At 47.0% G+C, this 280,813-nt stretch overlaps 15 protein-coding genes across 25 annotated transcripts; 8 read left to right on the forward strand and 7 right to left on the reverse strand.

The window, feature by feature from the left end:
- Positions 1-8,173: 8,173 nt before the first annotated feature.
- On the reverse strand, positions 8,174-55,106 carry HERC3 (HECT and RLD domain containing E3 ubiquitin protein ligase 3). 7 transcript variants are annotated; one of them, XM_009492625.2, is made up of 24 exons: positions 54,834-55,106; positions 38,928-39,087; positions 37,428-37,504; positions 36,618-36,839; positions 34,121-34,212; positions 32,975-33,105; positions 32,192-32,352; positions 31,585-31,661; positions 30,687-30,811; positions 30,082-30,141; positions 27,603-27,714; positions 26,626-26,815; positions 24,752-24,915; positions 24,105-24,218; positions 22,811-22,834; positions 22,635-22,724; positions 20,781-20,951; positions 20,003-20,146; positions 18,502-18,668; positions 17,270-17,336; positions 15,375-15,457; positions 11,916-12,099; positions 11,061-11,163; positions 8,174-8,826 (listed from the first exon to the last, which is right to left on the reverse strand). In XM_009492625.2, the coding sequence occupies exons 1-24, from the start codon at positions 55,057-55,059 to the stop codon at positions 8,618-8,620; spliced, it is 3,153 nt and encodes a 1,050-aa protein (XP_009490900.1). In that variant the 5' UTR covers positions 55,060-55,106; the 3' UTR covers positions 8,174-8,617. The 7 variants fall into 7 exon arrangements, with proteins under 7 accessions (XP_009490900.1, XP_075565920.1, XP_075565919.1 ...); XM_075709805.1 differs by lacking the exon at positions 24,105-24,218 and having other exon boundaries at positions 54,834-55,083; XM_075709804.1 differs by lacking the exon at positions 22,811-22,834 and having other exon boundaries at positions 54,834-55,083.
- Positions 55,107-64,307: 9,201 nt separating this feature from the next.
- On the reverse strand, positions 64,308-84,562 carry LOC104036135 (putative E3 ubiquitin-protein ligase HERC4). The gene is made up of 23 exons (XM_075708678.1): positions 84,478-84,562; positions 83,360-83,486; positions 82,688-82,764; positions 81,907-82,131; positions 81,058-81,149; positions 80,358-80,488; positions 79,424-79,569; positions 79,031-79,104; positions 78,623-78,717; positions 77,330-77,389; positions 76,515-76,617; positions 76,174-76,357; positions 75,664-75,842; positions 74,394-74,489; positions 73,083-73,187; positions 72,887-73,012; positions 69,522-69,662; positions 69,271-69,437; positions 68,162-68,228; positions 67,880-67,959; positions 66,654-66,837; positions 66,171-66,270; positions 64,308-65,503 (listed from the first exon to the last, which is right to left on the reverse strand). Exons 1-23 carry the CDS (start codon positions 84,560-84,562, stop codon positions 65,289-65,291), a joined length of 2,859 nt encoding a protein of 952 aa, XP_075564793.1. The 3' UTR covers positions 64,308-65,288.
- Positions 69,807-70,336, forward strand: PYURF (PIGY upstream open reading frame). Its single transcript, XM_075708681.1, has 2 exons — positions 69,807-70,009; positions 70,195-70,336. The coding sequence occupies exons 1-2, from the start codon at positions 69,807-69,809 to the stop codon at positions 70,334-70,336; spliced, it is 345 nt and encodes a 114-aa protein (XP_075564796.1).
- Positions 70,370-71,634, forward strand: PIGY (phosphatidylinositol glycan anchor biosynthesis class Y). Its single transcript, XM_009489652.2, has one exon. The coding sequence runs from the start codon at positions 70,370-70,372 to the stop codon at positions 70,598-70,600; it is 231 nt and encodes a 76-aa protein (XP_009487927.1). The 3' UTR covers positions 70,601-71,634.
- Positions 84,563-88,545: 3,983 nt separating the features above from the next.
- On the forward strand, positions 88,546-107,441 carry IGFBP7 (insulin like growth factor binding protein 7). Its single transcript, XM_075708680.1, has 5 exons — positions 88,546-89,017; positions 102,632-102,741; positions 104,283-104,399; positions 105,530-105,656; positions 107,252-107,441. The coding sequence occupies exons 1-5, from the start codon at positions 88,546-88,548 to the stop codon at positions 107,269-107,271; spliced, it is 846 nt and encodes a 281-aa protein (XP_075564795.1). The 3' UTR covers positions 107,272-107,441.
- Positions 107,433-127,573, reverse strand: POLR2B (RNA polymerase II subunit B). The gene is made up of 25 exons (XM_075708677.1): positions 127,521-127,573; positions 127,192-127,264; positions 125,306-125,456; positions 122,014-122,126; positions 121,528-121,747; positions 120,440-120,598; positions 119,222-119,386; positions 118,484-118,680; positions 117,992-118,111; positions 117,430-117,616; positions 116,183-116,326; positions 115,762-115,901; positions 115,546-115,657; positions 114,844-114,998; positions 114,373-114,571; positions 114,098-114,266; positions 113,534-113,630; positions 112,114-112,208; positions 111,578-111,828; positions 111,401-111,490; positions 111,029-111,136; positions 110,435-110,548; positions 110,182-110,342; positions 108,576-108,771; positions 107,433-107,689 (listed from the first exon to the last, which is right to left on the reverse strand). The coding sequence occupies exons 1-25, from the start codon at positions 127,537-127,539 to the stop codon at positions 107,600-107,602; spliced, it is 3,525 nt and encodes a 1,174-aa protein (XP_075564792.1). The 5' UTR covers positions 127,540-127,573; the 3' UTR covers positions 107,433-107,599.
- On the forward strand, positions 127,538-137,919 carry NOA1 (nitric oxide associated 1). The gene is given in 9 exon segments (XM_075708679.1): positions 127,538-127,713; positions 127,752-127,791; positions 127,794-128,778; positions 129,493-129,657; positions 130,521-130,717; positions 133,111-133,242; positions 135,424-135,540; positions 136,297-136,414; positions 136,995-137,919. Coding segments are annotated over 9 exon segments (2,136 nt in total). The 3' UTR covers positions 137,201-137,919.
- An 8,734-nt stretch (positions 137,920-146,653) lies between these two features.
- Positions 146,654-159,880, reverse strand: REST (RE1 silencing transcription factor). The gene is made up of 3 exons (XM_009483643.2): positions 158,977-159,880; positions 153,291-153,374; positions 146,654-150,184 (listed from the first exon to the last, which is right to left on the reverse strand). The coding sequence occupies exons 1-3, from the start codon at positions 159,875-159,877 to the stop codon at positions 148,482-148,484; spliced, it is 2,688 nt and encodes an 895-aa protein (XP_009481918.1). The 5' UTR covers positions 159,878-159,880; the 3' UTR covers positions 146,654-148,481.
- A 14,320-nt stretch (positions 159,881-174,200) lies between these two features.
- Positions 174,201-184,265, reverse strand: SARAF (store-operated calcium entry associated regulatory factor). Of its 2 annotated transcripts, XM_075709049.1 has the most exons (6): positions 184,184-184,265; positions 183,530-183,705; positions 181,899-182,289; positions 178,719-178,827; positions 176,867-176,985; positions 174,201-176,327 (listed from the first exon to the last, which is right to left on the reverse strand). In XM_075709049.1, the coding sequence occupies exons 1-6, from the start codon at positions 184,263-184,265 to the stop codon at positions 176,302-176,304; spliced, it is 903 nt and encodes a 300-aa protein (XP_075565164.1). In that variant the 3' UTR covers positions 174,201-176,301. The 2 variants fall into 2 exon arrangements, with proteins under 2 accessions (XP_075565164.1, XP_075565165.1); XM_075709050.1 differs by lacking the exon at positions 184,184-184,265 and having other exon boundaries at positions 178,719-178,824; positions 183,530-183,782.
- Positions 184,266-184,615: 350 nt separating this feature from the next.
- LEPROTL1 (leptin receptor overlapping transcript like 1) lies at positions 184,616-189,314 on the forward strand. The gene is made up of 4 exons (XM_075708691.1): positions 184,616-184,665; positions 185,129-185,204; positions 186,552-186,738; positions 187,803-189,314. Exons 1-4 carry the CDS (start codon positions 184,650-184,652, stop codon positions 187,917-187,919), a joined length of 396 nt encoding a protein of 131 aa, XP_075564806.1. The 5' UTR covers positions 184,616-184,649; the 3' UTR covers positions 187,920-189,314.
- Positions 189,315-191,164: 1,850 nt separating this feature from the next.
- Positions 191,165-206,222, forward strand: SRP72 (signal recognition particle 72). 2 transcript variants are annotated; one of them, XM_075708689.1, is made up of 19 exons: positions 191,165-191,276; positions 192,496-192,616; positions 194,434-194,557; positions 195,354-195,497; positions 196,278-196,389; positions 197,554-197,585; positions 198,217-198,341; positions 198,434-198,491; positions 198,684-198,815; positions 199,232-199,360; positions 199,878-199,950; positions 200,516-200,580; positions 201,566-201,661; positions 202,130-202,233; positions 202,845-202,922; positions 203,574-203,711; positions 203,968-204,005; positions 204,324-204,483; positions 205,480-206,222. In XM_075708689.1, exons 1-19 carry the CDS (start codon positions 191,165-191,167, stop codon positions 205,652-205,654), a joined length of 2,016 nt encoding a protein of 671 aa, XP_075564804.1. In that variant the 3' UTR covers positions 205,655-206,222. The 2 variants fall into 2 exon arrangements, with proteins under 2 accessions (XP_075564804.1, XP_075564805.1); XM_075708690.1 differs by lacking the exons at positions 198,217-198,341; positions 198,434-198,491.
- Positions 206,223-207,311: 1,089 nt separating this feature from the next.
- ARL9 (ARF like GTPase 9) lies at positions 207,312-213,450 on the forward strand. 3 transcript variants are annotated; one of them, XM_075709368.1, is made up of 4 exons: positions 207,312-207,449; positions 208,045-208,213; positions 211,034-211,209; positions 212,324-213,450. In XM_075709368.1, exons 1-4 carry the CDS (start codon positions 207,312-207,314, stop codon positions 212,501-212,503), a joined length of 663 nt encoding a protein of 220 aa, XP_075565483.1. In that variant the 3' UTR covers positions 212,504-213,450. The 3 variants fall into 3 exon arrangements, with proteins under 3 accessions (XP_075565483.1, XP_075565484.1, XP_075565485.1); XM_075709369.1 differs by lacking the exon at positions 207,312-207,449 and having other exon boundaries at positions 208,155-208,213; positions 211,115-211,209; XM_075709370.1 differs by lacking the exons at positions 207,312-207,449; positions 211,034-211,209 and having other exon boundaries at positions 208,166-208,213.
- A 1,674-nt stretch (positions 213,451-215,124) lies between these two features.
- Positions 215,125-222,616, forward strand: SPMAP2L (sperm microtubule associated protein 2 like). Its single transcript, XM_075709480.1, has 8 exons — positions 215,125-215,213; positions 216,707-216,757; positions 217,775-217,903; positions 219,520-219,651; positions 219,951-220,071; positions 221,075-221,206; positions 221,715-221,890; positions 222,502-222,616. Exons 1-8 carry the CDS (start codon positions 215,125-215,127, stop codon positions 222,614-222,616), a joined length of 945 nt encoding a protein of 314 aa, XP_075565595.1.
- Positions 222,617-224,918: 2,302 nt separating this feature from the next.
- HOPX (HOP homeobox) lies at positions 224,919-228,419 on the reverse strand. Its single transcript, XM_009481645.2, has 2 exons — positions 228,260-228,419; positions 224,919-225,000 (listed from the first exon to the last, which is right to left on the reverse strand). Exons 1-2 carry the CDS (start codon positions 228,401-228,403, stop codon positions 224,923-224,925), a joined length of 222 nt encoding a protein of 73 aa, XP_009479920.1. The 5' UTR covers positions 228,404-228,419; the 3' UTR covers positions 224,919-224,922.
- Positions 228,420-248,731: 20,312 nt separating this feature from the next.
- SPINK2 (serine peptidase inhibitor Kazal type 2) lies at positions 248,732-253,910 on the reverse strand. The gene is made up of 4 exons (XM_075709787.1): positions 253,868-253,910; positions 253,478-253,515; positions 252,762-252,871; positions 248,732-248,777 (listed from the first exon to the last, which is right to left on the reverse strand). The coding sequence occupies exons 1-4, from the start codon at positions 253,908-253,910 to the stop codon at positions 248,732-248,734; spliced, it is 237 nt and encodes a 78-aa protein (XP_075565902.1).
- Positions 253,911-280,813: the final 26,903 nt, after the last annotated feature.

Here is a 280,813-nt window from a genome sequence, read left to right on the forward strand (position 1 = left end):
CGTGCAGAAGGCAAATGGCTGAGATCAAATGCAGTGCCAGTTGTCATAGCCACACCTCACGCAAGTCACGCCGGAGGAGGCAAGAAGAGGACCCCCAGAACAACTTCTCCCCCTTCCTTCTTTATATGGGAAAGTGGGCTCACAAATAGATATATTTGCGTTGTGGTACTTAGGCTTAGCCCCTTCCACTTGCTGTACGTGCTATGTTAATTCTTGCCAAAACTGATGCCAAGGGTGCTTTGGTCTCTTCAGGATCCCATAAACGCTTCAAAAGGCAACCCTTCTCCCAGTGGGTTTGCACGTGCCCATTGCTACTCTGGATGGGTAAGGCAGTGATGTGTGTCAGTGAAAGCACTTAGGAGGGGGACTCCCAGGTTGTCGGGTTTTTCTACTGATTGCAGAATTGCCCTTTCTATATAAAAATCAGTGAAGACATGAGTTTCATATTTCCAAAGAGTCCAGAGGACTTGTGTGCTGACCTGGGGCTTGGCTTTTCAGAGAGTTTCCATCACTTGAGAGATGTGGGGCTCTACCTCTGCAAAACTGATCCTTTGAGTGTGTTAACTGGGCTGACAAATGGGCTCAAAAACTGCTTTTGAAGATGTTTGACTGGAAGGGAAGCCTGACCAGGGTAAACCCCTGTCTGAACACAGGGCAGCCCAGGAAAAGAGAGCTGTGCCTTTGTCCTTCAGCCTGCTCTTACGGGCTCCTCCTCTCAGTGTCCACAGTCAGCTCTCCCTAGTTATTTCAGATAGAGCAGCCGAGCCAAACTGGCTGTGGTGTCACTCTGCTAGTAGAAGTGTGGGATGAGAAAGGAAGTTGGGTTATGAAAAAATCCTTGGCGCTGGCTCAGTTTGGTGGTGTTCAGGCCCAGTTCAGCAAAGCAAAAGCATGCGTGGTGAGCATGTGCCTCAAGCTGGTCTGCATTTGGGATTTTCCTGAATTACAGTGGACTAAAGCGTGGGTGTTTTGCTGAATCTGGGCCTGGACATCTTTTTATGGACAAGAGAAGCAGTTTCTGCCCTTTCTTCATGGTCATACATTTTTCCAGTGGGCCAAGGCTTCCCAGGAGTATGTTTTCTCTGCTTACTTTTTAAAAGCCTGTTTGCACTGTGTACTGATAAATTATCTGTTTTGCTGGGTTTTGCCCCTGACAAATCTTGATAAATGATATGTAGGGAACAGTCCATTTTATTTTTAAACTGGTGAGATTGTAGCATTTTCTGATGCTTAGTTACCGCTGTTTACATGGTATATTGCTAGAATTTCAGATAGTTTATATGAAATGTAAGTACAATTATGCACTTTAGAGAGTTTATATTTTTGAACTTTGAAAGCTAAAAGTAACAAAACCTGTTAACTGAGATTGTACATTAAAAGAAAAAAAACCCCATGCCTAGCTATCTCTCTTTTTAAACTGTTCTGTTCAAGTCTTTCCCTGTGGCAAAAAAAAACGTAAACCAAACCGTCATCTGCCTAGTTGCAAAAGGGAACTGCTAGGAAGGACCATCGTAGAGAAGAAGTGAATTTTAAAATTCCAGTCCTGGAAGGACACGTACAAATGCTCAACTTCCTGTCCTGGGTTTGCAGATGCTGTAGATGCTGTGACTCCCCTCTCCCAAGCCTGCACAGGAGGAGGGCTCCAAGGCCTGAGCACTAAAATGTTGTCTTTGTATCTCCCACAGATGATTTTGACTTCCCACTAACCACAAATAGCCAGAAATTACGTTTGCCCCGCCACACTCCTCTAAGTCAATCCAAGCAACATCTGTGCGTTTTGTTTGATGATTTGTCTATGCCAACATCAATGACTATTGACTGGAGAGCATTAAATACAAGACTGCGTTTTTAAAAGGTGTGAAGTACTGTACAAAAATCTACTTTATGTGATATAAATAAGCTGTTAGTATAAGACAACCTGTTTCCATGTCACTAGAACAAACTGTCTGCTGTTGGATGGCAGTACGGTCTGTCGGGCTTCTCATCCACTGGGGCCATTTCAGACACGCATGTCTGTGTGTTACCACATCGTGGTATAATAAATCTTTGCGGTTTATTTAAATGATGATGAACGGGTTGTGGACAAAATAAGATTGCAAGAGTTAAAGATGGAGGAAAAACTTGTCATTCTTACAAGTTGCATTTGGTTTTATTCTGTTTACCCCCGAGTAAACACTCAAATAATGGATGTTTATGTTAAAGGCAGTGAAATTAAAGCATCTTACCTTTTAATCATTCTGCTAAGACATCAGTTGTTATTCCTGGTATGTGCAAGTTTCAGAGGGTGAATGCTGCCAGACATCCTCCATCCTGAGGTGCTTCCCGAGCCACCTTTGGAGATGTTTGCAAATCGGTGATTCACCAGCGCTTCGAACGAGCTGCTGAGGTGAGAGCCAGGCTGTAGCCTGCGACCGTCCCCACGGTGCCCGGAGGTGAAGCTCGCCCTGTTCCGAAGCTCGCCCAGTCCGTGGGGCCGTGCCGGGCGCTGGCCCGGTGCTGGGGTTGGCGCTCTGGCCGGGCGGCAGGGCCGGCCCGGGGCTGCGCTGGTGCCCGTGCCAGCGGTGGCCCTTGCTGGCTGGTGGCAATGGCGCGGGAGCACGGCTGCCAGGGGCTGGGCACCCAGCGTGGCTTCTGCCGTGCGTGAGACCAGCTGGCGCGTGGCGTACGTTCAGGGTGCGGAGTGGTGCTTCAGCTTGTCCTTCAACTTGCTTTGGCTTCGCTGTTTCTGTTTCCCATCTCTTGGGGAAGGGATCCAAGGACTTCTGGCTGCTGGGGAGGGAATTTGGGTCCAGGCTCATTTCTCTAAGCCAAGGCGTGGGAGGGGACTTTGCTGGCTCGTGTGCAGATGGTGAAGTTAATTTTACATTTGAAAACTAACAAGTGACACATTCATTGACCCTCTAGTGTGGGATAACTGTGGAAATGGTGGCTCCCTTCCTTCCTATCTCTGGATGCTGCCATGTTGCTGGAGGGCAAAAAGACCCTCATCCCAGTGGCTGCGCTTACAAAACACCTTCTGGTTTGGCAGAGGGTGCCGATTCCAGCAATATCCCCTGCGTGTGTTACAAAAAAGCGCTGTTAGCACCAGGAGCATCAGGAGAACCAGAGCGAAACCTGGGGCCGTGCGCCTCGTGGGCTGGGCTGATTGCGTGGTTGTGCGCTGGGAAGCGATGTTGTTCAGTCGCCCTTGGGAAACAGGTCAGGGGTTCGCATGCACGGACCGGACCGTGCTGGAGCCTGACCCTGCAGCTGCCGGCGTTAACCCCGCGGGAGGACAGCCCTCGGTATGAGGCACGTACGCGGTAGGCGTACCAGCCCTTGCCAGGGTTCGGCTGTTCCAAACCCTTTGCCATGCATTTTGTGATACTGGTCTGCCTGCAAAATTTACATGTATGGGGGAATTCTCCCCCTGCATCTGAGTTGCCTAAATCCCTCTCACTCCTCTGAAGAGTAGCTGCTTCTCTTCCTTGCTGCCACTCTGGTCCCAGCTTGGGGGGGGTGGAGGGTGAGCTGTATTAATGCTAAATGTGATGACATTTTGGTAAATAGGGTCTGGGGGGGGGGGGGGAGGGTGTCAGGGGCAGAGGAGATCTGTTTCTGCAGGGGCTTTCCCTTGCAAATGTTTAAACAATGTGTAAAACAACTGTTTTCCAGCCATAAAATGGTAAATGGAGAGTGCAGCTACTGGAAAAGCTAGGGGAGCTTATTCTCTGTGCATGCAGTGGGTGAAATCCTGGCCCTCCTGAAAGCAAGTGTTGCTGTTGGTTTTGCAATAGTGCTCAGCTGCACTTCAGGGGTTTGGTTTTTTTTTTTTGTTGTTGTTGTTGTTGTTGTTTTTAAAAAAAAGGCAGCAGTAATGGTTAGCCCAGCCTCAGCTGGCTGTGACAAACTGCTCCTCTTGCTTGCCACTTTGGGGGGGGGGGGGGGGGGGGGAGGGGGGAAAGGGGGATGGGGGGGAACACAAATTGTCACAGGCTGAGTCAAAAAAATAAATTTTGCACTGATTTCAATACCTGGGAAAGTACAAAGTAACCCACAGTCAGTAGAAGGGGAGTAAGCAGGTCAGAGCGTGCCTGGCGGCTCATACTAGCTTAATCAATTTTGCTAATGTTCATAGCCTGCAATGGCTACATCAGAGAGCGGCAGCAAGCAGCGAGGCCAACCTAGCGCGAGCCAGGCTGCTGGCTCAGCAGATTTCCTGGTCTCCTCCTGTTTCTCTGTCAGAGAGTTACTAAGGTATTGTTGCCTCTGCCCACCGCAGCGTGCAGTGTCAGCGGCCCTTTGCTTGGGGTGTGAGACACGTAAATCAGCTCTGAGAGGCCAGCCGTGAACAGCCCACCGTGCGTCTTGGTGCCCCACGTTAAGAAGAGTCATGGAAAAACTGGTTAAAAAAAAAAAGCTCTTACCCTTGGCCATGGGCGTGGATCCACATCTCCAGCTGCTGAGGGAGCACTCGAGGCTCCACCAGCCCGTACGGGCACTGGCAGCATGGCGCGCCGTATGCTTGCCGGACCTCCTGTGTTTGGGGTGAGCCTCGTGCCTCCCTCTGGACACCTGTGTGCAGTGGGGAACCCTCTCCTAGCAGAGGGATATGTGTGTACATCAAACAAGATGCATTTATGCAAATAACGTGGTGTGTATTGAATGAGCTGGCTGGAGTGCAGAAGACTGGGGGGGGGGGGTGGGGGTGGGGGGTGGGTTTGTGCCTGACTGAAAAAAAATTAATAATAATCACTTTCTTCAGACTGCATTTGCTGTATAAAAGCAATGCGCTAACTCGGTCATGCAGCCACAGCAAATTAAACCTTAGCAAGTATGGGCTTGGGGTCTTTGTTTACACAATTTATGTAAGCAAGTTTAATTTGAATCTACATTTTTGGGTGGGTGGTTTGGTGTGGGTATGTTTTTGTTTGGTTTTTTTTTTTTTTTTTTTTTTTTTTACAAAAATGCATTGACAAACATGTACATTTTGTATAAAAACTAGAAAATAAAACTATTTTGACTGCAGGTGCTTGGTGACAGTTTTTGTTATGCATGTGTGATGCTGCTAAGGGTGGCTCAGCTCAGTACGCAAGTGGCTGGGCAGCAGCCATCACCCTGCCCTTGACCCACCAGCCCTGGGCTGGCTCCCTCGCTCTTGGGCTTCTTGCCAAAAAAGAGATACAGAGTTAACATTTCACCCCCTGCCTTGGGTTAAATAGCATGTTGCCCCAAGATGAGGTGGCCAGGCAGGTGTCTAACTATATATATATATTATATATAGTTAGACCATATATATAGTTAGACATTATATAAAAATATATATATATTTTTATGTTTTCTGTGGAGGCAGGGAAGGAAGTATTTTACTTTGTTCTTAAACTTTCTGATAGAAAGTTTCACGGCCAGCTTTGAGCAGTGCCACCATTTGCCATGAAATGCTCGCCAGTGCCGGGACAGCCATTTCCCTGGCAGCCCGACTGAGTTTTGAGTCAAGTCTCTTACTCATTTCACTTCAGCTTGCCCATCTTGCTCATCTAGCACAAAGCCTTTGAATACCTATTTTTAGTTTGATAAGATTTTTTTTTTTTGTAGGTGTATTATAAAAGAGATGCAGTAACATTAGTTACAAATTACGTTGCAAACATATATATATATATATATATATATATATATGGGGGTTTTTTTATATATATGTTTATATGGTCTCAATTCCCAGGTGTTCCACAGAGGACTTGCCTGACTTCCGCTGAGCCAAGATGTACAGATAAAACTTTTTTTATATATATATATAAAAAAACCCGCATTTATATACACACAAAAACTTTTTTTTTTTATATATATGTGTGTGCACATGGTACCTCATTATTAATCCTACCTAGATGCTGTGCGTTTACCCACACAGGTAAAGGAAGAGCACAGCACCCTTGCTTCATAAGCTCAGGAAAGTTGAAGCCATAAGTCCTGTGTTACCCTGTGTTAAGCCAGTAAATTAGCAATATTTGCATAGGCTAATGCTGTGCCATGGTGCTGGGGAGCCAGGCAAGCACTGTGAGGCCATGTCATTGCTGGCCGATTCCCTAGGCTCACAGCAGCTGACAAGCAGGTTCTGAGTACACACACACCCCCCCCCCCTTTTGGGGTGAGGTGGTGGGGGTTCCCCAAGCAAACAGGGTGAGGAGCCAAGGCACCCAAGGGAACAGCTCAGCCACCAGCCTGCACCCTGGCCACAGACAGACAGGCGCACAACACCGACACACAGCCGCCCACGGTCGCTGTCCCTCTGTTGCAGTTCCTCTGGTGTCACTGCCACAGCTCCTGCACACACAGGCCCCTTCTTAATTACTTATTTGCCATCGATTAACGAAGCAGCAGCTCTGGCGCTACGCAGAGGAGGGGCAGGGGTACCGCCAGGCTGCCACAGCCTCGCTGCCTCCAGCACCCAGCTGGGGCCCCATGCACCTCCCGCTGCTCAGCCCAGGGGGACTGGGGGACATGCTCCTGCCCACACCTGGGGGTGTGGGGCCAGGCAGGAGAGGCCACTGGATGGGGAAGCCTTGGTGGCCTTCCGCACCGTGAGGAAAGGCACTGCTGCACACCCAGCTGCCTGCGAGGTGGGAGGAAGGGAGGAGAAACACCAGGGATGTAGGATAAAGGGATAGATAGACTCCGGTCTGGTCTCACTTCCCAGCTCTTCCACAGAGCCAGGCCGTGCAGATAAAACTTCTCGTGCTCCGGCTGGAGACAGCCCCGCCGGGGCCGCGTCCTGCCTTGCTCTCATTTGGCAACCAGCGCAGCGGGCTGCATCTGGGTGAGGAAGGGGAAGGGCAGCACTTGACGGAGGCGAGCAGCAAGGGGCTGGGTTGGGCTGGGCTGGGGTGCTGACCCGCAGCAGGGCCACGGCCCAGGTAAGCAGCGCCCTTCTCCTTCCAGCTGCTCGGAGGCACGGCAAGAGCAGCGGGAGAGGCAGCGCCAGGGCCTAGAGCAGCCCCTCCTTTGCTTCCCCACACAAAGGCAGCCACTCAGGCAGAATTAAACATCAAATTTATTGCATAATACTGTACTATGTACACACACATCGAAAATAAACATTTGATATAATTGTATATTTGTCTTCAACGCTGCATTAGAAAGGCTGGAGGGCTCTCGGTGTAGCCCACAGCTTGTCTTAAAAAAAACCCAGAAGCCTAAAACCTTTTCTTACGAGGTGCAAAGTTCAATACTGTGTATTGAACGTGGTGCATAAATACTATATCCTAAAAACAAGTCAATGTCAAAACCACCCTAGGCTTAAAATGAGATTTACATCAAGACCTGAAAAATGGGGGGGAATCGTTCAAACTTCATTTAATGGCAGTGGGGGAGACTGGGGGAAAGAGGATAAAGGCTCTCCCATCTTAAAGGATAGATTTAGGTAATGATTGTTGCCTGCTCAAGTCCCAGTGTACTTTTCCAGTCTGATTCATACAGATTGTCCTTTAGGGGCCCCCAGCAAAACAGCTGTCAAGTGAAAGGGCTCCTCTCAACCAGCAAAATAAAGTAACCCTAGCTCCAAAAATAAAACCAGTCTCCAAACAGAGGGTTATCACTCCAACATGGATCTCACACTCATTTCTTTTCTCTGACCGGGTAAGACCAGAGAGCTTATACACACCTCGTACGCTCACACACACTCACACGCGTGCACACATTCATACACACATGACTCCTCTGGAGAAAGGCGGCAGTGGTGAAAGCAGCCGCCTCACCTTGTATTGGAACAACAGGTCTGTTCGGATGGAAAAACAGGGCTCGGTGAAGCCCACCCAACTAACCTGTAGACTTGCCAAGATAGAAACACAACACAAGAGAGATGCAATTTGAGAAACCCGTTATTATAGGCAGGGTTTATCCTTCCACAAGCCCGAACACAAACCCCGCTCCAGAGGAGTCTGAGGCTTCTTTAAGATGACATTGCTTGGAAACAAAATTCAAGACAAGTGAGGAAAAACTATAGCCAACCCTCCCCAACCCCATCATATCATTCTCCATGAGACATCCTGGTGCAAAAAGACAGAGCATCACTGATACACCACCCTGGGGGTCACAAAGGACATCCCAGCCCAGTACCATCCGCCAAGGACCAAAGGGCAGAGGGGATATTTCCATTCAAAGCAAGCAAGAACCAGCTTGCATTTAAAAAGGGAGGAAAAATAAAAGCGGGGGGGGGAGTCACAGCTTTTCAAGGAGGAGATCACTATTTCATCCTTAATTTCCACTATGGCCTAAATGCAAGGAATTATCAAAATATTTAAACCGGACTAAAAGAAGAGGTAAGTATGTGTGTGTATGGGGCAATAAAAGCAAACTACACAGTATTGCCGGGAGGGCAGTGGTGTCAAAGTTGGAGGGGAAACAACAAAAATGCCCACTGAACTGATTTTGTTCAGTAGATGAGAAAATTCAAAGCAATAGCCTCTCCCTGCTGAAGCCCCACAAAATGCTGGCAGCATCAGGCTGAGACTGCATCATCTCAATCTATTATTATTATTAATTATTTTTTCCCAAAAAATGTTCTGATCCATTCCCTTACAAAAATAAAGCCAAGCCCACCATTTTCTTCCTCCGTACCCAAGTGTCTGTGCCTCTCCCACAGTGGTCAAGCTAAGCTAAAGCCCTCGTAGTGATCGATGGCTTGCACCAGCCGGGCGCTGAGGATCTCTTTGCTGCTGTACTTGGGCAGGTCCAGGAGGTTGTAGCAGGTATGCGCCACGGGCAGGTACTGCTCCCCGCTGGCAGTGGACTGGATGACGATGCGCAGGCTGGACATGCCGTAGATGGGAATGCGGTCGCTGCCCGTCAGAAACACTAGGAGAAGCAGAGGGAAGGTTGTACAGTTAGGGCAGGCGACCTCGCGCCGAGGGTGCACCTGAAGGCAAACTCCAACCCCACCTGCATGGCGGGACCCTGCCTGGAGGGGCTGAAATGCTGACTGAACTGCACGCAGGGCATGACTGCTCTCACATGGGAGGTGCAGGAGAGCAGAGGCAAGAAGCAAGGCCATTGCTGGGTGCACAGATAAGTAAATAAAGCTGCCTACGGCTCCCCCTTCCCTTAAAAGCTCCCTCTTATGGGGGAGTTACCCACAAAAGCCTCTGCTGTGAACCGGGACTCCCAGGACCCTCTCTACACAACTGCTAATTTCAGCATGCAAGTTTTGGCCAAGCCATTAGTGAGGTGGGTGTTGGTCTCTCCTCCCAAGTAACAAGTGATAGGATGAGAGGAAATGGCCTCAAGTTGTGTCAGGGGGGGTTTAGATTCGATATTAGGAAAAATTTCTTCATGGAAAGAGTGGTCAAGCATTGGAACAGGCTGCCCAGAGAGGTGGTGGAGTCACCATCCCTGGAGATGTTCAAAAAACAGGTAGATGTGGCACTTTGGGACATGGTTTAGTGGGCATGGTGGTGTTGGGTTGACAGTTGGACTGATGATCTTAAGGTTTCCAACCTTAATGATTCCTAGTTTTACTTTCATTAAAAAATAATCCAGCCACCAAGCCAGGAAACATGAAATTAATTATTACTCTACCTTTAATTGGTTTAGTAGTGGACATGGTGTAGTGTTAGGTTAACGGTTGGACTTGATGATCTTAAAGGTCTTTTCTAACCCAAACAATTCTATGATTCTATGCAGGACAACTAGCTGACTGCTTGTGTCTTTGGGAAAGAAAAAAAACCAACGCACATAAAAATACTGGCCTTTATCTTTCCAGCAGTTATCTTTCCAGAATCAGAGTGGCTGAGGTTGAGGGGACTTCTGGAGATCCTCTGGGCCAACCCCGCTGCCCAGGACTGTGTCCAGCTTTTCAGTATCTCCAAGGATGGAGACTCCACAACCTCTATGGGCAGCTGTGCCAGTGCTTGGTCACCCTCACAGGGAAAAAGTGTTTCCTGATGTTCAGATGGCACCTGCTGTGTTTCAGTTTGTGCCCTGTTGCCTCTGGTCCTGTCACTGGGCACCACTGAAAAGAGCCTGGCTCCGTCCTCTTTGCACCCTCCCTTCAAGTATTTATATACACTGATGAAGTCCCCTGTGAGCCTTCTCCAGGCTGAACACTCCCAGCTCTCACAGCCTTTCCTCATAGGAGAGATGCTCCAGTCCCCGAGTCAGCAGCCCTTCACTGGTCTCTCTCTGGTATGCCCGTGTCTCTCGTGCGCACTGGGGAGTCCAGAACTGGTCAAAGCACTCCAGGCAGAGGGGAAAGATCACCCTCCCCGACCAGCTGGCAACACCCCTCGTAACAGAGCCCAGGATACCATTCGCCTTCTTTGCAGCAGGGGCACATTGTTGGCTCACGGTCAACTTGGTGTCCACCAGGACTCCCAAGGGAGCAAAAGTTGCTGGCTGTAGCAACAAACTCAGAACCACTTACCCTTAAAACCACGTATTTCTCCTCATCTCCCCTTCTATCCCCAAATAAAGCGAATGCCACACAGCAGATCTGTGGGTGGCTGGGACACAAAGCAACACAGACATGGACAAGCATTTCCCAAGAAGGCCACTTCTGCAGGGGATTTCCTCTCCTCAGCACACCACCCACCCTACTAGCACAAGGAGACCACCATCAGGAGGGGAGGTATCTACTACCCAGTCACACCAATTTGTGGTCTCATTTTCCTGTCACATTATACACTAGCTCCTCTACTCAGCTGTCACCCTACAACTGCCCCATTGCCCTTAAAAAGAATGCCGCAATGCCTGAAAGCTCAGCTTGCAGAAGGAACCAGATTAAGCATGGGCACTGGGGACTGCTATGAATTACCCTCCTGACAATGCGAACAGATGGATACTGCACTCCCTTGTCAGAGACCGCATTGGATCTTGTGCTGCAGATACCACCCAGTGATTTTGAAGGTAAAAATGAACACAAAACAAGAGAGGGAGAAAACAGATTATCTGGCAGCAGATAACTCGGGGATAGCCATTCATGCTGGATCATCTTCTAGCACCTAATGCAACATGCCATAACCCAGAAGCTCTGCCAGACATTCCCACCCAAGTCTTCAATTTCAGGAGACACTGCACCACTGCAAGATACTTACAGAGAAACTTCTTCTTCTTTTCCAAGGGAAATGCATGAAACGTTTCCCAAAACATTCTCACAGTTGGGTGTGTCGCAGTGTAGTCTCCCTTATAGACAGCACTCTATTAAAAACCAGAAAGGCACATCATTTTATCTGGCACTAGAAAGCAAAGACTAAGCAGAAACCAGACCTGATCTCTTCTGGTATCTGACATCAGATCGATGTCTGACAGTTATTAAATGGAGCACAGATGGGGTCATGGGCAATAGCTTGGCTCAAAGACCCAGTAAAGGGTTCTCCTAGCAATATGTGGGAGGCAGGCATTAGGTTTCTAGCTATTCAGCTAATGACAGCTGTCATGAGGAATCCTGGAGTACCTGTTCACAGGTTGGACTCCTGAACAGGATCCTGCATTGCAAAGCCACTTTTACTGCTGAGGCTGAGACAGAGCAAGTAAATTGCCGATCTATGCATTTTGAAAGGAGACAACTCCTACTTTGTGTCCAGACTCCCCTTTGAATTCTTGGCTGTGTACTTTTTGCCCTTGTGCAGTGGAGTAAGTTTTACCGTAGGTGAAGAGCCTGACTTTGTCTCTTCCCTTCAGTCTTAGGTTTCATCCCTAAAAACAGCAGATGGAAGTCCTTCTCCCCTGTCCTTTCTCATCCTGAATTTCCTCCCTGAGCTTTATCAGCAGCAGGACAGCCCAGAAATAAACTTTTCATGTGAATGATGGCAAGGTGTACAGGGAGCATAAAAAAAGACATCTGTGGCTCATCACATCTCATGTGCCAGGCTAGTGCCCACTTCATACAACTGCGTAATCCTGGTACTTGTGAAAAAAAGAAGAAAAACACGACAAGAGGGAAGCTTTACCTCCTCCAGTTCCTCCCAGTTGTAGTTACTGTTTCCAACTATCATGGCCCTGAGCTCTGTGGGCTGGAAGAGTTCCAGGACTTTCCCACCACACACTTTCAGAAAGCCAGTGGAAAAGGCCGTGTACCACTCATGGATGGAGAGGTTGAAGATGTAATTTACGTAGGCTTCAACGAATTCTTCCCTAGGGCATTGAGAGAGAGCAGGCAAAGGAAAGCACTTTTAATCATATGCCTGAGCAGCAGCACTGCTAAATTTTCCTGTTTCTGCCTGTAACACGTCTTGCAAACATGAGTCTTCAACAGGTTCAACCCACTCCTCTCACTAAGCTGAGTCACTGCAACATGGACAAAGTATTAGGCAGCAAGTACCACCATGTGTCTGCTTACTCCCCAGCAGCAGCATGTGAGGTCCCCCAGCAGCCCAGGCTCTATACTACCAATAAACCCACCCAGCGGCATTGCATCCAGTTGCCCACAGGGCCGGGAGGGAGCCAGGGTGACACCAAGCTCTGGGGAGGTGTCAGGAACAGAGCCCTCTTCCCCATGGAACCCGTGCCTGCACAGAGGTTGTGTTAAGCAAATATCAGGATTCAGTCACCAGAAGAACATGTCCACCCCCTGGCCCAGCTCCTGCAGCCCTACATTTAGCAAGTCCAGGAAATAACCTACAGCTCTTCTCAGTCCGCAGGTGTCTGGGGTTACTCGGCACAGGGCTCTGCGCTCAGCCGCAATGACCTTGGACTGCCAGGTTGCTGTGAGCAAGTGCTCTGCTGGGGAGAGGGAACCAAATCAGACAGACAGTGCCCAGAAGACTACCACTTCCAAACCCAAGAGCCTCACAGAGCCCTAGTTAGGTACCCTGTGAATTTTCAGAGGCAGCTGCTGCTGACTCAGTCCCCAACAAGTCTTGCCAGTGGTTCAGCACTTTCAAAGCCAAAGCTGTAGCCTAGAGGCAGACTGAGGAAATCCTGCTCTGAAAAGTCTTGATCTGAAACTGCATGGCCAATTCCCTCCCTTCTGGCCCCAAAGAGAAAACAACTGAAAGAAATCAAGAAATGCCCCTCACTACAGAGCAAGAAAATAGTCTTCGGAAACCTCCTCTTCATCTTTCACACTCCGGTTAAATAAATACAGGACTTCTGCATTTGGAGTACGTGGCAAAGAGAACGACTCCTCTCAGAATGACAACCCTGTTTTGCTTCAAGGGTTCCCAAGAAAAGCATTAATAAAAACACCATTCTGTAGTCATTGGCAAGAAACTTGTGGCAGGCCCTGGCCAAACCCTGTCTCTGGATTTTGTTAGGAGGTTAAGCATCTTTATTCTACTCTCTCTTTCCTATTCCCAAAGCACCGCGATCTGAGCACACCATTAGAATTTTATTTGTGCAATGACTTAAAATATTTCCCCGACTTTTTTTTTTTTTTTTTAAACCTGATGATAATGCACCAGCCAATGTGGCAAACTGGGACACGAAACTATTCTCTGTGGGTGGAGGTGTCGTTTTTGCCTGACATTCAAGAGCAGCTCACACCTGCAGTCAGAGGATAAGCAGATCAGGGAACACCACAGAATCCGGTATCTCAGTCTCTAGCTGAGGAGGTCACAACTGAAAGATTTTGACCTTTTGGTGGAGGAATTCTCAATGCATCTGCTATGTAAAAGCAGCGAGGGATGAGTGAGAAAATAAAAAAAGAAAAATAAGGAAGCAGACTGACACGAAAACTTGGAATATGAAATCATACAGCAAAGGGGGAGTTATTTTCCAGAGCATTTGTTTTATTGTCATATTCCTGATAGTCACCTGAGCATTAGGGAAATCCAAGCTGATTAAGCACTTAACTGTTGCTTAATACCTCTCTGGTTGTTACGGTCATGAACCCTTTATCAAGAACATTTTATGTTGTGACACCCAATATGAACTCCAAAGGAGAAAGGGAAAATGCAGGCATTTCCTACTTGGCATTTTTCAGTCAAAGCAATCCTGTGCATTCTTCAGTTCCCAGTGAACTTTCCTCAGGCAGGAAGGGCAGTGCCCAAAGACATGCACACAGCAAACTATTCAGGCCAGGAGGGCATCAAATTGGTCCCTGGCCTCTAAATGTAGGGGTGGAGGAAGTCATTAAGCACTGTAAGGTGGATGAGTTGACAGCCATGTCTAGACTTGGATTTAGAGGTTAGCCTGAGTTCAAAACTCTGGCCAAAACAAAGCAATTGCATTTTGGAATGTGTTAAGCCAGTGGAACTACACACTAGCCTTTCTCCTTAAGGATTTTCTTTTCTTGTTACTCCTGACTTAATAAACAGTTGCAGGAACTAACGTGGGTGCTCTTCCCAAACATTTGCTCAGCTAAAACCTTTGTTCCTCCCCCTAGGCCAGTATGGCACACAGTAGTAAAACGGCCGTACACACCCAGCCTAAAAACCTAAAGGGTACTATCACTAGCATTTTCATCTTTACTTCACTGTTAGAAGTGTAGGTTAAACTCTCCTCTAATTTACCTGAAGCCCATCCTCTCTTTGCAGGGAGGCAGACTTACACTGCTCCATCTCCACATGGGTTTTGCATGGAGGCAGCTATTTAGCTGTAAAACTGCACCCTTTTGGGCAGCAGTAAAGTAGGTAAGAAGGTAATACAGACAAAGCTTTTGTTACAGCAATGGCTTTAGACACAATCAAAACCCTTTTAAATAATCAGTTTAATAGGAAATGACTTCATCTCCAGGTTTGCCATCAAGGTCTTCAGCAATCCTAGCACAAGCCCCTAACCATGCTGCTGACTAGTCACTGGATCACACTGTTTTGCCCGCAGAGAAAGAATCTGAACGCTGCTTCAAGTAATAAAGGCATTTGTAGAAATCCAATTACAGGATTATGAGAAGAAAATAGTTTAGCAGCTGGAAAAAAAAAAGGGGGGGGGAGGAATGGTAGCTGTGCTAGTAATAACTCTCAGGTGTTCAGTCAAACGGAAAGGAATCTATGTACAGTAGGGCCTTATGGATCTAGTCAGGGGTGGTGGTCCTCTATCAGGCATGCTCAAGGGAAAGTGTTTCCAGCTCCAGAATTAACTGTATAAACAAGTTTGCCAGGCCCAGTTTTGTTAGTCACGTACAGTTCCTCTCTAAACCATCAGGGAGATTAACCTTCAAGGGCCAAAATCATGTTGCAATCTCTATTTACCATGAGACAACTGCCCAAGGATCTATATGAAGGCCTTTTACAGGGAAGATGTCCATCCAAAAGTGTGTGGGGTATTTTCCAAATGCTGGCAGAAAGATGATGAAAACTTCCTTTTTATTCAAGTGCCACTGGCACCCAGTAACTTTTGAACAACTAGTCTTAGAATTCTTTGCAGTGACTTGTAATTCTATCCCACATTTCACCTCAGGAAAACTTCCTGTGGCATTGCAGCTGACTTCACAGCAAGTACGAGTCCATCCCCACATACGCCCCACTTACCTATTGTCCTTCTGCACCAGAATTTTATCTCCATCTTCAATCAGGTTCTTCTGCTCTGTCACACCGTAGCTCTCCCTGCAGATCTGTACAAAACCAGAAAACAAATTTTACCAGAAGTACTTTTCAGGCCATATGCCTGCAGAAAGATAGAGTTCTCTTTCACACTTGTTGACTGGCATGTGAAGGGTGGGCCAGAGAAAAGGGTACATGCAGAACATTTTTTCTCTGCTCCAAATGCCCTGCATGCTTCACCACTTTCCATCATTTACATGTGCTGTAGGACTGCTATTAAGTCTAAATGCAAACTCAGAAAGGAAAAAAGTTATTCTTTTATATAGATTTCCTGTGAAAAATCCCCAAGAGACTGATAACTAAAAAACTGTATTTAACTAAGCCCAGATGCTCTGGTAATAAAAAGGACTCCCTTTTTTACAATAGAAGCTCAGTAGATTAATTCATCTGCTCCCACCACAAGACGGCATGACCACAGACAGCTTCCTGCTTTTGCCTGGCCTAGGATGGCACCAGTAAAAACATATATTCTGTACATACGAAATCGGTCACGTGGAAAAAATGCAAAAGGGTCAATTTTCAAGTTGCCATACACAAAAGAGGCTCAGATTTTGACATGCAAGATGAGTTATTAATTTCAAGGTTTGGGATATCAGTTATTTATTAATTTCAAAGTTTTAGCAGATGTATCTGTATGTCTTTATATATTAGGCAGTATATAGTGCAAGAAAGAGAGAGTAAGAATATCCTTTTGTGTGAAAAGAGAATTTGGAGAAAAATCTCCTGTTACTTCAAAGGTATTCTTTTTTACACAGTCTGCATTATCATCATTATGGCTTCATTACCTCATCCTGAATTGCAGCTCTAACCTGCATGAGACACAGTGAGACCCAGGTCTGACTCACTCCAGAGGTTAAGTTTGACCTAAGAGACTTTATGTGTTCTCATTTATGAAACAAGGAAATGGTCAACACTCTCCTAACTCAGCAAGGATTTTCTTCACAGTGTGTAGCAGAGTTTCCTGGTACCTGGTTTTTACCCCCGGCAGGGCCTCAACAGAGAGTCAAGAACCCAGATCAAGCCCAAGAGGAACCCATCACTCACAACCTGTTAGAGCATCAGGACTTTTTTTTTTTAAAAAAAAGACATTGAAACATGGAAACCCTTTACCATGCCCGAGTGAGAGGAAAACATAGCTTGGAGAATAATGATGCCATACCTCTTTGTGAGGCTCTAAATGTTTGCATATGATGAGGGATGTACACGATATTCCAGTGTACATCGAGATTGAACTCTTAATTTCAGGGATTCTCTACTGTGTAATAGAAACTACTGCATCTAGGTTACTAGCTAGAAAAAAATTTCTTTTACTCCTGTAGTAGCACAGGAAAGCTGACTACCTCAGCATGTCTCCTAGCAATATCCTCCAGCATTTTGTTTCTAAAAAAAGTCTGACCAAGTACACTCACTGTAAGTTTTTAAGTTAAAAAGTATTAGTGTTATGACAGCAAGGAAAACTCTAAATTGTGTTAGAATTTCAAGAATTGACCCAGTGATGTCAAAGCCTAACTTCCATTTCCAAGGAGGATTTAGGAATCTGCTTCTCACTGTCTAGTGTGAAAAAGATGGCCACTGGCATGTAAGACATGCCACAATGACAACAAGGCTATTTTGAAAACCACTCTGCTTAATCTACTTACTAGCTCAGTTTTCATGACCATGTGAAGAAGGGAGTTGACAGCAATGAATTTAAACATTTTAACATTAACATGGGGTATGTGCTACAGGCAGAGTTTGGAATAAACCATAATACACATGAATAAGTAGATGGGCTTCAACTATACCACAGTAATCATAGAGCGGATATGTTAAATGTGTCTTACTGTAAAATTCAAGCAGAATGTCTCTTCTACATCTTCCCCAGGGTAATCTAAAAGTTGCTGAAGACTCCTACATGACAGGTAGGGAAAGAAATGAGAAAAAAAAATCAGAGATTCAAAAAGCCATACATCTAAAGGGGAAAAGAAATTCAACAAAAGTAAACAGCATCACACATCTGGATAATAGGATTGCAAGAGAGAGAATCTCTGAGTCACCTGAAGGGGTAAGAAAGAAATACACCTCAAATAAAGAGGTGCTTTGTTAGAAGCAGGGTAAATGCCAGTCCACACGAATTATCAATATAGTCCATGCCAACCTAGTACACAGATCGCCTTTAATGATCCTGACCTTAGAATAGAATTACATTTCTAATTCTTAAGGAGTGCTAGATATTTATGCCTTCATCACACAAAGGTCTGAGGGAGTAGAGGAAGAGAGGATGCTGGAGTATATCTGTACCCCCATCATGTAGAAAATATTCTTCTTCTATCCCTGAAAACCCTGCTCCTGTCTTCCTGGCATTTTACCTCATTCTTGTTAAATACAGCTGTCACTTTGTGCAGATAAATCAGATGGCAACTCAGAAGAAAAAAGAGAGAGCAGTCAGACAGTGGGATCTTAACCTCAAGTGTCAGAGGCAACCAATATCCTCATACAATTAGGCAGAAAAGATTCAATACACCATTTAGAAAAAGCACTTCCTTCACTCCACTCAACTCCCTTCTCTCTGGCATGGGAGCAGGCCAGAGTTACACTGGTTCAGGGATGGGACAGTTCACATCCTACGCACAGTTCCAAATCTGGGCTACATCATGAGATATGCAGTGGATCTGCTTGCTAACCCAAGCCTGGCATGGGGAGAAAGGCTGAGGTTAGGATCTGGGATCATGCATGCAATCACACAGTGGAGGGACAAGCCCCCACCCCTGTTTTCAAAGGACTGTTGTAGGTATCTTTTGGCTGTGTGGATATCCAATTTCTGGGGGTCGGGAAGGTGAGTACAGGGGTTAGAGCCTAGGCAGATGAATCTGATAGCCTGTGGGATAGGAGAAGACTTACACGAAATTCACCACCGGCTTATGTACTTTGCTAGGATCACAGCCCCCCAAATTAATCAGTCACTCAAAAGTATCAGAAGATGTTTTACTGAACAGCTTTCACCCAGTTTGGCATTTCTTGTTCTCAAATGGAAGGTCTCCCTTCCCAGAAAGGCTGCAAATTTTGTTTGTCATACCTTCCTTCCGTAGGGGATAGCTCTTTCAAATCCTCTAGGCAGGGCTTCACATTCAAGAGTTTTTTGTACAGAGCCAAGGGAAAGTGAAGGTCTACCACTGTGAAGTTGTATATTGCAAGACCGCATATGATGCCAATCAAGTGAAACCAGTTGTGTTCTACAAAACACTGCAAAACCACAGAGAAATCCTGATGAGACACACCATCACAGGTACTGTCACAGTACCCTTTCCCCCATGCACTAAGAAGCTAGCCCCTGCTTTTCCAACTGGGACAAAATCAGATGCTCCTATCAGGTCCCAGTTTGGTTGTGAATTCCTTGGTGGAATGTGGCACAGAAATGAAGATTCAGAAACCAAGCCCTATTACTTTTGTAAGCCATGATTAGCTGTGGAAATAGCAACAGCTGCTTTTCACCTTACCTGCCTTTTATTTCCTTTTTACAAACCTTTGCATTTAGACACTATCAAAGCTTCAACATTTGCTGTTGATGTACTGCAAGAAAATGTATTAACAATTCTCTATCACCCATTCTATTTTTATTAAAAGCTTATGCATAACCACAGTGCCACCCAGGCAAATATACCAACGTAGCTGTTGGTATACCAGCCTTCATTCCTTCACATATTTACTCTCACGCTGGTATGTCAGACTGGCTGCCGATATTTGTTAAATGTTGTAAATATGTGACACTCATTCTCAGTGTTTACACTGTCATTATTCTTAGTGTCAAAAGACTTGTTGTTTTTATAGCATTAACATGAGGAGTAATTGCTCTGCAATACTGTTTACAAGTTACAAAAGGTGCCATGTAATTTCCTTCCTTGTAAAATGTAATTAATAAATTAAAAGAACCCCCACCAGGGCACCTACACCTTAAAGGAACACTGACAACATCATTTTCCATCTTGCTAGCTAGGTAGGTGAAGAAAAAAAGGACATAAACCACCACCTCCAGCATAACGCTACCTGACAGGTACAGAACTTGCACTCCAAACCCTTCCAAAACCAACGAACTTTCACCACAAACCATGTTTCTTGCCATTTAAGAGCTTCCTCACATAAAGCATTAACAAGTTTAGACCCTGAAGGTGATGGTGATGCATGACTAAGTGGATTGGTTGCAATTACGTGAACAGCAAGGGAAGCACAGAATTCTAATACCATTATGACCTAAACCTCTGGTTCTGTAAAACAGCGCATGATTATCACATTCATAATAATAAGAGTTCTATTAACTGTCATCTGATACTTAATACAAGTTTTATTATGGGATAAGAATAAAGAGAAAGAGCCAGCTCCTTAACAGGCACAATCATCACCATTCTACTAAAGTTAATGGACCTATACTTATTTCCACTGACTGAAAATAAAGCTCACATTGTATCATGGGTGGAAAATGAGAGGAAGATCACTTCTTTCCCATACTTTGCCACTAACTTACTTGTCATTTAAATGCAGCATATTATTTCAACCTGCATGTATAAAGGGCAAGGGCTTACCGTGTCTGAAAACCACAGCAAGTTTGACTCTGGGTAGTAAGTGAACATGCCATAGATGGGGTTGAGGAGTTCTTTTAACAACAGAAGGAAAAATTCCTTTGTCACTCCTCCAGCGTCAACAGCTTCCTCACCATCAAAGATGACCTGTAGAAAAAGCAGGTTAGTAACAGGGATGCAGAGCTGAGACAGAGTGAATCAGACATCTTTCTAATTGGGAGCCACATAAAGCAATTTGTCTAACATGCCCAAACCCGCTGCAATGCATGAGCCTGTTTCAGTGCTCTGCTTGCAGGGAGGGAAAGGGAACAGGGGGTGGCAAACAAGATATTTTGAAAATGTTTAACTCCTTATGCAAATCATAAATAACAACCTGTCCTCCCAACAACAGAAGCAGGAACATGACAGCAGCTGCCGAATTTTGTAGCAACCTCTCAGAGATAAAACATGTCCTATTCTAAGTGGCCTGTTCCTGCAGAAGAGCAAAACAGACTGCATAGTATCATAGAAATGTTTCCTCCCCCACCCCTTCATACAGTAGACACACCAGGAAAAGAGAGTAAACCCCCTGTTTGCCTTCTTGCAAACTGTCCACTGCCAAAACACTTGAGGAGTTGGAGGCGAGAAAGACTTAACCCCCACATTGATCAGCTCAAGTGTCCCTGTGTGCTATACCTATTGAGATGCCACTGTACAGTGGTGAAGTGGTAACGTGAAGGGCTGAAAGGCTGCAGAAACATCAGCTGGATGAGAGGGTGCTAAGGGTGTGGGGAAAACTTACTTTAAGAGGCTTTTTCAAATCAATGTCTGAATGGATGCTCAACTCCCTTAAAGCATCACCGACTAAGTTACTCCTGCGAACATGAAGTACCAGAAAAGGGCTTCTGGCCAGCAGAGGCTCCAGGGTGAGAAGCATGAAGACATTCTGCAAATTTGCGCCATTTATTGCAACCTGTAAATAAGAGAGGGGTGAAAAACAGCTGCTGCTCAGCTCCTTTCTTCCTATGGAAGGAAAACAGTTAAAAACTATATGCCTGGTGTTCCTTTCTTCCTTACTCTTTTAGTTTGGTTTCCCTGAGTACAAGGATTATGTGCTCACTCTGTACAAGTGTGTGTGCGCATGTGTGCCTACCTGCCCCCCCCCCCCCCCCCCCCCATTTCCCACACCAACACCTTTTGAGTCCACCGATCGATTCACCAAATTTAAGCAACAGAGAGATCACATTCCTCAACATTTTTTGACATTAGGCAAGTGGGTGGGAAAGACACTTTATTCATGCTCTTACTGAGTCAAGAAACTCAGTGTGAACACAACCCTGACAGGAGTCAGAGAGTCCACGGGGGAAAGCAGCGTTACCAACACACCAGGCAAGAAGTCATTTGACAACCACACCTTGCAAGGCACCAGGGAACCCACTGCATACAATTCAAAGCTCTCACCTACATGGATTTTCTGGCGCTAGGTAAGGCACAAAGTCCAATCAAAGCTTTGACCACACATAGGATATTCATTCTCATACATCGTCCATAGTAAGTGGCAAATTCACATTTGTAAACTCAGTTTAAAAGTCAGTTGACCCTGAGACAGAAATCCACTGGAAGCCAGGCTTCCTCTGTTGCAGCACTCACAGAAGTACTCATTTCTTTGGCCTCTAAGTGGTTGTCTTCATAAAGATCCTATCTCTCAGGGCAACAAAACCTTTACCAGCCTGCTGTCCTGCCAAGATAAGGTAGACACCCTCCTCACAGCAGTGCACTGCTCACAAACTGGGCAGCTGGAAACATACAGAAGAGGGTGGCAAAATGAAAGCAGGAGAAGGTGACTCCAGCTTCTGAGCATAGGCTGAGCCTCCTCTGCCTTGCTGCAGGCTATACATTCAAGCAGCCATAGAAAAGCTAAGAGATGGATATTACATGGAACCAGCAACCATGGCCATGAGTAACTGTAATGACAGTTTTCCACCCTGAAGGAACCTGACAACCAAGGACCTTGGCAAACTCATTTCACAGAGGATGGGGTTAGTCCTACACCCCAGCTGCACTGGATGAGGGACCAGTGCCCAACGCGTTGCCCCTCCCAGGAGCTACCTGCATGAGCAATGCCTGGCGCTGGAAGGTTTTACATTGGCACAGAGGCCAGCTGTCCTTGTCACAGCCTGGCTGTGAGCTGGCTTGGCTGCCACCTACAGCTGGAGCTGAACACCTGCTGTGAACACGCTCCTGGAGAGCCTCGGGTCTGTGTCCCTGACTGCAAATGGGTGGGTGAACGGCTGACAACAGCAAGCTTGTCTACTCTTCCAGCCTTACAGCTCCTCTCACAGACACTTCACCTTACTACTTATCCTTGGACTATCATAAATACACAAGCATTCCTTCCCTCTACAGTTTAAATTTCCATCACATGCACATCTGGCAGTTCTGATGTTACCAAACATTTTGAAGTGAAAGACACCAAGCACTGCCTCTGCAAAATCCAGGACAAAGAGGTTCTCCAGCTACTCTGCTCTCCCATATCATGGAAACAATAAAGTGCTGTATGCACTAACTCCCAGTGAACTCCTTTCCTTGCAGGCACCAATGCAAGAGGCAGGAAAAAAATAAATGGGGCAGGAAAATTGGGAGAGAGAAGGATTACCTGCATCTGTAGTTCTGCATCTGTCTGTAACATCTTGGTCTTAGCCTGAGCATCGAAGATGAAAGGATAAGAACAGAGCGTTACAGCATCCTGCAAGAAAGGCAGGCAGATTGGTTCCTATTTACAGCTTCCATAGCGTTTCTTTAAATAAGAGTCACGAAAAACATTTTTCTTACCTGCATGATAGATGGTCTTACTTTCTGTGAAGGAAAAAGAGAAATATGAAAATCTTCTACTCTCTTGATTTTGTGTCTTGTATTTTTTTGGATGGACTAGTTCAAAGGTGACCCAAAGAAAATTTTTCTCCTCTGGGACCAACAACCCAGTTTTTTCCTCTTAAAGAAAAGCATGGGAACTTCATCCTCAAGAAAACACGCAAGTCTAATTCAAAACTTGCATTTCAAATGTTACTAAGAGGACTAACCGGCACAGAAGGCTGTGCTAGCCTGCTGTGAAACTTACTCTTATGAAGAAAACTACCCCCAAGGCAGAGACCATACAAAATAACAGGAGAGACCGTAAGGCCACAGTGTGACAATGTAAGACCACTCCTGCAAGGCAAATCACTCCTCTATTTAGCCATATCAATACATTTTTAACTATTTTTAGCTATCACTGTTACATAAGTTTGAGTCAATTATTGCTCTGCTCACTAAAAGTAAGCACAGAGCAGCACTATTTAAATGATGGGAAGTGGGGGACAGGGGACACAGCACACACAACATTTAGCAAGTACATAAAAACATACACAAAAATTCTTGCTACAGTCAGGTTTTACTCTTGCAGCATCCCTTGGCAGATATTTTTTGGTGTTTTCTCACACTTGGGATTCCTTTCCTTACTACAATTGATCAAGCTCACTGGGTTTCTACACAGCATATTCCAGCCCTCAGTCTAGTTATCTCCTTGCTTACACATGGGAAAGTGAGGCAGAAAAGAGGTGAAGGGTCTTACCCAAGATCACCCAGCAGGTTACTGGAAGAGCCAGGAATAGAACCCACATCTCTTGAGTCTTGGTTCAGTCCCCTAGCCAGAACGCCACACTGCCTCCTCTTACAGAGCAAGATTTTAAGATCACTGGCTACATTATTCACAATACCTGCCTAAACAGCAGAAGTAAAGGGTAAAAATTATAATTTTAGAATACAGGATTTGGCTCCTGAGGTCTCGATTACATTAAAAGGATCCAGTGACTGAATTAATCCCCTTGTGCAAGGACTGAATGAGATTCACATGAATAATCATAGAGATTGTTGCAAGCGTTAGGTAAATATTGTTAGCTCCACCTCTTCTGACCACCTTATTTTAAGTTAACTTTGTCAAGCCACTGAGTACCCAAATCTGAGATTTAACATATAGATGCTCCTATATGAATACATTACACTCTCATTAAAGATATTAAAAATACAGATGTCTACAGAGACACAAACATGGACAGCTATTTCAATGACTATACATAAAACTTCTTACCATTCCAGCCTGATGTAAGAACCACATGAGATAATCCTCCTGAATGTCCACCAAGCTGGAAATCTCAGGGATATAAAACTTATCATATTCTACGTGTTTAACCTTCTGATTTACCTGGTGAAGAAAACAGGTGGTTTTTAAAATATGGATATATTCAGCATTTTTCTTAGAACACACGAGTTTGCATTCATAAAATCAATTACAGCAGCTTGCAACAGTAGGCTCCAGAAAGTCTTGCACAAACACATAGTCCCTTATATTTTAGTACAAACCAAAAAGAATCGAGATAAACCTCTTTCTGATTTATTTTAGTTCCCCCTCCTCTTCGCTCAGACTAACCAGCACCAACACAGCAGGAGCAGAAAGCATCATGAGACAGGTATTTGCAAAGCCACTGTGCACATGGCCTGGTGGCTCAGCAGCAGCATTCTTCAGGGCAAATTTTTCCTAGTGTTTGAGACAGGCCTAAACAATCTTCAATTACCTTGAATTCAGGAAAACCGCTAACATCTTCCCCACGTGGTGTCTTGGTGGACAATGACACAGCTCACAAACTAGGGCTAGGAACACTCTGCCCCTGCCAATTGGCAAAGGGCAGACAAGAGGGAATCATCTTGAGCCAACAGGTGCCCAGGTTTTCCTCTTACCTTGTGGAGTTTCTCCAGAAGTCTGAGAGCTGCTGTAATGTAGCTACTGAACAGGACTGGGATCAACAGTGTCTTTCTTCCACTGAGGAGGTAAACCACTGCACCTTTATAGAGGTCCACTAGCCTGAGGAAATATCTTGGGCACACTTGAGACCACCAGTTATCTGGAAAGCAGAGGAACATCAATATAAATCCTGCATTAAAGGCCAGACTAAGATGTTACAGCTGAAAATCGGGGAACCCACCTAAAGATTGTTTCAAAAAACTTCCCAATTTCTCTCCTAACTGTAGCAACAGGAAGGTGAGCAAAGAGTCAGCTAGATATCAGAAATTGAAAAGCTCTTCCCTTTCCATTCTCATACAACCACCCCAGTTACTACTGAGCACCAATCCCTGATCAGTCCGAGAGCCTGAATTCAAGGTTTTTCAACCTTCAATTCAAGATACCGTTTCAAGTATTTGTATTCAAGACACTGTGATCTTGCGGGCAACCCGTTGTCTCTCATGAGTGATCAGAAAGCAGTTGCCTGGGCAATTCTCTGTAGTACTACATACTTTTCTAGCAGATGTCAGAGCGTGTCACCTGGCACATTTGCACTAAAGGTCTGAACTCCCCCTCTTTAGAGAGGCTGATTTCTTTCTTGCCAAGGACAGGTAGCCCTCACCTCTCCTCTGAAGGCACCCTGACTATTAGCTTCTTTGCTAGAACCAATCCACCTGCATGGAAACCATCATGTCAACTGTTAGAAGCAAACACCAATTTATCCTCTCAAGTGTCAGCACAACAATAGATTCTGGAAAGCAAAAGTAAGAGAATCCTTTACATTTCTGTATGCTAACCACAGTGGACTATGTAGAGGACTATGCTGAGTAGAGGAGGAAACTGGGTTCCAAAGCCGCTTTGAATTTAATTAAAAAAAAAAATCACTAAACCTCAAAATAAATTTAACTGGAGCAATACTTCTGGAGGTCTGAATGCCTTACGTAACATTTTACATGATAATGAGATTTAGTATAAGATAACCTTAAGAAACAGAGAAAGATAACAAGAAAAGTAATAGCTTAGCAAACATGAGTAACAATCATTAAGCAGCATGTGTTCTGCCTAGCTTAAAATGAGCTCATAGTTAATAATATTAGCAAATGAGGAGATGCAGAAGTGGGAGAAGAGCTGGGGTGTTCAGCTTGGTCATGGACCAGCCAATAGGTTTTTCTATACCTTATATAGGACAAGGTAACTTTATATTACATTTAGTATACTCTTATTTGCCTGATACAGAAAGGATATTCTAATGTGGACAATTTAAGAGAAAAGCATCATTTAATCCAAGATATACAAAATCCACGTTCACAAAGAGGCATGAAAATTTTTCTGGAACTGAGTGTCTGAATGTAGGTAAACTAGATAAGGTAAATTAGATTAACCTCCCTAGTAAGTGTTCTTTGAAACGATACTTTACTTTTAAATTAAAACAATTCTTAACCTGAATTTTTTCTCATTTATTATCCACACCACCACAAATTTTATACATTTTTATGTTATTGTAACTAACTTCTCATATCTTACCTGTATGGCATATTCTTCATTTCCTCTAGTTCATGTTTAAAATTCAAATTTTATGTTTATAATTCTTTTACATGGGAACATAGGTTTTGGAGGGAGGATTCCTTGAATGCTTTTGGTTCGCAGCTGCTTTTTAGAGGTGACTGCTTCGTAACGACGCTATACCACAAATAATACCCAATTATCATTGCAGCCATTGTAACAGAAGAATTAAATCAACACAAAAACATGACTGAAAAACCTAGAAGCAACACTTTCTGTCCCAGCTGGATGCTAAGAGCAACATACATCTTCAATGCCAACCTCTTACCAAGAACTTTGCTGGGGTTGGTATCTAGGCGCAGAATAGCCATTGCTAGGGGAAGCGTTAATGTGATATAATACTTTGAGTCTTGGAAGGGTGGGAATTCAGGGAGAATCAGATAGATCCTCATTGCCTCGACATCTGGTGGTGAGCTGGACAGTTGAGGAATCAAAAAACTTTCAAAGCTCTTCAGTATCTAGAGGAAAACAAGACAAAAGAAGGCAACATATCCTGGGTGACAGAGCACCTACAATGTAGATGATGTGTAAGAACTGATGAAATGGAGCACACTCAGCAAGGGTGGACTTAACAGCTTTTGCTGATGATAACTCTTAAGAACACTCCATAGGACAGGACTAAACTCTGATTTTTTCCAAAGTGCATAAATGTTTGGGTAGGTTTTTCCAGGGCTGGCTAGAGGTTAGTTAACCCCTCTTGTGAAGGTCACATCCCTGCTTTAAAAGTCAAAGCCAAAGTAAAAAAAAAAAAAAACCCACACCCACAAAACAAAACAAAAAACCCCCCAAAAAACCCAAACCGAAACCTATAAAAATTTATAGCTAAAAAATGGCATGGGTAACAAATACGATTTTATCTCACAGCTCTGCACTCATGAGAGAAATCCTCTGAGTTCGAACAAATTATACAGCCATTATGGAGGAGTACTCAACTCCTGACAGGCAATAAATGAGCACATAGTCATTATTTACAAGTATAACATACACAGAATTAATTTCAGCAGCCATTTCAAGTACTAAATGCCACGAGATAAAACTTTTTTAAAAACAAATCTTAGAGACACATTCTGAGAAGGTGAAAATCAGCCCAGATCAGTGGAGAAGTATCCATTGATAGTATGAAGGACCTGGCCTGCAGATTTGCAATACAACCCTTCCCCAAAAAAGCTGCTGTTACTTGCATGTTACAGAGGGACAAAGCCTTTATTTCCCCTATCAATACCCAAAACCCCAGAAGTACAATACCTGGTCTAGGAGAATGGAGTGTTGAGAGCTCATCAGCTTCTCAAACAGCACTCTGGTGGAATTCAGATCAATCCCTGGGATCTTCGGACTGGTTTTAAAATGTTCGTCGATTCTTTAAAAAAATCCCAGACAGACAGGCTTAAGTTCAAGGAAGAGACACCATTACCTGTGTATTGGCATGGCCTGAGAGCAAGCAATGGAGAAATGCCTCTATGGAATTAATCAGACTAGAAGCAAAGCAGAAGTTGGAATCTTCTTGCTAAAGACAAGATGGACAACTCTCCCTTCTGAACTCCTCTGGGCCTTGGTTAGGGTTGGGACCCTTGCAGAGAAACACCTTATCAAAGTCTTTTATTTCCCCAGGACTCCTTCACTGCCTAGACAGGCCAGACTGCTTAAAAACCTATAAAATATGTATCTATCATATGTATCGGGATCCTCTGTTTTGTCTTCATATACACTACTTTTATAGCAAAATCTGTTTAATCACATCCAGTAAGAAAGAGAAGGGTGATGCATAAGATGACATTGACAAGGGAGCATCAGAGGAGGGTTTTCAAAAGAAAACAGGGAAAGATATTCAGAGTAGCTTTTTGGCAATTCCACTCTCAAATTTTCTAAAACTAAACAATGACCACAATCAAAGCACAGCACAGCTGAGAACAGTCTTCACATGGTCTTCAATTGCAACAAACATGTGCTGTCCTTTCTGCTGTGCTTGAAAGGCTGTAATTTACTTAGGCTACCTGTGTAAGAGCGATAATGAAGGCAAGCCTGCGGAGGACAACAGCTTAACAGCCAGATCTAGCAACACTGAATGTCCAGGCCAGCAGGTAAGTTACCAAGCTCAGCATCTAGAGCATGATCAGCATCTGTAGCAGAGGCTCTCAGCACCACCATCTGCAGTAAAGCTGCACATAAAACCTTGCAGTTCCTAGTGAAAAAGGTCATTGCTACAACTCCATTGACCTCAAGGACTTCTCAGGTCTGTCACTACTCATCTGATACTGTGCTGTTATTAGACACTCTGAAGAAAAAGGTAGCTATTAAAGATGGGACGCATTTGTCAGTTTGCTGGTGTAGCAATAACGATACAAGAAGCTAAATATAGCCTGCTGTAGTAGAATGGCTATTTCTGTAACAGCACAGGCACCAGGCTGGAAATAGTTGCTCAGAGTCACACTGTGGTACAGAGCGCTTCAGGCTGTGATGTGCAGAAGTAGTACTGGAGCGTGCCCAGTCACACAGCCGTAGAAAAGCCGCTTTTCCATCTAACCCTGTGTACCACAAAGCTGTATTGCAAACAGGCCTATATGGCATTAGGATACTGGAAGGATATACTAGGGCATTCTGTCAAGTGCACCGTGACATAAGGCTTCACATATAAAGGTACATGGTTAAATACAGCCTCACTACAGTGTATGGTGGCTTCAAATTTTACCATTCATTTGGTCAAAGATTTTCTGCAAAAGTTAAGTCCTGCACTAGCCAAGACATCATTAAAGTGGAAGGAGAACTGCACTGAGGTGATGAAGTCATAAACTCCACTCATTTCCACATTCAAAGGAGATGTGGGACTACTTACAGTGACTCAACTTGGATATCTCAACAAATGTTTTAAACCAACATGATACAACTCTCCTGATGCAGTAACACGCTGCCTTGTCACAACATTAAAGAAGAAACCATTGGACAAGCGGCAAAACGCAAGAATAATGAGTAAATTGTTTTCTTTTTCAAGTTGCTCTTGGAAAATATTACTCAAAGATTACTCAAGAGTAACGAAGCTTTTCTTCACCTAGTTACAGGTCATTTACTCATCACATCACCATAAAAAAATTTCTCCTCCTCCTCATCTTATGCTGTTACCTCCCCAACATTTACAGACATAGCCAACACAATCTTCCCCAACCCACAGCCTTGACTCAGCTATACATATTACAACCTTGTCACCACCTATTGTTGGTTACACCCATTTGAAATTCCTGCTTTTGTAAGCAGGAGCACAAAACTTTCCACAACTGCTGTCACCTGAAAGGAAAGTGCTTCCATGCTGCCCCAGATGTATTTTTCAAAAGCAGCCTGTGTATACCTGAAGTATACCTCCACACGCACCAGCCCCCACCAGCTAGCTCAGCTGGGTAAGAGACTATTCAGATACCTGGCATCACCCACTTCCCTTAATGTTGTATTCCTATCCTTCTCTTTCAAAGATGTACATATTCATTTCATAAGGAAAAATAACAGTTGTGACAACTCCAAGGAATCTATGCCACTTACAGTACACTCACCATGCACTTTCTTAGACCATTTGCCTTCCTTACCCAGCTCTGAGCACCCACCTCTTTAGTGGACACTCTCTGCCCCCGTCTCCTGTCTGATCAGAAAAATCAAATCCCACTGCAGCAGTCACTGAAGTAAAGGGATTCCAGCCTGCCTCAAGAGAAAGTCACACTTCTGGACTCTGTTTGCCACTTACTTCTTCTCCAAGAAGCTTCCATTCCAGCAGGCAGCTGAGGACAGTATCTGAACAACATTACTGTTTGCAGCAGGAAGACAAAAGAAAACAGATAGAGGTTATGAACAGATGCCCCAGCAAATCTCTTCAGCTCTCTTCCTTCTATGGGAAACAATGTCAGGATCACCCCTTCAGAGGCACAGGGGGTAAGTGGTTCATTCAGGATCATGTAACGTCCCCTCTTTGAACAGAGGGATGTTAGCAGTGCCTCCTTTCCACCTATTCTGCCCTTCTCACGGCAGGCACACAGGGGAAGGAATTTAATCAGTCTGTTCACAAGTTCTTGCTGCTTTTCATGAACTCTAAGCACACAACGAAGGGCAACTTTAAAATCCATTTCCCACCCACCATTTGCAATGTTCTGAGGCAGCCTCAAATTCCTCTGGTTTTGGTCAGAAGCTCTAACCTGGCAGCCTTGTGACTGGCAACTGTCCTCCCCTTGGATACAACCAAGAACCACACTTGAAAAGGCTGCTACATTTCAAGTGAAAGCGTGGCACGGAAGCCAACAAAATTACTTAAATAAAACTTTCAATAAAAGGCTTGTCCAGTGCCACAATACCTACTTGACAGAATTAGAACTGTTCTTTTCTAAAAGCTTTTGCCTCCAGACATCTATAGTTTCATCATTTATTAAACAGGTGTAACGTGTTTCATTTATGGTCCGGAAATCATCAGCAGGCAAGGAATTCTGTGAGAAGATACAGATTTCAGCAAAGACAAGGCTTGTAAAACAATTCCTTCTTATTCATAATCTCTGTTTTCTATATATAACTGATAGCTTCTTTAGTGTAGTCTCTGAACAGGTTTGGTTAAGAAGCTGTGGCATTACTAAGAAGTCCAAAAGGAAAGGCGTGAAAAGTTTGGAAAAACACAAAATCATCATCAAATGAATTTTTAAAAAGAGGAAAAGGAAAAAAAACAAGATACCATTTCTTTAAATGTACCAAAGCCCTCTTAAATACCACCATATATAATTACAGGCTTAGTACATTTATTCCAGACCTATTTCCCTGCCTCAAAAGTGTACATCAAACACTTCTTGAAAGAAGTAAGAAGACAGAAGAAGAAAAAACAATTCAGCATTTAGCCCTCCATCCAGTATATCTTGACAAAACCCCAGTGTATGCAGTCCACGGCCCTACATGTGGACCCCAATGTCTCAGGAGGAAAGCAGCCTCTCGTTTCTAATCTGCAAAGGAGACTGGACTCCCCTCCCTGCTGATCAAACTGAAATCAGTGTCGTCCCAATGGCTCTTTGACGTGCCTGAAAGGAAGGCAACTGTCAGCCACTCCTAAAAAGTTGTAAATCCCTGTAACAACTGTCACCGTTGGTAAGGTTTGTAAGGCAAAATGGACTCCAAAGCAACACTTCATTTTCGGGAGGTATTACCAGAAACAAAAGATGCATTGTGAAGGCTGGGACAGGGGAGCAGACTTGAGAAGATATTTCATTTGGTTTACCTCATATTTGGAGCAAAGCACAAATGTTTGGTCTCCTCCAGAGAAGATATGTTTAACAATGTGGTATTTACAGGCATCTGTTGAAGAAAGAGATGCAGCTGTGTTAGAGGTTGATGAATGCAAGTTCCTACCATGCCTTTTCCCTGACATTTGCACTGCCACTGTCTCAGGCTTTACACTACAAGGAGCACCTGGGTCCCTTGAAGGCCCAGCTGAAATCAGCTGGAACTGAAGCAGTGCAGCACTTTCTTGAGAGATACATGGGGCCTGGCAGGAGGGAAAAGTTGTAACATTTAAACTGCAATGGAGGGTTTTTTTTAAGAGAAACCAAAGCCCTCAGAAATCAGTATTAGTACAATTTCATGAAGGCACAATATCGCCAAATGTTGACCTCTGCCATGAGAAGAGAAAGGGAAGAGGGCACACATTAGCAGAGAGAGCAAGTGGTCACACAGTAATTTCCATAGTGCATTTGGGACAGGAGCATGGGTTTCTTTTGCTATTTCAAAAACTTTCACAGAACAACGTTAAGATGTCTTCAGACAACCATGGGTGAAATGAAATTATTTATGTCCATTTGCGACTCCAAATCACACATAGTACATACCAGGTTTCCCTGAGAGTTGCCCATTGTGAGCTGCCCAGTGACCCTTGACAGGAGAGGGACACTTAACATTGCAAGTGTGCCCCGTTCCCAGCTGGCCTCTTGTTCCACAGCCAAATGCATAGATCATTCCTGAAGAAGGCACAAAGGCTAAAGTGTGATGTCTGTAACGAAGATAGGTACAAAGTTTGGGCCTTGTTTAATAATTGAAAGGGAAAAAAAACCAACACAAAAAAAACCCCACCCAAGCACAGCCTAAAACTTGTTCTCAGTTCCCCTAGGCCAGAAGCTGGTGCAAAGCAGTATCTTTACACTAGCACCAATGCTCACTTTTTGCCACCTGATGGCACCAGTTTATGGGATGGAGCTCTTTAGATGGAGGTGACAAAGAGCAGCATGTGCCAGCATAGGGCTGGTATCAGGCTCACAGATGGAATTAGCTTAGTCATTCGCTAAGCCTGTACATACCAAAAGGCAACAACACAGCACCAGCGTTACTAGCTCTCTTTTCATGAAAGAGGCTGGAAACTTGTGACCAAAGGGCCTGCTGCTCTAAAGTCTTGCTGTTTTATTAGGATGGAAAGGTATCTTTTACCAGGTTACAGCACAAGGAACAACCACAATTAAACAACAACCTCCTTTAGAGGGCTTTAAAATTCTCATGGGAAATAAAGTTTAAATTAACTTAGTTTTGATGCAGAACCAAGACTATTCCCCCTATTCACAAGACTCAGTGTCAGCATTAACCTCCACCAAAGAAAATTTCAGACTGCACGCAGGACTCACCTGCCACAAGCAATCTGGGATACTTCACTGCCCATTAGCTCAAGAACTCTTCGGGGGTTCACTTCATCATTCATGGAGTCATGTCCCAGTTGCCCACAGGAACCTGCACCGAACGTGAACACCCCTCCACTCTGTTAGCAAATCAAACAGCATATTCGCCATTTAGGGACCCATAACCCAGCAGTATCTCTCTGACTCCACTTTCAGTACGAGCCCAAGCTTAGGCAGAGATTGCTGGGGATTTCCAAAGGATTCAGAAAAGAAACTTGGGTTCTGCTAATGCAGCTTCCAAATAGCTACCTTGCCATGCATCAGAGATTAACAGAATTATCTTTAGGTATGCCTACGCCAGTCCAGCTTCCCCCCCCCATCACCAGATGAGTCTGAAATCCCAGCAAGTTTAAATATGGCTGAGTAGCACTCATTTCCACAGTACCCATCTCTATCAGCTGCTGATCAAAAGGACTGTGACCTTTTTCCTTGAACAAGAGCTTCTACATAACTGATCTTCTACAGTCTTTTTCCCCACAGGAATCCCAATGTCAGCTGTTTTAATTCATTTTACAGTGGAGAACACTGAGGTATCAAAAAAGGAAGCAACACCTAGGAAGTGGCAGAGGAAAGGCAAGAACTGAACAGTGATCTACCAAATCCTAGCCCTGTCCTCTGCCCACTAAGCTATACACCACTTGGAAACAGCAGGTTTGGAACTGAAAACCTCTTGTAAATGCTGTGAGGGACGCTTAATGTTTCATTTAAACACCCATGCTTTTTGACTTGCATTTTATTCTGACGCACAATACCACTCTTTTTATCTTCCAACAAAATGCTATTTTTACTCCTTTGGATGTATGTTTGTTAATTTTTTTTGCTCAAAGCTAATTTCTTTGAGCAATTCACCCGAGTTTTACTATTCATTGTCATGGATTACTAACACCTTCATCTTCAAAAACAGCAATGGATCATGTTGGCAATGAACCTCAGAATAAATTACAAGACAACTATACTTTCCATTTAGTTTCTTTTACTGGAGTCAGACAGAATATGGTAAGTCAATCTGTTCTTTTCTACCACTACCCAGGAAACTAATGTGAATCCATCAGGCAGGCAAGATAGCAGCCAGGGTTCCCAGGTTAGCATCTTTACCTTTGTCAGAACTGCTGTGTGTTCCTCTCCACAGCTGATGTAAACAACCTTCTGAGACCGCAACAGCTTCACATGACAAGGGGATTCTCGGTCTGCATTAAAGACAAAGAAAATAATGGAGCTGTTTCATAAACACAAACCTAAATGTCTGCAAAAACCACTGGCAGTTTGATTTTCAGATGTGGTCTACATATGCAATGGAAGCTTTAACAACTGTGGGGAAAAAACCCACATCCTTGAGTACTTCACTGCTGCTTTCCTCCTCCAATTCTTAAAAGATTTGTCCTGTGTCAAAGAAAGTTGTCCAGAGCAAGAATGCAAATATTGAGAATCTTGTATAAACGCAACATGCACTTACAGTTTGGGAGGTACAATGAATGCACCCTAGCTACACCCACCTTCAGCCTCATGCTCCATTCCAGACTCCTCGCTGATGACTGCAAACATTTGTTTCCAAAACCTTGCTTAGACCTTTTCAATACAGAACAATCCTGACACGTGGGAGACACCAACGCAACACGCATGACAAGCTGAATCCCAAGGTGTATTTAAATGCCCAGCCTTCCTTCTGTTGTCATCCTTTAAGAAGATCCTCCTACTTGCAAAGGCTAATCTCTGCCAACCGTTAAATGATGCTTTTCTCCTTCACTCTGACATTCTAATCATTAAAAGTGGGTCTCCTGAGGATGAATACACTAAGCAAGGTTACATGTTTTACTGATGTAAAAATAAAATGAAAGCTAAGCATTTCAAGGAGCAGTAGGCACCCCAAAACAGTCAGATATTAAGGGGAGCAGCTGCTTACTTCATACCAATAAAAAATCAGATTCCTACCCATAGAAGTTGTCCATTTTTTTAAGACTCTCATCCAAGGATATGACAGGTGCTTTTTTCTGGGTAGTGAAAGGAAAACGGTCACATTTTCACAGATTTAGAAATGAGAGTGGATTTTTTCATTTACTTTGTTCTGTACTTTAGCACTCTGATCTTTATTTTGACAGGAATGACACTTCTTACCTCTACAGCATAATTGTTTAAATAACAGTGCTGCAGACTACTCATGTTTGTAGACTTTGCTGTTCACATTCACCAAGTATAATTCACACTGTCTTACCATGATTCCCTTATCGTAAATACCAAGTATTTACTAGTATCATGTATTGAGGGTAAGTAGAGTATGATCCCTGGCCAACACAGCCCCACAAGTAGATGCCCCTTATATGTTCGTCTAAGATCAGCCCCACGTCAAAGCAAGCCTCTCATATATAAACTGCAGCTTTGTTGGAATTGGAAGCATTTATCTGCCAGTCTACATGGAAGAACATGGCTGCTCTTACACAAGATCTGCTCTAGCTTACATATAGTACAAGAGACTAGACCTGGAGTATTTTTGAGGGAATACAAGATATGCAACAAGTCTTACAGTTGTGTTTCATACTCCTTAAAGTGTAAAGCAAGATGAAACAATGCATACAACATTTGAGTATCCTTTGCTAAACTACAGACTGGTTTTGAGTAATCACTTAAAACACATTTCAATTGTAGGGTGGGTTGTCAAAAGGCATCATTCCATTATAGGTACATGAAATGTGAGGTAACGCTTTTCTCTTGCAACATACAGTATTTATATGCTATTACATTATGCAGCTTAACATTTACAAATATATACACCTCATGTACTCACCCATGCAAAATAAATTATCCATGCATGGTAGGTATCACGTCCACACTCAGTAACTTGCCTAGATATTTATAGCTACTTGGCAGCTATGCAGAAAACTATGAAGAGGTTGATTTAAAGCTCCAAAGAAAAACTTTCACTTGCTTTTGCAAAGAAGTTAAGAACGTGTTAACAACAAGCCGGGGCTTTTCAGACTAGTGGTAATGTCGTATCCACTCTTCAGCCTCATTTATAAACCTATCTTCAAGTCTGTTGATGGCTAGGCTTCACTGAAGATGACCACCTGAAAAAACTACCATTAGCCCTCTGTGTCTGGAAAATTGTGCAACCAATAAGCTAGACAACATTTTACAATACTGAGATACTCTGTGTTGCCACTATTTTGCAGCATACAGTTGCTCACCATTCAAAAACACGTCAGCCAACAAGGGGATGGGTTCAGCCTGCTGTTCTGCAGGGAGAGCCTTTCCTCCACATCAACTTCAAACAAAATATGGACAAAGCATTTCTGAGAAGAGGAAGAAAGAATACAAGCACTTCCTTCAATGCCTGCATGTTCGCACACACATTTGAAATACCTTTCTTTTTCACCTTCCTTACTTCCACTAACATCCACAACGGGAAAAAAGTGTTCCTGTTCCTACTAAGTATGAAAAGCCTGTAGAGTCCATCAGCAACTGTTCCTCTGCCCTCTCCTCCCAAGAGGAGTTGCTGCGGGTTACTTATCTGCTCAGTAAAAATATACTGTCAATGCGAGCAGAGACACTAGGCCAAAAAAGTCCACCCTTCTTTCACCTAGGAGCATAATTTTAATACCTCGTTCATCACTTAGTCCCAGCTGTCCTGAGCTGTTCTTCCCCCAGCCAAACACAGCTCCTGAGAGAGAGAGGGCAAAACTGTGGGCTCCACCTGCAGCAACCTGAGCCAAAGGGATCCCATCAAGAGACTTGACACGTTGTGGACTGGCTTGGGAGGGACATTCTTTACCCAAGCCCAGCTGACCATAGCTGTTCTGCCCCCATGTGAAGAACTGGCCATCTGAAACAAGGAAAGAGAACAGGGAGTAAAAGCTGGTCAACAGAAAAGCAAGTTTGTCAAAATGAACAAGAACCGGTGCTGGAGGCTTCACTCCCACCCAAGCCTCATGATAGAAAAATCAAGCAAGACATTCTTTGCCAAAATAAAAGCACAGTCTGAAGCCACCGGGTAAATAAACAGACATGCAACTAAGTGCAAAATACAATATCAGACTACTGTAACTTAAACAGCATAACGAAGAATGGTCCACATGTTGCATACAGAAGAGTAATAGCCAAGGATAATTTCAACACAAAGAAGTTAATTACACACATTTTTCTACATTAAGATGGAAAGCTTTTAAGTGTTCCTGCCATTATTCACCAATGAGACAGTGGGTGGCCTGCATGTAATGCTTGCTTTCTTGACCGTATTGGCAAAGCTGCTCTTCATTATTCATGGTACCTGATCCATTTTATAGCCTCCCATTTGGCCTGAAAGCAATTGGGATAGGGATGTCCTTGGTTTATTACACAAAAATATACAGTCTTGGACACTGTGCAAAACAACAGCACAAATCTTGGTAATAAATAAGGCATGTTACAGTACCTGCTGCCAAAGCCATGCAATGCCAATTTCCACAGGAAACCTGCAGTATTGTCTGTTGGTTCAATTTCTTTATCAACCTAAAGAAGATGACACTATTTTAGAATAACTGTCCATAACTACAGTTATCACCTTACATCAAAATTATGATTTTCATTCAGATATTCATTCTACACATACACATAACCTATGGTTTTGAGACTGAGGAACGGAGTCTTGAAGTTGATGCAGATCCATACATAATGGATGCAAATCTGTGGAGACCTTTAGACACTTGACTACTAACTCCAACTACGTTTACTGTTGTAATGCTGAATCCAGCCATCTGGAAATGGTGAAAATAGCTGGTTCTTGGTGTCTCTCTCACTATTCTTTTCTCAGTTATTGAGATTTTTCATGCTATCAGGGGCCTAGCAGTTCCTATGAGTTACAGCACCAAAACCTCTTCAGTGCTTTGTACAGAGAATAGTATGTCAAAGGTTCAAGTTATTTCACAAAAACGTTATTTTTAAAATGGCACTATCACATTGACACATGAGCCTGTCTCTCCCTGTTATATTGGAGCCACCTGCAAGTTAAGGACTGTCTTCCCACAGATCCCTTCAGCTCAAACATTAACCTTTTGTGACTGAAACGTTTCTCCTTTAAATACTGTTCCAACAATGACAACCACCCTATACAGATGTCCCAAACTTCTGCTCTGTACTGGATCTACAGTGGCAGATCGAATAAGAGACAGACTACATCTGTTATTAATGTAGCATGGTACAACACAATTAAGTACAAAGAGACCAGTTATCTTTATTATGGTGATAAGCTGACACCTATCATCTGTGAACTGCTTTGGATAGAAGAGTCTTGGTGTCTGCCACCGGCAACTGCCACCATGTACATGCACTTAGCCCTATTAGTACTCTGACACAGGTTAAGATACATTAAATAAGTAAATGAAGAAAACTGAGCACTACCCTAAAGTTTCTGAGCAACATTCATTATTCAGAATTGCAGCAGGCTAGCTCAGTAGCTTTGCTGCTAGCAGGCAACACTGCAAAGAGTTTCAAGAGCTGAGGTGCCAGTTCATGCAGCCATGTATCTCCTATCTCAGAGGACTTCCTAAGGACTGAAATAGAGATAGGTATCACACGCAGCATTTCTATTTTTGGGTCCTCCCTCATGCACCTCTTTTCTTTGTACAAAACACAGTGGCATTTTTCATTGAGGAAGCCAAGTATGCTCTGATTTTCCTTTCCATGCCCCAAGCACCCACAGGCAGAAGTCCTGTCCTGCCCAAACCTCCTGTGGACTTGTCTGAATCCCAGGGGGTCTTCAGTGAGCACCAGTACAATATGGAAGAGTAGGAGTCATCCCTACATGAGAAGCACCCAGTTACCGCCCCTCCAAGAGAAAGTGCTGCCACCAGCTCCAGGCTGGAAAGCGAGCATCCCTTGACGCATTGCCTCCAAGGAGCGGCCTTAAGGAAACCTGAATCTGTTAAAAATTTACCTTGGTACCGTCACTGCATCTTCTATAGTGGTAAGGCCCAACTGTCCATCGCTGCCAGCACCCCAGGAGAAGAGCTGGCCCTGGTCGCTGAGTGCCACACTGTGAGACTCTCCGCAGGCCACATGCACGATGTGCTGCCCGGCCAGGGCTCCGATTTGCTCTGAGGAAAACAGAAAACCTCTCCGGTCACAGGACTCATTTCACAGTGACATGCAGACATCAGGTCTAGGCAAATCTGTATGCAAAGCCATTCAGATGGGTGCACTGATCCCCAAATTAGTTTTAAAACACTTCCTACAAGAGGAAAGCACCAGGTTTTACTGCAAACGTGTAGCTACTGAGCTCTTCTGAAAGCCTGGTCTGCAAATCATAGGAGAAAAGCAGGTACACACCCCCAAGCACAATGAAGGTCTACACAGACAGCCTCACAGATACAGGGAAACCTATCAGGTTATTTAGGAACAACCAGACTTCCCAGATTTGAGGTTCTCTCACTCAGTTTTGATGTGGGGATCAGCCAGGACCCAGAAGTTGGCCGACCCTGTAAAACATATTTGACCTTCCACAGCTCTCATGTCCAGTGAAGACAAGTCATCCACAAAGCTGATCAACCCATCTGCCCCTTGCTTTATTGCTTGATGCATGAAAGCATGTGTTACAACATGCCCTGTGCTAAACCTGGAACAGGTTTGAACTTATCAACCCATTACTGCCACTGTCAGACACTCATTAAAAAAGTCCCATAAAAAGGAAACAAAGCAAGAAGGCCTTATGGAATAAAAGGACGGGGGGGGGCAGGGGGGCACGGGGGGAGGAAATCACTCAGTCCTCTGGAATATCACCCACAATTGACTTTTCATCATTACACCATGTTAGGCAACTGAAGTAGGTTTGACAACTACTCTTACAACATCAACAACCAAATCTTATTCATTACGCAGAGTTTTTACAAATGGACATGAAAAAGTCTTGCTTTGCAATACAACATTGGAAATGCCACACATCTGCTGGGAAAACTCTCCCCAAGCCAGACAGAAGCAAAGTTGGTTTTCTTTTTTCTTCCCTGAACAAACACAAATATTTCAGGTGGACGAAGAAAGATTTTACCCTGTAAGCTACAAGGCAGTGATCAATTTTATTCAAGTCCCACTTGCCTGCAACAGGAGAGGGAAGGATAGTTACATGTCATTCTGTGAAAATGATATCCCACATCAAGGGCATCCAGAAATCATTAACATACTTAGCACCAAAACCTGCATACCAATCAATCTAAATGCCTTAAATTAATTTAAAAGGAGTGCACCCCTAGGAGGGCTTGCCTTCTAAGTCTGGGAGTCAGAAAATGAGAAGGAGAAGAATCCCTAATGGATGTTATGGAAGAGAAAGGTGACAATTATTTAAATACGTATTCTAACAGAGGAAAATGCTACCTAAACATGTGCTTCCTTTCACTTGAAATAATTAATGGCAATGGAGGTGCAGTTTACAAGTAATAAGCACGCAAACATTTAGGAGGGCTTGAGGACTGCGCCTGCCTCCCCTCTGCCCATCCTTCAGCCCTGACGTCTAATAAAGCCCTTTGCCCTGCAGCTCCTTCCAGCAGGACTAATTTCATCCAGTCCCACTGCCAACCCTATGCAAAGACACAGACATGTTTTGAGGGTGGTAACTCAATTCACACATTCATTTTCCACGCTTGGGCCCATAAGCATCTAACTGTAGCACTGCTTAGCAGCCTGTTTTATGTTCATTTTCACATATAATTGAGGAAGCCTATTTTTATCCACGAGCTCTAAACAACCAGCAGCTGTACGTGCTGGTCAAGGTCAATCACAAACAACAGACAACATGTCTCAACAGCACATGTGGCTATGGTCTCTTCCTCTCAGTCAGCCAGAAAGACAGAAAAATATCTGCTGCAATGTGCCTGACATACCACCTAAGTTCAGCCAAGTGTGTTTTTGTACTGGGACCTTAAGGTCCAAAACTAAAGCTCGCACTGGAGAGGATCCCACCATCAAAAGAAGAGATGAATGAAGCCATCCTCATCTCCACAGGAAATCCCTTTGATTCATGAACCCACCACTTTGCTATAAGCTTGCTAGCCAGGGTGCCTAACCAGGGTGCGCTGAAACTGGCCATTATCCAGAGGACCTGAGCTCTTAAAACTGGTCACAAACTCACCAGCCTGCCCTTCCTCCAAAGCTGGTCCCTGCACACTGCCAACCGCTCCAGGGGACAACCCAAGCCTGACAAGATGACAAACATGGACAATATGGGAGGCTAGGGCATCCATAATGAAGACTCTGTTTTGCTACCTGCAGGCACAACTGAGCTAATTTCTTCCCTGGGAAAGCAGTATTAGCCACCATAAGTATACATGTCTCATTTGCTGTGGAAGGACTACTGCGAGCTGCCCCTGAGCCATCGGAGCACCCTGGGGAGGTCACAGAAGACTCCAGTGACCAAAGATCATCATCAGGAGCTGGAGAAGGCAAGACTGACCACAGCAGTACTGCAACTGGAGGAAAAGTGCCTGAAGTGTCAGGAGGCTGTGGCAAGGGCTACACAGTGAGCGCTTCACACACTGGGACGCAGAGAGGACATCCAACAGGTTTAGAAATCCAGAGTGATTGCTTCAGTCCCCACAGACTCCATCTGAAGTTTAATTTGGCAACACAAACCTGACCCTGCTCTATGTGCCATCCCAGGTGACTAATAAATACCAACTTGCTTTGAAAGGCTGCCCTGTGTCACTGAAAGCCTTCAGTGACTGCACTGCTCACCCAAGAAGCAGAGTACAGCCTCACCTGGACTCGCTCGATGACCACAGACAAAAAAAAAAAAAAAACACATGCCTGTTTTGGAGCTGAAGATCTTTGCCTTTAGAAATGTACATGGCCCATCTCACCATAGCACATTCCTAAGACCCTGTAAATCACAGCTTGCCTGCAAAGTCATGAAGAAGTGTAAACGCCAGTTTAAGTTTTACACACTCACACACATCTCTTTCTAGAGATGGAAAAAAGCCAGCCTTCCCCTGGGGGCACAGACTGCCCAGGCAGTCCAACAAGGATGCCAGTTCACTGTCAGGCTTGCCAAGCCACCAAATGTACCATCTCCCTGCTAACATGGGTAGTATCATCAAAAACATCTGACAATTACTTTTTTGTTGACCTCCCACCCCTTCCTCACATCAAAGTATGATGTGTTTTAGTGCTTGGTATACATTTGTTTTACTTTCCAGAGCATCACAACACCATTATTCATTCCTTAGAAAAGATCCATCACTGCACTGAGATGAAGGGTACAAAGGGTAAAGTTTATTCTTAGTATTGTATCTTCAGTAACTGATGAATAAAACCAGTCAAATGGAGCTTAACAGGCACAAAGTTAAGCAGAACAAAACCCTGAAAGCAACAGGGAAGGGCTGAAGGAGTTATGCAATACAGTGTTTCAACATGTCATAAAACTTTAAAAAAACAAACCAAAAAACCCAGGTTCCAAGAAGTACACACTGACCCAACGTTTTCCTTCTGAAGCCATCAGCTGTCTCAAAACAGCACCAATGCTCAGAAGTTCTTTATCAGTTCTTCGTATCTGGCAGAGTTTCAATTTTCATTTCTCTCTTCTATCCACTTTAACTCACGGATCTCAACATAAACAGGCAGATCAAGGTTTGACTTTTTGGTTTTCACCTTGTTAGATCTTTTCATAAAATACACATTGGACCAAAGAATGAGGTCTAGGCAAAATGCCTTCAGGACAGCCCTTCTCTGAATGGTGACAGGCCTGGTTCCCAGGACTGCTCTTGTGTTTTCTTGGCCATCTGTGGTTTGCAGGGACACTCCAGCAAAAGTTGAGGACAGGTGCCACACATTTCTGTTACTCAGCTTTCTGACAGTCAGCACATTTAGCTTGAAGGTTTGGAAATGGCAGTAAAGCTAGGCCAAGAATGAAAACCCCCGAAAAACCCACCTTCAGTCCATAGCTTCACTATTTATAAAACAGGGCTTACACTTTGCCTCCACAGTATTGGAAAGCTATACAAGATCTTCAGTGTCCACAGCTGCTGGAAACATGAAGCACAAAGCACTCAGTTATACTGCACTGATTAGAATGCACAAACAATGAATGATTAATTAGCTTTCCTACTTCTAATAAGTTTATCAGAGAGTTGGTACACTCTTTCTATGTATAGCTTCCAGCTGCTCGCAAGACAGACTTTTGCTAGAGGACATGGCAGAATCCTTCAGCCATATGTGTACCGGGATGTACACGAACAGCACCAGATGGCTTCTACTGTCTGAAAATGACATAGAGAAACTATCGGCCCTGAGGTTACACCTTCAGTGGCAAATCTGGCTTTCTTCACTGGTGAGAAGCAGCTGTGGCTTGGAAGAGTTTCAAGTAATTTCAGTCTGCTTGGACACCTGGCCAAAACTCCTCATTGCCTCCCCAGCTTGACAATAAGCAAGTCTGAGCATTTGCTCATCTTGGTTGTTGCTGTCTGCTAGGAAAGTGCTCACATACTTTAAGCTAGGTGCCTTAGTAGCTTGCCTGTATAAGCGAGAGAGGGTGGTACAAATGCAGGGAAGGGAGAAATAACTGTTGGCAAGAAATTCCTGTGAGTTAAATGCTAGCAGCTGACAAGTCTGAGGACAGATGAGCCAATTTCTTTGCATTGCCATGCTTGTTAATATAGTCCACATCCACACTGAGGATGCCTGAGCGTCATGCAACCAAGATCTAAAAATCAGAAGTGTGAGATACAACATTTTATTGCACAAGGCAGCTGAATATTTAATCAGACACCAACAGCAACCTAAACTTCACCCATATGGTCTTTCTGCTCTCCAAGCACTGAAAAGCCTTAATTCTTACAGGAAAGGAGCTGAGTTCTCTCCTTTTGGAGATGAATTACACCAACACATTAAACCATCTAACAAGGTGACACTAACAGTGTTAGCACTTATGGAAGCCTTATCCAACAGCCAAAAACCCCATTAAAAACCTGCTACTGCGTTCAACGGGTACTGCAACAAAATGAGAAAAACACTATGGCCCAAACTTATCAGTCACCAGCATTTCATTAAACCACTGTACAAAAAGCAAGTAAACAACAGTGGATCACCAAACTCCCTGACAAGATTTTTATATAAGTAGGAAACTTCAGCTGACTGCTGATTCCCCAGTCTCTACCAGCACACCCCAGAGATGTTTCTGCATATGGACATACGTATTTCTCGGTTGTGATGAGCTTCATGATTTCCATCCTGATGAAATCAGCTGAGCATTAAAACATGTCGAGTGTTTTAATGAAACTGGAAAGAGGAAAGGAGAAAAAACAAAGTGCAGCAACCAAAATGCTTGCAATCCAAAGTACATAATGAGAAAAGTATACCCAAGATTCCTCCCTCCCCTTATGAAGGTTTCTCCTTATTTTGTCAGCATAACTTCAACAACGTCTTGGCTATTCAGTGTTTTTACCAGTACTAGCAGCACAAGTACACTCACCAACTTTTCCAGAAAACTTCATACCCAGTGGAAGCATGACTCTGCCACTTTGAAACTGGTTAACTGGGGAGGGGAAAATCATGCTGTTTGTCAGGGCCTTTTTGCCTCTTTCTCTCTCCTTTAAAGCCCCAAGAATGAGCCTCTGATTTCCCTCTCCACACTTTAAACTCCCACCACCTAGGCATCTCATGCTCACAGCTGCCACGGACAACACCTGGAGTCTGGGACTGGGAGGAAGAAATCAGACTCTATAAACCACTTCAGCAAAATATAGACTTCCCAAAGCTATCATGAGCTTCTGAAAACATAATCTAACCCAGCCAGCTAAAACTGCTCCTCACACCACCTCTGCAGGCTGTGGTTTGTCAGCAGTAACACCAGAAGAAGGCTCACAGGGAGGAGGCGAGGGCTGAAGGACGGTTTCAGGAACACACCTTCGTGAGACTGCAGACAGTCTCTGGCATGGCCAGGCATACGACACGCACAACACGTAGGCAGCTGGAACCGCCCTGCCCGAAGCCAGCCCCACAATTTCACTGCCACTACCCTCCTCCTCGCTGCCAAGCCTCTGAGAGGGCATTACATGCTTGTGTCTTGCGTTCAGACTACGTGAGACAACTGCACACAAAGCCATGGGAAACATTGTGCTCTGCACCTGCACAGCACAAGACTACAAGAGCAAACCCCACGGGGAGACCACATCCCTGCTGTACAACAGCAACCCTTGCTTTCTGCGTGCTGTTCTCACCCATGTATGGCAGCCCACCTTATTCTCAAACTTCTTAGTATTGGGCAAAAGCTTTGAAGTACGGAGCAAGCAAATGTTTACATCGGCATGTAACCTCCTCCGACTTTCAACAATTGAAGTTCACTATATCCATCGAGGAGGCTGGGTTTTACAAATCCAACTTGGAAATCTTGAGGTCTTCCTTTCATGAACTTTGTGAAACTGCTGCTACGCTTGCACCAGAAAGCAGAGCAGTACCAAGAGCAGCCTGATTAGAGAGACTGACAATTGCAGCACTGAAGCTGATAAGGCTCTGATAATTTGGTCACAAAGGAGGAAATGTAAACACAGAGTAGACTCACTGAACAAAAAAATAGAGGGAGGAGAAGACAGTAAAGGACAGACCAAAGCAGGTGACATTCCCAGGAACACTGTTGGTCACAGGGGTGGGAACACCATCCATAGGACAAGGCTAAGAAGCTCCAAGTAACAATTCTGCAGTCCCCTTTCATCCACAGACACTAATGATACTTAGAGACATCTGCTTCTCTGCACAACACATACAGTACCGCTCATTAATTTTTTTAGCATGGCTACTTACACGCTTAAATCAGAGAGAGGCTGGTTTAGTTATTAGCACTGCCTTCACTTTACAAAGCTGCCTGGGGTCATGTCAAGGCAGGAACATAAGGGCAAGAAGTGAGAGGCCACCATGACACCCCAGGATGTCACTTCACATATGCTCTGCCAGCTACTCCCCCTCACAGCTGTGAAAGCAGACACCTACCCTGAGAAAGCAAACCCCTTCCTCAGACATAGCCACAAAAAGCCTTTTACTTCCCCACATTGCTGCCTTTTGTCCAGGAGACATAGCCTCTCCAAGCACCTCTCTTAGAAGCCATAGGCAAACTGGAATGGGCACAGGCAGCAGCCAGACGGAGCAGGCTCTTGGGAAGGGCTGGGCAGGCAACGAAGGCTTCATTCTGACAGGGATCAGCTAGCAGAGGGAAGAATCCACCTTCAGACCCTGGAGGTAAACAAGTAAGGGCAGATCTTTCAAAGAGGGAAGGCACCAAGACTTGTGAAAGAAACACAGGAAAAATCTAGTTCAGGAAACCTGGAGAGAGCCTGTTTTCCTCTTCAGGTAACTGCAGAGCTGTAAAGGCAGTCACTCGGTCAGACTTGTTGGCCACTAGCAGTACAGAAGCTGCAGCTGGGCTGTGACTGCTGAGAAACCCCCAAGGTCCATCATGCACACCCCAGCAAATGCCACAGCTCCAGGGCAGCAACTCCAGCACAGGCAGGATGTGCTAGACCTCAGGGTGATGTGCTGAGGATGGATGTCAGAGGTAGAAGGAGGAATTGAGGAGACAGGCACGTAGATACTAGATTTGATGTGCTGGTCCTACACAGTGCAAAGCTGTATTTCTGCCTGAGAAATCCTAAGCAGAGCCACAGCAATCTTGAGAGCTGTTACAAAGGTCGATAGCAGTAAGCAGGGACAGCAGACCCGGGAAAAGGAAGAATAAGCCCTTCACTACAATCCATCGTAGCCGCATGGAGGAATTAACAGTCCTGTGGCAACTATTGAGCCAACCTTATAAATGCAAATAAAAAGGTAACAAGCATAAAATTGACAGCTCCGCTTAAAAACCAGCACTTTCACCTCCTGGCACTGCAAGGAAGAGAGATCTGCTAGTTTCTTCCCTGCAGTGCTCGCCCAAACACAGCACTGCACCCTTCCCAGCTGCCTTAACACAGCCCCTTCCAGCATACATGCTGACAAACCACAACAGATTTAAGGCTCCAAGACCCAGGAACATCTACAGCCTGTCCTTGGGGCTCAGTCAGTTGCTCCAGACAGCAAATCACTGCCCAGGAGGTAAGGCAAGAGTTTACTATTATCCATCTGCTGTGCTCAATCCTGCAGATCACTGCTGTACAAGTGCCCTTCCGCAGCAGGTTATCATGTCTGAGCAGAGGGCTCAAAAAGAAGCACCTCCAAGTCCCTGCAAGACAGAAAGCATTGTTGTATACCATATACACTGCAAGCAAGCCACAAGGGCTTCACTCCACCTTTTGCCTCTGGACGGGTGCTATTTTGTCATCTTTCCACGTCACCAGAGCACCTTTGCGCAACAGGAAGCATTTAGCCTTCACATGAGCGTTTCATATTTTCTTCTAGAAGGGAGGCTGTATTTTCTAGGTAGCTGCACTCAGCAGAGTCTCACTTGTGGCTGCACCAGGCTTTGATGAAGTAGCATGTGATTTTTCAAAAGCACTTGGTGTGCTCCTCACACTGTTCCCATTTATTTCAATTCTGCAGCAATTTGCATGGGAGCAGGACAAATCCACGTGTTCCTGAAAAGCCACACCTGCACAGTGCAGGCTCAGTACAGCACCCTTGCCCTTGCTTTCAATGACATCCCCATTAGGTTCACAAATACTGCTTGAAAACACGTTACTGCAAAGTAGCATGGTGACCAGGAAAGGGAGGTAATTAATGCAGTCCTATTAAAAATTTACAAAAGTTTATTTATTAATTTTCTCCACTGTAAGATTTGAAGCGCATTCTGAGAAAAGGAGATAGAAGCATCTGTACTTTCCTTTTTGGTGAGTTGAGGCAGGCAGCTGTTTAAAAGGCAGGTCAGGTGTGAAGAGAGTGAGAATTTCTTCACAGCTCTGCTGTAGGAACAGCTGTTTTCTGCTAGCAGCCTTAAGTGTCAAAAATATTTGATTTCTGAGAAGAAAAAGAAGTTTCACAAAAATATTTGAGATAAATTCTCCTTTCCAATACAGCTTAAGGAGGAGTATCAGGCTGTTTCACATCAACCAAATCAAATTTAAAATCATCACATAGTTATGCATGTTCCAGAAGATTTGATGTCAACAGACAACAGAGCAAGCAACAAGCATACACCATGAGCCAGAATCGAACTCAGTCTTTCCATATAATAGTTACACACTGAAAGACAAGCCAACCCCTTTTCCATCAGGAAAGGGGGCATTCATCCTGAAGACCCTACACACTCTTGTGAGCCTTCAAGATCAAGTCATACAGAATGCTTTACATTCACCTTTACCAAACTCAGGCTTTGTCACCTCAAAACATGTGCCTGTATGTTTTCATGCAAAGGAAACACAGGATATTAAAGCAAGGGGAAAGCCATCCTTACTGAGGAAAAGCACCTGGGCTGCTTTATTGGGAGTGAGAATAGAATTTTTGGAGTTGGTGGGGAGAGATTTCTTATTTCAGATGCCTATTCATAGATCCTCACCTATACAAAAGCTGCCCAATAACTGCATATCATCATCTGTGGTTGTGTCACATAATACATCTTGAAGACAAGAACAATGAACTTCCAGCATCAACAGCCACCAAACTACTGAAAACTCTCCTAGAAGCTGGGACTCTCAGCCCTACTTACACATTCAGCTTAATGAAGTCATCACTTTTGTCCAGCACGGACAATTATTCCAAGTACAAAAAGGTTGGGGCGCTCAGAAAACTTGTGTTTATCACCTCCAGCTTCTTTCCTGCCCTCTCCCTTTACCTCACCACACACACAGCTACCCACCCATTTTATCCCGAGCCCATCTTTCGGCTTTGGCATAGTTGCAGGAGTGGGGACAGCCATTAGTGCCACACACCATGCCAACGGCAGGGTTTCATGTTCCTTCCAAGCCAGGCATGCAGACAGCCCTTATTTCTGTTGCACCTTCAGAAAGCCTCTGAATAGTACATATGATACAGGAATAACAAATACGACCGAGATAAATGCAAGTTTAGGTTGCTAAACTGCCCTACAAATCCCCAGTTAAAGGGCAAAAAGCTGGTCATTGCTACTGGAGCTCTGCCTTTCGAGACAAGAGACATTAAAATGGTCCCTCATGTCCTCAGTAAAATAGGCTGTACTGATTCTTAAAAAAAAAAAAAAAAAAAAACCAACGTATCTTGCTTCCCTGGGCTCATTCTTGTTTTCACCCCTCAAAGTGAAATCAATAAAGAAATCTGGTGGTTGTAATAATACATGTGTTTTTAGAGACACCACTTCAGAGTTACATCTGAGAACACATTACAGCCATTTCAGGCTCAGACTATAAATTTCTTTACTGACAAGAAACCAGATTTCTACTGGTTTAGGTTCTCCTAAAGAGCCTTATCTCTCCTCAGTTTAGGTTCTCCTAAGGGGTGGCCAGTTAAATAATCTGACTGTTTTTACAAATAACATTTACAGTAGATGCTGAAACATAAATTGTGCCCTAATCCTTCCTTCATAATTTTTCTGGTTTAAAGTCAGCTGCTGCAGGCCAGCACCAATGGCTCCATACCTCTCCGCAGATCCCTCAGCACACTCATTTCTAGGCACGTCCTCCCAGGCTTTGGCAGGACTGATGCCTACAAACAGGGCTACCATGCCTCTACTACATCTTTTACAGCATGCGGCTCTGCTTTGGGGGTGTAGAGAAAGCGAGATGAATGCGAAGCAGGACTCTCCCAGACCACAGCACTTGGGAAGTGTTGCAGTAGCTGTGTGCTGAGCCTCAGCTCCATGCTCAAACAGGGGGACAAAACTGCCTCAGATCCTCTGTCAAAAGCCTGCTTAGTGGAACCCCCTGGAGTTATTGGTGTTTAAGCTCTTTTTTCTTGTTTCACTCATGCAAAGAGGAGGAAGGCAGGGGGAACTGACCATTCTCCTGCCACTGTCATCCCACCTGCAAGCAGCTCTCAACCTTACCCATTCAATGCAGCAGCCGTACCTCCTCACGGGCAACCTGCTGACTTCCACGGCTGCTTCCAACACACACAAGCCCTGCCACCTCTCCTCCTCCTGAGCAACCGGGGCCTCCTGGCTGACTTCTCACCCGCCAGGAAGATCCTTATAGACTGTTCTTCCAAGCAGGTCGCACATCTGAATTCTCAGCTGTTACAGGGTTTATGATTAACCGGCATGCCACAGTGAGCACCAAGGTCTCTGGTCACTGTAACCCTGTGCTGAAGTTCAGGACAAGTGGATTTATGTTTGAAAAGAAAGGCCGCTGAGTTCACAGAAACCCAGGGGATCTGGATCATGTAGTGAGTTTTTTTGTTTTGGTGGGGTTTTTTTCCTGCTTTTTGAAAGAGGTTGAACATGATGATATTTCTAGCCCTGCAGCTAAGAGCAGATAGATTCCACAATGCACACAGAAGCAATGCTACCCTGCACATTTGCATCCAGACAGGCAATTTGGTAAAAAAGCATGGGTTTGTCTGCTGTATGTTACCAGAGGAAAGGTTCAAGGCAAATCTGGCACCAGACATTTTCCTGTAACTCTTGAGACACTAGCTACCAAAGCGCAGGTTTTCTCACTAGAAGTCAAATGAAGTCCAAATGACTTGCAGAGAACAAATCTCTAGACCAGAGAACAAGTTCCACATCTCAGACTCAAGCATGTTTTTAAAGCTTTACAAATGCCTAACAGCCAGCTAGTTATTTCACACTCCTCTATAATTCAGCCCAAATCCCAAAAGAGCCTTTACTTTAGGTACCTGGGCCTGTCTTTTCCTCCCCAGCATATGCATGCACATTCAGATAAAACATACTTATCTAAGAATCATCACAGGGAGTCAAGGCATCATGTCAGACCTGAAGAAAATCAATCCAAGTGAAGTTACAGGGCTAAAGTAGTAGAAATTTAGATATAGTTACAGAGAAAAGGTTTCTCATTTCCTAAAACTACTGCAGCACAAAATTATCGCTTCCCATTAGAGACATAATGTATGTTAACACCTGATGATGCTCAGGAAATCAATGCAAACAGACTGATTTTGCAGAACAGTGGGTTCAGTACTTCACAGCTAAAATCACTGAGTTGCTTCTCCTAAGGCATTGTCAGAGACTCTGGGGACTCCAAGTGCGTAAGAACACGAGTAAAAATTAGGACAGGTCAGACAGAAGCTTTATTAACTATAGTCATGGTGAGAGAACACCGGGACAGCATCTCCCCCCTCTGTATCCCTGCCAAGTGATTGCAGAGACACAAACTATAGGCTGTTTTTTTTTTTGGGGGGGGGGGCGGGGGGGAGGCAGAAACCCCACCACACACCAATCATTTCAATATTAACAAAGCCAGGCATCCATCCCTCTCAGGGATGGACTCCTCAAGTACCTTTCTAACCACAATTCGAAGAAGAAGGAATAAAACAGTAAATAGTGCGACAATGTGGGGAGATGGCTTTTGGTGGAGCCCATAGGAGTGGCACACCCAGTACTACCCTAGCTCAGAAGTGGGGAGTTGTTAGATTTCAGTCAAAAGGAACATTATTTTAGTTAGGGTAAACTTCTTAGACATCTTAAATACTAATTTTACCACCACAATGTAAAATCCAAGGAAAGGGCACTTACAGAAAATAAACCTCTATTGGCTCATTCTTTCAGAGGTACACGCTCCCCCAGTAATTTCTGTTCCCTGTAGTGGAGAAGCACAAGAATCACTTCGCCAGCTGCTATCCTGTCTCTGCATTACATCCACAAGCTCAGCTGATGTGACAGTAAACACAGCTTTTTAATTAACAAGTTTCTTTCACTTCAAAAGGTGCCCTCTAAAGGACTCCTCTAAGAGGAATTGCTGAAACAATTCTGTGGCACTGTTCGACATTTTTGTGAGTAGCATGAATGAGAAGCAAAATTGAATCCTCCTACTACAGATATGCATAAATGGGCAGCAGAACAAGAGAAAAAATAATTACTTTGAATACGTAGTAAGGGAAGAAAGGGAGGCAAAGTCTTCAAAGCACTCACTGCAAATATAACTCTTCTCCCACTGGAAGTCATTAGTAAAACCTGCAAGCTTTGCAAGGAGAACAAGGTTAGATCCATGTTCAGTGCATTGCGAAGCCCCACAATTTTATTCACAAGCAGACATCATCCTGAGAAATAACCGTCTCTGATTAAACAACATGATCATATATTCTGAAAACACTAATTGAAGCTTTTAGCAGGCTGGCAGCATAAGCTGCACGTACACACACAAAAAGCGTGAGAGATAAAACGGAGTTTCCTCTTATGAGCACAGACCTGGGCAGCAGGAAGGAAATCACTCTGCCTCTCTGAAGTCATCTAGCCTTCAAAAGGTTCAAGGCTCCCTGAATATTTTCATGTCTTGATGTTGCTCTCAAACACAACCAAGCCACTCTGCAGGCCATGGCAAGCATTTCTGAAGTGCAGAGGGGGCTCTCCAGGGGCTGCCTGGAGGGGACAGTCAGTATTGTGTCACAGACTCCCGCAGCAAGAGATGCAGCTCGCTTCCAGAGCTGGGCAGAGGTCAGCCACTTCTAGCTGCCCTCACAGGCGAGGCAGAATCAAGCCATAAGGCAGCAAAACCAAGAAGCCTCAGCCCACACTGCCCTGTCCAGCAGAGGCTGGAAGTATGCAGCTGCAAGATTCCCAGTTCCAGGCATTGCTCCCATTCTCTACCTCAGCCACCTCCTGACAGTCTTCTCTCTGTCATCTTCATCAACTCAGGACCCTATGCTCCACACATACATCTTCACTTCCTATCAGACGTGGCTTCATTCATAGGTCCACAACTAATGGAGAGTAAGAAAGATGATCTTTGATATGCCTTTCTATACAGAAGGTGTAAGGTCATCTTTATCCCATCCAGGGGAGGTGGGGCTGAAAGAAGAGGGCTTGATTCTTCTTGTTCCATTTGCATATGAGAACTAAATTTCAGTTCCCACAGCCACAAGCCAAAGTAGACCCACAAAGCAGTGTGTGGGATGAGACTGTCCCCGAGTTTACTGTTGTTATCATAAAGACTGCTGTGGCTGTTCACCATGAGCTACAAAGGGAAGCTGTTCCTTGTTTTACAGCACATTTGCCCTCCCACCTGCTCCAGCCAGTAGTGCTGTGTCAGTAGAGAAACATCGTTTCCCAAGGATGGTCACAGGCTCCTCAAAGAGCAGCACTGCCGAACCTTTTTCAGAATAAATGAAACCTGCAGGATAACTGGGAGTTGCCGTCACATCTTAATGACAGTCCCTTAATTTAAGGGGTAGCAGAGCACTTGGGATCAAACCCAAAGAACTTTTTTATTTCTATTTCCAAATCTCAGACTGCCCCTCTTCTACAGCCCTAGCTGAAGGCAGGACTACCTAGACACTAGAGGTCTACACTTCAGCATTCAGGATTCATGAGATCCATTTCCAGCTCTGATCATCTACTCACTGTGAAGCCTCCATTTTCATTATCATCTTATGCTTGCTTTATTTCATGGGTAAATGGCAGGCTAGCCCAAAAATGTTTCTCAGAGTACACATCTTTACAGCACTCAGAACAGTACCAAATTTCTGGGGCCTCTGCACTAGAGCCATGCAGCTAGTTAGGTGATTTGCAGGATTAAGTATCCTCATCAGGTTGGGTGGAATATTCACTAGGCTTGGCTTCCTTTTACTAAGCATCTCATTTATTGCAGGACCTAAATTTACAAGTCCACAGAAGATGAACAGTGGTTGTGCACAGAGAGGATTTAAGCACTCCTGACCTCTTTTAGTAATTGTCTGGAAACCACTCGTAGGAAAAGCAGGAAACACCAGATTCAAGGTCAACTCCTCTAATCCAGCACCATGGACATTCAGCATCCAACATCTACCACCACATTTTGAGAGAGACAAAAGATACACTGACAGAAAAAAAGGAGCCATGGAATCAGTCAGGTCAGATTTGCACATACTACATGGGGAACTGTGGCTATTTTGTACACATCTCATATCTCTGTCATGCAATAATAGAGCTTCTGTACGCTACAGAAACCCCAAGCCCTAGAGAGGGTAGCCTGCAGTTTGAAGAAAGATACTGTCTTATTGTTCTAATTATCCACAGATATTACATTATGGAAACAGAAATACCTGTATCTTTACCACATGCCAAAGCCAAGAAGTTAATGGAAGGTGAATTGGAAGGTCAACATTCAAAAGGAATTCCATAAGAAAGGCTTCAGGGTTTCTCAAAATAACAATACACAATTAAACCACTCCTTCACCCTGGGAAGGAGAGGCAGGTTCTGCCCACTGGAACACAATGAAGAAAATGCAGTTTGAGCCTGGGGAACACAAGGCTAGAATGAGCTGCTTCTAGACTAAGAAAGTATGAAAGGGTGAAGGCACAAGTTGACAGGAGATTTCCAAGAGGGGGAAAACAAAATTTATAAACCCTCTTGGCCAAAACCAAGTTTGTTCTCCACAACTATACTCAACACCAATCTCTTCTCTTTGATGTAAATGACAAAATTCCCAACAATAACTGAACAAGAGTAGGCATAAGGATGCAGTGCAATTGGAAAGACAAAGCAGAAGACACTTGTGACTCACGGCCCTCTCTTCCCTTTTTATAAAAAGGCGACATAATGCCAAATAACAAAATCTGCCCCGAGACCATCTGTGCTCGCCTCTGTTTTGATGCATTTCCCAGACAAACTGAGCAGACCTGCGTCCCCACCCATGCTACTCAGCTTTAGCTTTCCAGAGCCAGCAAATATTATTCAGCATCATTACTGTGTTATTACACATGATCTTCAGCTCTGTTAGCTGCTCCAGCACAATCAACACAAAGAAGCTTCCATAATCTTCTCAACCGACCAGCCTCAAGACAGTTTGATACACATATAAAAAGTGGACTTACCTGGCTTGCTTCCTTCACAGTTATGCCCCAGTTGGCCTTTGGTGTTCAGGCCACAGGTATACACCTCCCCATCTTCCAACAGGAACACGGAGTGGTTTCCTCCACATGCCACCTCCTTGACATTTCTGTCATGAATGAATCCATACACCTGTGGTTCAGGAATGATGACCTGGAGGTTGCTACCTATCCCAGGTTGTCCAAAAGACGAGTAACCCCAGCATAGCATTTTCTCTCTTTTCAGCAAGTCATGTATCCTTCCTGTGCAAGAGAAACAGGGGAGGGAGTGTGAATAAAAGCAAGTACTCAACAAGTGATCCTACAGAGATAAACTGCTCAGAGCAGGAGGTAGAAACAACCAAAAAAAGGCATTTCCTGCATGACTGTCAGGTTTGTGGACTGCCAGTAAAAAGGCGTTTCCACCATTACACAGACAAAGAAAGAGGAATCAAGGCAGCTTAGCTCAGGTACTGAGTCAGCACCTTCATGCCCTGGCCATCACCATCTGTAAGGCAGTAGAAGTGTTCTGAAACCCAGCGGACCTGAGCTTTTATTTCAGCAAAATCACTCTGCTTTGAAAACCAAAAATCAACTAACTCCCCAAACCAACTGTAATGCTTTTTAGACTAACATGTTCAACCCTGAACTTTCAGAGTTATAGTGTCATATTTGGGGCCACTGCTTAAAGAAATCTTTAAAAGTTCTTAAAGGTGGTCAAACTAGTCCTGAACAGACCAACACAGGTATTTGTGGTGTACTGACCAATGCAGAACTGTATTATTTCTGATAAATCCAGATTAAGAACTCAACTGAACACATTGTTGCAACCCAAATACATGCATGTACATACACATCCCTGAACTGCAGTAAGAATTTCCCAAGAAGCAGCAGCTGACGTGGAGCAGCACACTGACAGCTTGGCCCCAACAGCAATGGACAGATAACGTCGATGCAACTCGCCAGCAATCAGGTGTTATCTTCTGTGCTGCACTCAGTGAAAATCAGGGATTTCAGAGAGTGAGGTAACGTGGGAAGGGAAAAAACATGGCAATATAGAAGGCCCAAGAAATTACTCAGCCTAAACTTGATAATGACAACAGGATGCTAATGCCTAAAAGCTGGGGGGAGGGGAAAAAGCTCTCATTCCAGAAGAAGCATGTGAAAGATTTTAGTAACACTCCCTTGTCACTCCTAATCTCAAAAGGTTTGGGTTATTTGTTAAACATGCTATACTAACAAGACACTGAGAACTCCTGTGCTTGAACCAGAAGCTGCTTAAAGCTTTTTTTTTTTTTTGTAAAGGGAAGAAGAAAGAAGAAAATGAAAGATCCAAGACATCGTCTTATGACTCACCATGCCAAGTTTTAAACTAAGGCAATTTACAGCAGCAGCACTTACTATCTTAGCACAGGATTGAAAAGCAAAAGGTAACCCTTGAAGCACCAAAGATCCCTCAAGGAAACAAGATTCCTTCTCCCACTCTGAGCAGATAGGAAGCACATGTATTCGGTTTGTTTCCAAAGCCTGGTGCTAATTCAAGCTCTAGGTATTAGCAATAAAGCCTTTCCTAATCTAAGCCCTAAGCAACAGGTGTTCATCTCTTACCCCACTATCCTTGCCTGTCAGCTACCATCATGCAGGCAGGTCTGGTCCCTTCCACTGAGGCAGGACCGAGCTGAATGGGGGAGGGAGAGGACTGGATTTTTCAGTTGTACCTCATCGGTGGTGCAATTTCCTACCACAAACCTTTTACTAGGATCTCTTATTAGGTGCTTTAAAGCATGCTATGAATCTCATTTCTCTCCGACAGCCCTCACTCCTTCACAGCATAATTCATTTCATTCACATCCACGTGTGCTGATCTCTGACCAGCTCCAAAGCACCCAGAGGAAAAAGCAGGAGGTTACAAGGCTCTGTCTAGTTAAATCAGTCATTGTGTACACTCTGTACTTGGTTGCCCTCAGCACAAAGGCCTGATGGAAGATACCTTCTGTGCTGGCTACACTATTTCCTACGCTAAGAATAGGAATGCCGTGGGACACGGTAAAATTGGAGTGCGTGCATGTTCTTTAAATGACACAACTGCTATATTTATAGCGAACTTCATGTTCTGTCTCAAAAAAAAAAAAAACCAAAAAAAAACCCAGCATAAGCAATGCCCTGAAGGTGGCAACACTAAGGCAGGGAATCATTTCAAAACTGACATCTGAAACAGCAGAAATCTGGGACTGCCATTTCTCTCAGCCTGGGGAATTACCTCATTAGGAAGATATAAGCAGCACAATAGCAGCAAGCCTGGAGATCCAAAGATCACATTCCCTGCTAGTATAAGTGGATGCTGCCTCTGAGCTGAAAAGATTTCACCACTATACGACTTGAACTACAATGACATTGTACATGAGCTAAATATTAATTTGGGATATCTTTCTAAAAGGATTCCTGAACAGTCTGCTCCCCATAGACTACAGTCATCTCTCCTAGTGCTAATTTCATTTAAAATGCTAAAAATACTTTAATTACTTTCCTTGTGTTCATATTCCACACCAAAAGTTGCTGTAATGGGTAGGGGGATGCAACATGATTGTAAAGAGACTGGTTTTCCTCCAGGTTAAGACACAGGAAAAAAAACAGGAAGAGTTCAAACTCACAGTAATTCATATAACTCATCACACTAGGTAGGGTGATATTTCAGAGGAGTTCAACCTTCCTTCATGCTCGTGGCCAGATTTTCTGAAGCACCCTTAAGTTTAACAATCCTTACAGCAGACAATGAGGCATGCCAGACCCTTTAGAAAATCTGGTCTTAACTAGATTTTTTGTTTTTTTTTTTTTTTAAATCATCTCCATTGAATCCCACCCCACATCCCCCAAACATTTTGCTGGTAAATCCCTGTGCAGCTGTATTCCAAGGAGACAGAGCAACACTTTCCACTCAAGAGTGAAAACCAACATAGCCACTTTCCATTTGAGTGTATGAGCACAGCTAAATATTTTCCAATGGCCTGGTGAGCCACATTTTTGATGTACTTATTTTGAAGACATAGCATATTTTTAAAACCACAACTGTTTTAATGTTTCTTTTTTTCTCCCCCCAGAAAAGCTGCTACAAGTCTTAATACATCGTATGTTCAAGTAGGAGCTGTGTCCCAAGGCACAACAAGGCTTCAAATGACAATTTCACACTCCATTTCCAATCTGGTTAAGGCAGCTACTCTTCTTTGACATTAGCGGAGGAAGTAAAAACGCATGTTACACTGCAAACTACCTCTACAAGCTGCATACCCTCCTTATACTAAACCAATTACATAAAAAGTTTCTAGCATGGGCAGGCACTAACACAGACGTATGTCTGCACATACACACACATATAAAATATAGGTAAGATTTATATTCACTTATCTGAAATTTTAGAAGCAACTAATTATTCCTAGCACTCAGCTTGGTACACCTTAAAAAAGCTGAATTTTTATCTTCAGAGGACAAACTCTTAGGGAAGGTGGTTTTGGGCTTGTTTTTTTTTTTAAATGCATGAGTTAGTGCATTAAAATTTCCAGTCCCTTTTAAAAATTGGACTGCAAAAAGCACAAGAGCTGTAGTACCCAGCCACATCACCTATTCCTGTTCTTCACAGATCACAACACAGCCAGCTTGGTATTCATGTTTTAGAGATAAGAACAGATGCAATGCAGCAAAGCTGGTCATTTGCAAAGACTCCCCATATATAATTAAAAAAAAAAAAAGGGGGGGGGGGGGGGGGGGAGGGATAAACCAACATCTTAAAACCCTGACATTCCAGGAATAATTCACCATCAAAACAGTGAAGAATGTATACAGCACAGCTAGAGATAGGAAAAACTCAAACTGCATGGAATATTTTGAAGAAATCTATCATGGGTGGAAGATCCACCCTCTGCTATAATAAGGCTCAGCTGACATCCTAAGTATATATCCTTTGGTGATAAAACAACCCTGGTGGTTTGGTAAAATAATAATGCTGCATGTAAGATCATGACAGGATGTGTTTTATTTTGCCGGGCTTTTTTCCCCTTGCTTTTTAATAGTTATCATGACATACAGTCTCTTCACAGCATCGTACAAAACTATTCTAAAGCCATAGCTGCAACCGCAACTGCATCCTTTCTGGGAAGTTAGTTAAGTAAACACTGTGCTTGCAACAAGCAACACTCAAGGCTGAATGCTCTCTAAACAAAGAGATCTGCCAACTGGCAGGGCATGAATAAACAAGTTTTTTCCTTCCCTGTTGTTTGTGAGATTTCAGCTAGCAAACGTGCTCCTTTTATCAGCATTGCCCAACAATGAAGGAATTTACTGCTGCTTTCTGCCACTAAGCCTCCAAGCCCACTTTCTTCCTTTTGCCTTCGTTTTACTCCAAGTCAACGTCCAGTGCAGGGCAGGCTATAGAGCAAGAGAACGCAAGGTGTAACAGCGAATGAGTTAAAGCGGCATCAGAGCGTTTCCACTGTATAACCACATGCCCTCAGCTAGAGGTGTCCCCACAGAAAACATTTGAAAACAGGTAAAGTTAAGCAAGACCCACACCACCTCCATTCCTCAATCCCGGTAAGAACACCCCCCTGCCTTCACCCCGGGCACAGGCTTCGTGGCTTCCGTGCTCGCTGCTGCTGCTTCCCCCACCCAGACCGGCGTTTCCAGCGAGCCCTGCGGGGCCCGGCGGCCGCACCGACCCCCCCGCCAGCGACAGCAGCCGCCTCGGACACCCGCCGGCACCCCACGGCAGCCACCCCCCGCCCAGCCGGCGGCCAGCCGCGCCAGGCGATGCAGCAGCAGCAGCCGCACCGGCCGGCTCCCGCCGCAGCCCCGCTGCCCGCACCGGCCCGGGGAGGCCCCGCCCGGGGACGCGCGTCCTGCGCCAGGGAGGGCGGCGAGCGGCGGGGCTCCGCCGCGCCTCCACGCACCCCAAGGGCTGCCGCTGTTGCCTTTTAGCCCCGTCTCCCCCACGCACCGTTTCCGTACCAGGACCGGCAGCAGCCCTACCGGCGGCCCCGCCGGGGAGCCGGGCTTTCCCTCCGGGGGCACTCGCCGCGCCCGGCCAGGCCTGACCCCAGCGCAACGGGCTCGGGCCCACCCCAGCGGGGCTCTGACCGCGCCGAGCAGGGCGCCCGGAGCAAGCAGCTGCCGCCGAGCCCGCGTCCTCCGCTCCCCGTTCCCGGCCGCCACGGCCCCGCTCCCCGCCGCTCACCTACCGCCCGCCCGCCCCGCCGCCGCCGCGGCAACGAGGAAGTCCAGCCCCCTCACACCGCCGCCGCCGCGGGGAGTGACGGCGCAGGACGGCCAATGGGAAGCGCGGGGCCGGCCCCCGAGCACCAATCGGCGGCGGGCGCTGCGTCTCGCCCCGCCCCGCGCGGGGCTCTGTCAGTCGGTGGGCGCCTGGTGGCGGCCGCCGCAGCTGTCCCCCGCCTTTCGCCCGCCGCCGCCTCAGCTCCTTCCCCTGGCCCGCGGGGCGGGTGCGGGAAGGCCCCCGCCCGGGGCACGCACCGTCCGAGCAGCCCACGGCACCGGCCGGCGGCGGGCCGGGCCCGAGGCAGCCTGAGGGGCCGCTTCAGGCTGGCGCCGGTTGCGCGGGCGGCTGCCGGGGCGCGCTCAGGCCGGGCCAGGCCCGGCTCCCGGTGCTGAGGGGTTGCCTGGCCAGCCCGGCGGAGGCAGCGGTGCGGAGGGAGCCGGCCGGCTCCCCGGGGCTCCCCGGCCTGCTGGCGCCTGGCGGTGGCTGTAGCCCGCTTCTTGGGGCGGGGGCGACATTTGGGTTGCTTCCCCGGGGGCGTTGCCTTGCCGTGTGTGCCTCGTCCCCCGGGAAGGGCCGTTCAGGGAATCTCCTTTCGCCGAAGCCGGGGCACTGCTTGGGGTCAGAGCTCCTTGCGCTCCCCCGGCACGCCCGCCTTCCCGCCCACGGTGAAGCGCCACAGGGACTGAGGCCGCTGCCCAAGAGCGAGCGCTGTGGCTGACCGGCTCACGCTGCACACTGCGGCCAAGGGTTGTGGCTGCAGAGATCTAGCAAGCCTTACGGGCTAAGCAGGTCAGTACCTGCCCTGAAGACAATCGAAATCAATGGGCAAAGTTAAGCACGTGCAAATATTCTAGAATTTAAGCTATTCTAAATGCAGGTCTCAAGGGAAAGACGTGTTTCTGCTGTTTAAAATTAGTCTCTTGGTTTTGTTAAGCGTGAAATACCACTTATTAATAGCACAGGTCAATTCCTTTCCCCTCTCCTTGTTTCCATTTTGCATTTTACATGGCTTCCAGGCACCTGACAGGCTTGTTTGTTTAGGAACCGATACATTTGATACAAAGTTTCAACCTTAGGAAAATATTTGTGGTCAAAGTATAAATCTCTGTTGGGAGAAAGAGGGGGAAAAAAAAAAAAAAAAAAAGAGGCCGATGAGCAAGCAATTACATAACTCCCAAGTATTCATTTTCTGATTTTAATGCCATGCATTAGAAAAAGATTCTGCATGCCACAAGAGCAATGCGCAAGCTGGATCCCACTCAGACGATCAAAATGACAGTCAATATTTGAGCAAACCACACAGAGGTGTTTGCAAGGGCTCAGGGTGGGGGAAGAGGTCCCTAAAGCAAGTCCAGTGCCCACAGCATTCATCTCCCTTACACTGTATCTCTGGCAGTTTGCAGTGTTTGTGTACTTAGCGTGCAATGGTCACGTATTGGATAAAAAATCACCTCTGTTTGCATGGATCATGCATGTTTAGCATAAAAAGAGCTACTCTCTAGTGTAAAATTACATTGTGACATAATATCTTTTACTTGAGCAGTGTTACAAGCGGCTTCTAGAATAACTGAAAGCGTAGAGGAAGAAATATTTCCTTTGTTTGTTTTTGGTTTATTTATTTTGTCATTTGGAGACCTTTGCGAAATAGTCAGCGTTTCCCTTTACACTCGTTTTCCTCTGTTTATTTCTGATTGAGTAATCAAAGAGGGGAAGATACACACAAAAAATGGAAAAAGAAAAAGTAGATGAGAGAGCAGAGCCCGCAATTTGTCCTAGGGAGCCAGGAATCTCTTGCTTAAACCAATTTCTAACTGGCTACATTTCAGGTTCATGGAGAACTTTCAAGGCTGGTCCTTCATAAATGGATCAAATTAAAGACACCAAAATAAACCCATTTTGTTTGCCTCCCTGCACTCCACTGTGCACAGCTCCATCTGGAGGCCACTTCCTCTGCTGATTTCTTCGCAAGAGCCCAGGTTTCATCGCACCATGGGCCTTCCTCACCTGGTCAGGCTGGAGTCCACATCTCCCTGCTGGCTAAGTGAGGGCTGCCCTAGGAGGGCCCATGGCGAGGTTGGACCTTCGCCAGAAGACCACGTAGCTCACCGTTTCCTTGATGGGTTAGGTCATTCCGAGACCAGGCCTGAAGATATCCAGAGATGCCAAAATCTGCAGCTCATCCTGATTTCCAAAGCACCTCTCTTCTCCCCCCAAGCAGCTAAAACCAGCAGACCAGTGTCAAGAACCACATGGGCAAGCATGTGGTGAGGTCTCCTGAATGTTGTGGTAATACAAGTTTTTATTCATCAGAGTTATCTCCACAGAGGAAGACAGGGTGGCATCTTTCACCTGCCCTGTGAAGTCGTCCAGTACGTGTTTTCCTCCAGAGTCCTTCACTAGGTGCTGTTGGTAGCCTTCTGCCACCATGGGTGGTGGCACAGACCTTTTAACGGGGCTGTGCAGAAGTAGTGACGCTTTATACCTAGTCGGTCCTGCCTGTTGTCAGAGCTTTTCACCAATATAGCAGCCTGAGGAGGGGAGGAAAGCTAGCCGCAGAGCATGCCACCGCAGGGAAACTGCCGCAGGGGCCACAAGTCTATGCCCCAGGCATCTGGGCCAGAAAGCTGTTGTGGGTAGGAAAAATCCTTCTATGTGGCCATTGATGTCTCCGTGTTGCTCTGGAAGCAATAAACTCTTTTGTATTTTTTGGTTTTTGGCCTTTCCCATGTTAGGGAAGAGCTTTTCAGAGGGACTCAGCCAGGGATTTGCCAGGCAAGGCGAGGTCCCGCTACCTCCCATGGAAGCGGTATTTCAGCATGGTCTCCTCTCTGCAGCAAATCCAGCACGAAGCCCACCCCTAACACACCTCCCCAGGCTACCTCCTTCATTTCTCACGGCTTACAAGCTGCCAGGGTGTCCTGGTCACCCCAGATCCACCCTGGTTACATCAGCTGCTCTGCCAGGCTCTTGCGCTTCTCTACACGTGACATTCAGATCAGACACGTGGTCTAAAAAAAATTCCTGCTGCAGGTTCAATATACTCTTGCTGCCTGTGTAAAGCCTTTTAAGCTCATAGCTGAGCGCGAGGCTCACTCACATTGTATTCTCCTGCATACCTTAGAATGAGCACTGCTTCAGAAAACATAGACACAGCTTGGTGCACAAATTCATTTCAGAAAATGACAGAGGAGCGGTCTACACTGCTCCGTCTAAAGGTCTGGTTTGTTGTTTTTTTTTTTAATAAAAGCGGGGCTTGTTTGAGGACAAATTAAAAATAGCCTTGAAAGTTACTCTGGGCTTTAATCTCCCATGTGATGTTGCATCATACATGACGAGGAGGAAATTCCTTCGGGCTCTAAATAAACCTATTATCATTTAATCTCTAATGGGTTATTTTGAAATCCAATCTTTTATACATTTGCACAGCACAGAAGATCACTCTGGATTTCTGAGCCCTAACGGAGGCTTAGAAAAACATAAAAAAAGGAAACAAGCAGCCAGGCGCAGGCTGGCAAAGAGCAGCAGGCTAAGCTGCCACGACAGACAGCTGTGATGGTGTGGCAGCATCAGCTGGCCGTGGGATGGGTACCCTCCGGCTCAATGGGGACAACAGCCTGGGCTTCTGCCTGTTCCCTCTTTCCACCAATATACACCTGCTGCAGGGTGGTGCCTTTCCCAGAGGATGCAAGCATCCCTGTGGTGTCCTGTCTGCCCCAGGCGGGCGAGGGGGCCGGGGGTTAGTTCTGCACAGGCCACGTGCCCCCTCGCTACCCTTGGCTGGCAGCTGGCATCCTCCAAGGCAAAGTTCCCCTTTTCCTGTCACCACTGCCGTGCCACCTGCTTTCCTGTACCACCCTGGCACTTGAGGTGAGCGCTTGAAGCTTTTCTTTATTAATTACTATACTGTAACTTAAAAGGAAGCTTTCTTTTTCTTAATTGTGTAACGACCTCCTTTTTACTGAGTAGGAAATTCATAATGCCTACGTCTTTCCTAGGAAACGTTTACTTTCCTAAAGAAAAAAAAAAGCATATTCTGCGCAAACGTGGAAGACCTTGACTTGTTCAGCCTATGCATTGCATCTATTTGAAATACACTTACATCAGCCTTTGACTACCCCTGTGAATGGCTTCCCTGTATCAACGAGGACAGAAAACACAGATACACTGTCATGCATAGGCAGCTACATAATGAAGGAAGAACACAACTACAGGTGTGCAAATTTAAACAATCATCATTTAATGCAACACAGTAAAAGTCATCTTTATGTATGTCCATTGACAGATTTAATACACCAAAGAGATGACTGCTGAAAAATCATGATTGTTCTCTCTCTCTTTCTCTCCATATTTTTACACAAAGCAAAATATACAGAAAAGTACACATCCTTCCTTTACATCCTGCCTCACATTGTCAATATCCTGCCAGTGCTATGCACTGTTTTGACAATGAGCTTCCAGCAGCCCTGCAAGCCTCATGTCCACAGGGTTCTGTAGACAGAGCCATTCTGCAACCCTAAAATTTTAATTGACAAACATCTCCTTAGAAGATACAAAGAAACATGACAAATATCACAGTGTTATCACACTAAATAATAAAAAGCCCATCAATGCTTTACAAATACAGCTTTTGACAAATCTAGGAATGATCAAATCCTCATCCTAAGAACTGCCCTCAGATAAGTCAAAGGCTATATCCAGGTGAGCACAGACTGCTCCTGCAATTCACAGTTTGCAGGAACATGCCTCCTCTGCGTTAGTTGCTCCCCAAGAGAATCCTTAACTAATACAGATGAAAACTTTACCCTAGCTTCCTCTTGCAACAATGACTGCTCAGCATGTACTGGCTGTATATTTGGTAATGCACGAATCACAGAATCCCTGCTGCTGAAAGCTCAGCAACTAAACAAGACCAGCACAGCGCAGGCAGGATGGACATATATGTAAATACACTTGGTTATCAGCTTACTTCTTGAAAGCATGTTAAATAGGATTCTTCTTTCCTAACTTTATAATCTAACAATCAGGTATCTGGTCTAAGCTCATTTTTATAATCAATATAAAATCTCAGTGAATACACACACTCAGGTGTTTACAAAGTGCAGTAAAAATAAGGCAGGGTAGAAAACATTAAAATATGACAAGTGAAACAAAGACTTGTTTTCTTATTTTTGCTTTAAAGTGCTCCTGACCAAGAGTTAGCTCAAGCCAAAATTTTCATTATGCTGTATGGCATAGAGCAACTTTTTCTTGAGTATTCTTTTACTGCTGTATCTGGGGAGGAACAAAATGTGGTGGCAGGTATTGGCAGAAGGATAGAGCTCATCTGGATTTTGTTTTTGACAATCTGCAATAGAAAATTTAAAATATTCCAGTCCATAGCCAGGGATTCGATCAGATCCTGACACAAAAGCTAAAGGAAGAGGAAAAAGAAAAACAATAACAAGTTAGAAAATTAAAAAGAGAACCAAAAACAAGTTAGCAAATTAAAAAAATAAACAAGATAATGTTATCTGAGGATGGAAATCATGAGGGAAAATTAGTGTAAAAATATGGCTATTTCCATAAGCTAATTATTTTGCTTTGTTGAATTTGTACCTGAATGTAATAAAGGTCTCTTGCTGACTCATAATTATAAGCGCTCTTTTACTTTTACTTATATAGACTTTGTGGATGAGAAAGACCAGGCTAGGTTTGACCTTCTACATTTAAAAAGGATGAGCTAGCTTCTGCGATCCTTTGAGAAAGCTAAACTGCTTACATCAGCATAGTCTGCTCACACAAGTTGAGGCCTCTGACCAACAACTGATAACCACAAAAGTAAAGGATAAAGTAACTGCAAGGCAATTCAAGGCAGCCAGATGCACTCGGGCAAGCCTCAAGGGATGTGAGAAGGGTCAGAACTGTGTCTGTGCAATTCTTTGTGTCACTTCTTTGTGGTTATCACTAGAAAAACATGGGGGGGGAACATGTCGAAAAGCAATTTGGAACTACAATTTTTTTCATGTGCAAGCATCTAAAATGTGTGTTGCGGGGGAGAGAAAAGGGCTGTGAAAAGTTTAAAATGCCTGATATATTACCAAAAAACATTTTCTTTTTTTCTTCTGGGAGTTTGTGAAACACAGTCCAAAAATTCCTGATGGTTCGATCTAACTTTTTATACTGTATGTATGTCACATTCTGTCAAAGAGAGAAAAATAAAACAGTCCAGTTAATCGTCACTATTTCTATTTTTATTTAGAGCAACAACAGTTTATCCAATAAATGTTATAATCCTGTTCATAGATATTCAGATCCTCTTAACCTCTAGAATCTGCTTGTTCATTTGTTTTTCAAAGATTCGTATGACAATCCTTGAGCTACGGCTTTATTTTTAGTCCCCTTTATTCTTGTACCTGATGTAGATTAGAAACACTCAAAACAAAGACACAAATCAAGAGAAGAGAAAGTCCCTTGAGCTTCTGTTTTTCTGTTCATGACCTATGCACTCAACAAAAGAACAGGTCAGAAAGAGTTTACACTCAGCAGATATAGCAGAAGTACACTGTGCTTGTATCCAATACCTTTTCCAGCAGATGCCAGTCAACTTTTGTGTGTCCCTGGACAACAAGCTGGAGCTCTACAGGGAGAAACATCTTCCAGCTTCTAGCCGGGCAGCCTCTTAAAAACCCTTGCATAAAGTCCTCAAATGGCTTCCGTATCGATTCATTGAGCACGTAATTCACATACAAGTCAACAAATTCCTTCCTGCAAAGATATTTTGAATCAAGGAAGCAATCCAATAGGTGCTTTTTTAAAAGGAGAATTATAGAGAACTTTATTCCTTATTCCTTTATTCTGTATGACCTGCTCTACTGTAAAGACTCAGTCTTTACTGAGAGCAGTCATCACTAGCAATTATTTATTCACTGGACAAGCTGGGAGGATCATCACGAATAGAAAAGAATGCTGGCCAATGTGGATTCATTTTGATAACACTGCTTGTACTTCATGTGAACTCTCCAGTGAAATCCTATCAGACGCTTCACTGTTAAGATGCAACCTAGCAGGCCTAAATGGTGTAAATTCAGCAAAATTCCCACTGAATGCCCAAGAATTACCCTGAAATCAAAATAAGTATTTGCACGGCTGGTAATCAGTACAGTTTCACTCTTCTCTCTATTTGTGATGGGGATTCGTTTAGTGGCGTTGTACAACCAACTCGGTATAAACGCTATATTTTAAGTTCCCTAAACAGCCCTTTCATGCATCCCTATGGGTCCTCGGATCATCTGCATAACTCAGGCCACAGAATTTCTCTCTGTCCCCTGTGCTGAGGTTACTATTGACACAATACCTTATTGATAGATTGCTCCTCCTCTGTTATATGCAAGATTCGTTCTATACACATAACTAAGAGGAAACATTTTGCTCGTAAGTAAAACCTTAAGGAGGTGTACCTATAGCTGGATTTACCGGACAAGTTGTCTGTATTTCCCTGAAAATATTGTCAGGGGTATTTTATGCATTTATTAGGAACTTCCCTGATAAGGCCAGGCATCTCTGTATGTGCAGATGCCAGGATGTCCACGGACCCCTGTCTTACCCACTGCTTGCACAAACTGCCGACGTCTGGCACATATGCAGCACATACAGCAAGAACCAAAAGCATACAACCTACTGGACCAAAACCAATGGCACAATGCTGATGTTCAATATTTTCTAAGAGTATATGGGGATGGGTATAGAGATGGTATTTCATATACTCATAACAAGACAACAGGATAAGAAAAAGAAAAATAAAACTGACCTGTTATCCTTAGTGACGGGAATGTTGGCACCATTTTCTTTAAGTTCAACAACCACCACGGGATCTCCTTCTTCCGTTATCTACACAAATAAATGAAAACATTGGATGCACATCTACATACGACACATACATATGTGCTACATCTGTCATTCTTTCTTTCTGTAGGACCTGACATAGCACTCTTACTAGTTTGAGTTTACAGACAAGTTGTGTCGTTTGCAGTGGGACATTGTCTTCCCAAGTACATGCATGGCACGTCTGAATGGCACAGTAATGTCTTACCGTGAAGTCCATGTCCAGGCTCTCAAGGATATGATCATATTCTTCATTCAAAATTCCCTGAAGACTCCTTTTAAAAAACAAAGGGGAAAAAAGAGAGAGGAAACAAGATCATTCAATGCACTTTCAAATTTCTCTGAAAACCACCCTTTGACAAGCAGTATTTAAACGCATATACATACAGAACACCTATACTCACACAGAACCTTCACATAGGGCCCTAAACTGATCTGTACACTTACGTCCCGCTGCTGCCATGAGCTGAGGGCAAATGCCTTCACCGCAAAGGATTCCAGGCAAGTCCATCCCCATGCCCTGTGGGGATAACTTTAAAGAAAGTTCCGTGGCAAGTGGGCTTGGACCACAGCCTTGTTCTTCCAAATATCATCTAGAGGGGAATTAAATGTGGACCAGTGGGATGATCTGGTAGAACTGGTTTGGGGTGCAGGACCTCTCAAAGCATTGCAGGCAACCTGACATTTCAGTCCACTCAACAGTCACTGGCTTGCGGGAAGGGGTTCTCATCTTCTCGGCTGTTTATAGCACTTGTGTGGAAGGCCGGGCTTCAGGGGCCTAGAACGTAAGTTGGTGGCAGCAGCACCTCTCCCAGCTACATCTGCCTGAAATCTCCTTTCCCAGCGCACAGAAACCCCACATGCGGGTTCTCAGATTCGGCACAACCGCAGCGTGTAATACCGTGCTTGTGCGTAACATCATTGTGGAAACCGGTAACTAGTAAATCAGAAAAAGACCCAATGTTAGTAATTGGGCGCTTAGTTCTTCCAAGTCCAAACTACAGCTCAAAGTGGTTTTGAACTATGTATTCACAGTGCGGACTTAATCTCATGTGGAGCATAAATCTGACCTCTTCCAAGCCATGGGGCTTGGCTTTTTATTTTGGCGATGCCAGCTTCTGTTCGAGAGCAACATCCGTTCCCCAGACAAGGACCACCTTGGAAATCTGTGGCTTTGAGCAGCTCCGCAACGGCAAAACGTAGGTGCCGCGGGCACCCCGAATACGGCCTTGGGGATCTCGGGGCGCATCGCCAGGCTGGGGGACCCGCCTCGGCAGCAGCTTCCCAGCAAAAGCTGGGGCCGTGCCCGGCTCGTACCGGCCTGAGGCTGGCAACAGCTCCTCGAGGTCCTCCAGGGCGGGCGCGACGCCCAGCAGCTTCTTGTAGAGAGCCCTGGGGAAGGCGAAGGGCGCCAGGCACCGGTTGTACAGGGCCATGCCGCACAGCGTCCCGACCCGGAAGAAGGTGTCCTCGCAGCTCGAGGCCTGGTTACACACAAGGACATAAAAAAAGCCGTGACCGCCCCTTCCAGGGAGCGGGCTCCCCACCTCCCCGGGCCGGCCCCTTACCTGGCTGGGGAACCACAGCAGGCCGGAGGCGTGGTGGCGGAAGGGCCCGGTGCTGGGCTGGCAGAGGGTCCTGGCGGCGACGCTGAAGAGCTCCTGGGACGGCCCGCCTTCGTCCACGCCTGCCTCGTCCGCGAACGACACCTGCGAGCCCCGGGACACCCATAGCGCCAGGCAGACCGGCACCGCCGCCCGCGGGGGAGCGGAACCACCGTGCGCCGCCCGCAGCGCAGCCCGGGGCGGGTCGGCGGGCGCACCGGAAGCGGGGCGGGGCGCGGCGGGGCGGCCATGCTGCGCGGCGGCGGGCGCGGCGCGGCGGCCGTGCTGCGGAGGGCGGTAGCGGGCGGCCGCGCAGCCAGCGGCGGCGGCGGGCAGGGCAAGGGCCAGGGCCAGGGATCGGGCTCGGCCTCGGCCTCGGCGCGGCGGCAGCAGCCGCTGGAGCCGTCGCTGCTGCGCTTCCTGGTGTGCCCGCTCTCCAAGCGGCCGCTGAGGTGAGGGGCGGCGGCCGGCGGCGGGTCGCGCCGGGCCCTCCACGGCGGGAGAGCGGCTCTCGCCGCCCGCCCTCGGCCTGCTGCTGCCCCGAGTCGAGCGAGAGGGGCTGCCAAAGGGCAAACCCGGGTCATTCACTCCTTTTGGTTTGATTTTTTTTTTTCCCCCCCCTGACTTGCGTGGCCAGGTACGACGAAGCTACCAACGAGCTCATTAACGAGGAGCTGGGCATTGCATACCCCGTCATCGATGGCATCCCGAACATGATCCCAGAGGCTGCCAGGACGACTCGGAAGAAGCCCCCAGCTGAGGGCTCGAAGCAGCCCTGAGGACCCACCGGCCACAGCAGGGAACTGGGACTGATGGCCAGAGGAGGCATGCTCCCCTCCCTGCCCACACTGACCGTGCTTGTTCCCCTCCTGTCCCTAGCAGGCTTGTTTTACTCGGCCAGCGTAGATGAAACCTTCCCCCAGGGCTGCACCAGCACAAGCAGCTTATGTTTCTACAGTCTCCTCCTTCCTATTACAATACCGGTTTATGTATTCTTCCACCTGTGGACCTGGATGGGGATTAAGCTTTTTCGGCACAACTAGTGCGATGTGTTTGCTAACCCCTGGGCTTCTCTAAAGCAACGCAGTTTATTTAATCGCATCAGGTATTGCAGTTGATTTGAGAGAGGTCCCTTCCGGCACTCTCTAGTGACTGCCGTCATTTTCCTAGCAGGATCTGGAACTGTATGAAAGTCCTCTGCAGCAGCCTATTACTTAATTACTGCTAAGGCAGAAAAAGAGGAGGAATAACAAGAAGCACTAATTCTTTCTAGTGTATCTTTTCAGGAGTGTTATGCGTTTGTAGTGGCACTAATGAAAATCTTCTAGGTGGTGATTGTTTTTTATGAGGAAGAACTGTACCCTTACTGAAATAACTGATCTTAAATAATAAGCAGCAACAACATGCAGCGATAAGAATCTCTCTTTGAATTACGAGCTTTGGTTTTGTTTTGAACTGATGTGTGTATTGAAATGTATTTGTCTCACTGTCAGAAGAACATAAAATAAATTAGGCTGATGTTTAATAACAAAACTTGAGTTAAATGAAGAAATTTACTTGGATGACATCCAAGTCTGTATGTCCAGTAGCTGCTTTTTTTTTTTTTTTTTTCCCTTAAGAAAGAGATGGGGAAATGACAGCGCTGCAGAATAGATGTACATTTGGGGGTTTTGCTAGAGTGGCCTACAACATATTCCACTGACTGCTCAGGAGATGTATGTCCCTGTACTGTTTGTTAAATGTGTCTGAGTGCCTAAGTTTGATAGCCAGGCTGGGTCATCTTCGTTCAAGAGGCATCTCCTGACAGGTTAGAGGAAAAATAACTCCAACTGAGCGCAGGATTTGGTAGCCAAGTTGGCAGCCACAAGTGCTGTTTAAGTGCGTAGAGTATCTTTCCCCTTAGCACAATCCTCCCCAGTAGAGAGGGAACAGAAGGTGGTTCTGCTAAATACTTTAAGCTTCCCTGTTTTCATTTACAGCAGCGCTAGAGAATGGAGTGACAGACTACTATGAGGGTGTCACGTGCAGTTCTCGGTACTGCCTGACAAAATGTCTTAACAGGACACAGCTACGAAGGGGACAGGTTAATGCTATGGTATCTATTGCAAGGGTTTCTTTTTGATGTCTTGTTACTGGGTGGCTTATATCTGCAACACAGGCACGTGAATGTCCTTTACCTCCTGAATAATTCAGAAATGCAGCACCAAGTTGTGAATACTGCAGACTTCAGTGTCTCTTGGTGGGATACTAATAATGCAGTCGAGTTGATCAGGCTGCTGCTGGGCAAATAATGCTGCAATGCACAGTATGAAAGGCAGTGCCCACAAGAGGTGTATTTGAAGGCTGACTAAGTGCAGCTCAGGGCTCCTCGTACAATTGGTGGAGAGAGACTCTAGATCTAGAGGACGGTACAGAGCACAAGTCTTACTGCCTCTTTCAGCTCATGCAGTGAGGAAGGGGAAGGAAAGGTAGCTCTAGGAACCTTCTCCTAAGCACAGAGGAAGGAAAAGCTTTTACAGCTCTGGTTGGCAAGAAGGCTCACTTGGAACAAACCAGCACTGGGTAACATGGCACTGAGGTTGATAGTTCCTGCTGCACAGGCGTGGTGACAGACCCTGACGGCCCTCGTGTTAGTGACCGATACGGCACGTGGTCCCCAAGCTGAGCTCCACTCTGGCCAGCTGCCCTGTTCCCACATCAGCCATCCAATGGCGTTCGCAGGACAGGGCTAGCATTGCAATACCTGAAGAAAATACAGCTGCCAGAACCTTTGGGTTCGCATGGAAACCACAGACTAAAGCCACAAGGAGACAGCAGCATTATCATCAGCTTTTCATCTCTTGCTGGCACTATCCCTCCTTTCCCTTCAGGCAAGCATCTCCATGAGAGAAACGGCTTTTGCGGCTGTGTCGCTTGCTGGCCTCTAATACTGGCTCCCCAGCCACCAGATTTTTCCCATACAGCAAACTAAGCCTAGAGTCTTTAAAGTCAGTCTAGCGGTAATCGTAACAGACTTTGCCAACTACCAGTTTCCCATGCAATCCTATTACGTTACCCCGAAGCAACCTCACAGTAAATAGCACCAGCACTTGCGTTTAACTTACACCAACAAAGCTTGATGGCTACCTGGAACAAGAATGTTAAGATACTGCCCTCCAGAGTTTACTCTACGTCTCCCGTGGATACGTGTTTAATTTGATGAGTAGCTGGTTTTTTGTATGCTCAATGAATACTGAAACCCTTCTACCAATACTTCAGTAACACTGAAAACCAAAGAACGTTGCAGCAATATATTCAGAGCTAACAAATAATACAACTTGGTATCTTACCTTTAAGATCTTCCTGAATTGCTCAGGTGGTGCATCATTTAAATGGGACCATATGTCTTGCAGCAGGCACTGTCTTCTGACTGGAAAAAACCAGGGTTCTGGTTCTATCCATAGTATACTGTATGTCTGAATATTGAAGTAACAGCATATTAGCAGTGTGTTTATCTCTTCTATTTATTGTAAAAAAATTGGTCACACTTACATGAGGAAAGGACAGAATGTTGCATTCTTCATGATGAATGGCTATCTTGTCGTGCATGTCAAAGATGCATGGATATTTGGTCAGCTTCCATAGGACCATCTGAAATGACAAGGAAGAAAAAAAGACGTGTTGATTTTCTCTTGCAAAATCAGAGTTCGGGGGTACATGTGCAGACTACGCTGCCAGTCTGTACCCTGGCAAATTCCTGTACCTCTGAAATGTGCCCTTGTTGTGTACATGAACACTACACCAACAGAGGCACACTTTCTAAAAGCAGCTTCTAAACGCTTCTGTGAGTGGGAAACCCTGACAGAGAGGCATCAGAGCGGTCTGTGCAGGCAGACACTTGTGTTACAGTGCCCCGAGAATAAAACAGAGACATAGTGATTTTAATAGCATCTTTCATAATTCAGCTAAACCAAAACTCGTAGTAAAAAAGTCCTGGATACCCAGGTTCTGGTACATTGTTGTTAAAAACTGTTTGGTTTATTATCTGTAATACCAAAAGTAGATATTGGTATACAAATTAATTCAAAGTGTTACAGCTTCAGTGCGATAAGGTAGCAACTTCAGGTAAGGTCCTATCTGGCTTTTGATTCTATGCTGTTTCTCAAACCTCCTCCTCTGCTCTGGTTAGTTGGTATAAAATTGGTGCATTAGCAAAATGACAACTTACGAAAGAATTAGGCAGTTGCCCTGCAAATTCCAGCCAAGTTGCCAGAAAACTGCATTTTTTGACTAAGGAAGCCCCTACTATCCAGTTTCCAATTCATGCTGCTTCCTGTGACACTGGTTGCATTTGGTAGCTAATTTTTACTCCTTCGTGTCACCAAGAAATGAATCATTTCACAGATTATTTTTTATTACCACAGCTTTGGTTTTAGATGTAAGTAAATTGAAATGCTCAATAGGGTTTCTACATACAGGTTTAAAGAGACCTCACAATATTTCCATTAATTAAGCATAATAAAATCCAGAGTATCAAGAAGCATAGCAACCATCCCTCATGGTGCTATTTCACACTGATCACCAGTTCAAAGCAAACAGAGCTGCTTAAGATGCTGGAGGACAGCTCCGACTCTCAGAACCAGGGGTCAGCTCAGGAAAAGCACTATTGTAGCCACTAAAATACTGGGATGGTAAATGGCTTGCCTAATTTAGAACAGCTGGAGGACTAGGGAAAACACATTGTCTTTGAGATATACTGGGCTAGAGTCATACATATTGGCTTTCATATATATCAACTCATTTAAATAAAACAGGAAAAAAAAGTGTTTCGCACTGCTGGTAAGATTTTATCCTTACTTGTAGACTAAAGAGTGGAGACCATCCGATAATCTCTTTCACTTGAGGCACATAGAAGTTGTTTTCTTGTACTCTGTAACCAGTTCTGGAGTTCACCTGCATTGATACACACAGTATGAAAAGGGGTGTCAGCAGATCTAGTGAGCTATGTGTCTGTGTGGCAGGACAGGACTAAGGAGTAACAGGGCTCTCCGCAGAAAGAGCTCCGAGACCCTGTGCAGAAGTGGAAGGATGAAGTGCTACAAGTAGCACAGCACTCAACAGTGAGAAGTCTCAGAAAGCCATGTATGAACTAGCAGGAAAGCAATTTTCATTTACAGTGAAGACCCCTTAACAGGACTCCATCAGGAAAGGTATGTTTCACTTTGAGTGTCTTTCATGCTGCAGGACAATCCAAAGTTCCCTATTCATGTTCAAACTTGTTGCCTGGCAAAGACATGATTTTGGGGGGGACAGTGAGCATGTAAAGCTCCAAATGATGTAACTACTTATGGAGGAGTAGGCCTGCTGCACTGTTGAGTTTATTTATCTGGATAAATAAAGATTCAAGAGTCTAAACATCGAGGCCCAAATCTGCATTCTCAGCCACAAGGACATTCAAATCTGAACAAAATTTAACAACTCTGATTCATGCTAAGTGCATGCTTGAGCTCTTGACTTTGCTAAACTTTGAACATCTCAGCAGGAGAAAGGACGGTTGTCAAGAAGAATACAGTTATTGCCCCCTTTCTTCCCCTTGTTCATATGCAGCTAAAGATGCTCTAATTCTGTTGTCCCAGAACATTACTCAGGTAACAGGCTCTTAAAGAAAGCATCATGCAGTGTTACTGTGGCAGCCACGATGTGCCAAGCAGGTGGGTTGTCTTTTAAATGCTGGGAGCAGTCACTGGGGTGAGGGTTCTCACCAGCAGAAAGGGGAATGGGCGCGCTACCTAATGGACAGCACGTAGCACATCCATAGCTCCTATGCATCAACGCAGGCACTCCTCACACCACTGAAAGCATCCCTCCCCCTGCTCCCTGCCAGGGACTGTAACATGCTTCAGCTCTTCATTTCTGTAGAGGGTCAGCCAGGCACAAGTCAAGAGCAGGATTCTTTCAAAGCTGTGCTGGTGTAGAGCCAAAGGGATTCCTGAGGCCATGTCAGATGACGAGGCCCCGTGTTCCCTTGTAAGAAGGACACCCAGAGAATTCAACAAGTAAAAAGGGTTAAAATACTCCAACTCATATTGATACGTCCTATCTAATCAGGATCCAAACACCTTCTCACCTGGTAAAGAATCTGCAGTATTTGCAGAGTCTCTGTTTCATGTGGGTGCAGGTTGTAGGGGTTTCTTTGCCAACGTCTGATTTCCATGATCAACTGAGACAGGTTTTTCCAGGAAACCCTCTGATATAGAGTGACCAGCTCCTTGAAAAAGGATGTTTCTAGATTTGACCACAGGCATTCTGTGAAGAAAGCAGCTAGTGAAGTATGCATCACAGGTAACATGCAAATAACTGCAATTTCTGGATGAAGCTGCATTTTCTCTTTTTATCAAATGAACTAAACAAAAAAAAAGCAAGCTTAATTTTGCACCACAAAAATGAGTAAACCTCAGACTGAGAATTTTTTTTTTCTTGTGTCTTGCTGTGTAGTCCGCATGTTTCTACTTCTATTGAAAGCATTTCTTCCAGGCTGAACTCCAGAACAAATTACCTCAGCAACACTAACTCTTGCTCCACAGCCAAAAATGACCAAGCATTTAAATCATTCAGTTCTATCATCATAAAACCCTACCAAGAGTTTGCAGGTCCTCTGGCTGGAGCTTTGTGATGGCTTGTGCTAGCAGACTGAGAGAATGGAAAGAGCTGTCATCTTCGCTCTGCAGAAGGAAAGGCAAGATCAAATAGACTCTGAAATTTTCAGGTGAGATGGGAGACGAAGACAATGATGGCAGTAACTTCTCAATCTCCTTTTGCACCTTCAGAGGACAAAAAAAAGGGACAAGGGTTAAAAATGCAATTATGTTTTGCCAAAATCATCTATGAATTAGGTTGGCACAGAATTCCCAAGTTTCATGCACAAATCCAGAGGTCCTCAGTATCCGTGTAGTGAGAATTCTCATATCGAATCCTTACCTCTTGGAAGACTTTTGGCTTCTTGATGATCTTCTCATAAAACCGTTGCACTTCTGACATGTCTACACCTGAGACTTCTTTGGAAGTTTTGAAATGTTTGTCTCTATCACAGAGGAAAAAAAGAACATCAAATGATGTGAGTAGCTCGTTTTTGTTACTGACTGAATAGTGAAGCACCCTAACTTCAGAAAATACTTGGAAAGTTCAGCCCCAGCTCCAGCGGGTATAATTGCATCTGTTCTAAGAAGATATGCTCACTGTGGTGTGACCTGATTAATATTCTGCCCTTCCTGTCTTCTGTAGCTATGCACTATTAATGGTAGGCAGTTTCTGCATTTCACCCCACAACTTGCACTTCAGTGCCGGGAGGAGCTATTATGGATCCTTTGGAAGCTGTAATATTGACTAAAGGGCTTATCATAGAATCACAGAATCATTTAGGTTGGAAAAGACCTTTAAGATCATTGAGTCCAACCGTTAACCTAACACTGCCAAGTCCACCACTAAACCATGTCCCTAAGTGCCACATCTATACGTCTTTTAAATACCTCCAGGGATGCCAACTCAACCCTTACCATCATCTGTCAAATGTCACTATGGGGTAATCTGCTGGAATGTGAGCTTCTGTAGCAAATTTCAATAGGACTAGGGGGATAAAAAACTTAATTTTAGCACGGGCTTTGAAAAATACAGACTTGCTTCTTGCAAATTCAGATACGACTAATCTTCTCTAGATACGTGGCCTAAAATAACACTTTCTGATCAGTTTACATGCAGCCAGTACATTCTATGACACCTAAGTCAGCGCACGCTACCTTTTCTCCAGGAAGCTTCCGTTGATGCAAGCCTCAGATGAAAAGATCAGTCTGATATTCCTGATAGTAAAAAACAAACCAAAATCAATCCTTGCAACATGAGTAGCAACTTCAGGTTTTTGATTCTGAAGGAACAAGAAACGCGTGTACGAGTGTGTCTGAACCTGACCGCATAAAACTTTTCTTGGTGCCACTTTATTGACAGCGTTGCAGAAGACATTGTATTCAAGGAGTTAGTGATCTTCGGCGAGCCGCCTCTGTTCTCGGGGCCTTGTAAGGGAACCGGCTCAAGTGCCCCACGCCAGCCTGTGTTGCATGCTGGTGGGTGTTACAATGGAGATATCTTCTCCTGACAGGTTGGGATGTTATCTGGTTTTGTTTGTTATGCAAAATAAAAGGCACTGCGGCATGGGATGGGGAGGAACCCCTCTACGGATGGGATCTTTGTAGCACGCTGAGGGAAAATCCATCAGGGTATTCATTTGGGGCTGCACAAAAGCCGGGTTCCCATCATCTGAAGGGACATTAGACTTACTCACTACCTGTATTCCTGGTTCTATTCTTACTGAAGCAGCTACTTTATTAAGCGATTTGCTGTCAGGCCCTTCCTATTGAGATCTGGAAAGAACCCAACTCTCACGCTCTCAACAACCACTTTCCATACGATCCAAACCATACTAAAAGTGGTCAGGGAAACATTTAGATCCAAATTAGCCAAGATTTTTAAATGCTTAGAATCAGCAGCTGGAGTCAGACTTGCCCAAAGAAAAAAACCTCCCATGTAACATCTGAAAAATACTACGTAATCATAATTCTCAGCCAGAAGCGTAAGGCGTCCCACAGTAGTGGGAAAAGCAGTACTTACTGCTTTTGAAAATGGGTAGCTAAAGAAGGGATCACTGATTTTTAGATGTTGACACGCACAAAACGTTCTAGTTTGGGTACTCTGGATTACGATTTTTGCACAAGGCCTCAGTCTGCAGACCGAATCTTTCACGGATTTAACTTGTCAGCTCTTCATCAACTTAACAACCATCCTGTGCAAGAGGAGGAGGGCAGGCTTCCAAAGCCAGGCAGTACGTCTGCTCTGTGCCTGCAAAAGGGTTGCTGAAGGGCTGTTGCTTATCAGCATCTCTTTTTCCTGTGCAAAATCTAGGTAAGAAGTGCTGGTACAAGATTCTGTCTTGGCTAAATTCTTGAACATCAGTTCCTACAATAGTCTCCAAAGAACAGTAATTTTTAGATAAAATCATGTATCAAGGGGGAAAAAAACCCAGCAGGTTTCTGACTTACTTTTTTATGCTCTCCCAACGTTGTGAACTGGAATTAGAAATCCATGCATCCACTTCTTTATCATTCAGAGTGGCAATTCCATTCAGAAAGGAACTCTGTGTGAAATGCATGAAAATATTGACAAGATTACAGGTCTAGCAGATGGGATTCTTTTTTTCAAGCCAATCATTACAAGAAGATATCAGCTTAAGTATGAACAAATTAATGGTCATCCAGCACGATCCAGATGCGTTAACCACAGAACAGATATATAATTGCAATACAAGTTAGTTTCTGGGTAAGCACAGAAAGAACTGCAAGAGACATACATGAACTTGGAGTGCTAAAAGCAGGATGGAAAATCCAAACGTTTCCAGCAGTAATGTGAACAATGGTAAAATTAGAAGCCATGATCAAATATGCACACACCTTGTTCTTGCAAAGGACAATGCTTTTGTTTCTTCTTGCACTAATTTCAATCACCTTTTGTGGCGTGTTTTTTCCTGTGAAAGAATAAAAAGATTTTCAAAGGAACATTTGAAGAGGCAGTCATTATCTTCAGAGAGTTCAGTGCACAGATGTGGAACAGTAAAAAAAATCCCCTCAGATAGTAGCTGTCTGTTGAAAAGTTGATTCTATGTGGCCATTACCCATGATGATAAATCAAGCAGCAAATTAAATTACCCATTGTAGAATCTGTTGGGATGACCAAGCAAGCATGAGACATAATGTCAGCCTCCCAGTGTAAACATGAAATCAAGAAAGCAAACATCTCCGTGGAAGAAATAAATACAGATTGTACACATCTGCAATGGTCATTACCCTGACAGAATTTTCCAGTATTCACTGGTGAATTGATGGGATGTGGTATCAACCGATTAGGCTTTCTCTCATCTCCCAGCTGTCCTTCACCAGAACCAAACGAATAGACTTTGTCCAAGGAGGGGACATAGACCAGGGTGTGCTGACTGTTCAGAAAAAGAAGAATGGTCATAATAAGTTAATATCACTGGGCTAGTCAGAATAAAATTTACAGATGCGTTTTCAGAGTAGAAAGCTGAGGCTTGTCTTTAGAAGTCCTGACAAGTCCAGCTATTGAATCCCTTTAACCAAAGTCTTAGGACACTTCCTTGCGTAAACATTCAGCAATAAAGAAACATATGGACTCAAATTTCCTATACTATACTCCAATGTTTGTGACTTACCCTGGTTCCACATACAAAAACAAAGCGTTATGCCTCGCTAGCTTCACGCCCTTCCATTTTTAAAAGCGCAACTTCTATGCTGCTGAGCCTGACACAAAGCCCAGAAAAGTCAACAGGAGACTTTTTCTGGCCCAGTTCCAGAAAGGCAGAATGAAACTGGATAATTATCACCACTCTTCAGTACTTTCTAAGGACCCACCAGTTTGTCAAAGTGGACGGGAATTCAGTGACTTTGCCGACGCAGGCTTTTGGCAGTCTTTTGCCCTTTGGAACCCAGTACACCCTTTGTTTCTCTAAAAGAGCAAAAAACCAAGGGCTTCTGGTGTTTTTTGCAGCCCTCTCCCTCTGCTCAGCAGGGGCTGAGGGTTCTGCTTTCACTGGGGCTGTGGCAGGAGAGTGGCTTACCCTTGAAGAGTGGACGATATTCTGACAGTGCTGACCTACTGGGATACAGGGATTTGAACATCTTGGTGACTCCCCCTCCCTACTGTTCTTCAGTGATTCCCCTGAGACCCTTGACCTTAGAAGGCACGTTATCGGTACTTTCCCACCTGCCACAGGCAACCTGCGAAACTCTTGCTCCCCACAGCTCGGCCACCACACGAGGCACGAGTTCATTCCGGGTAGAGTTGTGACCAAGCTGGCCAGCCCCTCCTGCTCCAAAGGTGCACACCAACCCCTCCTTGAAGATGAAGAAACAAACAACAGGATCATTGCGTTACTAACGGCGTTCAAATGGTCACCACCGAGAGCGAGAGCCAGCAAGACACGATCTGTTATACGGGACTTGATTCAAAACATCCCTGAGTCAAACACAGGTAGACTTCATTTCGCGTCAAGCCTAATCTTACACTGTCTAATGTCCAAATCATTTAGCTTCTGAGAAAAGCAATTTAACTCCTGAGAATAACTCCCTGTTGCTTAAGAATTTTACTTGTATGAGTAAACCCTAGTGACTTAGCTACTGTTTTCTGAAGTCCCCGATATGCTATAAAAGTACTGATAGTTGAACTACACCTCTTTGCTCCAGGATTCCCATTCACTGTCTCCCTGCAAAAGTTTGCACGCAGGTGACAGGAATCTGTGAAAAGGCCAGTTTTCCCAATAGCTTAGTTAGCATCCCCTAGGGATAGTCTTCAGACTCAGAGGGAAGCAGGCATTGCCATCCCAATTTCTCCGTGCTGACTTTTAGCAGTGTATCTCTTCTCACAGGGTGAGGTCTCAGATACTGACTTTCCATTTCAGACTCACCTTGGAGAGAACTGCAGTGTGATTTGCCCCACATGAGATAAATACAGTCTTCCAGTGCTCTAATGCTCCAATATATGATGGGCAGTCCCTGTCTGGGAAGAAGACAGCACTGCTGAAGTGAAAGAGTACTGAGGGGTCACACAAAGGAGTTAGAAAATAGGCGGGTTTAGCACTTTTCAGTCCTCTCTTACAGCAATTCATGTATTTACAACTTGGTTTTGAGTTGTTCTCTACCCTTCACTGTAACACACTCTTTCTCATAATGTTCTGTCTTTTTCATAATATTTTATTTTCATTTACATTTGATCTGAAACAAAACACAGCGCTTTCACATCTGCTTGCCAAAAGGTATTTGGCTTCAAAATATCTGACTCTCAAGGGCATGGACTCATTCATATCCCGCTAACTTGAGGTTCTGTCTGGCTAGGGCAACTCTGCTCTAGCCTTCTAGGTTTGACGACAATGGATGATTTTAATTCTTCTCTAACCTTGTGTGTACAGAGAATTAAAGAAGGCAAAGATGTATAAAATGAATTTCCTTCTCCTGCCTGGAGAGAGAATGGGAGTGGAAGGGAGACCTCTGAGACATAGGGTTTTAAGAGCCCACACTATCCAGCTGGCCACATAAAATGATTGGAAGTTCTCTGTAGAAATACAACCCCTAAACCCCTTGTCCCTGCATGCCTTTCCTGGTCAGGAAACAAAGAATTTATCCAGATATACTTTCTTCAAAAGACTTTACTGTCCACTGCTGCTCCAAAGAGGCTTGACTGTCCTGAGGAGCCACTCTTGTGTCTGCAGTAAGCTCACTGACCAGGAAAACACCTTCCTACTGCTGTCCTTCCTTACCTTCTGTGTGTCCGAGTCCCAGCTGTCCAAAATCGTTCTTTCCCCAAGAGTACACAGCTCCAGAGAGTGACACCACAGCACTGTGAGCTCCTCCAGCAGCAATATGAGCGAGTGAGATGCCCTTTAGTCTTTCCACCAGCTGTGGTTGGGGGATGAGCATGGTTTGCCTCCTGCCCACTCCAAGCTGTCCATGGGCGTTCTGGCCCCAGGTGAAGAGCTTGCCTCCTTCACACACAGAACAAAAGAAAAGAGCTCAGTCTCACTGCTTCCCTTGAGCCTTTGCACTTTGGGAGTGGGAGCGAAAATCAGGGATCTAGCTGCAAGGTGAGACCATCAGCAGCAACCAGATCTCCCTGTTTGCTTCTGACCCCTTTGGGGCAGTCCCATGCTGCCCGTGTGACTCAGCACAGCAAGAATAAAGGCAGGGTGTTTCCACCTCTAAAGCCATACTTGCAAGAAGTTCCTAACCAGAGAGGTGCTCCAACTCAAGAATGATCAGGTCTGGTGACTGCAGAGTGGGGCAGCCACGTCCGCTCTCCACAACACACCTTTGTGGAGGGGTAGTGCTCAGGAACTGGAGAGAGACAGAGCTGCAGGTCCCTGGGCACTGGGAGGAAAGGGCAGCGCTGATAGCCAGCGCACTTTGTGTCCCCCACCCATTGTTCATTACTCTCTAATGATGTCACCAACTACTGGAAGGTGTTCAAACACACCCTTCCGAGAAGAAGTCTGCCATAACATGACTCCCATTTGGAGGAGAAGTGTGCTTGGAAGAGGCTACCTCTGGACAGTGCCATGGCGTGCTGGTCCCCACATGCTATTTGAACAATTTCTTTGTCTCCTAGTTCATTCACCAGCCTAAAAAAACAAGGAAAAAAAATACCAAGTCAAAATAGATGGGTGCTGTGCCATGAGACAAAGTAAAGAAGATCCCCTGCTCACCAAGTCCTAGCATGCTTAGCGGGAATTATGTGGAAAAATACAGGTCACCTGTAAGTTGATTTATCCTGCTTTTATGCTAGCCTACCACAGCTGTGCTAATTGATTTGATTGTGGTTTGCACCATGGGAAACTAAAAGAGAATCAGGCTCAGCCCTGGGCAAGTTAACAGAAAATCCCACAGCAAAGTGCTGTGCCATTTTTAGATGATGGTTACCCTCACAGCTTAATCAGAAGGTGGCAAAGTTCAGATGTGTTTGTGTCTTTCACCTGCAGCTTTCCCAAGCCACGTGTGGTTTGCAAGTCATCTGCATTACTCTGGTATATGCTACAAACGCTTACTAAGTTTGAGAGAAAGCTGTCTTGTGCATCTCGAGCAGCTCAGATCTTGCTGTTACCCTCAAAATCAGTGCAATTCTTGCTGAGTAACATCTCTTGGATGTTACCTTTAGTAAAAGTGATCCACCTTCCCTGACCGTTACCATCCATACCTCCACCCATGAAAGCTTCTTACCTTGTCTTAGAGCAGCCACCTGAAGCTGTAGTCCACTGTTCAGAAAGCTTCCCATCGGCGGAGAGAACGAGGATATGTGTTGCATCATGGTTTGAACACTGCACCTTCTCATTCCTCTGCAACTGTTCTGCAGAACAAATACGGACAGGCACGATGGTCACGCTAAGGCAGCGGGCATCTTGACCATCTTGGCCCCCTCCCCAAGATCTCTGCGTGCTACTGCTTTCACCAAGAGCTTCTGCTCCTCAGGAAGAAGTGAGACAAGCGTGTATGACTTATTTTCTCAGGCCCCTTGGGGTTTCAGCATCCTACCCACTGCTTGGTTTCATGCCAGACAACTCTCCTGGCTATCACTAAAAGACACTTCTCCATCTCTTAGGCTGCTGTGCCACCGGTTCCCACAATGATCAGCAAAACGTCAGCAGAAGCACATTCTGTTACTTCTGCACAGCTGTGGAGCGTCCTGGGGAGATAAAGCGCTTCCTGAGTTATCTGACCGCCCCAGATTTGTCCCAGCCTTGGGGATGGGATGCCTTGCAGTCAGATGTTTTACAAGACACTAGAGAAGCAGTGATGGAAAATTCACACATTGCCGATTTCCAGCAGAAGGAAGACCCTTCTTGGCTGCAGCTGATGGGCTGCAGGCGCTTTCCTGACCCCGAGGCACCAGATCTACTCGGCTAGTCGCGCGTGGCCCTACAAGCATCTGAGAGCCAGGATGCCCAAGCGTGAAAGGCAGTCATCAGCAAAGCCTTCCCTGACTTACCCAGCACCTCTGGAGCCTCGCTGTCCGCCCTTCTCACCTCCCCAGCTTACTCACAACGGGATTAACCAGAGAGGAAAATTCACGCTTATCCCCGCTGCCTCCTCCCAGCCTCCCCCGACTGCTGCGCACCGGGACGCCTTTAGGCACCCCACGCAGCGGCTCGCCCTCCCCGGGAGGCAGCGCAGCAGGTGGTCGCGACTTCAGCCATTTCCCCTCCACGGGCCCGCCCTCGCCCACGCACGGCCCCGTCCCGGAGGGTCTCACGGCCGAGCACGACGCCCACGGCTGCGGCGCCGGGCTCGCCCTCGGCCAGGAGGCTCCCACCCGCCGCCCCCCGGCCCCTCCGCCGCGCCGGTGCCGCCCGTACCCTGCGGCTGCCGCGGGGAGCGGCTCCCCCGGCCCCGCCGCTGCCGCCGCTGCCGCCGTCCAGCCGCCATCCCCCGCTCGCCGCCGGCCGCCCCGCAGCTCTGCAGCGCCGGGGACAGCGCCGGGGACAGCGCCGGGAAGGCCCCGCCCCGGCAGGGAAACGGGAACCGAAACTTGGCGGGCGCGGCGGCAGCGGGAGGAGGAGCGGGCGCCGCCGGTTCCCGGGATCCACGAAAATCAGGAGCTGGCGAGCTCTGCCCCCCGCGCTGGGAAGGAGAGGGCGGCGGGGTGAGCTCCCGGCTCGCTTCGGTCCGCCTGCTGCTCGGGGCGGGAGCAGAGGGGGAACCAGGAGGCGGGCGGAGGGGTGCTGGGGTTTCCCAAGTGGAAAAGGCACCCCTTTGACTTCGTTATTCACCTCGGAGAGGGACCCGCCCGTGTCCGTCCCTTACAGGTTTCTATACGCTGAGACCTACTCTGCTGCTCCCTGCATCCTTCCGCTGCTCCCTGCATCCTTCCGCTGCTCCCTGCATCCTTTAGGTGCTCCCTGCACCCTTCATCTGCTCCCTGCACCCTGAGTAAGAGCTCACGCAAATTTGGAGGGTCTGCTTGGCTGCAGAAAGTCAAGCAGCGAGTGAAATGCCCGGTTCAGAAATACATCAACCTAGAAAATCCACCTGCTTCCATTCTCACAGTGTCTCCTGTCCTCAGCTAAATCTCCCCCCGCCTTCCAAGACCCTGGAAGCTTTCCCCCCCGCCCCGAGAAAGGCCACCCAGCCTGCCCCACCTCCCACGCTTTCTCACTGGAGCGATGCACACAGGACCAGCCTGATGATGAAAGAAGGGATACCCATGTGAATGATGAAATGGATCAAAACACGTTAAGAGCATTTTCATTGTATTTCTAATGGCTTCCACTGACTAATTAAATTCAGTCTGCTTAAGAAAATTTTATGCTGCTGAATACTAAGCACAGATTTTGGAGGGGCACTCTACAAGTCCCAAGAAGCACAACATGAATCTACAGATTTATACTGGCGTTCACTGAAATGCAGTGGAAAATTTGTTACTGAGACACCAGACGCATTTCATGTGATACGTTTGAATGGAGCAGCCTGTGGAGCACAAAAAGGCACCCAGAGGCCCCTGCAGTGAAGAAAAACGGATGTGGAGGAGCCGCGGAAGTGAAGCAAGGTGAACCTGGGGCAGACAGTAATAGACTTCTCCCCAGGGAGGAGCAACACGGCCTGGCTTTCCCAGCCACTTCCCTGCACATGCTGTGGGCACCTTACCTCCTTCCACAGTACGTAGGAAGGTCTTGAGATCAAGATATATGATCTTGATCATATACCGAGCTAGAGCTATGAGGCCAGAGCATGAGCTACAAAGGGACACTAGAGGTCCTTCGGCACCGTACTATGAACTAACACCTCCTCCTTGGGAGGAAAAACTGCGCTCCAAGCAGAAGCGAGGGCACTCGCCTCTGTTTGGCACAGAAATGAAGAGATTTGAGGGGAGGAAAGGAAATGCCTTGATGTCCTTCTTCCTTTTGGAGCTACATTTTTCCTCCTGCCAAGTGGACTGCTGGCAGTGACTTCATGTCAGAAAGGTTTTTTCTGGTAAGCTACTGCAGGTTCCTTAAGCACCCCGTGGTTCTCTGCCCAAGAGGTGTCAGGGCTTGTCACAGTCTGACCAAAAGGAATCTGGGGGCCCATGAGGGAGATGCCTGGCAACTGGCAGGAGACAGAGGAAAGAGGTGAACTGTGCAAAATGGGTTTCATAGCTGGAACTGGGTTTGACAGATGTGTCCGTCTGTACTTTGGCCATATCACCCCTTTTCATCACTTCTACAGTGACTCACCCATAAAAAAAAAAACCAAACAAACCACAAAACAACACAAACACAAACCCCCCATGTGTCAAGCACCTCAAGTTTGGCGTCGTGCTTGCTTATGAGGGCTGCCCTTCTCCCAAGAGAACAGCACAGAGCACTTCCAGGGTGAGGGGAATGGAGAAATCCAAGGAAATGCGTATGCAGATGCCATGATATCCCAGAAGGTATGTCCCATGGTTGCCTCCAGGGAGCCGAGGAAGTGTGCGGTGGAAGCCCATTCCCACATTGGCAGCAGCTGAACGGGCACGAGTGGGTCAATCCCTCCAGAGCAGATTTGGGAGCACAGGGAACTCGCAGCCCCTCTCAGCCGGCCTGTCGGACTCACGGCCCCCAGCTGCTCTACACGGGAAGGGACACAGTGACCCAGGGACCGCCCAGCAGGGCTCAGCAGCTGGCAACCCATACCGGGCAATGCCACATCCCCCAGTTTCACAGCGAGGGACCAGGCTGCCCAGGGAAGTGGTTGAGTCCCCATCCCTGGAGGTATTTAAAAGACATGTAGATGTGGTGCTTAGGGACATGGTTTAGTGGTGGACTTGGCAGTGCTAGGTTTACGATTGGACTTGATGATCTTAAGGGTCTTCTCCAACCTAAATGATTCTACAATTCTGTGATTCCATGCCTGCCTCTGTCCTTCTCCACACCAGCGTGCCAAAGCAGCGCCCGCCCTGCAGGCCCCGGCAGTGCCAGGGCTGAGCATCGCCTCGGCAGGGACTGCCCCACACGAGATGAAGCCCCTGCCTGAGGGGAGGCAACGAGGGTGAGGGCAGAAAAGAGCACTCTGTGCTGCCCCACCGCCCACGGGGTTTAACAGCACCACGATGCTTTGGGGTGCCGCACTTTCAGGGCACCGTCCCGACAGACTCGAGCAGCGTCGCCCAGCGCTGCCTGAGGAATATTCCCAGTTTCTGATGGTGGCAACAGCCCCCTGCCCTCAGCCCCTCGGGGACCCCTCAGGAGCCATCCCGGGGCAGGTGCCACAAGCCAAGATGCAAGGAGGCAGCGGGCAACAACCCTGTCCCATGTATGTGCAAAAGAAACTGGACGGCGCTCCTTCTCAAGCTCAAGCTGCGCCAGGGGAGGTTTAGGTTGGATATTAGGAAAAATTTCTTCACGGAAAGGGTTGTCAAGCATTGGAACAGGCTGCCCAGAGTGGTGGTGGAGTCACCATCCCTGGAAGTGTTCAACAAACGGGTAGATGTGGCACTTCGGGACATGATTTAGTCTAGTCTACCCTTGATTGGCTTAGAGTAGACTTGGTAGTGTAGGTTAATGGTTGGACTGGATGATCGCAAAGGTCTTTTCCAACCTAAACGATTCTATGATTCTATGATATGAGAATTCTCACTACACGGATACTGAGGACCTCTGGATTTGTGCATGAACCTTGGGAATTCTGTGCCAACCTAATTCATAGATGATTTTGGCAAAACATAATTGCATTTTTAACCCTTGTCCCTTTTTTTTGTCCTCTGAAGGTGCAAAAGGAGATTGAGAAGTTACTGCCATCATTGTCTTCCTCTCCCATCTCACCTGAAAATTTCAGAGTCTATTTGATCTTGCCTTTCCTTCTGCAGAGCGAAGATGGCAGCTCTTTCCATTCTCTCAGTCTGCTAGCACAAGCCATCACAAAGCTCCAGCCAGAGGACCTGCAAACTCTTGGTAGGGTTTTATGATGATAGAACTGAATGATACGGCACCTGGGGACACGGTTTAGTCTAGTCTACCCTTGATTGGTTTAGTGTGGACTTGGTAGTGTAGGTTAATGGCTGGACTGGATGATCTTAAAGGTCTTTTCCAGCCTAAACGATTCTATGATTCTGTGATTCGCTCCCGCGTCCCCGCTCCCGCAGGAAGCCCACCCGGCTCTCGGGCTCACGGGGACCCCCGCGGCGGGGGGCTGTGAGCCGGGCACGGGCGGCTGGCGGGGCGAGAGGGCACCGGGGGGGCACCGGGGGGACGCCGCGGCGGCGGGGCGGCCGGCGCAGCACCCGGAGGGGCCGAGGCCGGCGGTGCGGAGGGGCCGGCGGCCGCGGGAGGGCGGCGTCGCGCCGCCGCCGTGGCGGGGGCCGTGGCCGGGGCCGGGGCCGGGCCGGCGCCGCCGGGGAGGGGTTTCCCCCGCCCGGTTTAAGTGCCTGCCGGGGTCGGTGGCGCCGTGCCGCCATGCCGCGCTCCGCGCTGCTGCTGCTGCTGCTGCTGGCGGCGGCGGTGCCCGCTCCGGCGGCGGCGGCGGCGGGGGGCTGCGGGCCCTGCGAGCCGGCGCGGTGCCCGGCGCTGCCGCCGCGGGGCTGCCCGCTGGGCCGGGTGCGGGACGCCTGCGGCTGCTGCTGGCAGTGCGGCCGCGGCGAGGGCGAGGCCTGCGGCGGCGGCGGGGCTGCCGGGGGCCGCTGCGCCCCGGGGCTGGAGTGCGTGAAGAGCCGCCAGCGCCGCAAGGCCAAGGCCGGCCCGGCCCCGGGAGCCGCCACGCCCGCCGCCGGCCCGCCCGGCGTGTGCCTCTGCAAGAGCCGCTACCCGGTGTGCGGCAGCGACGGGCTGACCTACGGCAGCGGCTGCCAGCTCCGCGCCGCCAGCCTGCGCGCCCAGAGCCGCGGCGAGCCCGCCATCAGCCAGCGCAGCAAGGGAGCCTGCGAGCAAGGTGCGGGAGCGGCGGCCGCAGCCGGCGGGCTCGGGGGAGGGAGCGGGCGGGCGCTGGCGCGGTTCGGGAGGGTCGGTGGCCGGCTGCGCTGCCTGATTTGGCGGTGAAAAAGCTGGTCCCAAGCGCTCCTCGTAGTGTTTTATCCCGTCGGGATGCTTGTCTGTGAAGCCGGGGTGATTGCAAAGCCGCCTTAAATGGACTTGAGAGTCCCGGTCGGATGATGCTGCCTCAGCTTGGAGTAAGACTTTAGACCAGCCCCAGAAATGCAGAGAAACTTAGCCACCCGCTCTTGGCCTCCAGCTGTGCTGGCACTGCCCTGCTTTTCATACTTTGCCTGCGGCTTGCCATTTGGGATGCCGTGACATGGGACAAAAGGGTTGAGCCGTCCAGCGGAGGGTTCGGCAGAGGAAAACTGCAAACGGTGAGAAAAGGGAATGATTAAATGGATGTGAAAGCTGCAGAAATTCAGAGCCAACATTCACTGGCTTGCTTTGGTTCGAAACGAAGAAGAGCAGTGACTCTCCTGTGAGCTGCGCATAGCGGTTTGCACTTGCGGCATTTCCAACCAGGAGCTCGATTCTTCCCAAGCTTTTGCTTAGGGATGGTGCTCAAGGAAGAAATAGTTCCGCTGCAGAGCCTCTACTAGAAATCCTGGCTTCTGAGCTCACTGGAGGCGAGCAGTTAGGAGAGTGGGTTTGCTGGGAGGGAGGGAGGAGTGGGACCTAGCACACAGCCATTTGCTGAACGTCTCAAGGACAATATTGCAGCGCCGATCCCATTTTGCTGGAGGAGTGTTTTCACAAACACAGTATGTCTAGGGTCACAGCCTCCACCTCCTCCTCTTTTCCTCCCATAACTGAGGCCAAGTATGTCTTGCAAAACAATGTTTCTGAAGCTCCCAAGGAAAGCGTGAAAGGCTGGGTAAGGATTGGGTTATGCACTTTGATGTTGCCCATTAAATGCCCTGTGTGGCTTTTCACAAACCTTGTGTAAAGCACCAGGCTTATATATTAGCCAGAAACATTGTGGCAGAGAGTGTTAACTCCTGGAGGAAAGGCGCTTCAGCTCTCAGGCCAATGTGGGGTGAGCCAAGACCGTCCTCTGTCCAGGCCTCCGTGTGGCATTTGGAAGGAGTCTTTCCTGCCCAGCAGACTCGGGAGATGGTCACAGCAGTCCGAAACATGCGTGCTGCTCCTTGGCCCTGCCAGCCCAGACCAAGCGAGCAGATGCGGTTGAAAGACGTCTGAGGTCACGTTCAGGGGTGTACTTGAGAAGAGGGCTGCATTCACACTTGTCTTGCCCACAGTCACCCAGGAGTTCGTGGCAAAACAGGTATTGCTACTCAAATTGTAACCTACCGCCCCAACCCTTGGCTGCATTTCCTCGTGTCCACACCAGACTGGATGCTGGCTTGGCCTGGTGGGGTTTTGACCCAGGCTATGGAGACAAAGTTTGACGAGGTCGCTGCAAACACGAGCCACTAGGCTGGATGGTGGGAGGCCACCGACCTGCCAGCCTCAAACAGCTCCCACGAGACTTTCTCTGTCCTCTGCTCATCACGGTGGCAGCTTCTCTGAAGAGGGCCACAGTGCGGGACAGCCACTCCATGCACAAACCGCATCCCTTCCTCGGAAAAGGGCCCTTTGGGTGTGCAGATGTGCAGCGAGACACCTTTGCAGGCTGTTACCTGTTGTTTAAGAACTTCGCTGGAGCACGTGGTGCCAAGCCACTGGCAAAATGTCCCTTCCTCTGTCATTCTGGGGAGCCGCTCTTCTGTTGGATCCTGCTGCTGGGAGGGCTCTGACCCGGCATCTCGGGGAAGGGAGCAGGAGGGACGTGGGCTGCTCAGCAGTGGTGTTGCAACTGACTCTTCTGAGATTTCCCTCGGCTGCGTGAACTTTCAGCACGCTGCGGACCTTCTTCGGGCGATATGCATCGGTCTGTAGCTTGCAGCTGAGGCAGGGATTCGGCCCACACATGTGGTAGACATCTGGAAGTATTTCGGTAGCCCTCAGGGCCTCCTGGTAGTTAGGACTGTTGGGTGGGGAGGGGAGGGGAGTTGTAATCTCCACACTCATTTTGAAACAGTGGTAGGAGAGGACATCCATCCCATCAGCCCCGCAGGGTAGAGCCTCTTTCAGTGTCTTCCCAGATAGGAGACAGCACTTTTCTGGGTTTCTGAAAGAAAGTAAATGCTGTGGCAGTCAAAGGGTGGAAGTTCTGGCTTTTGCCATTTCCCACCACAAACGGACATGATCTCCATAAGGCGCTGTCTAGGGTGGGATCCTGCACAGGGAGACCACAAACAGGCAGGATCCTGCCTGCACAAGTCATTTGTGTGACAGCTTTTGCACAGAAAGAAGTCCTTGGGGCACAGGGGACTTGGGCTTCCTGCTCATGGCAGATGGGCTCCACGGTGTCTGTATATGCTCGCTGGACTGTCAGGATCATGTCTGAGAAGATCCACAAAGTCTGAGAAGAGATCCAGAAAACCGTGTGTTCAGCAGCAGGTCCTGACTGTGTTGGATTGCTCTTTTTTTTTTCCCCAGGTGGAACTGGAGAGAGAGGGCTTGTTTTGCACATCCTATTTGAAAGCTGGTCCTCGGGAGGAGGAAATGCAGAGCTGCCACTGCTGTTGGCTTTTCCTGTTGTGGGCAGGAAGGGTGGCAGCTGGAGCTGGGGCATCCAACGGAAGAAGGGAACGTGTCTAGGAACAGGTTATTGGTGGATGCTCTTCCTCACCCACCCTAGCACTGCAACACGCTGGGGGTGGCAGGGCAGGAAACAGGACATGGGCAGATGCACATGGGGCAAATGCTGCCAGTTCATCCCTTTCTTGATTCCTACCACATTCCTTGCTCACCTCCCAGGCAAGGTGGGAGTGAGTCTTACTGCAGCTACCTCCTCTTCTTCTGCCTTAAAATATGTGCTTGAGATACAGGGATCGGCCACAAGCAGTTAAAAGACTTGGGCTCCTATTCCTTGGTTAACTGGGGTTGCATTTCATACCCTCTCTCTCGCCTTCTCCTCCTCTCTGTCCCATATGTACCAGGTATTCAAAGGGTCTGAAGGAGGTATATCTGCAGGGAGGGGCAGTCCTACTGATTTGTTACAGGCAGGACCATGTGGGTGTGAGTAAAGCAGCCTGGAAACAAAGCGCTCAGCTACATAAGGCTTAACATGCACAATACTCCTTGAGACACACGTCTTTTTCCACTACATATTTCCAAGGTGATAAAAGTTCATTAAAATTATATTTGACAAAGCTGACCAAATGCATGTCCAGCTGAGCTTTCCATATTTGTCATGGTGCCTATCACAGGGTTTTGTGTGCAATGCTCGGCAGTTTTTGCTTGCTAAGATATACTGCCCGCCAACTGGGAATAACTTGGATGTTTCTTAGTTGTTAAATAGCAAAAGGAAGGAGGCAGTTCTCGGCCCTACATAATTCGCCTTGACCTTGTCCTTGGGATTCTCTTTCTGCTGCTTGTTTCCCAGACCTCTCGGATCTGATGCCTGTGTTCTTTGTACAAAAATAGTGAAGCCATGCAGAAAAAGGTATTTCCGTTGCAGCCAAAACTTCCTGCTGGAGGGCAAAGGGAAGACACAGTTGAGAAGAGTTTGAGAGTCCTTCCTGGAGTGGGTTGCACGTGGGCAGGACTGTTGGGAAAGGCTGGAAAGAGGTGCCCTACTTGATTCCCAACTCTTTGAGGCCGCATGGCTGCTGTCGGTGCCGTGTCAGCAGGGCACGGCAAAGCTGCCTGCGCTTGCTCTGGGGCAGCAGGCAGCGATGCCGTGGTGCTGGCTCCTGGCCGGGCTCACGCTGTGCTCTCACGCTTGCGCTCACAGCTGGCTCGGGGTTTGCCCCGCTCCCCGCCAGGGAGCCACTACCCCCATCCCATCTCTACGCTTGCCTCTTTGTAGCTAATCCCAGTGCCGAGGCCATGCAGGAGATGGATGCTGTGAAATTTTCCAGCTGCTTTCCAGCATTGCCTTTAAATGGATTATCCCTTTGCTCTCTGCCTATGAATATGCATAGCTACGCTCAGGTCTGCTGCCAGCTCTTGCAGGCAGGGCAGGCCCGGACACAAAGCAGAAGCTTGCTGGCGGGGCAGGTACAGGCAGTCAGGGGTGCCACCTCCGGTGGTCCCCTCGGCAGGAGGAGAGGCCGCTGTCACAGCCGGGGAGCTGCCCTCTGCTGCTGCCGTCACCCAGCTGTGCACAGATGTTCAGAAGAGCCTCTTGTGGAGTTGGTGGCTTCAGTAATTTAGGCTGAAATTCATTTTGCAGTGCATGCCCTGAGGCTGTTTACGGCCAGCTAGGACCCGGGGCAGGAGGACCATGGTACCCACTGCCATGCAAAGCCAACTGGCATAAAGAATTAGGGTTGTGTGGCTCAGCTCAAGCCGGGCAGGAGGACCATGGTACCCACTGCCATGCAAAGCCAACTGGCATAAAGAATTAGGGTTGTGTGGCTCAGCTCAAGCCGGGCAGGAGGACCATGGTACCCACTGCCATGCAAAGCCAACTGGCATAAAGAATTAGGGTTGTGTGGCTCAGCTCAAGCCAGGCAGAAAAACAACCTCAAAGCACCAACCCCCATCAAAAAGCTAGCAGGATTTCTGGCATGACAGTCTCTCTGAGCTGAAAAATACCAGGCACGGACTTGTTGCCTGACCAGCGCAAGAAGGGACAAATACACCCGAGTCTCTCTTACCATTAGCTACCAGCAAATACCTGCTTTGAGGGCCATGTGACTGCTGGAAATACTGCTAAAGTTACCTCATTACAGCCCAAAAGCCTTATGGTTTGAAGCCCCTAATACTTGTTCCAGCAGGGTTGGGGTCTCCAGGTTGTTTTGCTGTTGCCAGTCAAGGCTTTGTCTATATTTTACATTCACTTCTCTCTTGGTGGAAGCCGAGCGCCTGTTCTTGCCCAAATGTAGCGTACCACAAAGTGGTTCTCGGTGGATATCGGAGGACAGTGTTTCACCCTCCAGGGAACTGGTGCTGCTTTGTACCTACCTACAAAGACTGGAGGTAGAAACTCAGGACCTCTCTGGGTGGAGGGTAGATTTGCTGGCTCACCAGGCAGCCTGCTTTATTTCTATTGATCTGAACGTGGCTTGAATCTCCATGGCTCCATGAAAGCCTTTTCACAGCATTGGGAACGTGCGGGGTTTTGCCCTATGGTGATGAGGGCTCAGCACCTTGCAGGATCCACCCCACAGGCTGCAGAGCTGATGAACAGCAGCACCAGGAGAGAGGTTCTTTTGAAGCTGACCGTGACCAGCACTAAACTTGCCTAAATTGCTCTTTCACCAGCAAAGAGATCTCAGTCACCGGAGCTGAGCTGTCCCCCCAGAGGGGTATCATTTTGGCTTGCCAGAAGCCCAGACAGCATCCCTCCTAGAAGGGTTTTTTTGCTAAGGTGCCACCCACCAGTTCTGGGGCTCAGGAAAAGGTGGGTGCAAGGTTTCTTGGCTGTCCATGGGGCTAAAAAAATGGGCTGATGGATGTAGGATCGTGGCTGCCAGGCTCTCGTGGAGGCTGACAGCCCTGGGGGCAAGTACAGCCCACAGCTTCCTGCCACTTTACCCCAGCAATGGTTTTGCTTGGCTGGTGCCTCAGTTGTCCCATAAAGCTACATCTGCGCTGCAAACGAAGAGGTGCCGAGTTCCCACAGGTCAATTTTAAAACATGAAACATAAATCACATCTGTTTGCTCATTCCATCCAAATTCAGCTGTTGCGGCTTTGCCAGAAATATTTTAGTTTTGAGAGTGGGTGGGTGTTTTGGTTTTTTTTTCTTCTTAATCCACTGCCAGAGTAGAGCAGAAACAGGGGTTTGGGGGAAAACCTTCTGGGAGATGGCAGCCTGCTGTTATCACTGACGTTGGCTCATCTTCTCTTGATACAGCTGCCTTAAATTCAAAGGCTCCCCAGTCTTTTAGACACCAGAAAGCATAGTTCATAGCTGACCACATTTTGCAAGAAACTCTTCTGAATTTGTGCTTTTTAGTTAACAAGTGGCTTAGATTGCTTTAGTTCTTTCCTCCCGTTCTTCCTTTCCTGGATTTTAAGGGCCTTAAAAGAATATCCACATTTTATAAGTGCTTTCTTCTTTGCTGGGGAAAGGGAGATTTAGACAACTTTTTGCTAAGTCATCCGTGGTTGTAAATGAGCTGAATTCCCTAATTCTTCTGGGAAGCTGGTTTGGTTTTCTGCATCAGCTGGGAGTGGGGGTCTTGCAGCAGTGGCCTGCTACCAAATTTGTCCCACCACAAAGTGCTGCATTTGCAGGTGGATCTTGCCAGCATTTTTGTGCTGCATTCAGAGAGTCCGTGGCAGAGCAGAGCTGCCCAGGTGCGTGATGAGGTTACACCTTTTGTTTTGTACCGTGGGGTCCTTTCAGATGGAGCATGGTGTGGGGATGTCATGTCATGCGGTGTGGTGCTTGCTTTTCCAGCACATGGTGCGTTGGGATTTTGAGACACAGTTTCTAGGGCTGAAGCTTTATGCTTGTATTTTTAAAATTCATCTGTAACTTTGGGTTTTTCCACAGTTGTAGGATAGGCCATAAATTCCTCCTTAAAAGGCATTTAGTTATTTGGAAAGGTTTTGGTTCATTGGAGCTTGAGTTTTTATGGTTACTGTGCTAAAATCTTGTTAGGGAAGCTGTTTAATATATTACTCGGCAGCTCAGAGTCTTGGAGAGCACCAGTATGCCAGGGTCTATGCAAACACCTCCCCTGCCCAAGAGGAGCCCATATTTCACCTGTGTCTTCATTCTCAATCATCGTAGCATATCCAAAATCACTAGGAAGGAATGATTACAGATCAGCAAATTCCTCCCCATGTTTATTTTTTCTGTTGCTGGAAAGGCATGCTGTGTTTAAAAAAATGCATTTAATCCTTTGTTGGGCTGAGGTTGACTGAGGCTCATACTAAATAGGAGATTACCACGTAGCAAGTCTAATCAGGGTGGACTTTTGAAAGCCCTACTTGCTTTTCCATGCATAAACGGTGCCATGCCTTGTTTCTGTGTCTCCCACTGCAAGCTTTTCACATTCTTTCCAGGCTTTAGCTCGTGGTCCTCCTTGTGCCATGATGACAGTTTTCTTAGTAAAACTGAGCCAGGGTCACATGAAGAGAAGAGGGGAGGTGATGGCTGGGAGGAGAGAAGTTTCTTGATAGAGCTTGTCCAGGATGTCTGGGACAAAAAAAAAAAAAAAAACCAAATATGCATCCAGATATGGCTGGGAAGCAGCAGGCGTGTTTGCAGAAAGCTACTGCCTGTTTGACCCCAGGGACAGCATGCTTCAGAGACTGGCAAAAGGAAGGGGAGGTGGGGAAAAAAGGGCAGGATTGGGGGAAAAGGCAGGAGAGAGGTTGGCTTGTGGCAGTCCGCTAGCAAGGGCAGTGTCACCTCCGCTCAGAGGGCTTGCCCTCTCCCCATTTGGCTGTTTCTAGGGGCAGGTGCAGTTATAAGCTTGCAGCTGAGCTTCAGAGCAGCCTCAGCCACGTTGGCCTCCCCGTTACCCCAGCTATGAGATTTGGATCGCGTTGAGGACGCTGCTGGATGCGGCAGAGCACTGAGCTAGGCACAAGGCATGCCGAGGCGCAGCCTTTTCTCTGGGCGCGGTGCCGGCGCCAGCGCAGACCCATCCTGCGCGCTAGGTAAGGGAGGAAGGGCTTGGCGTTTTGTTCTTTGCAGTGCCGCCCTGTTCTCCCTCCCACCTCTACGTAAACTCCACAGAGGGCTGATAAGTAGCCATGTAAAGGTCATGCACAAGGTCTCTGAAGGCAGCGTTCCCGAACCATGGTAGAACAGCAGGGGTGGGATTTCCAGCCGTGCTGAGCCTGGCGGGGTGGGAAGCGGGAGGAGATCCATGGCACTTAGATGGTGGCCTGGGGCCCTGCCTCACACTGACTCAGTCTCAAGTCTCCAGGGCTTGGGGCAAAGCTGCGTTCACGTTTGCAGCCTTTCCAGGGTCACTGGGCTGCTGAAGTCTGAGTGGGAGCATCCGAACAGGCTTAGCATCCAGCATCTCCTTTGGTCTGGAAGTCTTGGAGCTTCCTTCTGTAACTCCTTAGTCTCTTGAAGGCCAGGTTGGGGAGAAAGGCCTTCAGAAAGAGGTAAAGAAGGGTGCTTGTAAATCTGCCAGAAAGCAACAGGCAGCTTTGGGAATGGGGAAGGACAGAAGCCGCTTGCACTTCCCATCTGCTGCTGCCTCTCGCAGAGCACTGACCTGGGAGGGAGCAGCTGAAGCCGTGCCAGCTAGAATGAGTAGATGCTGCTTACGGAAGGTTTCCCCTTCTCCATATAAAGTAATGTTGAAGGGAAAATACTTCCCAGCAGCTTAGGAGACTGGAGTGGGTCTATTTTCAGACTTGCAAGAGCTTGTGAGGGTGAACCATGTCTAGCTTTTGCTTTGATTTGCTGTCTCACGGGGAGTGTTCCCAGTCTGTTTCCCCCGGGGCTGTGGCAGGGCGACGCAGCGCTCAGGAGGGCTGGCTGGGAACCAGGCTGGCGTCCACGCGAACTTCAGCGTGCAGTACACAGCTTCATGTGGTCGTGGTCGGGACTTCCCACGCACACCTGAGCACCAGGGCGTACCCCACAGTGCTTAATGTCGAGCTTATTTTTGCCTTTAGTGACATACCTGTAGCTCCCTTGATCTTTAGCAAAAAAGTTATTGCTCTGCTTGCTGGCGTGTGATTTATTTGTGCGGGTGGGTGGCCACCAAAGGAAGATCAGCAAGGACCAGCTAACCCTGAGCTGTGATAGACCATCCTGGTACCAGCGAGGGGCAGGTGGGTGGGCTGAGAGATGCCACATCTCTGCCTGCTGTGGCTGAGCAGAGAAGGGGTGCACGGTACAGGAGGGGTGTCAGGAACAGATGCCAAATGATAGCCTCATCGAGGAAATCACAGGCTCTGCCACATGCTGCTGTGGCAGAAAAGCAACTACATAACAGCAGCGGGAACTCCTCTCCGTCTGCTGCTTTTGACATAACGCAGGCTGTCAGGTCCCTGTGGTCTGCAGAAAAAACAATCCCTCTGCTTTCAGGCTCCTCTCCCCGGGTGAATGAGCTCGCTGGCTCTGTAAGTAAGCCCCTTCCCGGGCCAGGGAGATCTATTTGTCTTCTGAACAATGGGCAGAGCAGGGAGGAAATGCCTGAAGCGCCTGCGGAGAGCAGCTGATCTCCATCAACAGCCTGCGCTGTCCTCTTGGCCAAGGAGCTCCTGCGCAGTCAGGGCAAGTACCGGGAGGGAGCATCCTGTGCATCCACGGTGCCCCTGGCTCGGTCCCTGATGGGGAGCAGAGACCACTCAGCCACGTCGATGGTGGTGACCGTTTTCATCAGCAGGTGCAACCCGCAAGTCCCCAGCCCGAAGGAAGCGGATGGAGAAACGGGCCCCGTTCTGGGCAGCGCTGCAAGTGGAGCAGCATGGCCTCTGAGACGCAGGCTGTAGGATGAGGGCCAGGGGGCTCCTTGCTGGCAGGAATTAATCGTCTGCGCTGTACAAGGTGGGCTTGTTGCCAGTCCTGCTGAGTGCATGGTGGCCTTGCTCCCTTCACAAGGACCCCCAAAGCAAGAGGGGTGACTTGCAGGAGGGAATGTCCTTGCATCCTCTGAAGTCCCGCAGGCATCCCCTGCTTCTCCTGTTGTGGCAGGTTGCTGTGTCCTCTGTCCAGCTCTGGCTGCTTTGGGGGACTGTGGGAGAGAGCGTGAGTGGGACCAAACCAGGCAGCAAGCAGGGTGACTGCCACGCACCTGGGTGTCAGCTCGCTGTGGTGGGAGTCTACCTACTGCTGTGGCCTGTCGTGATTTGACTTTAAATCTGCTGACTTCTTGGCCTTTCTCATTTATTTTTAGTGGAGGAAGAAGCCCAGCTCTAGAGTTTTGGCCTTCTGGATTTAAGTCAAATATCCCAAGAGACCACGCTGACTCTTCCCATGACACCATTGCATCTCTCGGGATGTGTATTCCCTCCCGGCCTCAGGGCTGTGCCGGGTAGAGACGGAGGCCTGTGAATGCTCCCCGTTCATTTTGCAGCTAAAGGCAGAGCCTCTTGTTCCTCCTGGTTAGATCAAGGTGTACATCCCAAGCTCGAGCTCGGGGCTGCCTCGTAACAGCCAGGCTCTCGCTGTGCTGTGGCTGCTGTGCCGAGCCAGCCGGGGCTGTGCCGTGAAGCTGTGCAGGCAATTCCCCTTCCCAGGGAAGACAAATTTCTCCTCACCCACGAGGTGGGTAGAAATTCCCTCTCTCTTCTCCCCTGACAGCAGTTGCTACAGAAGAATCCTGGTGTGACCTGCTCCTGGCAGGGTGAGCAAATGTCCGTGGGCAGAGGGTGTCCGGACCCTTGACACAGGGGGAAACTCGGGGGCAGCTGACACCGAGACACCGCAGGCAGTGGATTTAGTGGTGTGTTGAATGCTGCCAGTTCCCAATGAGGGAATAACTGAGCCAGATCCTGGAAGAGCATAATGGTGCCTTAAAATCCACCTGGCTTTTAACGTAAGAATCAGGATCTCTCCTTTTCTGCCGTGGGGGATGGTGGTCATTTGGGGGCAGCTGCGTTTCTCCTGCCTCATGGAGAACCCCAGCGACTGGTGATAAAGAGGATGGTGTCTGTCCTGGTTTTGGCTGGGACAGAGTTAATTTTCTTCCTAGTAGCAGGCATAGTGCTGTGTTTTGGATTTAGTAGGAGAAGAATGTTGCTAACACACTGATGTTTTTAGTTGTTGTTGGGTACTGCTTATGCTAGTCAAGGACTTTTCAGCTTCCCATGCTCTGCCAGGTACACGAGAAACTGGGAGGGGGCACAGCCAGAAGAGTTGATCCAAACTGACCAAAGGGCTATTCCATACCATATGACATCATGCTCAGTATATAAACTGGGGGGGGTTGGCCGGGGAGCAGCGATCGCTGCTCGGGAACTGTCTGGGTATCGGTCATCGGGTGGTGAGCAATTGCATTGTGCATCACTTGCTTTGTATATTGCTATTACTATTATTATTATGTTGTTACTATTATTATTTTACTTTATTTTGTTTCAATTATTAAACTGTTCTTATCTCAACCCAGGAGTGTTTCTCACTCTTACTCCTCCGATTCTCTCCCCCATCCCATCGGGGTAGGGGGAGTGAGCAAGCAGCTGCGTGGTGCTTAGTTGCTGGCTGGGGCTAAACCACAACAGTGTCATACCGGGGCAAACGTAGCTCTGCCTGTGGGGGACAGGCCCCAGGCTCTGCCCTAGGAAGGGCACCTTGCACGTGGAACGTTCTGCATGGCTGGAGGAGGAGGCAGCGGCAGCAGCAAGCTGTGCTGGGCGCACATCTGCTGGAGGTCCTTGCAGAGCACGGGGTGAGCTACGCCGCCTGGGGACATCCGGGTCCCACCGGAGCTGCCCAGCGCCCCATTGTTCAAGGGACACCAGAAAAAGAACAGCAGGGCTGTGCAGGAAACAGCTGCGCCGGGGAAGAGGAGCGGAGTGCGTGGCCTGAGCTGGCCCCGTCGCGGGGATGGCGACACTTCAGGCTGGCCACAGCCCTGCTGCTGCGCGGGGGCCAGGCGGTGCTTCGGGCAGGAGTGCGCTGGGGGTGCTAGCCCCACGGGTCACCCCACTGTACTACGCTACGGTTGTGCTCGGGGGAACAACCTCCAGCGGGGTGTTGCTGAGAGTGCAGAGTTGGGTATGGTCTGGAGGTACGGATCTGCTCTGGGCCACCTGGAGCAAGGATAACTCCAGCACCCTTCCATACAGGAAAGGGTGCTGTGACTCCGACACACCCCTCTCCTGGCCAGTGCACAGGAATCAATTCCTGCAGCAGCACAACCAAGAACAGGGTAAACAATGTAATGAAACGCTGCTTAAATCCTTTTCTCAGCTGAGAGTTCTGTGCAGATGAGGAGCACCTGGGTTGTGATGTCTGCCAGGAAACCAGCCCCTACTGATCATTGGGTGTGGTTTTAAGCATCGCCCAGGGCTACACATAAAAATTCCCTGCTTCTACACAGCTACCTCCTGTTAAAACCAGGACTGAGATACCTCTGTAACGGAGAATTTGGGCTGCGGCCACCCCTGGTGTCTTAGCAGCTTCCCACCAGCAGGCCGTGTACAGTCATTCCTGGACAGGGAAGTCTCGGAAGAGAAGAGCAAACGCTTCTCTGGGATCACACCAGCTGCTCAGGTGCAGGGACCCACCTTGGCATCCCTTGTGCTAAGACAGAGGCATGGCTGACGTCCTGTGGCTGGTGATACCAGTATGGATCTGCCCCCAGATCCCGAGGAGGAAAAAAGACTCTAGCTTTCTGCTGGAAGATGTTGGTACAGTGGGATGCACCTGAAACCTGCTCCCCGCTGCCTGCAAGAGGGCTGCAGGGCAGCGTGTGTGTGCGGGGCTGAGGTCAGCGCATGTTCAGGACCCCAGAAGGAGCATCAGGACCCAAGTCTGCCCCTCTTTTGTGGGGCTGGGAATGAGCCATGGTCTGTGAGCCAGCATACCCAGGGGCTTCAGTCAGGCTGGCTCTGGAGTACTTGTTCGTGTAGGAAATGCCTTCTCCTGATGGGGTCTAATGGCAGCTTCAGTTTCCTGTTACTGCCTGCATCTCCAGAGCAGAAGGGGAAAATCTGCTGTGTTCTTCAAGCCATCAATAAGTGGAAATAAACACTATGTGTTCCTTTGGTCTGCACTTCCTATTGTGGGGAATTAATAGCTGCATTTTTGCAAAACAGCCCCACTAAAGAGGGATTGAACAGAGAAGGCCATTCTTCCCTTCCTGGGATATGGGTTACGTCTCCAACATTTCCCAGCCTGAGGGGTAAACATCTCCAGCCAGATCTGCAAAACAGCTCTGTTCCCATCTGGCTTTGGAAACAACTCCCTGTTTAACCAGGGACTGGAGCTCTTTGGGGAAAAATGGAGCGCTGCATTCACCTGGTCCCTTCCTGGGTCCCCCCCAAGGAGAGCTCTGCCACCCTCCAGCCAGCCTCCTGTGGCTGAATGTTGCACACAGGTAAAACAGGAGCAGCGTAACACTGAATTCTACTAGCCAGCTGCCACAGGCTTTGCTGCAGATTAAAATCAAGCTGGGAAGAAGGATGCTGCAAAGCTGGCCAAGCTCTCTGTGGCATGGGAGAGTGAGTGGGACCCACCATGTCTCCCAGGGGTGATGGGTCCTCTCCTCCGTGCCAGCTGAGTGTCAACGATGCACTTGGTGGCTACGTGGTGAGCAAAGGCAGCAGTTTGTAAAGCCCTGCCTAGCCCCCGAGATAACAGAATACAAACAGAAAACAATACTATCTTACCTCTGACCTCAGTCTTGCAAGTAGATGGGCTGATCACCTGAACCCCGCAACACTTGAGTTTCCGTGTGGGGCAACTGCCCATCAACCTGAACAGCTTAAGGTTGGATGCATGTGTAGCGTTGGAGAGCGAAGTGCTGTGATGTGGGATCAGTCCGGCAAGCTTTGCTCCAAGCACGGCCCCCCTTCACCTTATCCTCAAAACCCGTCAGAAGTGACTGGCCCCCACTTAAAAGGCTAGCGAGGAGACAAGCTTGCAGTCACCCAGTCCTTAAAAGCTTTTCTCCCTTTTTTTGCAGGACCCTCCATTGTGACCCCTCCTAAGGACATCTGGAATGTGACAGGAGCACAGATCTACCTGAGCTGTGAAGTCATAGGCATCCCAACCCCTGTCCTCACCTGGAACAAGGTAAGGGCCCTGCTATGAGCTCTTGGAGCGTAGCAAAGCTGAGGCAGCTGAAACTGCCTGGTAAGCATAAAGGCCATAGCAGATGCCTCCTTAGAAACACACATCTTTGATGAGTTCCCCTATCTGTGCGGTTCCGTCCACCCCCAAACATCTGGCTTTGCTTAATCTTTTTCTAAACTCTTGTTGATCCCGAGGCAGAACAGGGCTTGCGTTTCTCTCGGTAGCGCCTGGTGTCCAGAGCACGCAGGGAACGTCCCCTGACCTGACCTGCTGTCACCCTGCTGGCGGCAGCGGCTCTGAGGTGGCTGGACACGGCTCGCCCACGCCAGGCGCAGGAAGCGCGCGGGCACTTGCCTCCGTTAGCCGGCAGCGTGCTGATTTTGGCAGCGTGCTGGTAACACCTGGCTTAGGGCAGGGGCCAGTCTTGAGCAGAGGGGATCCCAGCTGCAGGGCTCAGGGCCACCGCATGGCCCCTGTAGCCTCTTCAGGTTTGTGGACGCTTGGGAGGGGTCTTAAAATTAAGCTGGAACAATACTAGATTAAGAATACTACAGAGAAAAGAACTAGATTGGCACGGAGATTGCTTTCTTCTGAGACAGCAAACTCCCTTCATAGGGGTCCCGGAGCAGACTGTCAGGTGAGCATATAACATAGGCATGTTGTCCCAGGCAGCATTTCCTGCTTGTTAACAGGCAGACGCCGTGTTTACACTGACGGTCAGTGCTGCTCTGCTTTTCGTGCCTCTTCCTCGTGGCCGAGAGACTGCTTGACCCGGTGATAACAAGGGCTGAGCACCACTTGTCCTGCGCTGCGCTCTGGGCTTGGTGTGACTGCACTGCTGCTCTCTCACCATTGCTGTGCCCACCAGGAGGGACTGCCTGGTTTGCTGCAGCAGAAACCTACAGGGCTGTCCCTGGCCTGTGGGGAAGAGGATAGGTCATGCAGGGAGAGCTCATTCCAGGAGCAACATTCAGATGCTGGGTTCTCTGCTATTGCCATGCTAAAAAGCCTGATCATCAGGAAAGTTGCAGGGAAGCCTCCCCAAAGAAGGACAACAGTCAGCTCCTGCTCTCCCTCCAGTCCCAAGCCAGAAGGCAGCTGCTCCAGCCTGCTGAACTGGATTGATGTACAGCTACCAGCACCTGCAGGCAGCCAAATCCTCCTTGTTCAGCACAGGCATCGTTTGGTGGGCTAAACACACCCCTGGAAACATGCACACGAGTCTGTGAGACTGTTGGCGCAGTGTGTGTTTGCACACCCCACTGCCCAGCACCGTCCACAACCAGGAAGCTGTGCTGCTCCGTCCCTTCCTGCTGAGGCAAGGAGAACGCAGCCGCAGTGCAGATGCTGAGGCATGGGGGTAGCGGGGCCGCATTACACGGAGGGTAAGGTGAAATGCTGGCACTAGAAAAAACACTGCTCCTGCACAAAACACATTCATGTAAAAGTAGCGTTGATCTGGTCTGCGTGCAGGTACGGTCCTAACAGTTCTAGCATAAATAAGCCCCAAAGTTCTCACACCTTTCTGCCCTCCTGTTTAGATAATTCAGGGACAGTATGGTGTCCAGAGGATGGAGCTTCTGCCTGGGGACCGGGAAAACTTGGCTATCCAGACACGAGGGGGCCCTGAGAAACACGAAGTGACTGGCTGGGTGCTCGTAAGTACTTTGCGTATGCACAGAGCTGCACAAACAGTACAGTGCAGTTTGCAAACAACTCATGAACAAAGAACGGTACAGAAGACACATGGCAGCAGACAGGGCATGTAGAAGGAAACAACCTGTGTGAATTAGACATGAAGGGTAAGGGTGGCTGCTGGCTCCAGTCTCACCCGTTGCCGGTTTTCACCTCTGTCTAGCATGCAGTAGAAGCATACGATCAGAGAAGGCGAGACTTAAATGAAAGATCTCCTTTCCGTATGTCATGACTTTCCTGCTGCCATTAGTGGGAAGGAGATCCTCTCCATGTCTAGGAAGGAATCAGTAGAGAGGCGAGGCGTCCCTAAGAAAGACCCACAGCTGGGGAGCCCTTACAGATCTGGCAGAACTGTCCTTTCCTCAGCAAAGCACATCACCCACCGGAGAATATCACAGCGCAGAAGCCATCAGCTCTCACCCAGCAGACCTCCTAAGCCACAGGAGTACCTGCGGGCTAATCGGCAATCACCACACATCAGAGGGCAGCGGTGAGGTGGCCAGAGGGAGCTGCTCTGCATCCCAGTAAAGGAATTGCAAGTATGATGGCTGCCAGCTGCAGAGGAGCCGGCAGCAGGGGAGCACAGCTCCGGGTGTTGGTTCCCGCACCGCTTGCAAAAAGCAGAGCTGGAAACAAGGAGAGGGAAAGGTTTGAGCTGATGATTTTGCTGAACTGACTGGATGCAGCATGTTGTAGGAAGCCTTTTTCTTCCTGCCCCCCTCCCCTTACCAAGCATGCAGTGGTCTGACACATCTCCAGACTAAGACAACAATAAAAGGAAAGGAGGGAGCGTTACAGTACACGTAATCTGGCCTACCAGAGGAGAAGCAAGCTAGGCTGATCCACAGGAGTGGGCGCTTGTCCCAAACTACTGGAGGGAGCCACCGCAGTCTGAAGCAGGCTGTTTAGAGCAGACAGAAGAAATCATGCAGTCGGTGTGGTCCCTAAGCATTAACTGCTACTTCATGCACTCTGTTCATCTCATTATGTCTCAAGCAATTAACAAGTTATATAAAGATACCTTAAAACAGAATCACCTCCACTTATGCACAGGATACTTACTGGGGAATGGGGGGGTTGTTTCTTCTCTTAGATATCTCCTCTGAGCAAAGAGGATGCTGGAGAATACGAGTGTCATGCATCAAATGCCAAAGGAGAGGCAACAGCTTCTGCAAAAATCCACATTGTGGAAACTCTGCATGAAGTAGCCCTGACCAAAGGTAGGTAGCATGGTTGAACACTCAGCAGCTCTTTTCCTTAACGGTTTACTCAGTTATTTGATACAGAAGGACCACCTCTGTTTAATGCTTTCTGGAAAAAAAAAAAAACCACACCAAACCAAACACACACTAGAAATACCAGTTTAACATGCTGCTTTTACTGGGTTCAGCAAAATATTCCCAGCAAATCTGAGCTGCTAGAGTTCTCTAGGGATTGTTAAATAACCCCCCAAGCGCTGTAAAGTACTGGAGATTAAGATACCAGATTAAAAACACTTTTTGGGGTTTTTACAAAGCAACTTTCAGTGGTTTTCCAGCCCTAAATTTGTATCTTCCTTTCACTGTTCTCGGGACACTTCCAAACCTGCCCATCTCTCCTGGGAGCAGTATTGGCACAGCCAGCCCCAAGACAGAGGGGGAACTTCAAGCACTTAAATTCCTGCTGAGTCCTTGCACCTCCTTATTCTTCCCCGTCCTGCAACATCCCAGTCCCTGCCATTCTCCCTGCATGCTGGAGTGTCAAACCCAGGAGGGGACAGATACCCTGCAGCAGCCTTTAGGCAAGACCTGAAGCCTTTACGCTCCAGCCCTCAGCTGGTTTTCAAACCCAGGTCCTCTTTGCCAGGCTGTGTGCAAAGCTGATGGCAAACCAACCACCCTCATTCCAGCTGCAAAGAGGATGGCTTAGTACCAAGGCCACAGGTGCTTCGGAATAAATCCAGAGAGCTGGAACAGTAATTGTAGCCGAGCTAGAGGCAGAGGCACTGGGAAGAAAGCATCCAGCCAGAGAGCACTCTGCTGCCCAAATCCACTTTTGGACATAATCCTTAGTTTTAATCCCAGTAGCTTTATCCGAAGGACACAATCTTGACTTTCTGTATCCTTATATCCCTGAATAGCTGAAAGACTTCCTTTAGGAGAATATTAACCGCACCTGGCATTGAACTAAGAGCATAAAATGAATCCCAGTATCACTTACGGATAGGAACTTTGCTAAAGGTTTTTAGCTAGTCTCTAATCCCTTTTCAAACATTTATGGATGTGAATGAAATTGAGTTTTACTGAGTTGTGCCATGAGCAGCACACTTCTACCATGGAATAGAAGATGTTCACTCCCCCTCTCACAGTAACTCTGCTGTGAGGTTGTAATGCCGTGCGTATTGCCTCATGGTTTATTTCTTAAACGCACAGCACGTGTCACAGCTGTTTCTTTTCAGCTGTAGGGAAGCTCTCAAGTAAGCAATGCTGTAGCTAAGCAATAAGCTGGCAGGCCCCAGTTACTTAAAGGAAATGGATAACGTTAATGGAACAAACTGTCAGACGTCATAGCTACACACTATGCGGTTAGGGAGCCTGTGTCCCATGCCCAGGTGATCTCAGCACAGAAAAATGCCATCTACTCCCACCCCCCTGCCGCTGTAGTCCTGCAGGAGGGAAGGAGGGAAGGAGGGAAGGAGGGAAGGAGGGAAGGAGGGAAGGAGGGACCAAGTTGTCTGGCCTCACCCTCAGCTAACTCACTCACTGTGCTAGTGCCCAAGCTGTGATATTACCCCTTGGAACAGTACAGAGCATAACATGTTTTTGTTTTTCCACAGATGATGGTGCAGAGCTGTGATGTGAGGACTTTCACTTACGCACAGTTTTAAATTACTACTTTGGAAAGCTGCAACCTCTGGCTTTTTCTAGCTCACTAATCATTCCCTCTTAACTCCCTTATTCTTTGATTACCAATTTGCTTGCACACTTCTTTCACAGATACACAAATAAAGATATTCACAGGTTTAATTACAAATTTTAATTCTATTTACAGGAAATAAACATACTTTTGAACAGCACATAATGGACGAGTAAAACTGTATTTTAAATGCAACCTACACAAAGTGAAACGAAACCTGAGCACTTCAGTCTCATCATTTTAAAAAAACATCCAACCCTTTTAAAGGCTAAACACTCATCATACGAGGTGCAATGCTCATAGACATCAGTTCTTGGAAGAGGAGTTTGCAGGCATAGGGCATCCGAACCAAAGATATCTGGAAAGAGATTTCAAAAGGCTTGTGATAAGCACTCCTAAAGCATCAACTTCCACCACCCTCTACACAAACAACTTGTCGAGTTCTTAGCTCAAAAGTGAGTCTGGAGTTATGCATGAAAGCATTTAACAAGAATTGCTCACAGACAGTAACAAAGTAAGAGGGAAGCTGAGACTGTAGAGGCTACACAGCAGCTAACAGGAACACATTTTTAATGATAAAACCTGCAGCCAAGGGAGCTGACCTTAAGAGCGAGCCATTTAACAAGGGAACATGTGCATAGCAAAGCATGCCTGATGCGCAGTAAATGCAGTTAAAATTTCCAGCACACATCTCTTCAGTAACCCCAATGCCATTGTTAAGAGTTGCAGCAGTCAGTCCCTAGCACAAGAACAAGCCTGTTTAACGGCAACTATTTTTATCTCTGCTACTACTCTCCCTTGACACAGTTCTGTAACCAAGAACACACTACAGAGCTTTTTTTTTAATTTAAAAAAAGTGTAACACAAAAGACCTCCCATGGGGACCCAGCTCTGCAAGCATAAGTATCTTCATGGGGACAGTCACAAGGGCGATGGCTCTAAATTCCTGTGATTCTGAGTTTTACTTCTAAAAATAAGCTCTCAAGCGTTTACTTTTAAAGTCTCTGAAAACTGCACTGCAAAATACTTGAACAGCATTTCCTGCCAAGTGACAAGCCAGCACTGTAAAATTAAGGAAACATCCAAATTAACTAGGACACTGTAAACACTTAAAACAGCTACAAAACTAAAATAGCAATTGTCCCGGTACTTCTTTAAATATTTACTTCCCTATCCTCCTGTTCACCCGAGCGGCATTTCCTCTTACCCACAGAGAAACACTGGCTGATGAAAACCACACGTACCTGAGTTTTATTACGGCATCCCCGGCATTCATAGGTGTGAGTCCTTGTGTTTGCAATGGCCATGATTCCACAGAGGTTACAGACGTGGACTTGGTATGGGTCTGAAGCTTCAAACAATCTTTCTCTCAAGAACTGGGCTGCTCCATGAGCAATCTGGCAATCTCGTTCCATTTCTCCAAAACGAAGGCCACCATCACTGAAAAGAGGAAAAGGAAAAAAAAAAAACACCTCAATTTTTTAGTTCATTGGCAAAATACATCAGTTCTTGTTGGTGGAACAAGGACTTAGCAGAAACACAACAGCAGTATTACAAGGCAGGAGTAAAGCTGTGCATCAATTCTCCTTTAACACCTCAGAATAAAACTGTTAGGCAGAATGCAAACACAGTAATTTGTAACCACTGCTGAGCATTTCTAAAGCAGATGTCAGACAGCTAACAGCCACAGCACAACTGTATAGCAAAATGAGGTAAACAATTAAATCATTCTCTACTTATCTGTGGTGGGTTTAACTTTGGCTGGCAGCCAGATGCCCACCAAGCAGCCCTCTCACTCCCCGATGTCGACAGGACAGGCGGAGAAAATAAGATGGAAAAGCTCATGGGCCAAGATAAAAACAGGGAGATCACCGTCCAATTACCACCACAGACAGAACAGACTCAGCATGGGGAAAATTAGTTTCATTTATTGCCCATTAAAAATGGAGTAGGATGGTGAGAAACAAAGACAAAACTAAAACCATCTTCTCCCCTACCTTCTTCCCAGGCTCAGCTTCGCTCCTTCACTCCCAACTGCTTCCTCCCCTCCCCATGGTCACAGGAGGAATGGGGGCTGCAGTCAGTGCGTAACAGTCCCCCTCTGCTGCTCCTTCCTCCTTACACTTTTTCCCTGCTCCAGCACGAAGTTCCTCCCATGGGACAGTCCTTCACAAACTGCTCCAGCATGGGCCCTTCCCACAGGGTACAATCCTTCAGCAACAGACTGCTGCAGCATGGGTGCCCCCCAGATCACAGTCCTGCCAGGAGCCTGCTCCACCGTGGGCTTCCCACGGGCTGCAGGTGGGTATCTGCTCCACCACGGTCCCCCATGGGCTGCAGGGGCACAGCCTGCCTCACCATGGGCTCTCCGCAGGCCGCAGGGGGATCTCTGCTCTGGCAGCTGGAACACCTCCTCCCCCTCCTCCTTCCCTGACCTGACCTGGGTGTCCGCAGGGCTGTTCCTCTCACACTTTCTCACTCCTCTCTCACAGCTGCTGCACAGCATTTTTTATCCTTTCTTAAATATGTTATCACAGAGGTGCCACCAGTGTCACCCATGGGCTCAGCTTTGGCCAGCAGTGGGTCTGTTTGAGCTGGCTGTAAGTGGCTGTGTCCAGCACAGGGCAACCCCTGGTCCTTTCTCAGAGAGGCCACCCCAGCAGCACCTCCTGCTACCAAAACCTTGACACCTGCACCCAATACATCATCTTAAGCTAAACACATGAAAATGGACGGCTAACTGGGGTAAGCTATTTAAGTTCTAGTGGCAAAGTTGAGGCAGCTAATTTTTAGGGCTAAAAACTTCAGAGAAAAAGAAAACACTGTAGAGAAACTAATAAACATCCTTACCGAGATCTACCTTCCATAGGCTGTCTGTTAAGTATCTGGATTGGCCCTCTTGCACGAGAATGGATTTTGTCATCTACCATGTGCTTCAACCGCTGATAGTATGTAGGACCAATGAAGATCTGTGATGTGATTTTTCGACCAGTGAAGCCATTGTAGAGGACCTGAAATAGTCAATGCAATCACCAAATCATAAACCTTACAATCCATCAAATGTATATTAAAAAAATACAGTGAAATGATATTTTGATAATACCTCATTTCCTCTTAGATGATAGCCATAATCTGATAAAAGATTGGAGATCTTCTGCACATTGACAGCATCATTAAAAGGTGTAGCATCACCAATTTCTCCCTTGTTTGCGGACACCTACAGAGAAGAGATTTGCAAAAGCTTGTCAGATTTCTGGAAGACTGGTCAGACAACATTAAGCTGTTTCAAACAGTTTTAACTCTTAATGCCAGAATGTGCGATTCTGTGCCCATGATAGTACCCTATATCTTGCCTTATCAGCTACACAATTTACAGTGAGATTTTAAAAACTACACAGTATCAACAATTTTGCTATTCCTTTTTCTAGGTCACAGGAAATGTTTGGAATAAAAGCAACAGATGGAAGAGTACACTGTAGTCTGACTTGCTGGACAAAATTTACAGGACTGTAGGTCTTCCCCAAGAAACCTGCTTTTGCTATCAAGTAACAGGAGAACAATCCTTATTTTTTAGTGGATTAACACCTACCAGGGAGTAGTACCTTTACACGTTCCCCCCCCCTCCCCCCAAAAAACCAAACCCAAAACCATTTTAATTCATATTGCTCAGACATGCAGCATAAAAGATTCTTCTTACCTTCCCCTGAAGACACTCGATCAAGTGACCAATGGTCATGCGGGAAGGGATGGCATGGGGGTTGATAATTATATCAGGTGTGATGCCTTCACAGGTAAAGGGCATATCCTAGAGCAGGGAAACAGTCAGTACTTCCCAGAATATCAGCTTTAAGAAAAGCAGTTGCATGGATTCAAATTAAATCTTATAAAGCATTTCAAAGGCAGTGAAGCACCATGTAAGAAGCAGCTGTGTCCTTTTCTAAACATATTTTAGCTAAATTTAAGTCACTATATTGCACCCGAGTAGATATTCCACAGACAACTCACTTAAGGCAGTTCCAATGCTAAGAGGATCAGAGATAAAATGTTAAGGAAAAAAAGAAATCACTACCTCTTGCCTGTACTGGATACCACAGGTTCCTTTCTGACCATGTCTGCTGGCAAATTTATCTCCAATTTGTGGGATTCTTACAGACCGTACCTGTAAGCCACAGGAAAACATTCAATTGGTAACTTAAATACAGGATAAAAATGATTAAAAGTAGAAAGCACACATGTCAGTGCTCACCCTAATCTTGCAGAACTTGTATCCTTCCTGGTTAAGGGTTACCATGACCTGATCTACAATACCAGTCTCACTAGTTCGCAGAAAAGTGCTACAGTCTCTCTTTGTGAAACGTCTGTTGGTGCTTTCCAGTTCGTCTTCATTTTCTGGCAGCGTTACTGTTTTGCCAATAATGACATCATCCCCAGACACACGTACCCCAGGTGCTATCAAACCATCATCATCAAGTTTGTCATAGATGGCATGTCTCATACCTTGGGGGGGAAAAAAAAAAGAAAAAAAAAATGTAGACTCCCAAATTTTTCAACATACTGACTTTGATGTTCTGTAGAAATTCAACAAGTCTGCTTACAACTTCAGACTACTGCTAAAATGCCTAAAGATAATTTTATGCAAATATCTCAACTGATGTATTTTGCTATTAATCCAGACATTTTATATGTCCTAAAATAAAGACTGAATCAGTTCAACAACATTAGCAACCTTGCCCACAAAAATTCAATTTAAAAACTCAGTCTTCATATACTCCTGTATCTTACCTTGGCAAGTTTCACGTGTAGGCTTTTCAAAAACTTCCTCTTGGTCATATCCTTTTTTAGACTCTTGCTCTTTGTATGAGCGATAGAACACAGACCTGGAACAAAGTTATAAAGCCTTCTCCAGTGAAACCAGCATAATTTTGCCTCATCTGTACATCTCAGTCTCATTATAATCACCCTTTTATCACATATTATGGCTACTGTTACTAATGACAACCAAAACAAATAATGTTCATATGCCACACAACCCTTCCTCTAAAGTCTTGCTAATCTGACCATCACTGAGGAGGGGAAAACAAAACAAAAAAATACTCCACCAAACAAAGAACAGTTTCAGATGGCATTTTGATGGTCACTTTTCAGATATTGCCAAAGTACCTATAGATATCACATGCTAATTTTTGATGAACTGCGGAGACCTTCAGATCTGCTTGACATCTCAAAAGTAGTTATTATTCCTAAAGATTATTCACATTATCATCATATTCTCATACTACTATTCTCCTTATACCTGCCATTCTGCAAGCATTTTTAGGCTTCTACTGCTACCTTGCAGTGCCACACTCAGTACAACTGAGCTGCAGTGGAAAACTTTCAGTTTATATAGGCTGCTTTCTGGGGCTCTAAGGGTTTTTGTTTGCTGCCTCAGTTGCCAGCTGCAGCCTTTCAGATAAATATTATCCACATTTAATTGCTCCCAGGCACACAGGAGGTTCTATAAAAGCTTGACATGAGCCATAAAAGTCTAATAGTCTCATATTTATTCTACATTGGAAGGCAGTAGATCCAAGATACCAAGCAGACACTTCTTGGGCTCAACTTGGACAAAAGAAAATGAACATAACTAGAAACCCATTGACCAGTTACAGTTAACCACAGCCATCTAAAAATTATAATGCACAAAGTTACATCAGTTGCCAGTTGTCCCAACAGCAGTTCCTACTAAGGAGAGGAACATGCCAATCCTCACTGGTAGCAACTGCCATGCTACTAAAGACAAGACTATATTACAAAGCTGCAATATTGCCATTAAGGAGTTCATACAACTGGCAAGAGTTATATGAAAATATAACAGCAAAGAGTCCAAATATTTTTTCATTTAACCATCGTACAAAGAACCGTAAACACACTAAAGACCCAAATGGAAGAGTTGGGAAGACAGGCTACACAAAAGATGAACCATTCATCACTGTGTTTTGCTAAGATACACATTCACCATATTCATGGTGCTGCTCCCTTCAACCCCGATTTTAATTTTTTTTTTTTTTTTTTTTTTTTAAGTTTCTCAGGTTGGAAAGATTTGGATAATGGTGCCTTCCAGCACCAGCATAAGATGAACATTTCTTGAGCCTCTGGACAATTCAGTATACTTTTTTCTTTTTTTCTTCCAAACAGTTAAAAAAAATTTACAAAGTCTTACCTGAAAAAGCCTCTGTCAACAGCAGAACGGTTCATGATGACAGAGTCTTCCTGGTTATAGCCTGTGTATGATGCAATGGCTACAATCGAGTTGATACCTGTAATAGGCAGAGCAAATACTTTGAAAGGATGCACACATACCAGATAGGCATTACTCGTAACTCATAGTAAGTTGTATTCTCTACAGTGAAGCTGTTCTACCCTTGCTGAGATAAAATCTCAATGTCCCCCACACAAAAACCATGTAGCGTCAGGAAATGCAACTTTGGGTAGAAAAGAGAATCAGGAGTGACCCCTTGTGAAGAACCTAGCAATATGAATACAGAAAATGCATTTTTCCAGTTAGATTTTAGCAGACTATATGGATAAAGTGGTTTCAGCTGCAACACTAGCAATGTATTTTTTGCAGTCTAGTTGTCCAGCTACAAGTTAACATTTAACCTATAATTAATTTTTAAATTACATACATTTGCTAAATATTTGGGTATTCTACACACCACATTTGTGACATAGTTTAAACAAAACAGTAGTATTTTTGTTTAATAAACATTAACTGACAACATACCTGCTGGTAACTCTCTAAATCTCAAGTACTCCATGGAGCGTGTTGTTACAAGGGGCTTCTGAGGATAATACAACACATGTGCCAGCGTATCCATACGAACATGGAAGTTTGTAATGTAAACTCCCATAGCCTGTTTACCCATAGCAGACTGGTATGTGTTCCTGGGAGACTAGACAGACAAGGGAAGACCAGTACATATGTACATAAAGCTCTACAATACACCTGTGGGTTTTCTATCAACTTTAAAAGCGGGATGTCAGAAGTGATGCACTGACCTGGTTGTGATCAGGGAAAGGGATAATAGATGCACATACTCCCAGGATCATAGATGGGTGAATCTCACAGTGCGTGTATGTTGAACAATATGCCACACCTTTCTCTTGCAAGTCATCTGGAGTCATTGCCAGCATCACAGTCTCTTCTTCCAGTGTATCAATGTACTCTACTACACCACTGGCCACGAGATCCTGCCAACTGAATAACCAATGTCTGAAATACTCAACTAATACATAAAATGGGTCTCTGCAGCAGAAACAAGCACAAGGACTTCCCTGCCTTAGTATTACTACCACTGCCTCAGTGTGATCAAAAAAAAATTAATTAAGCTACCAGGCAGAGAAAGCATCTTTGTGTTTTAAATGCTTTAAGCTCAAAGCTTTAAACGTTTCTCTCTCCAATCTGGGGGAACTTGCAGCTTCCAAGATGGAAAATTAGACATTCAGTTGAATTTCACGAACATATCTCACCTGTAATTGTTATACTCTCGTTCCTTCAGTTGGTCAATATGCCTTTTCTTCAACAGCAACTTCTGTTTTTCCACAATTAAAAGGGGTCGACAAATTCTGCCTGCATCAGTATAGATGCGGATTTCTCGCTCACGAATATCTCTAATCATTGAGACCTGTACAAGAAAGCAGCACACTGAGTACAAAGTCTCAGCCTGGAATCAAAACTACGGAACACAAAATAGGATAACAAAGATACCTAAAACAAAGACCTTACAGGTGCTATCAGCAGCACAGAACTAATATTAACACTCCTATGAACAGAAGCATTTCAAGAGACTGTTTTCAACTGTTTTTTTCAACTGGATCCTCTTTAAAAAAAAAAAAAACCAACAAAAAAAAGCCACGCACACAAAACAAAAAAAAAAAAAAAACCCACCAAAAAAACAAAACACAAAAAACCCAGAACAAAAAGCAAACAGAACACAAACACACACCTCCAACTAAACAACAAACCACACACAACATGAAACAAACAAAAACCCCAAAAAGCACCAAACCCCAAAAAATTCCCAAAACAAACAAACAAAACCAAACAAGCAATGTGAAATATGTTCAGAAAGAGACTTGCAAATAATGCTATTTGGAGCTTGAAAAGTAGTATGAGGGCATTATCCTCTCTCATCTAAAAAGACACCCCAACTCTAGATGTAAAATGTATACCTCCGACACAATGATGTCCATCTGACGACGGAGCTTCCTTAGGGTATTCATGAGCTGCTCTGGATCTTTGTGTATTCCTACCCAGCAGCCGTTAACAAAGATCTTGGTAGCACTAGAAAGAGGGAAAAACAGACAGATAAACAAAAACACAAACCCTTGAAGTGTTGTGCATGATAAAAAGCTTAAGTCTGTTTAAACAGTTTCATTTGCACATACTCAGCTATTGCTGCTGGAGATATTTCTTCCAAGTTTTCCATACTCCACTCTTCCAAGAATTCCAAAATTGGGGATGGCTGAGACCCCACAGAAATGTAAGCCATCAGGGCTAAGTTCTTCACAAGTCCTACTGCATGACCCTAGTAGAAACACAAAGTTAACTTAGATTTCCAAATCAAGAGATTCTCCCAAGAAGATCTGAGAACTTAAACTTTGAGTCCTCAAGGAACCGGACACAAAACATGCTATTTACTTTATTAATTTCTACCATTCAACTACAGAGTTAACTATAAAGCTAAACATTCACATCAGCATTTCAAAAAAAGCGCAAGTGATCATCAAAGTGACGTGGCTACAAAACAACTAGCGGATAAAAACAGGTAGGCATGAGTAAGTACTGACATAAGTATTACTTTCTTACCTCTGGAGTCTCAGCAGGGCAAACCATTCCCCACAGTGTATTGTGCAGCTGTCTGGGCTTTGCCAGTTTACCATCTCTACCAATTGGAGAATTCAAGCGTCTCAGATGGGAAAGGGTAGATGCAAAAGTCAGGCGGTTTAACACCTGCACGTAGTAACAAATTCAGTTAGTCAAAGCTTCTTAAGTGTGTTGTTGACAGGCATTATGATACATTAGAGCAAAGGATCAATGCACTCTAGAAATTATGTACTTCAAAAGAACTAAAATAGCCCTGGATTTTGTTAGCTACACTTTTTAGTTCACCCCCATTAATCTCAGATTAAGTTTACCTTTAAACTCCGTTTTTTTTGTAGTATAGCTTAACTCTGAGCAGGTAACTAGAATGAGTGATACTCGTAAAAATACTTTTTAAGCTGCATTTTTACCAGGAGGGTTTGCCAGTACAACGACACAGAGATCTTTTCAGACTTAGTTTGAAAAATTAAGACCACTTAGTTATGAGGAGCAAATCAGCATTTACATTCTTTTCACACTCTGATCAAGGCTTCTCAAAAATTTAAGAAAATTTAATTTTACAGCCTGAAATGTGATTATTTAAAAAGCAAACAAGCTTTTGTACACATACACCAACAACACACCATCCAGGGACAGCTACCATCTTCACCCCTTTCCTAACTTTGCTTTCCCCAAGTCATGATCTCACCAGGGCTCCAGACAACAAAATGTGCTGGCATTTAAGAACTCTCAACCTCTTTCCTGTTTCCACCTATACGAGAAACAAGCTCAACTAAGCACTGCTGTGGGCTAATAAAGTCAGTGCCCCTCATCATTAGTTGTGGAATACATAACTGTTATATTACAAGGTATCACTCAAGTTTCTTTAACCACCTGTGAAGCACTAGAAGTAATTGAAAGAAATCCATCCTCCCTAAAGGTTCCCTCAGACTAGGACTTGACCAGACACACAAGCATACGCTCTAACACAAAAGTCTTTACAAACTGACTGTTTAGCAGTGAACACAATAGCTAAAACCAAAACCAAACAGCAGCAAAAAAACCCCAAACCCCACACCAGACTCAACTATTTGGATCTTCACCTGTTTCAGCTGTGGCAGAGTCCTTTTAAAAATGGTTCTATTTAACATACAACATGCATGGCTACCAAGCAATGTTAAACTCTTCCATGATACAGTTTTACTCTTATGTAAACCTGACAAACACTACTATGCCTTATTCAGCTACTGTACCTGAGATACTCCTGCCCTGGCCTGATGAGCTTTCTTCTGGTCACCCCAGTTTCCCGTTGCCAATGAATACTTCAGACCATCTGAAATAATTCTTGTTTTAATTGCCAGTTCCAAGTTGAAATCTTTCCCTCTGTCAATAAACTTTTGTGCATATATTCTCACTTCTTTCAGCAAATTCTTAAACATTCTGTAGAAGAAGATGCCAAGAAACATGATTAAGCAGTACTGTAGTAATTCAGCCTACCCAGCACTATCTGGAAAAAATGTCACCGGCCTCCTGAACAGAAGCAAGTAATTTGTAACTAGAGGAAGGGGTAAAAAACCAAAACAAATTAACCTGTTTGTGAACATGCACAAAACATGCTTCAAAACAAGCCGATGCTAGCTACCTACTATCACAGGAAACCTACCCACTCCATGAAAATGTCGTAATCAGATACAGGCTGTGTTGCCCAAGACCGGGTTCAGACACAGCAGAATAGTCTGATTGATTTAGAAGCACAGAGCTGAAAATGCCTCTACCATTAATTATCTCTGAAGAAAACATATATATTATAGTTACCCTCTGAACAGGAAAGCTAACAGTGGCCCAGCAAGATCCAGTCTTTTGTTGCCATAATGATCTCTGTCATCAAGCTCTCTTCTTCCCAGTGCTGCCAGCAACAATCTATGAACCATATACCTAATCAAATAAGATAGTTTATGTTTTAAACTGACAGAAGACATTCACAACAAGGATTACATGCTTTTATAGATAAATCAGTGAACTGTTTCCTAAAGGTTGTCCATTCTAGATCTTTAGGATACTACTGTCCTAAAACAGACCTCTTCAGCACATATGTCCTTAGAGGTGGCATAACCCACTGAAAGTTCAGCTAACTACAGAGAGAAGTTAGTATTTACATCAGGATGGCAATGCGTCTTCTGCTACGTCTGTCCTGTTTGTTAAAAACAAACTCCCATTCAGTGCATTCTTCCAATCATATACATATATGTGAATAAAATCCGTATTCAGGGTCCATCTGCAAATGTGTGACAGAAAATACTGACATACCCTAGAAAATAGGCCTTTTTGGTTTCACAGAAGTCACTGACACCAACATGCGGAAGCATTTCTTTCTGCAAGACTTCTTTAGCATACTTGATTCTCTTTTCTTTGGTGACACCTGGCTTTGCACCTCTTGATCCAATGAAGTTTAGAGCAACATTTTGCTCCTGAATGACAAATGCTTCATCCAGAGAAGGTTTGACCTAATGCACAAAATACAGCAAAATCTTGTAGCACCCAGTGCCTGTTGGGAGTTGAACGAAACTATGCAGTAGTTTGCTGATGATTCTGTTCAGGAACTGCTAATTACTGATCCCATTCTTTCTGGCTTTACTATAGTAGCTCTTTCAAGAGCAGCAGAAAACAGTAATGGAGCACACAGGAAGCCCAGAAAAAATTAGTTTAGACTTCAGACAATAGTTCCCATTCAAGTACATTCTAGACCTGTTGCTGTTTCAGGTATAAATTGGGATTTTAAAATTAAAGTCAATGGCAGCAGGATAAGACCCTACCTCTCCAAATACATATTAACTCTTTGAAATTTCCATTGCACTCTGCTCACTTAAAATACTCATTAGAATAGGTTTAGGTGGAGGACTTCTCACATTTCTAAGAGACAACCCACAAAAATAATAAAGTAATAAATTACAATTGGAAAATGAACAATACTTTGAATGATTATTAGCCACATCTACACATCACCAAATGTCAAGCCAGGAAATAAACTTATTTAACATGTATTACCATTTCCATCATTTCTGGGTCTTCAAAATCATATATGATGTGCTCTAAGATGTCCCTGTCGGACACAAAGCCTAGTGCACGAAAGACAATTATGATGGGGACTTCTTGTTTGATATATGGCAAAGTTGCTACAATGCGCTGACCAATAGCACTCTTCTTCGCACCCTGAAAAGATGGGGAAAAGCATACATTAGTCTTAAATGATCTTGCCTTTAAATAAAAACATCTCTCTCGATTTGGATGATACAGCATAAGGGTATTTAGTCAAGCACTACACGAAACCATTACTTCTCAGCAGGCCAGCTAAGGAGCTATTCTGGAACCTTACTCCAGCAGTGACTTCTTTATTCCAGAAACACTTCTAATTTTAGACGTCTGCAGAAACTTGGAAGGTTTTTGCTGATACAAAGGAATTTAAATACTACTACTCATTCACCCGTATGCACCATTTCCCTCCCTTTTGCAAAGAGCAATCCTACCCACCTTCAGCTTTCCTTCTGTCAGCTTAAGCCCAGCTTTTCTAATCTACTGTGTAAGACTCCCCATGCTCACGATTATTCAAGTAGCTGCTCCCCACCTCCCAGAAAGAAACAAACATTGTGGGATGCAGAGGGACAACCACTCAAGAGTGCCCCAGACATCAGGAACAAGAGTGGTGTAAGGCTTCTATTAAAGTTACTCTTGGAACATGTCTGGGAATTTCCAAACATCAGTGCAATGGTAAATGAGTACTGACACCTTCTGCTTTTGAAGTTATGAATAGCATTTATTTAACCTCACAGATGGCACAACTAGGTGTTAAACATTAATTAATATGTGATCTGAAAAACTCATCTAAACACTAGGTTGGCCATCGGCGAAGACAGGGCCCCTGCTCCTATCCTGGTCCTTTGTGAAGAAGCAGGATGCAGCTTGTTTGGATTTTCTAAAAACTCATTTACAGTAATTCTAAAGTTATTTTTTAGCCTTGCCCTAAAACCTGCCACAAATTGAGTCTTCATTTCAATCCTCAAATTATTTGTCCCAGAGACAGGCACAATCTATGACAAACAGGATACATTTTCATTTAATTTTACCTTCTTTACAACTTAGCATCAGAAGAAATTTCTTCTCAAAATCCCAAAAGTAAGTGATATGAAGAGATAAGACAGTAACAAAACTCCTAAAACTACCTTTATTGTAAGCCCCAGGGCAGGGGTTATTACTGCTTAGGCATACCTGCCCACCTCTGGCCAGCATGCTAACCCATATAGTACTTGTTGGTCGAGAGGAATTTTCCAGACAAGATCTACACTCTCCTGTGTAGGCATATTTTGAATCCTTCTTTGCAAACACATATACTGTGTTTGTAGCCATTTTCTCTTGAGCAATCAGAACCTGTGTTAGAAAAAAGAACACTAGTAAATAACTGACAAAAGGGCATGCTGAAAGTAACAAGCACAGTGTGTTTCTACTATTCCTTCAGGTGCCTTAACTTTAAGAACACTGCACAGCATGAAGTCAATTTGCCAAACTCAGTTGGATTATACTCTACATTTTAAAAATACAGTATTAAGCAAAACATACACCTAGTTGAGACAGAATAACCAAGACAAAAGATTCCAAGAAGACTGTTCTCTATGATCTACTTACTGCCTCCGCTAGTTGTACTGAGACATTTGTGTTAGCTTTAGGCACAACATTGATAAAGAAAGCATTTCGCTATCTATTTCCAAGGCCAACGTACTACACAGGCATATAAATTTAAATGCCAGCTCCGATGGTCAAAGCCAGATTTACTTTTTTTTTTTCCCAAGAAGAAAAATACAACTTTATTTCTTTTGCTGCATTTGCCCAGGTGTCAGTTACAAAAAACTGGCAGTTCCATTGGTGAGGCACAAGCATGGAGAAGATATGATTCGATAAAGCTGAATCCACAGCAATAGAGGGAAGAACCTAAAATGCATCTATACAGTTGTGAGCAAACTGGAGGAGACTCGAGTGAAGTACCACCTCATTTTAGAGTGGATACTGCTCTGCAATATTGAAAATGAAAAGGAAAGTACCTAGAGTACTTAATGGCATTCAATGCAAAACAGTTTATGAAACTGAAGGGAAACGCGCCTCAGAGAAGAAGAAAAGGTGGCTTGAGGAAGTCCTCACAGAGGACTAAAAGCCCATCTTTCTATGAGATTGCAAGTGCCCAACGCAGTAACTGTGACACACTGGAATAAAAGCACTTATGTTCCTGGCAAAACATATGGAATCAAGTAACCAAGCTTGCAATGTCTGTAAAGATGACTGTGCAAGGTATAATCATCCCTTACCTTTTCTGATCCATTAATGATAAAGTAGCCACCAGGATCAAGCGGGCATTCATTCAGTTCACAAAGATCACGGTCAGTTAAGCCATTCAACAAACAGTATGTTGAACGCAACATAATAGGAATTTTTCCTATAAAAGTTTTCTGATGCTGTGTCTGTAACTGATCCTCTCCTTCCTTAATGACTGTTTTAGTTATATCCACATACAAGGGGGCTGAATACCTACAGAATAAAAACACCATTGTGTTATCTGTCAGTTACTACTCCAGGTTGTACAGAAGCATAACGAATGCAGTTATTCAAGCACTCACTGGTAATATTAAGCATTATTGCCAGATCACCGTCTGGATTTAACAACTAGACATCTAAATTTAATTAGAGCAGTAATTACTACATTTTCAAGGCACTAGTAAACTGAAAAATACTATCAATTAATAATGCAGGGCCAGTCCTTCCTTGTGTTTATCCACTACAGAGTTCATTCTTACGTAAGGTTTCTCAGTCGGGCTTCATTGGGCATCATAGGTGAGGGTGCTCCATCTCTTTCCCAGTGCGTAGGTTTGGAGAGATAGATTTGTTCAAACTTCAACAGATAGCGGGGCTGGAAAACAAGAAGATGTTTTCCTGTAATGGAAGAAACATCCATTTTGCTTTTTCAAAAGCAGCCCTAGAGCTTAATACCCAATGCTGCTGCATGCCCTCAGCTCAAGGTATGGAAACAATCCTGCTTCAGATGACTAGGTCAAAAAACCACTCAAAAACTTTCAATAATTTCTAAACACCTCATTAATTAAAAAAAAAAAAAAAAAAAGAGAGAGGAAACTGAAGGGTCAAAACCACTGGTAAGACAAGAATAAAGTACCCAAATAGGTCATCTTCCTATAAAATAGCTCACAAACTCAAAATCTGCCACGTGAATATATTAACAAATGGAATATGTCTCACATATGCCTAATTAGATATTTATTGTTCACGTAACTTTAGATAAAACTGCTAGTTTTATGATGCAGAAAGGTGAATCTGCTTCAACACATACAATGAGATATCTGGCATATCAAACAAGGTGCAAATTTTTGTAAAGCTTTGCTCCCATGCATAAAACATTAAATTTAATAGCTTCGTTCTAGTTCCACAGAAATCCTTTCACATGTTACAGTGAAACCATGGGCATGAAAGGACAGATACCCTTCAACAGAACAATTCTCAGGATCTTCATTTTGGTCCAAGAGCCACTCACCCCTCAGAATCCTACTGCAATGAGATTTAGAGCATTCAGTTGACTTAAATCAAAAGCCTTGCATTTAAAATGAAGGGGTAAAAGTTTTAAAACAATACTCCTATCAAAGTGCATTTGTGTATCTGGTAGGGAGAGGTAGAACTTAAAAGAAAGCAAGCAGTTACAAAACAGTAGCTTTGTTCAAGTGTTTCGTATGTGTGTTGCACAAGCACTCAGAGGCAATTCGGCTCTTGGCCTCCTTGCATGCAAAAGGATCTAGAGATGAGCCACTCTACTCACAAAGCATTCCTTCACAGACCAAAATCAAGGGTGGTAGGGAAACATAAGCAAATCATCAGACCTGCATGTACACAAGTTGAAAGGCTTTTGCCTTACAACCTTTCCTTCAAGTTGCTATTTCCCACCATGTCCCTTTGCAGAACAGAAGCTAACACAAATAACGAACTACAGTGCTGCCACCCCAACTAAGTATCTGCCTAGAAGCCAGCTGAGAATATCTATTACTAAAACAAAACCTGAATTCCATGCAGGCATTTCACCACATCTCATCCGCCGTAGGACACCACCAAAGCAACACTTGCTCTACCAGAGCAAGCTCCAATGCAGAGGGAAAGAAAATCCAGCTTACAGTTTATATTGCAACTTGTTTTAGCCTTTCTAAAATATATTTTCAAAGTCCTCTTATTCAACCTTTTCTCTGGACTCACCATTAAAGGCAAAGGTGCAAATTACCCATGCCACAGATTTTGTCTTACACAGAGCCACAGAAACCATCTTTTCAATATCTGCGCTAGGTGGTTTTGTTTCTTCTAAACAGATTATTGCATCAATTTATCAAAAAAACACAGCTTTCAGGCAAAAACTGAAGTGTCATTGCTGCCCTATCCACAAGGTATACTAACAACCAGCCTTCTGTATTCAAGATATTCTCTCTTCTTTATTACTAACCAAAACTGCTACTGGAGAAGGACAACCATTATCAATAACTGAAAACACAGCAAGTTGGGTAACACCAGTTCCTAGGATAATTCTATAGGATCAGTAAACAAAGAAAGACTTGAATTATCAGGAAAGACCTGAAAACAACCTCATTCAAAAAGGCACAAAAGCCTCCTACAGTAGTAAGGTAGCAGTGACTTGTTGGCAAACATTTTGTAGGCCAAAAAAATTCTCTCAATTCTTACCCAAAGGAACACCTTTTTCCTGGATCTGCAATAGCAGCCATGTATAGTACCAAGTTTCCCAAGTTCTCATGCAAGCGCTCTCAAGAAGAACACATTTACTGTAATTACTATCTCTAAGCATGGTTGTTAAACCCTCTGATGTGCAATAAATTGCCCAAATTGCCTTCAAAATATGAGGCTGAGAAGTGGACGGAGAAAGAAACAAAAAGTCAAATTAGACTCCTTAAATTGTGACTCTGAAGTGAAAAAGCAAGTTTCCTTTTTCTCATATCTAGACCTATTCCTAAAAACTTTAATTTGATAAATAAGAATAAGAAACTAACCTCTCTGATTTGAGAAAGTTAAAATACTAGCTTTTGGACAAAAAGAAGCCAGGCACATACCATGCTTGCGATCTGAATCTTAACCATGTACAGAGCATATAGCAACTGCAGAAGTACACAGCTAGAGAATTACACAATAATATACACAGAATAACAGAAGAAACATTAAGGAGAATTACAGTGAGATAAATATTTATGAGCTGTTTGTCTAACAAAGAAACTAAAAGAAGTCTCAGTTATTCTCTCTACACGATAGTTGTTTGCCTGCAGAAAATGCAAAGGAACAGTCAAAACATGTAACAATTATGCTCAGGTGTCCTAAAGTTCCTTCAAATCTCTACAGGGAAGCAGCAAGGCAGTGACTGATAGCAGGGAACATCTGTTCCCCTTATGGAACAGGGATCACACCGCATGAGGGACAAGGATGAAAGCACCACAGCCACTGTAAAAGGTGCACACGCGTTGCAGAAGAGCCATCACACAGCACAGACCTTAGACAACGTGTTCTCCTTTGGAACATGGTGCCAATGGAAGATGAAGAGCAATGGCACCCTTTGAAAACCCGGACCTGACTTTGGCCAGACTAAACTAACAGAGAACTTCTCAGCCATAAACCTTTCTTGCCATGGTAAAGCTACTGAAAATCAAAACCCCACCAAAACATGGTTTGCTTTTGGCCACCTGACTTGCAACCATAACTGACAACATGAGCTGCAGCAGCCAATTGTTCTTGGTCATTTCTCAACTCAACCAACAATTTAACCAGCGAGAGAGTAACTCTATAGGAGAGGCAAGTTCGATTCCATGGGTAACAAAGCTCTGGCATGTGTTTCTCAGCCATACACCTGACTATCTGGAAACTTTGCTATGTACCTCATAGACTCCAAAGAGTTCATACTTCTGCCGTACTGACTGCATGAGCAGTGTCATAACTCAGATGTATTTCCATCGCTTGAGACGGGGGCTGAAATAAAACCCACCTAAAATCATTTTGCATTGTAAAAACATGTCACGTCTGCTGGGGGTCTCCACTTACCGGCTCCTCCACCTCTCCTGTGGCATGCTGGGCTTCAGCTTGTAAATCAATTGGTGGAGCATCTTCAACAATTCTCTGTACAGACATCTGAATAAACTCGTCAAAAGAATCCAACTGTTGCCTCACTAAACCCTTTTCATCAAAATAGGAGCTAAAAAAAAAAGAGTGCATTAATGAACAAGAGATCTTATGTACTTCATACATCAACAAGCTTAAGATATATTTATTACAAAACCTTCCAAAGCCATGAAATACAGTACAGAATCAAACACATTCACTTCTCCCAAGGCATGAGTTTCAAACACAGATGCTCAAAAATACTAAATAATTCTCTCTCAGTGTTTGAAGGCACAGACACTATGAAGTGACAGACATGCTGCCACCTCTTGGCTAAGCCATGACTGTACACACAGTTTACCTTAAATTAGAAGGGAAACGTGATGACTGAAACCTCAGTAAAAGTGGCTTCAGCTAGTTTTAAACAATGTATGTAAATTACTTTGCTTTTACTAATTTTCCAGGCTGCAATAAACTGAGTGCATGCCCCTAAGTCAAGGTACAGTTTTCAGAACTTTTCTCAGCTTGGATCCCCTCTGTTCCAGCCACACAGAGATTCCCAGCTTCCCTCCTCCAGATTTCCCCTAGCCTGTGTCACCCAGCTTCAACCCAGCACAACCTACCTGTAAAAATCCAAGCCTAAATTTGAAGCCCCACATCCTAACTTTTAATGGGATGACCTAAACATGTCTGCAGCATGCCAGCAAGCTACTCTGCCTTACTTCCCAGCAAGCTCCTCTACCTCACATTCCTGAAGCCAGCCAGGGAACCCACACTACCTCAGCTTCTGCCCCATTACTGCCAAGATCTCTAGAGAAAACTGGTAAGAACTACCTCCCTACGAATAACCTCAGGCTTCCCCAAGAAAGGGAACATACCCCCGGCTACCGTGCTGTTGCACAGGGAATCTCACCTGCACAGTCTAATACTGCACAAGGGGAAGGAGGAAGGGAAAGGGCAACCTGTATCACAGAACGGCTGAGGTTGGAAGGGACCTCTGGAGGTCATCTTGTCCTATCAACCCACTCAAGCAGGGTCACCCAGAGCTGACTGCCCGAGACCATGTCCAGACAGCTTTTGAATACCACCAAGGATGGAGACTCCATAACCTCTCTGGGCAACCCATGCCAGCAGTCGGTCACCCTCACAAGTAAAAAAGCATTTCCTCATACAGAGTGAGGTACAGCCTCATGTGAAGGACTTGCCTCAGTTACCTTCCACCTGACCGAAAGCAAAGGCAGCACTCTTCACTGGGCTGCAAGAGAAAGGACCTCCTCCTGCCTCCAAAGTTTCTCATCTCTATTCTCCATCCAGACTGCCTGCGGGACCACCGCCACAGATCTGCTGTTCTGTTTACAACTACTGCCCTAAGACACCAGTCATATACATATTATGAAGGATGCAATTAGCAAGATAAACGCTTCTTTACTCAGTTGCACACAGCATCCCACTCCTTAACAGCCACAAGAAGCTGCAGGTCCTGGATGTTCATGTCCTTCTAGAAAAACACTAACATGGTGAAATAACTAAGCAATGATTTCCTAATGCCAGCAACAGCTGTGAGAGTAGTGGGCAAAATCATGTGCTTGATATGGAATCAAAATCACTTCTTACTCCATTCAAAACAGTGTAGCCCACTGGGGGTCAGTAGGGCTTCTTAATGCCCAATGAGAACCTTGCTGTTTCTGCTGAAAGCCCTTCTGCTCTGAAACTGCTAAACCACAGTTTAGCATAACCAAGCTCCCATGACACGTGACACCTGGATGTCACCTGTAAGACTAACAGCACACACGCTGAAGTGTTAAGAACAGTAAGTTTTAAAATGTCACCTAATAACAATCCAGCAGGCTTCTTGCCACAAGTCGGGGGTGATTTCATCATCGTCTTCATCATACTGCATATCTGTCGAGGAAGCACAACGTTCAGATCAGGCTCCAATCACCTCAGCATCTCTCCTCGCATGCTGAGGCGGGGGGGACACCGCCACACGGCGGGATGAGGGACCTTCCGGCACCCCAGCAGCGGCCCTGGCCGCCCGCGGGCCGCAGGAGCCTGCGGGAGCGCCCACCGCGCCCGGAGCACCCCCCTGCCCGCCTCACCCGGGCGAACCGGGGAGAAGGCCCAGCGGGGAACGGCCCTGCAGCCGCAGCGCCCTCACCTTCGTCCGCGTCGTACATGGCGGCGGCGGGAAGAGCCGCGGGCGGCGGCAGCCGAGAGAAGAAGGAGGAGGAGAAGGAGACGGAGGAGGAGGGCGGCGGCGGTGCTCGGGGCTCAGCACCCAAGCGAGCGGCGGCGAGATGGCGGCGGAGCGGCGCCGGCGCGACCTGCGCGCGTCACGCGCGGGGCGGGGCGGCTGCGCGCGCCGTCTCCCAGGAGGCCGTGCGTGGCGGGGGGCGGGAACCGCGCATGCGCGGCTGCTAAGCCCCGCCCCCCGCCCGCCCGCCCCGGGCGCGCCGGCCCCGCCATGCACCGCCTGGCCCCGGCGCTCCTGGCCCGCCTGGCCCGCTCCCGGCCCTGCGCCCCGCTGCTGCGGCGCGGAGCGGCGGCAGCCAGCGGCGAGGAGGAGGTGTTTGTGTTCCCCGAGTACGAGCCGGAGCAGAGCGAGGCGGCAGCGGCAGCGGCGGCGGCGGCGGCGGCGGCAGCGGCAGCGGCGCCCCGCCGGGAGCGGGAGCCGGGCAGGGAGCGGCGGGAGCGGGTCCCGGTGGGGCGGCCCGACCCCTCGGTGCCGCCGAGCGGCGTGAGCTGCTCGGGCTGCGGGGCCGAGCTGCAGTGCCTCGACGACGCGGCGCCGGGCTTCGTGCCGGCGGAGAAGTACCGGAGCCTGTCGGAGGGCCCGGCCGGCGCGGCGGGGCTGCGGGGCGCCGTCTGCCAGCGCTGCTGGCTGCTGGCCCACCACGGCCGGGCCCTGCGGCTGCGGCTGCCGCCCGAGCAGCACCGGCTGGTGGTGAGCGCTGCCCTGCGCCGCCCGCTGCGCCACGGCCGCGGCCCGCTCCTCCTCTACCTCCTGGACGTGCTGGAGCTGCCCGACCCGGTGCTGCCCCAGCTGCTGGGGCTGCTGGGCCCCGACGTCCCCGCCGCCGGGCTGCTGGTGGTGGGCAACAAGGTGGACCTGCTGCCCGCCGACTCCCCCGGGCACCTGGGGCGGCTGCGGCAGCAGGTGGCGGCGGCCTGTACCCAGGCCGGCCTGCGCCAAGCCCCGCTGGTGGATGTCCGCCTGGTGAGCGCCAAGACGGGCTTCGGCCTGGAGGGGCTGGTCAGCCGGCTGCAGCGGTCCTGGAGGTGCGCCGGCGATGTCTACCTGCTGGGCGCCACCAACTCTGGCAAGTCGACGCTCTTCAACGCCCTGCTCTGCTCCGACTACTGCAAGTCCCGTGCTCGTGATGCCGTCGACAGGGCCACCGTCTCCCCCTGGCCAGGTCAGGGGCACCGCTCTTCCCATCGTGGTGTCGGGCACTTAGAGGCCAGCTAGTCCTGGGCCGCCTGCAAGGCTTCCCTCGGCCGCCCCTGGGGCAAGGGGAGCTGTCACCGAACGGGTGCCTGCCACTCCAAAGCATCGCCGTTGTGGGCAGCGAGCTCTGGTGCTGCGCCGTGCTTCGAATCGTCGCCTTCCTCAGGGTGGCAAGGGTGGGAGTCATGCGCAGAGGGTGCTCTGTGTCTCGTAGCAGTAAGGGGGCTGGTAAACTGGAGCTGGCCAACGTGCTCCTCTGTCAGTGGGGACGGTAGCGAATCTGCATGTCTTGCCATCTCCCTGTCAATTAGGGGTGCCCTCCAGTCTAGAGAGAGACCTGGAGGTGGACTGGTGAACACCTGTAAAATAATCATAGGCCAAACCAAGCTGCCTGGAGGTGGGATTTGCCTGGGGTATATTAAGTCAGTCGTGGCACCGCCTGGCTTTGAGACCTGTTTCATCAAACCATAGGGAGAGCAGATCTCAAGCGGATGGATGCCTCGTTTCCGCCACCCTGGCTGGGGAGGCTAGTACTTTATGGGAGCAGCTGTAGTTCCACCTCCAACTTTGTGTTACTGGATTTCACCCAAAAGTTGGAGAAGCACTTTTTTTTTTCTTGCTCCTCAGAGCTTAAATGTGCCAGGTTGTCAGAGACCCAAACGTGCCTTCTGTTTTTTTCCAGGAACAACACTGAACCTGTTGAAATTTCCAATTATTAATCCTACATGTGACAGGATATTTCGAAGGCAGGAGAGGCTGAAAGAAGAGGCAACAAAAACAGAAGATCAGCTAAGCAATGAAGAAAAAAAGTACCTTAATCACCTTAAAAAGCAAGGTTACTTAGTGGGTGAGTATTGCTTGAGTAAAGGTATTGCTCCTCTGCCCCAGTGAAAATACTGCATTATACAAAGGACTGTTAACTCCTTAATTTGCTGTAGAATCCAGATGGTTTTGCAAGTAATTTCTTCCCACTCTGAAAGAACTCAGTTCCATTTAATTGTGGGAGAACATGCTATTTGTAGTAGCAATAAAAAATTTCCAAGCTTGCATTCAGGTTATTTGGGCCAGTTCTTGTTCCCTGAGTAGTGGCTGCAAGACCTCTAGCTCTTCTGTAAGTAGCATCATCAGTGTTTCTTTTGAGTACTTGTTTTTCAGCTGTTGTAGTAGCATCGCAGAGGTTTCCTCTGTGCAGTGCACCTCCCATCAGCCAGGCATTTGCTAACCTAGTTCAGGTAGCTTACAATGATATCGCAATATAGGCTATCTCTCATTCCCAAAGGAAGAAAACGAGTTTCATTTTTAAATACTCACATTTTTGCTGCAGGCCACAGGGGTTGTGCATCATTTTAGTATGTATCCAAAAGAGGGGATTGCCAGAAGATAGCTCTGATTTTCCAATAGTTTTGTGTTTGACAGTCTTAAGACATGGAAAAAAGAATGCAGCCTGCTTTACTGCAAAACGGAAATAATAGGGTATCTGATCTGGTCCCTGCTAAGGTTTTGGGGCTTGAGGAGTGCTAAGCAAGAATGATAGAAGGAATTTCTTAGCATCTTGGCTTTTGAACATGCAAATTTCTAGCCACATAGCACCTTTATCACCTTTATATTACTAATGTGCATCCCTTTTAAGCAAGGGAAGGGACAGATGTCCAATTGAAGGAGAGGCAAGTTAATAAATTAATTACCAGGAAACCTTTCATTTCAATCCAGGCAGAGTTGGAAGAACATTTCAACGGCAGAAGCCTAGCTCTGTAATTGACTTTGACCCTGACATGCTCTCGTACAGCATAGATGAAGATCCCAGACATTCCCCTAGGAAGCGTGAGGAAAAGGAAGAGTTCACACACAACGAAGTGAAGGATGCTCGCTGGTGTTTTGACACTCCAGGGATTGTAAAGGAAAACTGTGTAGGTATTCTGTGATGCTGTGTTTCAGGAGGTCAAGGTTTGGGACGACTGTTGTGCCTTAGCTGTGCATGTGGGAGAGTATTTCTGCTGCAGTCCTGAGGTTAGCATTCTTTTGGTTTGGGCCATTGTGTTAAAATATGATTTGTGTTTACTTGGGAAGGGTTCGTTGTGTTAACACTGTTGCATTTCTGAACAGTGCATACTGTGATGTTTGTGAAGGAACTGTATGACTGTGTCAGCAAACTTCCTTAGCATCTGAATGAAGGGAAGTAAGCAATAGTGCTATAAGCAATTTTTTCACCCAAAGAAGTTTGCACGTTTTTAGGTCTGCCAGTATACTGAAAAAGGTGGAGCTTAGGATAACAAGTGTTGTGTGACTGAACCAAATCTTTGAGAAAGCTTTCTCCTGTAGCTGGCAGGATCTGCAGTGTTCCTGTTAACAGCTCCAATACCTCAGGCTGACTTCAGTGTTTCAGTAGAGCAATGGCTCTGAAGCCAGTGCTGATGTCGTGCACGTGTCCAAAAAAAGTCGTGTTTTGATTTTTTATCACTTTGATATCTATGCAGAGCTGCAGGTCATCTCTTTGGGAAGATGAAAAAGTACAAGGAGATAGGAAAGTTCTGAAGAGAAGGAAGTGCTTCCTTCAGCACACACAGAAGAACTGTACTGAGACTGCACAGCTCAAGTGCAGGTGCTGCTTTCATGAGCGCTACTGGTTTTGTAGCAGATATGTTTGCCAGATCGTAACCCACTCTACTGTGGCTCTTTGCTCTCTGATAGCTGGTTAGTGTCTGGTTTAAAGACAGTCATCAGCTTAGAGACCTGGTTTGGTAACTGGAGATTGGATATGTTCTTCCTGTCTTCTGGAGTTGAGTAAGTGTGGAAAGGAAGTGAGCTTTCCTGCATCCAGAAATACTTGCTGCCATTTCTGATTTTGATTATCATTGCTGTGCCTTTGGAGAGCTACATGCCAAGTTTCAGATCAAATTTTGTTTCTGCGGTCAGTGTTAGATCTGGCTGGAGGACAAGCAGATGGTCTACGTGACAGATTTTGGCAGGGGAGATTTCTAGTTATGAGCAGGTTTGTTTTTTGTTTTATTTTGGAAGAGGAGGAAGGGAAAGTGGCTGTTAGCATAGGATGGAATTACGTTTTTGTCCTTACTCCTTCGAGGTTTGTTTTCAGCTGCTTCCTCATGACTCGTTCCAAAGCCAAACTTCTGGAAAGCATAGAAAAGGATTACTGATGACTCTCAGATTTTGGTTTAAGCATTGCCAAACACATCAGAAAATGTACAGCTAGCAGGGCAAAGCCTCCTGGTCTTTTAGAACCAGTGTTGAAGGCTGCCCTGACCTTCAGGCTAAAGGTTGTCTGCTTGTGAACATACGAAGAGCATTCAGGGTTCTGGCTGCACCACAACCCTTGTTAGTTTGGTCTTTTAATGCTGAATTGAGGTTAATCCTCACGGCCAGACTGCTAGAAACTTGTATTTGCATGACTGTGGCATGCATGGGGCACAGTTGGAAGCATTTCCGCTGTCAGTTCCCTCCCTGTGTTTAGCAAAGAGACGCCATCAACCTGGCAACTAGTTGTTTCCTTCAAGGCACTGCTTCTTCCACTTCTGTGCCTGCACATTGTTTCATAGCTGGGTTTGAACAGTGCTTCTTTAGGAAGCGATCAGACTGCTGTGGCTGCAGCACTGCTGGTTAAGTTGCTGGCTTTTCGGTAGACTTTGGGGTGGACCATTTTACTGAAAGAAGTTAGCACCTAAACAGATGAGCCAGCTAAGCCAGGAGATGGAAGGGAAGAGGGAGGAGAGGAATACAAGCAGCAGGAGCATTTGGAAGCCCTCGTAGATGGGAGAGCCTGTTCCACGGTGCCCAGGGTAGGGATCCACACTGTGGAGCAGGCTGGTCATCCTTCCGTTTTAGTTGTTTCACAGTCTGATCAAGTGCTTTTCTTTCAGTGAGATATTTGAGACTAGCTTTGCCGCTAGTATTGATTCGGCACTTTGTGTCACTACCTAAGTGGAATAACTCAAATGTTATAGCCAAAGGTGCTCTCTGGTTCTGCACATGGCTGCACTTATGCTAAAGCACAGTAAATCTTGTGTGAGCTTGTTCCAGCCAGACACATGATTCATGAGTCCATGGTCCAACAGGCTCCTGCCAGCTGTTTTACTTTGCTGTGGACTCTGCATTGCCATGGAGACTGGTGACATCCCTGCCTCCTGTTTCTCACTTACTGTGTGGACCAGAATTGAACTGTTCTGTTAGACGTTCTTCACACTGCTCTACTTGATCTTTTTCCTCTAGCAATGTAATACCAATATTAATTTCATTGTCCCCGTTGAAACATTTGGAATGAGTTATGGCAGCGCAATTTATTTTGCAGGTTTTAAATCTCCTGACAGAGAAAGAAGTAAAGCTGGTTTTGCCGATGCAAGCCATTGTTCCACGGACCTTCATTCTCAAGCCAGGAATGGTCTTGTTTTTAGCAGCCTTGGGACGTGTAGACTACTTACAGGTAAGGGAAGAAAGGATTTTGTGAGCAACTGCTTCATCTCTTGTTATAGTACCAGACAATAAAAGGCTTTCTGGGTAGCTTTCCCAGACCCTTTCTTTGCTGCTTTTGAGATGATGAATCTGTTAATAAAGCACTGCATAAAGTCAAAATGCCTTGGGATGGGGAGTTGGCAGTTGAAAAGTTTGACACTTGTTACTAGTGTGCAGTATTTTGTATTGTATAACGGTAACTGCTTTTGAATGCTGACAGGCGCCTTCAGCTTCATGTGCTTCCCATAACATACACAAGAGAGGGAGGGAGGGAGGGGAGTGCCAGAATTAACTGGGAAAATAGGTGGTTTTCCCCATTTCTGTGTTTCGTGAAAGCTGTCTGCCAAGAGAGAAAAGCATAGGCATTTTTCTTTCCTGACAGACCTCTCTGAAGAATTTGCCCAAGCAAGCAATTAAATGTGCATGTATTTTAGTTTTTGTAACAATATTTTTAAAAGGCACTGTATGTGTCGTGTTCCCCCCCAGCCAATTTCTTCCATTTATTAGAAATCTCATGCCATACACCTTTATGGAGTTGTGGAGCTGCCCTTCCATGATGGTTCCTCTGGAAGCAGTGGTTTCTTCCACATGTGGGTCTAGCACTTATGATAATGCCTTTCTCAGTAGTTTCCCCCATTTTGGGAAGGGTGTGAGTATATGGCTATTCCTTTGTTTCAGTCAGCTTTCCAAGATCACTATAGAAATGTTCAATTGGTACTTTGCTGAGGACATTCTTGACCTTCTGGAAGAAAACCATGGAAGTGAAGGGACCAGTATTCTGTAAGTAATAGTGTACCAGTGTGGCAGGAGAGCTCTATCATAGTTAAAGTAAGAATCCAGAGCCCCAGCCCAAAAAACAGCTTGGCAGTACAGAGGAGAAATGCCTCAGAAAAAATGCTGTTTGTGAGGAGAGCAAACCAGCAGAAAAAAAACCCGTCTTTATCCATATTGTCTTGGGCAAAGCTCTCAGAAAAGAACTAGACATGTTAGTTGGGTGCTGTCAGGCACTTGAGAAAGCACCTGGATTTGCATCGCTGACAAAGTAGGACAGTGATACAGGTGGTGACATCTTGCTGGTAGTAAACACCCTCTGCAGAAACACTGTGAGATCAGGCCAGCCTATGAGCACGTGCGAGGCCTCTCATACGATGAGGAGGATAGGATGGGCAGTCTGGCCACAGGGTTGCCTGAGGGGTTGTTTTGTCATGAGGGGTTATTTTTGTTCCTGGGAGTTGTAGAGAATGCGGCTGGTGTTGGCAGCCTGGGGAACCTGAGGTCAGGGTAAAGAAGTGTCACACCACCTCCTCATAAGAGGATCGGGCTCAGAGAGATGTCCAGTGCAGCAGTTAGGCTTTGTGCTATAAGCCTGTTCTCCATGTAATGGTGCTCCTAGCAAGCTCAGCTGTGCATATTTAGGGTCCCAGAGAGTCTCAGTATCTGCCTCAGCCCATTTCTGCATCAGTCTTGCATATCTACGTCTCCAGAGATCCTTCAAGACAGTTCTGCTCAGACCATGGTAGAGGAGCCCCTGCATCAGATTAGATCTGTGAGAAACTTGGAGGAATTGCTGCACTTGGGTTTCCTTATTTCAGACTGCTAGCAGTGTTTGTAGAGGTCTTTCCCCTCTGTAACCTTGTTTGCTTTGAGTGCAAGTTATGAGAGTGCCTGCTGAAATTGTTCTGCATTTGGTTTTTGGATAGCTTGAGAGCAACTTGGAAGCAAGTATGCTTCGATGAGAGATGCATGTTAGAAATGTAAAGTGGTAGGAGAAGAAGCACCAGACAGATGTCCATCACCTCTCATGCTAAATAACCACACTGAGTTTGGTCTTGGGAATTAAACTTGTGCAAAGATATCTCTTGGATGATTTGCCTGAGCTGAGCAGATGTGATGGCAGGGGATATGGTATTGGGGGTGCCTTGAGGCAGGATGGTGAAGCCATGGGTGCTTCTCTCCTAGAAGCTCAGCTCCCCTGTTTATATAAACCTTGGCTGCTCTGCAGTGGCAGAGGCAAGGACCCCTCCTTGGACAAGGAGGGGACATCAGTCAAACAGGTTTTCAACAAGCAGCAAAGAAACGAAGCAGGAGAGAACAATTCAGGGCTGCTTTTCTGTTATCATAAGTAACATCCTCCTCTTGTTATTTATTTCAGGGAGAAAAGCCTGCCTGGTTTTCTGTCGTGGCTTCTAACCTGTTGCCAGTCCACATTTCTACCCTGAGTAATGCAGATGCCATCTACGAGAAGCATGCTGGCCAAGAGTTACTAAAGGTAAGAGGAGGTGCTGTCAGATGCAGATAGACAGGCCATCCTGCCTGGTGAAGCACACTGTCTGGGGCACAATTGATGGGGAAGACCAGCACATGTCAGGAGTTTGGGACTTCTGCAGTGGGAAAGTGGAGATTTGCAGTGTGGAACAGTCTTGCACAGACTGCATATCTGCAGCTGTGCTAGGAGAGAGCACATGAGATGATGCATTTCTTGAACAGCCTTAAAGTGCAGGCAGCAATGGGGATACATTCCATGGCAAACCAGACTGGTTGCAACTTTCAGAACAGATTGCAGTTGAAAAATGTACTTTTCTTATTCTTTCCCTGCTGGATCCTCTGCACATCGCTGCATATTTTGGTGGTCTGACTTTTTCCTTGGTATTGCCACATACTGTGTAGCACATGTAGATTGATGGGGGACGGGGTGAGCTCTCCTTGTCCTGGCAGCTCCCTTCCTGCGCACATTGAGAACAAGTGCTGTCACTCACATCAAGGCAGCTGGCTTGAGCCACCAGCTGCATCCTGCAGTGGGAACTCCATCTCGCTCACCTCTGAGCATCCACTGGGTTGCTCTGGATGTGACCCCGATTCTGTTGGCAAACCTGAAATAACTCCTGTAGGGTATTCAAGCCAGCTCTTACTTGGATAACAACAGTCTAATATCGTTATTCCCCCTTGTGCCTTGCTGGCCAGTTTAAGGTAGGAGTGCTAAAGCATCTCTTGGCTGTTAAATCTTTTCTCCGTGTTTTGATGTTAGGTTCCCATGGGTGGGGAAGAGCGAATGAAAGAGTTCCCCCCGCTTGTCCCTCAGGACATTACACTGAAAGGAATCAGTACCACTGAGGCAGTCGCAGATATCAAGCTTTCCTCTGCAGGTAATTTAGTATTTCTTCATCAGTTTGCTTTTCAGGGTCTGCATCCTAAAACATTGATGGAAAGAGGCCTCTGAAGGGCTAAAGCCCTCTTTCCTGCTCAGAGCAGGACTGTCACCAGTACAAAATCAGGGCAGCCATGACTTTGTCCAGCTGAAGCTTGGCAACCTCTAAGAATGGAGACTGACAGCCATGCTTGTACAGGATGACCACATTGGAATACTTTATGCTCTGGCTGCCATACAAGTTCCACAGCATCAGGAATGGCTGTGACACTGGCCACTGTCCAGGTGAGAGGGAAAGGGCCGAGGACTGGAAGGCTTTATGATTGCATTTTTGGTAGTTCCCACCATCCCTCTTAAGTTCACCAGGAAAGAGCTATATCTGGGGAGCATAAGATGTGGCTTTAGGTGCTGCCTTATATTGGGAAAGGGCTGGATATTACCTTTGAGCTTGGTTTCTCAAAAATATCACACTTGGGTAGCTCAGGTTCTTAGCCAACACAGGTGAGTTTGTGTCAGAACCGTCATTCTGATACTAGTCACTTGTCTTGCTGACTGTCTGTATTTTTTTGGCTGTGCAGGCTGGGTGGCAGTGACGGCTCATGCAGAAGAGAAACTGCTGCTCCGAGCTTATACTCCCAAGGGCACCGCATTGGTGGTGCGAGAGCCTCCCCTTTTGCCGTACATCAGTACCATCAGAGGGGCCCGGATCCAAGGCAGTGCTGCTTATAGGACCAAAAAGCCCCCTTCCCTGGTGGAAAACCTGAAAACCACGGGGAGGAAATAGCACTTCTCATCATCTGAGAAAGGTAGAAGACAGAACAGCCTCTGGAGAACCTTGTTGCTTATTGATATTCAGGAAAGCTTGGACTCCTTTTTAAAGGCAAACAGGCACATTTTTTGAAAGCAGGCCTGAGGGGAAGTAAAGCGCCTGGTTTGGGGCTCCACAAGTCCATGCCTGATCCAGTTACTGAACTGCAGCCATTTTGAATGAGCCGAGTGGCTGGTACCTTGCTATGAGAGGTGAGACAGCTTCTCCCTGGGACCTGCCAGTATCTATGAGCAAATCCCTTTACCTGTTCCCTCTTGAAATACGGGGTGGAAACTCACCTGCCTGCCCTGGACTGGCTTTGCTGCTCACGGAGTAGGTCTTCTCTTGTGGATGTGCTCCTGCAGGTCAGAAACTATCACCTTGTTCTTGGAGGCTTTATGGTGTTTCCACAGTTGAAGAAGGTGGGAGGAGCGGGAAATGCTCCAGCATGGTTATGACCCTTCTAGTGGCTGATAGTAATTCAGCAACATCGACCAAAATGAGGTCTTTTCAGTCCTTCAACATCTGTGGGAGATGAGGGAGTGCAACACCCTGCTTTTGGACACAGGAAAGGTGAATTAATGAAAAGTAGGCTGCTCATATGCCTGAAGAGGAAACTTTTCCAACTCACAGCTTTGATTTTGGTTTCTGTAGTTGCGTGAAGTTTTCTGAAACAGGGTATAGAATAAAACTTTTCAAAGACGTGTACTTCTTTGTATCCTTTTCAAATTGCTGACAAAGCACTCTTGTGTGGGCATAAGCATCCTGCTAACTACACAAAAGCTCCAGCAGGAAAGCCAGCATTAGAGGAATGTGTATCATGCTAGATCTGACAGCTGAAGAGAGGCGAGGCTGCTCCATCTCCATCCTGCCAAGTCCAGCCACTAGCAAGGCTGAAGATGTATTGCCAGTAGGTGCGGAGCACACGTACACACTGTATACATACACATCTGGCCACACAGATCACAGACACACACACACATAGATGATGGATCCCTCCAGCTGCTGGGCTCAGACCCTCAGTCTGCCCTGTAACTGCTGGTCCCTGGATGTCATTCTCCCAGTTGCTGGCACCTGGAGATGTGAGCCCCTGAGGCTGCAGCCCCACTCCAGTTACTGGTACAGTCTCACTCACAGACACGCAACTTGGCCAGGCCTCCCCTGGTCCCATGGCCTTGTGCTGTTGTTCCTAGAGACATCCAGGTGCTCTGACACCCTGAGCTGGCCCTTAGAGACCCCCCACAGCCCTTTTCTCCCAGGTCACTTCACCTGCTGTCCAGCTTGTTCTTCACTAGCAATTGCACCCTGCTCCCCACTTCAGTTGCTGCTCCTCTGATCCACAGTCTGACTCCATTTGCTGCTGTCACGTCCCCATATGCACACATGGACACAGAATGCAGAGCCCTCACCCAGGAAAGTTAGAAAGGAATTTAATTACAGGACAGATTGTGCTGATCAGGTGCAGGGTGTGCCTGTCTGTATGCATACTGACTAGCCAACTATTTACACACAACTAGCCCTCTTTATCCCCTTACGCCTCAATTTCCCACACTTGTTCCCCAAATCACCTAAACCCCTCCCTTTTTCCACCTTTGATTCCTCCCCTGAACATACCATAATAAGTCCTGTGCAATCCCAAAATGTTCTTCCCCTGCGTCCCCTGATGTGTCCCACGCCCCTAGACAGCAATCCCCCTGAGCCCAAAAGGTGACTTGGAGAGCTCCGTGACGCACAGACTCACAGCATGGTTGAGGTTGAAGGGAACTCTGGAGGTCCTCTGGTCCAACCCCCCCTGCTCAAGCAGGGCCACCTAGACCAGGCTGCCCAGGACTGTCCAGGTGGTTTTTGACCATCTCCAAGGATGGTGACTCCACAAGTGCCCTGTGCAACGCCTACGCCAGTGCTCGGTCACCCTCACAGTAAAAAAGTGTTTCCTGATGCTCAGAGGGAACCTCCTGTGTTTCAGGTTGTGCCCATTGCCTCTGGTCCTGTCACTGGGCACCACTGAAAAGAGCCTGGCTCCGTCCTCTTTGCACCCTCCCTTCAGGTGTTTGTAAACATTGATGAGACCCCCCCCCCAAGACAGAGACTTAGGGTGATGGGTTTGCTCCTGGGCAGAGGGGCTGACAGCTCTGCAAGCACAGCCCTGAAAGGGGCCCGGACCCGGACGGGGTGTTCATTCCTCAGGAGTCCTGGGTTCCTGTCCGCTGTTGTGCCCCTGTGCGGCTCTAGGCTTGTGCGGGTGGGCCTTTGATGGGTTGACGGCCCTGATGACGGGCCTGGGAGTAGCCTGGCAGGGCATTATTTGGGCTCCCCCCTCCCACTGCTGTCTCTGTGTGCTCCTTTGTGGGTGTGCAGCCCGGGCTGGAGAAGTTGCTTTAGTTTAGATGATGCCGAAAGATGCCTCTTGACTGCACTGCAGCTACATTTAGACAGCTCAACAGGGCCAGCCTGCAGAAACCCGGCACTAGCCCCATCTTGCTGCCTACACTGACATTTCCAGCCAGAGCTAACCGCAGGCATCAGTTTTTACTTACGCTGTCACACACACGGACAAGGTTTTGTGCCTTGAGGAGAACCTGTCTCCTGTTTGTAACACACTTGATTTAACAGGGGGTGTGGGAGAAGACAGTGGAAAGCGCCTCTTCTGCTTGCACCTCCTCATTTTTTCTGGGGGGGGTGTTATGCGGCGCAGCCCTAGGAAAGCAGGCGTGGAAAAAGGCACAAGCGCGCTCAGCTGAAGTGGGAGGCAGGAAAAGGGTCTGGCTGTGGTCTGTTCAAACTAGCTTGACAAATCCAAACCAGGCATCCCCTGTAACATTCCTCTGCCGCTCTAAGTCTGGGAAAGACACAACATGAAAGGCAAACAGCTCTGCATGCAGAAAGACCTGCCTCTGTTACAGCGGTGGTCCTCAGCCCAGGGGCTGGACGTGAAAAATTGCAGCCAAGGCAAGCGATTGGTGTATCAGGTCCCCTGGTTTTGAAAAAAAGAAAAAAAAAAAAAGGCATTTCACAAAGACGGGTGGGCTGCACATGGGTTCAGGGGTGCCAGAGCCGTACCCAGGAGAAAAAGCTTGCTGCCGACATGGGGATGTGCAAGGAACCCCCTCCCGTGCATGACTCCCATGCCCAGTGTCCTTTTGTGTCCAGCCCAGACGGGCAAGTGGTGAGCTGGGCTGGCACAGGGGTTTGATTTGTGCGGGTGTTGAAGGGCTTTTGCAAAAGCTGCGCTGTGCCACGAGAGCAGCAGCCAGCTAGCAACAGCCTCAGCTAGGATCAAAAATGGGGCTCCTGACAGATGCTAAACCTCAGCATGCAGGAGGTTGTAACATGGAAGCAATTAGTGCCTCAATGAAAGCACAGACATGGCTTTTATGAGCTCCCAGGGCTGAATTACACCAGAGCTGAAGACCTGCTCAGAAACACTTCTTAAAGGAAGGGCTCATGTCTGGTTTATGCCAGACAGCCTGAAAGGTAAGACAATTGCTATCATGCCTGTAGACAACAGCTAATTTCATCTTAGCACAGGAGCCAAAAGCAAAGGTGGTTTGAGTCTGTGCGCAAAAATGAGACATAAAAAGAGGGCTGGGAAGGTCCAACCCCCTGGGAAGGTCTGCTTTTCATGGGTGTCCCAGTGTGCACTAGCAGGGTGCAATCATTTATAGCTGCTCCAGAAGAGTGTATTCAGCAGAACTGCTCTGTTGGAGAACTGCACAAAAAAACAGCTCACGGCTTAGGATGGGGTAGTTAAAATACAGGTAAAATCCTACAGAAGGACAGATTTGAATATATAACAGCTAAAGCTAGCTGGCAGTGCCTTTGAGTTGGCGGGGTGTTGCAGCACCCAGGGCTGTTTGCATACCTGGACAGGGGTGCTCCCCAACTTCCCAGCAAAGCACAGAGATGGGCTGGAGCTGGGGAAGCGTGGGGTGCAGCACTGGGCCAGGCAAGGGAGGGCTGCATCTCCCCGCCGCCCTGCAAGCAGGGACGTGCCGCTGCGGCTGGGAGCCTGTGGGTTGGTTTGCTTTGGCATGCATCCGATGTGGTGCCAGCTCACCCAAAGAAAAAAAAAAGGCGGCTTCCTTTCCCTGCCCAGTGGCTATTCCCTTTTCCAAGCCGCTCATGGCAGGGGACTCTCAGTCTAGGAAAATGACCGCTGCTTTTCATGGCAGGAGCAGAACAAGTCCCATGCAAAATCTGAAATTTTGCCCACTGTTAACACTCCCAAAATAGCCTGTAATGTGTGGAGAGGTGCATTGGGCTTGGAGCCTAATGGACCAGAAGTTTCAAGCATCTGCTTCCTGCGGATTTTCCTGTGATTCACAGCTTGTCATTGCCTATAAACTTGCCCTTCACCAGCAACCGTCTTCACTGATCTTGTAGCTAAACTGCTGGGGGTTGCCCAACATGACTGGTGCTGGAGCAGAAACTTGATGGTGGGTCCATGCCCTGGCATTGCAGTGGACCTGTCCCGGTGGTTCCTCCAGTGGTGGAGGAGAGTCGTGTCCGTGCAGGTCAGCTAGCGGCATCCTGAAGCACCAGGGGGAATTCTTGACCGGCTGCTGTTGAGGATGAGTTGGTAGTAAAGTCCCATGCCACATACTGGGTGCCACAGTATGGCTGTGGCCACATCTTTGAATTATTCTGTGCCACAGGTCCACAGTCCAGCCTCACCAGGCAGAACCGATTCAAGAAAGAGGAGAAAAAGGAAAAAAAACCCTCAAACCATCAGGGTTATTCTGGCCAGCTCTGAGCAGGCCCCAGGCTTAGTGCCTTTTGGAAGGACTGGAGCAGCATACAAGCCCTTTATTAAAACCAGGACCCCAGCACAGCAGCAGGAAAGGGGCTCAGCCTTCTTTTTGGTTTTCCTCCATGACTGCAGGGCTCAGGGATGCTGAAAAAATAGTGCAAACAGCCAGGCCAGATCAGAGGGCAGGCGAACATGTGCTACGCTGCCCATGTGTTAGCTGGGGAGCGTGTGCTCTGCTGCGAGCGTGGGGTGCATGCCTCCAATGCCGCAGCTGTGTTAGGTGCGTTGCGCAAGCGCGTGCTATGCTGTGAGTGTGTGCTCCTGAAATCTCCACTTAAAAATGACTGCAGCTTGGCAGTTTCACCTCCCGAGTCCCTGCTTAAGGCACCATGCACCTGCACCAGCACTCGGGAGGTGGTCCTGCCGCTTTGTAACCACCCAGGGCGTTGCCGATGTCCCTGTCCCCCGCATCCCCACCAAAGGACCGGTCACCACCTTCGCGCTCAACTTTTTGCCGCAACTCTCCTTCATCTGTTTGTGACAGAAACAAACCCAGCCACAAACCTCATCTGTCCCCTCACCTCCAGCACGGCCTCTGCTGCCAGATGGCAGCAGTTTGAGTCCTCTGACCTATACGGGGCTAAAGGAGACCAAGAATGGCTCCTTCGGCCAGCCTGTGGGCAAGGGACAGGTTCAGCCACCTGGCTTGAGCCCAAGGGTGTCAGAGCACTGCCACAGCATTGCATTGCTGCAGGTCTGGTGCTTCCAGCAAAGGAGGGAGAGGCAGGGATCTCAATTTACCAAGCTTAAAAATACAACCTGGCCAAGAGAAGGGTTTTGCCCTTCTAGAATCAGCTTTTCCTTTGTATAGGTTATACTGTACATGAACAAGGTAAAGCCACCTGTATCAGCATGGCTAAGCTTTAAAAACAAACAAAACCAATGACCAAACCAAAATCAGGGACATAGCATTTCGGCTCCTTCAGAGCATTAGTAAAGCCTGAGTAAGGCAGCTGAATTAAGAAACGAGTTTGCTCTGTCCCCATAAAAGCCAGCAGGAATCTAAGCCACCCCCTTTTGGGCATCTCGGTGTGTGGGCAGGAGCTCACGCTGGCCTGCAAGGTACCACGGAGCCACGCACTTGTGCACAGCTACCCAGTTCTGTAAAACAGTAACTGAGCACAAAGCATCTTCTAAACGTGTTTTCAGCCTAGCAGGTTTTATCCGGGTTTTCTATCAGGAAAAAATTAGCAGGTTTTCTGCCAAGGTGCAAGGAGCTAGTCAAAGATAAGGATGACCTGACTGGTCAAATGGTTTCTCAGGTTGCCAGCCTACTTGTGTTCTCTCGTTTCAGCTAGCCTGTCCCCAGAACACCTTCCTGGGGGTGGGGGGCAGCACTAGCTGGTGGTACAAAGGGCAGGACCTCCTCTATCGATCCAGTTTGAAATCATTAACTCACACGGCACAGGCAAAGAGGCACACAAGTACCCAGACCCTGCCGTCTCTATGCCACGCTCTCAGAGCATCTCCCTTGCAGCCCACGGGCAGGCTCGGGTACCACTCCTGTTCCCTGTCCTTACTCCGGCTTTACCATAAACTGCATACACGCTGCCTACAAGGCTCCGAGGGGGGCAAACCAAAACCTGCCCCTCACCCAGGTGATGACAGCCCCTGCCACCCTGCAGCCCTCCAAGGCCATGTCCCGTGGTAGCGGTGCACCCTGCTCTTTGCTGCTTGACCACCAACTGCTCAGAAACCCAAAATTCTCATTGACAGACAAGACCACTCGGGGGGGGGGGGGGCGGGGGGGGGGCACTGCTTATGTGAAAACATTTAATCAGAGAAGACAAAAGCTCACTTATACTTTTAGAGCGTCCCAAATTGTTCAACGCTGCAGCAGCTGCATATACAACTATCCCCACAAGTTCATCAAATGTCATTTGCCTTGATCCCTTGGCAAGTAAGAATTATTCTGCCTCAGTAGGAGGTAAGAACGACCAAGCCCTAGAAGGCAGGTTAGCATCATGGGCTTATCCAGCTCAGATTTTCAAACAGGGCTAGGCTGGCAGAGAGATGAAAAGTCACCCTTGCAAGCTATACAGGGCTCCACAGCTCTCAAGCCATTTTCAATATCTATATAGACAGTAGCGTAGCCATAGGGATGATGGGTGACCTCATTTTATAAATCTACTGTTAATTCCCCAAATGAGACACCACCAGAGACCCTTCTGGAATGCAGAAGGAATTGCCACCTGCATTACCTCTGAAACTCAAATTTAAAAGCTGCAGCTTCCCTCAAGTTGCATTACTTCTCACATGGCAGGGAACAGGCATTTCATGTCCACCGGGCCTGTCCTGCCAAGTCACAAACAGGTCCAGCATTAAGTTTGAACCTCATCCGTATGCATGCATCTCCCACCTTGTGCCCTGCCCTCACTGAGCGGGCAGGGAAATGAATACATTATGTTGAAATGGAAAAAGAACCTGTTTCTGGAGCCGTTGTCCCTGTCTGCGGTCAAGTCTGCGTTGCACGCACATGGCATCTATGTACTGGCTCCCCGAGACCGTGCCAGCTTGCAGTCTTGAAGAGCTCTGTCAATGATGCTTGCACTGCTCCTGCCTTTAGTTACAAACGGCTTTCATAGCCATTAATAAGTGGGAGATAGAAGCTGCAAGTTCCTTAATAAAGTTTATTTAATCATAACTATGCTTAGGAAAATACACTTGTAAGGGTTAATATAATGCAATTTAGTTTAACTTTACACTACATTTTGGACAAAAAGAGTTCTTATACATGTTTTAGGTAAAAACAGGATGTATGATCTGGCTTCTTTTACATCTATTACAAACGTAGAAAAGACTGTCATGCACTACAGTAGAGAGAGCATGAAAAAAAAAATCACCTTTGGTTTAATTCTGAGAATACAAGTATTGCACTGTAAAAGCATCAAACATGGTGCAACTAAACATCATAAACATGTTTTCATGCCAGCTTACAAAAGTTTGTTAGCTAGTGTAATTTTAGAGGGGGGAAATATATGTACACATAAAACAATTCCATTAGCTATTTGGATTCTGTTAATATTGTACGCATGCCACATATCTACACAACTGACATTCAAGAAAACTCTTGAACTTGATTTAATACCTTTCAGCTACATTAAAACTGTTGAAATCAATGACATTACCATACCTTAACTGGCCTGTCAGTTGTTACACATTCTTCTTCTTTAAACGACTAAAGTTCCAGCCTAGATCATCAAAATCCAGAAACAGCAATTACAATACCATGATTATTAATGCCTAGCTACCCACATCTAGATCATTTCTCAGGGCAGTTCCTTTGAGCGTATAGGTTCATACAGCAAAAGCCCAAAACACCACGTTGCTCAAACGAGGGCTGGCAGTGTAGGGGTATCAGTGTGCTAATCCTTCCAACCATGTATTGGAGGTTGAACACTCATGCAGGTATTATTGCCAAGAGACACAAAAATGCTGGCATTGGCAAAACCAACACAAAATAATTTAAGAATATTGAAAAAGACCAAAAAAAAAATGCATCGTTTAAAGGGAGATACAGCAATGTAAGACCACCATATATGGCGGGTTACCTGACCTGCACCCCCCTCAAATACTCAATATTAGCAAAGTCTAATATTTTAGTTACACATAATGCATTACATCCTTGCCACTTTACCATAACATACTCCCAAATCTTGGTCTTAACCAAGCAGAGAATTCCAACACAGTTCTGCACCAACATTAGGTATTTCAGGACATTGTTGATGGGTCTCAGATAGAAAGAATCAACTTTTCTTCTTCTTAATACGTTAATAATTTATTTTCAGTTTCTAATCTTGTGGTAAGAAACACTGCCGAACAGGAGCTGACTGTCGTCTTCAAAGAGTTCTCATCAGATCAAACATTGAAACTTTGACCACTTCACAGAAATGTGCAGCAGAGTATCTCAGAGAATCACATCTTTGTTTTTATCTCATATAGAGAGATCTGAAGTCAGTCAACACCATTATTTTCATTTAGAAACAAACCAGAAAAATTATCAGGCCAGTCCACAAGTTTATTTGAACATAGCTAAAGTCCTTGAAGTCTCTCACAAGATGGCAAAGGCTCTTCACAAGGATATGAAGGGAGCTATAAAACCTCTACACAGTACTGGAATTCCCAGTATCTGCTCACATTGCTCACAAATGGTGGCAACATTTATATATAAAGGAAACGCTATTATGAAGAAAAAAAATACATCTAAGACTATTACAACTCATTGTTTAGGAAAACAATTCAACTAGGTTTATTTTCTTAATGTTTAACATAAATATAGTTGCAACTTGATCTTCAGTTGACAATGATTGTCGCAGCCAAGGTAAGGATTGAACACTATCTAAGCAAACAAAAACTCACTGTACATTATACAATTTATTTCTGCCACGAGGGATGCCTTCCCTCTCAAATCTTTGGCCTCCTATCACCAGTCTCTCCCAAAAGCAGAAGCAATGTAGCATCGTTGCTCTCTATTCATTCAAGGCAGTGGGTTTGTTTGGAGGGGAAGATGCTGTGGGGACATGCAGAGAAGAATAGGGTTTATTCTAGAGCTTACATTGAGAGTATTTGCCATAACGTGCTCTGACAAGCACGTGAGTTGACAAGCAAGTTGAGTCTGACTCCTCAACTCCACTCTCCAAAAAACACCTGCCTCCAAATTTGCTTCTTTGGAGTTGACAACCAGAGAAGCTGCCACCAGCTGCTCCCACTGGAAAGGCGGCTAATGACAGTCAGGGGAGGCCACAGATAGGACTGGAGGGGTTTGCTTTTTCCCTGCTGGTTTGGATTTTGTTTACCTTTTGCCACTGGTTGGCTACAAGCTGTAAGTATGCAATCTCTCGTGTTTGTGTGTGCCAGAAATTAAATCTGTTTAGAATTAAAAACTCCTGGTAAGACATTTCTTGCATGTAGACCTGAGATGACAATCTGATCACTTATGTGTTTCTCTCTGCATGGAAGCAGAATGATTTTATTAAATGCAGCTTGAATGAATAAGGAGCAGGAATTCCTACAGTTTTTAATGCCAGGTTTGTTGCTTACCAGTTGATTTATCTTTATTTGTATTTTTGGGGTGTGAGATGTTAGATTTTCATGAACCATACTTATATCAGTGCTACTATTTTACTTTTTTTTAAGCTCATGAAGTTTGACTGCTGTCCACCACAGAAATGAGGGGCACGGGGCCGGGGGGAGGGCGAGGAAATCATCTGGACTTGCAGAATCTGCAGACCATTTCCATTGAGAATGAGTATTTTCCTGTCTGGTGATCCCAAATTATAAATTAGAATTTATTACTCTGTGTGTGTATTCAAAATATCAGAAGTGGCATTCCCATGATAAAACAAATCCTATAAAATAGTGTTTTGAAATTGCATTGCTACCCTTTTGCTCAAGAACCATACAATTTTAAAGCCAGTCAAAAATATAGAGCCAAGCACTTCATAATTTCAGCAACTTCATGCACAACTAATAATAGCCCAAGAAAACAAGAAAAATCTGCAGTGAGGAGCATCACAGAAAACTGTTCCATGGTAAGCAACGAATCCGAATGTTTCCAAATAAAAAAAACTTACACAAACAAAACCAAACATGCATATATAAAGTGTACATGTACTGCACAAGCGCTATTCCTAAAGGATTAAACTGCATAGGTAAAAATCAAAACCAATGTGCAATATTTTAAGCCCTTAAAGCACAATCAAAAAAAAGCAGAAATTAAAAATAACAAACTTGCTCCCCCACAGCAAAGCCAATTACATATCATAGTCATTAAGATATTAATCAAGACAGAGGTTCTCCAACCAAAAGTTGGAAGGACTACTCCTAAATTTTGGCTCACCATTCACGCTTAGGGGATCTGAAATGTACGTTCACGATTATAATTATCTTAAACAGTTTACGTTCATCGCTAGCCAACTTTGATTTCTTTTACAAAGTGCTCTTTTATGTAATAGAAACTATCTTCCTGGTAGAAAAACCATCAAGTAGTTTAACACTTTGAATATCAAGACACATCGAGAAGAACTAAAAAAAAAAGGGAAGGGAAGAGGGGAGAGAGAGAGAAGGAGTTGGCTGCTAGAACAAAAAGCAACTAATGCCAATGGTTCTATAAACATCCAACTTGTGTATTGTTAGCTGCAGTCTTGTTCCTAAAACTCAGTTTGTAAAAGAATTGCATAAGCTAACAGACTAGAAGCTTACACTGACTTTACAGGACACAGCCTCATACACCCTACCTGCCTTCTCTAATGAAGAGATCCAATATTTAATGAGTTCACCATTACACAAAAGTTGTCAAAAAATATTTTCAACTTAAAAAAAACAAACCAAAAAACAAACCAATGCAGACACTAAAGCAAACCGTGCTTAAAAAAAAAAATCTACAGTATCTGTACATAAGCTGTATAAGATCTTACAAAAGAAGATCCCCCCAGACCACAGCGATTTCTACTCCTGCCCTTTTGTTGCCTTCTCAAGATAGTACACATTGACTAAGTGGCGATTGAGGTGCTTGCTGTATTCACCTTCTTTTTTAAATGAACGGTCACAAAAAATGCACACATAGTTCTCCCTGGCCACTGTGGTGTCTGCAGCTCCTTGTGACGCCTTTGGACTTGTTTCCTCTTGTACGGAGCGAGCGCCATTTAACCCCGAGTCATCACTTCCTTCTGATATGTTGTCACTTATGTCGCTGCCTTCGTGGCTGTGGATGCCCTCATCCTCATCCATTTCCTGAGATTCATTCACTGCTGTGTTATCCGGAGATGATAAGGCCAGAGCAACTTTAGGGCTTTGCGTACACCCTTCTGGGGGCACAGGTGCCGGCACGGCATCTCCTGTCAGCTCTGCCGCGGGCAGGCACGTCTTAGTCAGGTCCATTGGGTCTGAGTTACTCACAGTTTCTGCCATGCAGGTTTCCTCTGGCTCCTTCTCAGGTGCCAGATCTGGAACCACATCCATGGGCACATCGAAGCTTTTTTCAGAAGGCACTGCATGGGAAGATTCCTCAGGGCAAGTGTCTTGCCCTCTGTCCGCCTTTCTCTCCTCCTCTTTTTCACCAACAGTGTCTTCGCTCTCTCCTGCTGCAACAGGCATTTCTTGGTCCTCTACCTCAGCTTCTGTGCTTGCATCCTGAGCTGGCAGACAAAGCTGCCCTGGGTCTTGCACGCAGCTTCCTTTGGGATCGGTGCTCTCCCCCTTGAAAGCATGGCCACCATCATTGGTTAATGCCGCTGTGTCAGTGGGATCTTGCTCCTTCTGGTCGCTGCCCTCAGTGTCAGGCTTCACACATCCATCCTCTTCTGTGATAGGACACTCGTCTGGCATCTCCTCGTCCTCGATCTTCTCCTGATCCGGTTTATTGCTTTTCTTACTGTGCTTATTTTTCAGAGATTTCTTTTTTCTGTTTTTCTTGAGGCAAGAATTTTGCTTTTTAGGCTCCTCCTCTGGTACAACGTCACTTTTTTGAGCTTCCTGGCAGTCTCTGGGTTTAGTTTCCACTTTCTTTTTCTTTTTTGTTACTGCTGAGGTATCATTTGCAGGCTCTTGCTTTGAGGAAGTTACTTCAGCCTCTGCCTTTCTTTTGATCTTCTTTGTTTTACATGTTTTCTCAGTATTTTTCTCAGTTTTAATATCCACCTCCTTGTTTTCCGAAGCAGATTTCCGACTTCTGGTTGTCACCTGGCCTGCAGAAACATTGCTCGTTGGCTTCTTTTCCTTTGCCAAATTATCTTTTTTCTCCACTTTCACAATTCTCTCAGTTTTCTTTGCAGCTGAATCCCCTTTCGTTTGTTCTTTCTCCGCTTTGTCATTAATGCTCTCAGAAAAGTCAGCTTCACTCTTTTTAGTCCGTAGCTTCACCTTTGAAACATCCATGGTGATGTCAGAACAATCGGGATGCCTGGATTTGATGTGATATTGCAGGTTACATTTTTTAGATGCTGCGTAATCACAAACAGGACAGAGAAACTGGCGCGGATTGACGTGGAGCTCAACGTGCTTTTTGAAATTGCTGCGGTCAGCTGTTTTGTAGTCACAGTGTGGGCAAGTCAGAGGCTTCGGCCCATTGTGAACCTGCCTTGCGTGACGAGTTACTTCATGCTGGTTTGAGGCCACATAGCTGCACTGATCACATTTGAATGGCTTCTCACCTAAGGAAGGAAGGGCGGAAGGGAATGATGGTGATTATTAAGCATGGGGCAGGGGGGGAATCACTTCCCACTAATACAGATACAGAAATATGAAAATCAGAAAGAAAAAAAAAAATCCATGCGCCTTTAAAATTAAGTACAGTCAACATAAGAAATCCACAAGTCACAAACACATTCACAAGACACCAAGAACAAAATACAAAAAAGAGAGAAGGGGCAAGGGTTGGGAGGAAAGGGATCCAAAACCAAACAAGCAGTAACAACGTCACAGGTTCTGGCTATGCATACATACCGGCAGAGATCTCTCTACAGTAATATTAGCAAATGGAATCCATACCCAACTGGTCCATTGAATGCATTGTAGAAAAATGGAAATGTAACATTTGATGAATAGCAGTTTCATACAAACGTTTCAAAAAAGTCCAACTTTACACAGATTTAGCATACTTCATGTTTGCATTGAAAAGGAAATGAAGGAAAAGAAGCTAGCAAAACCCAAAGCATGTGAAAGGGACACACTGCTCAGATGATCTTTACCTCTGATAATTCAGTTCACTGTTACGGTGTTTCAAAACATATGATGTACTAGCTGCAGGCTACTCTTGGCAAGCCAACCATATGCAGTCCAAAGCCACCATGTTACTGCTGAAACCTGGATTTACAGTGTTGCAATGACTCTTGCAGAAGTGTTCCTGAAACCATCCGCTTAGTGCATGCTGCTGCAGAAGTGGCTTTCCATTTACACAACAAAGCAAACAGGAAAAACACTTCTAGCGCAACAACTCAAGTCCAGAAATACTTTGAGAACATCTGTGCATCTGCAAATTCAGCTGAGGAATTTGGGATGCTCCTGAGCTCTGAACCAGCATCTCAGAACTGACCTGCAGAACTAATGTATGCCACATCCTAAGTATGCTGAAAATCCATTCCAGCCCCTTCTGCTCATGATATAATAGTCCTTCTCCCAGCCCTGCAGCCCCCTGCCCCAACACTGCCCATACTCATGCTGCTCCCCTGCAGCACAACTCAGAAGACCAGAGCAGCTTGCAGCGAAGGTGAAATCACTGTGACTGTGGTGGCTGTTTGTGTGTTAGCCACACGGCTGATCTGCAATGCCCTCACAAACTCTATAAAAGGCTGTGCTGCAACCCTAGCAGGAAGGATGGGGACACTTGTTTAAGAGTCTAGATCATTTCATGTCTGCCTGCAGCATCTCTTTCATTATTTAAAGAAGAGTTGATTCCCTATCATCTTCGGCCTATCTTCCTTCCTTCCTTCCTTTCCGCCCCTCACTTCCTGCTGATATTTTCCACAAGTTTAAGCTTAATGTGCTTCACTGCTCATCCTTCTCCCAAGTCTGGACCTTCATCGCCCACACTTCAAGGAACAGTTCCATGTTACACAGCGTGAGGACAAGAACAGCCCCTCTCTTACATACACACGAACAGGCTGTTCTAACTGCACAGAGTGCTCAGAAGTAGCCACAACAGGGTAACTCACAAGGTTGTATGTGAAGAGGTTGTGTCCATCACCTCTACTAAATCCAGGGGTTTTGCTGCACAAATGGAAAGGACATGTACCAAGATGGCTAAGAACACAGCTGTGAAGTAGGCTTTAAACCACCGTCATTCACTGACATTTGAAGAAAGCTCCAGCACCAGTTTGCCTTAAAAGGCCAGCCTATGAACTGCAGGAGTCCAGAAACTGCCACAGAAAAGGTTCAGCTGCCTGGGCAATGCAGCAAGACATGCAATAGAAGTTATGAGAGCTATTAATAAACACCCCTGATAGCAAGAGTCCCATGTGCACTCCCACTTCTGTCAGCACCGCTCACGCCCTCCCTTCCAGACCTCTGAGTCAAGGGCCAAGGGCAGACCCCACTCCTCACCTCCTTCGGATTTGAGACTTCTTTGTACAGACAAAGGGAGAATAAGATGTTCATGAAATAGTTTCCAGGCTCAGTATTGATCAAACCATTTACAAATTCACATTTAGCCCAGAGGTTCAGCCAAAAATGCTTTCTGTTTCTGGAAGCAGAATACTTCATTCACAAAATTCTCAAACCAAAATACTGGCATGTAATTTTTAAGCTGGCTGTTGTTAATGGGTCCAAACCCCCCATCCACAACAGTTAAAATGGCCTGCCTTCTGGTTTCAATTAGAAGCCTCATCTATTGAAACTGAAACAATTACTGTGCAGGAGACTTTCACTACTGTTTGCTAGGGTTAGGAATTCACCTAGGTCTCTGGTCAATTCAGATATTAGCAAACCAAAAGCACAGGCTGACATCTACCTGAACTCCCCTACGAGGGTCACCAAGGACAACTGTGCTTGTCTCTAGCATGCCTATGCTGTTACAACTCACAAAAATACTATTAATTCATTCACAAAGAGATTCGCAAGAGAGCGAGAGCAGATGTTTGTAACACCACAGCTTATGACCAGTAATGGGAAATAAAGGCTAGTGAAAATTTCTAATTTGGCTTTTAGTGCCACAAGACCAAGTCACTTGTGAACACCCTCCAAATTTGCTTTTCTCTCCTCTGTGTCTCCTTGCCATAAGCAGACACTATTTTTACCTTTCTGTAAAGCTAAGGTAGCTAAGGGCTCAGAACCCCTGGATGAGATGAAATCGCAGACATCACAGAGGAGACTCTCAGCTGCTCAAAATGTTCCCAGCTTCATTGATTTGAACTGAGTTACAGCAGCAGACAGAAGACAAGAATCTGCTCCTGTATCATCATCTCAATGCTGTATTTGCTACTAGATTACTAGGACTACTAGAGCAGCCCTACGAACCTCAGAATACACCTTGGAAAGTAAAAGGGAAAGAAAAAGATATATTCCCCTGTTACTGCTTTTATTAATGACACTTAGCATTTCCTTAGCAGGTAAAGGCAACCTTCCCTCTTAAAACAGGAGCTAAAGCTCAGGCCGTACTGGATGACATCTCCCACAGAACTGGGCTGCCCGCTCTAGGTGGCCCTGCTTGACCAGGGGGGCTGAACCAGATGACCTCCAGAGGTCCCTTCCAACTTCAACCATGCTGTGATTCTGTCAACCGCCCCCTCTTCCCGAGTCACGCTGCTGCCGCCCCTTACCAACCTGAGTGGGTGCGCATGTGCCTGGTTAAATGGGTCTTCTGAGAGCTGGAATAAGGACACATAGCGCATTGATAGGGTCGCTCTCCTGCAAAAACAAACAGCAAATTAGTTACAGAAACACAGCTGACTCCCAAACTTGGTTACCAAGGCATACATGTGAGGCTGTCACAGGTCCCCAGGTTGCATTTGAGGGCACATTATCTCTCAGCAAAGGGCCACAGTGAGAAGCATATGCTAGAGCTGGACCAGTGCAATGTGTCATGCCTTATGAACGAGGGTAGTGAAGAGGCACAATATGAGAGAGGCACATCCTCATGTCCGTCTGCGGTCAGACCTCAGGCAAAATGTGACAAGGACAGCCACCTTTAGGAAGCCCGAAGACACCAGAGCTGACTTTCCTGCAGTATTTTCTCCCAGCACTCAGAAGATGCACAAAAGATACAGACCCTCTAAGAAACCAGGTACGGTCTTGCTTCACGTAACACCTTACCTGAAACCTCCGTGTTTAATTTGGATTAAGATGGGGAGCAACCACCCATTCAGCGTGGACCTACATTTGCCAGAACACAAGCACAGATAGAGTCTGGGTCTCTACTTCCACAGTTTTATTGACAGAGGGAAATTAGCTTGGAGCGTGGAAAAGCATGATGCCCTGCTCAGTGAAACTATGCTGCTAGCAAAAGCTCAAGTATAGCAGCAACATTTATTTTGAAGACTCAAATCCCTCTGCCTGCAGAGTTATTGTTTCTGGAGAACTAATGGAAACCAACCTGTAATAAATTAGGTCTCCACAAGGGACAGTTAGCTTGTGTAACTATCAGTACAATGATACTTTAAAATCCTTTTCAAGTGAAGACAAGCCCCAAATAAAGTCAGACAGTTTTAGAATTATCATTTGTTAGGCAGGTCCAGATAAGTACCAGGGGTGTTTGCCCCAAACCGCTAGCACAGCTGAGAGATCTAGGCTGCCTTGTCTCCACTGCAAGTTGTAAAACCACTTTTTAGTCTAGGGTGGATACCCCCAACAGAAGAGGAGAGTGAAGTTGGGAAGGGAAAAGTAATATTTATTACTCGGTTTTCATATTTATTCAAGTCATGGTGAGAATTACACTACAGCATTTTGCTACATCAGTTGAAGCATACAACCAACGTGCTCTCCAAATCACTGAGACCTGGTCGTCAGTAAAAGCCCTGCATACAGGCTATTTGTTCACTTTCAGGGGCATAGCTCTATCTGCAGCAGCAAAGACCTTCATCTGCCAGTACGTGATGTGAGGCTCCACCGTGATGTGAGGCTCCACCGCAGGCCTTTGCCAAAACAGCAGCAGAGGCGGTCTTTGTAATGCAGACTAATCCCACATTTCTTCCTCCCATCAAACATTTAGACTATCGTTCTTGATTAGATCAGCAGTTTAAAGGTAAATTCACCCTAACAACCATACCCCTCCTTCCTTTCCAGTTAAAACAAGGTAGGAGATTGGTGCAATACACACAATAACATTAAGTCATGTACAAGGGAGGGGTAGGCCTTTTGTTATAAAGAAATGGTTTTGTTTTCAAATGATTCCTTACAATCTGAAAAGATGTGGTCAAAAGTCCTGGAATATTCAGTCATGTCTTCTTCCCATTACCTGAAATGTCATATCTTTAAAGTTACCTACAATGTTAGGAACGTGGAAAAGGCTTTCTTTCAGGTATTTTATATAAGGCACAGCAACAAAACGTACTAGATTTAGAGTATGATGAATGCAACTAATTTAAAATGTGTTATTGCCACTTGAGAATTAAATGCCTGACTACATTGTAAGGGCTGTTTTGTAAAATGCTATTCTCCAAAGGATTTTTATTGTAATTTTACAGGCTTGTTATATGCAAACAAGCCACCAAAAAAAGACACTTAAAGAATAAGCACCGACCTAGCAAAAGCTTAAGCCGGCACTTAACTCTATGCAAATGAACAGGCAGACCAACATTGGTGAACAAGTTTAAGGTCATCACTTTATAAAGCTTTTCTTGTAATGCTATTAGAAGTTCTGTCTGCTTGAAACAAAACTGCTTCCATCAAACTTCCAACACACTGGCAAGCAAGAAAGGTCCCCTATGACAACAACAACAAAAAAAACCCACCAGCCTAAAGCTAGGCACTGAAGACTGGGACTGCATGAAATGGATGTCTTATTTATATAGCCCTGCAGATGACTTTCAATTAAGTTTTCTAGAAATTGCTTCTAACAAGTAAAATGGAAAAAATTGAGAACAATGCTGCACTGTCTTCCACGTAGTACAGTTCCAGGATCAGCTCCGTGGAGAGTTGATGGGATAAATCAAGTCAAAACTTGGTCTAACATGTCTAAAGAGCACAAAGGAGTCCAGGTAGATCTGTCCCTGACACAAAGGGTCCTTTCTGCCCCATCAGCAAAGGAAGGGACGGCCCTGAACATCTCCAGCCACCCCCTCCTGGGCAGCAGACAGGCTCTTCCAGACGTAGCTCTCCCAGCTAACCAGCTTATGACCGTCTGCAGGCTCCTTAAACCACGCCTCTGCCCAAGGTCCCCTGTATTTGTCAGCAGCCTGCCACAAGCTGCAAGGTATCTTCCAGTACAGGGTGAGGTCATGGACACCTGCTGTCCAACACAGATGCAAGCAACAGGCAAGGAGATAACCTCTGCCAGCCTTCCCGTGGTCCCCAAACATGCCAAGGACAGGTATTTCTCCCACCATGCAAGGCACTAGCAGGCAGCCCCCTTCTCTGCTCCTGGCCATGTGCCCTGGCATTTGTATGTGTCCTTCATAAGTAGATTCAGTTCACCAACCAGCAAAAAACCAACCTGGGGAAGAGGAAAGTAATATTTTACTGCCATTTTAGTGAGCTGAATCAACCAGTCCCAGGATACAGGGAGAAAACCATCTGCCTTTCTCCAGCAGCAGCAACAGAGCATTTGATCCTGTGAAACTGCACTCTGTACAGAGTCAGTGTTTCAGAGAACTGGATGGCTCAAACACAGCAGAATCCAATTATCTGCAAGGAGGCATTTTCCCACACAGAAAAAAAGCAGGTGAAGTACAAAAAAAAAAAAAGGAGAAAAAAAAGTATCTATTCAAAATTATTTAACCTATTAGCAATCAGGAAACCAAAGAAACAAACAATTCCAACTTTATTCTTAGTATTCTGAACCCATAAAATAAGAAGAAAATGCAGTACGTATGTATCCCTCTCATCTTTTTTCCAACAAACATTTTTCTTAAGTTTTAAATGAAAACTATAATAGAAAAATATTTTAGTACTATTCAGACAGTTTTTGTTAAATTCAGTAGTGTTATGTCAACAGTCTGCAGATACTTTTGACTATAAAATATCTGTGGGTGTTTTTTCTGGTTTTTGGGGGTGAGTGTTTGCTTGGGGTTTTTTTTGTGCGTTGTGGTTTCGTTTGCATTTTTTTTTTTAAGGCAATTGATTACACATTAATACCAGCAGAAACTTTTAGCCTGGTGTATAAATATACCTGCCAGTAGCTCATTCATTCTTCTAATACTCTTCCTTTAGCTTTAACACCCTCCCCCACAAAATCAATGTTACTGGAGTAACAAGGCACATTCCTAAATGAGTCTACTAACATATTTGAAAGATTTTTATCAAGTAAGAACTGGCTAAAAGATCTTAACTTTTAGGTAAGTGCTAGCAAAGAAACAACTACCAGGGTGGACTAAAAAATGCTGAAATCATAATCACTCATTTCAGCGTAATTAGAATAATGAAAAGACATGGCAAACCAAAGAACCAGAAACCTTGGTTGCACCATTATTTTTAAAAAGAGAGAAGAGGAACTGGACAATATCCCACATAGTTTAACATGCTTGATTTTTTTTTTTTTTTATTTTAATACAGTTCACTGGTAAATTGGTCAAATGCAGTGATAACAGAGCGCTTCCTCAGCAAACATGCTTTCATGGTTAGTTCCTATAAAACTCAACAAGAGCTTTCAGAGATCAGAGGGGGAACCTAATGTCACGTACAAACATAAGCAGGGGTGAATGCAAAGTCGAGACAAATGTAAAACAGACAGGCACCACAGCATGGGCTCACATTTGGCCACGAGTTCCCCGTATGATTTGTTTAGTTTTCTCCTATTATTTTGTCATTTTTACCTGGTCTCTTTCTTGTTATCTCCCACAATACATGCAAGGAAAACAAACTGGAGGATAAACCACACCATTTTCCTAACAACTCTGACAATAACCTGTGTTTACTTGTTTAGGAAAACAATATTTAGACAGGACTGATTTTTAAACCGATGGTGTCCTCTAAACAGCAGCACGTGGCTATTGTTAAGAGAAGAATATGTCTTAACATACTAAAAATCCCAGCAGACCCTCCCAACCTCGTCAAAGCAGATACTAAAGCACGCTGACGAACACAAACTTCTGCACACTTGAGCTCAAGCCCAGCCCCGAGGCCGCCGGAGTCCAGCCCTCCCCTTCCAGACAGCTGCAGACAACTGAACCGAAGCCTCCAAACCATTCATGTCACTGCTGTGACAAAACATGACTTCAAAGGAGAAATTCCCCAGTGTTTTGCTCAGCCAGCACAGCCTACAATAAAGGGGAACCCAGTCAGGTCAGCACGCTAGAAGATGGTTAGCAAGTCTGCCCTCTCCTCAGAAAGCCTTGACAAGGTGGAAATAAAAGCTTCTGAGAAGCTGCAAGAAAGGTCTGTCTGAACTGCCCTCCTGCTTCCACAAAAGGGATCAGGAGGCAAAGCAACTGTACCTCACTGCCCAAAGAGGTGAGGCGGCTACGACGTCCCCTCCTAGAAAGGAATCTCAAGTTTGGGTACACTTCTGGACTCCCCATGTGAGAGGCTGGCGAGACTCTCTGATACAAAGCAAGGTATTTCCTAAATTACCTGCGGTCCCAGGTCATAGGACGGCAGCAACACTGCAGGTCCTTCGATTCCACTTGGTATAAGCCAGAGTAGAAAGGGGCCTCACACTTTTCCTTGAACTTACAAACTGATGTTAGCAGAAGACAGGAAATCAGGCCAAAGACTCCCTCGAGGGCTTCCTATAGGCCAACAGAAGTACGTGTCTACTTCTGGCTACTGCAGTGATACAGAACTTAGAAAAAACGAGGCCTCTCTGTACATTAAGAGGAACTCATTCACTGGCAACACTACTCAACTCTTATTCTGACTTTGTAGATGCTGGAGGGCTCCTTTGCATGTGTCTATCAGCTCCTTCTTCTCTGTAATTACAGCTTAATCAAGGTTCAGCTCAGTCTGAAGGTACCATTTGCAAAACTACCTACCTGACTTAGGCACCTTTTGTCAACCTGCTTGTTTTGTTTTTACAGTACACCGGGCGTTCGTGTTGTAGACCTTGACAGTCACCACAGGCATGCTTTGTCATGCCCTCTTCAAAAAATCGGCTTAAAATTACTAAACAGGATGCTCTCCATCTCCTCTTGGGCCCCTGACCTTGAGAGATTTTTCTCAGTCATCTAGGACTGCAGACTGGAGCTCAAACCAAATCCACACTTCCACGAGGCTATAACCTGGTAGCACCAAGAGAAGAGAGCGCAGAGCTTTTTCGGGGTGGAACAAACTCTGTGAAGAGAAGACTCCAGCTTGCTTCATTCATCACAGTTTCTCAGTACTCTTACCATGCTTAAATCAAAAAAAGATGACTTACCTGTGTGAGTTCGAATATGTTGAATATAATTGTTCTTCCTGTCTGAAAAATAGGAGCACTGTGAGCAGGTATACACTTTCCTGGGAAAATGATTTCTGAGGTGTTTCTTCCAGTGATATTCACTGACGGTAGTATATGTGCATATGGTACACTTGTAGACTCTCTCATTTTCCCCTGCTTTGTTGTGGTGCTTCAAGTGAGCCAGATAGTGATCATATCTGTTAGTGTTATAGCCACAACGATCACAACGGATTGGACCCTTAGAGAAATCCACCTCTTCTGCGGTGCAAGAATCAGAGTCCTTCACCTGGGCTTGCTTTTCTGCATTTTCTTCCACAAAGAATTTCTTAGCACTGTGAACCCTGATATGATGCACAAACTCCTCTTCAGACTCTGCCTCGTACTGGCAAGGCTTACAACGAAACGGCTTGCTCTTCAGGCTCTTACACTTGTCCTCTGTACTTTCTGGAGTACCCGGTGCTTCCAATGAGACATCTTTGTCCACGGTGGGAGTCTTAGGAGGGGGGCAAGCAGCTGGACCTTGGCTTTCCACGCTAGGAACTTCAAGAGAGCTTAATTCCACATTTTCAGGTGCCTCGCGGTCACTCTCCGCAGCCTGGGTATCTTCCATACCCTCTCCATCGCTGTCTGAGAAGTTGCTGTCCCCCACCGTTGTCAGTTCTGCCATCTGCCTCTCTTCTCCAACCAGGTAGTCACAGCAGTTGCCATTGACTTCTCCCGTCAAGGCCACGTTTGCCAACATAATAAGCTGAGGAGCTGCCAGCTCAGCTTTAGAAAGGTCGTGTAAGTCATACATGTCATTGGACAATGCCATACCAATATTGGCACTGCCGGGGAAGAGGCTGTTCCCACCAGACTGTCCCAGCACTTGAGTTGCCATGGCAGTGATTCTGTTGGAAGAGAAAAGGAACACCTGTAAGCACCCGAGTCGTGGAACTCGGAACTTTGTACTGTCCAAGCAGCCCTCCAGGTAACACCGGAAAATTAAACCTCTTCAGGGAGGCGCTGGGGCAGCGGGAGGCAGAACCCCGGGGCGAGACGCTTCCCCGCTACCACAGACCACGCTCGGCCTCGGGGGGCGGTTGGGGGGTCCCGTGCCTCTCCCGAAAGGGCTGCTTGGTTCCGCCCGACGTGCGGTGCGGGACCCCACCGTGTGCAGGCCGGGCAGGGGGGCGCTGAAAGCGGGGTCCCCGGTCCCCCCGGGCGCGGGCAGGGCTCCGGGCCGGGTCGCGGCGCTGTCCGCTCCCACGGGGGCCGCCGGGACCCACCAGCTCCGGCGAGGCCCGCCATGTCGGACACCGGGGGCGGCGCAGGCGCCCGCGGGTGGGTGCTGAAGCCGCCGGGCCCCGCCGAGGGCCCCCGCCCGGCTGCCGGCCGCCCGGGGGACCCCGCCGGGCCCAAAGCCGCCAACAAAAGGGGGCGGCCCGGCACGGCCCGGCCGCCGCCGCCGCCCCCCCGCCGCGGCCCGGCGCACATCCGCCGCGGGAGGCGGGGGAGGCGGCCGGGGGAGCCGGGCCGGGCCGTGCCCCCGCCGCCGCCGCCGCCGCCCTCCCTCCCTGCCAGGCATGCGGCCATTTTCTGCCTGCCCACACAAAGCGGCCCTCCCCGCGCCGCCCGCCGCCGCCCCCGGCCCGCCCGCCGCCGCCGCCGCCGCCGGGGGGGCCTGGCCGGGCACGGCCGCCCCGCCGCTCCCCCCGCCGCCGGCCCGCGGGGACGGGAGGCGAGGCGAGGGCTCGGCTTCCTCCTCCCCCCCGCGGCGGGCAGGGCAGGGCAGGGCAGGGCAGCGGCCCCGGTGCGGGGGCGCGGGCTGGGGCAAGCGGCTCGGTACCGGCAAGGTCGCGGCGGCCGCGCCCACCCGGTGCCCGGCGGCGGGAGGGCGAGCGGCGCCCCGGGCCTCCGCCCGGGCCCGCGGCCTGGGGCTGCGCCCGGCCCGGCCGGCGGCGGCATCGCCTTCCGGCGGCGGCGAGGCCCGGCTAGCGCCCCCGCGGCCGGCGCGGCGCAGGCGGCGGCGGCGGCGGCTCCTTAGCCGTGGTGCTGATCCCCCCGCGGCCCGGCCCGCCCCGCCGGGCCCGGCCACCCCCGCCCGCCCGCCCGCCCGCCGGCCGGCCGCAGATCAGCCCTGGACAGCGCCTCTCGCCCGGCCCGGCCCGGCCCGGCCCGGCTCCCGGCTCCCCCCTCCCGCGGGGCCCGGGCCCCCGCCGGGTCCCGCCGCACTCACCGGCGGCGCGGGGCCGCCCGGCCGCGCGGCGGCTGCTGCTGCTGCTGCTGCTGCTGCTGCTGCTGCTGCGGGGCGCGGGGCGGTGCGCGCGGGGCCGGGCGCGCGCGAGGCGGGGAGGCGCTGGCGGCGGCGGCGGCGGCGGCGCGGCGGGAGGCGCCGCGCATTCCAGCACACAGCGCGCAGCGGCGGCGCCGCCCCGCCCCGCCCCGCCCCGCCCGCCCCCACCGGCGCCGCGCGCCCCGCCCCGCCCCGCCCCCGGCCGCGGGTGCGGGGGGGGGCGGGGCCTGGCGAGGCGCGGGGCGGGGGGGCGGGGGGCGATGCGGGCCGCGGGGGAGACGCGGCCGAGGCGCCGGGAGCGGGCGGGGCACGGGGCGGAGGGGTCACACGGGGGCAGGGGGACCGGCGGGGCGGAGCATCCCCCCCCCCCGCGGCGGTGGCGTTCGCGGCCTCCAGCCCGGGAGGGGGCTCGTCCCCGGCAGCGGAACCGGCAGCCGGGGTCCGGGGGTCCCTTTGTCCCCCGCGGGGGAGGCGACGCACGCCGGAGCCGCCCCCCCCGTGCTGCCCCCGCCGCCGCCTTCACCGCGGCGGGGGCCGGGTGCCTCAGCCTCATCCAAAATGCCCTTAAAACGCAAAGCGCCTCCGGGAACGGTGGGACCACGGACCTCCGTAGTGATCCCTCTTTGTTCCAAAACTCGGGAACACCACCCCCCACCTCCCACCCCCCCCCCCCCCGTTGCAGAGCCCAGCCGTGCCCCACCGGCTGCGGCGGGTCCCCAAAAAGAGCCGCCAGTCGCGGTTGGGTTGACGGTAAACGCCAATCCCAAACGAGGAACCCAAACTTCCCAGCGGTTCTTTCTTCTCCCGGGCACTCTGCGTGGCTCTGGGACGTTAATACCTGCAAAGTCACCTTGGGCCTGAAATTCTTCAGCGTGAGCCGATTTGTCAATCGCAAACCCTTCAGCGGGAGCCCAGCACTCCTTGTCCCATCTGGCCAACCTCAAAGCCCGCTTCCCTGCACCGCCCGGGCGGCGGGCGCAGAGGCACGGGCACCGGAAACTCCTCTGAAACCAGGAAAGCAAATGGGGTTTTTCCTGGATACAAAAATAATCAAAGAATCAAAGCTACGTCGGGAATCGTTGAAGGGGTGTAAAGATATGTTGTGAGATATTTTGTCACGTATTTAAATGGGGTGTCTAATGAGCATCCCTGATCCCTTCCCGTTTAGTCTGTATCCCAACAGGAATTTCAGCTCAGCTGAGCCCAGTCGGTGCCAATACTCCTGGGCTGCCTTTCAAATTGTGAAAAATTTTCAAGCTTCTCCTCCAGGTGGCTGAGAGATTTCATACGGCGTTTTCTTCCCTGGCTTTGGAAAGTTGGGTTTTTTTCTAACCCTCGTTAGTAGAGGCTCTGATCGAACCAGTCCCACGAAGGCTTTACAGCGGGATAGCGGAGCTCAGCTTCCAAGCAACTGTGCAATATTTCATTTAATTGAATAGTACCGGTGCTGGCGTCAGGCTGCGAGTACCAGATGGTGGGATGCAGCCCACAGCCTGATAACTCCTCCAGAGGCGCTTGTATCTCCATTTTTCAGCACCCAAGCCCACGTACTTACTTAAATCGATATTTAGACAAACGCCGAGATTTTAGGACTCGCCCTGCAGTGGGATGAATACACTTGCGGAGGGTGAGCAATAACCTTCCCGGCGCGCACAGCAGAGGTTTGGGCTGTGCACCGGCCGCACCTTGCCACCCTCCATGCCAAAGCGCCTGCAACAGGCACGCGCCGTCACCCTTTGCTTTAAAACACCGCCACGGTTCGGGCACGAGTCAGCTCTTTGAATCTCTTTTTCAGTGTCTGATGAAGATCTGTGGTACTTTGGGTTTTATGCTGGAGGTTTGGGTTTTTTTTTTTTCAGGAAAATAGAAAAGCGGACTCCTCTACCTCTTCAGTGCTTTTTTAACTGTGACCATACACTTCTAGCTTTCAGAAGGCTTCTGAGGAAAACTTAGGAAAGCACATAAATAAGCTAAGAACCTAACCTTTTTTTCAATAAGGCTTCATTTTCTAGGTAATTTTGAAGGAATTTTGATGTTTCCCATCTCTTTTGAAAAATATTTGAACGCCTTTTACAGTTTACGTTTCTAGAAGAGTTTCTTCATTGTGTATTTTTTTTTTTTTAAAGACTCATTCATTAGCAGTTACAGAGATGCCAACCACGCTTGCAAATCTTTCCAACCGGCCCTACTTCTACTTACGTATTTCTGGTTCCCAAGGGCAAGCTCCTTTCTCCAGCCCTTGTGTCTGCTTGCCTGTCATTTTCTTTACCCAGAAGAGGACCTCTGTAATAGAGGTATATTATGTTAGGGATTTATATATATATTTATACATATATGGATTTATATATACATAATGTTACGGATTTATTGGAAAGAGGTTGCCCTAAAATCTTAACCTTAGGTCCCTTGCCAAAGCATCACACTCTTGCAACCTCCATGTGTCTTTTCTCCTGCTCTGAGGACAATTGCCCCTAGTTTGGAGTGGGGTGCTTGGACCACAGCCGCGCTCTGCTGTTAACACAGGCTACAGCTCTGAGCTGCTCTTCAGGCAGAGAAACTTGAGCGCATGGGAGGCCAGACTCACATCAAAGCTTTGCCTTTCCAAAAGATACAGATGCGACTGGCTCAGACCGCTTGGCTCCAAAAAGTCTAACCGAACTTTCAGTCCAGCTTCCGTAAGTGGTTTCAACATTGCCATTGCCTACCCCTCTTCCGAAGAACTCGCCTGATTTCGCAGACAGCTCTTTGCTCAATGCTCTCCTTATCCCAGCCCAACACAAAAGATGCGTTCCCCAGTGAAAAGCTCCTTTGAGCTCTAAATTGAACATTGCCCCTAAGTCAAATCCGAGCCATTCACTAACCCCCTTAACTCTAGTGGCTGCCCCATCAGATTTGTAAGTTAAAACTCAAGTTACGCCACTCTTTAGCTGTGCCAGCAGTCAAGTGCTGTTAGTTCTCCAGTGCCTTCCAAAAAATCCCACATGTGCACCCCAAGAAATCTTAGTGGCCCACGGAAGTGGCTACAGCAATTATTTTGTGGTTGGGATGCTTTCAAGCAGCTTGAATGTAGATAATTCTGCAGTGAATATGTCTCCTGAAAGAAATGATCCACATCAAAGCCTGTAATGTCTGCAAAAAAAAGCAATAGTAAATAAAAACTTCTGCCAAAACAAGAAACTTGACGTTAATGCTAAGATGGATTGTTTCCATTCTGGATCAGCTGGGGAGCAGGGAGTTGAAACTGGGTTTGTAATAGAAAGCATACTTCAATATTAACATCCATCTGTTATAAAAATAAAGGCGCAGCATGTATAACTGTTAAAGCACTTTAGATGACTCCAGGTTCCTAAGGGAACTTAGGTTCTTTCCTTTGTGTATAATTTCACAACTGGATTTGACATAAGTGCCCTTTTAGGTTCATTCCCTGGAAGTGGCTTTTTTTGCACTGTCTGGTTTTCCTCATCTGTATTGGTTTGGTTTTTTTTTTTTTTAGTGACTAGATTGCTTAGGCTTCTCTGAAAGCACCAATATTAATGTTATCTTAATAGTATTTTAATGTTTATCACTTCAACAGAGATCTCTCGCCTTTCAGAAACCAGTCTGACCAGATTTCTCAACTTTTGTACTCTGCAAGTACACCAATTTGCTGTAACTGTCTATGTTAATGTTGTAAAAATGTCTTTATGGTTGCAGCATTCTAAATAACTTAAATATTAATTGCTTCACTGCCAGGAAAATAGACCCTACAAGCACTTGCTTTAAAAATACAAAGTAGGCTCTACTGAACTTTTGAAAGGCTATTCAGGGCATCACAGGATATATACACTTCGCAGTATTGTGCTCTGAGAGGACTCTGTTTTGGTGCTAGTGGAGAAAAAGCATTGCTGCCTGGGTTAAAAAAGGTCTCAATGTGTTTTGGTTTGCGTCATTTGCTACTTATAACAGATCTTGTGTTTGAAGGTCAGAATGGGACAAAATGTCAAGCCCTATGCAGCATCACTTGCCTTTCAGAAATTCTGCCTTTAATGAAAAAGCTCTTTCTACAGCTTTCATAATACGCAGGTCTCATGATGACAGGAATCTAATCAATTATTTGTTTTCAAATAATCAGTAAAATTCTCTGACTTGTAGCTGTTCCACTGTGGCACCTCCTCCCTCCTTCCAACATGAAGGTTTCTGCATCTGTGTGGTGAACAGGATCAGTAAAACAAGACATGTTAAAAGGACCTCTTGAGAAAGCTCCTCTTTGGTCAGCAGTGCTTGGCTTACCCACCTTGCAGGGTCAGTGGAAATGCCACGTTAGCTCTTCTGCCTAAAAATGAATGTAATGCAGGGTCAGTTTGTGGGAATACCAGTTTACAGATGGTTATCTGAACTCAGCTACCCATTCTTAGCCCTTTCAGAAAAGCACACAGAATAGATTGCATTTGTGATGGCTTTGCTACCTGCTTGGGTGGCCGTGGGTACTGTGAAGGGGCAAACTTCAGCGAAGCTGTAATTGCATACAGTACAAAATACCTTGCTCAAATAAGGCAAAGACTCTTCAGGTAAGTACCTACTGAAAGCCATTTTTCTACTTACAGGGCATTTCTCTACAAGCGATCAGGTTTAAGATTTTTACCTATTTTTACATAGCCTTTACAAAACGTCTTTTGGCTCCTAACATACGCCTGTTACCAACTGCTGTGGCCGTGATTTTACCAAGTGGTAGATCCGGCACTCAGGCTGCCACTGCCAGTCCTAACCCACCACAGCCACCTGACTCAAAGCACCAACATGGCACAAACATGTCCTGTCGAGTCCCATTCATTTCAAGATGCTCTGAACGGTTAATTTTGTGCCATCAGGCTTCACGCAGCTCCCATTTATGTGGCTGGGTCTCCAAATGACTTCAGGCCATGGAAGGGAGAGCCGGCAGGTACCGAGTGCTGTGGAAAACCCGCTCTCAAGTTTGCAGCTGCAAGCCGTGCAGTCGGGCGTCAGGGCTCGGCCCATAGCACCTAATCCTCTGCAGCGATTCCTGGCTTCTAAACCAGGCAAATAAAGTTGCCCGAGCAACTGTTTGGAGGGGAGGGCAATGTTGTCCTTGGAGTTACGGTGCCACAGCCTCAACAGAGGTGCAGCTGCCACACATAAAACTGTTTTTAAAAGCCTTTCTCGCATGGGAGCAGAGGAGTTTGCACTGGTGTAACCGGATTTGGAGCGGTACATCTTTTGTCTTGGGTGATGGCAGGGTAGGGAACGGTGTGCCTGGTGTTCGACAACAGTTCTCTGGGTGAGCAGTTGTTTCTTAAGCAACAGGTCCCTGCTCTTTGCCACTGGCTAATTGACAGTGACAAGGATTATGTGGGGAGGAGAGAGGATGTAATGGGCAATTACTGGGTAAGAGGAAGAGTAAGTGAAGAGGAAGGCCCTCTTTAGAAAGAACGTGGGGTTGTGTGGTGGGGCTCAGTTGACCACGGGTCCTCTACTTCGGTTTCCCCTTTGCTCCCAGCAAGTCAAAATCCATGCTGCACGTCTGCTCTCAATAACTCTCCTGCTGGGAAGAGTCTGCCTTATTTCTGGTTCAGAAATTCCACCCAACTTTCCTAAACACCTCTGGGTTTAACCCACAATCCCCTCCCTCCTGCTTCTCACCAGGCGTCCTGTGCCCGCTGGCTTGGAAGTGTCACTCAGCCAAACCCATGTGGAATGTTCACCCCATCTTTAATTGAGTGCTTTCTTCCTCCGTTCCCTCCTTCACCAAGTCTTCACCGTATCTTCCCCAGCACAGGAGCCGCTGCCTGTTCTCCCGCTTGCTGCAGCACAAGCTCATTCTCTGACAACCAGGCAACATTTAACCCTGGGTTCGACTCTGGAAGAGCTGTACCTTTCCAGTACCAGGGACAAAAGAGGTCAGAGACTGGACAGCAGTGAGGGGAGGGTACCCTAAATCATGCGGCAAGGCTGAAATACATCCAACATTAGATGTAGAGATGCAGTAAAAGCATCTTTGGCACTTGCTTTAGTGCACAGGTTTTTTTCCAGAAGACATGAGGATGCAATCTCATTGTATCAAGTCGCTGTTCACTCCAGCCCAGCTCTCCAACCTTTGCTGTTTGCACCAGTGCAACTATACTGGGGGGAAAAAATGAAAACATAGCCTAAACAAACACATAAACTTTGTGTCCTTTCCACTTCGCCTCCAGTAATTGTTCAGTCAACAGGAACATCGTTTCACCAGCCTGAAATAATCCCTGAGAATCAGTGAAGTGTATGAGCATTTTCCCAGGCGGACTCTCTGCACACTTCCCTGGAGTTTTACAGGCTTTTCCAAACACTGAACTCTTGGTGATGCCGTGGCTTTCAGCGCTGGGAAAGCCGCACAGGGCAGGACACCCATTCACCGGCTGGACAAAGCCCCCGGGGGTGTTTTTTGCCTCTCTGGTCCCAGGGTAAGCTGTGGGGTTGCAGCACAGTTTCAAGAGAGGTTTCACTGATGCAGTCACACCGGTACAATACTGACTCATGCCCACGTTTAAGTGAGGCCTAACATTTCTTTTAAATATGGAAAATTCAGTGCTCTGGGCAGAGAAAATGTCTTTTCTATTGTTCCTTTTTTTTTTTTTTTTCTTTTTGAATGGGAAGCCAGAAAAAAGAAAAGGCCCCAAACTGATAGCTCTCAGTAACAGCTGCCACTTCACCCATTGACCTAGATGGGCAGTTCAGTCTCAAACCCCAATTACGAATGTCTCCCTTTTCACTCTTTTCTTTCGAGTGCAGCTCATCTCAGGCTAACAAAACTCTGCCCACAAGGTAAGAAAAGAACCGGAAAAAACGCATCCCACCCATGCCTGCAGGGTGATCCCTGCCCCTAGCCTTTTGTCTGGGGTCCCAGCAGGACGGGGATGGTGCCTTACTGGGGGGATGCAGTGCCCAGTACTATCGGTTTCCTCTCCCAGTCTGGGCTGGGGCCCTGAGGCATTATTGCAGGATAGCAAAATCGTGCCAGTCCTGTTAACTCTCCCCTTGCCAGGCAGCCAGCCCACCCGGAGACCTCATCTGGGACAGATGCACTTGTCGTCTGAACTCGGTGGGCTTCAGTAGCAAGGCAAGTTGTTTGGGAAAAATAAGCTGAAAAAGCTTATTGAAGAAAAATAGTGAAGAAAAAGCAAAATGCAAGCTCCGTTTTATGCTAATAAAAGCTACTCCTTCTCCCTACAGTTCTCACCTGGCTTATAAAAGTAGACTGCTGTAGCTAGAAGAAGCTCCTGCAACATCCCTGTCTCGGGTGGAAATGCAGACTAGCGCACTGAGATTTTATTTGCTAAGATCTGTGACGTTCGTTAAGATTGATGAGACCTGAAGATTTATCTTCTGTAGATCTAGATGTTACGTGACCACTGTAATATAGCACACACTGAAATACAGCACAGACTACAGCTCCATCTCTTGAAATGCAAATGAAGTATTTAATACTTGGCTTTTTCTTTATTTAGGATGTTCAGTAAAAATGGCATAGTTGTCCAAAACGGTGACTATGCCTTTTCTCTTGATTTCAGTGGGAAATCAGGCCACTTACTAAGATGAAAGAAGGTGGATTTTATTTCATCATCAAAATCTTAACATTAATGTTTCATGCACAAACTTTCCTAGAAGACAGGTAAGAATGTTACCTGCCCTTGTCTGGCACTTTGAAAAATTAACACTTGGTTAGCAGTCTTGTCTGCAAAGCGTGAAGGTGTCTGAACACAGTAAGGGTAACTTAATCACATCATCAGTCTAACTGAAATGCTGAATAAAGGGGTGCCAATAAGTTTGATCTATATTTAAATTTTCTGCCAAGAACATATTTTGGGACAGGAATGCAAAATATCCGTGCTCTTCTCTCCTTCCTCCCATGCCAGCAAAATCTCTAATGGAATCACAGGTATGCCGTTTGCAGAATTTCAGTAAACTGTACTGGGAAAAGCGCTTTTCAGCCAGCATTACCTTTCTGTACTGTCTCCAGGAGACTTGCCCTAGTAGATAAGGATGTAAAAGCTGTCATACTGCCTCAGAGGAAAGCTCTGTCCACCTCAGTACCCCAACTCTGACAGAGGCCATTAACACCACCTGCTTCTGGAATTCAGGATCTAGGGATTTCTGAGCCAGAAGTCACAGAATGGCTCAGTCACTGATGTGTTTACTTTCTGAGAAATTGCCTAATCCTTTCCATTTCGTGTTTGGTTTTGGCTTTTACAATGTTGTGCGGTAAGGAGTTTCGTACACCAAACAGAGAACCTGTATTTTGAGGTGCATGTATCTCTGAGCTGGCAAGATTGTGAGAATGTATGGGTAGGCCATACGTTTGGGAGGAGAGGAAGAGAAGAGCAGGGATGACCTGACCCGGCAGCTGAATGTATACGGTGTCCTCATAAGCCACGTGCAGACTGGGGGATGCAGCTCCTTTAGTGTGCACAGAGCACAAGAACACCCTCCAGTATGTGGACTGGCTTCGCCAGAGCATCCTACATTGTTTTTCAAAGACCTCTGTTGCTGACCATCCCTTGTCCTTGCTTCATCTGTCATTTCAGGGCATGAAACATTCCTGTAGCTCAGCTGTCTTCCTGGGCCTCTCCTGACATGCTGTCCAAAGGTCATCAAATACAATCTTCCCTCGCCCACAGCCTCTTGGCTTGGAAGTCTGCCAAGCTGAGGCTAAGTGCTAGCACTCCTTGCTCCACCAGGCCTCTCAGGTGCTTGAGCAAACAAAGACTGGAGAGGAACAGATGCCTCGGTAGCATGTTCAGGCTAGAAACGCTCACTGGTTCCTGTCTGGGACTCCGTGCTCTTCTCAGGTGGAATGCTGTTGGAGATGGTTCACCTTGGGTTGCTCTCTCAGCTGCTGCAGAAAGTTCTGTTTCTCAGTTATGCCCAGAGCAGCTTTGCAATGTAAAACCCCCAAAATGTCCAAACCCTAATTTCTCTTTAAGCAGTCGCATCAGCTGAGCTAAAGGGAATGTATTAGTATCTTGGGTAAAACTGGATTACTTGATTCAAGTGTGGTCTTCCTCTCATCACTTAACGTTTGCACTGTTTCAGCTCTATACACATTCACTTAGTTGCAGCCTAATCCCCAGCTCCTTGTTAAAAAGGAAATAAATCCTTCCACCTGTTACAAAGGGGAGCATGTAGAATTAACCAGCCAAGCTTGCAAGAGAGAATCAAACTGCACTGTGACCCAGGGGGGCTGGCAGATTTTCTAATAGTCATGACGAGGACACGGGATTTGCCTCCCTAAGGAAAACAGCACTTCACTGCTGACAGTAGGTGTCACCAGCACATGACAATCGGTGCTGAACAGGATCTCCTTACCTCCAAAGCAAAGACAGGAACAACTTTCTGAGCTGTTTCAGCCTACTTTGAGCTTGATTCTGACCTCAATTTCAGAAATAGCACAGATCAGTTTGTTTCCGTCTATGCCGCAACCACGTGAGTTTCTGCACTGATCTAACTTCAGTTTTTACTGCTCCCAATTCTTTGCAAGCTGTGTATCAAACTACAAAGAGCCCCAAACAGGTCTGACTATTGAACATCAAACCTGTCACAGTTCTAAGTCTCCCACTCTTGCTGGAGTGGTGCAGAAAGCACTAGTGGTATTATTCAAATCCACAGCAATAATAAAGTACTCCTCCTGGAAAAATAATGCTGATAAAGTATTGCCAGCAAGAAGGTCAGCTCTGCAAAGTTGTTCCACCTCAACATTTTGTCTGCATGCATTATACCTTTTTTTTTTTCCTCCTTTTTCCCCTCAACCCTAACTGCTTTCTGCCCATTAAAGCAGATGTGATGCATTTAGAACTGCTAAATGACATGAAAATGACTACAGGAGTTGACTAGAAGATGAATAACTCTCATTACTCAGCAGCAGCAAAAGGTATTTTGGATTGCTGGTAATTCCAGCGCTGCCTCAATACATCCCCACATGCTGATTTCAAGGGCACAGGAGGCCTATAGAAGATGGCTAGCAGGGGCCATGATCTCAAGGCCAAGTCTCAGAGGATCCTGTACAATGACATCCAAATACAGCTGTAGAGCAAAGACTGCACAAGAATCTCAGTGCCAGGGAAGTCAAGGCAAATCCAATAAAGAAGCAAAAATGCCCTGTGCAGTAAATTGGAGAACCTGGTCTTTAAACAGATGGTGATTTGTCTCCACCAAACTTCACAGTGGATGGTTTGAAGACTGAATTGGACTATGGCTGAGATGGTCCTCAGAGCAAAAGGTATCAATATGTATCACTAATAATTGCCCTTAGGACTTCATTAGGGATGCAGGATGAAACTTTCAAGCCCAGTAAAATAAACTTGATACAACTGCTATTAGAGCTGCCTAGTATTTCCTGCTGTTGTGTGAGAAGGACGGGACATACCAGGGCAAAGGCTACACCTGCAAGCCTGGCTTTGGCTGGCGCAGGTGTAAACTTGCTACCCTTCATCATGCTTGCTTGCTACCCCTTCCATTTCTGGCCTTCTCAGTTCATTCCAAGACACACTGCAGTGGGAAAGAAACATGGATGCAGGGCCAAGTCCCCTTTCTTGTGCTTGACACTAGCACTGTGGCATTTTTCAGAAGCATCTAGTATCTTTAAACATACGTCTACCTACAGGATTTGCAATGGCATGTCTGTGGAGTGGCTGAGCTAGCACATCCGAGGCCAGCTTCCTGGTTACACTAGAATGAGTCTTTGTCATTCCTAAGGTAGGACGGAGAGGATGTTTCCAAGTCTTCTCCATGCTGCCAGTCACCAGCTGCCAATACTGCACCCTCGACAAAAATCCTTCTCTGACAGAAGGCTGAAAAAAGTTCTTTTCACAGACACACGGCCTACAAAGGTCAATTTACAGTCTGACAGTTTGCTCCCTTGACTTCATCTCAATCTACTCCAGCCATTCCCAACTCAATGTACTTTTTGCAAGTGTCTGTCCCTTCCTTACTGAAGAAACATTGACGCTCAGCAGGAACAGGGGGAACTGTAAGACATAAGACAGTGGGAGACGAGAAATAAAGGCCACAAAGGGAGCCTGCTGATTATTTTCATTAGCACTGGCAAAACACAGCCACAATAGAAAAGGAGATGTCAGAAAGTGAAAACTACAATAGTCGGACACAATATTGGGAACGCGAGAGAATGGGATGCAGAGCAAGGTTTCAGCAAAGTACATGGAGGGATATGGAGCCTCTCCCAGGCAGCACTTAACTCTGAACTGCCCCAACAGGTATGGAAGGAGAACAAGGGACCTAACAATAGGTTTCATTACACACAACATGAGACAACAGCATTGTCTGCTGGTACAGACTGCACCTCTGTGAGGTTTTTTTAAATTTATTTTTGTGGTTTTTCTCATATACTTTAATTTAGAGGCAGCTGGGCTATTTCTGTACCAGAAGCACTGGTTGACAGGTACTCTGAAAACATTAAGAGCTAATACTAATTTGCTTTACCTAAGGAGGGAAAAATACAGCACTTGTAATTGGTGCTACATGGACAACAGTCTGCATACAAATACTGCATTTTCAGCTTTTAGATGGCTGTGCAGGCAGGCACTGCTTGCTACTTTATTCCAGCAATTCCCCTGTGCAACAACTCCTAGTGCTGGAAATCGTGCCACCTGGCTTAATTTCCCTTTTGGAACTTAGTGATGTAAAGTGATGAACATGGAAGATTTTTCATTTTTAAAAAAACAACATACCATCTCGCCTTGCTGATAAGTCTATCATGCACCTTGCACCCAGAGAAAAGAGCAAGTTGCATAGCATGACTGTCTGCAGAACTAGCCAAGATCTGACCTGGGGGTTGAGTCACAAGACAGAGTGGCACAGAGAAAGCTTATCTCTGTGCAGCTTTTTTTTTTTTTTCTCCTTTCATCACATGCTTCAGGGGAAGTCAGCTGTAAAACCAGGAGTTTCGTTCCTGTAATGAGCTTTAGCTTTGTGTGAGGATGTAAGCCATGTCAGAGTATGAGCAGAACTAGTCCCACGTGTCAAGTAAAACTGCAATTATCCTGCAACAGCATGTAAGAGTTTAAGCATTTACATATGCCTTGCAACTATGAAGTTGCTGTGAAGATGCTACCAAAACCCTGTCCAGGAGCAGAAGGAAGACTAGGACCTTCCAGATCAGATGTTCAGGAAGGAAGCTCAAGGTCTCTCACAAGTATGAGATCTAAGCTGCCTTCCACAAGTTCTTTTCATTCAGGAGCCTCACCAAGATCCTTGATCTTTGATCAAGGAAACTTTGATATCAGAATTTGCAGGCCTCCGTTTAACCTTACATTACTACTGCAAAGAAGTTGAACTGCCTCTATCTCTAAGCCATGTCTCTGTTCAGCAGTGACACATTCTCAGTATAAGCAGCTATCCCAGGGTAGAGTTCTGCTATATACACAATGGGGAACAGCAGCAGCGATCGTAACTTCTTTTGAAAGGTTCAGATAATCACCTTGTAAAACCATGAACTCACCAACATAATGGAGCTTTTCTACAGACTCCGATGTGAAACCCTGATTTATAAGAAATCCTTCATTTCTTTACATGGTTCAGTATTTTGTTATTGAAAATCCAATCAATAAAATAACTCTATTCCCAGTATTGTTTTATTTTCTTGAAACAAAATATACAGCTTACCAGCTCTGCACCTGGGGGTAAAGGCTGTTACTACACCAGCTGGGAAGTTGATCATGAGACACAGCCAACCCTGAAAAACAGACAGTGCCATCCCTGCAGGCCTCAAGATAGTGCTTTAAAGACAAAAGTACCCCTTATTCACTTACTTCATTACTTTATCAAAGGGAAGGGCAAAAATATCCTACAAACAGATTCAGAAACTATGGTAGTTCATCAGGGTTATGCATCAAAACACATTTCCCGCACAAACTATAGATATAAATGAAAACGTTGTCTAAAACATTTTCATAGAATCTTTTATTTTATAACACATCATAACTTGAGAGCAAACTTCAGCTTCAAACTACCCAAACAGTTATCAAAAATCATTTCATTGTTATGTCATTAGTTGGCAAACAGAGCACTGACTGTAACAAGTTTCTACCTGAATACACTTAGGAATAAGTAAAAACTCCACATTTAAAATACATTTTTTTGCTATATTTGGTCAAAAAGATAAACATTTATCATACACTTTTCCTCATAAAAGGTAAAACTTTCTAATAAGCCAACAGTAAGGTCTTCACCATTTCCCTGCTTTCTAGGTTGATAGAGCAGGCTATTAATGAAGATGGTTTTCCCTTAATCCTCAAGCAGCTCCAAGCAGCATACCACTATTTTATTCTCAAGTTACTAATTTTATCATGATTCCCATGTTTTCAGTGCAAGCTCTACACTTTTTCGTAGCTTCTGTTGACTTCTTGAAGATTTCTATGTATTTCTTTTTTTGTTGTTGCTTAAGCCAGACACTGAACGTGGGCATTATCATTTGAGCCAATTATTTCTGGTACTCACGAATGAACATAGTTGCTTTTTGATGAGTAACACTCAAGTCACTTTCCTAGACTAACCGTACCTGCTAAATCTCCTTGTGGAGATGCAGCTTGTATCAGCAAAACAGCACTTTGCTTTTGCTGTAATAGTTTACATCAAGTCCCAGGCACAGAACTTTCACAAGGATGAGAGCTGTGTTTCTCAGACTGCTGCCAGCGTAGAAAAGCTGTGCACACACACTTCTAAGCTGTATTAGGATGGCCTCTGGAGAAGACCTGGTGGTCAAGCAGCCCATTTTTCTGTCTTCCTCTCTCCCTTCCCCTGCCAGTCCTGAGAAATTTCTCTGTTTTTTTTTTTTTTTTTTCAGCAATGCCTCTCTCAGGGCAGTCGATCACAGAAGACCTGTATAACACTTCTCAGAGCCTCAGAATATATTATAGAACAAAGCAAGGCCTCTCTGCTTTCCACTCTTTGACAGCACTTTGTTTTTAAAAAAGTACATTTGGGAAAGTTTACATCCCATTAGACATTCAATTTCCTTTCTTTGCTTAGTCTCAAGGCCTGCTATGTTCTAGAGATACCACCAGCTTCAGATTAATAATGTTCCCTTCTCTTTTGCAATGAGCACCTGTGGTTTACTGTGTCCTGGAGAAGTCATCTAGCAGGACAGACAGGGGCTGAGGTATAAGCCAGTTCACATCAGAAGTTTCACAGCATTGCTAACATCCACTATAAGAAGAAAAGTCTGGAGCCTCAATGTGGGCAAAGTGTCTGTAGCCACCTGCATTTAAATGACCTCAGTCTTCCAGAAAAAGGCCCAAAATAGAGGAGGACCATCTTGTTTCATTGCAGGTTTGGTTTTTTTTAATTTTCATAATTTATACACAAAATCCCCCAGGTTTGCACAGCCACTTGGATAAATCCTAAAACATGGAATATCCTCAAATCTGCAAATTTTGGCTCCAATAGTCACATAGCACAGATAAAACCATTATATTAATATTATCCATCTCTAGTTTTGCTCTTTTCCACTAAGGAAAAACCCCAACACCCATCTGAGTAGCTGACTGCACTTACAGTAATGTTCACACAAATTTTACAGACAGACAAAAGTAGCTTCAAAGAGCAGCACCCTTTAGATATCACGTGGATTACACACTAGGCCTTTCAGATGCTGGACCACCAAGAAAAACTCAGAAATTCTGGATTAAATGAAATTAAGACCAGAACACAAGTAAGCTACTTGCTTTGAAAATCTGGTAAGGCTACCATTGCCATAATCCGTCAAGTATAGACAAATATATAGGCACTGTAACATCATTCTTAACTTGAATGAGTTTATTTCATATCTTATGAGAAGCTGCTGTTGTGAAATAGTGGATGTTCCAGCACCTGTAATACCCTAAACAAGAGGGAGAGTCCACATTTCCTCAGGGAAAGAAAGGAATTGTTTGCCTAGTCCTTCACACCTCTTCTCATACCTGCTTCTGAAGCCTGCTACTAATAAAAAAGTGCTATCACACAGGAAGATTTAGTTCAATCACTCGGATGTAATAACATCAAGGATTTCATCTTCGTTTTGTGCCCCCAAAGCCTGCAAAGGGGAAAAGAAGAAAAAAAAAAAAAAAAGAGGTGTCAGCTCCACCACAGCCCTTCCACTGGGCTCTCCCCAGTTCTAAAAAGGCTAAAAGGTGGTAAGCAAGACGAGTTAAACATGTTCACATAAAGTAGAACAGCAAGCAACTGTTAAGCTGACTGGCCTGAAAAATACTCTGTTCTTGCAGATTAGACAACCTGCTTTCTACAGAGAAATCCTGTTTGCACATGTTTGCTGGAGAAGGGCATGTGTAGTGCACACCCCAGGGGAAAGCCTTAAACTAATGCACCTTGCAGATGAAGACAAACCCAGTGCTGGTGGTACTATGCCCACTGTAGGCCTGCAGGGAGTTTCATGCCCCACAATGCTGCCCTGCTTCCATAGGAAACAGAAATAAGGGACATTGTAACATGCCCACTTGTACCAGGTGGTAAAATAAAACAAAGAATGCTTGCTGAACCTCAGCTAACATCTGTGTATTTTTGATAGGTCAAAGTCTCTTGAGCTTCAGGAGATTAAAAGGTCTTTTGCCTTACCAGAAGCAGTTCTTGTTCCTGAGCTGTTGCCTTGTGTGGAATTGCTTGACTGCCCATTCATTGGAGGTGCAGCTGTGGGATCTGTCCATGTACTGTAATATGGGGAACGTGGCTGTGCTCTGACAAGAAAGAGAGTAGAAGGAAGGCTTCATTAGTGCCCTTACGAAAAATTAAGGAATTACCACTCCAAACAAGGGGACTGCATCTCTGAGGGAAAACTAAGCAGGCAGTTGTTTCAAAGCTGGAAATCTCCCTATTAATAACAGTCAATACAAAAAACATGTATGTTACACGTCAATAGCAAGGATATCCAGTGTTGTCACAATAACATCTGTAGACTTTCAAAAGGAAGTTAAGCCTCATTCTTCAGGATAAGCAATTCTAACAATTGCAAATGAGGAAATTTTTCCGCTCTGAAATTCTGTCAGACAAGAAAGTAGATGTGATATCTGAAGCTTAAACGCATTTTGGCAACACCTACATCCCAGCCATGTAAGACAAAAGAAAACATCCCTCTGTTTCTGCTATTTTGTAAAGGTTGTATCAGTAAGACTAACACATCTTGACCTTTGACTCACTGATTTAAATTACTTGATTCTATGGATATGGAATTTCCTGCTGTTGAAATTTACAAATAGCTATCTCACACCAGAATTTTCAGGCACATCATTTCAAATGACTGAAAAAAAAAATAGTGGACCAAAGACTGTTTTAAAAGAAAAGCAGCCCAAGTTAGGAAGCTTGTTCATGTATTTGGACTTTGGCTATTCAGTTAGGCCTCCAATCTTGAACAGTAAGAGGTGGCTACTGAAATGGAGGTGGGGTGGGAGTGTTTGGTTTTTTTACCTGACTCTAGGAGATCAAGACTGCACATTGGGCACTTTAGAAATTCACTTATGCCCCAAGTTTTTACTTCCTTAATAAACAGGCAATCCTGATAAGGCTTCTGCCACTACCAAAAAACTTTACAATGGAGGAAGATGCTTTAACACACTCCTGTCCACATGATCTCTTACTTCCAAACTTTCAATATATAAAAATGTATGTGGTTATATTTAATTTGTTATATTACTGCATTCCTACAGGATTAGACTCGATACACATGCAGTTATTTGATAAATAGAGGAAACTGCTTGGGCTGTAAAGATTCCCTGCAGGAGACACATATTTTCACTAGTGAAGCCTAAAATGGCAGCAATTGCTCCCTTTAAGCTGTTTATCTAAAAATGATGCATTTTAAATGTTTGAAAGTGTTTAGCAAATATGATCAGCAGATGTTTACTCCAGCAGGGAAACTGTTTTTGAATGCTGTTTCCGTTATGTCTTTCCAAAATGCAACTTACATATGACCTACAAACCCTTCGGAAAACCACACCTCTTGGATTTCCATACATGGGCCATTAGAAGACTGTAGATTAAAGGCTGTTTAATCTGACCACACTGAGTATGACAGAAGAGCAGCTGCCATCCAGACTGACTTTAGGAAAGATGACACTGATACAGGAGACCTATCTACAGATGGTTTTATGCTTAATATTATTATATTTGTTTTAAGGCAGTCTGCAGATGGATGTTTAAATGCTCATTTTACATTTGCAGGCCATCATGCCAGGTCAGAGTAATCAGCTAAAGCAGAATGAAGTACCTCAGTCCTCCCAATTCTTCTTCCCCAGAAACATGTTTAAAATGTCTCTGCTGCTGGAGCTACAGATTGCTCCTCAAAATTGTTCTAGAGGTAGGATTTTATAGCTTGAAGGATACAGGCCGGAAAGCTTAGAAACAATGTAAACATAGCATATGGCATACCGCCAAGAGCTTAAATACTTAAAATCTGATAGCATGCATATTTTACCTGTGACTGCCAGCCAAGTAGCCTAGCAAGCCTCCTGCTCCTAATCCAGTCCAAAATCCTGGTCCTGAATTGGTTCCATGACTGGAATGAGTCCCAAAGCTGTTGCCTTCTTAAACAAAATGAAAATGGAAAACATATCACTTAGTGGCACCTAATCCTCAGGCCAGCTGTTGCAACACGACTCTCCTCTGTTAAAGATAATAGAAAATTAGACCATAAACTCCTCCTGATTTCAGTAGCTTCTTGATCAAGCTTAACTTGCAAGGCCTCACAGTTTGGAAAGCAGGAAAAAACCACAGAAACAAAGACTAAATAATGTAAAGAGTTTTATGTTAAAAACTAGCTTCCACTCAATCTCACAGCCCTGATATTCACAAAACACAGCAAAGAGTCCCTACTTGCAGAGTTATAAACAGACAAGTTAGATTAAAAATAGAAAAGGAAATGAAGAAAAAGTAATCTGCTCAAGGTCACCCAGCAGGCCAGAAGCAGACACAGGAAGAGAAATCAAGTACGTAAGACCAAAGAGTGAACTAACCACTGGGACATGCTGCTTCTAATCTCACTCAGAACAGCTGCACATTTTGAGTAACAGTGGCTCAGTCTAATGGCTAACATTACTTTGCATTGTTTCTGGTAATTCTAGTTGGGTATTTGTTAGCAAAAGACATGCTAACTGCAATCACATTGCAATGTTTTTTTATTATGCATGAGTCACCAAGCTTGACAAATACCTTGATGAAACCGCAAGCATATCAAGTGGGCTGTGGGGGGAGGAGAGTCACAGATTTTTCACGTGACCCGCATAAACGTGAGGTTCTGACTCGGAACCAAATGTCTTCCATTTAGAAATAAAAAGAGAAGATGCAAAACCAAATAATTTCCTGGTCTAGAGAAAAACAAGGATGCAAGAATAAGCTCAACCACAGGTTTAACACATAAGAAAGTGTAAAAGGCAAGGACTGAAGATTACGGTCTCCCTGAAGCATGCTCACCTAAACAAGCAGACCAGAGATTTTGTGTGTAAAAGTTACACAGGGCCTGGTTTGTCTTCAAGCTGGTGTGGTTTGTTTGAAGTCATGGAAGATTAAAAAAAATTACAGGATCAGTTTAAGTCTGCATTGGATTTGATATTGAATTTAATTTTGAACGCACCGGGAGAAAGACAAACTCTCATTGGGATGATATACCCATTAAAGTATGCTGATTTGGAACAACAACAACAACATAGTACTTTATTTACTGTAAAAACGATGTTAATCAGGGAGATGAACCAACTCATTTGTTCAAAAGCACCATGGCTGAACACTGACTCAGAAAACAGAGTCATTTTTGGTTGAAATATCTAGAGTAAACATTAAGGACCATTTCAAACCATTAACAGAGAAAAAGCAGAATTTAATTAAGATAGGCTAGCTAAACAAGTTTCACAGCATGCATTCTGCATGTTAAGGGGATTTAAAATGAGGCAAATTAAATATTAACAGCAATAAGTGAATGACACTGCTTTTCATTACCATCCAGATTTTCAAAGACTAATACATTCCTGGAATGCAGAGACATACACACTCCGATATTTGCTTTTGCTCTGCTGTCAAAATTTAAGGCAGATATTAAATGCATGAAGTAGCATAACACTTAATATTTTTAAGCTGGCCCCACATTCAAGAGGTTTCCTCTTTACGCTGTTTGAAATCTAAGGAGAAATTGCTGACACTCATTATTAAAAATGCCGTAAGTTAAGCCTTATATGGCTCCCAACATGCATTTTAAGTGTCTCCATTTTCAGTATTAATTAAGAAAACATTTTCAAGGCCCTACCCTTGCAGGATTTCAGACTCCTGCAATGAGAAAATGCATGGGTGCAACTAATTGACAAGGAACATGACAGGGAAAAAAAAAAAAAAAAGAAAGAAAGAAAGAAACCCTTCACTCTGTTTTGCCTGTGCCCAGTACGACAGAGCCCTATCTTATGACCAGGGCTCTTAGTAATTACCACAATTAATGCCAGTGGCAAGTGGCATGCACACGCAGCATAGACAGACTGACCGAAGTCTGAAATAACTACATGGAAACCAATTTGCAAAGCCACTAGTAATACAGAAGCAGAACCCCTTTAATTTTCTGCTGCAGATACATCTGAAAGTTTCTGCCACACATGCCCTGCACAAGGGCATCCAAAAGAGTTATACTGGCACTGTCTGTTGGCCGAGTGCCTAGAGCAAACCTGGAAGAAAGCATTAACAAACATTACTAAAATATAAGCTTTTGACTAAGTGAACTTAACCCTCACTATTTATTTACTTGATAGAACCCCTTCTCTACCTCACAAAAGAAAGAAAAGATGGAAATTATGCAACCTGTCAGAATATAATTTGAGTTCCAGTGCTGTGAGTATTTCACATGTTCACAGGGTTTAATGAGTTGGTCAGACACCAGATGAATAATGTTTATTTCCCTTAGACGCTATGACTGTCTAAGGCAGTCCATTTATTAAGTGACAAGAAGCACCAGTTTTCTGAGAAAAGAAAAAGGGCATCTTTTCCTAGCAGCACCCTTGTCACTGCTTATACAATTTCCAACTTCAGATGAAAGGCACCACATGAGATTCAGGCACTGCACCTCTAATGATAGTTCAGAGACGCTGTTCTCTGCTCTGGGAACCAAAGCTTTCAACGACTGGGACTACACTGAAGCACCTGTTAAACTGAGGACTGGTACATGATACTCAACTCTACCAACTGTTTTGTGAATGAAATCAGGGGCCAGCAGCCCAAGGGCTGAAAGAACCTTCTGTAAAGTGCTTTCAGAGTGCTTCTTTGGCACGAGTTTGTTTCTGCCTGCGTGAGATTACTTATGAAAATTATTCTTCCCTGTCACAATGCTCATACTTCACAGAGTATGAAAAGAACGTTTGCAGAGCATGGGGAGATGGAATTTCAAAGGTTCAAAGGGCAGCTAGCTGCACAGCCTGTCCTGAAAGCCTATGGGAAACCAAATTCTTATTTTCACTTTTGAACAAAGAACAGAATGCAAAGCTGGCTGCAGGCTCCGCAGCCAATTCAGCAGAGTCAACTGCCAATGTATTGGTTTTAAGCCTATCCCACCTGCACTTACTGCAGATAAAACAGTACAATCCTGCTTGCTCTTTTGAGGACCGTAAATGGCTCAGAACCCTACCTGTGAAGCCGGGCTTAAAACCAGGAGGAGGAGGTGCCTGCTGACTCTGCCAGGAAGGCCTAGTGAATCCATCACTGTCACCAAAACTCTGCTGAGGCTGCTGGTTACCGAGGAAGAGCTTGTATACTCCAAAAGCAAGAACGAGAAGAACAATTATAACAATCGCTCCAGCACCAGAATCAGAAGGATCCTTCCTTAACTGATAATAGCCTGAGCCAAAGCTTCCAGAGTTCTTCACTTTCCTTTCACCTTCCTCAGTCAGCTCTAGCCTGAACAGCAAACTACAGGAGCCTCTTAAGATGTAAGGATCATCCGGATAATCGTAGCCTTCACAGCTCACTTCAATCTGTCCAAAACGGTAGGTATTTTCCAAATCTGCTTTGCACTGCCACTGAAAAAATAAACACAATACAAAGTAAAACCACCTGCTCCAGAGATGAAAATACCCGCCTGCTTCCCCAAATATGCTCCGAAACAAAGCTGTGATTGCTAACAAATCATCTAAAAGGCCACAGGGTAAAAAATTTCTGAGCACCCTTATTTTGAAAAGGACTAAGAATTTGAAATTAACTAAGAATGTTTTTTGAAATACTGAAAGTTAGAAACCCCCTGATCTTTCAGAATACGAAAGTGTTACAACTCTGTAAGATTTTGTTTTTCTTCACTGAACAGGTTTCTCAAATATCCCTTCTTTAGATATAGGAATACTTCTAAAAATAACCTGTACCCTGTGCAACAGTTACTTAATAAATGCCTGTCCCCTGTAAACTGGATGGCAGCTACAATAATATAATATGGAAGCCTGAAATCCAGTGCACCTGATCCCATTATATCCACACAGAAATCAAAAGAAATTGGGACAGACATTATTAGGCATTCATATGGAACACTTAACAAACAGATCATGATTCTGCTGTTGAACATATGCAGATTCCTCAGTCTCGCATTTCCTTGAATTATCTGAACTTAGGTATTACCTCTAACTGCAAGTGACACATATTTTGGGGAAAAATAAACTAGTTTCTAAATTAATAATTCAGGACAGCAGCACCAACTGCCAATTCAAATTTTACAAATTTTACTTTTACAATACTGTATGAGTTTTAACAATTATCTTCAGCCTTGATTCCTGGTTAATCTCTTGGCAGGAGCCTAGGTAATAGCTAACAAAACAGAAATACATGATCATTTACTGAGTAGTACTGATGCACTAACATGCAAGAAGTAGTCATGTAAATATGAAATTTAGTTTGTAAAAGGCAGACCTGAAGTGATGCAAATTTATAGCCCTTTCTACTCTAAAGATTGGAAATCCACGCAGCAATACCAAAGCAAGAGCATGCTCAACGATTCACAAGAGTTTGATTTTATAAACTCAAGCAACATTTTAATCAAAAGCAATGAAGGTTTACTATGCAGTGTTTTTCCATTACAGCCTTCAGGAATATTTCAAAGGTATACAGTAGTTCTAGAAAACCCAAACAGTATCTAGGTTAAGCTTTAGTTATCAAAGGTCCTCTAACAAAAAGCAAACTGAACTGACAGCCTAGCCTGTTACTCTCTTCTCCGGAAGTTACCAAGTCTGGGGGAAGAGGATTTCATTAAATGTTTAACAAGTTTTAAATAGTTACCTGTACATCGTAGCCATCCCAACCTTTGTTGTAACACTGAACAACCTCAGGGACACGGGAACATCCAGCAGTGCCTCCCGTGCACTGTAACTGAGGGACTGCAGCTGTCCGCCGGGCTGTCGTGTACTGACCTCTGCGGAGAGTCAGCGCCTGCACCTCCCTCAGCAGAACCCGCCCTGAAACGGGGAGCACAAAGGTCAACATTTGCCGAGGTGCGTTTCCCCTTAGCCACAAGGGCCTCCTTTCAGGAAAAGGCTGACAATACAGAGGACGCAATGGCGTGCTTTATCAAGAGGCGAGGCTCTAAGAAGCGTCAGACGCGCAGAGGGGCACAGGGCAGAGCTCCCCGCTCGCCCCGGAAGGGGCTCTGGGTTGCTGCTCTCAGAGCGTACAGCCACGGCTGGCCGCACAGCGGAGTCATTACTGCAGCACGAGCCGATTTAAGAGGAGACCAAACCCAAAAGCCTTCCTGCCGCAGGCCCCGGCACGACCCCTCCCCCATACCGGGCCGCCGCTAGCCCACCGGCGCGGCGCGGCGCAGCGCTCGGGGGGGAGGGAGAAGAAGCCGCCTCCCCAGTAACGGGAAAGGCGGGAGAGGAGGAAGGGGAGGAGGAAGGGGTGGCGGAGGGGCTCGCGGAGACGTCCGCGCCTCACCCGGCTGGTCCCAGCCCCAGGCGGGGCCCGCGGCAGCGGCGAGGAGGAGCAGGAGGAGCGCGGGCGCCGCGGCGGCCGCCATGACAGCCCTGAGCTGAGTCAACCCTCTCCGCCGGGCACGGCGCCTCCCATTGGCTGGCCCTACCGGAAGGGTCGGAGCCCAAAGAGGAGCGTGCGCACCGCCCCGAAGCCCCGCCCCAGGAGCCATCAGGGCCAATGAGCGGCGAGGGAGCAGCGCGCAGCGGGCGGGCGCCTTGCTTCCGGTGCCGGCGCGGCAGCTTCCCGCGCTACAGGAACGGGGCGGGGCTGGCGCCCGCTGGTCCTTTACGCGCGCCTGACAAGCACGGGTGGGCGGGGCGCGCTCGGCGTCTGCGCGCTCTTTTCCCGGAAGCGGCTCCGGGCCGCGCCACTTCCGCTTCGCGGCGCGCGCCCCTCCGCCTGTGCGGCTCGCGGGACGGGCGGCGCCATGGCCGGCATCAAAGGTGCGCGGGGGCGGAGCGGTTGCCTTGGTAACGGCGGCGGGGAGCGCCCCCCCCTCCCCCCCCAATTCCCCCCGGTGGGGTGGCGCAGCGCCGGGCGCCCCGCTGCCTGGGGAGGCCCCGCGGCGGCCGGGGAGGGGGAGGGCAGGGCAGGGCAGCTCCGGCCGGTGGGGCCGCACCCCCGCGGGAGGCCCGCCGGGCCGTGCGGGCGGGGAGCGGCGGTGACGGGGCCGTGCGGCCCTCCCCGGGCGGGAGCTGAGGGGCTCCCCGAGGGGCTGCCCGCCCCTGCCGCTCCCCGGGGCCGGGCGGCGGGAGCGCTGCCGCGGCGCGGGGAGGGCAGCGCGCCGGGCCCCAGCCCGGGCTCTGGCCGCGGCGGAGCCTCGGTCGCCTTTGTTGGAAGGCCGCGGTCGGTGTGCCGTGCGGGGCGGCGGGCCCGCGCTTTATCCGATTTGTGTTCTCCTCGTAGCCTTGATTAGCCTGTCCTTTGGGGGAGCAGTCGGACTGATGTTCTTGATGCTCGGATGTGCCCTTCCCCAATACAAGTAACGTGCACTCTCTTTCTATTCGTCATTTCTTTTTGCGTGTCGGTAGCTCCGGAATAGTTTGCCTTCTGTAATTATGGACTGATGTGTGGAGGAGGGGTTTTTGGGTGGGTTTTTTTGGCTTCAAAAGATTGGGGCGGGAAAAAAGACCATCCAGGACTTAGTTCACCATGAAAGTGAAGGCAACAAAAGTTAAATTAGCCAGCCTGGCTGCAGACTGTTCAAGCATGCACTGTCCTAACATGTCTCCAGTATTGTTCCTCTGCGGCTGATAAGCACATAGCATCTCCTGAAGCAGACAGCAAGTATGTATTATCAGGGAAGGGTTTGCAGTTTCTCTGGCTACTCAGCGGTAGCTGGGCTGTTGGTGAGTTACCGGGTGGCCCCTTGGCTGTGTACCACACCTGGTAATGCAGCGCCTGGAATAATTGTGGCTGCTGTCTCTACTTTCCTATTGTCTATTGATTCCGATCTCTTAGTTTCCAGGAGATAAGAAGTAGTAGACCAGACATTCAGAAGTTAGGCCTATAGCTTTGACCCTTTGCAAGTGAATGCTGACTTTACAGAAAATCTTTTAAATCCACTTACTCAATGTTAAACAAATGTCAAACATCCTGTTGATGGCCTGTTAGTGGTTGTGAATTGCAGTTCTCTACGTATATGACTAGCTTTCTTATGCCAGCTTTCTTTTGTTACAAAACCGGGGCTGGCGACACAAAGTGTTAGGAGGGAGATGGTTATGCAGTCACCCTTCAAACTGCAATAAAGTTTCAGTGAAAGAATGCAGCTGCATTGGTGTGTCTGAGAAATCTAGTCTGGCGAGCTGCAAGCAATGAAAGAAAATGTTGCCAAATATGATGGCGTAATTTTTGTAGGTTTTTGTTGGTTGCATTCAGATTTAAAAAAAAAAGTCTCAGCACCTCATGGCCGCTGAGTATTGGCTGAGAACAATACTCCGTTTCACGTATGTGCACTGAAAGCTACAGGCAAAGTGATGTGAGGGCTCTACAAAGGTATCTCTGCAATTCTTAAGTAAAGCTGACAGGTTAAACTTAAGAGTTAAGCTCATCCTGTGAGGTGGCATTAGGTTAGGCTTCCTTAGTGAAATCTTGCTTTATGAATATCCTGTTAGTGAGCTCTCTGCTGCTGTTGAGGTCAGCTGAAACCACTCACAAACATGGTCTGTTGGATTAATGTCAGCTTTTTCCAAAGTGAAGGATTTGCTTTCTCTGGGCTTGTGTGCCTCTTTCCCAAATGTGGATGCTGGATGGGGAAAATGCCTTGCATTTAGGAAGAACAGGAAGTAAATCAAGTTAACGTTAACTTTTATTCTCCTTTCTTTTTCAGCCAGTACTGGCCACTGTTTGTTCTGTTTTTTTACATCCTTTCTCCTATCCCGTACTGCATAGCAAGAAGATTAGTAGATGACACGGATGCTACAAGTAATGCCTGCAAGGAGCTAGCAATATTTCTTACAACAGGCATTGTTGTGTCAGCATTTGGGCTACCGATAGTGTTTGCGAGAGCAGAACTGGTTAGTAATATTTCAATCTATGATTTTTCTTGTTTTCCTGGAAAACCTTGTTTCTTATGTTCTTTTACTGAAGGCAAAGCTTTTGTGCGCTAAGCATGTCTTACAAATACGTACTTAAGATGCTTGCAGTGGAAGCAGAATAAGAGTTCTTTTGGCAAGAAAAACTAATACTAGAAACGGAAGCATGGCAGAATATTGTGATTTGACAATTGTTTCACGTGGTCATGGAATAAACCCTAACAGCCTACATGCAATGCAGAGAAAATGAGATAGAAAATAATGTGAAAACTTAACAGGCAAGTAACCAAATATAAAAGTGTATAGAATGCTTTGAACGCAATTCGTTAAATAGTTGGGCTAAAGAAGCATGAATCAACAATGCATTTTTGCACTCACTGTAAATGGTATGTGGTGTTATTTTTTTTAAACTTCCAAGTTGTCATGACATCTTTCCTAGTATACGGCTTTTCACTAAAATCCTTTAAAAGATGACCTAGTTTGTGTGAATTTCTGAGAGCACTACTAAGTCAAAAAATATGGAGTGCACTTTCATAAAATCTCTTTAGGCAAGAACAGCTCAGACGGTCAGTTGGAATGCCTCACGCCCTTTGAGTCAGCCACTTACTCTCCTTGGAAAACACTGACCTCCTTTTTTGTTTCTGGGATATCTGCTGGCATTTTGAAGACCTGCATCCTTAAATGTCTGTTTAAAAAAGTCTTATAGCATGGTTAGCAAGTATAGCTGCGCAGCAGATCTGTTTGATGCTGTTGCCTAGCCTTACTTTACTATTTTTGGATGTTACAGCAAAACAGCTGCACCTGTGAGCCAGCACTTTGAACACAGCTAGAAGAAACTTGCAGTGCCGCTTGGCTAACTGTGAATTGGTCGAGTAATTTGGGGTAAACCCAGCCTTCTTGGCATAACCACAAATAATGAGATACCACGTTCTCGCATCACGGACCTGTTGGTGACCTTTGTCTAGAATGTGACATTAAGACGTTACCTTTTGTCTTGTCAGTATTCAGTTCAAAATGTGTCTAACTTAAGTTCCCCTTGTTCACAGATTTACTGGGGCGCGTGTGCGCTTGTGCTTACGGGGAATACAGTCATCTTTGCCACGATCCTAGGATTTTTCCTGGTCTTTGGCAGCAATGACGACTTCAGCTGGCAGCAGTGGTGAAAGGAAGATAAGAGAACTATCACAGGCATCTCGTCATGCAGTGGCCATCCATACAAATGAGAGAATGGGCAATAAAGAGAAGTAGCGTAGCAAGCCTCTTGAGTATTCTAGATGCTCCTTTTCACCTTGTTCGTTCTGAGTGTACTACTGTTGCTGACAGGGTTTCTACCTTTTTATGAAGTGGAGAGATGATTGATTTCATTTTTACCTATGGTATGTTTTTAGGTGCTCTCTTGGTTTAAAATTGTCATCCTTCTGTCTGGTGTTATGTGAAGCTTTAAATCTGGAACAAGAACATTTAAACATAGCTTCAAAGAAGATTTAAAGTTGGTTTTTGGGGGGTTTTTTGGTTTTTTGTTTGTTTGTTTTAAGTTAAGCATTAATACTATGTTTCAAAATAACTTTTTTTAATATAGTGATTAAATTATGTACAAGCTGAGTGGAGGTAGGAGATTGTGCACCACCATTGTCAATTCCCAGATCAATAGATTGTTGCTATATTTTAGCAGAGGCAAGGCGGGGCGGGGAGTACCAGTTGCAGATTTTTTTTCTGCCCATACCTCAGACTGGGTGGTGAATGTTGATAGCCTTCATTTCAGGAGAAGGCTGAGGAGCAGGTAGAGCTATTTGGGAGAAGTCCTGAATTTTAACAGCGCTAGCACTTTTACCTGCTTTGTTATCAATTCTTGTGTGGATGGGACATTCAGATACTCTGTAAATGTATTGATGCTGACATACAAAACTGAAGTGTATTGTAGGGGAAGGGAAAATGATGTTTAAATTCCATTTTTTAAAAAAGTATCTTTTGAACTCTTTCTATTTATAAGTATTGTATGGTTTTGAACTTTTAGGTCAACTTTTTACCACAAAGATGGTAAAATGTTCATTTATGGAACTACTGGTCTGTGTTAATTTGAAGCATATACAAAGCTATGTCCTCCCTCCCCTTTTTAATTTATTTTATACATAGTGTATATATATAATAAAACAGCTTTTCAAATGTCAATTAAAACTTTGTGTTAAACTTGCCTAAGAACGTTAATTTTTTCTTTTCCCCCCCTTCACACAATGCAGTTGAGGCATGACTTTTTTGGAAGTCACTGGCTGAACTGTTTTCACTGACTGTTTTTAAGTTCTTATGCACTATCGGTTGCTAAGATTTAATGTTATGTCTGTAACTGTAGCTTGTGTTCTGTAAGATTGCACATGTAGCTTCAAATATTTAAGACAAGTTTTCTGCATACCTCTCAATTGTCTGGATTTTTCATTTTAAGAAATCTGCCATTAGACACTCCATCATGAGATAATTGATGTGTGCCGGTTAACCAGGGTTGATTGTACCACATGCAGTGATAAACTTGACCAAACGTACTTCTGTATTTTTGTTCAATTCTTTTTAAAAAAAAAAAAAAGTCTAGGAAACGTCCTGTGCATAATTAAAAGCTCATGATTGCTTAGGTTTTGCTTAACAGTGAAGCAGCATGAAAAGGCCCAGAATTGCAGGTCTTAGCCATGCTATTTGTGTGCAGATGTAAACAAAATATAAAGCTTGAATATTTGAAGTCTGATAATAATGGTAGTTACTTACGCAATACGCTCAAGGAACTTGCACCAGCAGGTAGGGGCAGCAGGGGTGTAGCTACCTACAGGTGCTGCTTTGTTCATGTCGTCATGTGTATAAAACAAGAGCTCAATTTTATCCATGTTGGTAGAGGGAACAAATGGGCGTCAAGACCCTAGTGCAAAAGCCAGCCTATAGCGGATGGTCGTTTGGCCATAAGTGCGTGCTTCACCAGACTGCCTGCGATGGTGACGTTTGGAGGCGCGTAAGGGCTGCAGAATCACCTGTTTCATCACCTCTTTAAGTGGGACTTCTGCATCCCTGCCCCCAGCATGACGGATGCTTGGGAAAAATCTTCCAAACCAGTGGCTAAATTTGCAGTCCTTTCCAGTCCTTGCGACGGACGAATGTTTAGGACTTGTACAAATCTTCTGAATCTGTTACTGACTCCCCTTTTTGTGGTCAGGAATTGTGTTTTCTTTTTCATTCCTGTGCTGCTAAGCCTACTTCTCAATGTGATGCTACTCAATGGATCGCTGGGCCATAGAGCTGACCATGTATGTATTGGCGGTGCATTTTTTATTATGTTAATTGCATTACAGCGTTACCTTCTTTTGCTTGCACACTGAGTACATGCAGGATTGCTCTGATTTATGAGCTAGACACTTGAGAGGTACGATCCTTTCATACAATATGCACTGAGATAGCGTTACCATCCTTCTAGAGGGAAAAACTTTTGAGAAAAATTTTAAATCGCAATTTGAGTTCTGTATGTTTAATCAAAAATACTCTTAATAAAAGAGTATTTTGTTTAAAGTACGAATTGTTTTTCTTTCTTTAATGTGGTTGTCATTCCTGTTGAAGAGATGTCACCAAATTACTCAGTAGTCCTTCAGAGTGAGTATTTGTGTCATTTACCTTGGACTACTCTACAAAAAGTGACTCGATCGTCCGGTGCTGTACTGGTCGCACTGAGCAGCTTTGCTGGTTGTGTCTTACATCTTGCAGTTTATCTTCAGTTTGTGCTGGAAGTCCAAATCCTGATGCGCTGGTAGTAGTATAGAGAGTGATAGCCACCTTCACCCCCTGATGGATTTATTATATTTTTTTTATTAAAACAGGCTTTGTCGTATTTGGAATCACTCATGACATTTCTGAAATTTGAAAACTGATGGCAGCCTTTTAGCAGGAAGTAATGGTAATGGGTGGAAAATCCTTTCTGGGGGCAATCGCCCCTTTCCCCCTCCACACACACACTCACTTTGGTCGTATCTGTTGATCAAATTTTTTTTTAGTTTATTCCGAGAGGGGGGAAAAAAGTTGGTTAAAATACTAACAACAAAAAGTTCTTCCGTTAAAACACCAGAAGCGGAGCCGAGGACTTTGGCAATAACCAAGATGCTACGGCCGCGCGCCGGTTTTTTTTTTTTTTTTTTTTTTCCCCCCATGAAATCAGACTAAACTCGCAACGTCGCGTGTAATCATAAAAAGTCTGACCGCAATGAAGAAAATTACGTCGCTCACCTCCCCCCCCCCCCCCCCGCCCCGTCGCTTTTTGGGGAGGGCACACCCCCCCACCCCCCCGGCCCCTTGGCGACGTGGCGGCCAGCGCGCGCGCGGCCCTTCCGCTTCCGGGGCAGCCCCGGCCCCCGCCCCCCGAGGTGTTTCTCCTCCCGGTTCCAAGATGGCGGCGGCGGCAGCGGGCGGCGCGGGGGCCGCGGCGGCGCTGTGGAGCGAGGTGAACCGCTGCGGCCAGAACGGCGACTTCGCCCGCGCGCTCAAGTCCGTTAACAAGAGTGAGTGAGGGAGTGCGTGGGCGCGTGGGCGCCGTTCCCCGCCGCCATGTCGGCGCCGGGCCCTGCCAGGGGAAGGCTACGTGCGGGCCGTTCCCGGCGTCCCTGTGCCCCCGCCAGCCCCCGCCTCATATAGCTCCCGGCCGGCGTCGCTCCCCGTGGTCTCTGCCCGGGCGGGCTCGGCCTTGTTGCGGGGGCACGGCTGCGGGCGGGGGCACGGCTGCGGCGGGGAACCGGGGGGGGGGTTCCCTCCTGTAGGCTTCGTGCCGGGCTCTCCGGGAGCAGGGCTGCGGGCGAAGGGCGGCCAGCGGCGCTCCGGCACGTTTCGGGGGGTGTTGCCGTGCCAGGGGAAAGGCAAAAGCGGATGGGGGAGGCGAGCGGGGCAGCCGCCTGGGCCCCGCTCCTGCACCGGCACCATCGGTTGCTTCTGTTGTCCTTGCTGTGGGCCAAGTTTTCAGAGTTAGTCGTGGCTTTTTCCTTCAGTTTTGATCGTGGGAGGAAGGAGGGCTTTTCCCCCCTGGAATTGCGGGAGTGGTGGCGTGCATATGGACCACTGACTTGGGAGTGATAACTTGCTCCAGAGCGAGAGTCCACGTTGAGATGAGTTGTTTTGATATTTTGGCATCCAAAATGGCATTGCAGTATAAGGCACATCATGGCTAAAAGTTCTCTCTTTGCTCTTTGTAGGGAGTAGGGGCTCATCTCCTGTCCCGGCAGACCTGAGAGTTGGGATCACGTGAAAAACTCAAATACCAAACCCTATTTCTCCTAGTTCTCCCTCACTGTCTTCCACTGGCAGAAAGTATTAGCATATAAAGCAACTACCCATCCAGAGCCATACTGCTCTTCTATATAAGGTCTTTTTCTTCCTGTATTCACTTTACGTGGCACTCCAGTTTTGGCACTGTGTTCTCTGCCTGGAAGTGAACTGCCAATGGAGGGTTTGTCCAGGTGTGTACAGCTCCTTTGATGCAGCTCTGTTCCAGGCATGTTAGCACAGTGGTGACTTTGAGTAGGGTCAGTATTTGTACTGGATTCTTTTATCCTGACAGGATTTGTTTCATGATCTGAGCCAAAGCAAGCCATGCCAGGACCCTTTTAAATTGACGTGACTGCTGTCTATGATGGGTTTTTGCAACTGTCACAACATATGGCTCTTACAAAGCCTTAGTGTGTCTGATAATGACTTAGATGGTTGTGTTGAAACTGGTTTCTCCTCCAGTACTGCAGATCAGCAAAGACGATGTGACTGCACTTCAGTGCAAAGTAGTGTGTCTTATCCAGAACGGGAACTTCAAGGAAGCCCTCGGCGTAATCAACACCCACACTAAAGTGTTAACCAGGTGAGTTGCATCTTGCTGTACTCTACAAAATATGAAACTGCAAGTCCTTGAGAAGATGCTGCAGCTTCAGTGGAGGGGACTGATAGGCAGCAAAATAAAGAGCAGGAGGTGCTCGGAGCCATTGGGATTGGGCTTCTCGTGAAACACTGATTTACTCTGTGTGTGGGAGGTGGTCTGGATGAGTTTGAGACAGTCTAACATCTTGCTGTTACTGGTGAAGGGATTGTCCCTAGTCTCCTTTTCAGCCACCTTCATGAGCTGATTCTGCTTGTTGACGTTGTTGAGCACCATAGCTCGTACAAGGGAAGAGGACAGATCTCATGGGGAGTGATGAGAGGAGGAGAAGCCCTTGCCAGTGGCAGTGAGCTGTTAGCCTTGCTTGGCTGTCTCATCATACTGGTCCTTGGGGTCCTTTTCTTTGCCATCCTGAAGGTACTGCTTCAGTGTTTGGGGTGGTGTAAGCCCTTTGTGCATGTTCTCAAAATCAGGACCTTGGAGACAGCCTGTGTTTGAGAACAAGTTGAGCTTCCCATTTGTGTTATTAGGCAGACTCTAATTTTCTTCCTAATAAAGATGCTCTTTGTGCAACGACTGGGATGAAAATTGCTACCGAGAACTGCTTGGCAGCAAAATTTTTGTATTTCAGATGCTGCTTTTGTTAAGGAACTTCCCAGAAAAGTGTGGTGTAGAATCCGTGCAATGAAACATACCCTCTTTTATGTTCACATCTGAATAAAACATAATTACCTTATGCACCAATTCTGTCTTCCCTGGGATGGAAGGGGTTTAATTTAAGTGTTTTAGCTTGGGTTTTTTAGTATATGGTGAGGAGGAAGAGTAATTTCTCTAAATTCAACTGTAATTGAATCTCCCTGTAATTTCTTTAGCTTGGCTCTGCTGTGTGTCTGTCTTTATATCCTGCAGAGCAGGGAAGGTGGTGGTTCTTGCTCTGCCTTGAAGTTGTCCTGTCCTGCACTGAGGCTGGCCCACTGCTTTGCTTTCATTCTTAATGCCATTTGTTTGTTTTCTGACTCCCCTGATACTCAGCTGGACCAAGATAATTTTAAATAGACAGAAAAATAGGTGGTGACAAGTGGCACCAGTAACGATCTAAGGGAATCGCTGATTAATTTTCCTTTGGCTTAAGTGATAACTCAGGGGGTAGGTGGAACATAGCATTCAAGGCTCTGCTTCTTCAGTAATGCTTCCCTGCTGGTGTTGGATTGCTTTGAAGCCAATTTTACGTTAACATCAGCAAACCCTTTTGCTGCAGTTCTACTGTGCTGGTATTTCAAAATAGGTTAATGTTACCGTTAGCTTAGTGTCAGACTATAAGAGGGACTGTGTTTTATACTGTTTCTTTTCTCTCCCTCTGTGAGTCGATTGTCTTTGAAAGTTTGCAGTAACGATCTTTTGCTGTAATGATATACCTTCTCCTTAAGGAGGAGTCACATAATGAAGTTTGGTATTGTTTTACTTTTAAGCATTTGATTCACATCATCAGTAGGAGACTGAGGGGAGTGGATATGAAATGCCATGTGTCTGGAAACACCAGAAAAAAAGGAACCTTTTCTTTTCGGTGAAGTTTTGATATTCCTTCTCTGTTGAACACAAAGTAGGTTTAAGATAATTTTCAGTGCTCAACAGATACATAATTCAGTAATCTGGGATCATGTGCTCACCTCTGGTGTTTGGCTTTTTGGGAATGTAGCAGTCTGTGACTAATTAGGGCTGCTTAAACAAGTGTGTTCAGGTGGGTGAATGCTGTTGAATGAAGACTGCAGCACCTGCTCTCAGCATTTGTCTTGTCCTTGCAGTGACGTTATTGCCTTTGAGAAGGCCTACTGTGAGTACAGGTTGAATCGTATTGAAAATGCTCTCAAGACCATTCAGAGTGCCAGTCAGCAGACAGACAAACTGAAGGAGCTTTATGGACAAGTGGTAATTACAAGCTTTTCTTCCTGGTGGGAGTTTCGTAGGCTCAATGCCTTGTCCCTCCTCTAACGTGGGGCAAGTATGTGGACAGAATTTCCTTCTCTGTCTTGAAGGTAAGGAGAGGTACAGCTCCCAGCTGCTCCAGCTTCTGTGGAGCTTCAGTCACCTGTTGCTGGAGTCAGAGTCATCATCTTACTGCCCCTGAACAAAAGCAATACATTTGTGACTCCGTCTCCCTTCCTGGGTCTGGCCTCATAATAGCCATCTGGCTGAGGGGTTGGAGAATGGAAGAGAGCTGAGGAGATTTATTTGTGGTTGAGCCATCTGCTTGCATTAGATACCTGTCCAGGAATGGTTTGCGGGACTTGACATCTCAGGCGTTAGATGTGAAGCAGAAAAGAAATTGCATTTCTTCTCTGTTTTCTCCCTGGTTGATCAGAACTGTTTTGTGAAGAATTGGCTGTCTTTCTCAGCTGCATGAAAGACCATTAATTTAATCTCTCACAGAGAGGTGATCTAATCTGGAAAAAGGCTGTTTGAGGACAAAACTGTGTAAACTGCTGCTTCTAAAGAAGCTGTTTTAGGAGTGAGAACTGTGCCGTTTGTGTGCAGGTATCTTGTGTCATTGCAAATGTCATCTATAGAGTTTGCCCTTAAAGGTAGACGCAAATGTGAGTAATGTTCAGCTTAAAACATATGATGCTCTGCTGCTGCCAGTCCATGGGGAGGGAGGAAGGAGGCTGTAGTTACTAGCATACACAGGGAAATACTGTTCTGAAGGCTAATCCCTTCCCCTCTTCAGTTGTACAGGTTGGAGCGTTATGACGATTGTCTGGCTGCATACAGGGATCTCATCCGCAACTCCCAGGATGAGTATGAGGAAGAGAGAAAAACCAACCTCTCTGCTGTTGTGGCAGCACAAAGCACATGGGAGAAGGTGATGCCAGTAAGTAAGCTTGTGCATGAATGTGTGGAAGAGCGAGAGCCAAGGAATAAAGGATATGGAATCGTAGATATTTAACAGGACAGAAATGTGTTCCTGTCTCTTAATGACTTCTGAGTCTATTGAAGATCACCTACTGGTTTCCCCTAGGAATAAATGCTGTTATTGTTCTGAGGGATGAACAGTTATACTTCATATTTGATCTCTAGGAGACTCATATTAGTAGATGTCACAGCAGAGCAGGAAGTACATCTCTCTGAGCCTGCATTAGGCAGAACACCTGTGGTGACTGGCACTTTCCTCTGTCTCATTACCCTCTTGCCCAGGGTAAAACTAACTGCCTGGATCACCCAGCCATGCTTGGGAATATTTTTGTTAATGAGCAGTGCAGATTGTAATGTTCTCATTTTTTCAGAAGTCTTTGTCCTTGGAGGTGTGCATAGCATGCTCAGCTTTCTGTTCAATGCTGTGGATCCACTTTCTAGTTCCCTAGAGTAGCGGTTCTTACCTGCCCTCTTTCAGCAGCTGAAGTAGTCCCCAAATTCAGGCTGGAGTTTCATTGCTGCCTTGTCAATTGCCTCTGACTTTGTTGTGCAGTGTGAGGGAAGATCCTATGCACTGTGACTTATTTGCCAGGTGTGTGCTCTTTTAAAATTTCCTCTAAATTTGTTTTGCAAGGAATACTTTGAATGTAAATGAAAACTATACTTTGTATCCGTTGCCTCTTAAATCTGTATAGATCCGTTGGTGTTTATGCAGTGTTACATTTGCTTTTCATGCTAGGAGGATTTGGGCCTTCGAGAAGCTACCTATGAGCTGTGTTATAACAGTGCGTGTGCATTGATTGGGCAAGGAAAGTTGAACGAAGCAATGAAAAAACTACAGAAAGCAGAAGGTAAAACATGGTGAGGTGAGAGGGAAGCTTTGAGTGATAGAAGTAGTTACTTGCTCTCTATAGACACGCTTAATGAGAGAGAAAGAAGTTTTGAAAACTTAAAAACTGACCAACAGCAGGATTTGTTGTAAGTTTCTAGATGGTTCCTGACAGAACTGATGTTTTTGTAGAAGCATTCCTCTGCAGCTCTTTTCCAGAGCTATGCGTCATGTACTGTCTCCTGGCTCTCTTACAGCCCCCTGATTGGTGCTCAATGCCTTTGAGCAATTTTTTGAAGTAGGAAGTAGACATGAGTGTAATCTCATAAGCATGAGATATTTCATCTATTCTGAGTCCTGGTTTTGTTAGTATATGTATATACATAAACATACACTACAGAAAATAAAAATACTTTGTGGTCTGAATTAGGTATGAAATTAGTATAAGCCAATAAATGAGCTTTTTTTGCAAAGGGGATTTTTTTCTATGGGGTGGAAGGTGGATTTTGTGTGTATTTAAAACAACAACAACAAAAGGCCGGGGGGAGAATTAGGAAAAATTAGTTTCTTTCTGATCTAATTGCTCTTGCAGATAAATAGGTCAGTTCTGTCCTGATTTTGATGATAGAATAGCAGCTCTCCCGTACAACTGATTTATGTGTAATTTGAACCTGTGTGCTGTGATAGTAGTCCTTTGGAGAGCAAAACAAATGATGTCCTGGTGAGGTATATGAGAAAGTTAAGAAGTGACTGGTATCTGTACTGAAAATTGATGGAATTGCTGCTCCATAAAAGGTGGTGTAATCTGAATATAGCAGGCTTGCAGCATGTAAAATAACTCCTAAGATGGTAAGCAGTTGCAGCCAAGTGATCCCTATGGAAAAGATCAGGAGCTAGTTTTAAGGAAATTTGTTCAGGAGGGAAAATGAGTGTGTGACTCTGCTCTCAGAAGGCAGCTTTGGGAGGGACAATATCTCCTGTGCATTTGATATTTCTTCTGCATCATCTGGTCTTCTCTCTCATGCTCAGTCCCATCCGTCATCAGACTTGTAGTCTGATGTGCCCTTGTAATGCTGCAGAGGTTTCAGGGGTAAATGAAGAAAGTGTAAGTGCCCCCATGCTTCTAGGCTGTTTTTTTCCCCTAAAGCCTTCTAAACTGTGTTCTTCAATTTGTTTTTCCTTCTAGAGCTGTGCCGCCAGTCGCTATCAGAAGACTCTGTAAGTCCTTGATGTTGTTCTGGAAAGTGTTCGCTTTGCACCAGCATGAACGAGGGTGCGGTCAGAAAGCGTACTGCATTTAGCCAAAGGATAGCCCAAACCACTGTGCTGTATTACCCACCAAGACTTGCTGCTGCTGCTGGTACCTGCTTGTGAGGCTGGGGCAGCAATCATGGTTGTTGCAGAAGTGTAGCTAACACGGCAGGCTGCTTGCTGCTGTGCTCCTGCTCCCTGCACTGTTGCCTATGCTGGTGCAGGCAGGATGGGTACAGCTTGTCTGAAACCTCCCTGTGACCCACTCATGCTATGGACAAACATGCCGAGTGGGTGGTGGGAAACATAGGAAATTTGTAATCACTGGCATTGGTTCAAGCTGAGGGGCAGAGTCAGTGCACAAGTTAAGGGTGTCTTCGGATTCTTGCAAGAGCAGGTGAAACTTTCTTTTCTCCTGGTTTAACCCAGATATGCTTGTATTTGTGCTGTTGCTACAACCTTCACCTGTAGTGGCTGGGGTACTTTGCTGCTAATACTGCCCAAGAGAGCTCATAGACATTTTCCAGCAGAATGCCTAAGCCAGGGTAAAAGAGGTGAGATGGCAGCTTTTTTCTTTTTGCCTTGATTTTTCCTTCAGGATGTGACAGAGGAAGACATTGAGGCCGAACTGGCCATTATTCATGGTCAGATGGCATATATCATGCAACTGCAGGGTCGTACAGAGGATGCTCTACAGCTCTACAATCAAATAATCAAGTTGAAGTAAGGGCTTTCCTGAAACAAATGCTCAGTCTTACATCTGTAGAGAAACCACTGTTTAATAACAGTGTGCTTTCTGCTTTTCTTACCTGCAGGCCAACAGATGTAGGACTGCTTGCTGTCATTGCAAATAACATCATCACAATTAACAAGGTATAGCATTACCTTGCCGCTTTCAATGCGGCCCTTCCTGGTGGTTACACAACCTGCTTCTCTGCTTCTGTGGAGAGAAGGGGGATAATCGGGAAGGACTTCTTCCTAAACAGTAGTTAAATTGCAGACCCAGAGACCTTTTCTTCTTCAAGGAACATATAGAAATCTTCTCATGATGTGTGATTTCTCCAGGACCAAAACGTCTTTGACTCAAAGAAAAAGGTGAAGCTGACCAATGCAGAAGGTGTTGAGCATAAGCTCTCCAAGAAACAGCTCCAGGCGATTGAATTCAACAAAGCTTTGCTGGCAATGTACACTAACCAGGTAGGGGAAACTGATCTGCAGTAAGTAGCTAGCTGTTTAGTACTCTCCACAGGAGTTTGACTAGGCAAAAATGGATATGCAGCTGTTCTGTGTCAGCAGATAAGACCACTGTTTAGGCACATAAGTGGGGGGGGGGGGGGGGGGGAATCATCCCTGAAAGAACACCCAGCCGCTTGTGTAGTGATTTGAGTGTTGCTGTAGGGAGGATGGTGTGGAGATGACTAGGAGACAGAAGGGGTGTATGGGGTTCTTAGATGCATCTGAAGTGCTACTAAGAGGACTTGTTCTTGGTTCTGTATACCAATTTCAGGGAAGCCATCACTAGCATCTATTCTTAGATACACCTGGTATGTTAAGCCCTGCATTAGGTGCTTGCAGGCATTGAGAAAAGTGTATTCTCTCTTCACACTCCTCAGGCAGATCAGTGCCGCAAGCTGTCAGCAAGCCTGCAGTCACAGAGCCCTGAGCATCTGCTCCCTGTGCTTATCCAGGCAGCCCAACTGTGTCGCGAGAAGCAGCATGCAAAGGCCGTAGGGCTTCTGCAGGTAGGTTAAGAGAAAGTATTCCTTTGGCCAAGCTCCATTTAAACTTGTGCTTTGTGTTCTCATGTGCTGTCCCCTTAGCTTGTTTTGTCTGGTTTAAATTTCCAGGGGTATCTGACTGTGCTTATTTTGGTTTGGTTTAATGCTGCTGGAAAACATTTACACACAACTGAATGATGCCGCTTTTAAAGGGAAATAGTTCCTTGCACCTCTGATTTTTATGCTTAGGAAGCTGTAGTAGACTGCTAGGGTAAGCAGTGGTCTCTGCTGCTCTGCTTGTAAGCAGTTTGCAACAGTCTCCTTTTGGGAGTGAGTGAGTGGCTGGGGACGGAAATCTGAGAGGACGGTGGGCCACTGGCAGAGTCTGGGGCCCTCCTCTACTGTGTGCTGAAGCTTGCCTGTACTGGAAAGCTTCCTTTGGCTCTTGCCAGCTTGCTGTGACTGAGCATGAGAGATGATTCACCAGAGCAGCAGCCTACTGCCCACACACATTTGAATTGTTCTTTCCTCTGGCTCTCAGGACTTTGCAGACCAGCACCCTGCCAATGCCGCTGAGATCAAGCTGACGATGGCCCAGCTAAAAATTGCTCAAGGTATCCAGTGTCCCCCTTTGTTGGGAAGTGTCTGCGCATGATAATGGTACAAAGGGCGAGAAAAACAGACTTTAGGGGAATCTTTGCTGCAGTCACTGTTGTGACAGGGATGCAGAGCAGAGATGCTTTCAGTCAGCTATTCTCTATCTATGGCAGGATAGAGCTCATAGCTTAATGTCTGGATGTCCAGGCTCCACTGATACCTGGCAGAGATGCCCACGCTCTTTGTGAATAATGGGGCTGAATCTGTTCTGGGGCAGGAGGGTCTTGGGAGCAGCGTGGGGCTCCCTGATGCTACCATTCCTGTATACAGTTGGGCAGCGCAGAGTTGCTCCTGGAAGAGGAGGAGCCTGCTTGCAAAAGCTTGCTCCTGAACCCTTGCAGGATGTGGCAAGGGCAGAAAGGTCTGTTGTGTGGAGGCCTGTCCTTTATTCCTGGAAGTGGGGGAGGTATTCTGAGAAGGGCATTGTTATGTCCCCACTGTTTACCTTTGGCTGGAAGTTGACAGGCAGGGTGAAGTGTTACCGTGCCACTCGGAGCATGTTCCTCCCTGTCTCTCTTCTAGGCAGTGTCACCAAAGCCTGCATGATCCTGAGGAGCATAGAAGAACTGCAGCACAAGCCTGGTATGGTAAGCAAAACTCAGTCTGAACTGTGTGAGGTTTTTCCCTTGTAGCACAGCTTTGTACTGCCTGTTGCCTCTTCCCTGTGGTTTTCACTTGACCTGAGTGTCTGCAGGGAATTTGAGCCCATCTTCCTTGTCTTGGACAAAGGTGGGATTAAAACTTGAATCAGGTGGCCTGAACTTAGCCATAGAAGTACTCTGCCTGTCAGTAGAGATGCTCTCTGCCTATGTTCCAACTCTCTCATAATCCCTCAGACCTGCATGTTGCCTGGATTTACTTGCATAACGTGACTGGAGCAGCTGCTTTCCTGGTATGTACTGTTGGGAAGTTTTTTAAGCAGCTTTAGGACAATAGGCATTAGGGAGAAAGTGCCATATATTCCATCCCTGCTGGTCTGCATGCATGTCCACATCTGGTATTCAGAAAAGCTTGATGACCTTGAAAATGCTAAAATGTATAGCGTAAGCATCTTGAGCAGCGGCTGACAGTTGTAGGTCTGTTCCAACTGCAAGTGCAAATGATCAAAGTAATTTATGGGGGCAGTCAGCAATATTAGCTCCTTGCCCTGGGTCACCTCTAGTTGTGACTGGGGTGTAGACAACAGGTGGTGTCTGTATCATCTCTTCAGTGCTGCTTTTTTTTTTTTTTCCTGTGGCTCTTGGGATAGAGAATGGGGGAAGAAAAAGGGTTTCTAGTGAAACTGTGTCCAGTGGCAAGCAAAGAAAGTGCCAAGACAAGAAGGTTCTTTCAATGAATGCAGTCTTAAGCTTGTACCGTAGGAGAAAGATTGGTGGGGACATGTCCTTGGGAGGCACCCAGGTAGGAAGGTCTCACCTGGGTATCCTGCCTGTTACCACAGCTGGTTTTTAGGGACAGAGCAGAAAGCTCACATTGAGTCTGCTTTTAGGAAATCCCATCATTTAAATGCTGACCCTGGCTATAGACAGCTTTTGTGAGGGTCTGCTATAAGCTGCTCTTGAATGTCTGCAGGTGTCTGCGTTGGTGACAATGTACAGTCATGAAGAGGACATTGACAGTGCAATCGAGGTCTTCACACAGGCAATCCAGTGGTATCAGCAATTCCAGGCAAGTCAGACCAGAGGAGCTAATGCGCAAGGCTTTGTCCCAGTCTTTTCTAGCTAGTCCAACTCAGCTTTTCCCATTGATGCACAGCCCCAGCAGCTCATCCTGTTGGGGTTTTGGAGACCCGTGAGCTTCTGTTTTGTGGGTGTTCATTTTGTCACTGTTTCATTATTTTAGGTGTGTTGCAAATGGGGAGCAGCAGCTCGTGTCAGATTAGGGCAGCTGGGGACAATGGGTGCCCAAAGGTAGCAGTCAGGCCTTCTCCCTGATTAGAAAACATTGTGGAGTAGCAAGCTGCCTTGTCACATGCAGTTCTGCCTCACATCCTAGAGTGCAAAGGTGGTCTACTGTCTGCATGATAGGGTGCTAACTCAGTTCTCCTTGGCCAGGTCTCAGGGCCATTGAAGCCAGCTAGAGCTGGGCTCCATGCTGTGATAATGAGGAACTAATTATGGCTGCTGTGTCTTTCAGCCAAAGTCTCCCGTCCATTTGTCGCTGATAAGGGAAGCTGCCAACTTCAAACTAAAGCATGGCAGGAAGAAGGAAGCGATCAGTGACTTGGAAGAGCTCTGGAAGTGAGTTGGGTGGTTGCTGAACAGGAGGTCTCCACCCAGAGACCTCTACAAGCTGTCTGGTGCCAGGCAGTGTCTGACAACATTGGTTGACTGGTAGCCCTCTTCTAGAGTTGCTTTTGCACAGGGGCTCCAATGCAAAGCCGTATTTTGGAAGGAGAGGGGATCATTTAATTTGATCTGTAGCTGATGTTCACTTGAAAACCTGGTTGACTTGTCCCAGAGGCCTCTTGTGTGCAGTGAAGGTTGCTTTGGGGACTGGGATGCATCATTTTTTCTGGTGCTGCATAAACCATGGATGTCCAGGTTTTAGTTTTTATTATGCACTTAATGGGGTTTTTTGGGGGGACCATTAACTTGCCTTTGCTACTGGGACCTGAGGGATTTTCATCTTTCCTTGCCTGCTTCATGATACTGTGGAGATGTCTGCACCTCCCTTTGTCCACACCAGTGATGTTGGGTGATGTGCTGTGGAGGAGACCACAGACTGACATGCCTGTCCCCACAGATAGCAGCTATGCTGCAGCAGCAAGCACTGCGTGGTGACACCAGTCTTTGGGATGAGTGTGTACCTTGGTAACTTGGTCCTTGTTTTTGTTTTTTCCCCTACAAAGGCAAAACCCAAAAGATGTGCATACTCTGGCACAGCTCATTTCTGCCTACTCCCTGGTGGACCCTGAAAAAGCTAAAGTGTATCCTTTTGGTGGTGGTATCAGAGCAAAGAAAGAGGCATTTGGGCATTGCTCCCTTGGATTTCAGCTGTGTGGGGAATTCAGACCTAGTCTCACCTGAAGAGAGGGAAGGAAGATCTCCAGAGCAGCTACATATCCAGGTCAAGTTGTCTGAACCTACATTTCCCTAATTGGTTTGATTACTGCGGGATCCCAGGACCCTTTTGTCTTTGGCCTCTTTCTCTCTGAGAACTGATAACTTAAGACTAGGTGGAACCAAAAATAGGAGCTCCTCTGTCTTTTCTGTTGGAATCTTAAACCTGTGGTAGTAATGCAGGACTGTGCCCGATAAAATATGGCTAAGCTCTCACTGACCCAAAATATCAGGTTCACATACTGCTTTTGCTACCCTGAGCGGCTTTCAGAGGAAGTTGCTGCTTCTGTCCCCGTATCAAAGGAGGGAAAAATGAGGCAGATGGTGGTTAAGCAGCTCATCCCAGCTTGTGTAGGAAGCTGGTGAGAGAGCCAGAACTAGCCCCATAGGCCTGTCTGGTGTCTGCATTGCTAACGGGCCCAATTTGTTCAAGCTGAAGTTGCCTGTTGCTGTCTGGACAAACCTGGATGTTCATCTTTTTGCTTGCCGGTTTGCATCCCTGAACTCTTCCCTTGCAGTCTTAGCAAACACTTGCCTTCCTCGGACACCATGTCACTGAAGGTAGATGTTGATGCGCTGGAGAACTCCCATGGAGCAACCTATGTTCGGAAGAAAGCTGGGAAGCTCACTGGAGACAGCCAGCAGAAGGAGCAAGGGTAAAGCGGGCTGCTGTAGCTCTGGTGCAGTCATTCTTTGGGGTGGCATGAGAATTACACCTGGTGTGAGGGCATTGCTGGAGAAGGCAGGCTGGTGGAAAGGCAGCCTGTTTAACTGCAAGGAAATTCAGGTAGCAGCAGACCAAGTTTTGAGAGAGATAGGGATAGTTTAACTTCTTCCAGAGCTAGTTTTTAGTTGACTTGTCTGCTGTGTCTGTGCTGTGTCACAGCAAGTGTTTCCCTTCTTGCTTTTCAGACAAGGGGAAGTGAAGAAGAAGAAGAAAAAAAAGAAGGGTAAGTTGCATTTCCTAGCTGTTGACATGGCACAGCTCCAGAGAGCTTGCCAGATTGTTTTCTTTGAATAGCCAGCCTTCCGCTCCCCAGGAGGTGGAGCTCTTTGTTGGGACTGCATCCCTGTGAACCCAGATCTTCACGATAGCTTGTTTGGATGGGCATTTTTCCACAGAAGTGAGAGCAACACCCTGATAGGATGATGTGGGTTGCTGGGCTCTTTTGCGCTTCCTGGCTGCTGACATCCCATGTACATCCCTTGGTGATGCCTCTCTAGCATGTTGACCCCAGTCTCATTTCCTGGCACTGGATGTTCCGTAGGAAAGCTGCCTAAGAACTACGACCCCAAGGTGACTCCCGACCCTGAGCGGTGGCTTCCAATGCGAGAGCGTTCCTACTATCGTGGACGGAAGAAGGGCAAGAAGAAGGATCAGGTTGGCAAGGGGACTCAGGGTTCAACCACAGCTGGCTCCTCTGAACTGTAAGTACCCATTTTGCAGGGCTTGGTGTGGGGAATCACTCCTGAGCGGCTGGGAGGGCTGGGTTTGTGCTGCTTTTCTGTGGCTCTGTCACCACACCAACCGTGGGTAGCGCAAGTGAAACTGTACTTTGCCACTTGAACCTTCTACCAGCTGTTCTTCCCAAAGATCCCTATAGGTCACTGAAAACCCAAATGATGCGATAGGCATGATTGAAGGTGCCAAGGTGCAAATAAAATTCCCATAGTCTTTTAATGTGCTTTTCTTACCTCTGAAGATGAGGTGAATTTTGCATGCTTTCTCTTGAGCTATTTGCTTTCAAGTCTTTTGGTGCCTGGAGAGCCATTAGCCATGATTGGGGAGAACACACTACTTCCTTCTAAGTTGACACTGATTATTGGAGCTGGAATCAGGGTTTACCATTGTGTATGAGGCCTGACAGCAAGATGGTGACTTACTAGCACCTGAGAGAAGGAAGTACTTCTAAAATAATAGCGATGCAGGGAATTGCCAGTGCTGTCTGATAGTTTCTCTTTACACAGCTGTCTCAAAACAGAAGCGTGAAAAGCCTTGTGTGGTACTGTTGGCTTGAGCAGTGTTTGCAAGGAGAGCTGACACAAAGGTGCCTTTGTGTCTAAGGAGAGAGAAAGGATGTTGGGTTTGCACTGCCTAAGTGTGGGGGCCTGAAAGGCTTCTCGTGTTGCATGAGCTGTCATGTCTGTTCAAAAGTTAGCCTTGCTTTCATTGTTGAGGACTTAACACTATCTAGTCAATACCAGCCTGCCCTTTGAGACATGTTCCCATCATCCATCAGCCCTTCTATGTATGTTGAAACTTATTTAAGATCTCCTTGTGTGAGCACCCTCCCATACATAATGCTACCTAATGCTGTCTTAAGGGGCAACTGTTACTTTTCGCTGTCGGCTTCCTGCAGTAGTGCCACGTCTTGCAGGTGGTTGTGAACCCAGTGATATCTCTTCCTCTCGTCTTCCCTGCAGGGATGCCAGTAGGACTGCCAGCAGCCCACCTACCTCCCCTCGACCCGGCAGTGCCGCAGCTGTATCGGCCACAAGTAACGTCATCCCTCCCAGGCACCAAAAACCTGCTGGTGCCCCAGCCACCAAGAAGAAACAGCAACAGAAGAAGAAGAAAGGGGCTAAAGGAGGGTGGTAAAAAGCAGGATGTGTAACCTCCCTGCCTCAGTAGGTGATGCTGGTTGCAGAATAAAGGTCAGAAGCAAGTGCTGGCGAAAGACTCTTGGCATCTGGATCTCTGTCCTGCCTGTTGGTGGTCTGGGGGGAGATGGGCTGGTATAGGCACCGTGATGCGTCTGCCCACCAAGTTGCCTTCCTCACACTTGCCCCCACTGTGACTTAGGGTGTTGCCATCAAACTCAAATGCAGCCCCTAAGAAGAAATCTGTCCACATTGCCAAACATTGCAAAGATGTGGAATAATCAAGAACTTCTTGAAATGTAGATTTGTGCTCCTTCTGCATATGTTAGTTAAGGCCTTTAACAGATTTATCTGACATTTCTCTGACTATGCATGATGCAAGCACTGTCTTTCTGTGTCTCATCCCAGTTGGTCATTGGCCACTGAACAGCACAGGCACAAAGGGTCTTGGAAAATGACATATGAGCTAGGTTATAGGGGAGAAGATAATCTGAAGGGGGAGAACAAAGCTGTTAGGAGAAAGCATGACGAAGTGTGTGACAGCTGACTCTGTGTCCCCTTTTCTGCAAGCCAGCTGCCTTATTCTAGCGGGCTTGGCAAAACAAGAGTGAGCTAAAACAAAGTGGCTGGTTGCAGTGGTGGGCTGCATCGAAGAGGCATTGCGCTTCTCAAGTGGAAGCTGGCGGTGAGATGGAAGATGTGTCTGCTCTCCTACCATCCCACAGGTAGCCCCCAAGCATCTCTTGAAACTTCTGGTTTGGTATGAATGTAGCAAAAATGTTTTTTCATACATGGACTTTCAGTGGGTAGAAATAGCACCTCAGGGAGTTGTCAGATGGCCCAAAAGGCGAAGGGTTCTGCCGCTGGTAGAATTTAAAGCAAAGGCCTGAAGAGGCGGGGAGCATGGGGAACGTAACTGTGGCTTAACCCCCTGCCCCAAGTCCCCATGGAGTAAAAACCTAAGTAGAATCCAATCTTTATTACCTTAACTATACACCAGGAACATCTGGAAGGGGGCTGAATGGGTGTTGTGCTTTGAGTGAGAAGAAAGAAGAACAGCATAGAGAAAACAACTTTATGAATGGCTGGCAGTCACTGGTTGCCGAATGAGTGCCGAAGAGCAAGGATTGCTCTAAGTGACTTGCCTGGGTGATGGCCTCCTCTCAGCCAGGAGAGAGCATGCTATCCTGCAGCGATGCAGTTTCTGGAGGGTGATTTGCAGGGAGGAGAATGCAATTCTGTGTTCTCCAGGTGTCTTCTATGGTCAAACCTGGCTGAAACGCTGGCCAGAGGGAAACGCTGACTTGCGGCGCTGCTGGAGCCCTGACCAGGCTGCCTGCGCAGTGCCCTGACGGCTTCCCGCGGAGGTGGGTGCTCGGGCAGAAGCAAGTTGGGAGCAAATCCCGCTGTGGGGGGGGAGAGGGCAGCAGCCGCGGGGGAAGGTTGCCTTCCTCGAACAGCAAAAAGCCGCCCGCGACAGGGCGCGCTCCTCCTTTTAGTGAAGCTGTGAGCTCTCGGCCTGGCACGGAGCAGGCGGCCGATGGCGGGGGGGAGCCGTGCAGCGAGGGCTGCAGGGGGAGCTCTGCGCGGCCGGGCGCGCCGCTGTCCCCGCCGTTCGCCGGGCGCGGAGCGGGCCCGTCCGCTCCGGGGCCGCCATGGGCACCCGCCCGCGGCCCGCCGCGCTCTGGGGGGCGGCGCTGGCCCTGGCGGGCGGTGCGGCCGTGGCCGCCTGGGCCTGGGCCCGCCTGCGGAGCCGGGCCGCGCTGCCCGCCGCCGCTGCCGCCGCCGATCAGGTACCGGGGCCGGGTGGGGGCGGCGGGCGAGGCCGCTGGGTCGGGGAGCGCCGACGGGGCCTCTCGGCGGGGCTGCGCCGCCCCCGCCCGCCTCGGAGCCACCGGGGCCCTCGGCCCCGCCGTCCCCTCCGCTCCCCGGCGGCGCGGCGGGGCCCTGGGCCGGGCGGCGGGGCCCGAGGCCGCGGCGGGGCGGGTCGGGGCGGGCAGGCCGGGGCCGCGCTCTCCGCTTTCCTCCCGGCTGCGCCTTGTCGGGCCGGGGCCGGCGGGCGTCCCCGGCTTTTCCCATCGCTTGTGCCGTGTGCTTGTGCCGCAGGGGCCCGGCGGGCGCCTTCTCCCCCTTCCTTCTCCCCCTTCCTTCTCCCCCTTCCTTCTCCCCCTTCCTTCTCCCCCTTCCTTCTCCCCCTTCCTTCTCCCCCTTCCTTCTCCCCCTTCCTTCTCCCCCTTCCTTCTCCCCCTTCCTTCTCCCCCTTCTCCGTGAAGCGGCTTTCGCGGTTCCCTCCGGAGCCCTTGTCCAGCCTCCTGCAGTCCCCCAGCCCCGCCGAGCTTTGCACAAGCCCCGGCTGCCTGGCTAAGCGTGCTGCCCCTCGTTTCGCAGGGTAAAGGACACAGCAAGCAGATACTGGTGCTGGGCCTGGATGGGGCTGGGAAAACCAGCGTTCTCCACTCCCTGGCAACTAACCACGTCAAGCGCAGCGTGGGTCCCACCGAGGGCTTCAATGCCGTCTGCATCAACACCGAAGAGTCCCAGATGGAGTTCCTGGAGAGTGAGTGAACCGGTTTTAGTACAGAACATAAAATAAGTTCCTATCCTATGTCCTAGGGGTCAGGCCCATACTTTAAAACCGCCATGTTCCATCGTGCCCGCTCTGCTAATGTCAAGCGGTGATTATTTTCTCCTTGGGGATTCTGCTTTCCCACTCTGCTTTTTGAACGAGATGATACGCTGGTGTTAGAAGGAGTCTATGTTCGTTCAGCCCTGTCTTCCAGGGAGTTCTGCTCCCGGAGAGAGAAGGGTAACGAGACTGATTGCGTGAAACCAGCCCAAAGCGGAGGTGTCCCCAGTAAGCCCTGTGCTGTGGTCTGTGGCCGTTGTGTGTTGTACAGCTCCTCCGTGGTGCTCATGCCTGATAAAGGGCAAGAGCAGAAAAGGAATAAATAATAAGGTGAGAGAAGAGAGGAGGAAGAGAAAAGCTTTGTACGCTTTTTGTTCAAAAGTCTCATAAGTGGTGTTTTCTAGTCTTTAACAGCTTTCGAATGTCTGTAGGTTTTCACCAAACTTTCTGTGTTGTCTTTAGGATTGATTTTTGGGTGTTGTCCATGCCTGCAGAGAGCATCTCCTGTGATGCTTTTGGGGTGTCACAGCTGTTCTAGGTGCAGCTAGCTGCTGGGGAAGGTAGAAGCCCTGGAGTCAGGTCAGTCCCTGGTACAGAGAGGCTGACGTTCTAGACTCATTGGTGCCTGCCTTCAGCGGAGGCAGAGGCTGCCCTTTGCTTCCTGCTGTTTCTGCACTGTGCTGTACCAGCGCTTGACTGGCTCGGTTGGCAGCTAGCCCATAGACGCCTCTGTACCTTTGTCAGAGGCTTAACGGATTTGTGCTGTTCCCAGGTAAGTCTTTGGGATGTGAGGATGAGGCCGCTAAGGCAGAGTTTCATTTCTAGTCCTACTACCACAGGAGTCTCTGCAGTGTCTTAGGGAAATCATCTCTCTGGAGATGCTTGTAGTCTGTGCCCCTCTCCTAGCAGGTAGGAGATAGGAGACACCTGTGTCTCCTACTGGGAGGTGCTTTGCGTAGCTGAGCCCAGAGAAACCCACAGTATCTCTGCTCCTGCTCGGGGATGGCCTGGGCCCAGCGCTGCGCACCCCAGGGCAGAACCTGTTGTTTCTGAGTCGTCCTTCCCTCTCTGGTCCAGGTTGGTAGTGACTGAGATGTGATGGCTGCGATCTGACCCATGGGAAATGAAATGTCTCAGGCCAGTTTCAGCCAGGTAAATCTGTGCATGGCTCTCTAATCTGGGTACTTATCCAGTCTGTACTATTGCCTAGTCCAGGGGTTAGCAGCCTATGCTGTGATCACGTGGCACAAGATGATCAGCAGACAGCAGGGTTTTTATTTTGCTGGCTTAGACAGATAGAAAACTGTTCTATCTTTTTCTTTGTACCATCATATAGATAAGTGGGTGGTGTCTTGCCTCTGCAAGGGATAGGAGCTCCTGGCCTCTGCTGAGTTCCTTCTGGTTTGGGGAAAAAAAAAAATGTTGTCTGTGAGGTTGCTGACCCCTGGGTTATGCTATGCATGAATGCACTTAACAGAGGGAATGGTGGTGAGTCCCCAAAACATCACAGTACAGAATCAGAGGCGTCTGTGCCAAGCGTGACGTGTCAGTCAGAGCCCTTTGGCCCCTTTCCACAGTGGCAGACTTGCAGTTCTGCCTGCAGATGTGCTGGGGCTCTTGAAGAAGTCAGGCACGCCCTAGTGGGAAATGCTGCCTCCCTTTCTACATCCTTGAAACTACTGAATTGTTTTGACTTAAGTGAAAGCAAAATTGCTTTGAAACAGAGCAAAGTCACTGACGGCAGTAAAAGATGGCTGACTGGCAAGTCAGTTTTGAAAAGAGCTCCTGTATAGGGCAGGAGACAATTACAGGGAATGCTAAATGTATTGCTTTGAAAATCTACTACAGTTGGGGGGACTCACCCATGCCTTTTGAGCACCTCAGTATTGGGCGATTGGTTCCGTAGTGTACTTAGGAGAAGACCTGGAGAACTGAAAACGCATCTGAAATACTTAATACACTGTTGCTACTCCTGCTCCTATCAAACTCAGCAAACTACCAAACTCTTTTTGTCCCCAGATGGGAACAACAGTCTCGGGCAACTTGCCGCATATGGTTTCACCACAGAATTGTTATAAGACCTGGTTTTGAAAGTGGACAGCTTTCCTCTGTATCCAGCAGAGAAGGGGTCAGGGGTATCCTGTGCAAAGATTTCTCCCATCACCTAAGGATTGCCTAAGGAGTCTGCTGGGACTTGATTTTTCTCTCTTCCTAAGCACCTCTGGTTATTGGTAGTGTGAAAGCTGTGGGAGTTTTGAACTAGTCCCTAGTGTCATACAAATCTGATGAGAGCCCTCCCTGCCTTAGAGCTAAATTTCTTCTTTGGAAATTGTAGGTCTGCTTTGTCTTAAGATGAGATGGGCATGTGGAGATAGGTTATATGGGGATGTTTTCACATGGTGTTTATGGACACTGGACCTCTTTCAGCTCTCCCTACTAGCTTGAGAGCAAGAACTAGCAAGGCAGAAAGCAACCATAGAGAAACTGAACCCAGAATCCTCTCAAAATAAGAGTGGATAGCATAGAAAGATACTTTCCCCCCCCCGCCCCCCCAGAGCATACACATATGCCTGCATGGGACTTGACTGGGGAAAAAATCTCTTTCCAGTTCATATAGAGTAGCCCAAATACTTTGAGTTTTTGTTAACTCAGATACCTTGGGTTTTCAGCCCAGGGCCTGCTGTCTGCACCTCTGGGAGTCGTGCTGCTTAGATTACTTGGTGAATCTTGTGCTGCTGTCTTCTCTTCCAGTTGGGGGCAGTGAATCTCTGCGTTCATACTGGAAGAGGTACCTGCCCAAAGTGCTGTTGCTGATCTATGTCGTGGACTCGGCTGATCATGCCCGACTGCCTGTGGCGAAACAGCTGCTTCATCAACTGATCCAGAACAACTCCACCCTGCCGGTGGTGGTTCTGGCCAACAAGCAGGTAAGAGTTCCCTGCTGCTAGCTGAGCCTGGGCTGGCAGCAGCTCTGAAAACAGCAACAAAGCCTTTCAAAGGAGCCTTCATGCCTTCAAGGAGGCCATGTGGCTGGGAGCTGGGGGTCTTTCTGGGACACCTGTTGACAGCGAAAGAAAATAATCCAAGGTTGAGTTTTTGATCTACAAGATGTGGGTCCTGTGCTTGGAGACAGTGCAGAGCTGCCGGTGGAAATAATGGTGAAAACTGCTGTAGAGTTGCAAGGTTTGAGAGCTGCAAGGGAGACTACAGTTAGACCTGGAGTTAGGTTTCTGTTCTGAATGTATGTCTAGAAGTACCACTTTACCTAGCAGCAGCTGCAAAGTGAAGCACCGTTGCTTGCCTTCAGATTAGTTGGTTGCTCCTAAGGCTGCTGCTGAAGCATGACAGAAGGGCAGCTTTCCTCACAAGGCAGTGCTTTCTCCTAAGATCTTTGTGAAAGCGTCAATCACTCATGCTGTACCTGGAACAGAATTGTGCCTGTGGTATGGTCAGATGACAGAACAGCCCAGGGATTTTAAGCCTAGATTTTCTTTTATGAGGGCTGTGTGCTCGGTTTGCACTACATTGTTACCTCCTAAACTTCTAGTAATTTAGGCATGTTACTAGTAGTCGTTTGTGTTACTCTTGAATGCAAGCGCAGGCTTTGGCTTTATTGAACACAAATGCTACTACTGATTCTCTAGGGCCTGGAGTCAAAAACGCTGGTGGCTGAGAAGGTATGCAGGGAATGACTGTTGTATGTTTGGCCTGTTCTTGTAACTCTGTGTTGGGCACCTGGGACCTTGGGTCAGCAAAACTTTTGTCTGCTTTGTACAGGTAGTCTTACATTGCTATCACTGGAATTACTAGAAACAGAACTGTACCCTTATTTCTTTGGGAAGAGATTAGGTTAAGGATAAACACTTTTTTTCCCCAAAGCATTTTAGGGTATGGGAACTTGATTTCATAGAAGGTACATAAGAATGGTGCCCCCGGAGCCTTTGAGATGCTTCCCCTCCCTGGAGAAAGGCAGCGGCTTAAAGCAGGAATGGTGCCGCCACCTCATGCATTTAACAGGCTTGTTTTGTTTTTGCATATCAGGACCTCGAAGGTGCGTACTGCATCACTGATATCCACGATGCTCTGGCACTGTCTGATATTGGGGACGAAAGGAAGATGTTCTTGATTGGTACCCACGTGGCAGAGGATGGCTCTGAGATCTCCTCCAGCATGAAGGATGCCAAGGAGCTGATAGCGCAGCTGGTTTTGGAAACACAGTGACAACTCTTTTCCTACAACATGATATTTGCAGCTGAGGGAGACGAGGTGTTAGTGTATGGTCAGCTGTGTGGGGACTGAAATGTACAGATATCTTTTCCTTGTGGGTGTGGAATTCCTATGAAAATGATGTCTAGTTGGTAAGATCTAATTTATAGTGGTTTGAAAATACATTTGAAAAGTAGTGTCTTTTTTAGTGTATTTGTAGGGGACACATAACTTGGATGGGCTGAGGTGGCTTCTTGCCAGGTGGGAATCGAGCATTGACTTCAGCAGAACAAAGTTGTATGCAGTGAATTTAACCTGGCTTGATGTCTCAAGCTTAAATTGAAATATGTTTACTTCACAGGTTTTGCAGAACCCTATTAACAGTTTTGTTGTATTAAAAATGAGACCTTGCTTCTTGAGAGTGTCAGAAATATAAAGTGCTGAGACTAGTATTTTTGACAGTGACAATTTTTGTTGTCGCTGTATTAGAGCCAGCTTTTAAGGGAGTGGCAAATTAGTAATCTCTGGAAATTGGGTTGGTTACTGCTTCTTTAGTGGATAAGAACAAGAAGATGAAACCGGTAAGGCATTAAGTGTTTCTTTGCCTACAGGGGAAAAACAGAACAGCGTAATTTAAGATAGTGACTGAAACCATTTAAGTTAAATTGGCCCGAAAGTGGGAGACTCCTCCATCGGGCTGAGCAGCTTATTTTGGTTTGGTCCAGGTTGTCCTCAGGCGAGCACTCTTACCTGTGAAAAACCTGTTGTTTTTTGAAAGTGATTCCTGTTAGCACAGCAGATGAGGAGGATGAGTTGCTGACGAGTGTCACTCTCCCCACGTCCTTGTAATTATGCTCCAAGAATGTGATTCAGAATCCAGGCAGTTCTGTAAAGGACCCGTTTTGCAACCGCATTTATTGTATGAGGCTTTTATAGTTTTGTGCTTTGGAACAGATGCATAAAGCAGAAAATTTTACCCTAACCAGTGGTCCGGGCTTCATTTACCCAAACAAGGAGCGCTGCAGGAGACCCTCTAGGCCTTTCTTGGACAGCCACCTTTAAAATGGGTCTTTTCACCCATTTGCAAAGGCTGGGTGCCCAGCCAGCCCGCCTCTGCGGGGGCCTGCGCGTACTCCCCTGCCCACCGGGCTCAGGCTTCCGCCGGCAGCCGGGCTCCCTCCCGGGGCCGCCGGAGAAGCAGGCGCCGCAGGAGCGGTTGTTTCCCTCTGCTGCGGGGCGGCAGAGGCTGGTTGGGGTGCCGGGGCCTGCGGTGGGGCTCGGGGGCAATGCGGGCCGCTGGCAGGAGGGCTCCCGGGCACGGCACGGCACGGCTGCTGGGTGCCGGCAGGCCCCTGGCACCACAGCCGAGAGCGTCTGCTGGGCGAAGCGATGCCAGCCCGTTGCGTGGCTGTTGCCGCTGTTGGGGCACGTGGCTCCCTGGAATCGTGCCTGGTTTCTCCACAGGGCCGGTGTCAACATGTCTCTGGTTTTCCTGTCCCCCCCCTTTAAAACATGGTGTCTTGTTTCGTACTGCTATGGAGTCCCAGTTTAATACAGCTGCTACTCCCCTGAGGCTCTCAAAATGTCCCCTTGAAGTTACTGAAGGCAATAATAAGGGGTAGCTACAGTGAGCCAGGCGGGAGCCTGCAGGTTAGCTAGTGGCTGCTGGTGCTCGTCCCAGGAGGAGGATGCTGGTGAGGGGACATGGTGCTGGGGGTGCTCTGTCCTGCAGTTTTGGGGGCTGCCAGCATCCCCCCCCCGCCAGTGAGGAGCAACCACCGGAGAGGAGCACTTCATGTTTAAGTGCGTTGCTATGCAGCTGCACCGGGAAGGTACCAGGGAAAAACAACACAAATACCTGCCACGCGGTTGTGTCCTAAGGAGATGCGCAAACTTCATCTGCCTTGTGCTTATTTCACACTGAAGAGCAGGCAGCCCAGGCCGCAGGTGTTACCAAGCTTTTAAATTCACCTCTTCTTGTCTTTGCAGTTTCTTGTTACTTGTCTGCACTCTCAAGCAACAGGTAAGAAACCCTCCCAGCCCTGGCCTGCTGGCTGGGTGTCCAGGCTGTGCCCCGCATCTCTGGGCGAGGGCTCGGCTGGGGATTTACGCCGAGCAGCGAGTCGATCTATCGGATGAGACTGTGATACACACACAGAGGAAATGATGCCTGGAAATGACGCCTGGTTTTGCCCTTCCCCCTTGTTCTCATGACAAACAACGTCTGACCGTCCCACCCCTTCAAAACAGAAGCTGTGACCCTTTGCTTTACAAGGAATTGATCTCAAAGGGAGCTGATCCCCCTTAAGCAATGAGTCTGTGTGAGCTCAGGCAGCGGAGGGGAGGCGTTTCTGTGGCTGCAGCAAGGCCTCGTTTTCCTAGCGTGACCAAAGGGCAAAGGCTCCCTCAGGGCTGTCCCCTTGTCAGCGAGGTGGCTTCACTCCTTCAAGTTGCAGAGCTGCTGCAGGTGTGTCCTGCGTGGGGATGCCTGTCTGTCCAGAGCTTTTGCCATCATAAAAGAGTAGAAAGTCATCTTTTTTTGTAATTGGGGGGGAAAAAAAAACCTTAACGATTGTCAAGTGAATTGAGGGACCTGACTTGGACGTACGTGTGACTCGTCCCTTGGCTGGGTCATGATGCAAGCTTTGCACAGCAGCGTCCATGCCAGCGGCGTGGAGCACCAGGGCCACGTGCGCTTTGAGCGAGGTTTGGCTGTGGCAATGTGGTGGGTCTGTGCCAGCGGTGGAGGAGAAGCGATGAGCCTGCCTGCGGAGATAGTGCCAGCTCTGTGCCACAGCTAGGCTTGGGGGGAATTTCTGCAGGGTTATCCTTCACCCCCTTGCACCTTTGCAAGGAAAAGCCTCTGGGGAGCTGCTTGGGAACGAACAGCTGAAACTGGTTTTTGGCTCCTGAAATGACAGCTGCCTTCCAGAGCGTGTCCTGTCTTGAACTGGTGGCAGGGGGCCAAAATCCCACAGGCAGCTCCTTCTGTGGGATCTCGGTGGGAGCCATGTTTGCAGTGTTGTGACCAGCGGTTAGGCGTGACAGGGAGATAAATCAGCAGGTGTCTCGCAGGGAGCGTGCGGCGAGGATGCTCTAACAGCAGCCTGCCGTTGCAAGGGTCTCTGTGGTGCTGAGCTCTCTAGCAAGCGTTTGCTGGGGCTGAGCATCTCGCTAGAGGTATCAGCCCCATCAGAGAAACCACGGGTGTGTCCCCAAAGCACAGACCGTTTTCTGTCAGCAAACACTTCTTTCGGTTGGTGTCCCCGCTCCTCTCTAGGGCCGTGCTGCTTTATTGCCATGTGATACTAAGCAGGGAAGCCATGCCCCAGGCTTTCACCTTCTGTGCTTTTTCCATGCTGCCTGCATCCTGTGGTTGTTCCCCAGCTGGCTGGGGGCAGGCACCTGCAGCCCCAGTGGGTGGGTATGGGCTTGGTCCGTGACACCAGGGAGTTCTGGAACACGCTTGTGGCGCTGGCGTTGTCTCGTCCTTCTCTTTGTACTGAGGCTCACAAAGCACAAGTGCTTCCCGGCCACTGGGATTTCAGGCCTGGGACACTTGAGCAGCAGGAGCAGACAGCGATATCTCATCTTCCTGACAGGTTTTGGTCTGATGAATATTCAGTAAAAACATTTTCGGTGCTGCTCCTAGGGTGTGGACCATGTGTGTTCCTGATTCTCTACAGCATCTAAGACCTCTGTGCTAAACGGACTGAAATGAGATGATAAATTAAAAAAAATGTCTTCACTTGTGCTCCTAAAGCCATGTGAAAAGTGCTGTCTCCATGGTGCCTTTTAGTAAAACACAAGAGTGTTGATAACAGGTGTTTCTGTTCATCTGGACTCCTGTAGGCTGGGAGATCATCCATCTCCTACCTGCTGGGTTGCATGGCAGGTTATTAGCCAGAAAAGTACCTTCCCCCTCTCTCTGCCATGTTCCAAAGGGACCCTGCAGTGAGGGCAGAACTGCAAATTCATGTCTCTGCAATCCAAGAGATAGCACAAAAATCCATGGGCTGGTGAATCCACTAGATTAAAGGGATGGAAAGTTCCTTGGAGAGAAAGAGATCCCTTAAACGTGCTCTCACAGGGATGGAGGCAAAGGCATGGGGGTTCAAGAGTGTCTTACAGCTTTGAGTACAGCAGCAGCTTCTTTATGCTTTGTTGGTGTAACTGTATGTTTAATGGCACATTCGTCCTTTTCTGCAATTTTGACAGGATACAAGAACTTGCAGAACCCAAGGAAGTGGCTTGTGCAAACGATCCCAGGTAAGAAGGTGGCCACACAGCCCTGGCTGGAGGGCTGGGGACTGATGGGGCCTCAGCTGGTGCAGACCCTTTGCATTTGTCTTGCTACTGCTTTCCTCTCAAAAGCAGAAGTGGCTCGAAAAAAACAGACTGAGATGTTCAGTGCATGAGGGGCTCACTTCAATTTGCTCTCTCGTTTTCAATCCAAAAACTGGGCTTGACCCGAGTCTTGCCTCTGCTGCCCCATCTGAGCTGCCCCACTGAGATGCTGCGGGGCAGGACGGTGCTGTGGTGCAAGGGGACCAGACCTCATTGGAGCCTCAGGCTGCTGTATCCTGGAGGAGACAGTCAAGCTTTAGGAACAGAGTTACTGTCTGCATTACGGGGTCAAGCTATGGCTTGACAAGCCAGGGCAACAGTCTCTGAATAAGGTCTCTTCTCCAGTGTCTGGATGGGTGTCACCGTGCTTGAAAAAGGCTCCACAAAACCATAGCCCTGCTGTTCCCTGTCCTGACTACCCTCGTACCCTCTCCCACCACGGCCTCTCTCTCAACGAGGGATGAACAACTCCAAATTTGCCCTGGGCACAGGAGAGTAACCACTAGCGTGCTGCAAAACCTCACCCACTTTCCATGGCACACCCTGACCGTAACATTATTATTATTTTTACTGTCATACCTGTGGTATAGTTAGGTGGTAATGGTGAGGCAAGAAAAATGCAATCATGAAAGTCCCCCAGGGGTTTCAGAGATGTAATGAAACGACCCTTCCTGCACATCCACTGGGAACTGTAAAACCAGACTCATCACTTGAAGGCTCTTTTCTTTTTGAGTTGACAACAACCACCTGGACAGCGTTAGGAAATTCAGTGCCAGAGAAGGTGAGTGCTCAGGGGATGGCAGCGGCGCTGTACAGGTATGGGGAGCTGTAGGGACTGTGCGTGTGTGTCCCATCCTAAGCAGGGAAGGATAGCCCCAGCACGCACATGTCACACTTGTGCATGTTTCTAAAATTTCACACCCTTGCTGTTCTTGCTAGGCTTGTGTGGAGAAACCAAGAGACCATCTGGACTCTCTCACAGGGTGCTGTGACAGCTCGACCACCCCCAAGAACAGTGGCACTGGCCAAGCCCAGGCAAGACTTTGGCAAGCGCCAGTGCAGGTCAGTGATGTGGTAGCACATCTTGGGGAAGGAGGCAGCTCAGATGGGGCTCTCTAATCAGGGGGATGTGCTGGCTCCCAGGGGAAGGGGAGATGCCATGTCCTCTCCTGCCACTGCTGCCCCACAGGTGACTCCATGCCACTGAGACCCACCAGGCTGTACTGGTGCTTGGAACAGGGGCCGTCTGTAGCAGGGAAGAAAGTGCTATGGGAGCACAGTCACCCTGAGTGCTTGACTTCCAAAATGAGGAGGAACTGGGGGGTGCTAAGGGCACCCTTGTATTTCCTCATACCTGCTTTCTGGTTGTGGGAAGGGCTTCTGCCACATATGGTGGTTGCTGGTCTGATTAGAGGTCTGGGTTCAGATCAGTTGCCATAGGAGGCAGCCTTGATCTCGGTCTCCAAACACATAGGAGCATGTTCCTCTGCTGTAACAAAACAAAAAAACGCCAGCTCTGCTTCAGCTTGGAAGCAGAGACATCATGTGCATGCATGCATGCCTTGATGGAAACATGTATGTGTCACACCTGTGTGTACAGAGGGACTGTCTGTCCCTAGAGTGTTTCCTGTCTGTGTTGGAGCTGGTGCAGCCCAGCCAGGCACCTGGACACAATTAGTGATCCCCTGCATCCTCCTGGAGCCTGGCCTAAATCTCGAGGATAAAGGTTAGGAAGTGCTATGAACAGAAAAATCTTGCAGCATCCTGCTGGCTGGAGGGAATCCAGGTCTCTTGCCTTGAGTTAAACCTCTGCTGTCACTGCATGATAAACAACCAGTCAAAGCAGTCCATGTTTGGGAACAGGAGTGAAAAATGATGTAAAAAATGTAAACTTCAGTGGGGCTAGGTGATGCTGCAGTACTTGAAGCAACTCATCTGTAGCTCTCTTGGAGGGGATGAAGCTCTTTGGAGACAGGATGGTAGTTGCTAGTCTGTAAGTCCTAGCAATGAGAATGGAGATGAAACTGTGTTGCACTCCTGGCTTTCCTTCTGCCTGGAGGGGTGTCAAGACACGTGTCTGTAGTTTTCTCTCCTCTGCCACTGTCATCAGCACAAGGGCTCTCATCCACCTGAGAGCTTCTGCCTCTGACTAACGGTGTCTGTCTGACAGCGCTTCCTGCCTTTCTGCTCACCTCTGCTCACCTCTTTCCTGGCAATGACAGGCATCTGCCAACAGCTGTGGCCGATGGAAAGCTGGATGAGCATGCACTAGGCAAGCCCGGGGAGATCCCAAGATGAAAGGAGCTGCAAGAGCACAAGGTGCTATTAAGCCACTGCAACAAAGAGGTTTCTAAATTGGCAGAGCTGAACAACAGAGATGCTGCCAGGTTTGTGTTATGGAGTGGCTTCCTGAAATGGTCCAGGGAGAGGCCTAGGCTTTGAAAGCAATGCACTGAGAGTGCTTAAAAGAGGACTCTGCATATGCAAACAGCATTTACCTTTAAGTCAGGAAATCTCAAGTGTAAATGCCCATTTGTTCATGGCTTTTCCATGTGCACCAGTGCCAACTTTTGTACATGCAGCAGGCATGGATGTTTAACCAGACTTAGGATACCATCTGCCAGGATCACGTTCTCTGTCTCTAGCTGCCTTTTACTAACTCTTCTGTGCTGTTCCTCAGGACCCCTCTTGTACAACCACGGACGGGAATCAACGATCCGGGAACGTCCCCCGCTAATGGATTTTGGCTTCCCTTCTGAGCGGCTGCTGAAGTTGTCTGAACCTAAAAAATACCCGGCTGCCTACCTGCAGCAAAGGTGAGAGGCCAGAAAGCCCGTAGGGTGCTATAGGTAGGCCCTTGGGTCTCGTAGCATCAGTGCAGCTTCAAAGTAAGCAATAGAGGAACAGAGGATGGGTACAACAGAGGGCAATATGCAGAGCAGGGACTCTGCTGCTATTAGGACCTCCGGACTGATGGCATGAGTGGGTTCTACACTGGAAACAAAGCTGCCTTCTGCTCTGGCAAACATGAGGCTTAAACATCCCAGCTGCAGCCTGGTTTAACCAGTGTGGGGGAACGTCTGTGAGTGGCGGTGCCGTGACTCTCTGCTTCCAGACCTCGCCAGTCCCCTGAGTGGCCCGTGTCGCCAGCTGCACTGAGCTATAAGGCCTCTCCACGGATCCTGGAGCTTGCACGGCCAAAGGTGCTGCACCCAGAGTTCCTGCTGGCCAGAGAGGTGAGGAGGTGGTTGAGTGAGATTTGGAGGGGACAGCGATGCAGCAAGCTGTCCTGAGCTTTTACACCCTGTGTCCTGCCCCTGGATGTGCCCTGGCTGAGGGACAGAAAACAGCCTGGCTGGAGCAGCCTAGAATAGCAGGAGAGCCAAGGGAGGAATCTGGGCTGCATCCCCTGATAAAGCAGCCTGGGAAAGTGGAGAAACCTGATGGGAATGGCCTGTTTAGCTCCTAGGGAGTACAGTTGTGTTTGCAGTTGGGCAGCTCTGCTCTTATCTGTGTATATAGGGGGGATGAGCCTGCAAACACTATGTATATTTTAACTCTGTTTTACCAGAAGCCTAATTTAGACATGTATTTCTGAACTTGCTCCTTGTAGGCGGGCCTTTGCTTTGGCAGGGGTGAAAGGGCTTGGGGTAATCTCAGATCACAGTCATTTCCATGGCAAAGGCTAAGTTTTCTGGCTGCAGTCTCTGGCCTGAGAAATAAGGGAGGCTGTGCTGGAGCGGGCCTTGGCATCAGTAACCCTGTGAAAAATAGGGGAAGAAGTCCCATGCTGGAGCAGTAATCACTTTTGTGGTAGGAATGCAGTTAACTGCACTAGCACTTCTGCCCTGAGCGTCTCTCCTTAGCAAGGAAATTATTTGATTCAGCCAGGAAGATCAATATGAAAAACATTACTCTGGAGGAAATTTCTGTGCACTTTTACCGGCTACACAGGCTCTCATTACAGGCATTCCTCTCCCAGCTACAAGTGGGTGACAGTTGGGGAAAAAAGTAATATGGGCTAAGACGTACAAATCCCAATAGCGTCAAAATTACCTTGTAGTTCAGGAGAAAGAAACATAATGGGTGCTGGGAAAGTAAGAATGCTCCTTCTTGTGACCGCGTCTGTAGAGAAAGGGTGCTGGATGCTCATCCCTTTGGAGAGGGAATGTGTCCCTGTGGGCTGCAGTGGATGAGCTCTGTGTCTGCACATCCCTCCCCCACTCTGAACCCACGCAGGTGCCAACACGGGTGACAAATGTCGCAGCCTTGGCCAGAGCATCCTCGCGGTTACAGCGTCTGGCAGAGCCCCGGATCAGGAAGGTGACCTGCTTCTATGAGCACAGCTTTCTCGAATCTGTCATCCGTCCGGTAAGGTGGCATCACCCGGGACCAGGCATGGCAGGGATGCCGGGCAGAGCGGAGGGCAGTGAGTGCCCAGTTGTTGGTGGCTGTCTTCATGGCAGCCCTGGATGTGCTGCTGTCTGTGAGGCTGACGTCGCTGCTTCCTGGGCTGGATAGCAGGACTCATCCTCCACCCGGAGCATGGATGTCCCAGCAGACATCCCCAGAGAAGGGCAGACCTGTGCCTAGCCTGCAGTTGTGGGGATGGGGAGAGTATCTAATTGGGATCTCCAGCACTGGGGGCTGGGTTGGACAAAGGGCTATGAGTAGGAGGAGGTTGGAGGGCAGGTTGTGGGACTGGCCAGGCGGTGGTTTCTCCTTCCACAGCTTGTCTGGTGCCAGACACAACTGTGCACAGGATCATGTCCCATCTGTGCATGGTCAGTGGCTGTGAACCTGGGTACACTGAGTTGCGGGCTGGTCACCCTTGAATGCCAGGAGCGCCTTAAGGACCTTCCTTCCCATTCTTCCACAGGTTTCCAAGTTGGCTCAGGAGGCAATTGCGAGCCCTCGGATTCTGGAGCTGGCTAGGGCAAAAAGATTGCATCCTGACTATGTGCCCCTGCGGGATGCTGAGTGGCCAGTGACGGAGGCTGCAAAGCACGCAGTGGCCACACCAAGGCTCGTGGAACTAGCCCAGCCTTGCAAAAGGTAGGTGCTGCTTCCCTGTCATGCAGAAACGATCAGCTGTTAGCCCATTTTGTGCAGGCCATGGCACCTTGTTGATTTGGGTTTGGCCAGTGTGATTAAGCCACTTAATCATGCTTCCACTTCCAAAATGCATGGATTTTATATGGCTGGATTTGCTAATGCTGCATGGATCGTGCTTTAAAAAGTATTTCTGAGGTGGAAGGAGAACCAAAAGAGAAGAAACAGGAACTTTCTAATTCCACTAGAAATTACTGTTTGGGACTTCTCAATTATTAACTAAAAAGCAACCAGCTGACACATGGCACGGAGTGGCACATTCGTGTTGCCCAGCATGATGCAGCTGGCCTCAGCCTGGGCTGCAGGAAATGGTGGCTAGGATGTTTCACAGAGGGCGAGGGAATGCCTGGCTGTAGCGGCTGTGCCAGCTTCAGTGAGAGACGGGGCACCTCCTCTCACTGGTGTCCTGGTGACAGCAGCGGAGGCATGGCTGCTTTTGTCCTCCTTTAACAGGGAAGGGCAGGGCTCAGGTGGAGGTGTGTCAGCCGGCAGGCAGCTTTGGGAGCTGGCCCTGCTCCAGCTGGAATTGACTGTCACCGTCCTCGCTCTCCCAGGCCTCCTATGGGCGCTGCTCAATTCAACCCAGACGTGTTCACAGTGAAGGAGGCTGCTAAGAAGGCAACTTGTTCTGCTCGGATCCAAGACCTGGCTCGTCCGATTAAGCGCTGAGCTCCCTCAGAAACAGCCCGCTGCTCGTGCCGGCCGCCCCCATCACCCCTTGGAACATCACCCTCTTCGGGCTGTGCTGTGGCTGGAAAACCTGCTTGAACACGACGCAGAAGCAGCGCCCAGCAGGAACATTTTCTTACGAGCAGCCGCTTTTACTGGGCTTATCTGGGGAGTTAAATAAAATAGTCATTCCTTAAGAACAAAATAGTCACCAGGGGAAGCGAGCAGAATTTGACCTAATGTGGGAAGCCTCTCTCCCTAGGATGGGTTATGTCTGGAGTTTATCACTCTTCTTATTTTTTTGCTGCAATAGTTAAAGAAGTAATGAAACAACTGCTGGGGGAAGCCAGCACAGGAACTGTTCTTTCACATAAATAAGTGTGGCAAACCAAAGCCAACGGCATGCTGTAGGTGATGCAACACAACTCCTGACCTTGGGTTTCAAAATTTTTGCTAAAGTTTAGAGATATTCTTAGTGACACTCAAAGTTTTGTGCTTGTGAGAGAAGTAGAAACACAAAAGGCTGCAAAATTCCAGATACAGGCCTGGATTTCATAGGGTGCAAAGCTTTAGTACAGACTTTGGAAATGCTGGGGTGGCATGTGCATTGAGTTGGCTTGGATTTGGGGCCTGTTTTCTTAAGTGCCTGGAGAACGGGCAGATCCAGCCTTTTTGCTTTGCATGCATCTTTGATACAGGTTACACCGATGGGTTAAATCTGTGTGGTTCAGATATTCAGTTGTCTGACTCTGGGCAAAATAATGGAACTCTGCGTTGGGATTTTTGGAGCCTAACTCAAAAAAGCGGAGTTCCCCTCAGCGTAAGGGAGAAGGCATGTTGCGAAGACCAAGAAGAAAACAGATATTGGTGCCAGACTCTGCAGAACAAACTCTGAGCTCCAGTCGGGTCTGAGGGTGAGTCAGTTTGGCAGCTGGATTGCAGGGGAACAACACAGCCTGTATAGGACATAGTACAGGGAGATTGCTTTTATCTGTTTCCTGCGAGTTTGGTATGCTTTGCACTGGCAACGTAACCAGTGGCGATGGGCTGGAGGTACTGAGGCAAGAGAGATGCTCTCCGGCAAGGGACAAAAGCCATAAATGGAAGCATGTGGCAGTTTCAGTGCCAGTGTATCTTAATCTTCCCCGTGTTAAGCTGATTCTCCTTCCAAAGGAGTAGAGGCAGGTGACCACAAACCAGAAGAGGATTAATGAGCGGATCCACTAATTGATTCAATAATCCACTAAGCAGAGGATTTTTGAACCCTTTTGAACAAGGTAAGGTCACTGGGCAACGGTGCTGGTTATTTTTTAGCCCACGCGCTGTCCTGCACCAGGATGGGTGAGAGTTTGGGCTTTGTGCAAGATGCACAGCTGCATCCCTCGGGCTTGAGGATGGCCAGAAGGAGGCTGGGATTCTGCCCTCCCAACCCCGCCGGGCAACCCCAGCACCACCAGCCTCTGCCACCTCGGGGCTTGGGCTGTGCGGGCTGCCAGGGATGGACCCGTGGGTGCCCTAGAAGAGGAGGTTGCCCGTGTCTGCGGGCTGTCCCTCTGGCAAGAGGGAAAAACCCACGGAGCGCACTGAGGCTGCCTTGGAGGAGGGTTGTCCTCCCAGAGGAGTCTGCCTCCTGCCACTGGGGCAGGGAGCGCAAGCAGGGACGTAACACAGATCCTCTCATCAAAAAACTTTGGTTTTTTTATTAATGCATTGGCGGGGGGGGGGCAGGGGAAAGACCAGTTCTTCCCCTTTGGTGACCTTTAACAGAAATGTGAGAAATGCATTCAAGTGGGGCTTGGCTTGGTCTGATTATGGTGTAGGCCCTCGGTTTGCCAATATCCAGAGCTGACTCAGGCATCGAGCTAACCAAGATCACCTGAACAACACATCTGGTTTTCCAGGTGCCCTCCTCTCTGGGTGATCTGTATATGAAAGCTAGCACACGTACTTTGCCTCTGGGGATCACAAAGAAAAGAAATATTTTTTCCCCCTTCTATGTCTGAACCTTTCACGGCAGCTTTTCCACAAGCCTGGGACAAGGGCATGAGATTGCTTTGCCCCGTGCAGCCGCTGTTAATGGATGGGAATCACTAGACAGGTTATGCAGCCATCAGAAGCTGTATACACACACATATATATATAATACTTTTTTTTCTGGTTATGTACACTTTAAATAAAAATTATGTTAAATAGCAGGGTATTACTTTGTATCTCAAAACCTATTGCAACAGAAGAATCCCAAGGAAACCCACTCTGAAGAGCTTCACCATCATTTACAGCGGGCATGGGGATCGGAGCAGCATCCTCTAGTCTCTGACAGACCCGCTTTCTGAGGGCAGCCCTTCAGACTTCCTCCACTCTGCCAGGCGCTGCTTGAACCATTTCTGGAGGAAAAAAAACCCAAAACACCAGAGACTGAGTGCACTGGGCTGAGTAAACCCTCTGAATAACTTTGCTAAAGGTGCAGAGGTGGTCAGCACTTGGGACCACGCGAGAGAAACTCATGGCACTGCTGTCTTGTAGCAAGGCACTGCACTGTTCCCAGGCAGTACAGGCAGCAGGACAGCTGCTCCTGACCAAACAGTCTTGTTACCTATGTGTGCACCTCTTTCCAACTCATTTCTCTCGCTTGCTTCAGACCTTGACAGCATGGGTGAGTCCTCATTTTGTTGCTGTGAGTCCAGGTTTTTCTTGCAAACACAGTAAGAGAGTGGCTAAGGAGCTGCTGGATGGTGTCTGTTTAAATGGCTGGAGCAGTAAAACAATCACTGCAGGTCCAAAAATGACAGGAATCAAAAGCTGAACTACTTCAGAAAGGATGAGAGGGACAACACAGTGGCTCTCAGCAAATTTAAGAACAAATAGATTTTTTAAATGGGTTAAAAATTCTATTAGTCTTCAAGCAATATGCATGGCTACGTGATTCTGTAGTAACTTGGCATCTCTAAGCCAACTCCCAGAGCTGCTGATGCTACTTCAACACAGCCACAATTTCAAATGTTAGATAAAATGCAGCTGGATAAAGCCACACTACCCCTGTAAGATGAGATAAAACTCATGTGTGCCGGAAGCACAGCTCAGCCTTTTGTTTGGGAATATGCCCGTGATTTGCTTTGTTGGTGCTCATTTTGTTGCTATATTTGTTCATGGCTATTTTTGAAGCTATTGTGGTCTGTAATGATACAACCACAGGGTGCTCTCTACAAGCGGCTCTTGCACTAGCACTGCCTTGGACCACGTCCAGTCAGATGATTGCCTGCCTAGCCTCCTCCCAAAAATTTCACTTCCTATCCTAAACCATTGTCTCCTGTTGACTCAGTACCTCTTTGCATCTCATTTTTACTTTTTTTTTTTTATTAAAATGGCTTCTATATCTAGCCAATAAAGCACTCCAGATGTCAGGAGCGATGATTCTCTGTGTCATACGCAATGCAGGCACTTTGCAGCTCACCATCCCAGTCTTGATCCTGTCCCTAACATGACCTTCATCTCCAGATCTCTAGGAGCACCCTGGATTTGTGGAAAAAGATGGCTATCAGGAAAGATTTTAAGACGCCTCCAGAGGTGTCCTGGACATATATGGCCTGTGTTTACAACTTGGTTTAGGAAAAAAAATGGAGCAGTGCCGTTTCTAAGGAGGAAAAGGTATTTCAGGGGTACTGCCTCCTTGCTGCCTGAAACAAGCCGTGCAATGTTGTACCTGCCTGTCACCAAAGCACAGTAGAGGAGGGGTGTCCTTTTCTACTCCAGCCAAAGACTATCAGTGCAATGGATGTTGTACCAGCATCCTTCCCTAGGACAGCCTAAATGCCTGCATTGCCTGATCGGCTCTCATATCCCTTTGGCTTTGCCTAGGGAGAGCCAGGCTTGGCAGCTCTCTGCAAAAATGCTGCTAACTTTTCAGTGGGTTGGATTTCTTCTCTATACCCATCAATGCTGCTATGGGTCTAGTAGCTTATAAAACACCTGCATCAAAAATGGCTGCACCACAGCCTGAAGGAATTGGGAAGGAGCCGTTTGCTTTTGAAGCCCAGGGTAGCCTGCAGGTAGCCAGATGGAGCACAGGTCTTGGTGGACGTCCCAGACAGTGGCAGCCTGTCCCTGTGGAGGGAAATTTGGAGGCCTCTATGTCTCCTGGAGAGGCTGACAAACTTGCCTGACATCTGGGCTTGGGGATGCTGAACTAGCTAATTGCAGTGAGCTGGAGTGTGCACAGCCTGAGTATAGAATCATAGAATCATAGAATGGTTTGGGTTGGAAGGGACCTTTAAAGGTCATCTAGTCCAACCCCCCTGTGATGAGCAGGGACATCTTCAACTAGATCAGGTTCCTCAGAGCCCCGTCCAGCCTGAACTTGAATGTTTCCAGGGATGGGGCATCTACCGCCTCTATGGAACTGGCAACCTGTTCCAGTGTTTCACCACCCTCATCACAAGAAATTTCTTCCTTGTATCTAGTCTAAATCTACCCTCTTTTAGTTTAAAACCGTTACCCCTTGTCCTATTGCAACAGGCCCTGCTAAAAAGTTTGTTCCCATCTTTCCTATAGGCCCCCTTTAAGTACTGAAAGGCCATAAGGTCTCCCTGGAGCCTTCTCTCCTCCAGGATGAACAACCCCAACTCTCTCAGCCTTTCTTCATGGGAGAGGTGTTCCATCCCTTTGATCGTTTTTGTGTCCCTCCTCTGGAACTGCTCAAACAGGTCCATGTCTGTCCTGTGCTGAGGGCTCCAGAGCTGGACGCAGTACTGCGGGTGGGGTCTCACCAGAGCAGAGCGGAGGGGCAGAATCACCTCCCTTGTGCTGGCCACACTTCTTTTGATGCAGCCCAGGATATGGTTGGCTTTCTGGGCTGCGAGCGCACATTGTTGGCTCATGCCCAGGTTTCAACCACAGCATGTGCCACAGCACATCTGCAGGAGTTGCATCTATTTTAAAATGACTGTAGTTTCTTCAGACGATAAAGCCAGCAGTGGTTTCAGCACCTGAGACTATTAAAATGACTGTAGTTTCTTCAGACCGTAAAGCCAGCAGTGGTTTGGGCACCCGAGACTATCAGAAATGAGTTGGAAGGAAAGGACAGCATGCACGGGTTGTATATTCAGGGCTCCACAGCCAGCCAGTGACCCTCGGCGTGTGCCCTTGTTCTGGCTGTGGGAAGCACTAGCCTGGTCTCCAAACCCAGGCTGGGGATGGGGCTCCTGGGCAGGGGAGGCGCAAGGATCCCAGTGGGGCACAGGGCTGCTATGCAGGAGGCCACGGCTGTGGGATGAAGGGGCTGCAATTACAGGGTAAGGGGTGGGGTGCAGGGAGGTGCGGTGGTGCAGTAGAGCTCTGTGGGTGCAGTGTGGGCTTGGGCGTGCACTGAGGGTTGCAGATGTGCAGAGGAGACTTGTGGGTGCAGCGTGGGGTGCAGTAAGGAGTATGTGGGGTGTGGAATGGTGCAGAGAGTGTAAGTAGCGAGCGTACGGGGCACAGAGAGGTGCAGGGAGAACAGTAGGAAGCATGTGGGGGGACAGAAGGATGCAGGGGGTACGATAGCCAGGGACAGGACAGGCAGGAGATGCAGGGAGAGTGTGTGGGGCACAGAGGCATGCAGGGGGAGCCGGGCTGGTGCCAAGGTGGGGGCAAGGGACGCACACTCACCAGGGTCTGCTCCTCGGAGAGCCCGGTCTCAGCTGCGATGAGGCACAGTGTGGTGGGATCAGGGTGCTTGTTCACCTTGCAGAAGTTGTACTCCAGGATCTCCAGCTGCTCCTCAGTGGGAGTCACTGGCTTCTCCGTGGCCATCTCCTCCTGGGGCAAGGCTATGGGGCCAGGCACTGAGGAGAGGAGCCAGTGTCATTGCCCAAGCTGGGAGTGGCCAGTGGGGCCACACTTGCTGAGCCCCAGGTTTGCCATTCCCATCCCTGCCAGCTCCCCCTCCCCAGTGGCCTCTGGCCGTGGCAGGGCACACCTCCCTTCCCAAACGCATGCTGGGGAGCTCAGCCAGGAGCCCCAGCCCCCCAGAAGCTCCTGCCTCAGTTTCCCCACTGTGGCGACTGCACACCAACAGCACCCAGCTGAGCTGTCTCACCATCCCTTGCTGGCAGGAAACTGCAGCCTGTCCTCTGCTCAGCACTCCCCTGTTGCTGTATTTATAGCCAGCTTGACTCCCGTGGGGACGATTCCTGTTTACAGCCGTATTTAGGCCTTGGCGTCACTTGGGAGTGAGGTCACAGCAATGGGCATGTTGGGGGGAGTTAATTTAAAGACATTAATTAAAAAACATTATTTATCTTCTGGGTGAGGGGACAGTATCTGGCATCCAGCCTAGTGGTTTGTTTTTTTTTTTTTAATTCTCTCCAGCCACCAGGCAAGTTTGTGCAGGGGAATCACAAACCAGAGGATGCAGGATCTTTTGGGAGCATGGGCTTGGACCCAGCAATCACCCCATTTTCCCTCCTGATCAATGTCCTGGTCCTCCTCCTAGCAGCATGGGCAGACATCACGCAAAGCTGGCGATGAGCAGGTGAGCTGCTTTGTTTTTACTAATATTTAATGTTATCAGGCATAGGCATAAACAGTTAGTCATGTTGTTCCTGAGCACGGCTGAACTGTTTGCTGGTTTGCTTTTCAGTGTATAAGCGAAGGGTCAGTCCTCGGAGAACCGTATCCCGTGTATGTCCTTTGCCCAAGCACTCACTGCCTTCGACTGTGATCACTGCTAGGTGCTCCCGGCAACGGCAGAAGCAAGGAGCCCACATTCTCCTCCTGAGTAATGTTTGTCCCACTTGTGCTTTGCACGAATCTCTGGCAGGCTTGGCACAAAAGCACAAGCGAAACAAGTAAGTACACCTTGGGTAAGTCCCACACCTTTCTTCTGCATGGCTCCAAGTTTGCTCCCATGTGGCAGAGGGTCAAGCCTGCCGATTTGGTCAACTAAGACACAAGGCGTTGCCCCCGCAAAACATGCAGAAGTCCCTTGACACTGAATCATCTTGGTGTTTCCGAAACCAAGCTGTGGGGTGTTGGCAGGGGAGGAGCTGGATGCAAAAATGTGGCCTTTCTTGATCTGCTCTCCTGCTGTCCGAGTTGCCTGGCCCATCTCCGTCAGGCGGGCCGGTTGGTGTTGCTGGGTCCTCAGTGCTGCCAGGAGCCCTTGGCCGGCCGTGGGACTCCTCTGGGCCATCCCCCCAGCTGCAGACCTGCCCTGCCTCTACCTTGCAGTCCAGATTCTCCTTCTCTTTGGCTCTGGGGTGTAACCCAGGCACCTCCATCATGCTGCACCCCTACTGCGTGACTTTAAACCTAACTGCTTTCCTGGTTGATGGATAACCCACCTTAACCCACTCGGTACCCTGGGGTGTACTGAATGCCCCAGGGCTCTCACTTGCTGACAGCACTTCTGGGATGGGGCTCAGCTCCAAAACTGCCTTGCAGCTTGCAGAGAGCCAGCTCTCCTATTCACGAGAGGCTGGAGAGATCCTCTTCTTTGAGCTTTACCGCAAAAACCAAAGGCCCCACTGAGCCTTGTTTGCAGGAGGTTCCTTTGACTAATAAAAGGATCCTTTGGCATTTGAGTAGGGGCTTATAAATAGACCAGGGCTGGTTGTGAAACAGCCCACTCTGCTTGAATCACTTGGTAAGTACTGATTGTAACACAGCGGTTGCGTAAGGCTGGATGGACCAGGGAAAGACCATCTTTAACCCCAGGTGCTGCAAGCCAAGCTGGCCTCATCTGCAGAGTGTTGCAGCCACACGTGTGCAGCAGCAGCTGCCCGGGCTTTCCTGGCATCAGCTCAGTTCAGAGGTGTCCGTATAGGAAGGGAGCAGACAAAGTTCGGTCCCTCGTGCGTGTGAGCTGGTGGGGGCCAGGTGAATGCTGCTTACCTACCTCTGGAAATGACGCAGGGGGAGAAGAAGATCCCCCGGACTCCAGCACTGTGGCTGCTGGGTCTCCATGAGGTCAAAGTGCAGATGAGGCCAGGCTCAGGCCACAAGTCCTTCCTCCCCTCCTTGATCAGCACCCCACATCAACTCCGAGCCACCTGCCCTTCTCCTAGAAAGCCACCACAGGGCTCCTCATCACCTCTGGGTCACGCATCTAGCCTGGGCCACCAGCAGCAACACGTCCTGGCGGTTTATAAATCATTGTTTGCAGCCTGCTGCATTAACATACATTGATGTGTGTGCATTGATTTGCATAGGGAACACGCGCTTCAGCTTTCATGTTTCAACTTCACAGCTGTTTCTGATAATCTCCAGGTTCCTGAGGCTTTTCCCCGTAGGACACAGTATCTTCTACCTGCTGGCAGCTCAGGGTGCCCCACCACACAGGATATGATGCCTGATGGTTTTTCCTTGTCTCCCCTCTGCCCCTGCTCTGGAGGGAGAACAGTACCTAATGCTCAAGGCTGTGAGATGGCTTTCAGGAAAAGGTCAAAACCCTGGGGGTCTTGGAGGGTTCTGCAGGTCTCCGCACATTGATTCACTGGGCCCTGGAGGTTTTTCAGGAACCGTGTGGCCCCGTGCAGCATGTGGCACCCAGCACTTGGCACCTCTTGGGTGCTAAAAATTGGGGGTATATGACAGGACTTGAGGGTACCAGGAGTCCCTAAAAGTCCTGATGGGCTGTATCTGGACCGCTACTCACCTATGTGCTACTTAAATGGAGCCCCGTTTAAGCCCAGCCCTGGAGCCTGGCCTTCAGTCTGCACAGGACCTCTCCCCTGTACAGGAGAGTTGATTTTCTTGCTTACATTTCTTAAAGCCTAGCAGAAATACAGAGAATCACAACTGTTTTGCTTAGCTGCTACAAAGCACTGCTGCTCTCTGCTTTTTTTCTGCCTAAATTTTTGCAGGCATTGGGAAAAAATGGCTTTTTCAGTGCAAAGGATGTAAACTATCTACTCAGCTTTCAGAAAGGCTGGAGAGCTGTGGTCGTCATTCAGCTCTGTGAGCCATCCCATGCCCACTGTTGTCCCCACTGTGCAGCACAGGGATGAGAGTTCGGTGGCCGGGGGTTACTCACCCAGGAAGCAATGACAAAGCCAGATGCACTGTCACAGCGAAACCACAGCACCGGTGACAAGCTCCGTCCTACGTGTCAAGCTAAAGAGCCTTGGGGAATTCACACTTGGCTCTGACTATGTGTGTCTTGGTTTTAGGTGGAGCAATGTGGGAACAGCCACCAGCTGAAGCTTGCAAGGGGTTCATCGGTTGCCGGGGCTGCGGGCGGCTCCAGCCAGCATTGCTGTGTGCAGGGAGGCTGTGCAGGCAGCACCTGGTGCTCTTAGCCTGGCTGATGGGGCATTTCAGTGCACCTCCAGGGCCCCTTTGGAGTGAGCGGACAAAAGGCAATGGCTGACGGACACAAGTTGCAGCAAGAGAAAGTCTTATTCGATATTAGGGAAAAAATCTTCATAGTGTGTGTGTGGGGGGGTCCCACATGGGGACAGGGACCAGAGAGGTGGGGGCACCTCCATCCTTGGTGATTTCTAGAAGTCAGCTGGACAAGGCCCTGAGTGACTGGACCTAGATGTGAGGTAGGAGCAGTGGGGTGGAGAGAAACGTCTCTCCGCAATTATACTGCCCGTGTCCTGTGGTTGCACCCAGCTCCCCAGAGACACCCTGGGGTTACTAGCAGGGGCCCCAGCTCTGGCCTGAGATGGGAGAGGACATCCCTCTGTCTCCTAGCATGCCTGCCCAGCACTGCTACTGCAGTCAGCACTTACTATCCTGGCAGAAAGCAGTCACTTTTCCAGAAAATACATGATCTCTGTTTGCTCAGCTTTGCTTTTTTTGAACGGCAGACACAATAGCTGGCTGGCTGTGCAGCTTTCTGTCGATTTACTGCACCCAAAGCCCGTGGAAAGCTCTCTGAGCAGTAGCTCCTGCCCAGCTGATGGGGCCCCATAGCCCCTGCTGAGTTTCTTGACCCCTTCCCCAGTGCTCTCCCCACTGTCTCAGCTGGGATGCGACTGGAGGCATCTGCGTCTGGTTTTAGCTTGCAGCTATTTCCTGCCACTGCAGGGATCAAAATAGCAGTTCTCAATGCAAACGAGCATTGCTCCCTTGCTCTGCTGCAGAGCCGTGTCCCGTCCCCAGCTTTGCTCGGCCTCCTGCTGTGGGGTGGCTGTGGATAACATCAGCCGGCACGGCGCACAGGATAAGGTGGGACGGAGGCTTTAAAAATAAACCAGCCCCTGCCATAAATAAGGAAAAAACACCTGTCATGCATCCTGTAAACTACCCGTTCAGCCTTTTAGAAGATAATATTGGATGGGAACAAAGCAAACAAGAGCACAGCAGCTGCTGAAGCAGAGGCAGGTCCCTGTGGTACCCCCAGCCTGGGGTCTCTGCCTGCCTGTGTGCCCCTCTCCCTGTCCCAGGCATGAAGTTTTCCCACCACAGCCCTGCTGGGTGCTGTTCCAACCTCCCCAGCATCAGTAAGCGCAGGTCAGCTCCTCCCTCCACCACCACCCCCATCCCCAACTGCAAATCCACCCCAGCCCCCCCAGCTCAAAGTCTGCGCTTACCTGGAGCTGGCAGGAACCAGAAGTGTGTAAAACAAGAACCCCGCAGGTCCTTGGGTGACTGCTTAAGTATCCGCGTGTGTGTGTGACAGGCGGGGACCTGAAAAACCTGCCGCAAATCACAGGAGCTCCCGGGATCCACAGCCACTCTCTGGGCTGGTAATTCAGGTTTGGCATCCACTCTCCTTGGCAGGGCTCAACGCATGGTTGTACGCGCTGCGGGACTCTCCGGACGGGTGGCACGGGGAGCCGTCGGGGCCCATCCTGCCACGCTTTGGGCTGGGGGATGCCGTCCTGCGGGCCTGGGCGAGGGCCGCTGGGGCTGTTTCTTCCAGGGGTACTTGAAGGGTGAAGGCAGGGTGCGGGGGAAACTGCGCTCAGCCGTTCATCGGCATTTCAGCTGAGCCTGCGTGCCCCTCTGGGGTCCCTGGGCCCCCACCACTGTCCCCTTGGCTGCGACCTGCTCCCCTGCTGCGGGCAGCCCCGCTCCTGGCTTTGCTGATGGAGCACTGCTGCAGTCGCTGCTGTGCAGGGCTGGCTTCTCATCTCACTTAAGTCCCTTGCAAATGAGTTGTCCAGGTTTAAGGTTCCTGACTCTGCTGTGACTTTAGCCAGCCCTGTGATCGATCCCTCCAGGCTGGGTAGAGGGGCAGGGCTGAGCCCTGGATCTGACCTGCTGCTGCAGCCCGAGTGCCCGCAGAGGCACAGGGCAGGAACATGGCTGGGGATGGGGAGGAAGGCAGGGCATCCTCTTCTGCCAAAGACCTAGACTCTCCTCAATTAAAGTGCCTGGGAGCCTTCAGTCCCCTGCGGGGTGGGCTGGAAGCATTAGACAGCAGCTTAAAAAGATGCATCTTGTGGGGTGGGGTGCAGTGGGGAGGAGCTGACTTTGTCTCAGCTCACAGACAGCTGGAAGGGGATGCTGGAAAATCAGAGGGGCTGGAGAAAGGGCTCATGAGAAACTGAGTATGGGTTGCAATGGCTGAGATTATCTGCTGGAGGAAAATGGAAACTGGCGCTGGATGCAAAAAGCTGTGGAGCTAGCTGGAGCCAGGGGCAGGCAGCCCTGCCCCTGGGGAGAAGTGGCTGGACAAACCCAGGCAAGAAATCTGCCATATGTTTAGAAATGAGCCAAAACCATCCTGAAGATTGAGTGGTTTTGTAATGTGGGGGGAGACACGGGCCAAAGCAAGGGGATTGCGAAGACATCTGCGCCAAAGGGCAGGCAGACCGGTGCCAATTTTCCTAAGCAGGATGTCGTTGATCAAACAAGAGTGCTTTTGCTACAGGTAGCCTCACTGCCTGTAAACCAAGTGGTGCTGTTCAGTGGCTGCCAGAGGAGGTTTTCGGGAGAAAACTTGATCCTGCATGCCTTGGGCAGGCACCGGGCCAAGGGGATATGCCCTGTTTATCACCGGTGCTAAGCGACAGGAGCATAGATAGCGATGTGTGGGGGCAAACAGGTTGGAAAACACCTCCAATGGGATGGCTCCAGCAGCCATGGCTGGGGGGATTGGGGTGTATTCAAGGGGGCTGGAGCAGACCCCTGCAGTGGGACATAGCCCTGGATTTCGAACCCAGTGTGGGAGGTTCAGGCAGAGGTCCTGAATTGCATACTGCCATGTGCTTGGGGGAGCTCTGGTGGGTATTGCTATTTACCTGCCCCATGCCTCTGCTCTGCCCTGGCACCTGCTCTTGGCTACCCTTGGAGACAGCACAGAAGGGAAGATAGTCTGGCCCAGAAGGATTTTCTTATGTTTGTATGCTGTCTTTTATTTTCTTCCATGCATGTGCCCCAAGCATTGCAAAATGTGAGTAACCTGGCCCGCGGGAACAGGATCGGCTCCTCTCTTCCCTCGTTTATTACTGTCAACAGAGAGAAAGTCTTTAATGTGGAAAAAACTCTTTTCCCTTAGCCTGTGAACCCAGTCCAGACTTGCACTGGGAGCGCTGGCAGCGACATGTTTCAGGCTGAGACATGCCACTGAAATGGCTTCAGAGCTGCTGGGAGTCCTGCAGTGACAATGTGAAAGTCACGTCACAAATCTATCTGTGTCTGGCTGGCAAATGCTAATGCTTTTCTCATCCTGAAATCTTTTAGGCCCCATTTCTTTTCCTGGGAGAGGGTCAGAGTACTGCTGGAGTTTATGCTTCACCAGATATGAGGAGATCCTGTCCCCAGAGGATGTCCCCTTTGTCAGGAGAGTTAGATTAAATAGAAACAAAATGCAGGGTGCATCCAGGCCCATCACAGAGTTTAACTCCTTACAGGGGAAGAAATACAGATGTTGTGATGTGCATTTGACAATTTTGCAGCATTCTGTGGCATTGCAGCGAGGAGTTGGCAGCTGCAGCCCGTGTTCAGCATCCCACTCCTCTGGACCCCTCTTGCAGAGGCTTGAATATCACCCAGTGCTTTCGCTATGGCAACATGTTGTGGGGGGGCATTGGACACATAGCTCATGGCCCTCCTGGCCCAAATGCTGTCCCTCTAATGCTGTGTGGAGACAGGATGGAAAAAAGATGAAGAGGAGAGGGGGGAAGCAACTTGTGAAGCCATCAGGAGAGAATGGGATATAATTCAGCTTTTCTGACTCGTTCATGCTGCCTCCTTTGCATGCATCTCCCTCTCCTGAATTTTGCCATGTTTTCCTTCCTGAAAATGAGGCTTAGTACCAGCACCTCTTTTCTGGGCATTAAGCACAGATTTTTTAAATTTTTCTAAGTATGTCAGTTAAAAAATGTGTGCTTTCCAGAGACAGCCCCCCCAGCCCAATTGTCAAAGAGGGAACAAAACCTTCCCTTCTCCCCCTGAACACACCAATGCAAAAGAAAACCGCAAAAGCCATCTTCTGTTTTGTTTTCCAGTGTTTTTTTCCTGATGTGCTGGGGTTTTCTGGCTACTAACCCAAAAAATGTGGCTGGAAACAAGGCTTTACAGAATTTTTTGGCTTCCATTCAGTTAGAGAAGAGTTTCCTAACCAGCCAGTACTGACTCACAGGATAACTCTTGCAGCTAATCAGATGAGATTTCTGCCTGCAAAAACCCACTTGCCCCAGAATAGCGTAAGAGATGGGTTGCTCTGTAGGGTGCAGCTAACAATTGCCTTTGTCGGATACCCCAAAACACAAGAACCTGACTGAATCATGGATCTTTTGATCAGTTTTGGCCTGGGAGAGCAGCAACACTAGCTGCAGCCCAAGAGCCAGCAGCACACAGTGCTCAGATCATGTCCTGGGCAGGAGGAAGAGGAGGAGGTGGGCACGGGCGGCTCCTTGCTGCCCTTGTTGCTGGAGCAGGGCTGCCTGCTGCCCGCTCAGGCTCAGCAACTGCAGCAGCTGCGCTCTCTTTTGTGCATTTTCCTTTTGTTGTAGAGGGCAGGGTTCAGCCTGTCTCTCCTAGCATCAGAAATTATTCAGGCCAGGCAGATACGAATCAGATGTGACTTCCAGTAAGATCCCCACCTTTTCTTTGTCCATGGGACACAGCCGTGTGGATGGAAACTACGTTGTTTTATTGCTCCTCCAGTTATTGCTCCTCCAATACTTCTCAGACAACAGTGTCATCTCATTGGTATTTCTATGTGCAGTCTCTGCCTGGGGTACAGTCTTCCTCCCTCCTCTCCTTCTTACTAACCAGATTGTTTCGAAGTGACTAAACCAGGCACTGATACATGCAGTTCCTTGCCAGGAGACTTTTCAGCAGCGCTGCCATTGCTTGTGGGCAGATCATGCCCTAGCATGCGGAGAGAGCGGCAGGGCATCACACACGTGAGCCCAGGGAAACATGGGCTCTGGCATGGGTGAGAGGCAGGGAAGAGGCTAGGGGAGACACGCAAATCCACTCCTGGAGCACCAGAGGGATGTGAAGGGGAGTGAGTGCCCTTCCAGAGATTTGGATGGCTGTGCATTTTCTGGGGAGCAAGTCAGGGAGGCAGGAGGCTGGAAAATACCTGCTGAAATCCATCCTGGTCTGAACCTCTAGGCTGAAGCTGCCTGGTTTTGGAAGCGCTGACTCAAATATTCGTATACAGGTCAATGAAAGGATGTTATCCCTCCCTGGAGCAGGGATGAGCTCTGCCAGACCACTAGCATGCAACCAACGTGGCTCTCCCAGTTGCAGGCACGCTGTCCCAAAGGCCTACCCCGAGGAGAGCGAGGGGCTGAAGCAGGGTGAGCATGGGCACAGACCAGCCTGTAGCATGGCCATCAAGCCCAGCCGCTCTCCTCAGCCTTCACCGTGAGGGACAAGGACCATGTGCTCCCTGTGCTGTCCCAGGCTGGGCAACCCATGGGTGCTGCTCACTGTGAGGGCAGGGAGGGTGCCCCTGGCTGCAGGAGGTGCCTGGCCCCCACACCTACCTTGCAGCAGCAGTGATGTGCAGCCGGCAGCGGTCCCTGTGGTTTCTGTCGGACCAGTTTGGGTGGGTGGCACAGGGCCATCCATTGTGGGTGTCTGCTGAGAGGTGACCGTGGCACCATCAGCTGCTGGGGCATCGCCGCAGGCTCCAGGGCTGTGAGCAGGATGGGGCCTCTCCCTGCAGCACATGCCACAGCCCCCGGGGCACCTGTGGGAACCCCGTGGCACTGGCAGGTGACCAAGGTGACTTGCAGAGTGACAGTGAACAGGGAAGGGACATAACGGAGACCGGTCCTCTGCTCTGGCTGCCGGGTGTTGGGGAGCGGCTTCAGGGGCCCTGTGCAATTAACTTAAAAAATGTTTTTCCCTTTAGCAACCCGGGTTTTGCTTCTTTTGGGAAGATGGCACTGATGAAGGCATTGCGGCTACCTGGGTGCCAGCTGCCAACAGGCTTCTCTACACGGCTGGCCATGGGGAGAGCTGGGTGAGCACAGCGGATGCCTCGTTGCTCTGACAGCCTCACCGCCCCAGGGAGCGGGTCACCCGCAGCAGGACATCCCCCGCTCCTGGGAGCTCCCCCTGCTCCAGCTTTGGGGGCTGGGGAACTCCGCTGTCAGAGGGTTGGTTGTGTGCAGCGTGTCCGGCAGAGAGGCTCCAGGCTGGAGGAGGATGCTCCTTGCTCTCTCTCTCAGGATGCACTGACCAGGCTGGCGGATGGGGGTGCTTTCCAGGGAGGGGCAGTGGGACCAGGGTGCTGTGCTGCACAGGCAAGCAGCTGGAGAGTGCTCAACCCATGGGAGAGCCCAGCAGGCTCAAACAAGCACAAACACCCTAACAAACCTGTGCTAAAGAAGCTGTACCTGCACCACTGCTTAAGCACCTGCACCACTCTTGCCTGCAGCGTGTGTTTTTGCTCCTTGTCCTGCTGGAGGGGAGTGATTTGGGGGACACAAGAGGCTGGGGGTGCCAGCTCCCATCGGCAGTGAGGTCAGGTCCCGGGGGCTCACTGCCAAGCTGAGGCCATTTGAAGCAGAAGGAGGGCTTCTGGCGCTGGCGTGGGACTGCCTTCATGTTGCTCCGAGTGTCTGTGTGCCCATCTCTTGGCTGGCTGGTATGACATACAGCCAGTGTGTCTGGCTTCCCTGGGTGGCTTTTTCTTCCTTCTTTGAAGGCTGTTTTCTTGGCTCAGGCCTATTCCTGGCTAGTATGATCTTCTCCAGAGAGGGCTTGGTGTAGGGCTGTGTCTCCTGTTTCTTAAGTCTATGGCCTGGCCACAGGGAACCCTGCTCAGTGGGATGGGCACAGCGGGGATGAACTGCGAGAGCCCACTGGAGAGCTGTGTCCCCATCATCGTGCTGCTCCCACTGTCCAGCGCTGGCCTGCCTGCATGGCAAGGGAGCACTGGGCCAGGCTGTCAGGGCTCTCCGGAGCCTGCTTCCCTTGAAATACACTTCACTTAGATTTTTTTTTTCAGCAAGATACTAATTCTAGCCTCTGCTGTGCATTGAGCTCTTCTGCACATAGACATGGCTTTGCTGACTTGTGAGGCTGAGCTGGATTTAAGTCAGGGAAAGGTAGTCTTGAGTTCTCCTAACTTGATTTCTGCCAACTTGTTTTCTCCCCTCCCCCCCACCTCCTGGTGGGTTGTGGCACTGGGAAACCTCTGCCAAAAGTGAAGAAGGGACAAACTTGCACCAGCCAGGGTGGCAGGATTTGTCCAGGGCATCTTACTGCTATGCTGCAGCATCACTTCTGTGCTAGATCTCTGCACAGCTTCAAAAAAACCCCAGTTCATGGCGGTGCTGTAGAGCGCTTCCAGCTGCCATGGACCTTCTCTGGCCTAGGGGAAAGCAGGGACAAAGGAGTTCTCTCTGGCTGAAAATACCACTTCACTGACCCTCAGCTAGCAGGCTGGAGGGACCATGAATTCTGGAAGAGAAGGAGTAGGTGGCTAGAAGAGGCCAATATGTCCCAGTATCAGCCACCCTGGATACCCACAGCCCTGACAACACACTGATGCTTTCCCGGGTGCTCCCAGCCACTGCCCAGTCTGGCAGCAGTGTCACCTCTTGGCATTAACTCTCCGGGGAAGAGGAAGAAGCAGGGAAATGTTTGTCTAGGTTAGACCCAAACCAGCAGCCCACTGGAACTGCCCTGCCAGATTCAGCCCTTAGGGAAAGTTTTTCCTGTGCATGCCTCCTATTCATAAACCATCTCCCCTTGCCACTGGGGTCTCATTTGCGGAAAAAGAGAAGAAGAGGTGTGCATTGAAGCAAAGCTCAAATTCCAGAAGGGATTTGTCGAAGCTCCTGGGTTTTACATACAGGCAGAACAGAAAACTGGCGGCTTTGGATGAAGCAATAGAGTCCCAGAGTGACTCCACTTCTACAGACACAACTACTTTATAGGGACTGAATGTTACAATAATTCAGTAAGCTAATGAAACAGGATAGGTACAAGTAGCTCATGTATGTCTGCTCATTACTAAGCTGAGAGTGTTATCCCTTCTTTGTTGTGATGTGTAATTGCCGAGGTAGACCACTAGCTCTGCAGCATGGTGTCAGCTTGGCTGGGTTACCTACTCTTTGTAGAGTGTTTTGGATGTAGATGCACCACTTTTAGCCAGCTCCTGCTTTCAGCCTGGCCACCCAACCCCCTGACCGTGTCCCTTGTTACTGACTGCCAGAATGGATCAAGGCTCCGAGTACATCTAAGGGCTGTCATGGGCTCAGCAGCATTCCCACAGCTCAGCTGGGTGAGCAGAAATGCCATCGTGCCTGATCATGGCAAATATGAGCCATGGGGAAAATAAAATACCTGAGGGGCCAGCTCTGCTCTCTGTGCCCAGCCTGCTGTCGCACTGTAAATCTGGGTGACCTGGGGGTGGGAACACATAGGTGACTATGTACGCTGCCTGGAGAGACCTGCTGTGAGCTAGGGACTGTTCACAACCTGCTAGTTTCTGTCAGCTGCGGTTCAGGCCTGCCATTTCTGAAGACCTGGAGGCTTTCCTGAGCCTCTGAGACTGTACTATCTCTTCTGAAGTCATCTTATCACTCCCTAATGGCTGGCTGTTGAACCTAAGCACTCATTTAATGAAGTTCGCACCTAAGGAACGTGAATCCAAGAGATGGGAAATTAAGCAAAAAGTTCAGAGACATTTCTCTGCTGTGTACCCACAACACTCCAGATGACTTAGGTGCTTTCTCATAAGCAGTCAGGCCTGTCAGGGTGGTTCTGATAACACCCGACTTTGGGTAGTGCAGGTGCTGGTTGGAAATGCACTAGCCTCTTGCTATTATAAATTACAGAATAATTGAGGTGGAAAGGAGCTCTCAATGTCTCTAGTCCAACCTCCTGCTCCAAGCAGGGGTCTCTAGATCAGGTTGCTTAGGGCTGTGAGCAGCTGAATTGTGGACATCTTGAAGAGCGTTCTTCCTAGAGCCTCTGTGGGTCCCTGTTCTAGTGTTTATTTGTTTCCTCACAGGGAACTAATTTTTGCTAGTATTTAATCAAAATTTTGCATGTATACAAGATCCCCATTCTAGTGTATTATTCCTTACATGTGTTTTCTGGCTTACTGCTGCATGGCAGAGTCTAAAGGCAATATTTGTCAGGGGACAACAAACATTTCTTTCCCTCTCCATGAGCCCAAACAGTTGGTTTTCTTTTCAGAGTTCAAAATCTCCTTTTCTTCTTCTGACTACTCTTTTAAAGGGTGTCCTTCTTCCTGTGTAGGAGTGGAGGAAGTCCCCAACATATGTAGGTTTTTCCCCTCTTTAGGCTCAATCAGATAATAACAGGTCTTACTAAGAGTTTACAGACCCTTATGCCCAGAGTCTAGGAAATCTTTGCCTTGGCTGATCCAGGCAGATGACTTGCTTACTGCCTTCTCCTGTTGGACTCTCACATGAGTATTATCTAGCTCTCAACTGACAACAATAAGTTGTCAAGTTTTAAACGTTGGTTACGGTTGCAAAACTACTTAACTTCCAGGCACAAAAATTGCCACAAACTGCATATTGTCGCCTGCATTCTCCTGGAGAAACTGGCTGCTCATGGTTTGGACAGGCGTATCTTTGTCAACAATCTAGACGAGGGGATCGAGTGCACCCTCAGCAAGTTTGCAGATGACACCAAGGTGGGTGGGAGTGTTGATCTGCTCGAGGGTAGGGAGGCTCTACAGAGGGATCTGGACAGGCTGGATCGATGGGCTGAGGCCAGTTGTATGAGATTGAACAAGGTTAAGTGCTGCGTCCTGCACTTGGGTCACAACAACCCCACGCAATGCTTCAGTCTTGGGGAAGAGTGGTTGGGAAGCTGTCTGGCCGAAAAGGACCTGGGGGTGTTGGTAGACAGCTGGCTGAACATGAGCTGGTGGTGTGTCCAGGTGGCCAAGAAGGCCAACAGCATCCTGGCTTGTATCAGAAAGTGTGGCCAGCAGGAGCAGGGAGGTGATCGTCCCCCTGTACTTGGTACTGGTGAGGCCGCACCTCAAATACTGCGCTCGGTTTTGGGCCCCTCGCTACAAGAAAGACACTGAGTTGCTGGAGTGCATCCAAAGAAGGGCAATGAAGCTGGTGAAGGGTCTAGAGCACAAGCCTTATGAAGAGCGGCTGAGGGAACTGGGGTTGTTTAGTCTGGAGAAAAGGAGGCTCAGTGAAAGGGTTGTCAAACACTGGACCAGGCTGCCCAGGGAAGTGGTTGAGTCATCATCCTTGGAGGTATTTAAAAGATGTGTAGATGTGGCACTTAGGGACATGGTGTAGTGGTGGACTTGGCAGTGTTAGGTTTATGGTTGGATTTGATGATCTTAAGGGTCTTTTCCAACCTAAATGATTCTGTGATTCTATGGTTCTTATTAGATAAACTTAATCATTGACGTGATTTCCCATTCAACCATTTCACTACCGCTTTGTGCATTCTAGCTGTATTTATGTCTCCTAGCATAAGCTTCAGGAAGGCAGGAACATTGCAGGGCAAGAATATCCATAAATTTACAGAACACCACCTACTCCATAAAAAAAAAAAATCTCCAGAAAAGCTCTGAATCCTATGTAAATGCAAAGCTGATTTTTAGAAATTCACAGGGAGGAACAAGCTACTTGGAGTTTCCCAAAGCGTACCAGAAGGTAAGAGTATGCATGCAGATAGCTATCGTAGAGCAGCCCTAAAGCTTCATAAAGGGCCCACTCCTCACTCTGACAGATGCTCTTCAGACAGAGATGAAGAGAGAGGGCTCACTTCAGGTGTCCATTTACGGACATCTGTAGCTTGCTGTGTATCCAAACTATTTGAAGGGGACTGGCAGATAAAAAAAAAGGACTTCCAGGAAACCCAGGCCCTTCCAGGCCAGCAGTTTGAGGCTTGCTGCAATATCCCACAGAACCTACAATGACACCTGACTAGTACTAGACAAGTTCAGCATCTCAGTCCCAGCCCTATTCTCTGCTCTGGAGTGCCTCACGGTAGGATTTTTCAGCACCTTTGCCTCTGTCACTGGGGAAGCTGGAACACACTGGCTTAAGTAGGAACAGTTTTACATCAACTCTAAATGCTTTTGCATCTAATGTCAGGAAAAAGAATTCAGATCTGCTTAAAAGGTAAAATAAAACAAGTGTACTAGAATCTTATATAATTTCTCACCTGTTGACAAAAAAAAGCACTTACAAAAGGTTAATTTTTCCTCAATGTGAAGATGAGACTCAGTCACAGAGGAAAATTGCTTTTTTCCTGAGTTTACCTAGCTAAGAATGCTCTGTCCAGAAACCTATGCTGCTTCTATAAATGTTTAGGGTTTAGAAAATTAAGCAACTGCTATGTGACCAGCTAGAAAATCGTAAAGCTAAGACAGAACCCAATGTAATCCTATGCATGGCAATGAATGCCACAGGTTCATTTATGAGGCATCTGCCCACAGAATAAAATTTTTGCAAAATGGTGTACCGTAGACACTCTTTCAGCAAACGTACTTGGATTCAATGATCAGGGAAAAAGCAAGTTAACTTTGCCAAGTAAATGAGATTGACTGTGTATCAATGGCACTAATAATACGGATGAAAAGAAACAGCTCCTAACAGAACGTTTATGCATACAAAAGATAATTACTAGTAAAAAGCCTTTCCTACACCCCTACTTAGAACACAAAATAAAACGAGATTTAAAAGAAAACAAATGCTGCCGCCTAGGGAGCAAAATGGAAATCCACAAGTTCAAGGCCTTCATTCTGACCTGTCTCCCACAGGATTCAGACCATGGCTCCCCCAGTTAGACCTCTCCCTTCTGCTCTCGCTCATGTTTCTGTGCCGCCCAGGGCAAATGGAGCGGCTGTGTATGAGAACAGGCTAACACTACACTGGTGCCTAAGAAGAAAAGAGAAGTCTCTCCTGGGTGACTGTTTATGGCGAGCACCTTTGGATAGATGTTCTCCAATAGGCAAGGGTTTTCAACAGCTAGCGGTATTTTTTGAGCCTGAAACGTTTCAGTGGAAGCATGGTGGGTTTGATGCATTCCTATCACACCTAAGAGAACTTTAGGATCCCCAGTCCTGAAAGACTCTGCCAGCAATTCAAGGAGAGATGCTTTCCTCCTTGTTCAAACCAAAGTGTGTTACCGCCTCTGGTTGAGAAAACCTGCAAACCCTCAAAAGAGTGCTTCAAGCAAAGGGGCTGAGTACTTCCAAACTACCCACAACTAACCTGGGAGCTGGAGCCCAGCTGTCCCAGAAAACACACCCGCAGTGTCTGCTGGGCAACAGTGCATGGAATCCAGGGAACATTTTGTTTATGTACGTTTCCTGGACAATTTTTCTTTTTAAGATTTCCACAGGAGGGAGAGTTGAGAATTTAATCAATTAAAAAAGCTCTTCTTGTAGCTCAAGCAGGAACAAAACCATTCAAATCTACCCTTCATTAGCAAAAGCCAGTAACACGTTTTCTGACCTTCATTTGACCTAGATGAATGGTTGCACATTCTCCTCCCAGTCAGATCAAGACTGTGCTGATTCTGGGAAGTTAGAAAATATCATAAAATCCTATTCAAACAAAATATTATCCAACCATCTGAGCTCAGACAGAAAAGAGATCCTTTCATATCTTGTTTCACAATCATATCATTCAGCTAGTTAGCCTCATGCAGACGTAATAAGCTAACAGAAATTCTTGGCATAAGGTTTGTTGATGTCTAAAGCTTACAGTAACGTCCTTCTATGTAATTGATTTTAGATAGTTCATAAATGCCATGAGTAGATGCCAGTCAACACTTTAAGCAATCGAAGTGACATATGGATTTTAATGCATCTGATAAATCAATCATGGTGGTCACCAAACACTGGTGAGTTGTCCTGCACTAGACAATTTTTAATTTCAAGGAGGCTGGGATTTTATCAATTCCTGTCAGAGCCAGGCATGGCATGACTCAATGCTATACACCAGTCTCTCTTTTAAGAGAAATACACGTCTTTGCTCCAGCTGGAAATGTATGTTTAAACAGTTTGAAGAACAGCAAGAAGTATAAGGCATAATTTAAAGTGCAACGAGAGAGCAAAAGGAAAGTTGGACAACATGGCTACAGCAGTTGCAACAAACTTCAGAACTGTTCCATCCAAAAAACAGTTTGCCTGGGGAGTGAATAACAGTAAGGTATATGAAAAATAAAAGTAAAATTAAAAGATGTTTACAAAAATAAGGAGATTCTGGGTAACTCCTGCTTTCAATGATTCTGTTTATTTATTACAATAAGAAGAGCAATGTAAAAAGTTTAAAAGAAAAATAATCTCAAGAGAAAAGAAATACTTCTGCCTTGGTTTACTGGAAAAGTTATTGCCACCTGCTCCAAGGAGCTCTGGGTACCAAGACTGAGACGGTTGCTAGACGCAGTGCAATGTCACTATGGCCTCAGCGCCTGGCTACTTCATGATGCTCTGAGCCTGCCTGATCACCTTCCCCTCCAAGTAACGCATTTCCAGAATCCAGTGACTCCAGAAATAGGAAGGATGGGAGCATAGTCTGGCTTCAAAAATCTCCTTGCTGGGTGACTTCCCTGAGCAGCAGAGGATAGAGTTGCCTGCAGTGAAACCATTCCTGCAGCCAAAGAGGCAGCTGGGTGACAATTTTGGGAGCAACTACATTGTTGTCCAAATTTTGGGCAATCAGAGCATGTGAAAGTCATCAGTGTTGACCCACTGTAGCCACTGATGCAAGAGCCACAGGCTTTCTCACTTTGCCACTTAATTTTGCTGCTCTAGCATTCTGTCATCTAGATTACTTCCTACCTCACCTGTATATAAAATGGACCTCTAACAGCACCACTGAAGGCAATCGGATTAAATTGTAAGAGTGAGGACTCTTCATGCAAGTAAACCTTGTGCTAAGGCTTCATAGGAAGTCTTAGAGTCCTTCTCTAGAAGCGTGAGTCCTGCTCTTCATATGAATAAGACCAGCATTGTCCTAAATGTAATGTACAATTTTAACTTAAAACAAAAATAAAGCCCATCATACCAAAATTCACCATCTTTTTGAGCTATAAAGCTTCATAAACACCCAACTGGAATATATTACTGGGTTTTTTCCTGAGTTTGAGAAAGGATTTTTTTTTTTTTTGAGTGACGATTAAGATATGATATAAGCCTTTCTAACATTGTCCCACATGTACCACAAAATTCTGACTTAAAACAAAAATTAAGTTCACCATACTGAAATTCTGAGACATCAACTTTTTGATCTATAAAGGTTCATAAACGCCAAACTGGACTACAACACTGGTTTGGGGTTTGGTTTTTTTGGGTTGGTTGGTTTGGGTTTGTTTTTTTTTTTTTTTGAGTTTGGGACAGCATACAAGTGAGGTTTTACATTCAGTCCTGGAAGGATCCAACTGACAGCACTGAGAGTCATTTATTTTTCTTCATTTTAGTTTTCACCATTGCAAAGCACATCGAGAAGATGGCACTACATAAAGCAAGAATATAACTTCATAATAAAATACACTTTAAGAAATGTTGAAACATGACTTAAAAATGTATCAAATGCCCATCAAGATTATTTCAGATCATGATAAGGAAACTTCTGCTCCTACATAGTAATCCTTCTCCCTTAGTCTTCACAGGCAGTAGTGCAGAAGTTACTGCGAAGTGGCATTCACCTCCAAAGACTCTAACATGTTCTAGGTGTTCCCAAGCACAGGAACCATTCCACCCACCTTCTCTGTAGTCCCCTACTGAATGGGAGATATCTCGTCTTGGGTGAGACTAGAAAGAAGTAGGATCCATGGCATACATCTGCACTTCTTCTTCACAAATCTTGCTGTCAAAATTTACCTGTGGGAATTGCCAGAACTTTTCAATGTACAGAAAATGAAGTATAGATGTTGGGGGCAGATTTGGTGAGTAATTACATGCAGTGCTGAATTCTCCATTTTTCAAATATGCAGAAAAATAGGAAGATTTAAAGTCGGCTCTAAGGTTATATCTTAAGCATTCATATGCTGGGAGCAGTGCTCTAGTGTGATTACAATTGTCAGCCTACATGCTATTTTTTATTTGGATTTCATTTAGTAGTGTTTACAAAAACAGATCTTTTTTCTGAGTTTTGCAAAAAAAATGCAATGCTATGCACACTTTCATCAAATACTGGCGGAACATTTCTACAACTAACAAGACTGGAGTTATTAAAGTTCGTTCCCTTGTAAGCACAATTAGTTATCCAAATAGAAATACAAAAAGAAACAGCTTATCGTTTCCATCCACTTGTTAATTCATAGCATAGCCACAACTGCTTTGGCATTTGGTACAATTTGAAAAAGTGACAATTTCCAGATCTGAAGGTGGTAACAACAACTGGGAGCACACAGGAACTTTCCCAAATGGATTTGCCACCAGTAGAGAAATTGATTTTCCATCCACAACTGATACCTTGTTGGGACGCACTGGTCATCTTTCTTTTCCGTCCACACACTCACGTCTCCATGTGACCTCTTTATCCTAAGCTTCCAGCCCTCCAGTTGTGCCACACATAACATCCCTCCGCCAATGGTTAGCCTTTGCACAAAGGAAATGAAAGCAGGCATGTGCTGGAAGATAAGGACAGCTTCGACCCTTTGAAGGAACTATAGGACAAAAGCATTATTGTTTTTCAAAACCAAAGTCACTGACCTGTTAAATGTTCATCAGGCATGAAGTGTGCCGTACATCTCTGCCTGCACTGCCGCTGCCCAGCAAAGCGTGGCGAAGCCATTGTCTGGGGCCAGGGCTAGAGCAGGTGCTGCTTGGCTTGGATCAAAAGGTAGAAGCCATTCATATATTACCAACGCACCGTAAGACAGCCCAAATACAATTCATTTCAAGCAACGTGCAGAGAGCACAGGTGTTTAGCAGGACAGAAGGGAACAAACATAAGAAAGGCTATGTGCCCATGTGCACGGCAAGTGGGCGAAGGAAAGGACCAAACCCCGGTGCTCGCACACCCTCCCAGTGCGAAGGTCCGCCAGACCCACCCCGGGGCGCACCCTTTTACACGAGTCTTGAGTTTTTCGATTTTGCTTTGATGTTTGCCATGGGACGTGGCTCTTGGGTGCCAGCCCAGGGCAGTGACACTGCTGTCCCAGGGAGCAGAGCCCAGAGGGCCGGGGGCCCGGTGGGCAGCACGTGCCCCCTGCCCACGCCTCCAGAGCTCCGAAACAGCCATTACTTGCGGCAGGAGCAGAGGGTGCCCAGGCCACTGCTCTCCACCAGCAGGACCTGCAGGTAGGGAGCCTGGGGCAGAGGCTTGGCACGTGTCAGGCTGCCATCACCAGTTTGGTAGGTGCCACAGGAAACCCCTGCGGTGGCTCCCAGGGGTTGCTGGCACCTGCGGGCTCAGATCCTCCCAGAAACAAAGAACAGCTGCCTCCACCAGCACTGCCCGCAGCAGAGGTGCTGGGGCCTCCTTGCTCCCAAGTGCTGCTGTGGAAATGGTGCTGGGTACCCATTCATTTCCTTCTCCAAACAACTGACTTACTGGTATACAGTCAGGGCATCTCTTTCTTACCCTATGATCTGTCTTGCATGAGAAAATAAATTGGGGTTCAGATCATAAGTGTACTGTGGCTATGTTTATAAACACTAGTTTTAATACAGTAACAGTACTTTGTTTAAACAGGCAAGATTTTTTATTAAGACAGGCTACATAGAAGACACATTTAAGGCATTTTTTCCATTTGGACTGTCTGTGTCGCTCTCATTTTCTTGAAAAGTGGCCATCTGCCATATCAGCATCTTCCCATCTTGAAAATTTGGACATCCTTTTTATTTTCACTGCAAGCAGAAGAAAAATATTTTAGAAGAGAAGCACTACACTTGAATTTAACAGACACATTTTATAAAGCGGACTCTCCCATGTCTTTCTATGTGTTCAATTAAATGCAGCGATGTATTTAACTGTGTCACTTACAGCAAACATTACCACAAAGTATCTGTGATGCAAAGATTTATGAATCACACACACGGAGCGAGTAACTTCCAGAGACAGCCTTACTTCAGGCATTGTTACCTATAAAGACCTGACAAAGCCACCTGCAAATCTGAGAAGCATCAAACCACATGACAAATCTTGCAGTGATCACTAAGTGTCCATTACAAAGCACTTAGGCAAGTCAAACTTCACGGTCCCTGAAGTGGGAAACAGTTTAATGCTTACAAATTTTCCCCCTTTCATGTGGGAATTCAGTGGGAAGGGTGTACATCCTGATGCATCTCTGCATCCCAGGCTTCACTAAAATTTGAATGTGTGGTTCTCTGAATGTTGGAATCTTCTTTAAGGAAGTTTTAGCCAAGTCTCCCTTAGTTTGGGAACGTTAGTTTGTTTTTTTTTTTTTTTAAGTCCCATACATGGTACTTTTTGGTGCTTCATTTGCAAATCTCAGTTTACCAAGCAAATGCAGATACAAAAAGAAAGTGATAGAATGCAAAGTGCCCTAGATCTTCAGTTCACTTCCCTATCTTAATAGAACCAAGCTGTTTTATGCCTCATGAAATTCAAGAAGCTTATGATTATCCAAAAGCAGGGATAATCTATACTAACAGTTGTATCAGGGATCTTTTAACCAGAAGGTCATGTAGCAGATTAGGAATATGAAAGGAAAATCAAGCCCAGGGGATGTAAAACACATGTAAAGATGTAAGGAAAAGTTCTGGCTGAAGGACAGCCCTTATGCTAAATCCTGCAGAGGCAGCTCAAGCTGCTGTGTTTGTTTCCAAAGAGCTTGTGGTACTGCCAGACTAGGTTTAAATTAAGATCAGCTGTGGTCACTGCTACTGGACACTAAGTGTGGAAGAGACATGGGATTTGCATTTGAGCACCCACTTAGGAATGGATTAGACCTAAGCTTTAAAAAAAAAAAAAAAAAAAAAAACAACTGAAACGAGGCAGGGAGGAAGAGCAGCTTTGGTCTTAGTTAATGGGCTGCACTGCAGAACCAGGATGGGCAGGGTTTGTTTGCTCCAGGTGTCTCATGTTATCACGGATCAGCCACAGCAACCTCTCCTGCACGACTCTTGATGCGCATGGGGCTCTCCGGGTGCCCACACTGTCTTGCATGGCTAAAGGAGCCCATGGACAGTACTGCCTTGGCCATCAGGAAAGTACAACTCCCTTTAAAAAGTCCTTTAATGGGCTTAAACACGGTCGGGAAGTGACCTGGAAGTTGGCTGTTGAAAATCACCCAAGTGAATTTAGAACTAACTGTTTCGTAATTCACTGTGGGCTATGCCCATGTATCTGTCTCCACATCACCACATTACACTCTTTATCTCAGCAACTACTGGTCATGCAGCTTGTTGAGAAGGGCAGAAAGATCTCTTTGTTCTCTCCTCCTAAGGAGTGTGATGGACTGTACCTTAGGATCCTTGAAGTGAAATAACCATTGCTTATAACTATGAACCATTTTACAAAGCTGAAATTCTTCCAATAAGACAAAGTGTTTTATCCTTGTTGTGTTCATGCCAAGTCAAACACTTTAGAACAACTCCAGACTGAACTAGAAAGCCACTGAGTATGCCAACTACTGAATTGTTAAAGAAAAAAAAAAATCAGGATAGTATCTGATCACCCTGTGCCCCTCCAGACCAAAATGCATGTTTCTGAGCATGTAAGATGCCAGCAAAAAAAGAAGGTTAAGATAAAAATCTATCTTGTATGTGTAACTGGATTAAATCCCATGTTTCACACAAAGCACGTACATTGCATCTCATACTAATAAGACATAAGACCCATGATGAATTACTTCAGGAATTAAGTAAAAGTAAACAGCAGGTATGCCTAGAGTAAAAGGCAGGTTTGCCTTCATGCTATGTGCAATGCTGTAGTCAGGAATCTATCATGCACCCATCCAGAACTGAGGGATCATGCCTAGAAAATGAAACATCCTAGAAATGTAAGGCTGGATCTCAAAGCCCATCGTTCTGCTCTGAGAAAGGATCAAATATACTGTTTAGGTCATGAGAGGCTCTCCTGTCTATAGCTCCACAACATGGATTTGTGCTCTCTATGCGCGATACTTACCACTTCTCTTCGACTTTTATTGTACTGATTTCAGTCCATTTCTCCAGTTTCCTGGGAATTTTGATACTGTCCTGCACATATCTCATGCCATTTTGCAAAATTTTATTTCTTGTTTCTGATATCCAATTCATTACAAAAATACTGAATTATATACTACACCTAAAGGAAATCCTACTTCATAGCTCTTTCCAGTTTGACTGTAAAATGCTGATTACTGCTTTTAAACCACAGCATTTCAAACTGCTGTGACTTCATCCTTCAGCGATTTCAGCTGAATAACTATTTGTCTGCTTATGTGAATGTCGAGCAGAGCTATGTAAAATGCCTTATTAATGTCATGGAGCAACACTTTTGTTTCTTCCTACTCTGCTAGGCCAGTTATCTTGCCAAAAAACTAAATCTCTCGGACTTGATTGGATTATTTCTGACAAATCTGTATCAGCTTTGCTTAGTCTCTTTTTACCTCTGGTGTCTACAAGTCAGTTGCTTAATAACTTACTCCAACATCATTCTAGGCAGCAAAGATGGGTAGGCTTCTAATATGTAACATGCCAGCACCTCTTTTCTCCCCCTTTCACAGATTGTACTGTGTGTGCCCTTTGATTCCCTGGTGGGTTTTTTTGGGGTTTTTTTTTTTTTTCTTCCCCCAGACTGTAGGTTTACCAATTCTCTTTGCAACTTGTCATTTGCTTGGGTAGTTTGTGATGTACTCTGGTGAAGATGTTACCAAATTCTGCAGATCTGCATACCTTAAAACACACTTTGACACACTTTGTCACTTTCTTTAACATGTTATTTCCTTAAGTGTCCTTTGACACTTTCCTTATTCTGGCCTATGTTCCCTCTATCCTGATCATTTGAATTTTGTAAATTATCTGGTCACAATTAATCTTTCCCCCACCCCAAAGTCAGAAACATATTTCAGCCTTCCCTTTCTGGAGATCTATCTCTTTGTAATTTTATAAATGCCCATCACTGCTGTTGTGCTACTCTCACTTCTTCCCTCTGCTGGAAACAGAAATTCTGTTATTTCATTTATATAAATTTTCTTTCACCGTCAAATTAAATTCATAAGCAGTTCCTCTCAGTTTGTACTGAGAGGATGCTCTGTAGAAGTTTCCAGTCAATCATAATGGGGGGTAACAATGCTCATTAAGTACTGATTTTCTATGTTTTCAATTCATTTTTTAAAAAACGATTAAATTATTAAAGAATAAAATACATTCTCTCAAATATTAGGAGATCTTTTTCTTGATTTTTAAACAATCTGAATGGCAAAATAGTATTTTCTCCTAATGTTTGGCATTCTTACTCTTCTCTGAAAGGAAGTACAGGAGATTGGATCTTGAATGTAAACATTTTGTAGTAAAAGCTGCATTTTGGGTGGGATATTTCATGTCTTCTGATGGAGAGTGTGGAAGAGTCTGGCATTATATTTAATGGCACTGTGGCACTGTATGAATGTGACAGGCAACCCCACTCCGAGATGCTCCTCCTTAAGAATTACAAAAGCGAATATTCAGTACTCCCAAGCTAACTGAATCCAATCTAAGCTGTTTACAGGTATCATGATAAAAGCTGCTGCAAGGGATTGACAGTTGAGAAGACCCCGCTAAAACTGCAGTTTAACAGAGCGTGAACGATCCAAAGCCAATAATCTATCGGTTAATTGGGATGTGAGGGTGAATATTTTGCTGCATATAGGGAAGGGAAGGTTAGGATGTCAATTAGGTGACTACCTGTTTGAAAGGCAGAGCACACACTCATTTGAGTAGGTCTCTCCGTCGGTCCCACAAACTGGATTGTAGTCCCTCGGACATCCAGGCACACCGTACTTGTAGCAGGCAGGCTAGGGAAGACAGGTGCATAAGAAGTCTGAGATGCAGAATTTGAAACAGGTCTCTGATCAGCTCCTGATCTGAGAGCTTCTGAAGAATGCTGGCGCACTCACGCACAGAAAGGAGCGCTCAACAGGAGCCGGCACAGCGTTGTAAAGTGCCACATTATCTTTCGTGCTCTTATAGGAATTTATCGCTTGAGGCTCGGCTTCTACTGCTTGGCACGGCTTGAGCTGCTGTGCCAGGACATCTGCGCGCTACGAAACGCAGCTCCTTCGGATGTCTTACGCCAGCGGGACACACGGATGGCGGGTCCCCGTGAAGGGCAACCACAGATCAAGCCGGTAAGCGGTGGGAATCACCAGGGCACGTCTGCTGTAGCCCTTAGCAGGCGGCTGCCAGGCTCCCGGGGTCCCTCGGCTGTGGGGAGAGACCGCCCGGGGCATCATTGCCCGGGGCATCATCGCCCGGGGCTCCGGAGCCAGGGCCCGGCACTGCCGCCCGGCCTCGGGCCCGGGGCTCTGGGGAAGGGGCCGCCCTGCCCCGGGGGGCCGGGCTGGCGGCAGGGAGGGCAGGTGGATCGTCCCGCCGGGGACGACGGGGCAGGCCGCACTCACCGGGACGCTGCCAGCGGCTCCGGGACACGAGAGGAGCCCTGTGGAGAGCAACCGGCGTTAACGGCGTCTGGTCCCGCCTGGATTCCCCCGGTGCCGGCCACGGCCCGGATTCCCCCCCGGCCTCCCCCGGGACCAGCCGGTGTCCGATACCGGGCCCGTCCCCGACCAGCGGTGTCCGGCACCGTCCTGTGCCGGTTCTCCCCGCTGCCCTACCGGCTTAGATTCCGCGGCCTCCCCCCTCAAAGCCAGTGCCCGCTACCGCTTCAGGTTTCCCCTTCCGTGCGCCAGGACCGGCCGGGGCACGGTACCGGCCCGGTTCCCGCTTGCCCGGGACCGGCTGGTCCCCCCCTGCCCCCGCCCGCCACTGCCCCGGCGCCGTGCGCCCGGTACCGGCGAGGAGGACGGGCAGCAACAGCAGCACCGGCACCGCCATGTCCGCCGACGGAGCACCGGGGGCGGCGGGGCGAAACGGCCGCGGCGGAGCGCGGGGGGCGGCACGGGCGGGAGCGCCGGGGCCTGGGGCGGGGGGGGGGGGGCACTGGGGCTTGAGCGCCCGTGGGGCACCCACAGGAGCGGGAAAGCCCCGGGACGTACCGGGGAGGCAGGCAGCGAGGATGCACCGCGGGGAGCGGTGGCACCCACGGGGCTGGAGGCGCCGGGAGAGGTGGGGAGGGACCGTGCTATCGTCCCACCTGTGGGCCCGGGGAGGGAGCGGGCACCTCCAGAGGCACCTGCGGGGATGGAGGAGGGATAGGGACCCTCCCTCGGGGTGCTGGGGGGTTAAGGTGCCCCAGTGCTGTCCCTGGCAGGCAAGCCTGTGCCTGCCCTACCAGTCGGTCCCCACGGGGTCGCTTATCCCTGCCATTGCCACGGGGAACCCCCAAAATATCCGGTAGGCAGCAACTAATCAAGCTCCGCTTCTGCGATGCACAGAGCAGCGCAGAAACCTTACCAGGACCACGCTCACAGGATGAAAAGCTTTAATGTCAGGGCTGTGCTTGAGGGCAGCAGAGTTAATGGTGGGTGCCCGGCTGTAATTGCAGCGTTCCCTGGGCTTCCCTGCTTGACTTCACCTCGTTAGCATTGTGCTTGGATTTCAGAGTGTCTTGGGCAACGCGGGGAAGTTGGAAATACGTGTACAGTGCCGTGTGGCTGTTAAGGTCATAGCCCCTGTCTCGTCATAAAGTGACATGAGGTGGCTTGTGCTAAGCTATGAATGCATTCCTGCCGAGAGGAAGAGAAAATCAATACAGCCCCAGCGATAATGCCAACCTGCCTGCATCGGAAGTCATGGGAATCCAGGCCAGCGGGGCCTGGAAAGTCTTGGCACACTGTCCTACCGGCATGACTGGGTGTCTCGGCAGCGTGGCTCTCCGAAGAGTATCTCATCTGTTAGTCACTGATAAGAGCGGTTACCTGCGCAAAGCCCAGGGGCTAGCTTTACACAGAGTCTGGCTCTGGAATTGTTTTTATGTAGTTCCCTAAAATCTAGGGTATGGGCTTCTTGCAAAATGGCCTGTGCTTGTGTATATGAGCTGGAGTTCAGACCTATCAAGTGTTTTGATACTTGACACTTTCCTGTATAGGTACATATGCAGGCATCACACCCATCCTTCTTGTCTCTGTTTCAGCCTCCGGCTCCCTCCAAGCATGGCTTTTCTTCTCCTGTGTGTTTCTGACAGTGTACCCTTCTCACATGGCATCATAGTGAGGTTATTTTATTATCTGCTGAATATGTTCTTATTCCTCCAGGTAACCTCTGCAAATTGATTTCAGTGTTAGACTCCCATTCAGAGCACACCTTTGAAATGAATACCCATCACAAAGGATGTTTCATGCAAAAGCCCTTGCTTGGATATTTTAAGCAAGATGCCTAACTGGAATGGTTCACGGCTGGTGGAGCACGTAGAGGGGTATTTCTCTCTGCTGGATCTCTTTCTCTAGCTTTGCCCAAGGTTTTGCCCCCACTTTGCCTGCTAAGCCATTTGAGAAGAGAGCATCTTCCTGTTACCTTGTTATTGGTGGCGTGGTTGCTGGATTTGCCTTCCTTGGGGGACCTTTAGGTCCCAGAGAGATTTCCTTGGGAGAAGGACCATCAGGGGGTTAAATACTGGAAAGTTAGGCCAGGATAGGTTTCCTTGCTTCTTGAAGATGTGATTTTTCAAGGGAAAAGGTGCCAGCTGAAGGTGAAGAAAGCAAAAACAAGGGGAAGGTGAAGAAAGCAAACCAAGGGTAGGAGTTACCTCTTTTAAGTTGTTAATTTCTTAAGTTCAGGTCACTAAACAGTTAAGTGCAAAGCTCTTGCACAGAGCTGTGTTTGCACAGGAAAAAACCCAAACACAACAAACCAAGTAAGAGCTCAATGCCCCAGCTGTTGGTAGCCCAGACAAGCTTTTTCCTGAACAACTCCAGCACAGCAAGCATACGATCAATGTGTACTGTCATCATGCCACCCAGGAGAATAGCTGCCCCCCTAAAAAACATTCTCCATACAAATACATTTTCCAATGAGTTAATTACATGCTCATCAATTTGTTGCGCTTGATCCCAGATAAACAGGGTGAACGGGACAATTTTGGTTTAACACTTGCTTCAGTTGCCTCTCTGTGACAGTACCATGAACTCATTCGAAGCCCAGTGTTCTGTCCCAGATGCTTCCCCTTGATGTTGCAGAGAAAATATGGAAAAGTAATCTGCAATTGCTTTGTTAACTCTCAACACAACACTCATATTTTAACTTGGTGCCAGTCCAGCCTCCTCAGTACTGAAAGCATTTCCTTTCACTTGTTCAAAGTCTTTCCACTAAGAGTATTTAACTTTGCCTTATTTGAATAAGATTTCAGGTACAGGTCTTTAAAGAAGGGAAAATGAAAGAAAATGAGATTTTAAAAAGAAGAAAAGATAATATCACCTTTGTTGGGAAAGAGGGATTGGCTGGCATACCTTTTCCAGGATGGGTGTGCCAAAGCTGAAGGGACAACAGGTTGTTATTTGTCAGGTCCTCAGGAACATATCAGTAAGACACAGGCAATTTCTGGGAGGGCAGAATGAATTAGTGGATTAACATCTACTTTGGGCCTTTCCCAGTGCCTCAGAGAGTAAGGCCACTGAGCCTAATAAAAAATCACATTATTTCATGGAGATGGGACAAGTGGAGAGCTGTTTTGCACCATTTAGTGAAATGAAGTCTCTTTGCAAACAGGGAGTCGGGCTGCTTATAGCTTTGCTCAAGCACAAGAGCAGCATGGCTTTAGGTGGCAGGGCAAATTGGGAACAAGCTAGGAGACGCCAGTTCCCAGTATAAAATTAGTTCACAGCCTCGAAAGAAAGCTGATCTATCACCTCATCTTCTTAAAACAGACATAGGGAGAGGTCCAGGTGCCAGGAGAACTGGGACTAAGGCACTGGATTGCCTGCTACCTTAAACTGGAGTATTCGGCAGTGTGGCGTGGAATATCCTCTTTGCCACAGGTTGTGGTGGATGCTAAAAGTTTAAAAATGGAAGAAAATAGAATTGCAGAGCAAGAAACCATAGGTGGCCTTAATAGCATGAAAATTCCCACTTGAACAGGTTCCCGCAGGCTGCTGCAGGCAGGAAGGTGACACAGGAGAAGTCTGGCTATGCATTTGCTTCAGTTTTCTCTTCTCTTGGCCATCACTGCTGGCCTCTCTTGGAGAGAGGAGGCTGGTGAGAAGGATGCTACAGTCACATGTAACCTGCAGTTAATGTCCTTGTGCAGCCCCCAGTCATATGGGGGGAGAATGTTTACATCCACTGAAGCAGAGGACGGTGCAGCTGGCATGCCTGCGCTGCTTCAGGCAGTCTGGCAGGGCACAGCGCTTGGGCACGTCCCAGCTGTACACGTGCCATGCATGTGAGTCTCTTGCCGTAAGTACGGGAGCGTGTCCTTCCACCTGAGTGGAAACTTCCACGCTTTTACGGGAGTAAAAGCAAGCAACACGCTTGAGCGAACATAGCACAGGACAATCAAAAATGCTTCTGAGCTGCTTTTCAGCACATCAGCCTGGGGTGGCACTGCTGAAAGCCTCTTTCCTAAGGCACTGGAGGGCCCCTGCTTCTGGTGAGACTGGGAATGCCCTGGAAATGGTTTGGCACTTGCTAATTGGCTGTTTCTGCCAACTTGAACCTGGCACAGCAGCAGGGCAGAGAAGGACAGAAGGGAAAGAGCTAATTTTCCTGACATTTTCGTCTCCCTGACAATGATTCCTGTAGGAAAGAAGTCAGCAGCACCGAGCAGACTAATAAGCTTTTGGTCTAAGTCTGGGTTTGTTGTGCAGCGGGCATTGGTTCCAGTTGACAAGCTGCCTCCCTGGCCAGGTGCAGAGTGCTGCACTGTGGCATCACCTCTAATTTTGGTAGACTCCTTCAGGCTGTTTTTGTAAAGGCTGGGTTCAAAGGTTCACAGAAAGATGTGCGGGAAGCTCCTCATCTCATCACATTCCCTCACCATCCTGTCAGTGGCATTCCCACCCCCACACCAATAAGAGATTGCTTTGGGGGGTCCTATCTGTCACATACAGCCCACGAATCATTCACTTCAGCTGCACTCCTACATTTGCTATCCCACGTAGCCCAAAAGACGGGATCCAGGCCTCAGGGATTCAATTATGTACTTGCTGTTCAGTCTCTCCTCCCTTGATCCCTCTGTGCCCGTTCATTTTGCTCCAACCTGTGCTGTTCTCTGCCGTATCAGTCACAGACGGGCAATTTATCCTCTCCTGTTTCCCACATGAACCTCATCTATCACTTGCCTGCCTTTGAAATTAATTTACTGGCTGGCCAACTGCCCACTTCGTGTCCCTGGCTCCCTTCCATCTGTGTGTAACGTCGGGGGTGCTCCCTGGAGGTGGGGTGAGCATCTCATGCTGGCTGCCTGTGCTGCAGCGTACGATGGCCCTAAGGAGTGTTGCTGACCTGCTGGATGGCACCGCTGCACGTGCTGTGGGGCGGTGGGGAAAGGGCTGCTGTGAGTTACCCACATGCTCCTGGAGGATCTGCTCATGCCGTCCGTCACCATCACAGCACAAAGCAGCAGCTTTCTGCCTGGTAGAGAAATGTGTGTGGATTGCTGTGGTACTCAGTCTTGAACAAGGGCTTTAGTAGTCCCTGGAGCCTCCAGAAAGCTCCTGCAGGGGTGTCCTGATGGGCAGAAATCAACATAGTTCTCCTTTTCTCTCTCCTCCAGAAGTTTTTTTTCTGCCATTGTTTTCAACTTGACTAAGCACATCTATCTACCTGATCTGTCATGGACAGATTTACAGGTGCTGGCTTTGACTTCTGCTGTCTGTCTGTGTGCTAGTTCAAATGATGCATGGCAGAGCAGGGCCGCACATCCTGCTAGAGGGGAAAATGCGCTTTGTCTTAGTGATTTGCCCCGGGATCATAACCACTTCGGAGGGAGGTGGCTGGTCCCAGTGGCATTTCTTATGTCAAAAGTTTTCTCAAAGAGCAGAAACTTTGAAGACAGGCTGTAAAAGCTTCTTCTAACTGCTGAAGCTGTTAAAGGAGACAGGGTTAAGGGAACCTGCCTGGAAGGCTGCTCACCTCTATCTGGGTGCTAAGGCTAAACCCCATAGATGACCTGCAGCTATAGAGCAACAGCCAGGCTGGTGGGTCAGCAGAAACTGTTTTCAGCTGTGAAAGGGCAGAGATTGTCCATGGGGGTGGGAGCAAAGCTGCTAACAAATCAGCACAGTGCTTGAAAGTTAATTGATCCAGCAATGCTTGTCTTATTTCCATATGGGAAGACACACTGAAAAGTCAAGGTCATCTTCATTAATGGCCACCTATTTCTCAAAGCAGGTGGTTTCAGCCAGGGCAGTGTCTATCTGAAGCTGCTTTCAGAGACAGCCTCGCACCCTCTTCTGTTTCTTCACCCTGCAGGAACAGGCTTAGTGAATAGAGTGGTCACCTGCGAAATGCCTAATCCAAGCAAAGCCTGTGTTCCCCATCTCTGCCCCAGCAGAGCTTCTGTCCATCTCTTAGTGCCCTTGGGCTGGGTTTGTGGGACAAGGGCACTGTATCTGCTTCATGCCAGGGGGAAAGGGTTGCTGGTAGCTATCAGTGGCAGAGGGAGGGCAGGCAGTAGGGTCAGCATCTCCATTTTCCCTGTTCCCTATTTATGCAGTGTTATGTCCTGAGCGTGTTTCATGGCAACATGTGCTGCAGCTCTCTCTGATGCCATAAAAGAAGGTATCCTTCCCCTGGGAAAACCCACCCAATGTACTTTATGGTCTTCAGGAGTGAGGATGAACTGCAGATAAGAATCTCAGAGTTGGCTGGTATATTGCAGTCAAGGTCAGTCAGGCTTTGGTGCCTGTCTGCCTGATGGATTGTCTGATAAAATAGAGGATAAAAAGACCTTTATTCACCAAGTTAAGTGATGGCTTGGAGATGGAGATGAGTTTTCTGCAAAGGTGGCAGGCACCATCCCCATGAAGGCTCAGTGCTGTGCCTTCCCTGTGAAGACCAGTGCCAGAGGTACTGCTTCGTGATGGGTGTGTGTGCTTCTTACTGCCTGCACCAGTGCCGGCCGCAGCTGCAGGATCTGTATTTTCCTTAGAAACCTGCTATCAGTCAAGGGAGGAGAACAGCAAAAGGAGAAGGAGTTGTCAAAGCCTGGGGCTTGTTGGAGGCACCATTTCTAAGTGGTGCTGCTGGATGGAAGATCTGCAAAAGGCAGGAGTTTCCAAAACGCTGCCTGGGCTTCAGGAAGATGGAGGAAGGTAAATCTCAGCTTTGTTTCCCCCTCACCCTTTTATGGCTTGACCTGGCCCGTAGTCCTCCATCACAAAGCTGCGGTTTCTCTGGCTCTTCTTGCTTCTACGTTTGGGGCAGTCTCTGTCATCTGGGGTGTGTATTGGTAGGCCTGCATTCTAGAGAAAGCCTTTTTTTAAAAAATAGTGTTTGAAATGGTTTTTATCCGCATGATGGTTTTTATAACAGCAATTTTCATACGTAATGGAAAAATCTCAATTTTCCTCTAGATTTTCAAATACTCTCTCCCCCACATTTTTGGGGAGTATTTTGAGGGGACTGAAAGGAAGGAAGAAACAATATTTTCTGTCTTTTGCAGATGTTTCTGCTATTGCAGAGCAGAATCACAGCTACCTGAACTGCTTGTAGTTCAACAGGAGAGGTCAAGGGTCCCCAGCCATTATTGGAAGTATCATGCTTTTGGATTAATTCCATGCACGCAAGCCATGCAAGTTTAGGAACTGCAAGAGCTTGGTATATTTTTGTATATCAGTGCTCCCAGGCTTTGCTGAGCCCAGACTTTTCTGATCTTTGGGGCACTCTTGAACTGGTTCACTTGATTCAAATCTTCCCTAGTGAGAACAGCCAGATCTCATCTGTGTCTTAGGAATCCCTATTTTGCAAGACTCTGGTGGTTTCTTTGCAAGAGATTTTAATGACTTGGAGGGATGGGAAGCATGCAAGAGCGACAGTTCCTGACCAAATTAATTGATCAAGCTGAGACATCAGGATTTGGCCATAGCTGGTTAATCAGGCCAGGGCTGGTTCGAGGTGTCAGGATGGTTTTCCCCACTCCTGCTCTGGCTGAAGGAGTCTGCAGGCTTGTCCCTGTACCATGTGGTGGCAGCCTTGCTCACAGTACGTGCTCTCTGTTGCCTGCTCGCATGGCTGGTTTTGTCTGCAATATTTTTTTAGGGTGAAGAGCTCAATGGACCATATATGCTGTCAGCTGGATAATATTGTACTGTAATGTAGAGTGTTCATGCTCACAGCATCAGCAATGCACAACTGCTTCCTTTCCTTGCCATGCTGGAGACATCTATAATTCAGTGTGAAAGAGCCCTTTCTGCTGGCTTGGGTGCACCAACATATATTGTCAGGGCCGCACAAGCGACAGGGCTGTGCAGGCATGAGGACGTGGTGATGTTTGGGGCATGTGAGACCTCACTCAGCCTTTTGGATCTCCGCCTGGCAATCCCAGAGGTGCCCAGGAGCTGTGAGCAAGGGCCGGTAGCAGGCAGCAAGGGCCATTCCTAGCTGAATCCCTTCCCCTTTCCCCTGCTAATTCAAGCAGGATTTGTCTGCTCCATACTGTGTCTCACTCTGCGCCCCATTTTGGAGGGCAGGGGTCTCTTCTGCTCACAGGTTTGCCTGTGCTGGTTCTTGAGGGGAGGAAGGAGACAGGTGCTATTTGTTTTGATTGAGCTGCAGTGTTGTGTTTAGTGGGGCTTTCCAGAAGCAATGGCTTAGCAGGTTGTGGGCAAACTTGGGAGTGAGTCACCAAGCAGTAACAACAGTAGGAAGAGGAGAAAAGAAATGCTTCAAGAGTTGTTCAGCTTTTCCTGATGGGAACCAGCCTCTGGGGCAAGGTTTACTTGGAGTGGCAGAAAACATCTAAACTGAAAGGTCACCTGAGGTGATCTGGGGACACAGCTCAGCTGTGGTCTCTGTCTTGAATCCTCATGTGTCCCTGTCACCAGATGATGTGGAGACTTCCTGGCAGATGCCTATGAAGTTGACAGGAGAACCTTCTACCTGTCAGCTTCTCTAGGCACCAAGAATCTCATCAGGCTGATGTGGCTGTCTTAGGGCATGTTTGCTTCAGTGCAAGCTGCCTTTGCTAGAAATCATCCAAATGCTTCATATTTAAACAGAGAAGTGTTTTCTGCTGTAATAAAAGCATCCGCATGGAGATTACAGTGTGCTGCAACTGGTTTACATTTCACCGAGCCCCGGCAGAAAGGATGTGTGTGGTTTGCAATACTGCTTTTTTCCGCCTTAATTCTGGCTTTCACTTCTGTTTCTGATCAGAGTTGCATGTATGGGATAGTAATTATCCTAGAAATAGGAAATATTTCTTAGTTGCATTTGGGCAAATGCAAGACTACTGCTGGTGTTTTCACTCTGCATTATATGCTGGCCAGGTGGCCTAAATGGGGGAGTGCATGTTTGTTGTGCTTCTGATATGTGTGCCACACTGAGGACTGGTACCCTGTGGGCACATTGCCATTACTGTGGGATCCTGCAAATCCTAGTTTTCCTACATTTGGAGACCCTGTTGCTTGCAGGTGCTAACCCCATGATAATGACCGAAGCATAAAAACCTGCAGAGAAGACGGCGGGCGGGAGTAGATAGAAGTTGATCTCACGGCATTTTTCTTAAATGTGCATTTGAATTATTTGGAGAACTGAGTCTGGGCTGGAGGGTTTCCTTTTTGGCTTATCGCACAGAGCGGATGCTTTGCAGGAGATCTACTTAGTACAGGTGGCTTCGGGCTTCAAGTGGAGGGCTTGGAGCTGTGAGATGGATTTGTTGTAGGAACCAAGTGTAGTGCAGTAACTAATCAGTACGGAGCTTGGGAATGAACTACTGTTGCTGATGGCAGTGTCTCCATGTGCAAAGGACAATGAAATAGTGGCTTCTTACTCATGTATTTCCTATTACTTTAGCATGGAGCTTTTCCTGCTGGTAAGCAGCTCCATGCAAGCTCCTCACCCTGTAGCATTGGTCCAGTAGGAGATGCTCCCTGTTTTACTGCGATTCCCAATAATTCCTTGCACATTACTAGGTTTACCTACCAGACTCTGGAAGCAAACTGATGGCTAATGCTGAGGTCGCCCCTGAGGATTGTGGCTATACTGCCTGCAGGAGAGGCAAGGAGTGACCTGGCCTGTGGAGCAGCACATTTGGGTGTACCCAGCATGTGGGAAGCCTCCTTTCTGTGAGTAGGTGTGTGGAGAAATGCTGAGCTGAAGCCAAGGCCCCTAGACCACACCCTTCCACAGCTGTAATTCTCTTTCCTTTTAAAAATGCCTTCAACCTTGGCTCAGGCCTGCCATGTTTGGGGTGGCCAGGGTTATTGACTTCCCCCCCCCCAAACTCTGTGTTAGAGGCCTTTGGGGTGGTGGATCCTCTCTATTTTGGGAATGATGGTGTTAGAGAAAAATGGCTTAGGGGTTCCTCTAAATATGGCAATAGAAAGGCATTAGGGATGTATCCTAACCACTCAACTCTGACTTTCTTTGGTTGCTCCCAGCTCTGAGTCTGAGCAGGTGATGACCAGTGGCTGCAAAGTCTCATATGCCACGTGAAGGGAGCCAAGAAGGTCTGGAGGGAAGTCCCAAGCTCTGCTACCCTTCCAGGACTGTTTGGGGAAGAAAGGCCTCTTGACTGTGCATCTCAGAGTAATCTTTGTGGGTGAACTGAATGTGCAGCAATCCTCAAAGGTGAATGGATGCTCTGTGCACCTCAGTTGTCTCTTCAGTCCTTTCTCCTTCTGTGTCCTGCATGCCCCTTCCCATGGTGACCATACCTGACATGGACACATGGACACCTCTGCAGTTTCTAGGGGATGTCAGCAATCCTCTTCCACAGGCAGCTGGGGACCAGACATGGAGCAGAAAGTGCAGTGGGAATTTGGGCCTGGGACCATTGTTCAGAGCAGCTTAAGCATTGGTTTGAGTCCCCCAAAACTCAGTTAGGGCTAGAAGGGGAATGCCTATGCTCTGTGCTCATTCAGTGCCAAATCTGGAGCATGCACTCAACCAAGAGCATTGCTGAGAATTAGAGCTTTGCCCAGAAGTTTTGGAGAAATTAAAAATTTTTGCTTTTAAGTGCAGCCTCAGCTTTGTGGCTAGTTGAGCTTCTAGTTGCTGCCGTTGGGGCAGAGAGGACAGGCTGAGCTTGCAAACCACTTGTGGGCATCCTCCAAAGCCTATCAACACCAGGAGCCAAAGAAGTTGCCTTGGAAACTGTGATGAAGCTGAAGATGCAGGCTAACTGGAATTAATTCCCCCTGAATATTGTCCCCGATGCTGGCATCAAGCAGAGCTCAGCAATCCTGGGGATTGGCATTGCAAGCCAAGTGTGAGAAAGGGCCATCCTGGTGTAGCAGGATGCTAGGCAGCTTTTCAGTTGCAGGTCTGCCGACCCTGGGGAGCATGAAGAGAGGCAGGGTTCATATCAAAGTACTTTCTCCCCAGGGAAACAGTGATGTGAGTCAACTGCACCTGTTCCTTGGTTATGTTACCATCTTAGAAAGATGAGTGAGCAAAGAAGGTACATTTGCAGCAGTGGAGGAAAGGGATTCTGCATGGAATGGGAAAGGAGATGGACTGGAAGACCAAGTAGCAGATAATTTGCCTAAGGGACAAAGAGAATGAAGCAGGTTACTCACTTTTTTTTTTTTTTACACTCGCCACAGGCTAATTAAGGAATCCATGTAATACTGGAAACCTCTGAATGCTTAATGGAAAAGCAGCTAATTAATTAACATTACAAATCATAATCATTAAGGAATTAATCTTTCATGAACTTAATTAGGAATGGTGAGTGAATGGGTATATGGGAGGATGACTTTTGGAATATGAATTATGGTTGTTTCTTTCCAAATCACTGCTAGTTAATGAAGACACAGAGCAATATTACTGAGCAAACAATGCAGAAGGGAACAAGGCTGTGTAATGATCCTAGCTAGGAGTGGTAATTGATTCGTTTGTTGGGAAGGCTCGCAAATTGGAAATGGTATTTGGCATGATCATTCTGTTGCTAGAGATGACCATTTGCTTATGGTAATAAAGGGCTAAATTGTCCTTGACTGTCTGCCTGGAAGGCAAAACTCCTGACTATGGCTGAGCCTTTGCATCCAGTTCCCAGGGTTGGTTGTGGTCACTGCCCAGGGACCTCAGGAGTTCTCTCATCACAAGGTAATATGATGTAGATGAGGAAAGCAGTTTTCAGAAGAGGAAAAAGGGCCATAGTGCTTTGTGAGAGCTGTATAGAAAGAGATTGGAAGGCCTGAGAGGACTGGGGTGGTCTAGGGTATGAGACTTCCCTATCTGGCATTTTCCTAAGGGGTGTGTGCTGGCTCAGTCCGGATTTAAAAACTACAAGTCATGGTTCCCAGGGTGTGTGGATCCACCTGTGGATTTCCAGACTGTTACAAATGTGTGTCTCATTTTGTGTCTGCATTAAGGATCAGCTTCCCTCTGTCTGACCCCCTTCTGCTAAGCAGAGGTCCTTTCTGCACCAGGGTGGTGTGAATGTGTCGGGGCTGCTCCCAGTGGTTCCAGGCAGAGCTCTAACTGAGCAGAAAACCCTGGCTGCGGTTTGGAGAGCTTTCTGCCTTAGTTAATCAGCTCTGTTTCCTGTTCAGTGCTCATTTGGGGATCATTCTGCTAATAATTGTTCTTAAACTTGGCAGTCAGACAGACAGAGAATTGAGTGAGGCTGAGGACTCATTTGGGGTGGGGAAGAGGCAGATCTTACTGAGGTTTACCCTGGGGATCACATGCCAGTGGAGTTACACTAACAGAAAAAGGAGGGAACATTGGCCCCCTATTTTTATTTCTGGCATGGGTGTCTGACATAAGGTTCCTCCAGGGACTAGAAAACTACAAATTGGAACAAAAGCTAATGAACACCCTCCCTTTTTGAAATATGACTTAAACTACATGGTTAGATACACATTGCTATGATAACACAGTTCTTCTGGCAGCAATTGATAGATTTCTCTTTCATTAAAGAAGCTCCTTAAGAACCTTATTCTCCCCTCTTTTTTTTCTTTTTTTTTTTTAAATGGATTTAGGTTGTTTGTGCTGGACACAGAAAACAACCTATGACAGAGGCTAACATAGTCAAAGAATAAAGGATGCATATGAACGCTACTCTTCACTGAAAATTTCTTTCTGATGCTGTGCATCTGGAGTTAGGCTCCATGTCTGCATGGACATCTGTTTCCATTCTCCCCTTCCTGCAGAGTAGGAAGTGTGTTTTTCAGATGGAAGTGGTAGGAAGCACAGGATGTTTTCAGGGCTTTGCTGCTCCAGGCTCTCTTTGAAGGTCCTAGTCCTTTCCGTGAGTACAAAATGGTCCTAGCCAGTCCCCAGTCTTTGGGATGCAGAGACTTGGTATGTAGTACTCGTGCAACGCAGTAAGGAAGATATCAGGAAAGATGTAGCAGAACCAGCCTTTTGGGTGATGGGTGGTGAAGTGGAAAGAAGACAAGCTAGTCATGGACCCCGCTTACCAGAAGTCATTTTGATTTGGTGTAGAAAGTCCAGTGAAGACAAAAGAATGGGATCTTATAGATTGGGGATTAGAGACCTTTCAGACTGAGCATTTTGCTTCTCTCAATGAGCCCATCTATAAAGCTCAGACTTGCTTCTGGCATGAGTGCTTGGACTGTTTCCCCACAGAACTTGCACCTTTCCTAGAGCAGCGTGTGATTCTGGAGAGCGTGCAATAGTCCTTGGCATTACTTTGTGTGTCATGGCCTGTGTGATGACTGGGAACCAGCCAAATGCCAACACAACTAACCTACAAGCAGGAGTCCTGTGCAGAATGAAGCAGCACTAATTTTTTTCATGCTGGGATCACTGGACTTTCAGCGAGAGAAGGCTTCCCATCTTTGCAAAAGACATCGATTCATTTAAATAAATAATCAAATAAATAAATAAATGAGAGCACGTTCTATTAACATGGGTTTTAGGCTCCTAAATGCCTTTGTGAATTCAGACTTCAGGTACTAGACAGAACCAAATGTTCATGGCCCATATGATGAATTGAAGGGGTAGACCAGCCCCATGTACTCTATGGATTTTACTAAAAGAAAAAAAGTGAGCAAGTACATGCTTATCAAGCACACTATTAGGCTAATTTAGTACAGTTTCATGAAACTAATTAATGAGGAACGAGACAAGGATGAAAATAAGGTCACAATTAAGACTGAATCAATAAATTACTGGATTCAGCAATTCAATACGGCAAGTAATTGAACTGAGTTATGAGTTTGGCATCAGAAAGAGTTGCTTTTTGTGTAAATCCTGTTCAGGGGAAGATAAAGGAAGCTTATCTTTATTTGAACCAAACTGTACAATTCATTTCATTGTGGATTAGTGCGTTGACTTTGCTTGGAATAACTTGATCCATCATGGGCAGAAGTCTCTGTAGGATCTAGGCACCAGGTCTCCTCTTAGCCTCTCATCAGGCGGTGTTGCTTAGTGCAGACTGCCCTCTGCCCAATAAGCCTCCATAAGGAAGGAAGCAATGTGACTGTCCAGAGCAGTTCCATTTTAACACGCTGTCCTTGAATATCTCTGTGCTTACATGGTTTTATCTTGGTCCTTATTTCCCTCTTCCAGGTCTATGCAAATATAAAAGGGTCTTTTCACACCCTTCATATAAAGGCAATCGCCAAATCAAGTTGAACAGCAGTTTTAAGCAATGGTCTTTTAAAATCACCTATATTTACTGATAAACTGGGAGGTGCACATACTCAAGAATAGGAAATTGGGCCTGCCAGGGTCCTTTTGTTAAAGCAGAGACAAAGATATATTGAGGGATTCCTTGATGTGTTCAAGTGTTGCTGCAGAAACTAAGAAATCATTTTGGATGTGAAGTTTTTTCTGGAAGACTGTTAGGAAATGTTGCTTGCTTCACAATTAGGAGCAGACTTTTAAAGAAACCTGGGTACTCTATGATGAAATTAAGTGTACTGAATGCATATAGATTTACTATTTCTTTAAATACTCAACAGTATATACCAAAATTGCCAAACTGACAAAAAAAGCTGACTAATGAAAAATGCCTCCATAAATAAATCAGCAACTGCTACAAAATTTTTTTTTCTGTTGAACACCTTTCTACGCTAGATTCCTGAAGTTTAGGAAATTCCAGAAGAAGACTGGAATTCACCTGAATGCCCAGATCCTGAAGTCAGAGATTTTCAGATTTTTTTTTCACTTCATCATATGATCCACTACCCTGTACATCTACTAAAAATGAACAAATCTTCCAGAACTGGTATCTAATCTCTCAATATCTTCACTGTGGCCTAGTTTCTACTGGGCCGCTTTGAAATGTTAACTCTCAAAGAAAGGGACACTGCCTATGAGATTTTGACTATTTTAAAAATAGGTTACGTTTATCTTTAGCTGTTTGACTCTATTGTGGCATTGCCTTCTATCAGCTGCCCCTGTCCAGGGCAAGTCTGGGCTGACTGGTGGGGCTTGCTGCCCTTTCTGACATTTCTGAGCTTGCTGCTGCTTGTGCCACTCTCTCTCCTCTCATTGCATTAATTAAACTTTATGTAGGAAAGGTAATATGTTAACAGTAATAAAGTCCTGATGAACCATCCAATTCCTCTAGTAGCCAAGTATTAATTTCAAGTGTTTCTCTTCATTAATAGGTCATCAAGAATTGCAATGCTGTAGATTATTGTTCCAGAACACTTGAGATTATGCCCTTACAACAAATTTCACGCTGAAATGAGTGTCAATGGAGTACTTATATGAACTGGCAACTTTTAATAGTGATGTCCTACTCCTAGTGACTACCTACTGCTCTTGCTTCATCATTCCCAGACTGACACTATGGTGGAAGGTTGTCATTGCCCTGGCTGTTGCCAATAGGACTGAGGCTAGGAGTGTGCCTTTGTGGTGCTGACAGCTGTGAAGCACAGGAAGAGTGTAAAAACAAACCAAGTTTGAACAGTAGCCATGCTGTACCAAAGAGAACTGGAAATGCAGTTTTGTTTCCAGGCCAGCATTCTTCATCAATGGGGCCTGTTTGCAGCTGACTCACCTTAAAATGTGATTTTTGTCCCAGCAGAAAACCAGCTATTTCCTGAATTTTTCAGCTGAGATATCTAAATGCTATCACAGAAGAAGTCCTGACCTCCTCCAGAGTTTTTTCTGCCTGCTTCACACAGTTCCTCCCCTTGTGTTTTTGGCATCAGTACGACTGAGGCTTGCACTACCATCCCCATTTGAGACCATCCCTACAGCTCACTGGGATTGCCTTCTCCCATTTCATTCCTCTGGCTTCTCCCCCCAGAATATCGTTCACTTGTTGCTGGTGATCATCCACATACTACTACAACTCCCCTAACAAGCAGGCAGCAACATACTGTTCAAGGCAGCTCTTGCCATCCCTGAACTTCCCTTGCTGTCTTGTGGATGAGGAGCCCATTACTTCCAGTCTCCAGAGTATCTTCCTGGACAGGAAGGAGGTGAATATGGGCTGCGGGACTGGCAGAGCGGCATTTCAGCAAGGTCTTTTCAAGGTCATACTGCTACAGCAGGAAAGACACAATCATTTGAGTGAAACAAGCCACAAGAAATTAATGAGCTTTAACCCCACGTGTCCCCTTTTGTCAGAGTAGTAAGGTTACCAGAGCTAATGCTTCAAATCAGTGCCAGTGCCTGAATTTTAATGGAGCCCTGGCTTCTCTCAGATAGAAGGAATTTAAAATAAATTCATTACCAGGTGGGATCTGAGGAGAGACAAAGAGTGGCTTTGGGTTTTTTTGGACCCAGTGTATTGAAAAAGAAGTTTGAAGCATGATCATCAGCCTTGTTAACTTACTGGGCTGTCCAATGTATCTGATATTGATGCCACTGCTTCTAAAACTATTGCTCGTAAAGGGTCAGCAGTGGTGATCTACTGGCTTGCAGCAACTCAGAATTAGTTTGGCATTGCTAAATTCCAAACCCAAGCACACTTTCAGAGATGTGAAATCACCTGGAAAGTGTGAAACTTTCTAAAATAATTTGCTCTTTAATTGTATCTTACTGTTGGAATGTCTCAGACTTCTTTCTATCTCAATGGGATTAAAATGGACCAAAAAAAAAAAAAAAAAAAAAGGAAAAAAAGAAAGAAAGGAAAACAAAAAGACAAATTAAGGCTCTGAGATCTGATGCTTTTAAAGAAAAATGGCACTCTCAGGTGAAATTGCAAGTGTCTGCAAAACTGTCGAGGAGCAGAGGAATCCGTAAATAGTATTGCATTAGGTGGATGCTGATGTCAGCACCAGCACTTAAATTATAAGTAGCTCCTTTGATTTCAACAGTTACTGAAGATTATTCTAGTTATAAATGAGATCATAGACATGGAGGAGCTGTAATGTTTGTCACTTCTGTATCTTATTAGTATGAGGCAGGTCTCTGAAATAACATGGCCCAGAAGAAGAAATATCCAAACAATTGTTTGTTCCCATTTATTCTTCTTCTGCAGGCAAAGATATTAATAAGATAGAAATAAATGCAGTGAATGAACTCCAGGCAAGTGCCGTGTTAATGCATCAGAACAGACTACTTGATCTTATGTCTAGGTTTTTGGAGAACAAAAATAGCTGCAAACTAATCCATCAGTCAAACTCACTTTAATTAGGTTCTGTGTGCAGGTGGGGGTCTTTCCATTTAAGCAGAAGGATGACAGTCCCTCGCTTTTATAAGTCATGCTTCTCAGGAGCTCGTGAAGGAGGATGGTATGACAGTTCTGTTTTACAAATGGAGGTGTGGAGGCAGAGGGAGAAGTGAAGGGATTTAGCCAACTGCAGATACCGATGCAGTGTGAAGGAGCGTGTGGCTTTATTCCAGTGGTCCTCTTGATCCACAGACTGCAGAAATGCTGGTAGCTTTTTGCCGAGTTGTTCAGCCTGCCCACGTGGGCTCACAGCTGTTACCTGTGAAGGGAGCCTAGGCATAGCTTTATGTTAAAAAGGAGAATAAAACACTGTGTTTAAGAGAAACATGGGGAAAATGCCTGTGAATTTTTCAGAAGGCTCACACAAGTTGCAGTTGGTCTTAAAGCCCCAGTTCCTGGAGTCCTGTGATTATGCCATGCTCCCTGCTTGCAATGAAAGGTAAAAGGTGCATTTGGGTTTTGAAATTGCAGAGGAAAAACCAAACACAGAAAGGTGTAAGAAATCTTTCAGGATGTCAATAAACACAGTTTGTATGTTGCCTGGTGAGAAATTCTTAGCAAAACTAAGTGACAAAGAGCATAAAATCTGGAATATTGTTAGAGAATTCCCAAATACGGGTGCATTTTAAAATTTTGCAATTCTTGCAATGTTTAAGAGCTAGCATGATTTTTTAACAACTCTTCTTGCTCTTCTGGCCACTCATCTAATGTAGGCCAGGCTGCGGTTTGCTCTATTTGCAATGAAAGTGAGCTGCCAGTTCCTTCAGCTTTGTGTCCAGCATCACCCCCAGGGCCTTCCCGCCCAGGACTGCCTGTGGTCTGAGGGCTCACAGCTTCCGAGTGGTGTGAAAGCTAGTTCTCTCCTCTTACCTCTCTGCTGGGCACGGCTGCCTCTGACTTGCAGCCAACAGCTATCCAAGGAGCCCTCTGCCCGTTGGCGTGGGTCTCAGCGCACCGGCTCATCAGCAGGACCATCCATGGTCAAACCCCTGCCCTGTGGGAATCACTATGGAAGTCAGAGAGATGAGGGAGAGTGCACCGACAAAGCCTCCTGTGAGGAAACAAAGCTTGCGCTTGATGTGCAAGCAAGGTGTTGAGACTCCTCTGATAAATATGTGTGCTGACAGATGGTCTGACTTGAAATACTCTCTCCAAATTCCATTAAGCCCTAGGAAGGTAGCAGGCAGTGAGCAGCCGCAAGGAAGTAAGTGGTTTCTTATTAACCAGCCCCCACGCTTCCCAACCCCTGCTAACAGCAGCTGGTGGAGTGTCTTTTCCGGATGTCAGTTATCTGTCCATCTGGCAGGTACTTTCAAGCCTGCCAAGATGAGTATAAATAGAAGGGCTTTTAGGGAAAAAATGGCAGACCTCTCTTGCAGACCCTGTATGTGCTGGGTTATGAGGGGTCCTTGCTTCAAAGCAGTGCTTTGCCATGGATGTTTTAGTACTGGCATGGATAAAAAAGTTTTCTTTTTCTAAAAAATTTACTTTATCTAAAAGAAAATTTTGAGGCTGCTATCTTGCCTCATTTTTAAACGCTGTAAAGAATGAGCCTGGAAGCTAGGCAAAAGGTTTCTCCTGATTTTTTTTTTTTTCCACCAGAGAAATAGAGACTGATTCCGTGATGCCAGATTAGGATCAGGGTGACTGAGTTGTTTACATTTATAGCCCCAAAATGAGGTTTAAAGGAAACTGAATTTAGATTTTATCTTATTTGAGCAATATTGCAACCAGATTCTTGTATAAGCACAATCAGTGTACAATATTAACAGGAGAGAGGCATCCTGGTAGAGACACTTTTAGTGCTCTTCACTGCCCACATATTTCACGACACCGTCTAGAAGAGCACCTTGTTTTCAGGTGTGGATCTGGTCTCGAACAGACAGTGGTCAGATTTGGCAGTAGTGGGCCAGTCAGGCTGAGGGTTTGCAGGTAAGTTAAATGTGAGTGGGGTGAGAAGGATACTGGCTAGAGGTCTTGGATGCTAAGCATGGACTGAGGCACTTAATTTTCACCTAAGCATTGCAATGCGTGCCTAAATCCACTGCTCAGTGTAACTGTTAGTGTCTTTGTAATGATTCATCTGTCCAGACTGAGGTACCTCCAGTACCACGCTCTATCCCTGTGGTAGCAGTCTGAATTCCCTCCTACAGACTGTGGAGAGATGAGCACTTTGTCTCATTCTAACGTGGGCGCGTAAAGTCAGGTGAGATGAATTCCATCTCATATCCAGTCCCTGGCTCACAGGGGAGCCATGAGTTACTAAAGATGTTACAGTAATGGAGGCTCAGATCCTTATGGTGCAAAGACAGTGTGAACTTCCTTGTGAGCACTGGTGTTTCTAGGTGGCTTATAAAGAGGATATTCCCTATAAGAAGGCAAACTGGGAGCTAATTAGTACTGATTTCTATGGCTGACAAAGTGCAGGGAAACAACCAAGTTTTGCCCTTTGGGCACATGAGTATGTTGGCTTTTCCTAGTTCAAGTGGGCACATACTGAAGTGAAAAGGTGGAAAAACCATGAAGAAAAGCAGCAGGGAGTTGGAAGATGGTAACTCAGCAAGATGAAGACGTAGACTACTCCAAGAAGCAGTAAAGACTAACCCTTTTCCATCTGACCGAGTCTACTGCCCAGGCAGTCAGCACTGGGTCCCCTTAGCTGGGGTGCATGTTAGTCCCAACCATTTTGTGTGAGTGTATTAGCCAACAGATAATTGCTGTGTACACATAAATTGTATATGATCTGTCTTTTTTGTAATTTTTAAATATGCCCATCTAAAAGTGACCCTAAGAACTGAGGGTTTCAGCAAGTGTGGTGTTCTTGTGGAACCCATGACACTGCTGCTGATCCTGTCACCAGTTGGCCTGACCAAGGAAATTAAAAGCAATTGCTCAGAGAAAAGTTCTTCTTTTCCTCTTAATAGACTTCACAGGTGCCTTGATGAGGCTAACTCTTCTCACCATTTCATCTACAGCCCAAACAAGAAGACATCACATCCCACTAGCCAGCAGAGGAAGGCAGCCATGTGTTGCTGAGATCAGGGATGTTGCATGTTCCCGTGCCCTGTCAGCACCAGCTTATCCAAAATACAGTGTCTGACCCTGCTTATGACACTGCTGAAAATTGAAGCCTCAGAAACAAACTCTTTGGAAAGTGTTTGATGGTGTCAAAAAGCAGAGCTGGTGTTCCTCAGCAGCTGGTGCAAGACATACCAAAGGACCCTGGGACTCAGGTTTATGGGGTGACTTTTAGCTTGGTTCTGAATATATTGTATTGACCTGAATGGGAACTCTCTGTAGTATGGAAAATAATCTGTCTCCATCTATCCAACTGGGTATTTGTGCTTTCTGCCTAGCTCTTTGGGAAAGGAGAGGTGCTGCAAGATGTCTTTTCCCCTGTGATCTGGATCTTAGGCTATGATGTAAATGTGTTTTTTCAGAGTACAGACAGGATGTAATACCTCGGAAGGCAGTCATGATCCCAGACTACACCTCTTTTTTCTCTACTGTCGTGCTCCTGAAGTACCAGACAATTGAAGATTAGCCAATATGATCTCAGAGACAACTCAGCCTGGATGGTGCCTCGGTATTTCACATGAGTACATGAACTGTTTCCTGCCAGGTATACTTAACCATGCTCCTATATTTAAACATTGTTCAGGCCAATTTAGTGCTCATGTGGAGACTAGGAATGAGGATGCTGTATCAGAACATGTCCCCTCCAGGTACAGAGGTCTGTCATGGTTCCATCCAAACTCACTGATTTGATAGATGCTGTGTCCTTAGGGAGGAGACCTGGGTGCTTCTAGAAGGAAATTATCCTTGGATAGACATCTGAAACTACTAGAGGAGCTTATTTCTCTCTGTTGATTATAAAGGGAGTCTGGATGATTAGTTCAGATGTAGGTGTGCTTTTTTAAAGGCTAGGAAAATAAATCCCACCACTTCTGGCCCTGATCTCTGATCTCCAGTACGGTCAGTATGGTGTAGGGTGAATTCTCCATAATGTATGGCTATTCTTACTGTGGTGGCAATTCCAGGCTGCAAAGCTAATGCTGTGGGCTGAGATTTAGATGAATGGGATGCATATCCTTGTGATTTCTCTCAGTTGCTGTGAAAATACTTGGCAGACTAATTTTTGTTTCCTTAGGCAGGCAAAGTGGTCTTGTTGCTAGCAAGTGCTAAAAAAGGGTATGTCCTGCAGCACATGAGTTTGTACAATTCCACGTCTTTCAATCGAATATGACTGTACGATGTCCTATCCTAGTGATCAGTGTAAATCACGTCTATGTCCCGCAGAGCTTAAGGAGCTTTGTGGAGCAGGTAACACCGCAGGCTGGTGGTGTGTTTTCAGCACTTGCAGTATCATGGAGCAGCTTCTCATCTCATGAGAACAGGTAAATTAGCTGACCTGATGCTCACCTTTAGTAGTATTTTTTGCTTTATGTATCTCATTTATGGTATTTTATTCATCCTTTTTCTATACAGAATAGCTCTCATCTCCTTAGAGTGCCTGGTACATATGCACCTCTCTAGACCTCACTGTGTTTATCAGGAGCTCTTTTTCCACTTGTGATGCCCATGCAGCTGTCATGCTGCTGTCTGCTGATGGAAAAAAGAGAAATCCTCCAGCCAGAGAAGGCAAATCACCTGCTCATTTGATTTTTTTTCTGTATCATCTTCTGGAGGCTGAAGGCATAGCAGGGAGGAGGAGAGCTAGGTCTGCAGATTGCTTGTGAATGCTGCCTGTGTCGGTGGCACGAGGCCAGCTGGGTTGCCCTTTGGCAGTGTGGGACTGTAAGATGGATTGGACGGCATGCGGTCTCTGTGCTCGAGTGCCCGGGGAGCTGGCTCGGAGGAGTAATGGAGCACGCTCCCAGGCACGCGCTCTCCTTCCATTGATTCAGCAAGCTGTTCTCTCCCGTCTGTCAGAGCTCACAGGCTTCTCCAGGCTGCCCGCGCAGGACAAGATGAATGAAACTCTGGTAATTACTACAGCATGACTTCACTAGAACCATATTGGTAGGGTTCATCAGCAGCTCATTAATTAAATAGTTGCCATGGTGACGGTTGCCCTGGTAGCATGAAATCCTTTTTCCTCCTTTCCCCCTCCTCCTCTCCACTTCACAGCATTTCTCATTCATATTCTTGCGTTTTACATGAATGAAGCCAGAAGGGATTACGGGGCTAGGTGAAGAGGTACTTGAGGAAAGCTGATGCCTGTTTCCCCACCATGCCTGTCCCCTTGTGGGCCTGAATGATCACTCAGCCTTGTCCCTATGTTTTGCTTTCCTTGGGTACACAAAGTCTGCCTCATATCCATACTATTTGTTTTCTTTGGTTGCTTACAGCTCAGATCCTCATTATCCTGAGCACCTCTGTTGCTCTGGGGTCCTGGGACCAGCTCTTTTGATTGCCAATGGTGCAAGTGAAGGACCAGGCACTTCATTTGCAGCCCCACTGCAGAGACTTGGCAGTCTTCCCAAGCTGAGCCTTTGCCCATGTGGGTTTTCTGTGCTTGATTAAATCACAATATTTCCTCTGGCCAGAAAGGACCATTAACCCTTCTAGGCTGACCACCTGCATAGTGCAGATCAGTGAGTCCCACCCAATGCCTTCTGCTTTGTGCCTGAAAGCTTCTGGCTGACCTCTGGTTTCCTTGTCAGAAGATGTCTCATCTTGATATAAATATTGATAGCAATGGAGAACACTGCCCTATGGCAAACTATCCAGGTGTTTAAGCACCCCTCGCTCCTAAGGATCTGCCTCCCCAGCATGCATGGTGAGTCTTGTTTGGCATTACTTCTCCCTTTCCTGGTCTTGATTGCCTGTGGGTGCTTTCTCACAGCACCCAGCAGCTCCCTTCTTCACACAGAGCTGGGATCCTTTTTAGTCCCCATGGATGCAGATGGATGGTTAATGATTTGCCCTGAGCTCACCATTCTACCCACGTCTCGCTGTAGATATTTGGAGAAGAAATACATCCTTAGTGGATAGCAAGACACGCCTGTATTCATTTTGTAAGGGTGTTTTTCCAGTTCAGAGTATTCAAAGTAATGACAGGGATGTGTTTCAGCATCCAAGAACAATATTTTCATAGCACAAAATTGAGAGTGTGTGGTATGCAGGACTGTGAGAAAGTACAGCCTGCTGGGACAGTGTCAGAGGAACATATAGGGTCACAGATCCCAAACTGACCTTGCCCATATCGCTTCTGGGAGTGGTCATTGGTGTGTGCTGTCCTTTGAGCCGTGTCCTGGGGAAAGACACAGGTGGTATGCACCAAAATCACACCTGTAGTGTATGAATGGTTAGGTAGTTTGGATGATCAGGGTTCTGGACTTCATCTTTCTCCCTGACTCTGTTTTATCTAACAGTCTAGACATTGCATTAGAATTAGGGATAAAATTTAGCCCATGGGATGGATTATCCCTTGTATGCCTGCTACCAGGTTGCATCCAACTTTGTCCAAAGTGCCTGGCAATGGCAATGCTCTGAAGGAGGTCACTGGAGCAGATGGAGCCAGGGGCTGTGCAAAATTGTAAATTCACATGTTCCTGACTTGGTCCTACCCAGAAATGTGAAAAATTGCCAGGTCTATAATGTCAGCTCTCTTTTCTCCAGCCATGATATGTTGTGGTTGACTGCCTGCCCTTTCAGAGGCACATAAAGCTCTTGTGAAAGTGCCATGAGAAGTGGGACACCTGGCAGAGGACAGCACCTGCCTCCCTGGTAGCTCACAGCTGCCACGTGTGACTCTGCGATGGTGTTGCTGTAAAGCTTATTGAGCACAAACACAAGGACAAGCAGAGCCAGACCAAATCCCCATTGTATTCTGTTGCCAAAATACTTTCAGCCCATCTGAGGGTAAAGGAAGAAGGACCCCAGTTGTCTCACTGCCTCTGAATTATTGCGTGACCGACTAGGAAATGCTTGGCTCTGTGTGGAAAAACTTTCTGTACTAGAGATGAGAAACCTGACACAGCTTTGGCCTGCCCCTTTGTGGGTTGTTACTTGGTTTCTCACTGTGGTTTTCCTTCCCTTTGAGTTTTCTGCACTAATTTTGTAATAACAGCTAGCGCTGGGTTTCATAACACAGACATACAACATGCAATTAGAAATTGCTTTGTGTGAAATAAAGTAGCTGTGAGTCATACCCAGACAAGTGAATTATCTGTGATTATTCAGCCAAGATGCGAGACAGTGGTGAGCAGAGGAATGTGCACACCAAGAGCCCACATCATTATTAGCATTTCGATACTATTTGGAAGCATAAGGAAGAAAGAAAAGCCATATACCATGGCAGGCTTGGGCTTATTGGGATGTCTGTGTATAAACATCCATGTGATCAAGTCCTCATGGGGAGGAACAAGCGATCTTCCTCTGCTCCTAAGACTTGTGCATCCGAAGGATGGGGCAGTAACCTCGCTGCGTCTCTCTCTTTCTAAAAAAGGGGGGGGATACATGGCAGATACAAGTAGAGTTCTTTAGAGTTAGAGTTCTTTAGAACTTTAGAGTTCTAAAGTTATGTGAAGCAAATCTTAGCCTAAAGAGGAACTAAGGCTTCTTCAAAGGAAGATAAGAAAAAATAGATTTTCAGCACTGCCCTTGTTTGATGTGCCCAGTCAATCTGCTCCTTTGCATCCTCTGGGAAAGAAAAGTCACATTAGGAAGGGGCCCTTGCCTGTGCAGAAACAGCTGGGAAACCTTTGGGGGTGAAAAGTTGCCCGCTCTGTGAAAGAAGGTGGTTTCTGCAGTGGCCTCCCAGTGTGTTTGTCATTTATTGCCAGATAGGCAACTTACGGGCTGTGACTGCAGTCGGGGAAGCACAGACTGGAGGGCAATTTGCATTTCCTGAGTGGCAGTTAATCAGCCAGCGAGAGAGACAGTGACAGCATACCGATAACGTGGGCAGGGAGCGTGCCGGCCGCCTGCTTCACGCAGTTGCACGCTTGTCACGGGAAGGGTGATTTTTTTTTTTTTTGAAGGCGTACGGTGAAACTAGAGGTCCATCTGCAAGGCGAGAGTTACGTACAGGGAGGGGGCTGACAGCACTTGCTAAAGAGCATCTTCACAGTCCTCAGTGCGTCGCTTCAACTGCCCAGAGAAGTTTGTTTTCAATCCATTGCAGAGAATCAGTTGACCCTTCCTCAGCCAGTCACAAGTGCCTCCATCTGTAAAATGACAGTGAGAAATGCTTAATCTTCCAAGATGAATCTAACAGATGCTTCTCCGAGGAAATGAACTAAAGGTTGCAGCTTTGCTTGAGCGATTGTGAGTCAGGTATGAGTCATTTCTCCCTTGAAGGGCATTTGGATGTGCTTTGCTGATAAACACACAAAGAGCACAAAGCCTGGGGTGAAAGGTTATCACAGGAAGAAGAAACTAAAAAAAAAGAAACCCCACAAAAAGCCTCTGAGATATACCAGTGTATCTTGAACTCTATTCTGTGGCCCGCAGGATGCATTAGCTGGGGGTTTTAAAGACCTCGTCTCTCAACTTCCACTGCGCGCTAACTTGTAAAAGCAGACTGGAGCCTTCTGTTTTAATGGAATTCGGATATTTCTATCATATCTATTGTTTCTGTTGCTTCTGATTGCTGCAGGTGCCTTGAGCCTGGGGAACCGGGAGCTGTGGATAAAGTACAACTTCAGCTGTTTTTCCACAATAAAGCAAGGTGGTCCGAGTATAGATGAAAGTCAGAGCCACTGAGTGTGATAACACAGAGTATTTGACACCCCAGTAATTGATCTGTGTGAAAAAATAGTCATTTGCAGGGAATAACATTGTATTGGATGGTTTTCCAAAGTGATCATAAATGAATGAAGTCAGTGCAGAAATTGCTGGCCAAAATTACCTGGCCTTGAGCTATGCAGATTAGAATAAGGGATCACAGTAATTTTGCTTGGCTTTAAAAAAAATCACAACAGTAGGCATTGGACTGTAAAGATTTGGGTGTAAAACTTGTTTGAAGGAGTAAACCACAACTGTTTTTAGACAGTCCTGTTAGCTCAATGGTAATCCCTGCTCCCATAGGATGCCAGAGGTAGGAAAGCCGGCTGCAGCAGCAAAAAATTAGCATTAATTGTGCTTCATCTGATGGAGCTAATCCTAGCCAAGTGCAGCCAGATGCCGATTTTTATATATTGCCATTCTAACCATTTTACTATCAAGATGTTTTTAGTGACGTACATTTATTCATGGCAGAGGGCCTACAAAAAGCAGCCTAGCATCCTGCCTTAGGAAGCCAGTGGAGTGTGGTCTGTAGGAAGAGCTTATATCTTTTACTAGGATGACAGATACATGGGGGAGGGGGCAGACATGCTTGCCAGCACACAAGTCCATTCCCAGGTCAGGAATGGAAGCTGCTTCTTCCAAGTAGAGGCAGGTCAGGAGCAATTACTCTGGGTTCAACTTAATTATGCTCATCAATCAAGCAATTAGAGGGATAAGGGTGGCTGACTTGCAGGGATGAAGAAGTAGCTAGCCTTTCTGGGAAAAGAGAGGCCAGTAATTAGCTTAGTTTGGGTTGGGAGAGAAAGAGGTGGTGGGGAGGTTTGACATAAAAATCTCTGGTTGTGTCTGTGGCTTTAGATATCTGGGAGGGGGTTATGATTTTCAGATTTTGGGCTCATCAAGAGCTTACACTTTGCCATGTGGTAGGATAGTCTGTGGAGATGCTGTTTCTCCTGGTTGCTGTCTGCTCTAAGCTGATGCTGGCAGATGCATGGTGTACCAGTGTTCCTTGTTTCTATGTACTTGTATTGCAGGAGACCCTCTCCCTGTCCCCAGGCCAAGAGAAAACTATAGCTCATTCTCTGGGACCAGCCAGGCTATGGGGTTTTTTGGGTTTTGGTCTGGTTTGGGTTTTTTTTTTTTTTCATAGGTGTGTAACACAGAGCTCAATTTTTCACATTTGTCATTGTGACGACAAGGGGAACGTCAGGTTCAGACCATCTCATAGCCAAAATGTTGTGCGTACCCCTGGCCTGTGCAAACACCAGCCCCAGCTGTTCACAAACTGCCTTCACCCATGGCTTTGTGCCTGGCACAGCCACGGCTTGAAAAGTATCCAGAGAATGACAGTCAGGCCAGAATGTGACCAAGGCTAGGAGGTTAGCCCTTGTAGCCC

Source organism: Pelecanus crispus, chromosome 4, assembly GCF_030463565.1.
Source record: "Pelecanus crispus isolate bPelCri1 chromosome 4, bPelCri1.pri, whole genome shotgun sequence".
Lineage (NCBI taxonomy): Eukaryota > Metazoa > Chordata > Aves > Pelecaniformes > Pelecanidae > Pelecanus > Pelecanus crispus.

Excerpts from the sequence above, each read along its gene's own strand:
- HERC3 (XM_009492625.2), bottom strand. The coding sequence starts at position 55,059 with ATGCTATGCTGGGGTTACTCGTCTTTTGGACAACCTGGGATAGGTAGC. Across the intron at positions 24,916-26,625 it reads CAACCCCAGCAAAGTTCTTG|ATAACTGGTGGTCTCAAGTG; the intron begins GTAAGAGGTTGG and ends TCTGCTTTCCAG. Across the intron at positions 20,952-22,634 it reads ATGCAGAACTACAGATGCAG|GTTGCAATAAATGGCGCAAA; the intron begins GTAATCCTTCTC and ends TCTTATTTACAG.
- PYURF (XM_075708681.1), top strand. The coding sequence starts at position 69,807 with ATGCTGCGCGGCGGCGGGCGCGGCGCGGCGGCCGTGCTGCGGAGGGCG. Across the intron at positions 70,010-70,194 it reads CTCTCCAAGCGGCCGCTGAG|GTACGACGAAGCTACCAACG; the intron begins GTGAGGGGCGGC and ends TTGCGTGGCCAG.
- PIGY (XM_009489652.2), top strand. The coding sequence starts at position 70,370 with ATGGCCAGAGGAGGCATGCTCCCCTCCCTGCCCACACTGACCGTGCTT.
- LOC104036135 (XM_075708678.1), bottom strand. The coding sequence starts at position 84,562 with ATGGCGGCTGGACGGCGGCAGCGGCGGCAGCGGCGGGGCCGGGGGAGC. Across the intron at positions 79,570-80,357 it reads TCGCAGGTTGCCTGTGGCAG|TCAGCACACCCTGGTCTATG; the intron begins GTGGGAAAGTAC and ends TTTTCTGAACAG. Across the intron at positions 74,490-75,663 it reads TACTGCAGATTCTTTACCAG|GTGAACTCCAGAACTGGTTA; the intron begins GTGAGAAGGTGT and ends GTATCAATGCAG.
- IGFBP7 (XM_075708680.1), top strand. The coding sequence starts at position 88,546 with ATGCCGCGCTCCGCGCTGCTGCTGCTGCTGCTGCTGGCGGCGGCGGTG. Across the intron at positions 104,400-105,529 it reads AAGTGACTGGCTGGGTGCTC|ATATCTCCTCTGAGCAAAGA; the intron begins GTAAGTACTTTG and ends TTCTTCTCTTAG. Across the intron at positions 105,657-107,251 it reads TGAAGTAGCCCTGACCAAAG|ATGATGGTGCAGAGCTGTGA; the intron begins GTAGGTAGCATG and ends GTTTTTCCACAG.
- POLR2B (XM_075708677.1), bottom strand. Across the intron at positions 121,748-122,013 it reads GCCCGACTGAGAAACCTTAC|GTATTCAGCCCCCTTGTATG; the intron begins GTAAGAATGAAC and ends TTTATTCTGTAG. Across the intron at positions 113,631-114,097 it reads ATTTAGAGAGTTACCAGCAG|GTATCAACTCGATTGTAGCC; the intron begins GTATGTTGTCAG and ends TGCCTATTACAG.
- REST (XM_009483643.2), bottom strand. The coding sequence starts at position 159,877 with ATGGCAACTCAAGTGCTGGGACAGTCTGGTGGGAACAGCCTCTTCCCC. Across the intron at positions 153,375-158,976 it reads ACATATTCGAACTCACACAG|GAGAGCGACCCTATCAATGC; the intron begins GTAAGTCATCTT and ends TTGTTTTTGCAG. Across the intron at positions 150,185-153,290 it reads GCACATGCGCACCCACTCAG|GTGAGAAGCCATTCAAATGT; the intron begins GTTGGTAAGGGG and ends TTCCTTCCTTAG.
- SARAF (XM_075709049.1), bottom strand. The coding sequence starts at position 184,265 with ATGGCGGCCGCCGCGGCGCCCGCGCTCCTCCTGCTCCTCCTCGCCGCT. Across the intron at positions 183,706-184,183 it reads CTGGGGCTGGGACCAGCCGG|GGCGGGTTCTGCTGAGGGAG; the intron begins GTGAGGCGCGGA and ends TCCCCGTTTCAG. Across the intron at positions 182,290-183,529 it reads GGGATGGCTACGATGTACAG|TGGCAGTGCAAAGCAGATTT; the intron begins GTAACTATTTAA and ends TTATTTTTTCAG.
- LEPROTL1 (XM_075708691.1), top strand. Across the intron at positions 185,205-186,551 it reads TGTGCCCTTCCCCAATACAA|CCAGTACTGGCCACTGTTTG; the intron begins GTAACGTGCACT and ends TTTCTTTTTCAG. Across the intron at positions 186,739-187,802 it reads TGTTTGCGAGAGCAGAACTG|ATTTACTGGGGCGCGTGTGC; the intron begins GTTAGTAATATT and ends CCTTGTTCACAG.
- SRP72 (XM_075708689.1), top strand. The coding sequence starts at position 191,165 with ATGGCGGCGGCGGCAGCGGGCGGCGCGGGGGCCGCGGCGGCGCTGTGG. Across the intron at positions 191,277-192,495 it reads GCTCAAGTCCGTTAACAAGA|TACTGCAGATCAGCAAAGAC; the intron begins GTGAGTGAGGGA and ends TTTCTCCTCCAG. Across the intron at positions 202,923-203,573 it reads GACCCTGAAAAAGCTAAAGT|TCTTAGCAAACACTTGCCTT; the intron begins GTATCCTTTTGG and ends CTTCCCTTGCAG.
- ARL9 (XM_075709368.1), top strand. The coding sequence starts at position 207,312 with ATGGGCACCCGCCCGCGGCCCGCCGCGCTCTGGGGGGCGGCGCTGGCC. Across the intron at positions 208,214-211,033 it reads CCAGATGGAGTTCCTGGAGA|TTGGGGGCAGTGAATCTCTG; the intron begins GTGAGTGAACCG and ends CTTCTCTTCCAG. Across the intron at positions 211,210-212,323 it reads TGGTTCTGGCCAACAAGCAG|GACCTCGAAGGTGCGTACTG; the intron begins GTAAGAGTTCCC and ends TTTGCATATCAG.
- SPMAP2L (XM_075709480.1), top strand. The coding sequence starts at position 215,125 with ATGCAAGCTTTGCACAGCAGCGTCCATGCCAGCGGCGTGGAGCACCAG. Across the intron at positions 217,904-219,519 it reads AAGCGCCAGTGCAGGTCAGT|CCTCTTGTACAACCACGGAC; the intron begins GATGTGGTAGCA and ends TTCCTCAGGACC. Across the intron at positions 220,072-221,074 it reads AGTTCCTGCTGGCCAGAGAG|GTGCCAACACGGGTGACAAA; the intron begins GTGAGGAGGTGG and ends GAACCCACGCAG.
- HOPX (XM_009481645.2), bottom strand. The coding sequence starts at position 228,403 with ATGGCCACGGAGAAGCCAGTGACTCCCACTGAGGAGCAGCTGGAGATC. Across the intron at positions 225,001-228,259 it reads TCTCCGAGGAGCAGACCCTG|AAATGGTTCAAGCAGCGCCT; the intron begins GTGAGTGTGCGT and ends TTTTTCCTCCAG.
- SPINK2 (XM_075709787.1), bottom strand. The coding sequence starts at position 253,910 with ATGGCGGTGCCGGTGCTGCTGTTGCTGCCCGTCCTCCTCGCCG. Across the intron at positions 253,516-253,867 it reads GCTGCCCGTCCTCCTCGCCG|GGCTCCTCTCGTGTCCCGGA; the intron begins GTACCGGGCGCA and ends TGCTCTCCACAG. Across the intron at positions 248,778-252,761 it reads GTGCTCTGCCTTTCAAACAG|TGAAAATAAAAAGGATGTCC; the intron begins GTAGTCACCTAA and ends TTCTGCTTGCAG.